The sequence below is a fragment of the Solea senegalensis genome, linkage group LG15, assembly GCF_019176455.1.
Source record: "Solea senegalensis isolate Sse05_10M linkage group LG15, IFAPA_SoseM_1, whole genome shotgun sequence".
Lineage (NCBI taxonomy): Eukaryota > Metazoa > Chordata > Actinopteri > Pleuronectiformes > Soleidae > Solea > Solea senegalensis.
In genome coordinates, this window is record NC_058035.1 from 1,538,851 (window position 1) to 1,827,208 (window position 288,358).

General features: G+C 40.8%; 4 protein-coding genes and 1 long non-coding RNA gene across 6 annotated transcripts in view; all 5 read left to right on the forward strand.

Moving 5' to 3' along the window:
• Positions 1–13,687, forward strand: part of col13a1 (collagen, type XIII, alpha 1) — a 102,517-nt gene extending 88,830 nt beyond the window's left edge. For both annotated transcript variants that reach the window (XM_044046011.1, XM_044046012.1), the window contains 5 exons: positions 648–701; positions 1,376–1,411; positions 5,721–5,807; positions 8,614–8,652; positions 12,422–13,687. In XM_044046011.1, coding sequence (XP_043901946.1) covers positions 648–701; positions 1,376–1,411; positions 5,721–5,807; positions 8,614–8,652; positions 12,422–12,454 — 249 coding nt within the window. In that variant the 3' untranslated portion in view covers positions 12,455–13,687. The remainder of the gene's footprint in view (positions 1–647; positions 702–1,375; positions 1,412–5,720; positions 5,808–8,613; positions 8,653–12,421) is intronic.
• A 4,760-nt stretch (positions 13,688–18,447) lies between these two features.
• On the forward strand, positions 18,448–33,097 carry rel (v-rel avian reticuloendotheliosis viral oncogene homolog). Its single transcript, XM_044046281.1, has 11 exons — positions 18,448–18,548; positions 19,027–19,065; positions 20,725–20,864; positions 21,389–21,537; positions 23,400–23,491; positions 27,015–27,155; positions 29,009–29,113; positions 29,280–29,498; positions 29,620–29,682; positions 29,770–29,844; positions 30,354–33,097. The coding sequence occupies exons 1-11, from the start codon at positions 18,542–18,544 to the stop codon at positions 31,274–31,276; spliced, it is 1,953 nt and encodes a 650-aa protein (XP_043902216.1). The 5' UTR covers positions 18,448–18,541; the 3' UTR covers positions 31,277–33,097.
• A 1,489-nt stretch (positions 33,098–34,586) lies between these two features.
• Positions 34,587–36,843, forward strand: LOC122782081. Its single transcript, XR_006361885.1, has 4 exons — positions 34,587–34,675; positions 35,020–35,110; positions 36,428–36,486; positions 36,728–36,843. It is a non-coding gene; the product is annotated as an uncharacterized LOC122782081 (long non-coding RNA).
• Positions 36,844–43,157: 6,314 nt separating this feature from the next.
• pex13 (peroxisomal biogenesis factor 13) lies at positions 43,158–47,859 on the forward strand. Its single transcript, XM_044046680.1, has 4 exons — positions 43,158–43,357; positions 44,788–45,521; positions 45,624–45,746; positions 46,299–47,859. Exons 1-4 carry the CDS (start codon positions 43,284–43,286, stop codon positions 46,607–46,609), a joined length of 1,242 nt encoding a protein of 413 aa, XP_043902615.1. The 5' UTR covers positions 43,158–43,283; the 3' UTR covers positions 46,610–47,859.
• Positions 47,860–48,847: 988 nt separating this feature from the next.
• Positions 48,848–173,735, forward strand: sanbr (SANT and BTB domain regulator of CSR). The gene is made up of 19 exons (XM_044046280.1): positions 48,848–49,349; positions 50,098–50,254; positions 50,925–51,096; positions 51,169–51,256; positions 52,095–52,333; positions 52,501–52,559; positions 53,312–53,472; positions 54,557–54,643; positions 54,734–54,844; positions 54,979–55,102; positions 55,295–55,447; positions 55,892–56,158; positions 56,253–56,285; positions 56,820–56,943; positions 57,570–57,655; positions 58,428–58,456; positions 58,537–58,610; positions 59,043–59,169; positions 173,231–173,735. The coding sequence occupies exons 2-19, from the start codon at positions 50,105–50,107 to the stop codon at positions 173,733–173,735; spliced, it is 2,589 nt and encodes an 862-aa protein (XP_043902215.1). The 5' UTR covers positions 48,848–49,349; positions 50,098–50,104.
• Positions 173,736–288,358: the final 114,623 nt, after the last annotated feature.

The window sequence follows — 288,358 nt, forward strand, 5'->3', positions numbered from 1 at the left end:
TCTGTCTGTCTGTGTCTGTGTCTGTCTCTGTGTCTGTCTCTGTCTGTGTCTGTCTCTGTGTCTGTGTCTGTGTCTGTGTCTGTCTGTGTCTGTCTCTGTGTCTGTATCTGTGTCTGTCTCTGTCTCTGTGTCTGTGTCTGTGTCTGTGTCTGTGTCTCTGTGTCTGTCTCTGTGTCTCTGTCTGTGTCTGTCTCTGTCTGTATGTGTCTGTCTCTGTGTCTGTCTATGTGTCTGTCCTGTGTCTGTCTCTGTCTCTGTGTCTGTATCTGTGTCTGTCTGTCTCTGTCTCTGTGTCTGTGTCTGTGTGTGTCTCTGTGTCTGTGTCTGTGTCTGTCCCTGTCTCTGTCTCTGTCTCTGTGTCTGTCTATGTGTCTGTCTCTGTGTCTGTCTCTGTGTCTGTATGTCTGTGTCTCTGTGTCTGTGTCTGTGTCTGTGTGTGTCTGTCTCTGTGTCTGTGTCTGTGTGTCCCTGTCTCTGTCTCTGTCTCTGTGTCTGTCTATGTGTCTGTCCCTGTGTGTCTCTGTGTCTGTATCTGTGTCTGTCTCTGTCTCTGTGTCTGTGTCTGTGTCTGTGTCTGTCTCTGTGTCTGTGTCTGTGTCTCTCTGTCTGTGTCTAACGCTGCAGTGTTTCTTCTTGTCTGTGTTCAGGGTGAAAAAGGAGACGCAGGATTACCAGGACCAACTGGGCCTCAAGGCATCCCTGTACGTTAAACCCTCAACAATCACAATTATTATTATTATTATTATTATTATTATTATTATTATTATTGTTATTATTATTATCATAGCACTTTAAAAAGCTGCATAAAGACGTTTACATACATTAAAAGTCAGAAAATATACAATTAAACACAAATAAATAAATATTATTATAAATAAATAATTCACACTCAAGTAAAAATACACAGAATAAAAAGAGTTAAAATGTCATAAATTGAAGATATTTGTGGTAAATGTGACTCAAACTGAGTCCAAAAATATAAATAATGTAATAATGCTTAGCATTAACACTTCAGCTGTGACTTTAGTGATTTTCTGATTCAGAAAACGATAAGTACGAGAATATAAAAGAATACAAAAACAAAACCAAAGCATCAGGAAACAATTCTTGGCTCTTTAAAATGATTTCAGGTGTGAGTTTGCTCAGAATGAAGAAACCGCCGACGTCTGCTCACGTGTTGATTTTCACGTGTTGTAACGTTTGGATTTTCAGGCTGAAAAATCCTGTCGTGTAAATTCAACTTGAGTGACGAACAAACATTTCAAAAAAGCAGAAAAAGTGAGCACTCAGCGACGTTTACGTGTCGTTTACGTGTCGTTTACGCGCCGTTTACGTGTCGTTTACGCGCCGTTTACGTGTCGTCTCTTTGTTGCAGGGTTTAGTAGGACCACAAGGATTCAAAGGGAACCGGGTAAGATGTTCATATTTTTATATTAGTTTGTTTGATTAAAAATGTACAGATTAAGTAGTTAATGGTAACAAACATTTTTACTCATATTATGAGAATATTCTTGTTTTCTTTTTCCTTTCTTTTTTTACAATGTTAGTCATATTATGACATTATAATGAAGATGGACATTAGTCTCATGTCAAATATATAAATCCTTCATTTTCCTTTTATTGCCACTTAAACATTTCACACAACTGATTTCAACGTCTTTCCCAAACTTGTTATAGTAAAGTTTCTGTGGCTTTGTAAACACTCACTCTGCCACACCAAAATCAGGGATTCTAAGGGATCACTAAGTTCAAATGTCTTATTTTGTCACTTCATTTGGATTTATATTAGTAACACAAACTGACCACACGAGGCAGCAGTAGACCAGTGAAGTACAGCTCCTCACAGGCTTTGAATCTTTTGTTTAGTGGCTAAAACGTCTCTTTTGCCACTGAGACAATAATCCAAGAAGTTGCATTTCCCGTTGACATGTTTTAAACTTGTTGAGATCAAAGGTCAGATTGAAGTCTACAGACAATGAATAAACTTCTAATCATCAGTGCTTCTGACCTAATGTTGTTATTTTCAATCAATAATCCTGCCATAATTCTTTAGAGAATGACTGGATTAGCCTAGATTAGCCTTCATTCTATAAACTCTGCAGTTAATTGACAGACATGGGACTAATATCCATCTTCTTCCTCTCGGAAACACAGCAGTATGAGCTAAAGCAGCTCAGTGTAGAACCTGTGTTTTTGTGTCTGTAATGTCCACACACACACACACACCCTCTTCCTCCTAAATGAATGTTTCCTTTTTCCTTCCCATTAACCTGTGACTCTTAATCATTTCCACTCCCATCTTTTAAAGAATTGACATTTCATGAACCCTCTCAGCATCTTCAACTGGCCTCCGGTCTCCGACATCAGAAACACTGCAAAACTGCAGCAGAAATCCGAGTTAAAGTGAGAGACGGTGCAGTTGAAGGTGCTGAAGACACAGCTGTGAGACGCTGTCGGTGTCTTTTTTTACTCTCTGTCTTGTCTTCCTTTGTTTCCACAGGTCTTCCTTTTCCCTTTTCCTTCCCTCCACCTTGCTCTGTGGCCCGTGGCTCTGTTTATTGCCGGGTTTCTTGCCCTCTCTCTCTCCCTCTCACACACCTTGGCCTTGGTTAATCTGACTGCTCTTACACCTCCTCTTTACTCCTCCTCCTGCTCCTCCTCATTTAACTGTCCTCACTCCTTGCAAGCTCTAATGTCCGTCCCCCTCCAACCCTTCACTAATTAGCGAGCAGTGATCTCCCGTGACTGTGGGAATGTTCCGGTGCCTTTAAACACAGTCGTTTTTAACGCGTTTACGACGATATTCACGACGTCTTGAGAGGAAAGTTTGTCAAAGCTCTGGGTTTTCTTTGATTTTTATCATTTGTGTTCTGCACATTTTCACTTTTAGAAACTTTTCAAAAGCTAATGCTAAAATAGCTAAAGCTAACTAACTTGACAAAGTTAGTTTTTGATAACACATTTCATTCCTTTTATAAATTATTTTTTATTTGAAATAAAGTCACTACAACTCTATTTTTTCTTTCAAATGCTAATAATAAAAGCTAATTAACTTAAAATATTTTTTTAAAATGAATACGTGGTTTATAAAAAAATTCACGTAGATGATTCATGTAAGTTTGGAAATGTCTGCAAAGTCACTACAACTGTATTTTTCCATTCAAAAGCTAATACTAAAATAGCTAACTAACCTGGCAAAGGTAGTTTTTCAATAACTGTCTATTTTTAATATTTAGTTAATAAATGTATTTGTTATTTAAAATGTTAGATATCTTTTTACGAAGACAACTATGGCGTATTTATGTAAGTTTGCACATTTTTGCTCTCATAAAAGATAAATCTTAAAAAGCTAAAGCTAACTAACTTGACTGTTTTCTGATGACCTGTTCCCTTTTCTAAGAAGTAGTTTACAAATACATTTTTTTATTTGAAATAATAAGATCTTTGGGTCCAGTTTCTCATGTCATAAACACAAGTTGACGAGTCCCGTTTAAAGGCACCGTTTGCTGTAGAATAATCAGTTACCATGATAATATGTTATTATTTTACCTTTGTGCAAACCACCAGGGGTGTAACAACAGTTTTTAGTAACTGTTTGGGGCCCTGAACTAAGGGGCCCCAGTAATTTGAGAGTATTGTGGTTGTATTGGTCCACTCTTTGATCGTCAGCATAGAGGAGAGATTCCTAACGAGGCCTAGCTTGCTGCCAAAAGCTAATTTCAGAGTTTTAATGCATGAACAACAGCTTTAGACTTTAGAAGTCAGTAGATAAAATATTACATGTGTAAATGTGACTGTATCGATTTTTTGGAATGTGAGCTTCTGCTACTAGCAACACTCACAGCTGGGCTTTGCATTTGAGACCAAAGCCTTGAAGTTTATATTTCTTACAGTAGCCTTCGCCTCCTGTTCACATGGTTCTGCTTTGTGCCTTTAATTCCATGTTGAAATGTGGTTGTATGTCGTTCTGAGCATCTTGATCACGAGAACCCTCTTTATCTTGCTGTAAAACAACAGGAAACTTTGTAAACAGCTGACTCCCCCACACCAAAGTCCATCAATCATTTTAACATCACAGCACCCAGGAGTTGTTGATCCACTGCTGCCTCATCACTAAGTTCAAATGTCTTATTTTGTCACTTCAGTGTTCTTTAGTGACACAAACTAGCCACACGAGGCAGCAGTAAACCAGCAACTTTTAGTTCCTTGCAGGCTAAAAATGCTTAATTTCTCTATGGACTTTGGTGCGGGAAAGTGAACGGTTTACAAAGCAACAGAAATGTCAGTTTATAGTTATTATATTGAGATAAACTAGTAAAAAAATACCCTATAGTTATTGTAGGTTTAACAACGTGAACTATGTTAAGTCAGGATCACAAGGAGGCTGCTAACAAAGATAACTCATTAACTGTTTGCTAAATATACAGATAACTAGTTAACTGTTAGCTAAATATACAGATACTTAGTGAGCTAAATTAATAAGTAGGTGCTAACAAAGATAACTAGACTGATATGTTATTAACTGCTTAATATACAGAAAACTAGTCAACTATTAGCTATATAGACTGATAGTAGTTGACTAGTTAGCAAAATTAATAAGTAGACAGCTAACAAAGATAACTAGACGGATAACTCGTTAGCTAAATAAATAAGTAGGTGCTAACAAAGATAACTAGACAGCTTGTTAACTATTAGTTAAATAAACAGATAACTACTAAAACAACTATTGGCTATATGGACAGATAACTAGCTAAAAGTATAGCTATCTATCTATCTATTAGCTAGCTAGCTTAACTCATTACCTATTAGCTATATGTACAGATAACTAGTTGGCTAAATTAAAAAGTAGGCTGTTAACAAAGGTGACTGTGTTAATGAGTTACAGTTGATGAATAAACAATGATGTCATCTGCGTAGAGGGAACACCTCGCGTGCCCAGTGTTATTATTACCACTGGCCCGTGTCTGCCTGTGTCCAGCAGGGGGAGCAAACACTATGTATGTGCAAGAACGACCTACAACCACACTTGAACTGTCCCTTTAAATAGCAGAGCGGTGTGTTTTGAGTTGTGCAGCTAAGACGCTAAGACGCTAACACAGTCGTGGGAGAACACTGCAGTCAGGAAGCACTTTCATGGTTTTCCTCTTTAATGTTGTCATTTCTTCACTTGAACCCTTTGAGCCTTTGACTCTGGTGAGCAGGTCGTCCATTCACATGATGTTAATCATCAATCATGAATTTGACTTTTACTATGTTAGAAATAAATATTTAATAAACACCAGTAGCAGTTAGGATTCAATGGAAACAACAGTTTAAACCTCTTATTAAAGTTATCTTAAGACAATGTTTGACTTTATTTTTGCAGTGTAAACGGACAGGAAAAACTGCGTGTAATTATATAATCTGTGATTTAGCTCAAACCAACTGCTGTAAAATAAGTTTTTATAGCTGCTCACTGACTCCACTGGCTTTAATCTCCCTTCCTTTAACTGCCTCCACTCACCTTCCTTTCCCACTAAATTTACTTAAAAACCTTTTTTTATTTATATAGAAAAAAGCAAAGCAAACACAGTAGTTAATATAAAGAAATAACTTATTTTGACACACTGTCTAAATGACATTGATGTGAAAGCAATAAAAACCAAACATAAACGTTTGCTTCATGTGTGGCTTTAAATGAGGAGGACTAAAGTTTGTCTTTCTTAATACGCTGTTTGCAGGGAGAGAGGGGCAAGAAAGGCAACAGGGGGGCCAAAGGGGATAAGGGAGACCAAGGAGCACCTGGATTAGATGCCCCGTGTCCGTTGGTATGTCAGTGGTCTGATGTGAAGCCGAGAGTCAAAAGGAAGAACACGACTTTTTCAGAACATGCGACTTTTACTGGAGTCGCGTCAAACCTGAGTTGAGTTTCTTCCTTCGGGCTCCGGTTTTTACAGTCGTTCTAACTGTAACCTGAGGAAAGGTGTGGTCCAGTTTATACTGAAGAAAAATGTGGCTGAACGTTTGCAGCCGTAATTCTGATGTTTTCATTCAGAACATCAAGAGGGATTAAAGAGATGTTTAATTGGACCACACCTCTGCCCGGAGCTGCTTCTTCTTCCTGCAGGAATGAGACGGACAGGAAACAGACGGCTTCTGCTTCTTCTGCTCACGAGTGTATGGTTTTAGATTTTTTATTTCTTTTTCATTCCTCCTGCAGCTCCGAGTTTCTGCTGCGTCATGTTTAAGAACAGATGATGAGGATGAAACTAGAGTTCTGCACACACATGAACACGCAACAACAAAAACAAAGCAACGTTAAAGACATTATTCATCAACCTTTTAAGTTTAATGTTAATCAAGTGATCAACTGCCTACGCTGAGAAATAAAACTCAAACTGGTTAAAAGAAAGTTGCGACATATAATGTAATCAATTATTAATCATAATAATAATTCCTGTTACCTTCTTTGTTTTAGCTGATTCTAAAAGAAACATATGACAGAGAAAGCACTTTGTACCTTGTGTTGATAAAGTTAACTACTAGCTAAATTAATAAGTAAGTTGCTAACAAAGATAAATAGACCGATAACTTATTAACTATTAGCTAAATAGACAGCTAACTAGTTATCTTGTTAGCTAAAATAATCAGTGGGCTGCTGACAAAGATAAAAAGAGTCAGATAAGATAAGATAGCTCAAAAAATATAGCTACAGATAGCTTTGCTAGTTAGCTTGCTAGCATAGAAATATGAATGAGTTTTATACTTCTTTATTGTTCATGTAAGAAATACATGTGTTACATGTTTTTGTGTTATTATTGTTATTATTATCATTAATAACAACAACAACAATAATAATCCATTCAACAAACAGTAAAATCACTTTATGTTGATTTGTGATGATTCACTTTGGTGTCAGAACTCAACAAAAACCTGTTCACACTCGTCTCAGTGAGACCTGGTTCTGTCCTGGTCCCTGTCCGTCTCAGTCTGCACTGCATGTCCAGGACAACCTGCCCCAGTGGACAGAAGAGGACACCGTCCCAGCGTCTCAGCTGCCATTTTGTTTTATTTTAAAACGGCTGATTTCACAAACAGGGTTTCCGAGGCTTTAAAGGGGAGAAAGGGGAACCGGGTCTCCCGGGCCTGGACGGGCTGGATGCCCCTTGTCCTGTGGTATGGTGCTCTTTCTTTCCCTTCACTGTTTACCCAGCATGCACCTCAGTCATCTCTGACCACAGCCTATGAACATTTACACTTATATAATATATAATATAATAACATGCATGTTTGTACTATGTTTAAATTCAATGATTCACTCTTTTAAAAAGAAATTTAAAAAAAGCCTGAACTTTTCTTATTGACTTGATCATCGACACGTATTAGTTTAGTTTTTAACTTATTAACTAACTTATTAACTTCTACAACAGATCTTTGATTGTGACTAATCTCTAAAGTTATTTAACTACAATTTTTCGTTTTTTTTCTTACTAATTTAAAGCCGTTAAATTCTTGAAAGACTTTGCACTTAAGTTTTTAAGTTAATGTTAAAAATACTAGAACTTTCCTTCTTAATCTCCTGTTTCCTTCACTGTCTCTCTCTCTCTCTCTGTCTCTCTCTCTCTCTCTCTGCATGGAGCACCAGTCGATACCATCTCCATGGCAACAGGAAGCGTAGCCCCATAGCTGAAGAGCGTTGATATTTAGATGAATCTACTGTTATTATTATTATTATTATTATTATTATTGTTATAATAATTATTGTTATTAGTAGTCATAGCATAGAATTATGGGGGAATAAAAACATGGTTCACTGTTTTTAAATGTTTTTCTGTAGATTTTTAGTTTCACTTTTCTTCTTCTGGTTAACTGGAGTTTGATTTTCTTTGTGAATGAATGAGTGAATGACTGTATTGTGGTGGATGGAGAGTGAAGGTATAATGTATGTGTGTGGCATGTCACAGAACTGAGGGTTGTTTTCATTTAAACGCTGTCAAGACCTTTAAATGTTCTTCAAGACAAAGATTCTGTTAGAAAAACAGACATTTTATTCGTTATTATTATTATTATTATTATTATTATTGATATTTCAGTATTACATAAGTTATGTAACTTCATTAGATGTTAGCTAGCATAGATAGATAGATAGACTTCCATAATTCTAATTTCTTGTGTCTTAACTATTGTTATATTATTAGGTTTGTTTATTTTTAAGTATACATATATTTATTTACACTACTGTTTATGTAAGTATGTATATATATATATATATACGTGTGTGTATATGTATATATATACATACATGTGTATATATATATATATACACATATGTGTGTGTATGTGTGTATATATATGTGTGTATATATATATATACACACATATATATGTGTGTGTGTGTTTGTGTGTGTGTGTGTGTATGTGTATGTGTGTGTGTGTGTGTATATTGTCCTTGTCCAGTAGGTGGTGCCATGAGCGACCTCTTATCTGACCTCTGCCTCTGTGTACATTGAAGTTCAGCGTTGTTTCACATTTGTAAAGTGTTGTTGTTTCACATTAACGTGACAATAATGTTCTTCATTTTTCATGAATTAAACCCCGTGTTGTTGTTGTTGTTGTTGTTGTTGTTGTTTACAGGGTGACGATGGTTTACCTGTACCAGGATGTTGGAATAAAGTAAGTGGACGTTGGAGTTTGGACCACTTTGTGCTGTATTTGTGTGTTTATTTAAAAGGTTTGTTCTAACATATTTAACTTGTCTTGTTTCTTGCAGTGACAATAACCTTCGGATTGGCTGATGTGTCTGTACATAGGATATTTATTTTTTTACTTTATCAATATTCTGTTAAACATTTGGAAGATTAAAAAGATGTTTATAAAATAAAAGAATAAAACCAAATAAAAATACATATAATGTTTTTTTGTACAGATTGTTTAATACATATTATTCTAGTGTTTTAACATATTCCATTTTTCTTTTTTATAACTCATATGATCGGATAAGTAAAAAAATGTTGCTTTATAAACTTGCATGATATTTGTGCATAATGTGAGGTGATAATAATGCTTATTAACTTATTGCATTATGTTTTTGTGTTGTTGTGTTTAGACCATGCTGCACTGAATTTGTGAAGCTGGAAAGATTGTGTGTGTGTGTGTGTGTGTGTTTTGCTTTTATTTTGAAAAGTCTGAGTTTAACTCTCCTCCTTCTGATGAAAGATTTATATATATATATATATATATATATATATATATATATATATATATATATATATATATATATATATATGTATGTGTGTTTGTATATTAAGGCTGTTCCTGGACAAAGAGGAAACACAGACATGTTCCGTATTTTCAAAATAATTTTCATTGTTTGTTTACAACTCAGCAGAAAAAAAATAATTAGAAGAAGAAGATATTTATGTCAAAAATGACAAAAATTAGAATGATATTATATTATGTTACTGCTGTGAATTTACAGTAAATTAAATGAAATTTTACTTATTTCTCAATTTTTTCAAAATGTGTTGAAGAATTATTAAACTGTTCATTTTTTTGAGGCAGATTTATTTTTTTCATATCAAATTATGTATTTGATTCTCTTATCTTTTTTTTCATTGTTTTCAAAATTCAACTTCTAAAAATTCATGGTGGAAATAAATAATTGGGATTAAAAATCCAGAAAACCCAGGATTAAGTGATGGACTAGTTTTTTACCTCAAAGGTGAATTTAGCGTCTGAAATGTGAGGATGCTGAACATATTATTATTATATTAAATATATTATTATGTTGGTGAAACACATTTATTTTCTTATTCTCTTTTTCCTGGTGGAAAAGACTTAATCTGAAAATCACCACTTCCCCTTGGACTCTGAATGAAGGACATGATGTCATTTTTGTGCCTGTAAAAGATCAGATTCACTCAGCGTGACAGCGTGAATCCTGCAGTTCTTGAAGACGCAGCAGCTGTTTATCACATTTAAAAGAAGTAGAAGCTAATGATCAATAACCAACAAACGTCAGTGTTCTTCAGAGGTCAGAGGTCAGGGAACAGCCTTAAATCCTCACCGTGTCATGAAGGAGGAAGCCGACGCAGACGAAGCTTTAAAGTCTTAGTTTTTTACGGCAGGAAAAACAACAAGTCTATTTTTTTCACTCTGGTTTCTTTTCACTGTAAATACTTTGATTTTATTTTTTTTAAGGCAGCCATTTCCTGCTTTACAGCTGTTCAGCCTCTGTGTATTAAAGGGATTATGTTAAGGCCTTTTTTAAGTGTGGTTATGTGAGTGACCTTGACTGCACTGTGAGCGCCCCCTACAGCGAGAAACAGCCTGAGACTAATAATATCTTTACGTCTTTATCTCACTGTGAGACGGACTGAACGTAAACCACTCACATTGTCACAGGGTCTACATTTGTCTTACTGTCTCCATCAGTAAGTTCAAATGTCTTACTGTCTCCATCAGTAAGTTCAAATGTCTTACTGTCCATCAGTAATTTCAAATGTCTTACTGTCTATCATTCAAATGTCTTACTGTCTCCATCAGTAAGTTCAAATGTCTTACTGTCTCCATCAGTAAGTTCAAATGTCTTACTGTCTCCATCAGTAATTTCAAATGTCTTACTGTCTCCATCAGTAATTTCAAATGTCTTACTGTCTCCATCAGTAAGTTCAAATGTCTTACTGTCTCCATCAGTAATTTCAAATGTCTTACTGTCTCCATCAGTAAGTTCAAATGTCTTACTGTCTCCATCAGTAAGTTCATTTTTTTGTGTCGGTGTCAGTCGCTCACACAACCACACTTCAAAATAAAAGCTCATATTGTTGGATGGAAATATTGCTGCTCATCCTAAAGCTAAAACACAAACTTTGATGACTTTGATGACTTTGACTTTTTGGATTCTTTTATGTTCACAAAGCTTGTTAATGTTGAACCTGTAACTCGTCATAAGCTCGTTAACGTTCAGTGACTCAGTGTTGGAGAAATGGACGAAGTGACCAGAGTGAAGGTTCTTCTCTCACGTTCTGCTGCTGCTGCTGCTGCTGCTTATTTTTTAATAACCAAACCTTCACGTGTGTGTGTTTCTGTGTTTGTTTGGCCTGGATTTTAACTGTCGACAGCCTTCACTGATTGTTATTGGATCCAATAATAAAGAAAATATTCCCTCTGTGCTGCAGGAGCTGCACAAACCTCACATTAACACCGTCGCTGTCGCTCCATTTAAAATTGTTTTCAAAGTGTTTCAACACTTTACAATAAGAGAACGTTAATGAGCAGTTATTAAATGTCATAATGAGCCTTAAATAATTGTTAATTCACGTTTTAAGTCAACATTTAATCATGTTAATTAACAATACATACTTTATTTATGGATTTAAAAAGCTACCAGTAATAACTTAAGCATAACTTAACTATAATTAAGCATTTATTAACCATTACATCACAAGGAGCATTATTAATAATAATAAAGGTAATGATTAATTATACTTAAAGTAATGATGATTTAGTGATAGTGTACAATATTTAAATTCATGTAAATGTAATAGTTAAGACTGACAAACAGCAGTTTTATAGACGCTGTAAAATAGACATTAATAACATTAAATAACACCTTAGTAGAGGCTTATAACGGCATTAAGTCATGATAATATATTTAGCCTTATTGTAAAGTGGTTTTACTTAAATATCTCTGTAAGAAAACGGGTTTAATTTAAAGTTGTGTTGAGACAGAATAAGACGCGTTTTTAAGATTTAAAAGCATTAATTACCTGATTTATATTTTTATTTTGAAGTGCTTGTCATTGTTTTAAAAATCCAAACATTTTTACTAACAGATTAGAGCAAACATTTTGTTCTATATAACTCATATAACTAAAAAAGACTTACAGCTGACGACCTGTACATACATACAGTGACAAACACAACCACTAGATGGCGTAAGAGCCACGGTGAACAGACACTTCATAACAGTGTCGCACATAGTCATACAAACATCACAATCATTTTAACGTATGGAAAGTACATTAAAGATGCATTTAAGTTTTTCCTTGTGTAAAACTGATATATGTAAACCGCTCACTCTCCCACACCAAAGTCCATACGGGCAGCAGTAGACCAGCAGCGGTTAGGGTGTCCCAGTGAGCTAAAATCGATGATTTACTTGATGGACTTTGGTGTGAGAGAGTGAGCAAAAGTCTGTCTTACAGTGAGATAAAGACAAGAACATGTTCTTAAGACATCGTAGACTTAAACCGAAGCTAAATATCAGCTATTTTCTTGCTTAAATCTCCCTTTAATGTCAGAAAGAAGGAAGTTCCAGATTCTACTTGTTGAGAAAATAACAGCACGAATAACTAAAAGTAAATGAAAGTAGTACTGAAGTACTGATTTAATTGTACTTTGATGGATGATGTGATTAATGTGTTCATGCGTGTATTTAAAGGGCCAGCATCCTTTCCAACTGGCTAAGAAGTAGCAGTGAGCCCCGAGTCTCCGAGAAGCAGCAGCAGAGAAGAAACTTGAAGAGTTTTATTTTTGTTTTTGTTTCAAACCCAAAATAAATCTGGAGTCGGCATTTTCAGCATTTTTTCCGGGAGGCAGGACCCAGGGCCAGTAATGTTGGCCGCTCCAGCGGCGGCGGCGGCGAGCGATTGAGCTAACGAACAGCTAAGCTTCAGTCGGACTGAAACGTACAAACACCATCATCTTCATCATCATAGGACAGATCTGATGTGTGTGTGTGTGTGTCGGCACACACACAGTCACGTGACGTGGAGCGCGGCAGACACTTTGTAGTGTGTGCTGTTTGATGTTTGTTTGCGTTTGACGTCGATTCTGCGACTGTGATTTTGAATTCAGAGCAGCTCACAGAGCAGAGGTCGATGTGTTTCCATGACAACAAAATACTAACAGAAAAAAAACACAAAGGGAAAACCTCTTTATGATTCCTTCATCACACTGACTTTTTTTCTTTTCTTTTCTTTTGGAAATATCCCTTTAACTGCAGCTATTACATTTATATATGAACAACAACAATAATAATAATAATAATAAGTGAACAAAATCATAACTTTACTTCTGGTAACATTTGACGTGTTTAAAGTCACAGTACGCAACAACACCACAGTTTTTAATTATGTTGTAAATTTTGCCTCATTTCGTTATTTTTTTTTCCATTTTCCATGTGTTATTACAAAAAGCAGGAGCTGCACTTCTATTTTCTTCAACACAATTGTAATAATTTGGTGCATTATGTAATTATGTTGCAAATATGTTTCAATAACAGATCATTTGTCATTCTTTAAGACTCTAAAAAATAGACAAAATAAAAATGATAATAGTAATAGTAACTATTAAATTAATTTATTGACCATCGCTTTATTAAAAACAATTGAGATGTATTTTGAATATTCTGCACTGTAAAACCTGACACATCATTTAGGTTAATTTAACTGAAATTATTGCAGATTAAAGTAACTACAAAAGTCATGATTGTTCAAGTAAATTTGGGCTAAATTAAGATTATAGTAGAATTTAGCCTAATTTAACCTACATTATTAGTGTATTTTTCTTCTTATTATTTTTTTTGCTTCAAATTAATTGCGTTTTTAAGAGCTTTCCTAGGCCCCAAACACGTGAATTTCTGCGACCGCATCAATCTTGGTGTAAATTTACGTCTGAAAGTCACTGGGTGGGAAATTGGAAGTGGGAGGGGCTAAAGAAAATGAAAGAAATATTTTTTATTAGGTCATTATAAAAAAAAAAAAGTTTCACGTACATGAACGAAAGTTGGTACACGTGTTAATCGTATCAGGACTGTCCAAAAAGTCAATCACTACTTTACATTAAGTCCTACAGGAAGTCCACCATCTTGGGTTGAATGGTCATTTTTTGATTTCCCACCTCTGGTATTTGAACAAACTCTTACTTTCTTTAATAAGTGCCTCCAGTTTATACAGTGCAAGGTGAATTATGCTGTATACATGTATATATATATTACACATAGTATGGAAAGCAAAGGGAGAAAATTCTTTATTCCATCAACATGCAGTTGAAAATTTTAGCTGTATAGAAACAATATAAAGTCTTTATATAATTTTAATCTTTCTTAATTGTTAAAAAGCAGGAGGATTACATAAAGCACCATATATTTTTATATCTTAATAATAATGAAGTGCAGTTGTTGACATTTTGCGATAACTATATACAAAACATTTATTTATTTACGACATTATTAAATGAATATTTATAACATTATTGCATTGTGGGCTGTTATTGCATACTGTGCTTTAGTCGGTGTTAAAGTGCAACGACAGTGAAAAAACGCTGTGTTTTTGTAATTATTGTACAATATAAGACGTAAAGAATCGTATGTATAGAAGAAAGTTCGTCTTTTGTAAATAGTTTGATTTCACACACGGAGAGAAAAAAACAACGGTCAGTATTTGTTTCTTCATGCATTTATACTTTTTTTTCTTTTTTTGGAAAAACATATTTTTGCCTCGTGTTAACCCTAAAAAAAAAAAACATTTCGACAAAATAAAAGTTCAACATTTAGTAAAAGTGTTTGTTGAAAAATTAGAAAAAATCAGATATTTAAAGAATATTTTTGAAAACTTTTTTAAGTATTTGTTTAAAAATATTTTATAACAATTTGTTAAAAAAAATTCATTGTTAAAATTTATTTTTAAGCTTTTTTGACCTCCATAACATTTCAAATGTTTAAAATTGTGTTGCTTTTTATGAAAAAACCCGTTTAACAGCCTTTAAATAACAAAAAGAACAATAACTTTCCTGTTTCAAGTCAAATTTTACACAAGCATTCCTTATGTCATATTGACAGCTGCCTTGTAAACAGACCGAGGTCAAAAATGTGTTCATTTTTATTTATTTTATTGTTGTTTTTAGTTGTTGTTGTTTGTGATTTGAAACTGGAAGAAATATTTTTGAGTGTTGCATTATTTCGACGGGTGCAAATGTCTCAACAGAACAATAGTTAGCGAGTGATTATTAGAATTATTTAACAAATTATGTGTGAGTGAAAAATCTAATTGTCTAAAACGCTGGGACCCAAATTTGGGAATTGCAAGAATTTCTATTAATCTCATACAATTTCAGAGTGATTAGAAATCCTGTATATTTTCAGAGAAAAACAATAATTAATATGACATATTTCTATCAAACATTCTGTTTCTGAAATTTACAGAAAAAATAACAGTTTATCACACAATTTATTTCACAAACATGATACAAAAACATTTTTTTAAATATAATTAATGCCCAGATCAAATTTAAAAAATGACAACAAATGGAATTTTGATATTTAATTTGAGCAATTAAGGACATTTCTGAGCTAAATGATCAAAATTTAGTCAGAATTTGACAAACTAAATAAAAATAAAATATAATAGCCACGAGCGCTACAGTTCTGCAACATTCTCTGTTGAAGTGATTTGTGTAAATAACTGAGTTATGACAATTTTATTTTAATCATTTTACTGAATGTTTTCTATGAAGCTAACGCAGTTTTTTAGGCCAATACTTAGAGATGAATTACAAGAACAAATGGTTTAATTTCTTGGTTCTTGAGTTATATACACAATGTTTCTGAAAGACTCCGCCCACCCTGATGGGTTTTATTGGATTTATACTTTTCCTTCTTTTAAGGTTTCTTTGGTGTTTGTTCAGTGCTAGAATTGCGACCTTCCCAAAGAAAGAAGAGCCAATAGGAGGCGCTCTGTCTCTCTGAACTGACCTGTGTTTGGTCAGTGTCTCCCGCCACGTGCTAGATTTTCCCTGAAACTGGAAACATCTTGAGACTAGAAGGAAAACAGAAACCACTTGGTTTATATTACAATTAAGATCATGATGAGTGGAATTAGTCATCAGAGATCAGCTTACTCCAGCTTTAATTCTTCATGTCAAAGGTCAGCGGAGAGGAAGGTTTGACTCGTTACGTATGAAAGTTTATATTTCACATTTCTGTTTTGCACAAACTAACATTATTATCTCTTTATTGACTTGGTTTTTGGTTTGACACATCTTGTCTCTTTAGGTAAAAAGAAGGGTTTGTGTCATAACATGAGATTTAAACATTATCCAATCCAAAAAAAAAACATTTTCTTCTAATTTTGTGTCAAATGCAAAGCTGTATCAACATGTTTTTTATCTTTCAGTACTTCACTTGATGAACTCCTCTGGTGCAGATTTTTCAGCGTCATAAGACAGGCTTTTGGTTTCACTTACAGCTGGACGAGATACGACGGTTATTCTTTGAGTTACTTAAGTTCAGGTCTGAGATATTTGCTGAAAGGATTGGTTCTAAAATGGTTCTAAATAAGCTTTAGAGTCTACAGAGATCAACCGAAACATGTAAACTGGTACTAAATTTCATAAATCAACAGACTATGAGTTACAAATAAAAGCTTTTTTTTATTTGTAACAACAACAAAAGGAATCAAAAGCTGAAAAATAAACCAAGAAATCCAAAGTGAGATGTGGAAAATTGGTGAAAAACAGCAGGACATCATCTGCATAGAGGATGATAAAATCCACAGATCAGGACTGAGAGTTTAGGAGCAGCAAATTCTCTCTATGATCATGTGATTCACATTATACTGAAAAGTCACTGTGGAATTATTGGTCATTTATTGCAAAAATATCTTACCTAATCCCCAAAAAAACATGATCAACTTCACAAAGGCTGACTTTACTAGCATATTTAAAAAAAGTAAAAAATAAAGACACTTTTCACTCTGCTATGAATTCACAGAAGCAGTTGCACAATCGTTTCTTTTCTTTGGGTCAAACTGATTGTATTTATATTATATTATATTATATTATATATATATTTAATGTAACAAAGATTAAGTGGGAAAAAACAACATGTATATAGAAACACTTCTTTATTTCATGTATAATTTGTTTTGAACTGAAATTCTGTTTTAGTAGATCAGTGTTTGACGATAATGTAAAGTGGGCATTACACAGAATATGCATGTTCCTGTTTCGCCTGTATGAAGCAATATTTACATTTTTCTTCTTCTTGTTTTCCTTCCTGACGTTAGACAAACTCGACATTTGATGATGATTCTTTTTCTGGACAGTCCAAAGAAAAAGTCTGACAGCCGAGTTTTCTGTGCCACAGCGACCGGGAATTGACGTGAAAGTTTTTTTTGTTTGTTTTTTTTAATATTCAGTATGACTTCCAAACCACAGGTGAGGTGTTTGCTGTAAAACCTCAGCTGTCGCTTTAATGTGGTGTCAGATTATGGATTATGTTAATGATGCTTTGGTGATGTATGTTGGGGTTTTTATTTCTTTTTTTTTTTTGCTTTCCAAAAGAATTTATTTTTACTTTTTATAATCCTAAGAATGGCAGCTGTTGTTACTGATTTGCCGAAACACATTCACCACTCAGTGCAAGAGAAAAAACCTCAAAACAATTTGTCACTGACACAAAATAAAGAAACCAATTTTCAGTGCAAGAGATTTTGTTTTTTGTTATTTTGTTATTATTGTAAAAAAAACTTCTATGAGGCCTGATGTTGTTTTTAAATGTACAGTTTTTAAACTTTGAGACAACAAACTGAGTTTAACTTTGTTTTTTTCTGTCAGTTTATTTATTATTTCAAAAATGTTTTTATAGCAGTTTTTATCATTTTCATTTTCAAATTTTAGAGATCCTAACACTTTGCCTTTAAGCAAAAACAAACCAACAATTCAACAAATGATATACAGTAATTATGTTTATCTCTCGGATTATAATTTTGAAAATTCAACTTCTTTTACATTTTTTTAGTTTGCTCAGATTCTTCTCTTAGTCTTGCTTGATCCTTAAATTAATCCGACGTAAATAGGTTGTTGTACAATTTTGGTCATAATTCAAATATTTCAAACTGCTTTTTTATTTTCTTATTTTATAACTTCATAATTTACCTTTTCTCTGCATGTTTTGTCGGAATTTTTATTTTTTTTATATTTTGAATTTTTATAAGAACCTGAGGACAATCACTTTGTCCAGCGTGTGGACGCCATCATTGTTGTCCTCCCATCCCCCATCATTCTGTCCTTGAATTTGAAGGAATTGGTCCAGGAAAGTCCTTGAATTTGATGTCAACCAAGGTGTGGGAACCCTTCATTTATTCATTTATCTATTTAATAGGGACAATACAGTCTTTTTTTAATTCTTCTGTTTCAGTGTTGTGATTTTCCTCCATTATGATTCACATATAATAAAATGCTTTTGTCGTCTGTAAAGAGTTCATTTGTGCTGTTGTTCTGCTGCGAGACGTCCCCACACACACAGCTGTGGATGGGCGGCGACTCCTCTCACTCTCAGCTGCTCTTGATTCTCTCCGCTCTCTCTGGCCTCCGATTGGCCGGTGCTGTCAGAGTGGGCGGGGCCATGAAGGGGGGATTCCCACCGGTCTGCTCCAACAAATATGATGTTTTCAGTGCAGTATTCACTCATTCAAGTTCAGTGTGAACTCTGAGAAACAATCACCTTTGGAAGTGAGTGAGTGAACCAGTGTGAGAGTGTGAGTGAGTGAGTGAGTGAACCATGAACGGTGAGTAACTGCACCTTTATTTACCTGTTTGACGTCAGATGTTACTGTGTTTATTTACATGTTAGTACAGAATTGAAGCTTTTTCTTGTAGATTGACAGCAGTTATAGTTTTACTGTAAAGCTCTTAACGCTCTGATCTCGTGCTGCAACTAACAAAGTCTTTTTATTGTTTATATTATCGATCGATCGATTGATCAGTTTATTAGTTGTGTGTTTGGAAAATGTCCAAAAGTAACAACTTCCTTAAAAAGTTTTTGTTTTGCCGACGACGTTCGACTGAACATTTTTACATTGTATTAAAAATCAGAAATAAGCGCACTAAAAAAGGGATTATCAGCATCATTTAGGATTATCTGGATTAAGTGCAGCTCTGAAACTTCCTCGTGCTGCGTGGACAGACGGACACACAGCACCGGTGTCAACCATTGAATCCTGTTTATACGTGTTTGTCTGACTGGTGCCTGTTTGTCCTCCACAGTTCTCATGCCGTCCATGCTCGAGGACGATCCACACCTGAGTAAGGACTCGAGACATTGTCTTTATTTGTTTGACAGCCTGTGTCTCGTCTGTGTCCGTGTCTTAGTTACCTGTTACTGCAAGTCTCCACTTAACAGCCTGAGAAAGAAGAAAAGAAAATGTGTTGCAGATTCATTTCACTTCCTCAATTTGTTTTCTTTAGACCTGCACTGTAAACGTGTGTGTGTGTGTGTGTGTGAAGTGATTTATTTCTTGTTTATTTCTCATTCTAATGAGGCAGAACCTCATTTTCTGAGGAACTGGGTTAAGTTTAGAGCTTAAGATTTGAATCGTGGTAATGGCTAAAGTCGAGCTTAGACATGAACTAAGTTATAGTTATAGAGTCCTGACAAAGATAGCTGCACAAATGTGTGTGTGTGTGTGTGTGTGTGTGTTTCGCTTCTGCATTTGCTGATGTACAGTGGCTGCACAATGAGGAAGGCACTTCTTTCTTTTCAGCGAGTTGTTGGCAAACGTGCGTTTCTTAATTATGTCAGAAATGTAACTGGACTTGTTTGTGACTTGAACGTGTGTGTGTGTGTGTGTGTGTGTGTGTGTGTGTGTGTGTGTGAGAGAGACGCAGCTTCACTCTGATTGTGCGGCACTCACAGTGAACTTATTAAAACACAAATCTTTTACAGTATTTTTGTGTGTCGCTTCAGAAAATCACACGAAAAAGAAGTCCACAGAGAGAGACTTCCTGGACCAGTTTTGGTTCCTCTCTTGGTTTTTGTGTCGTTTCACACTTTGTTGGTTTGGATGCAGATCGTCTGAGTCTGGACTCAGTAAAGTAAAAACATGTTGTTTGGCTAAAGTGGACGAAGTGAACACACCCAGGTTACTAATCAACGGTGTGTCATCGACAATCACACTCATTACTTCACATGGTAAACTCTCTGTGTGTGTGTGTGTGCACACAGTCTAAATCTAAGCTGATTTGGCAACGTCATCATTTTTATGGATGCTAATGAAGCTAAAAGAATTTGAAACAAAAAAAAGTTCATTTATTCATTCATTGACTAAACACCAAAAAAAATCAGGAAGAAAACTCCAAGTGGGCGGGGCCATCTGCCGAGGCCGGTTGTGGTTAAAGAGGATAAGGCATTTTTTAAAAAAAAAAAGACAAAAAGAGATGAGGACAATGTTATGTTAAAGTGATAAAGTTCAAGTGTAGTTTTATGAGGCAATGACATAGTGGAGATGGAGGCTCTCTGCCAGCAGGGGGCGCCATAAAATACAGTTTTTAGTCACTTAGCAAAAGGCTAACCTCAGAAAATCTACGCCAGCAAAAGTCTATAATATTGTGAAAATATGTTTCCTGTTTTATCTCAATGTAGAATGAGATAGAATAATAAGCATAAACTGAAGTTTGCTAACCACTCACTCTCCCACACCAAAGTCCATAGAGAAAATCAGTGATTTTAGCTCACAGCTGCTGGTTCTCTGCTGCCCATTGTGGTCAGTTTGTGTCAGTGAAGTAAATCTGAATGAACTATTTCAAAAGCTGAATCACTAAAATAAGACATTTGAACTTCAACAGCTGCTGTGTCACTGATTTGTTTCTGTGGGAGAGTGAGTGAAGTGTTCAAAACACATTCTGAAGATATCACAGACACGTGGGTGTACATGTGTGGTGATCACTGACTGTGTTCCTCTGCAGTGGTGGAGCCGTCGGTCCAGATCTTCGAGCAGCCGCGGCAGCGCGGCATGCGCTTCAGGTACAAGTGTGAGGGTCGTTCAGCCGGCAGCATCCCCGGAGAGAAGAGCTCCGACAACAACAGGACGTACCCGAGTCTGCAGGTCTGTCACCTCCACCTCTAACTCCAGCTTAACTCATCAGTGTGATGTTAATATGTCATGTCAAAAGAACAAGTGGAACATTGTTTTCTATCTAAAACGATATTAGATGGAATAGTGTTTACCTCATCCGCTGTGAATGAGGTAGTTTTTATAGATAACTATAGACATTTGTGCAGTACATGATCAATAAGTCCACAGTGACCATTCAGTATAATGTGAATCACATGATTTCAATGCTATTCCAGAGTGTACATCACTAAAACTAAAAACTAAAACATTTTACACTATATCTTGTATGATATGTGTATTTACTGCTTTTAGCATTAAGGTAACATAAAACATAAACATAAAACGTTTTTAAAGTAAGACCGGAAAGCTTCAAGCTAACACTCTTTCACAGTGAAATTTAACTTAAACAGTTCAAGTTTAAAGTTTTACAGTTTAAATATTACAGTGCATTTAACTCTTTCAGTGATAAAGTTACGTCCTCTAAACTATTAAAACTTCCTCCTCCGTCTCCACAGATCCTGAATTACTCTGGAAAAGGTAAAGTTCGCGTTTACCTGGTGACGAAGAACGAGCCCTACCGTCCTCATCCTCACGACCTGGTGGGGAAGGACTGCAAAGACGGGTTCTACGAGGCCGAGTTCGGTCCGGATCGCAGAGTGATCGCGTGAGTTTCTCCTCTCTCACAAACACACACACACACACATTGGTAAGAAAACCAAAAACTTACTATATATATTTAAAACAGTAAAATGTAGTACTTTTCACAGTAACTCTAACTGTTTTAGTAATAAATCAACACTAAACCTGTTAAAAGTACCATTTCACAGTAGACCAGTAGATGATGACAAATATGGGGAACTGAAGACGTATCTGTCGTATGTGAAAATGTGATTTGTGTTAATTAAATATAACATTTTTTACAGTGTACTCTTTTAGTGCTAAAGTAACACAAAGACAATTCAATGAAACACTATTTCTTAGTGAATTTAACAATTTTATTATTAAATTAACACTAAAACAGTTCATATTTCACAGGTGAACAAAAATGATGCCACATTTGGGCACTGACCAACAAATAAATTAAAAAAAAAAAGTAATAATAAATAAATTGGTAACATGTAAATTATGTAGATGAGGCACATTTTCTTCTTATAACTTCAGCTTTAAGAAGGTTATTTTTCTGAAATTTTAAACAATTTCTTTTGAAATTGTGAACAATTTTTTTGAAATTTTAAACAAACATTTTTGAAGGTAACATTTAAATGTTGTCAAAAAAAACAACTTTTTTTCATGCAACAGCCTGAAAACTGTAGGAATCATCACACAAGCAAAAAAAATGTGTTTATTCTGGTGAAAATTAACTCTCTAAATTTTATTTGTATATAACACCAAATCACAACAACAACAACAACAATAACAGTTCACACAATGAACAAACACTAGGCATCAGTGGAGAGAAAAGCAATCTGTGACAGAACCAGCCTCAAAGATGAGCAGCATCTGCCAAGACAGGTTGTGGTGAAAGGAAAAGGAAGTGCGGGACAGTGGAGAGGAGGGTAGAGACAGAAGAGAGAGAGTTTAAAAACCTTTAGCAACATTTTTTAGTTTTTATAAAGAGATTTAAAAGTCACTGTCAGGTTCTAAATATGTGTCTGACACGTCAGAAAAAAAGATGTGGGAACTTTATTATTTAGTCAGTACAGTCAATGAAAACACACACACACACACACAGGTTTGTGCAGCTATTCTTCTCAGGACTTCCATGAAATTCAAAAATCTTAGTCCTAAACTTTACCAGTGGCTCAGAAATGAGGCTCTGCCTTATTTGGAGGCAGGTTTTTTAGTCTCCATGAGGACTGCTGGTCCTGACAAGGTCAGTGTTTATGACATGAAACAGAGGTCACACACACACACACACACACACACACACACACACACACACACAGACGCATATTTGTTGAACCGTGTCTGCGATTAGCGGAGCAATATGGGAATTCCCCCGAGTGACATCACCCATATTTACTGTGTGTGTGTGTGAGTCAGTAAGTTTAGGGCTTGTGTATAATTCACACGTCTGTAGTGAATCCTCATTCGTGCAGTCGAATGAACGAGTGAACGCCTGTGTTTCAGCAGACAAAGAAAATGGCCGCCACGCATCATGACATCACCTGACACACTTTTTTGTTTTTGTTGACTCTTCAGTGTCGGGCGGTTACAGTCGAGTCACTTCCTCTTCTCTTTGCTTTGTTTGATCACAGACTCAGTTTCATGTGGAACAAAATAAAACTAATCAATAAAAATCACTCAAATAACTTCATATAATATAAACATCAATCAATCTTTTACCAGATTCTCTAGAAGAGAATATTGCGATATAATCATATAAATAATGGAATCAATAGAAATAAATACAGAAAAATACAAGAACATTGTCGATTTTAACAAATGAAGTTCGAAATATGTTTTGAAATAAACAAAATGTCATGTTTTCACTCATTCATTCATTCATTGTTCATCCTCCTGTAGTTTTCAGAACCTGGGGATTCAGTGTGTGAGGAGGAGGGAGGTGAAGGACGCCATCGTCCAGAGAATCACCAGAGGAATCAACCCCTTCAATGGTGAGTGTCTGTCTGTCTCTCTGTCTGTCCATCTGTCTGTCTCTGTCTGTCCGTCTGTCTCCGTCCGTCTGCGTAATAAATGTTACGTATACAAACTTTAGTCGAGGGCGGCCATCTTGTTTGCTGAGGGACAAACGTGCGTCGTCGTCTTTGACTCGAGCGCTCGGAGAAGAAATGCGACGTTTGGATGAAAAAGACGTGAAGATGATGTCGTGCTATTTTAAAAAAACAAGAAAAACGACTGTTATCAGCTGATCGTCACAGTGCTGCGTGCGTTTGACCCACTTCTTTTTCCTCACCCTCTCACAGCTCTCACCCCACACACACACACACACACAAACACACACACACACAAACACACACACACTCTCTTGTACAAACAGGCGTTTGAGTTACTTCCTCATTCTTTGTCACAGTTGCTCAATTCAGCCGAGTGAAGGAGGCCACGTGAGAGCTGGGAATGCAGGATTCATTACAGAGGGGTTCCCCGGCGCTCATGATGATGATGATGATGATGATGATGATGATGACAGTAGGTTTGTAAGAACACGGAGGTGATGGAAGGTTTTCTGCTGTGACAGCATCATAACAATCTCACTGTTAGACACACTTTTCCAACAGGAAACTGAAGTAATCCACTCACTCTCCCACACCAAATCCCACAGATGAAATCAGTGATTTAAGCTCGCGCGGACACAGGAGCTGCTGGTGTGTTGCTGCCTCGTGTGGTCACTTTGTGTCACTCAGAAGTCATTTGAACTTAGTGATGGAGGCAGCTTGTGTGTGTGTGTGTGTGTGTGTGTGTGTGTGATTGACGACAATGTTGTTTTCCAGTATATTTGTCATATGTTGAGGTTGAACCAGAGCTTTTCCTTTAGCATGTGATCACATTTGGAAATATAAAATATAAGAAGTGACAAACAGCTTTAAAAGTGACTTTAAAGAAGACATTTTAAAATATATCCAGTTTCTCTGATTCCAGTCCTTCAAAACCACCAAATCCAACTGATTTTTACAAACTCATAACTGACTAACTGTAGACCTTACTTTACAACTGTGACCAAACAGGAAACCAAAGTGTTGCCTCATGTAAAAAAAAAAGCTTTAAACAAATACTCAAAGATATTCCGATTAAACAGCGACTGCTGTTCCACTGCTTTGGTCCCCACTAAAGTGAGGAGACCAGCAGTAGCTGTGTTTCCCTCTAAATTAGCCCTGGAAATGCGCACAACCTAAATATCACAGTAAAAAACTGGTAATGAAAACAATTACATTTCCAAAAACATCTCAAAAATGATCTTTACACGATTTTTACATTTTTACTAATGTTAGTGATTTTGACATGATTCCAAACCTATTTTTTATCACTTTACAGAAAAGTGTTTCTTGACAATTCTTTCTTTTATTCTTTGCCACCCCGAGAACTCAGACCGGCCACAATCATTTACATGAAACTGCAGATGTATACATGTGTACGTATAATTATATATACATGTGATAGAAGTATAACAGAGATGTGTGAAATTGTGAGTCATGCAGTGGAGACACCGTTTGTGGTGACGCTTGGCACCTGCCTCCCCTTCTTTCTCACTCTCTCATAGTCACTCTGAACACTCACCCACTCACACACACCCCCACTCAGACCCCACCATCGCTGTCCCCATCACCACAGCCAGCCCCCGTCTCACACACACACACACACACACACACACACACACATGCGTGCAAAGCCTTTGTTTCTGCCTCCTTCAGTTTCTCCACTCGTGTGTGTGTGTGTGTGTGTGTGTTTGTACTTGAATACTGAATTATAACACTTTAAAATAAAAACAGCACTTTAAGAAAGAAATTAAAATACTTAAAACAACAAACAATATTAAAATAAGTAAAAAAAACATTTCTCCCGTTTCCGACTTCCGATGATCCGTGAAATACGAATCCGGGAGAAACAAATTTCCTTCAAACTCTCGCAATCTGTGTGAAAGTTCCAACGTTGTTGTTGTTAACTGGTTTTGCGAACGATGCCTGAGACACGTTTGTGTTACGACCTCTCAACTGGCACTCAGTGAACTCGGTGGTTGACGTGGCTTCTGATTTCTGATGTAAAAGGAACACAGCGTTAGCTTCTAACCTGCTGAAGCTGAACATAGAGATCAATCATTATCATTAAGAGCAATCGTGCAACCAAAGATCTCCTGTAAGAAACATGATGTGAGGCATCGGATCAAAAACAGCGAGAAAAGCTGAAACTATCATGAGTTGTTTGGCTCTTTTTCCTTTTTTTTCTGTTAATCTGACTCAGCAGAATCCACACAGTAATCTGGTGGTAATCTGAGCTGTGACCTGTGTCTTCACTTGGATCTGAGCCTCTGAGGAGGAGAAAGGCCGGTGGCAGCAGAGCATGTTTAAAAACACACACAGGAGTTTCCCACACACACACACACACGCACACACAGTTTTTAATGCTTCTCTCACATTCTTTTATTATGTTTTTAAACATTTTAAATGATTTCAAACCTGGTGTCAGTTTGAGATTGATCTCAACGTCACTCACCACTCGTGCAGGAGTCTCAACCCCCTTACTACACACACTAACATACTCATTCACACATTCACACACTCACTCACTCACTACTTTCCAAACTGGGGTGACGTCGCTGAGCGTCACCGTAACGACACACCTGTAGGCGGGGATGGCCTCGCTCGAGAGATACAAATTAGGAGATGGAGGAAGTGAAAGTGAGCAGATGTGAAAGCCTCTGTGTGTGCGTGTGTGTGTGTGTGTGTGTGTGTGTGTGTGTGTGTGAATGTAGGCTGTGGACGTTATCTGTGACGCGTTCACTCTGATCCACAGTTGAGGTTTTTGGGGACGACCTACACATGTGACACCAGCAGTATAGAGAACATATATATATATATATACATATATATATATATATGTATATATATATGTATATAGAGTTCACATGTTTGCAGTAAAGCTTTTTCTTTTAGCAATAGCTATTTTGCAATGCAGTTGCAATAGAGTTATAATATATAAAAAATAGTACTTATTACTTATAACTAGTACTTACTAGTTATTTAATGTAAGACTGCATTTTCATTTTGCAATGATTGTATCATCTGCATAGAAAATAACAAGGAACAACAATTATTAAAAGCGACGAAATCTACATGACTGATCATAATAAGCTTCATTATCACATTAGGGAACGTGATAATGATGATATACATTTTTAACTTTCCAAATCTTCATTTTTCTCCAGTTAATTTAAACCAGTTAAGCCAACATTGCTATATAATGTATCTGCGATATAGTTATAAATAAAATAAAACCAACATTTTAAACTTTTAAAGTAAAGCTGTTTTCTGAATGACTTAATTATTCTGCAATGATTATAAATAAACAAGAGTATCATCTGCATATAAAAGAACAAAGACCAAAAGTGAAGTATGTCGCTAAAAATGTTTTTCAGTAGTAATTGCAAAATGATGTTTATATTTGTGTGTTTGTGTTTGACCTCAGTTCCACGTGAGTTGCTGCTGCAGACGGAGGAGTACGACCTGAACGTGGTTCGTCTCTGCATCCAGGTTTTCCTGCAGGATGAAAACGGCCACTACACGCGACCTCTGAACCCCATCGTCACCAACCCCATCTACGACAACAGTGAGTGACCTCGTCAGATCGACGGTCATGTAAATGTAAACATCATCACGTCATGTGCAGGGTTTAACACTTTAAACCACTTTATATTTATTTTCATTTCCACACAAACAAAAGCAACAAAATACTTAAATAATTAAAGAATAAGATGATAAGATGATGAAGTTAAACTAATTCAAATGACCTCAAAGACATTACAATATAGAGTATTGTAAAAATATATGGGAACAAACTTTTTAAGGCAAGTTTATTAATATATCACATTTCAACCACAAGGCATTTTAAAGTGCTTTACAGTAAAACAAAAAAACAGAAGCATTAAAGATATAAAAGGCAAAATAAAACAAGGAATTAAATGGAGAGGTAAAAGAAAGAGGGGAGAAAAGGGAAATTAAAAAAGACGCAGAAGTTGCAATTATGGTTTTCAGGCTACATTTAATTAATTGATTTTACAGATCTGCACTCAGATATTTTAAAATTTTATTTAAAAATTGAGAGATAAAGATGGCCAAAAACAACTTTAAGGGTTTAAAGTTTAGGAAAATGTTTGCAAATATTTTATGGACCCAGAAACAACCACTTTTGGAGCCCCTGACCTAAAATATATCTTTAAAATTAAATATTATATTAAATACCATAAACATTTAAATAAAATGTTATAAAACAATAGTTGCTGGTGCAGAGTTTGTGCAGGTAAAGTGTGAGAAATGCATGTGTGTCTCAACTCTGCTCTCTCACTCACACACACACACACACACACTCACACAACAAAAACTGAGAAAGAGGAAGTTCCGTTCACACACGAACCCTCAACCAGCGCCGTTACCATGGAGCACTTCCTCTTCTGACAACAGACGTGTGACTTGTGACTCAATCTGATACGGCTTCGACTCACCGACCGCTCTGTTTGTAAAGTCTTTTCAAACACAAACACGCGTCGAAATGTGCGAGTTGTGTGTCAGGGGCCACGTTATAAATAAATTCTGCGTCAGACACGAGAAAAAAACATTAGTTAATTTAATCGTGCATCTTTATTAGGGGTCACGATACGATACATGGTCCGCGATACCAATAATATCACGATACAACGATTCTGTGATAATCGATATATTGAGCGCCCCAATCGTGAATCGCACGCCAGTTTTCTGGGTGACTTGATGACTGGTTGCCACAGGTAGTCCGATCTATCTCACTCACTTTCTGCCCCACCCTCTCATTCTTCGGCAGGTGGAGGAAAACCTCCAACATTGATTGGGGTTTTGCAACTCACACAGCAGTGGTTTTTCATTTGGTGCTTATATACTTTTTTTTGTTCCAGCGATTGTTCGCAAATTTTGGTCCAAATGTTACAACTCGAGCAGTTGTTGAATGCAATCACACACACGTAGCTTCTTCTCTAAAACTGCACCACAGGATTTGTGGTAGCGTTCGGTGGGTCATTCCACCAGTGTAGAACGACACATGAAAAGAGTCTGGATTGTCTTGTGCAGGGTGTTGGCACCGCCAGATGACAATCCTTGGATGAACGGAGGATTCGAGGGGTTACATGGGCAGCTAAGGGTAGCCAGTGGGGCTCAATGAACAGAGTGGTGACATGAAGACCAGGCACGCTGTAGTGGTTTCACATCACAGGTCGGGAGGCCTGTTAGCAGGGCGTAGCAGTAGTCAAGGCGGGAGACGACCAAAATCTTTTGAGAAGAATTTTGTCACATTTATGTAAGATGGTAATAGTTATAGGCAGGTAACGTTCAATACAGATCCAGGAGGTTCTTCTGGATCCAGTGAAAAGTTTGTGCTCTTCTTAGGTCTTTCCTCTGTTGTTTACCTTGTTGTTGTTGTTGTTTGTGCATCATCAGGGGCCCCAAACACGGCAGAGCTGAGGATCTGTCGGGTCAACAGGAACAGCGGCAGCGTCAAAGGACAGGACGAGATCTTCTTACTCTGTGACAAAGTCCAGAAGGGTATGTGTTGTCTGCGTCTCCCGTTTCACACATTTCACACTTCTCATGTTTTTCACCTAGCTTAATTCTATTTTCATTTTAATTCATCTTCATTCAATCATTTCATCCATTAGTCCTTTCTCTGCATGTTCATTCCTGTCATCCCATCATCAAATTTTACCTCCAGATGACATTGAAGTGCGGTTCTTCTCATCCGACGGCTGGGAGGCCAAAGGCTCCTTCTCACAGGCGGACGTTCATCGCCAGGTGGCTATCGTCTTCAAGACTCCGCCCTACTACAATACCTCCATCACAGAGTCGATCACGGTGCAAATGCAGTTGCGGCGACCCTCGGATCAGGAGGTCAGCGAGCCCATGGACTTCAGATATTTGCCGGACGACAAAGGTGAGCCATGAACCTTAGATTCAGAAACCTTTCACACCTCTGATAGTAGCCTAAAGGAAATTGGAACCAGTTCTCAGTTATTTCCAGTTTCTCTACATGAACATTTTGTGTTTCTCTGTAGACCCGTATGGCTACAACGAGAAAAAGCGTGGACGATATGAGCTGATTAAAATGGGATTGACAGGTAAGAGACTTGGAACCCTCTGAAGAGTTGATACGATTCTACATGTAGAAGCATTTATTTAATACATGTCATGTGATCTTCCTCTAGGTGGTAATTTCTCTGGTCTCGCTATGAACAGACCGAAGGCAGTGTCGCAGTCTACCATGAATCATATGCGTAAAGGTAACAGCTTAATAATGATAGTTAAAGATTGTTGTGGAGACCCAGCATAAAACAGGCACAGCTGTTGAAATAGATGACATGTTAAGCAGTCTATGATATCTTAACAATATGTTCCCCACTTTATATTGCCATGACACAGCTTTTTTTCCAGCCAGAACCTGGAGTTTGTAAACCATTTACTGTTCTGCGCCAAATCCCATTGAGAAAATCAGCGTTTTTCAACTTGCCAGAAAACAGAAGGTGGTGGTCTACTGCTGCCACAAGGATTTCAAACACTGACGTCACAAAATAACACATTTGAACTTCACGATACACACAGAGATAGATTGATTTACAAAGCAACGCGGATTAATGATGAGATAAACTTAAGCTAAGTGGCTTTACTGTTTTATCCTTATCTACATGAGTAGCCATGTTTTTACTGAGATATTAGCTCCCGATGCTAAGGGAATGGGTTTATCAAAAGGACTGCTCTGCCATCAAACTAAATGTCACTCCATGTGTTCCAGACCCCAACAACATGTACTTGAGGCAGCAGACTGCATCTACCATTCAGCAACAGCAGCAGCAGCAGCAGCCCTCCATGTTCAACCAACCGTACCAGCCGGGGCCTCAGAATGTGATCATGACATCACATGTTCCTAATGTACAAATCGGCCAATCATGGGCAAATCCTAATCCAGCACTCTCAGTGGATACAGTCACCATAAACCACGGTGCCATGAGCAATCTGCCACGTCCCAACAGCAGCAGGCAACAGCAGCCAAAGCACGGATCTGGTTACCATCGCAGAATGGAGCACCCCAGCTGTGAGAACAACACCCTACCACAGCTCTCCATCGGGGACCTGCAGTGTTTGGATGCAGTCCCTCAGGCCACTTTAAGGAATCAGTCGGAGTCCCCAGCCTTCCACCTGCACCAGCAAAGGGCTGAGCTTGACTCTGAGACCAGGGCCCAGAACCATGCGGGCAACCAGAATCAGGGACTCCAAACTATGTGGCCGACTTTTAATACCCTCAATACAGTCCAGAACACATATAACGGGTCAGTCCCTGGAGGTGGTAGCGGGTCACAGGGGCTAGGCTCTTTCCCCTTCCTTGAGGGAATTGAAGGTGATGATTTTCTGAAGATCCTGGTGGGAGGGTCTTCTAAAACTGGCCTCCAGCTGAAGCAGGAACCCCAATTCACAATGACACAGGAGAGCCACACTGCTCTCATGCAATCCCCAAGAGAAAGCCAAGGTATAACGTACACCAATTTGCTCCCTCGGCCAATGAGTAATGGCACAAACATGGATCAAATGATACACGATGGTAGCGGCGGTGCCCAGGGTCTTAAGAATCTTCAGAATCCTTACTCAAACAGTATGGCCTCAGACGGCCCCTTTTCAACTGTGGCTGACTGGATCAAAGCCACTCGCCAAAGTGAATGAAAGCAGTTGTGGCATCAAAAAATAAACTGCTCCGAGGGCTACACTGGTATGGTCTGGTTTGGCCGTGCAAAGCCACAGATTTTGCTTTGTGTGTGTGGGCAATAACCAGACAAGGAGGTAGGAACTGTCTTGTTCCCTGATTTGCCAATGACATCACAAGGAATGTTACCTACATCTAACTAGGTCTGGTCTATGTTGGGATTTCCCCATTGCATTTTTCCTTGACGACTAGTAACATAATTCATTATTTAGTTTAGTTTTTGGCCTTTTTGTCATGTTTGGCCATTAACCATTATCTCCCATTAAATTATACCAAGAAGGATACACCTTTTGGAATTTTTGTTGCTAAAAAATGGGAGGACACATTTATTGAATTGGTTCCATGTGATGTCGTGTGTGGTCTTTGTTTCTCATCAGCAAACTGTAAATACACTTTTATTCCACATTGTATCAACCCACGAAACAGAGGCAGCTCAATTTCAGAGGTTCTCTTGTCTTACACCAGTGACACCATTTTATATTTGTGTAAGGTGTTCTGTGAAGGTTCCACCCTGCAATCATTGATTGTGCATTCCAGTTTTAGTTGGAAGTCGTAATTTCCCAGTTACAAGTAGGAAGATTAAAGTTCTCAACACATTCAAACTCCAAACTTGAAAAAATCAAAATGGATGCTCTTAGCATCAACAAAATTAAAGATGTACTGGGGGTTTTAGCATTTCTGTGTTCTTTATTTCCGATCCAATACGTCGTTCACAGAGTATTGTCCTACTGGTTCCAGTTTTTCATGTATGAAATACACTGTAATGCTTATCAAATGGACCAAGTTAGCTTACTACTTAGCAGACCTAACTGTGTCGCTAACATTAACCACAGAATAACCAAAGGTGGGGGAAACATTTCGATACCATTATGAAATTAGACAAATTAGAGCATGTCAGAGAAGACAAAGTAGCTTGCAAATTAGCAAAGCTAGCTGAAAATGCAAAAAATACATATATATATATATATATATATATATATATATATATATATATATATATATATATATATACATCAACCACCAAATATCCCAGTTACCCACTCTCTGTGGAAACTGGAATGCACATAACTCGGGTAGGACTTACAAGAAAACTGGAATGAACTATTTAAAGTGATGAGTTGCATTATAGCTGTGACCACGTCCCCTTATTCACTGATTAATTTGGATTACTTTAAATAAAACAGACCTGGTTTCTAACACGAGAGCGTGGTGGATTCATGCCTCACTGTGGTGTTTTCTAAGGTGAATGTACTGCTTTTTTTTTATCATTTATTTGTCTCTCTCAGGAGAAATTCCTGTTATTGTAGATTTACTTATTATTGTTTCATTCATAGCTTGATATTTTTGCTTTCTTTGACAGACTGTTTGCTATTAAGTGCACTCTGTACATACATGTTAGCCATAGTTGAGCATGGCTTGTGCTAAAACACTCGACGATTGGCAAGGTACTGAAATTTCCATTGAGGAAGTGGGAGGAAGCACTTTGAGTAGGTGTCTTTCCTTTGTAATGACTATGTCATACCAGTGATCACATGTATTCTCCAGAGTTTTCAGAGATGTTTTATTGATACATACTGTATGTTAACTTTTTTGTTTTTCTTTAATTGTTTTATTCATTCAACACAAAGCTCTCTGGATAGGAAGTGACTGGACATGTGATGACGATGATGATGATGAAGATGATGGAGAAGAATTTTTCTTACTTAGTGTACATTCCAGAAGCTTTGATGAGTACATTGTAAATTTTGCTTTTTTTAAAAAGAAAAAAATTGTTCTACTACATTTTCTTTATTAAAAAAAAATCACTTTCTTCAAATTGTGTCAGTTATTTTTATTTCTCAGTAACAAAGTGCTCATATAACAGATATAATTGAGATATAATTTAATCACTTATTGATGTGATTTTGAAACACGGTGGGCATTAGTTCTCATGTCTAAATATAAAGCAGAACTTTAACCAAAAAAAAGAAGCAAGAATGGAAAAAACAGAACTCTTAGTTTCATAATAAAATATCGGTTAGTGCAAAAATAAAAGCTTCACCTTATAAAACCTCTGCTAATTTAAGTGTACGTCATATTAAGAATATGAACAACAAAAAATGAAGTTTGTGTCACGTTGTATAAACCACACCAAACCCCATCACAGCACACACTTTGGCTTTTGAGAAACTTCACAAAGTGACCACAAGTGATTGGTTTACTAAGCCTGTCAAATGACAAGATAAAGCATTGAACATGTTATATGTATATGAATTTTTTGTATATGTACTGTGTATATGTATATATATATATATCTTGATACATAGACCACACACTCTCCCACACCAAAGTCCATAGAGAATATCAGTGATTGTAACATCACAGCACACAGGAGTTCCACTGCTGCCTCCTTCACTAAGTTTATGTGTTTAATTTTGTAACTGTGGTGTTTGAGTTATTTCAGTTGGAAACACATTAGTGCCACAAACTTTTCAAACACGGCAGACGACCAGCACCTCCTGTTTCCCTAAGTTGGTTTTCTTGATGGACTTTTGCGCAGAAAGGTGAGCTGTCAACAAAGTGATATCAGCATATGTTTCCAGTTGGAAAAGATAGCCTTGATGGTGAGATAAGAGACGTAGTGTCAGAACCTCACATATATATATATATATATATATATATATGTATATATATATGTACATACATACATACATACACACACACACATATATATGTCACACAGTGGTTGTCATCAGTAGGAATAATAACAATATTTCCTCAGGAGAAGATAACCTGACTCAGACATTCGTCATCAACAGACTGAACCATGTGACTCTGCACTTTCAGTTTGAATCTGTCATCACGTTACTTTTCGTCATGGCTAAACAGAGCTGGACTGAAGTCAATATGAAAGCGAGTGTGAACAGTGAAACCAGGCTACGGTCAAAACCTGTTTCACTGCCATATTTAGGCAGAAAACCTAGGCAACAAAACAAAAGTGGCTCCATATTTCTTAGAAGGCCGGGTTTTAAAAAATATTATATGCTATACAGTATTCTTTGTCATGTTAATCAAATACTTTCATATCTCATGAAATTTGACAAATTTGGACCAAGAAGAAACCAACATCACCAACCATGTACATCATCATTTCAATAGAAACGTCCAGAACTCTAGAAACGATAGAATACACACATACTATTCCACACTTTCTTCTCAGGAGCCAATAACAAGAGCCTCCACAAGGAGGCAGTAATGCAACAATATGGTTGCAGAAGAAGAAGAAGAAGAAGAAGAAGAAGAAGAAGAAGCAGAAGGAGAAGGTTCTTGAAGTTCAGGAAAGTTTGGACTTTCTCCTTCTAAAAACCGTAAAAGAAGAGGTTGGTGTCGTGAAACCTTGAGAAGAGAAAATGTACCTTTAAAGCTTATTTTCATGCAGAGTTGGAAATAGAGTTGGATGATAATTCCACAGTCTTCATTGTTTTTATATTTGCATGGTCTAGTTTGTCTGAAATAGCTGCTACCCATCGTGTTCTTGAAGTCTAGAGAACTTTCAACTGATTTGATGAATGTTCGTAGAACAGTTCAAAACCTTGAACATCCATAGTTGAAGAAAAATGCTTTTTTTCACATTATTTTGGTGCAAAGTCACTGTTATTTTTAAGGGTTTTTAATATAATGTTTGTTGTTTTTACTGTTTTTATGGTCTTGTTTTCTCATACAGCAGCCTGGACCTGCCACCAACATGGCTGACGAGTGACGAGACACAGTCCTAGAAGGACTTGGACCTGGTTTTGATCTCACAATGTAAAAAAGTAAGCATTGCCGGGTTGTGTTAAGCACACGTAGCTTGTCCGTCGCCTCACCGCTTCTTCTCATGACACAGGAAATGACGTGTAAGTCAGACACATGTGAAAAGAGATTATTACCTTGAGGTTGAAATGATGTTGAGGTGACAATGAATGACATCATCAGGGCTCCGTGTCATAGGTGAAATCTTGATAGATCTGTGATAGAGCGTCTGTGATGCTTTACCCCCATTATGCTGTTGTTGGTTCTTTTTAAATAGTCTCTGGTTAGCATTTAACTGTTTTGCTTTATTAAGCTTTCTTATATGACATCAGGGACTGATGGTATCATGCAAGAGTCTAAATTGAGTAGTAAACATGGTAAACTTTGTTTGTCATGTTTATACATAGTTTGTACTAAAGATGCTTCTGTGTACTGTACATATCTCTTGCTAATGTTCTGCGAGGCAGTAACTCATCACTTTTCTGACAGGAAACTGAAGTTTGTAAACCACTCACTCTCCCACACCAAAGTCCATAGAGAAAATCAGTGATATTAACATCACAGCACACAGGAGTTATTGATCCACTGCTGCCTCCATCACACAAATTTCAATGTGTTATATTGTAAATTCAGTGATTACAATCTTTTGTTCAGATTTACATCAGTGACACAAACTGACCACACGAGGCAGTAGTAGACCAACAACTTTAAGCTCCTCGCAGGCTAAAAATGTAATAATAATAATTAATTTCTCTATGGACTTTGGTGCAGGAAAGTGAACAGTTTACAAAGCAACAGAAATGTCAGTTTACAGTTATTATAGTGAGATAAACTAGTAAAAGAAAACTACCTTATAGTTATTGTAGGTGTAAACTGGCATGGATTTTACAACGTGAACTTTATGTTACATTGTTTTAGCCATAGAAATACTTAGTAGCTCATAAGTAGGCTGCTAACAAAGATAACTAGACAGATAACTCGTTAACTATGAGCTACATATACAGATAACTGGTTAGTCAAATTAATAAGTAGGCTGCTAACAAAGATAACTCAACAGATAAACTTGCTAACTGTTTGCTAAATATACAGATAACTAGTTAGCTAAATGAGTAAGTGGGCTACTAACAAAGATAGACAGATAACTTGTTAGGTATTAGCTAAATAAACAGATAGCTAGTTAAGTATTAGCTAAATAGACAGACAACTATCCCTAGCCCAAGTTAGCTAAATTAATAAGTAGACTGCTAACAAAGATAACTCGTTTATGACCTAAAATCATTCATTTTCTCTATGATGTTTGGTGTGGGAGAGTGAGTGGTTTACACATTTTTGTTTTCCAGAAGGAGAAGGGCGTCTAAACATGAAAGAAAGCAGAAAACTTAGCCTGAATGTGACATAGGTGAGTTTTTCAGATCTTCCTGGTGTCCACACGTACCTGCCTCTGTCTCAGCTGCAAAGATACTGACTATGTGTAAATACCTCAAATGTAACCACTGAACCTGAACTATCTCCTTGATGTCAAGTTACCAGAAAACAAATGACAAGCCAGCCTCGGGCGCGTTGTTTTCCTCTCGTTTTTATACTATACAATATTGTAAAGTCGTCACTTTGATTCTAATCAAGCTGCTTTTCTCTGACAGGAGGGTAATTTACAAGCAGACGACGTCCAAATGACGCGTCGTTACAGAGGAACCCAGGATGTGCTGCACTGGCTACGCTGGTTTTCTCTTGTACTGGGAGACTGAGGTGTATACTGCTGTGTGTGTGTGTGTGTGTGTGTGTGTGTGTGTGTGTGTGCGCCTCGCTTCCTTCCTGTGTTGTTGCCCGGTGTGAAATCTCACTGAATCTCAGGGTACTGTAAACAACCTGCTCCCAGCTCTCATGCACACACTGCATTTCATTTATTACTCCATTTCCAATGAAATCTGCAGTATTTGGTCATTTTTCTATTCCCTTAAATCTCATTTTGCTGAAAACAAAATGGTTAAGACCTGAATGTGAAGTGAAACTGAATGACCTACATAGACTTTAGAGCTGCAGCTAACAATTATTATCAAAATCAATCAATCTGCTGATTATTTTATTCTTTAATAGGTTTGTTTTTTGTCCCAAAACTTGAAATGATGTCTTGTTTTAATGATTTCTTTATTTTATGTGGTTTTAGAAAGTCCTGATATAAATGCAGCAGATTGCAGCTCCTATACCACAAAAGGCTCACCTAATAAAAATCAAGTGTACAACATCTTATGAATATATTCACCACTTCATCTCACTGATAGCCCTTTTCTGAATGGAAACTGATGTTTCACTCTCCCATTGCAAATCAGAGAAAAGGAGTGATTTTAGACGTCGCTGTTCTACTGCTGTTTGTGTGTGTGATGTTAAAGTCACTGATTCTGTCTATGGGCTTTGGTGCAGAGAGTGAGCGATGACACACATTTCAGTCTCCAGTCACTTAAAGGTGTCCTTAATATATCATAGAATGAAGATTTTTAGTCGGTGTGTGTTTAGTTAAGTTGCTTTAAAGCTGTGTCACAATCACCACCCTGAATGATCCTGTTTTAATACATTTAAGTGTGGAGTGTTAAGAGATGATGCAGGGTGATGACATCACACTGCATGTGTGTGCTGGTGCACACGTGTGTGTCATGTTTGCTCCTCGGTGAAGTCAACTTAAGTTAGTCCTTGACACACGGTGCAGTCTGGGTGTGTGTGTGTGTGTGTGTTACGACATTTCCTAACCGTGTCCTGGAAAAGGACGAGATAGACCTGTTTAGCCACCTATTTCCAGTAACGTCCCTCCCTCTGCTGCGCTGTCTCCTCCCCCTCTCTCTTCTCTGCTACCTTCCTTTCTTCCTTTGAAGCTCGCACACACACACACACACACACACACACACACGCGCTGACACACTGACTGAGTCTGACAACATCGTCATCCTGTCACACTCACACACCTCAGTGAACCTGCTGTTATGTCACCAAACGAGTCTGAGGTTAATCAGCCATCATTCAACAGAGACGTGCAGGTGCACACACTGTAATTAATAATAATAATAATAATAATAATAATAATAATTATAATAATTATAATGATGATGATAAATCAATAAATCAATCAAACAATGTTTATTTATATCAGCCATGAGGTCCCCAAAGGGCGTGACGTAAAAGTATAAAACATCAACATAAAAGAATAATAACAATAGACCAAGTGTCACTTTATTAGGAACAATTTCGTAATAACCAAGAGCAGCATTACATGTCACCAAACTGCATTGTGGGTCTGCATACTACACATGTTTTTTGTCAGTTGCTACGTGTTAGCCAGGACAGAGATTGTGCGTTCTAGCACAACTCGGCTCGGCTCTACTCATTTTTTTGCTTTTCCATCAGCGATACACCAAATTCTTATAATTCCAAAATCTTCTTATAATTCCAAATCGCACTGACTGGTCAGAGAGTCATGAGCGAGACGTCAAACACAAGAATCAAAGCCAACAATGTCCAACTGTAGATCAAATTTAAAAAGAATCCCTGAGACCATGTGTTCATCTCCAACATGTAGCAAAGGAAAAGTCTAAAATGTCAATATTTGACAGAGGAGTCAGCACTGCTGAAAGCCGCCGATCGTGACCACGTTCAGTGGTATTTCAGTTCAGTGACTGTGTCTCCGTTCATGCAGGAAGTACTGGGTGTTACCCTTAACCGAACCCAACGTCTACCCTAACACTGTTTAAGCCATTAAAAAGTTGTGTTTTTCTGTTTTCAGATCCAAGTGAGAGTTATCAGTTTCATGGAATCATGCCGGCAGAATGTCAATATCATTATCAGCAGATCTTGCTGGAAACCACATGTCTCGCGTGAAAAGTAGGTGAGATGTCAAAACTCAAAAATAGACTCACATGTGCATTCGAATCTATTCAAATGAATGGCGCCGGAATCAAACCCTTGATGGAATGCAGCAGGTCCAGGTTTTACCTTCCACCAGCACCAAGTGTCAGACATGTAAAACTGTAAAACCCTTTTTACACGGTAAGAAAAAGTACGTCCAGAGTTCCATCACTTTCAAACTACTAATAAACATATATATTCTAGTTAGTTCAGCTAGTTCTAAAATTATTAACTATATTAACTTATAATTCCAAAATCTTATTATTCCAAATTTGACGTATGTTCCAAAATCAAACCCATGATGGAAAGCAGCTGGTGCCGGTTTTACCTTCCACCGGCACCAAGCGTCAGACTCGCCCACTGTTACACGATACGTTCAGAGTTAGAGTTCCATCACTTTCAGACTTTCTTTAAAGCATAAATATCAACAAAACCTCAACTTCAATTTCAACTCAGCCACATCATTTCGACGACGACATCACTCAAGAGGTCGTGGTTTAACCCGGTGCCATGTTGAGGTTTTACTCCATTCATCAAAGGATCATCATCTGGCGGTGCCAACACCCCGCACAAGACAATCCAGACCCACCGAGCGCTACCAGAACACGGTATCTTCAAGTCTATCTTCAAGAAGCTCTTGAAGACCCAGCTCTTCCAAGAGCATCTTCTGTCCTAGCACTTACCTTTTAGCCCCTCCCCTGCACCATCTCCTTCTGCACTTGGATCCACCTCACCACTCTCACCCTCTATCAGTCCACTGTTCCTATCTAGTGGAGTTCTTTCCAAGACTTCTTCTTCCTCTTTTGTAAGTTGCTTTGGATAAAAGAGGATAAAATGTCTTTTTGGCCTGATAAAGACTGTGAGTGAGTGAGTGAATGAGTGCGTGAGTGAGTGAGTGCGTGAGTGAGTGAGTGAGTGAGTGTACGTATGCACATCCATGTCAGCTTCACTCTGCTCACTTTTGGAGCTGTGTGGGGATTTTCCCCGGGCTCTGAAACATGAGTTGGGTCTTGCACGAGGAGCGTCTCCAGTGCTACACGTACCGCGCGACACCTGTAATTAAAATGTGCTAAAGGAAGTTTGCAAATTGTAGGATCAGGGAAATTGCGCTCAGAGAAGTGGAAGTAATAATCACGGCTCTGTGTATCTCACAGCGAAGGTGTTGGCTTCAGTGATCACGCAGGTGGTTAATGTGATGACGACATTGTTTGGGCGTCGTTCCATGAAGTAGACAAATTCTTATTTTAAAAATAAATAATAATGATTTAGTTTGGTGTGGTCTCTCGTCTTAAAGGCGTAGATCAGCTTTTGTGATATGTGGTTGTATGCGGTCCTCAGAAAAGTGTCTTTGTCTCACTGTGAGACAGACTTTTCCAACAGGAAAGTGAAGTCTGTAAACCCCTCACTCTCTGCACCAAACCCCATAGAGAAAATCAGCGATTTTAGCATCACACAGGAGTTCACCGCTCCACTGCTGCCTCCATCAGTAAGTTCTAATGTTATTTTATATTTGTGTATTCAGCATTAAAAATTCTTTGTTCAGATTGACCTCAGTGACACAAATTGACCACATGAGGCAGCAGAGGACAAGCAGCTCCTGTGTCCCCGTGAGCTTAAACCACTGATTTTCTCTATGGACTTTGGTGCTGGGAATAAGTGGTTTAAAAGCGTTAGTTTACAATCTCTCAAAAGTATATTATCCACTTTGTCTTGCTCTAAACTTGAGTTTTTAAGCGACTCACTCTCCAACACCAAAGGCTTTATCTCTTGACACAGGAGCTGCTGGTCGACTGCGGGAACTCTCTTCTCTCTCAAATCTCTTTCTCTTTCTAAGGATTTATTTGGCATTCAAGTCCGTCACTGTCACTTTACACACTCTTTGTAACTGGTGGTGTGGTGTGTTTTTGCTGGACTGGCCTGAAAGTAACGTGAGCACTTTGCACAAACACTAGTTCCTCCTTATTCTTTCCTTCTGTGTGTGTGTGTGTGTGTGTGTGTGTGTGTGTGTGTGTGTGTGTGTGTGTGTGCCGCATTCATAATTATTGCACAAAACACACAGCAGAGGGGAAGATGCAGAGTGACACAAAAGTGGAACTGTTGAGTGAGAAAAAGTTGGTGGAACATACGCAGATCATCTGTGTTTCTTAGGTTTTGGTGAGCACAGACAGTGAGTGCTCACCGCAGGGTGATGATGTCACTTCCTAACAAGTTTAAAAAAACACAACACAGGTGAGAGTGTTCTCAAAAGTCACACAAAAGTTACAAAAGCTTAAAGTGAAAGTTCAGGGTGTTTTCTGTAGTGTGGCTGAATGAGGTAATGATAACTAGACAGCACTAACTGGGCTGGGAGCGCCCCCTGTGCTGAGAATCAGTCTGTGCAGGCAGGCTGACTCCATGAAAACACAACATGTTCACATCTTTATTTCACTGTTACACAGACTTTTATAAACCACTCACTCTCCCACACCAAACCCCATCATCACACACACACAGCAGTCGTTGATCCACTGCTGCCTCCATCACTAAGTTCACACTCTTCAGGTTTATGTATGTGACACAAAGTGACCACACGAGGCAGCAGTAGACCAGCAGGCCCTGTGTCCCCAGTGAGTTTAAATGGCTATTTGTTTCTGTGGCCTTTGGTGTGGGAGCGTGAGATATTCTAGTCAAAGTAAAGACACTGATCCAGGTTTAAATCCTAAAAAAAGAAGAACCTATTATTGACATTATCTTTCTTATATCCACTTCTTTCACTGCCTACACAGCAGCAGCAGCAGCAGCAGAGTGACATCGAGTGACGTGTGAATATTACATTACATGTCATTAAGCAAACACTTTTATTCAAAGCGACTGACAAGGGAATCGAGTCGAATCAGTCAGGGGTGGAGTTGAACACAGGGTACCGGTCTGAACCACACGTGTGAGTATCATGTGAGGACGGATTCCCCCGTGTCTCAGGGTTTCAATGTTGCTGAGGTTAGTGAGTGGGTTAGTGACCTGCGACTGCGTCGCTGCTGTGACGAGAGCAACTGTGCAGAGGTGTGTGTGTGTGTGTGTGTGTGTGCTGCGGTGATGTCAAATGTGTGTGGACGTGTGTCAGCTTACAGAAGCACTATACAGCGGGTGAGTGAGTGTGTAGGAGTGTGAGGCTGACGTTTGTGTCACAGCAGTTTGAATCCCAGCTGAAGGCAGCGGCAGCAATCCAGGGTCGTGTGTGTGTGTGTGTGTGTGGGTGGGAGGACACTGAGATGATGAGAGTCCTGATATTTGAGGTTTTGTGTCGTCAACCTGTGACCTTTATCACTGTGGTTAAGATCAGCGACATTAAATAATAATTTGCATTTAAACACATCTGCAAATGTCCTCTGGAGTTTGTCGTCCCACAGGAAAGTGAGCTTATAAACACATTTCAAAATTAGTTTTACAAAAAAGAAAACAAAAGTCGCTATTAAAGTTTTGTATGGTGTCTTCTTTTTCATCCTCATGCAACCGACTTTAATCATTAAAAAGTATTTATTTATTTGTTTGAAAATACACTTTTTGTTTGCAGGGACTGGAATTCTCTTTTGCTGGAAGTCGTTGGTAATAATCTGACAAACGTTTCATTTACAGTTACAATTATTATTACTTAGTACTTTGTCGGATGGCGGTGGGGAAAACTTTGGGGGCATACAAGATATTTTATTTGCAATTTGTGTCTTTGATCAATTCATAAAATGTTGTTGGATGTATCATAGTTGTTATTATTGTGACTCAAACTTCAGATTTTATTGATAAAATGTCAATTTTCACAAAGGAAGGAATTCCCCATTTATCTGCATCATTGTAGCCTGATAATCTGACCAGGAGTTTTGTCACCCTCTGTTGGACAAATGTGAACATACATTTTGTATGAGTTGAATGCATCCCATAATACTGTTGACACACTCTATTTAATTATATTTAAATACAAAACTCGGTAATGCACCATTATTTTATTTTATTTTATTTTATTTTATTTTATTTTATTTTATTTTATTTTATTTTATTTTATTTTATTTTATTTTATTTTATTTTATTTTATTTTATTTATATAAAGCGTATTTACGTGTCCTGATGCTCTTTCTCCTCCTGACCGACTGGTGGCGATAATGCGCCATTATGTTGTTTTGGCAACCGCCATTGAAATTCTGACACATGATGGAGTAGTAGAAGAAGACGAAGAAGCAGGAGCAGAGAGGGACGAGCATCGAGCCACGGGTTCCATCACACGGGTTCCGTGACATTTCCACCGTCCGTGGACTCATATTTGACACATTTTTCGGGATGGCCTCACAGCCTCCGCCAAAACCGTGGGAACGACGGATTCCGGGAGCGATGAGCGCGCCTGTAAATTACAGGTAAACATGGAGCCGCTAGCTCTCAAGCTGTTTGTGTTGTGCTAGCTCGCTGGCTAACTGACACCAAAACTCGTCACACAAGAAATTTAAAATTAAATACGTGAGTAACGACAGGAATGGCTGATTTTTAATCAATCATTAGCCGGTTAAATCGGTTGATAATATAACCTTTTGTATTCACCTTTAACCTCGTAAATAATTTAAACCCTTAGCGAAAAAGCTAACGTGTTAGCCACCTTAGCGACACGGCTGTCAATAAAATAAAGGCTGAAATAATAACTCGATTAATCTGTTTTGGTAGTCGATTCATTGGTTTAAGTATTTTTCAAATATTTAAACCAGTGTATCTTATCAGTTTCGTTTTTTCAAAATAAAAGTCAGATTTGAATATTATTTTAGTGTGTTGTGGTGGATGTTATTGTTTTTTCTCTCAGATATAATATGATGATGCCTGTTATTCTTTATGCTTAAAAGTGAACAATTGCTGCCCCCCTTATGTAATTTAGTCTTTATTCCACATTCATTTGATCTAAAGCCCTGCACTGTGACCCTCTCTGGTGCTTCCTGATAGCTATGACCTTTCACCCTTTTACTTTTCTGCTCATTTGTGCAACAATGACAATTAATGGTTATCTCTGTTCATTATCAGTGCAATGTTGAAAATAAGTTTTCTTTTTCAGACCTTTTGTCAAATTCAAAGGTGATAACATTTAAGCCTTATTTATTTACAATGTTGTTAGAGTTCAGGTAAAGTCAGAACTGTCGTCAACATCCTGTAACAACAGTAACCTAATGTCTGCTGTTGCTTTACTTACACACCAGGCTCCTTTTTAAAAGTATAGTATTAGTTTTTAAAAATGTAGTTTTATTATGTTTTGGCTCCTTTTTTAAGGACCATGTTGGCACGCTTCCTGTGAAAGCAGGGACACCAGGCAAAACAGGTTTTAGCCACTAAGTGAAAGACAGACGCACCTGTTAAGTACTACTTAAGTCAACAATATGAAAAGAATTAGTCAAAAAGCAAACCTGTTTAGGGTTGTAACTATCGATTATTTTTTATAAACGCTTTTCTTGGTTAATTGAGTATTTTGTTCAATAAAATGCCAGAAATTGTTGAAAAATGTTGGATCAGTGTTTGTCAAACTTTAGAAATGATGATGTTCTCAAATGTCTTTGTCCACAAACACAAAATGATTCAGTTTTAATAATTTATTAGTTTTATGGAGCAAAGAAACCAGAAATTATTCACATTTAATAAGCTGACAAATCAGAGAAACTTGTGTAGAGTGTCGGTACATCACATTTTCATTTTCATTTTCATTTGACTGAGTCAGTACTTAATATATATCTAAACTTAAAACATGAACTGTCCCCTGAGCAACAATAGTGTATAAAGCACGTCTTTGTGTTGTTTTTTTTTCATCTACAAGGTCTGCAGAATTTGCACCAGCTCCAGGTCTCTCCACACCTGCTGGCCCTCCTGTCCTGACCCGAATGGTGCCCCCTGTCCCACCACGTCCTGTCCAGCAGTCATACCGTCCGTCCTATGGCTCCTTCAACTCGTCCTACAGCCCCTATGGGAGCTCAATGTTAGGAGGCTACAGCCCTTACAGCTACGGCGGCAGCTATGGTGGTGGCTATGGCGGTGGCAGCTACGGCCTGGGAGGTTACGGCCGCTTGCCCCACACAGAAGAGGTCGCCCCCAGCAGGTTTGTGCAGCAGGCTGAAGAGGGCAGCCGCGGCGCCTTCCAGTCCATCGAGAGCATCGTGCAGGCCTTCGGCTCGGTCAGTATGATGCTGGATGCCACCTTCTCTGCCGTATACAACAGTTTCCGCGCCGTGCTGGACGTCGCCAACCACCTGACGCGGCTGCGCGCTCACCTCACCCGTGTCCTGTCGGCCTTCGCTCTGGTTCGCACGCTGCGCTACCTTTACCGGCGGATACAGAGGCTGCTGGGGCGGAGGTCGGGCACTGAGACCGAGGACTTGTGGGCAGACAGCGCTGCCGATGCCATAGCTACAACGTCGTCCGTGGGGTTTGAAGCGGGGCTGGAGGATCAGACGGTCAAATCTTGGCCCATCTTTCTGTTTTTTGCCGTCGTCTTGGGCGGACCCTACCTCATCTGGAAACTGCTGAGCTCTGGCCCTCGCTCTGAAGAAAGTGGTGAGACCAGGTTCTGTTTCTGTGTAGATGAGGCCTAAGTTTCAGTCACTTGTCTTTACTAAGTCAAGATGTATTTTTATTTATTTATTTTTGCTGTTATAGCCACTAACTGGGCCAGTGGAGAGGACGACCATGTCGTCGCCAGAGCTGAGTACGATTTCACGGCTGCTTCTGAGGAGGAGATTTCTCTGAGAGCAGGAGACATGCTCAACCTCGCTCCTAAAGGTGAGAGAACCTCCATGACCTTCAGCCTTCAGTCTCCTCAGCGTTTCTTGGTTTTGAAGGATTTACACTGATGAAAGTTAGTCTTTGGGTCCATAAAACATCAGAAAATGAATTTATAAAATCTATTAAATCAATGCCAGGTCACACACGCAGGAGTTGTTAGTCCACTGCTGCCTCCATCACTAACTTCAAATGTTATTATTTAGTGTATTCTGTGTTAAAAATGTTTTGTTCAGATTAACCTCAGTGACACAATTTGACCACACGAGGCAGCAGTAGACCAGCAGCTCCTGTGTCCCTGTGAGCTAAAATCGCTGATTTTCTCTATGGGCTTTGGTGTGGGAGAGTGAGTGGTTTAAAAACTCATATTTATTAGTGAGAGAAAATCATTTAAGTTATTGTTTTTATATTGCAGACTTAAGATGGCATATATTTAATATAGTGACTGTTTTCTGTTGGCTTTTGTTTTTTTTATTCTTTGAAAAGGTTCCCAAATGTTCCTCTTATTTGATGACCTCACACATTTCCCCCACCCCGTCCTCTTTGTTGCAGAACAACAGCCCAGAGTCCGTGGCTGGCTGCTGGCCAGCGTGGACGGTCAGACCACCGGCCTCGTCCCTGCCAACTACGTCAAGGTTCTGGGAAAGAGGAGAGGACGCAAGCACGCAGAGACGGACAGACTCTCTCAGCTCCACCAAGTGAACACACAGACGCCGCCTCAGGCTGCGCCGTCACAACAGAATCATCCTGGCCACACCTCAGAGGAGCTGCTGGAGTCGGTGTACAGAGAGACTCCGGAAACAACCAGCTCCGATGTGAGCTCCAGCACGGTCGTAAATATCAGTGACAAAATGGACCTGTGATGTTTTTTACATTATGCAACGATGTTCGGCTCATTCTGTCGTAATGTTACACTTGACTAATAATCACCTGATGATAGACACTAAGGCCAAGTCCACACTGGATGTGTGTGTGGAGACGCACGTGTTTCACTGCAGAAAAGACACAAAAAAAAATTATTTCTACAACATTTTTAGCGTCTGTAGCGTGACATAAGACAAACGAGTCCTGTTTCTGTTTCAAAATAAAAGTGCTCTAGCGTAAACTCGGGTTTGTTGTTTGGTCCAAACCAGAAAATATTCACATGTTAGAAGCTAAAAAATGAGAGATGTTCAATTTAGTAGTAACTCAAGCATTTGTGTTCCCTGAATCAATTTTCTAACAAAGCTTTTGTTGTGAAATACTTGCAGGACTTCACACTGAAGAATCCTGACATGTTGTTGAATACAAAAGAGTTTTTAAGGAATAATATGTAGAGTGCCTCAACACAACAACAGTAACGTTTTCAAAAATCTAACTCTCTTTAAATCCATAGAAATCCACAACAATTGCCTGTGATTTTGCGTAGATTAAGCTGCTGCTGCTGTTGTGTTTAAAACTCGCTTTAAAATAAACATTTAAATGCTCTATTCTCAGTAAAAGGCCAGGATTCTTCTTTGAGAAGCCGCTCGTTTGCTGCTCCTGCAAATAATAATAAATAAATAATTCACAATAAAAGTTATGTTGGTTAAAAAACATTTGTGGGAACAGAAATGCTATAGTGCTTTTATTTTTTAAAGAAGTACAAGACAGCTTGGATTGAAAGAGAGCGAGACCTAGTGGCAGAAATTAGTGTTTAATCGTGTATTCAAGTATATTTTACGATATTTTTCAAATACGCTGCCTGTTTTAAAACTCAGCTACACAGTTCCAGTGCGTCCACGGCCTTAAAGAAACACTGTTGACCTCAACAGTAAATTTCAACTTCAGTTCTGCTAACGTTATTGGTTATGAAGGTTGTGTTCTGTTTAGAGCTGCTGTGTTTCTCTTTTCTTCTCTTAGTTGAGGAACTTTAAGAATTTGGGTTAAAACTGAGATTGTTCAGTGATGGAAATAATTGTATCTGACGGTGTGAGGACAAAGCTGTTGTGCTTTGATACTGTAGTGAAGTAAATGTGTGCGTGATTGATGATCATGGGCCTTTTTATGTTGTCTCTTGTTCACGATCAGAGGGAAGGGCTAATTTTGCACAGTTAACATTTAATGCTGAAAATAAATATTTTTAAAATCAAAAGATAAAGTGTAATATCTTTATCACGTGTTGTGTGTATATATATACATATATGTGTCCATACATGTATGTATGTATATATTTATTTGTGTACATATATACATATATGTATATGTGTACGTATATATATGTACAATAATCTCTGACTGTATGACAAACACTGCATGTGTTGTGATTTACGGCCGAGTTTGCGGCCGTGTTGTCATTTGACAAAAGAGCATCGAACAACCTGGTGCAGTGCGACACGCAAGAATCGCCGCTGTAAATGTTGTAACGTTTTTAAAACCGTATAAAATACACCGTAGTGTTTTAATAACACGTTCTAGTCGGTTAAAAAACACGCAAACTCGCCGGTTGAAGCTAATGCTGCCTTCGGGGACTGTCTGAATTTGTCAGGTTATTTATAGAAATTACTTTTCACTTTGAATGAAACAAGTAGAATTTTTAGTTCTTTATAGATCTTTATAGTTAATAACGTAATCGTTGTGTGACAAGTAACTGCGTCACATTTAGAGGAAACGCATCTATTGTAATCGAGTTGGTTAAAATAAAAATTCCGCAAACATACGTACTCGGTGAGCTCGATTTTATGCTAACTGGCTGAAACCAGTGCTGCCTTCACGGACTGTCGGAATGTATCTGGTTGTGGATAGAATTGAACGACTTTTCACTCCCACGTTGAATTAATTTAGCAAATGTTTTAGGCGGCAACATTTTACTCAATCATGAAATCGTTATATGATGTGAAAAGTCAAATCTTTGAGGAAAACACTTAAAAGATGTGCTCTTAAATACAAGTCGGCAGACGAGCTTTAATGCTATGATGCGACGGCTGCCTTCAAGGACTGTCGGAATTTGTCGTGGACCGGATTGAACGACTTTGAGTTAAATAAGCGTATTTTCTTCATACCGGGAACATCGTTAAGTGTCAAGTATTGTGTCACACTATGAAGGAAAAAACACACCCGTTTGTAGTTTCGTAGTCGCTTTGGATAAAAGCGTCTGCTAAATGACATGTAATGTAATGTAATAATGTAATGTAGTGCCAACGACGCGACTCGGGAATCTAGCTCTTGTGCTAGCTCACTGAAGCTAATGCCACTTTCAGGGACTGTCGGAACTTGTCAGGTTGTGGATAAAATTCACCTATAAACCTAAAATTTACCTATTTCCCACTTAATCACAGACGATCAAATTTGTACGCGGTATACACTTTAATGGTAATCCTAATTTAATCAAATTCAGATTCAAAGAAGGAAGGAGCGCAAAAATGGACTGGATGCGTCATCATACGCCGTTGTGACGCAGGTTGGGGCGAATTTACGAGGGGGTTCCTGAAGGCATCGCCACCTGTCCCGCAAAGTTAGCTACCAGCGGTAGCAACATAGCAACAGTGAGAGCAGCGTCACCATCGTCGTTCAGGACACAATGACAGACAAAAGCTGAGTTTACTGTCGCAGAGGACGAGGAGGAACATCTCCCACCACAGAGAAGTGAGTCAACTCTATGTTTTATCCCGTTTTTCTTTTTGATTCACGTACAATTCGAGAAAAAGCTGGTTTTAATTTGACCCCATCATCATCTGCAGCAGCAGAAGCAGCAGCAGGAGAACACACACACACACACACACACACACCCACACCCGGCCTGTGTTAGCTTCTCCACACGTTCATCTGTAAATTCACTTATTCATCAGTTCATACATTCACTACTTCATTCTTCCTGTACAGTTTGATTTTAAATAATCGTAAATCCAGTTTAATATAATTTCCATTTATCCCCGGAATTATGATTAGTAGTCTGAATTAGTAAAAGTAAAATTATACATAGTTATAATTGATTTTAATAGAATAAAACTGTCTGCCGTGTCAAACCCTATACTTGTAAATGGGTAAGAGTGAAATTAGTCACAGGAAAAAGTTAATGAATGAAGATGTTAATCTTATATGTTTTATTATATTAGGAATATTTCAGATAAACAATTAAATATAATAAAAATGTAAAAAGTGAAAGCAATGATTATTGAGGTTTAGAATGTGTTTATTTGCACTGTAAAACATGGAAAACTAGACAAACAGAACATTTTGGGGTTTCACTTTTATATCTGTATTCCTATCATTCTTCTGAAGTTGATGTGATGTTATTTAAGCTCTAATTTGCATTTCATGATTAAGCAGATGACACATTCACTGTGGACTTAGTAACACTTGTTTTATTGTTGTTGTTTTTCTGTCTCCATAGAGACGAGATGAGCCGCTTCTGCTCCGACAACAACAACTTCCCCTACGACAACAACGTGCTGGTGCTGGACATGGTGCTGGGCTCTCTGTGGGGGGTTCCTCAGCCTATAAACTGGGACAATGTCTCCAAACTGGTTCCAGGATTCACTTCCAAGGAGGTGCCTTTTTTAGAATTGACAGTTCAGATATTCCTGTGTAGGAGTCAGGCAGGTACACACCGAAAAAAAAGCGAGGGCATCAGGAAAATGTGATTTTATATAAACGACACATCACTAAAGTCTACGCTATGTTGAGAATATGGTTACAGCTTTATTTAATTGATAGACAGACTTTTCCAACAGGAAACTGACGTTTCTAAATCACTCACTCTCCCACACCAAACCCCATACAGAAAATCAGTGATTTTAACATCACTGCACACAGGAGTTGTTGATCCACTGCTGCCTCCATCACTAAGTTCAAATGTCTTATTTATAAAATTTGGGATTTGAAAAACTTAATTCAAATGACCTCAGTGACATAAAGTGACCACACGAGGCAGCGGTTGACCAGCAGCTCCTGTGTCCCTGCGAGCTACAATCACCGATTTTCTCTGTGGGGTTTGGTGTGGGAGAGTGAGTGGTTTAGAAACTTCATTCTCCTGTAGGAAAAGTCTGTGTAACAGGGAGATAAAGACATGAACATGTTCTGAAGACATTGTAGACTGGATGTTCCTGTCTCCTGTCTCACATACAGTGACCACACGAGGCACAGTCTGCTGTTTGTGAGACTTTAAAAACTTTTCCTTTTAACTGTTCATTAACGTGGATTGTTGATGTGACGTTGCAGTGTGCCCGTCGCTTTGAGGAGCTGAAGAACATGGGGGGAAATCCTCTGGTGGACGACCAGTGCAACTCCCTGACAGAGGGAAGTACGCCCCCTACAGACAGCCTGTCCACGCTGCCGGAGACTCGGGATGTGGTGGACACTGGCAGCACTCGGAGCCCCATCAAAGTAACGAGTAAGTCAGCTTCAGAACTTTGTTAAAATGTGTGTAGTCATGTATCGATGGTTTATTTATTTGATTGTACAGGTTCTAAATCAGGAAGAGTTGGTTCTGTGGAGAAGAAAGAGAAGAGAGTCTCATTAGAGGAGGAAGAACGACCTCAGAAGCCACGAGAGTGAGTTTGTCTTCATAAACAGTAAAATCAAAAATAAATTGATGGTTGTCTGTCTTAAAGGAAGAGTATAGGGTTTTGTGTGATAGTGTTTACTGAAGAATTCATTGCCAACCTGACGCACTCATACTGTGAGTAAAAACATGGCAGCTCGTGGAGACACCAGAAACACAGATTTTTAGCGAATTAACGCAAGACTCACCTAATGAAATGCACTTAAGTCTACAGTATTTTAAGAATATATTCACTGTTTATCTCACTCTTGACTGCTGACCTTTCAAACACAAAATTAATGGTTTTTGAGTAGTTCACTCTCCCACACCAAACCCCATAGAGAAAATCAGTGATTTTTAGCTGGCGTGGACACAGGAGCTGCTGTTCTACTGCTGCCTCGTGTGGTCACTTTGTGTCACTAAGGTCAATCTTAACAAAGGATTTCAAATGCAGAATTGACCAAATAAGACATTTGAACTTAGTGATGGAGGCAGCAGTGGATCAACAACTCTGTGTGCTGTGATGTTAAAATCACTGGTTTTCTCAATGAGGTTTGGTGTGTGAGAGAGGAATGTGTTCACAGAGCAACAAAAACATCTGAAAAGCAGCAAACACATTCTTAAGATATCGTGCAGTTAAGCTGATGTAGATTTTATTAGCTGTGTCTTTTGTTGAGTGGATAAAATCAGTTTTTCCTTGCGTCCCCACAGGCAGTCTCGTGGATTTCAGTGGCAGGAGTCATGCAAAACGCAGCCAGTGTGAACAACATGTCACTGTTTCATACAACTGCTCTTTAAAAAACCCTGAATTATCCCTTTTTTTAAGTGAAAGTCACTGTTCTCCTCAGTCCCAACATGGTGATCCACGTGTGTGACGAAACTAAGAACCTGAAGCAGGACTTCACGTGTCCCAGAGACCTTCTTGTCAAGGAGATGCGTTACTTTGCCGAGTATCTGTCGGTGGATCCTCAGCGGTGGGAGGAGGTGGACATCTCCGTCCACTGCGACGTGCAGATCTTTGACTGGCTCATGAACTACGTCAGGAGGAACTCTGTGACAGAAAGAAACAAGGACAAACCGCGGCTCGGTAATAATCTTCTGTAAAAAACCCAAAACGTGTGAGTCACATGACCTGTGGTTTAGTTGTGTGTGTGTGTGTGTGTGTGTGCGTGCGCGCTGGGTCAGTGGCTGTGTGTTCTGTGTCGTTTGTGTGCTCGGTGGTCACGTGGTGTTTGTCGGTGTGTGTGTTTACAGAGCCCAGCAATGTCATCTCAATCCTGATCTCCTCCGAGTTCTTGAAGATGGATACGTTAGTAAGTGTCGTGATGCTCGGTGGCGTGGCGCGTTTTCAGGACTCTTGTTTTCCACGTGTAAACACAGAAACAACTTGTGTGAATGTTCATGCAAATTCTCTCTTAAAGATCTTTTTATTTGCTTCAAAGTTGCAGTCGGCAGTTTCTCCCGCATACACTTTCTTGTGTAAAGCTGAAAAATTACAGAAACTAGAAAATATTCAAATTTAAGAAGCTGCAAATCATCAAAATAGTTTAATTTTCCCAACCTTTTAGTTAAAACTACCAAATATTTTTTGTAAATGATAAATTCACCAATTTAATATGATCATATTAGTTTTTACACATATGGCTGAAAATGTGTTCTCATCGTGATTATATGGAAAGTTTTTGTGAAACACTGGTGTAGCGGAGGTGCAGTGTCGTTAAGTCTCTCAGGTGTCCTGATTTCATTTATTTTGAAAGGTTGGAATTATCATCGATTATTATCGATGAATTACACCAAGAAAATCCTGCTTCCTGCACCTTTAACGATAAACGTTTGTCTTTTCATCACATAACTGTCCAACGAGATATTGATAGAAAAGATAATTTGATTAAAGAGTCGACGTTATTCCTGGAAAACAAGATTCCTGTAGAAGCCGCTGTTGCATGTGGTTTTGCCTTAAACTCAGAGAAGCTAATGTTGTCACAGTATGAAGCTACAGAGAAGTCATAAAAGTCAGATGTTTGTTTGTTAAATTAAAGTGTTGTTTTGTTTTGTCCTTGTTCAGGTGGACGAGTGTATTCAGTACTGTCACAAACACATGAGCGCCATCGTGGCCACGCCCTGCAACATGAACTGCATCAACAGCAACTTAGCGTCGCGCGTCGCCGAGCTCTTCAACCACAACGAGGCCGACGACATCCGTGACAAGAAGGACAAGTTCAAGAGGTAAAAACAGACCCAAGAGCCTCGAGGATCAATCTGGCCGTCATTATTTCCAATGAATTGATCCGTTATTTGGACCAAAATCTCACATTTCTCCAAGAATTTTAGTGTTGTGACAAGTTTGACCCGGCAGAGAAATGTAGTTTCATATTTATTGACATTTTCTCATAAAATTCTATGGGAGTTTTTTGCCATTATTCAAATAATCTATACTCAAACACACGAGATGCATTCAATGACCCTGGTAAATTTCATCCCTTCTAACTAACTAATACTTGCTGCCACCTTGTGGTAATAGATGCACTACAACCTTTGTTAAATCAGTGCTATATTTGCCAAAGTGTTATTTTTTTTCCAGTTTTGTACATTTTTAAACAAACAAATAATTGAATTTTCCTGTGAGAGCTGCACATAGTGATTTCTTTTCATCGTCGATTAGTCATTTTCTGAATCAGTCGAGGATTTCTTTGGTCCATAAAACACTCTCAAATCTGGAAATAATGATGTTCTCAAATGTCTTGTTTTGTCCAAAAACCAAAAATAATTACATTTTAATGAGTTATTTGCTATATGGAGCTAAGAAACCAGAAAATATTCACATTTAAGAAGCGCAAACATGTAATAATTGATTAATCATTTTAGAGTAGAGACATGAAACCTTTAATGATCAGGAAATGATCAATAATATGTTGAATAGAAAACAGTTTTCAAAGCTTCAAAATATCTAAAATCCTCTTGAGAAAACTTTATTTTACACCTGAAAACTTTCCTCTTCTTTTCATGAGTTTCTGTCTGTCACTGTTATAATTGATTCACTGTCACTGTTTTCTCCATTAATCCATGAGTCGTTTGGTCCGTAAATTGTCAGAAAATGTTGAAAAATGTTTGTCAAAGCTGGAAATGATGATGTTCTCAAACAAAATGATTTCTTTATTATATGGAGCAAAGAAACTAGAAAATATTCACATTTCAGAAGCTGAAAAAATGACACATACATGTTTTAATTATTAAAAAATAGTTAATCATTGCATTAGGAATTTATTAATATTATGGATTTTTTAATTTTATTTCACCTTTTCATTTCAAGTAAATTGTTCCAGAAGAAAATCGAGTGTTTGTTCGATCCCGCCCACCAGAGCAGAGACTCACCTGGAGACGCTTCCACCCTCTACAGGTGAGAGTGAAGAACTCCCACTCGTCCCTGTTTCTCAGAGTAAATAAATATTAACAACAATAACGTGATCACGCGTGTGTCTGACTGCAGGTGTGCTTTGTGTCTGAAGATGTTGACCAGAGACACAGAGAGGAAGATTTCCTGTGTTCCAGGCAAAATCAACATCGACGCACACGGAGACATCATTTACACTCACAGCAGGTCAAAACACAACAAAAACACACGCTCACACGTTTACAACAGGTCCTTGAAATCCTTGAGTTAACCCTTGAAGGTTTTTGCCCTGAAGAGACACGGCTCATTTAATGTGTGTGTGTGTGTGTGTGTGTCTTCAGGCAGAAGAGCTGGGATGTCCATGAATACATCACTGGACTCTATGAGGAGCTCAAGTCCTGGGTCCTGGTTTACTGGAGAATCTGGGGAACCATTAACTACCTCACCTGCTCTCGCTGCCAACAGGTCAGTGTGTGTGTGTGTGTGTCTTTGTGAGGACCAAAACACTTATGTAGTGAGGACATTTATCTTTAAAGGGCTTTTTGGGGAGTTAAGACCTGGTTTTAAGGTTATGGTAAGGTCTCTATGCTGTCGAAATTCATTAAATTCATCGTTCATCCTTTAATAAACACTGTGTGTGTGTGTGCGCACACACAGGTGTTTGTGTGTGCAGAGCTCACCCACTGTAAGTACCACCCTGACAGCGTTGTGTATCCAAGCCTCGGCGCTGAGAAAGGACTTCATGGAGCAGGAATGTTCCCCTGCTGTAACCAGAGGGTTCTACGCTTCGACCCTACTGGTATCCCCAAGGTACACACACACACACACACACACACACACACTGTACAGAATATTATCGGAAACTCTCTGGTATCAAACTCACATTAAACAAACACAGAGCTGTTGTAGCTGCAGCCCTGCTCTCTGTCTCCCTCTGTGTCCATCAGTGGTACTGCAGGCTCTTCTTTATTCTTCTCTACTTCGTTTCCTTCATGTTTAGTAAGAATTTTAATCACATGTCAGAGTTTTTCGGTGTTTTTTGACGTCAAGGTAAAAAACAGAAGAAGTCTTTACTGCTGCGAAGAGAAAGAATTCTGTATTTTACTTTTAAAGAACAACAGAAACAAGATGAAAATATACATGTTAACTTCCTGTTTTTCGTACTGCAGAAATAAACAATTACTAAATTAATTGGCAAATATTTTGAGTGTTTGACATTATTAAAAAAATGTGTGTGTGTGTGTGTGTGTGCAGGGCTGTAAGACGCGAGACCACATCGTGAACGTTCCTGACGAGGACTCGTGTGACGAGGTCTCCTCGGCTCACACCCGAGTCCTCAATGACCTGTTGTTGCACAGAGACGCCGTGTGTGTGTCCTCTGATGCTGCTGCTGATGCTGCTGCTGATGCTGCTGCTGATGCTGCTGCTGAGGACAGTCCAGTCAGTGCAGAGAAGCTTCAGGACTGTGACGTCCTCCTGGAGCCCACGCTCCTCGGTCCTGTGAGAGGAGACGGCAGCACGGTAAAAAAAAAGAAACTCCATACTGTCTGTCCTCGTTTGTCCCTCTGAGTCTTTTCTGTGTCTCATCACGGCGTCTTTTTCGGTTTCTGAACAGTTTTCCCTGCTGAAAAACTGGAGTCTGCAGCTGGTAGGACGTTTCATTCTTTTCCTTCATGTTTCACAAACACAGTTTCTGCTTCTTCTCTGTTAACCTTCATTCAGACCTGGTGTTGACGTCCAACAGAGCTGAGAATCACAGCGAACCTCACCATACGATGCATAGTCCACGATTCTGTGATAATCTATGTACAAGACAATCATGTAGCAATACATCATATCTGTGTAAGTGAAGAAAACAAAGTTGAAAGTGCAGTGTTTCTCTATTTATTCACAGCATAGAGAACAATGTGTATAAAGTCTACGTCAGGGATCAGCAGGTAAATGTGGCCGAGGGACAAAGTCTTTGTTAACAGTTGAATATTTGGGCCAAAACATCTTCAGTCACAAACAAAGTTCAGTTCAAGTCTACGACATGTTTAAGAACCTGTTTCACGGAGTTAAATGTGTGGCTTTACTTTGTTTCTGCTGCTCATAAACAGTGAAGTTACAGCAGAAGAGTTTGAACTCTGTTACTTCTTAACTTCTTTATTTCTTCTTTGCTGACACTGTGATGATGGTGAAGATGAAGATGATGGTCTGCTTTCAGAGACAACAGGCTCTTCTCTCTGAGGACGAGGAGTACACCACGGGGTCAGAGGTCACTGAGGACGAGGTCGGCGATGAAGAGGAGCTGACCAAGAAACAAGGTGCAGTAACAGAGAGAGAAGAGCTGGACGTCGCTCATTTTTCCCCCTTTTTCTTTATTGTTTAGTTTTTCATTGTTAATTTCAGCCCCGGTTTTCTTTCTCTGTTGATATACAAGTGCAGTTTGATTAAAACATCTCTGAAGAACAGAAAGAAACTTATTTTAATTTAGTTTTATTTGGACTTATTTACTGACAGGAATTCCAAAAGTATAAGAAGTATCCTCAAAGAACTGCGTGATATTAAAACAGATATATATTATAGTGATTAGTTTTGACAGATATCAGTTATAACTTTTAGATTTTTAAGAATATCCAAAAACAAATATTCGACCTTTTTCTCAAGTTTATCAATTAATTTGATCCCGAAAATGTTTAGAAATATTATATATCAGTGTTTTCAAACGTGGAAATCATGACGTTCTCTTAAAAATGTCTTGTTTTTGTCCACAAACCAAAAATCATTGAGTTTTAATGATATCTTTGTTACATGGAGCAAACAAACCAGAATATATTTACATTTAAGAAGCTGAAAAATAAAGCATCATCTGCAGTGTTTGTCCAGCAGGTGGCGTCAGAATCCTTTACCTCTGTAATGTTGTGTGTGTTTTTCTGCTTCTTCCCTGCAGCTGCAAAAAAAGCCAAGAGAGCAAACAGACCTTTGAAAAAACAAATGTCTTCTCCAAACTTCCACCGCAAAGACAAAGCAGAGAAAGTGAGTCAATCCAACACGGTTTAAAATATAATATAATGACCTTTATGTGACAAATTCTATAAAAAGATGGAACATTTCTGGCTTTTTCATGACGTACGCTCCTGTATTTGACATAAAATCAGCAAAAATACAAAAGATTTGAACATGACATCATTTAAACGTGTGAATAAACTGTACTTTACTGGCTTTCATGAACGTTTTTAAGATAAATTAAAAATGTAGACATTAAACGACTTGAATACATAAAAAAAAATCAGCATTTTAGATATAGTTGACTGTATTGTGTCAGTTTAAGTCTACGACATCTTTAAGAACATGTTCACGTCTTTATCTCACTGTCAGACAGACTTTTCCAACAGGAAACTGAAGTTTCTAAACCACTACTGGTCTACTGCTGCCTCGTGTGGTCACTTTGTGTCACTGAGGTCAATCTGAACAAAGAATTTCACTAAATAAGACATTTGAACTTAGTGATGGAGGCAGCAGTGGATCAACAACTCCTGATGTAAAATCACTGATTTTCTCTATGGTGTTTGGTGTGGGAGAGTGAGTGCTTTACAAAGGGACACAACACTTTGGTTTCCTGTTGGAGACGTCCGTCTTGATGATTGATAGTCAGCACTAATTGACCAAACTAAGTCTACAATAACTTAACAATGTGTTAACTGCTGCTTTATCTCACTGTTCGGTCCACCCACACTTACATTTCCTTTCATTTAAATCTCAAAATATTGGTTGAAAACAATGAAATGTTTTTGTTTTTCCTCCTCAGTCACAGTCCAGAGACAACACACCTTTCACGTGAGTTCACCTGCAAAACATCGGCGTCTACAAAATCCTCACTTTTTCCTTGTGACACTGTGTGTGTGTGTGTGTTGTAGTGTGAGTGTCCAGAAGAGTAAGTGGGACAGCTCTCGCTCTATGCGCTACAACCAGGACGCTCAGAGAGAGGAAGGTAAAGTTTTTATCTCTCAGTTACACAGACTTTTCCAACAGGAAGCTGAAGTTTGTAAACCGCTCACTCTCCCACACCAAAGCCCATAGAGACAATCAGGGATTTTAACATCACACACACAGGAGTTGTTGATCCACTGCTGCCTCCATCACTAAGTTCTTAATTTTAAATCTTTATTCAGATTGACCTCATTGACACAAAGTGACCACAGGAGGCAGCGTAGACCAGCAGCTCCTGTGTCCCTGCATAATCACTGCTTTTCTCTATGGTGTGGGAGAGTTAAAAGTGCTTAAAGTCAAGAACTTATACATTAGATTATTAAATCATCTTCATATATGACCTGAGTTTGGACAAACAAACTGAGAACATGAGTATTTATCTATTGATTTAATGAAGTAGTAATCTGGATTTAATCTTCTCTTGATGAACCAGACCAGCGTCGCATGGTGGAGATCGTGGGTTATCTGACCCGGATGAGGTTTGGAGACGACGAGCAGAACAAGTCCAAGGACACTAAAGAGGTGTGTGTGTGTGCGTGTGTGTGTGTGTGTGTGTGTGTGTGTGTTCTTTTTCTGTCATTAACACTGACCTCGTCAGGACCAGTAGTCCTCATGGAGACCAGAACCTGGTCCTGATGACAACCTTTGAATTGTGGTGTGTGTAAACATGGACAGGATTCATGGTCTGAATTGTCAGTGTGTGGTGATGGATGTTGTTAACATGTCAACCATCTTGTTCTAGTTTTTACAGCTGTGTGTGTGTGTCTGTGTCTGTGTGTGTGTCTGTGTGTGTGTGTGAGAGTAGAGGGGTAAGAAGGTAGACTCGAGGGATAAGAAGGTAAAGTCAAGTGGTAACATGGTAGAGTCGAGGGGTAACAAGGTAGAGTCAAGGGGTAACAACGTATTTTAGAGGGGTAACAAGGTAGAGTCGAGGGTTAGGAATGTAGAGTAGAAGGTTAACAAGGTATTTTTGAGGGGTAACAAGGTAGAGTCAAGGGTAACAAGGTTGAGTAAAGGGGTAACATGGTAGAGTGGTAAGAAGGTATTGTGGAGGGGTAACATAGTAGAGTCGAGGGGTTACAAGGTAGAGTCTAGGGGTAACAAGGTAGAGCTTAGGGGTAACAAGGTAGAGTTGAGGGGTAACATGGTAGACTCGAGGGGTAAGAAGGTAGAGTAGAGGGGTTAGAGTTCAGTCCATGTTTTTGAGTCTTTTCGATATCACAAATGATCTATAGGACTTACAATAATGAGAAGTTTACATTCCAAAGACTTTAAACTACAGTAAACCCCAAGAAAACATCCTAAACCATGAAGCCCACAAATATGTGTTAAATGTAATGTTTGCACATGTGGGTAATAAATACATCATATACATATATACATTATACATACGTGATCCCTCGAGAGAGAAAGTTTTACATAGACTGTTATATAAAGTGTGAAATAAAAGTGCAGCAGGAAGTTGGCAGACCCCTCACTGTTCTGACATATGCAGACCACCCCCCCTCCCCCCCACAACCCCCCACCTCGCCTCCCCCCAAATCCCCACGCATTGGGATCTGTCAGTCAGTTTCAGGGGCACAGCTGCAGCAGGGCATGGGGAGAATTAGCCCCCTACTGTGCCCCCCACACCCCACCTGTCCATCTCCACCCACCAACCTTCCCTCCTCCCTCCCTTCCTTCCTTCCACTCGTTCACTTTACATCCCCCCATCTGAGGGTTCCTTCTCCTTCTTCTTCTTCTTCGTTGTCGTCGTCTCCTCTTTTTTCCCTCCTTTGGTCCTAATCATGGCTTCTCCCTGCAAATAATGTGGTTTATTTTAGTAATGGCTCGGGTAGGAGTCACGCTCGTCAAAGCTGTCCATCTCCGACGCTAATTCTTACTGTATGCAGCAGCCACGCGGACAGGAAAACACGTGTGTCTGGATGTTCTTAAGTCTCTTCTTTTATCAAAGACAGTAATGCAACAACAAAAGAACTTAATTTGTCTTAAAATGTCTTAAGTCAAACCTTAAAATGCCAAATACACAGTTTATTAAAAACAATAACAACAAATAACTGACTGATGTCATTAAAAAATGACTAAAACAAACGTGTGTGTCGTCACATGGAGAACATTTGAAGCTTCTGGCGGTTCCAACGTAGAACATGAAAAGCACGTAAGACGATCTGTCGTCCGCGATCTATGACCGACTCAGCGCACTTGTGAGTTTGCACCGCCCTACGGTTGATGGTGAAAAGTGAAAAATGTCCTTTACTTCTGTTTAAAATAGTCTCAAAACTGAGAAAACACGGAAATAGAGTCGCGTGAACTCATTTGACAATGGTATTTTTTAAAGTTACATACTCCTGCTTTACTACATGTTGTCACCAGTGACTGAGAAAATGAAGGGATGATGATGACAAGTGAACTATCTTCTCTTTTCCTTTTACATTTGGTGATAAATGTGTGAAAATCACACGTCACAAACTTGACATTTTCACGTTTTTTCGCAGTTGCAAAGACTGAGCGAATGAGTGGCCATTTCTTTACAGCAGGGATTACGTCGGTCATCTTTTGTGTGCTGAAGGGTTTAGGGCTTCACACCAGATTACAGCATCGGGAGGATTAAGTTAGGGGGAACTTGAAGAAAATCCCTCAGATGCTGCTGCTCTTTTTTTTTTGTCGCCGTTTAAAGCAAAGAGCAGTTTAACTCGGGCTGTAAAGAGAACATTAAGAACTCACAGGGCATTATGTTGATTTTTTCCTGGTCAGTTTTCGTAAAAACATCCTCTCTGGGGTCTCATTAGAATTTATTCATTCTGCGAGTACGAGTTTTGGCCGAGTGACAGAAAATAAATGAATGTTGGAAGAAAAAAAAAATTGATTTATTTTGTCTTTTGGCACAAACATGTGAAATTTAGGAAATCTCCATGAAATGCAAATTCTCCTTTTATCATACAACGTAGTGAGTACTCAGGTGCTTTTTTAGAATCAAGCCTTGAAATTGTAAGAAAAGAAAAGATAACATGAAGTTTACTCTGTGTGTGTGTGAGCACTTTTCCCTGGTCCACGCGGTGGGCTTGTGTGCGACCGGCCTGTTTTGGGATACTCCTGCGTCCAAATCCAACGTTTCCTTTCATCTGCAGCCTCGCGCCACATGGCTGACCACAAAACAGCCTCCAAGAAATCTTGAAAACAAACATCTGGGTTCCCTTTAGAGGCGCGGGCTCGGCGTCCACATGTGGCCGTTCGCTGAAAGGTCCGAGACCTTCGCGTCTCACGTTTAGGGCAAAGAGGATTAGACCTTATTTAAAAGTTCCCTATACCTACTAGTCAGAAAAATAAAGAAAGCATCCGAAATCAGAGGGCGAAGGCAAAACCTAAACATTGGACCGCGTAATGACAGCCAAGGCAAAGAGGCCACAGAGGTTGTAAAATAATGTGGCGAGGGAGGGAGGGAGGGAGAGAGGGAGAGAGAGAGGGAGCCGAGGAATGACCAGTGCTTAAATATGGCTTCCCCTTCTGGTTTATGCACGTCTTTAAGTGCACGCAGGGCCTTGTGATCAGCGTGGAACCCCAGAGAGGAACGCCGGCGACTGCGGCCTCAAATATAGAGCGACCAACGAGCTGCTGCTGCTGCTGCATAATAAAAAAAAAAAAAGCCTGAGAACCGTGTGACACTGTGCCGCGGCGCAGAAGCGATGGCCGGTGTCGGGCGAGGAAACGCATTCCCCAAAAACCGCTCCGACCGACCGGTTCGTGACTAAATTGCGCGGCGGGTTTTTAAAGAATTTGCAACTTCTTCATCTCGCTGTGGTCAACATTTGCCACCACCACCGCTGCCTCCCTCCTCCCTCCCTCCCTCCTCCTCGCTGACATTCACGTAATTTGAGGAGACGTTTTTGAATGACATTCAAGTTTCCCGGAGGTTTGGCAGATTCTGCGAGTCGTGTTTTTTGGTCAGAGGTTAGACAATCCTCTGTGGCATTTACAGACCAGTTCTCTCCAGATGTCCGTTTACACACACACACACACTTTGTGGGAATCCAGATTAACGTTAGCTTTGATGTACTCCACTTGCTTATATACATATAATAGCAACCACACGCATACAGTTCTGCTGCTGCTGATGATTCTGCTGCTGCTGCTGCTGCTGATGTTGGACTGCAGGAGTTTACAGAACCAGAACACAGAGCGACAGCAGCCGACACACTCGGGCTTGTATTTCACACGAGCGGACGGGAATTGTGACTTCAGATGGAAACAATTCAATGATAAACCGGGTATTTTTTCCTTCTTGGAAAAAAATAATATAATTTTATTGTATTTAATGATCCAGAACTAAATAATCATCAGTTTACTATGTAAAAAAAGAAAATGATATGAGCTGGAAAAACAAGATGGGACGGTGCTAAAAGTTGCACATGGGCCGGTTTCTGCTGTGGCGTATTTAAAGCTGCAGTACGTAACCTTTGATGAGTATTTATTTATTTATTCATTTACATTATTTCCGTTTATTTACAAAAAAATATGCAACATTCCCTTTTGTGCATCCCTCATCTGGCAAAAAAAAATCAGAGGGCGCGTTTGTGTGTATACAGCAGCAGAGTCGAGGTGGGCGGAGTCACGTCAAAATGCTAAAATCTGGGTTTTTTGAGCAGTTTATATTCACTTCTTTATGTTTTCTAGTCAAACTCCAACCATAGCTGTTGTTTCTGTCTTTTTAGACCCCCATGGTTCTCAAACTGTGGTTACGTGTACCACCGGTGGTACGCGAGCTTCCTCTGGTGGTACTTGGAGGGAAATAAGAAATAATTGTCTAGTGTACAGAAAATGAAGCAAATAACAAAATATATAATAAATCCTATCTTATCCCTCGCTCCATCTTAATCTAATTTCACTTATGTGAGGAAGAGGAGGATGATGAGAGAGCAGATTATTTTATTGGGAATAAGTCTGCCTCCTGTGAAAATTCTGTAGCCAAACAAACAAATCACTTCCTGTGTGCAGCCTGGTGCCATGGCAACACAAGATCTAGAACAATGGTTTGAATGGACTAAAAGAGATTATCAGGTGCATCAAGTCATAGCACAAGGATCTGCTTTATATTGATATTTAAATGCAGTAATTCTACTTCCTGTGAAGCTGAGGATCAACTGCAAAGGTGACGCTTCACAAAGAGACTGTAAATATTATAAATGTACTTTAAAACGCTTAAAAGCCTGAAAATCAATCACATTTTTTTCCCCTTTTGCTGTTTTTGTTTTTTTTCATCCAAGGCCACTTGACAGATAGTTTTGTTGGCGAGCATTTGTTAGACAATCGCCGCGCAATCTTCATACAACAGACCCCGAGTGATGTTTATTATGCAGCGAGGACGCCGCATATTGTCGGAATCTATGCATAAATGTATGCGGCCGCCGCGCGAGTGTTTGCCGCGGACATCTATGTTATGCAAATGGAGGGCGCATCGCGCCTCTAAATGAAGCAAAACCTTCAATGTGCCTTCTGTTCCCGGGCTCGCTTAATAACCACAAAAGCTCCTTGAGTGGAAAAACGAAGGACAGATTGCGCCAAAACCAATTATTGCGCCTTTTGTTTTAGCGCTTGTTAAGTCCACAGATCTCCTCGGAGCCGCCGCGCCGGTTTTGATGTCTTTGAGGCGGGGGGTTATTCGGTGGACGGCATTAGCCGCAGCCGCAGCTACAAAAGGAGCCAGGCGGCGATGGGGGCCCTCGCCTCGGTCCAGATGGCACGCTGCCACCGCGACCTTGTCAGCACCTGCTCCCCAGGCACTTTGTCCGGGCATCGCCAGCGGGGACTGAGACGGGCACATCATGCCACCCCATCGCCCCGGCAGCTAATGAGCCCCGTGCCCGCTTAATTAAGGAAACCAGCTTTAATGCAAGAAGGAGAGGAGGGCGGAGGGACATTATAATAATAAAAAAAAAAAAAAAACAAGCAGCATATGCTGGACGGCAACCAAAACAACAGAAATAAATAATTAGCCTCTGCAAAAAAGAAAAGAGGGGAGAGAGAGATCGCTGGAGCCAAAATATCATTAAAATTAGAAATGTAAATCTCCTTATCGGCGTCCCAATGTCACAAATTAGCACGACAGCTCCTCGCATTAAATCAAGGTTACAAATATTCAATTAATAAATGAATGAGTGGTGATGAACTTTTGATTATTTTGGGCTTCAGTCCAAGTGCACCTTATCAGGGAATGTCACCTTGGACGAGGCCTCGCTGGTGTGTTAAATAGTGTCACAGCATCCTTCTTTATCTCCTTATTTATTTCTTCTTCTTCTCTTTTTTTCCCCTCCATAAAGAGCACTTCACGTCGTGGAGCTTCTGTGCCGAGATGAGACGAGGGGAGGGGAGACGAGGGGAGGTGGGGACACACGGCTGTCCATGTTTAGGCCTGATTAGCCACAAACATGCTCTTATTTTTGCTCCACAAAAAAAACAAAAAACAAGAGAAACAGCAATAAATCACTAAGATTTTTTTTTTTTTTTATGAAAGTCAAAATTAAAACGTGTGGTGGAATTACAACGTTTAAACGCTTCATGTCAGCCCCGCCCCTCTTTTGGACACACACACACACACACACAGATGATGAGCTGACACTTTTCTCCTCCTCCTCGGTCATCGTCAAGTACACACACACACACACACAAACTTGTTTTAATATCTTATTGAGGACACATAATAAACACCCTAAACTTAACCATCACAATTAATCTAAACCCTAACCCTAAAACCAGGTCTTAGATATAGGTTTTCTTATGTTTTTTGGACCTCACAAGGATATTAATACAAGTAGGCACACACACTGTTTTTGTACATCCTAGACAAAACCTTATCCATAACCACTGCCTCATTAGGACCAGGTTTTGGTCTCCATGAAGACGGCTGGTCCTGACAAGGTCAGTGTTTATTCCGGAAAAGGTCCTAAAGAGGTAACAAATACACACACAAACTTGTTTCTGTATCATAGTGAGGACACATTAACCATCGCAATTAAGCTAAACCCTAAAACCAGGTCTTTAAAGTCTTGGTGTCCGGACAAAGATAGGTTTAAATGTTCTCTGGATCTCACAAGGATATAAATATAAATATAAATATAAGTTTGTGCTGCCGAAAACAAAGCCTCATCTTTAACCTTAACCATAACCACTGTCTCACTAGGACCAGGTCTCCATGAGGACGACTGGTCCTGACAAGGTCAGTGTTTATATTAGGTCCTGAAGAGGCAACAAATACAAGTAAACACACACACACACACACTGCAACGCTTTTATTATTCAGGACAAAAATGTTCCTCCAAGAATGTCAGCCAGTTTTCTCCTCACACACACACACACACACACAGAAAATGTCCCGCGTCCCTCCTCATATGAGGGCCTAGAGAGTGAGAGAGGGAAGGGGAAATGGAAGGGAGGAAAAGGAAGGAGGGAGGGAGGGGGAGGTAGAGGACCCTAATGTGCAAACTTGTTTCCGTCCTCTACGGCTCGCCCATCATTTATTCAGCAGCTCAGCGCTCGAGACGGGCCACTCGCATTTGCTTGATACTCAATTATACATTAGTGTACATCACTTGGCAATCTGTTCATATCAATTTAATTGGATTTTAATATTGCCTCAGATCTTGTTGTCCAATTAACAGTGCTGGCTGGCAATAAAGCAGAACCACACACTATGTGACACCTTTGATCCCCGCCATATGGAGCCCTTCCATTGATTACCGGCGCCGTCGCTGAATTTCACTCCCTCAATATGGCCCGTGATGAATGGAGGGTGTGTGTGTGTGTGTGTGTGAGGTATGTGTGGAGGCATCATCATCATCATCCCTCCCCTCCCCTCCTACCCCCTCCCTCCACACCTACCCAACCACCACTGATGTGATAAAAATTTCACTTTGCCGTGCAACTTCATTTATTCTGTTGACATTCGCCTCTGATTAAAAACAATAAAAAGAGAGGGAGAGAAAGAGAGAGAGAGAGTGATGGTGCGACCATGCCCTGAATAGCATATGCAAATCAAACCCTGGGCATCCATCTCTCTGAAGCCAAGGGAACCGACTGACTGACTGACTGCCGACTGCCCACCTGGCACACTGGCACTGCTTTGACAACATCAACACACATTAAACCAACACTTTCTTCTCTGCTATTTTCGGCCTCTGGCTTTTCTCTCTCTCTCTCTCTTTCTTCCTTTCACTTTTGTTTTATTTTCTCGGCCCCCGTCTTTCTTCTCTTTTTCTGTCTCTACGGATCAAAGAAGCGAGAGGAAATATTAATAAATACTCCAGTTTTTCATAGACACAATGTAAACTAATAGCGACATCAAAAATGAACAACAAACAATAAAAGCGCGATTAAAACCCAATAAAAAAAAACAAAAATAAGTCAATATATGGGATATTTTAAAGTTGTTGAACGGTAGAACATGCTAACAACCACCGAACAAGCTGAAAGGAGGAGTATCGCCACCTAGTGTCATGGAGGTGTACTGGGACAAGGACAGTTGTCCATAATATGAACGACATGGACGGAGTTACCTAACTTTTCACGCAATAAGTTTGTACACAAAATCATGCAAAGACGCGAGGAGATGATGCGTTCACGGTGAAGACAGCGTAAATTGTTTTTACATAATAAATCAATGCAACAAAGATGCAAGGGATTTTCACGTCAGTCGTTCGGGGAGATTTAAATCCCACAAATATGGAAAATTGCTCCATTTGCTTTGAGTTGAACTAGAAATTCCTGTGATGGAATGTCATAAAAATCCCGATTCTGTCAACGTGTCTCACCAGATTCGAGCTGTTCATCCATGGAATCAGCTCTATTTTTATTTTGATAGTCCATTGTTTGAACACTTTTTCAACTGTTTAGTGTTTTTAACCCTAACCTGATACAAAAGATGCCTGTTGACTATAATAACTATTTTTTCAGCGTTACCAACTTCTCGTTCTACATCTGGAAGATTCAAAAACTATGGACTGGCGATCTGTCCAGAGTGTGTGACCTCCGACTTTTGCCCTATGTCAGCTGAGATTGGCACAGCACCCTGCCGCGACCCTCATGTGGAGGATAAAGTGCTTTTAGATTGCGTCCATAAACTTATAGGTCATTACGGTAGCCCTCACCAGAGAGTCACACATTTATGAAATCAGCTTCTCAGTACTGTAATTCCTAAACACTTGAATAACTGCCAGATATTCTCAGAAAAAGGAGCAGAAGAACTCACTTTTTGGACAATTCTGCAGCAATGAAATCAAAATAAATCCAGGCGGCCTGAATATCATGATGGTCTAAGATCAAATCATAGATTAGTTAACAGAATATTAGTATGGAAATTACATTTCAGGAACATCTGATTAAAGTAAAAAACTGTTGAAAACACTGGATATAAATCAGTGTAAACTGATTAATTGTTGACCTGATACTGAATGACTATGAAAATAAAGTGATAGTGATTGTATTAACTGAGAACAAGCACTGAGTTGTGCCTCCATATTTAATGGTTACTAACATGAATTGTTTACGTTCTCAACACCAAAGTAATACCAGAAGAAATAAAAGAGAAAACAGGCAGCGTAGAGGCTCATGCAGCTGCACAGAAAGAAAAAAAAAACTGGAAAAAAAGAGAAAGCAAACAGCTGTGTGGAGGCAGTTTTGTTCAAAGTGTTCCACCGTTCTTGTTTCACATGGAGCTGCAGGGCAGGCTGAGGCGGAGACATCGATGTGTGTGTGAGGCAGAAAACTGGAGATGAAGGGGCGGAATCTGGGAGCAGGGGAACGGCATGGACCAAGGAAATGGGTTTGAGTGGTGGAGGGAGCATGTGTGTGTGAGGCCTGAGGGCAGCGTTGAGGAGCTGATGTCTGGTCAAGTGGTCAAGGCCTCTGCAGAGTTGATTCTGCTGCAGGCTATTGACTGAATAACCATCATCACTGCACTGCAGCGAGGGAATGTACACTCATCTCTCTACAAACACCAGGGTCTGGAGATGAGATGATAACACGGTGTCCAGTGGTCAAAAGTGGTCAAAAACAGCCACGGTGTCCCACTCGAACCCCTCCCCTGCATGTGACAGAAAAAAAAATGCTAAATGCACCTCAAAACAATTAAAAGCTGAACCCAGGAACCCACAAAGTACAGAATTCTGATTTAGGAACTCTTTATTCACAAGGTCAGAGTTTGAAACCAAGTAAAAAAAACAATCTGGATCATGAAGAGATCAGTGTTTCTTCATGCTTTAGATGTTTCCCTGCTCCAACACCACGATTCCAATGAAAGGGCCATTCTCAGGCTTCTGCAGCTCTTGCTGATGAGCTGTATCAGGTGTGTTGTACAGGGAAACATCTAAAACATGAAGGATCTCCAGGACCAGGAGTGAGAAACCTTGAGTCCTGGAAACATTGCTAGAGACCTCACAGTGTGGCAGCAGGAAGGAGAACGTGGACGTGGACTGATCTGCATATATGTGTCGAGGAACTAATGAGTGAATGAGCTGCAGGTGAGGACAAAGGGACGAGGAAGACCAGCTGAGGGTAATGACATGATTGCATGAAGGATCTGAAATGTCAGGAGAGTCATGCTACATACAAACTACTCTGTTTTTGTTTAAAAACATTTTAGTCTGGACAGGCAAAACAAAATGGAAATCTTAGATGTTTTTCACATCAGGTGATGGTGGATCAGTGGCAGAGCGAGTTGTCTTTCAACTGAAACGCTGTTTAATTATTTGTTATTCTTTTTATTTGACCTTTATTTGACCAAGAAAATCCCAGTGAGATAAAGAACCTCTTTTTCAAGGTATTCGAGGTCAAGACAGGCAGCAGCAGAGAAACACTCTTACACATTTACACAGATTCAGTTTACAAGCTGATTATGAGAAGGTTGTGGGTTCAATTCCCAGCTCCACTACAGTGTAAAGCAGCTTTTGAGTGGTCACCAAGACCAGAAAAAAAAGTGTGATACAAACACAGACCATTTACATCCTCGTTGGTTCTCATCGACCACAAGATGACCTTTGCGGGTTTATCGCGATGGCGTCACATGACCCACATGATCTTCCTGGAAGACAACAAATGACCCCAAACCACCATTGTACAAAGACCACATGGTCCAAGTCATTTTTGACGAATAACTCAGCTCAACACTTTTCATCCAAAACCAGAAGCAACCAGATCGTGACCTCACTCGTAAGAATGTGAACTCTTTGACATTTTTTTAAGCCTTAAAAATCGCAATTTGCCAGTGACATGTTGACATTTTGAGGAAGTTCAGGTGCGTCACCTTCAACGAGGGTCCTATTGGACGATACCAGCTGTCAATCACACTAGTGTCCACCCATGAGCTTTAAAGTCTTGGCGATAAGCTGAAATTAGCGATTAGCAAAGAGAAAAAAATGTTTACACAAGAAGAAGGCTAGCAGCTAATTTTCCCAAAGATTTTAATTCAAAACAGTCTTCTTTGTCGCCCCCTGGAGGCCGTTATAGCGCCACCTGTTGACTTGACATGCAAGTCTTGCTTTGTGTCTTTGTGGACGTGAAGATGTTTAAGGATTATTTTGGAGAAAGGAGCTGGAAAAACCTTCCTCTTGTTTTAAAAAATGCCACCAGCGTACGTGTGGGCGAGGCCTCGGTGAAATGGCGTGAAACCAAAAACCGGCGGAAAACAAACTGTGATTTAGCGTAAAACTGTTACAACTACCCACTTCTGTATCCGTGCCGCCTCCCTCTCTGTCTTCCTTCTTTATCTGTCCTTCTCCGTGCCCCTGTTTTAAAGCACCACTGAGTGCTGGTCTATCATTAGAATAATTAATTGTTCAACCAAGAGGCATTTACAGAGGGAGCCACTCGGGCAGAAGCAACAAGACAGCAGTTAGTGAGAAGGAAGAGGAGGAGGAGAGTGAAGTCAAGCATGACAAAAAACACAAACAGGTTTTCCTTTATGAGCCTGAGCAGGCGTGAAAAACAGGAAGGGGAAATAAATTAATAAATGTGACGTTTGTGAGATGAGTAAATTAATCACAGTCGTTTTTTTGACCCTTTGAATCACCTGAAAAAAAAGTAATGATGTGCCCAGGTAGAATCTAATCACTGTATAACACCGTCTGAAGAATGTGTTTCAGCCTTTTCCACACGTCTAAGCGGCTCACTCTCCTGCACCAAAGCCCATTGAGAAAATGGACATTTTAAGGTCACAGAGACACCGGTGTTCCTGCTCCGCTGCTGCCTCGTGTTTGTACATTTGTGTCACTCGGGTTAATCTAAATGACGTAATTCAAACACAGAAGTCACAAAATAAGAGTTTGAAGTCAGCGATGCGGACAGCAGTGGCTCAACAGCTCCTGAGCGCTGTGACGTAGAATCGCCGGTTTTCTCTATGGACTTTGGTGTGGAGGGGGGAATGCAATCATTTCTACAAATGAGGTGATTTCTCTTTGAGGAAAGTGGACGTAACACAAGAAGAAAAACACAGTTTACACACATGTTAACACAAATGCTGCTTTCATGTTTATTTGGAGTTTCAACTTTTAGGAAAAGTTTGCTAAATCCACGTTAATCTGCCTCGTGTTTGGTGTTGAGGGATTTTATCGGAGCTTTGAGGTGAAATGAAAGCAAATTCTTTCAGGTTAAAAAAAAACACAACAACAACGAGATAAAGTGGAAGAAAAGCAAAAGGATTTGGGTTTTTTTTTTGGTTTTTTTTTTTATTACACATAATTATTTGATCCTTTGTTAATTAAAAATAAATAAATAAAAAAGTGCTTTGTGCAGCTTAATGCGATGACAAAGTCCTGTCACATTAAAAATGTGCAAACTTACAGAGTTTCCCTGTCGCACAGACGTACACAATGTCAAACAAGAAGACAAAAGGTAATCTGAACTCAGCACAGCCCATAAACTGTACATCCTCATTTATTTTCCACATTATTTCCTGCTGTCAATCCCCGGCTCCTTGTTTTCCACTGATTTGCTCTTGAAAAAAACAAAACAACTCACATTCAGGAAGTTGGAATTAACTCTAACGTTTACATTCTCGCTCTGCGATTGTGAAGTCTGTCAATCTCAGAGTCACGTTGGCAGTAATCCAGTGTGTTTCTCCGTGTTTACTCTTTACTCTCCGTCTGCCCCGTTCACAACAACACGAGAATATACGAGAAATACTGTGTAACATCGGTTAAAAGAAGATTTCAACCTAAAGATATGTGTGGATTAGAGCGTGGTCACCTGACCTGAACCCACTGAGAACCAACAGAATGTGTAAGGCTCTGTGTATTAAGTGTGAAAAGTACTTCTCTGTCTGTGAGTATACTCTACATCATGAAACACTAAATGATGACATTTTTCAGTGTATAAAACATATCCGAAGACGTTATTGACGGTCCCAACATCTATTTATTCAAATAAGTGATTAAGAAAAGAACTAGAGACCCTTGATTCTAAGCTATTGCAGGTTCATAGCATTTACAGTGACATTAAACATAATGTTGAACAGCCAAATAGGTCAAAACAAGTAAAGTAAAGAAGCGTCCGCCTCCGTACTCGTGTTGAATTTGTTCCAAATATGCTGTCGATGTTGAAAACGAGGTTGTAAACAGGCTGCAGTGAAGCGCTTTAAATCACCTCATCTGTATCACACTGAGCACAGGGAGGAGAGATGGTTGGTGGGAGGTTAGGGGCGGATGGTGGAGGGGGAGGGCGGGGTGACGCATCCTTTCTTATCTGACATGTCGTCCAGCTGATAACTAGGACATCTAGATAAGACCTCGCAAAGCCTTGTGTGCAGTTATCCCACTGAACCACACACACACACACAGACGCTCCATAACTTCAGGGGGCGCTGCATTGACTTGAATCTAATTCCTGCAGACTTACGCTAACTCCGCTCACAACACGTTGTGTCTTTGCCTTAAACTGTAGTGTAAAAGTTTTAAATATTAACATATGTGCAACAAACTCAAGTTGTTGCCAACAAACCTATCACACGACGAAGGCAACGCATAAGTACAACAGAGACTTTGTGCTAGTGAAGCCAGGCGGCTACAACCAATCAGACTTACTAAGAAATGCACGCAAACAGAATCTAGACAGTCCAGGATTTGATGGAATAAATGCTTATTACAATTCCATGAGCGGTGGTATTAGCCACGTTTTTAGCAGTTCCTCCGAATTCCTCAGGGCGGAGACAAAGCGTACAATCTGGAGCTTTAAAATGACATAAACACTCGACTATCGACATTGTCAATTTTTTGCTTCAGTAAAAGTTACCAGTGGCAGTTTCCTGATGAGTAATATGCTTCTTCATCAGGTTTTTTTTTTATCTAAATCTTTATTCCTGCTACTTTAACTGGTAGATTTGACGAAGTTGTTGATTTAATTGAAAAGGAGGAGGAGATTTTGACTTTACTTTCACAGAGAGGCCGACAGAACCGGGAGAATATGTTTGACAGTTGGAGATTATTAAAATTCTACAGGTGCACGGCACGATGCGTCACGTCGCTCTTTTATCTCTCCGAAATTATAGCGGTGTATAAATCAGAGCCTGAGCAATAACGTGGCCATACACATTACTATTACTATTGCAACAGCATAACCTGTCTCATTACTGTGTCTAATCCCAGCTCATGTTCCATTTTATTGGTTGAACAATTCCGCTTCACAATGATAGTAAGAGTCGACATTGAAGGATAAAAAAGTGACTTTAGCTGCTCTATAAGATGTTAAATTAACACTAAAATAGTCCAACTATGACCCAATACACTCTGGCGTAGTGTTAAATTGGACTATTATGGTGTAAATTTGACACCAAAATGGCAAATTTTAAAGAAATAAAGTGTTTTTAAGTCTTTTAATGTGACTTTAATACTAGAAGAATGTGGTACGAGTCGTAATTGCTGGTTATAGGATTCTTTCTTCAACACTTCAGACCCCGAAGTCAGAAAGGTCCAGAAAAACCCTGTTTTTTCACCATGTATATAATCCTGTGACTCGTTTAAACGTGACTTCGCCTTACAAAATAATAAATTACGTCGCGAGACAAGGACGGACTCAGTGGCCACACACCAACGCACTCAGCGGCAGCCCGGTGAAACGAGAAGCCACACTTTAATTCCACTATAAGCACATTTACACACTTTAATATATTCACACCGCCCATGTTTTCCCCCTCTGTGCTGCCGTATCTCGCCTCCTAAATCACCCTCGCAGCAGTCCACAGGTCGAGATGCACACTTCTGATACAGAGCTGCAGACCCCCATCACTTTGCCGTGAAATCCGCTCGGTAAGCTGTGACATTTTACGCCTGATTGGCCGGCGACTATTTCCTCTTGTGGAAGAACACATCTGCTTTTTCCATCCATCCATCCATCCATCCATCCATCCATCCATCCATCCATCCGGGCTCCAGAACGCGGCGCTGGATTGGGAAACACTGTGTGCTTTTATACGATGTTACGAAGCAGCTATAATCTGTACGCGACGCATGACCTCGAGACCCTGTAAAGATAAAGAGAGGATGGCGGGGGGGGGCGGACGCAGAATGTGAATGACTTTATATCTGTTTATAGGCGGGAGAACACCGACTATATTCCTCTCGCATACTGTACACTGACATTTTTAATCTCATTTTGACGGTGCTAAGGCAATATCTCATAGGAGTTCTTTTTGATCTCACCCTGACATTCAGAGCAGCTCTTTACCACTTCCTTCTCCCTCTTTTTTTTTCCCCCTGCTTAGTCTGTGTTATCCGTGCAGCCCCTGTGCAATTCCACACTGATCTGTGTGTGTAAGTGTGAGTGTGCAGCTGGATGACTGGCCGAGGTCTTTGAACACTAAGACCTGGATGAAGGATTGAAAGGCCCATTGAAGCCCCATGGAAGCCCCTTCAGCCAGCGCTGACACCCTCCAGGGGCTGAGGAGCTGGGGAGGGGAGATCAAAACCAGAGAGAGGAGGCCAAGAGGTCGACGTGAAGCGAAAGATCTGGGGAGCATCTACAGTCCAAGGAAGTATCTGTGGTTTCTGCAGAATTTCTAAAAGGGTCAGCGCAGCGAGCAAAGAAAAGGCATCAAAACCAGGAAGAGCATCCTGGTACGCTGCTGCTGCCGCTGCTGCTGCTGTGAACTGACGGCTACTACACAAGACAAACAAGCAGGAAAAGTCGGCCTGAGGGTCTTTGCCAGGCCCAGTGGCACCCGGGTCCCGTGGTGGTGGGGATGCTGCGGAGGAGCATCGTGTTTATCATGCTTGAAATGTTTTTTTTTTGTTTTTTTTCTGAGGCCTGCTGAATTCTTGAATCTTGAACTCGAAAGGTCAGTGCGAATAACGCTGGAAATTCAAGTTGGGAAGTGTTGGTTTTCAGCTCGGAGGACGAGCTTAAGTCACGGTGAGGGGGTTTGCCCTGCAGTTACTCAGTAATACCTACCTCAGCAAACAAATGCTTACCTATCCAGTCATTATTTACTTTATAATCATCAGTAATTCAATTAGAATTATCAGTAGATCTGTTTTGTGCAGTACCAAGTCAATATGTGCCTGTTTTTTGACTGACTTGGTGCGAAGAGGCAGTTTCAGTCATATATTCTATTGCATTTCTTATCCAAACTATGTCAAAGTCGATTAACAGACATGTTCCTGGCACTTATAGAGAGATTTAATAGCTCTTTTTTCAGTCATGTCCTATGTTTTCTAACATCTGTGTCCTACTATGGCACTGTGCCAGTGGAAAGTTGAATTTCTCCCCACAGGATAAAAAAGTATCTATCTATTACTTCCATTAAATCCATCAAAACTTATCAGAATTGGGTTGCAATTGAACCACATGGCTGGTAATGTGAATAAAGCCAATGATTCCATCAACGTCAGTCGCCTTGGCCTCCTCTAGAAGTAATATGTGAGGTTGCAAACTGTTTTTAAAGCCTCTCTCTCAATTGCCTCCCACACGCTTCCTTACAATTCACCAAGAAACAATTAAACAAGTGAGTAGCCTTAGCCATGACACTGAAAACAATGAATCACTGTGATGGCAATCAATAGTGAGTCTGCGATTCACCACTCGAGGTCAGTGAACTTAGCAGCACACTGTGTAGGCTAATGGTCACTGAATGCTGGTCTGAATGAATCCCTGGCTGAATCCTCTGGTAATAATCTTTAATTCCTGCACCAACACTTTCGGCAATTAGTTTACCCCGGACCCATCCATCACTGGGCCAAGAAAATGGCACCTGGGGCAGATAGGAATGAGAAGCAAAACATCAATAAAGCATTTCTCATTTAATTATTCGTCCATTATTTCAGTAAATAGATGCACAGTCCGATAAATATGTCCGTGTGTAATCCGCGGACTCCTCTCGCAGTCTCTGGATTCCCGCTTATGCGTCTCCCTCTCTTCATCAGTCCAGCGTGGAGCAGCTGAAGACACATATGGGCATTGATTTTCGCCCAGAGCCATGTGGGCTGAACTCAAAGAGAAGCTCGTCAGAAGAGTCAAAGAGACAGCGGCGAGAAGGGAGAGAGCGCAGGGAAGTAGCAAAAGAGCGGCAGAGAAGGAGGACGGAAACCTCGCCGAGGATCTGACAGAAACAAGGTGGCGGCCTGACCGGACTCACCGCCTTTGACATGTGGAAACATCGCAGAGAGAGAGAGGGAGGGAGAAAAAAACACCCCGAAACAACAGCCAAACAAGAGGAAGGAGGTAAAAATAACACAAGAAAGAACCGTCTTTCTTTTCCCCACTTGCTGTTTGCCGTTTCTACATTCTCCACAAAGAAATTAATGCCCATTTCAAGTGTGTCCGTTGGGCCACAATCTGTCGGCGGGGCTTTGATGTGCTCATTGCAGCCTCCTCAGAAGTCCTCTACGCCAAGTTCCTCAAACAAAGGGAATAAAATAGAAGCAGAAAGAAAAGACAAGAGAGAAAAGCCTGCTTTTGTATTTGGCAAGGCACTGCTTGTATTCCTAGCGGACGCTCTGCCTTCAGCTCTTATTGCTCTTGCTCGTGTTCCTCTGTCTATCTCTTCCTCTCTTCTGTTCCAAAGCAAAGGTTTAGAGGAAGCTAATGATCAAGCAGGTAAATCTTGCTTTTCATTTGATGTTTATTTATGTCCTTTGTCTATCCCCACAGCGCTCAACACAAGACCTCACACGGGGTTGTACATTCTTCGGAGCCAAAACGCAACTCGGTCAAACTTGCCCAAGCGGTGCAAGTACGAAAACAACTAAAATACAATAAGGAGTTAGAGCATGGTTACCTGACCCGAGCCCGCCGGGACCCGACGGAGGCGGGGTGGGATTTAGACCAAAATTCGGAAATTGCAGGGCTCCGGTAACTCATAAAGGGGTGTGACTTGTGCGCTCCCTCCTGAATGTAACGATAACTTTAGTCATTTGCCAAGACCGTAAATAAAGGCTACAACACCAGAGCACGCTTCAGCTCTCTCTAACTGTGTCCGACAAAAACAATACAGAACATCTGTTGGGTCAGGCAAAACCAGCCGAGCAACAGCAACAGCTACTTAAAACTAAAAATGACCAAAGCGTCCTTCATTTACGGTTTTACTACGCAACTAAAACTCATAAGTTCATCTTTGCTTTGGTCCCCACCAAGACCTGAGGCAAATACCTCGTTGCTTACGTGTTCTAATGGTGAGACTGGAGGTTGTAACAAGCAAGAAGTGCAGTGGCCTTCACATAAAAGACGGGATGTCGTTCTTCGCAAGATGGCGGGCTCCATAAACCAAGGCTCTTTCTTAAAATTCACATTAAAGGCTGATTTAAAAAAAATAATATTTGTTTATTTCAAAGTCATTAAACGCTTACACATACACACACATTCTTATGGGTAATTCTGCCAATAACTTCACCTAAATGTTACACACTGGACCTTTAAGCAAAATGAGCATCAGCTCATTATCACTCGCCTCCATCTGTTTTCTTTATCCCAGTGAATATGTATAATTTATATGCTTAATTGCACAGTGTGTGTAAAACGCGCTTTTAATTTACTGGCAAATTTGTGTTTTTTGTCGGGTTAGGGTTAGATAAATATTCTCACCCTAAAACAGACATCACAACATAAAAACATGAGCTATTGAAATGATATCCTGCAGGTTCACTTGCCCTGAAATCAATCACTGCCCTCAATCTGTGAAACTACACACACACAGATCCCTTGTTTCATATCAAAGGTGTATCTGTGTTTCCTCTCTGTGTATAAGCCTGTTCTTATTCCGTGCACTTGACCTTCTGGCACCGAGGCCCAGTTATGGCTGATAGAGACAACAAACAAAGAGTGATCTCTGTCTCCCAGATCATTACGCAACCAACGCCGGTGAAGGCGCGGTACAGAAATAGCCAAAGGGCAAGGTGGAACGGCCCGTCGTCAGGTCTCATCTTTCACACTGTCTGTACACCTGCATGCTGACACACACACACACACACACACACACAGGAACAACAGCATTCATTTACAGTGCACATGTGCAGCTGCCGTCATGTATAAAAACATCGTAAACAACGAGAGGAGTCTATGATCCTGGAGGGTCATAAAAAACTTCCAAAATACACTGGATAAGCAGAAACAAAGACACGGAGGTCGAGATAGAAGCAAAAACTGGAAATCCAACCTTTGGGACATGGAAAAATAAGACTTATAGCGTCACCTTTATGTGATCCACCCTCCATTTTTATGATGGAATTACAGAAACAAAACAAGAATATGGGGAGCTTTAAATAAAACATAAAAAATAAAAAGACATCTGAGAAGAATGTACCTACTCAGTCTTTCCAAAGGTCCTCAAATTTTGGATTGTTGGAGCTTGACATAGAGGGTAATTTTGTTCTTTCTGCTTGGCTCTGTGCAACATAAATTGTGTTTCCCACAAATCCAGGCAAACCTCCAGTTTGATTCCACACGGACCGTGTCATGTCCAGTTGGTGGCCAAATTGCAAAGTGGCTCTCCACAGAAGCTGCTTCAGCATAAGCTTCTTTCCATCTGCAGTGAGAATGAATGCTAAAGGACATTTGAGTTAGAGAAGGAAACTCTCAGCCCAGATGAAATCAAGTACAGGTGTGTCCAAATGTAGTTTATACTTCTTAATTTAAATCCTATATAACTCTAGATATACATATATATATATATCCTATAATTCAAAATAATCTTGAGCAGACCATTGGAAAGGGAAGTTGCCTTGTAACCAGAGAGTTGCTGGTTAAAATTGGGTAAAGCTGTGTTTCCATCATGATAGAGTCCGGTTTGGTATAGTATGGTACGGTTTGAAACGGTAAAGCCATGGGTCAGGCGTGCGTTTGGACTGAGAACAGTACCTTTACTTGGTAGGCCGGGTGCAGGCTGTGCGACACTGTTCGTAGTGTGACACTGTGCCAACGAATGACGACATCGAACAACAGAAAAGACAACAACTGAAGTCATCCAGCAGCTTGGTATTTTTCTGCTCAGGTTGTGGCTGTTTCTTTAGCCGAATCTGTCGTGGGTCTTGCTCCACCCGTACTGTACCATTACTGTGGTACCCCAAGGGAAGGGAACCAAAAGAATGAAACAGTTAGGGTTGGTTATTTCGGTACTATTCCTAATGGAAATGCAAAAAAACACTGTAGCGAACGGATCCACTCTGTGGTACCCAATCTCCACTGCTTCCCATTGATTTGGTAAATTGGACACTCAGAATTGACCCTAACCAAATCAAATATGCAGGTCCCAGAAAGAGCAAGCGATCCAGGGAGACTGAAAAAACAAAGAAAACCTGGTAGTTCAGCAGCTCCCTGCCTACCACTGCTCAGCTGCTGTACACACAAAAACACTCCGTCCGTTGGAACTGATAGTTTTGCTTGGCAGATCGTGTTTGCAGCAAACAATAGTATTACACAAATCAAAAATCCTCCAAAAGTGATGCACTGTAGCCTCAATGAGAGAAGTTGAATCTGAACAATATAACTTTCCTGCTGTGTGTCTGATATTCTCTTGCTCCAACTTACTTTTTTTCTCTCTCTTTTTACAGCAAAGTCACCAAATTACCAGACCTCAGGATTCGTTTTGGTAAGTATAATGTTATCAAGGCCCAAAGTGTGAGGAGAATTTACAAGAACTCGGGGTTATCCTTTTTTTTACTGTGTGTCAGCACAGTTGCTCGCAACACCATTCTGCTCTGGAGTTATCCATTTGTTTATTAGGCAGTGCCCACGGCCGGCTACCACCCAACCATCAAAGGCTTTGCCCCCCGTTCTACACAGCCATCACTAAAATAAAGCAAAGAATTTCTTAGTCCTCCCTCCCCTCTCTCACACAGTGCCATCTCACATTCTCCCCCTTAGGGTTTGTCTATGAAATTAAAATAAAGTGAATGAAGTTACCCTTTGAAGAATGGACAGATAGAGAGAAAGGGCTAAAATGACAGAATAAGAAAGAGACAACGGGGGAGGAGAGAGCAGTTGGGGGCCTTGTGGAGAAAGGGTGAGTGAGGGGCAGTGTGGGAGAGAGAGAGAGAGATTTTGCAGGGCTGGGGGGCAAGTGATGGGACTGCAATTAAAAGTGCACACACCGGCAAAAATCTGGGTGCTTTCTGAGGCAGAGTAGCCGCAGACATCTTCAGGGAACTCACTAAGGCAGCGTGTTTGAAGATGTGCTGGGCTAAAACTGATGGTTTATAACAGTCTGGGAGGTACTGGAGTCTCCCATTAAGTCTCACTGAACCCCAGTGTTCCTCATTGCTCCATTCTTTCTTCTTCTCTTCACTAGTTTGGTGCCTCGGCCGACTGTTACAAAGTGGGTCAGCGCTGTTACAGACAATCAAAGGGGACGACTTGATCTGTGGCTTCGCCAAGACAATGCATTAACAGGTGTATAATAGAGTGAGGATTGGATGTGGCCTTTTGAAAACCTAATCCCCGTCAGGTTTGGGTGGGATTAGTTTCCTCTTTGGGTTGGGTTTTTGTGTCCATTGACGACCAAGCCCAACTTGTCCCTGTGTTATACAATACCCTTTCTTTCAATTTCTTCCCGTTATCGGTGGCACTGGAGCAAAAGGTGGGGTACGTCCTTGACCCAGAGAGAACCCTTTGAGAGGAGCACATGAAAACCCCACACAGGAAGGCCAAACTAGGTCAAACTACCTACAAGTAACAAGATGAAAGGAATCAATTCCGGTTTGGTGTAACGGGGATTCAAAACCCGTGACCTTCCTGTTGTGAGGCAACCATCACGCCATCGTAGGAGCCTGGCATGAAGGTGTCTCTGAGCTAAATTGAATTTTAAACGTCCAAACTTCATTTAATCGTACACGGCTACTTGTTCAACTTTGAGCTATTGCGAAGCGTAATTGGATGTGTTTGGGTCTAATTTGATTTTTTCCATGCAACCAAAAATCTTTACCTAAAGTGGCCTTCAGCTAAACACACACACACACACACACACACACTGTTGCCTTAATGCTCCAGCCCAGAGGACAGTGCTGAGTTTCTGTACAAGAAAACCACACATATTTGCTAATTTAAGTGTTCATAAGCACATCTGTGTCTTTATTTCTGCTCCTGAAACTGTCGGACAGCCTTACCTGTGTGTGTGTGTGTGTGTTCCTGTTCTCACAGTATCGATGAGCCACTCTCTCCTTTCCTCACCTTGTGGAGGCTATAATAGCTAGTGATGGATCACAGAGCTGACGTGCCTAATTGCATTCCTCTCTACTCTGTTCTGTAATGACAGCTGTTTTAAGGGCACACTTCACCCACTGTGAGTGTCAAACACTGTACCGCATGCAAGGAAAATACACGCATACATTTTACTCACTTAAATATGCCGTTGTGTGGGTTTTTGTTTTGGTACCATATCAATGTTAAAATCCTGCTGTAGTATTCTTTTCCATCTCTTGTTTCCTCAGCTTAAGTTAGCATGCTAACCACCTAGCTCTGGCCCGGAACACTGGGCTACATCCATGCTATGTTTTCTGATGAACAGAATCTGTGTTCCAGCTCCATCAGTCGAACCTCATGCTCACAATACATCACCCCCGTCCTTCAAAATCCTTCTTCTAAGATTCAAATCCCTCCATAACTAAGTTTCTCCACGTTCTTCGTTCTTCCTCAGCCTCCCTCTTCTCCACACCACGTCCACAATAGGACTAAGGTCATTCAGCCGTTCTGCCCATTCCCCAACTCTGGAACACACTCCCACAACACATCCCAACCATAACATCACTGTCTACCTTCAAATCCCAACTAAAAACGCTCATATTCAGATTATCTTACCCCGCATGACCACATTTTTTTCAGTATTCTGCATTTTAAACTCTGGTATTCATTTTGAAACTCCATCTACTGTATTGATCTTGTCCATTTTTTGACCTTGAACTTCTTCTTTGTCTGTTTTATTTTATCTTAACTTGTGGGTGTTTGAGTTATCTTCTTATGAAAGATGTAAAGTGACCTTAGGGTTGACCAGAAAAAATGATGATGTTCTTGAACGTCTTGTTTTGACCACAAAACAAAAATAATGTTTTAATGATTTATTTGTTATACAGAGCAAAGAAACCAGGCAATCATCACATTTAAGAAGCGAAAACAATCAGAAATCTTGTTTTAACACAGGGTTGATAATAGTACACATCTCTGTGAACAGCTAATTATCAGGATTTCATAATAAAATGAACCGGGACAGGACTATAACAGCAGAGTGCTTTTAATGTGAAAGGAAACAAGTGTCGTGTTTGCAGCACACGTGACACGTACAGAGATTGAAACTGTGGTGGAAGATCATTGTGTGTCTGTTTTTGCTGATGAAACACGTGTGGCTGCTGTTCGACAGGAGCTGTGAGCTCAACATAGAAACATCTGTGTGGATTTCCTGAAATGAGAAGCGAAGGCGCGTGGGAATGAAGTTGACTCCACTTCCTGGACCTCTAGTGGTTGTAAAGGTTGGAAGAAAAAGAAGAAAAAAAATGCTCCATCAAAATGTGGCAATTATCACTGATTTATGATAATAGGTCTGGGTCCAGATCCGGGCCGCGGTCCGCCTATAAGTGACTTAAAAGATGACCAGGCTGGGGCTGTGGACGATCACAGCGTTTGTGTGGCAGCGCGAGGTCTGAGAGGACGACTCAACGGGCCATTAGTGCCCCATAAATGATAATTTATGCGTCCACGTTGAAATCTGGCCACAGGAGCTTCATCACAGGCTCCTTCAGAGTGTCTTCTGCCACTAATTACGGGGTCAAAAAAGCAATTTGTATCATCCGGGAACAGCCTCCGTCCTCTCTTTTCCCACATTCTCTCTCTCTCTCCCTCTCACTCGCTCTCTCTCTGTGTGATGGAGAAAAAAAAGGAGGTATAAAAAAACACAAATAAACACCTTGCATATTATGCAAAGGCACCAGCTGCTGTAACACCTCCCCAACAGACTGGTGAGAGAGTGAGGGGAGAGAAGAAAGTGGTGCTGCTGGTGAGGGGATCATGGAGGAGTTTGACAGAAGTGATGAAAAAGTGAGAGCGGTGGAGGAAAAAGTAGGAATAATGATCACTGTTATCAGCTCTGATGTCACGCTGCGGTTGTAAAGCTGTAATAGGCACTAGGGGGCAGTACCATCCAGTTTCGTAAGTCGACTACGTGCTTCACAAAGTACAAGGTACAACATTAAGTTACAAAACAAAACATTAAAACATAAATAAAATTTTATTACCATGCTAAGAGTAAAGTTGAAGGACGGCTTGAAAATGAATGCATGTCGTAGCTTTGCGCTGGAATGACGCAGACAAAGACGACATTTGCCTGTTAGCCCGGGGTTTGTGTTTGAGTGGAGCCAAATTCAGAAACTAATCATTGACTGGAGCACATTCCCAGTCCTGGCCCGCGATGTCCTCACAGACGTGAATATAAAGAGTTGGCGATGAGACTCTGATGTGGTGAAACACCAAACCTTACAGTTTTACACTGAAAAACACCTTTATTTTGAAATATTTTGAGGTTACACTTCTTTGCATCTAAAGATGTGTTTATTAAGGATTTTTATTATTGTGTAGATGTTTCTCAAACCTGCTCTGCACAGATAAGACAGAAAGTGACTGCAACAAGAAAAGACACTGGTGCTGGATGCATGATGCAGCTGGTGAAGAGGTTCATCGGGTACACACACACACACACACACACACAGGCCCACAGGATCTGTGTTAGCGTGTCTCTCCTCAGCGCTGCACGCACTGTACGGGACAGGCCAGTGCTTTCAGAGGCATGTCAACTGGACACATTAACTCATAAAATAGCCTCCTCTCCATGAAATATGCAGCACCGGGCCACAAGGATGGAAGTTGACTATCCATAATTGATGTAAATGAGGAGCTGTGCCACGGCAAACACTGTGGGAATCTGTCCCTGTGTGTGTGTGTGTGTGTTGAAAATAGACTTGTGGGTCTGAATTTTAACTTGACAGAGGTTGTATAATCGTGCACCCGAGCTTTCAGGAGACGTTGCAACCAAACCAAGACAATGCAAGACACAGACGTGTGATAAAAACAGTTAAAGATAGAAAATGAAGGTAAAGGAGGGGGACAAGGGGCGGGGAAATCTTTGTCCCGACACACAGGGACAAATTGAAATCTTCCATATTGACCTTGCATGAATTGATAACGTGCTGCCACTTCAATAATGGATGTCGTCTTCCAGTTGCCATGTCTTCTGGAGTGGAGTCGCTGGATGTTTTTACTCGACTGGTGGCGAGGCCCCGCGAGCGGAATGAATATTTCACCGCACGTAAACCGCCCGTCTCTGTCTCCGCGAGCGTCTCTGACATGCAAACGTTACAAGGCGATCGCGCTCGCGCAGCATAAGTGAGGTGAGGGTGATAGCGCTGCAGAGATGAGCTCATCGACTGCTCCCTCACGCGCTCCTCACTCTTTCACACAGGACGTGAAACTGTCACTGTACCTGCTCTGTGAGAGGCACGTGTTAATGTGGAGCCCAAACTACTTTACCGGCCACTTTATTAGGTACACCTGTTCAACTGCAATTTAATAAAACAAGAGCAACGTGAAGTAATAACATATTTATGTATTTTAGATAAATAATGTGTCATTTGATGTTTCAGTCTCTATACAAGGAGACTGAAAAAGCAGTGGTTCATGTTTGGATGTTTTTGAATTTCCACTTTTTACTAAAACTGAATACAAGGGGGTTTTAATGTGACTATGTAATCAGCCAATCACATCACACAGGACATGAGGAATATGACCTGCTAAATTCAAACCGAGCATCGGAAATGAGAAAGAAACACGATTTAGGCCAAAGCTACACGGATTAGTTTTGTGTAATGTCGTCTTAAACATTACCCCCCCCACCCACCAAAAAGATGTCTCCAAACACTGTAGTACAATGGTTCTTAAACTGTGGTTCTTGTGCCACCGGTGGTACACGTGTGTAGGAAATAAAATAAGAATGTAAAACACCAAAAATGAAGAAAATTTAGCTTTATTTCATAAACTACAACTTATGCAATCACAAAAACAGATAGAATGAGTCAAACAATAGTTTGTGTAAAGCAAGAGAAAGAGGTGATTACAAGGATGAAGACCGGGCGACATCACCGTTTTCCCAAAGTTGCCCATTGGTGCGCATCGTCACGCGATACATGGTCCACGATACCAGTAATATCACGATACAATGATTCTGTAATAATCTTTACATGCAAGAAATTCACACAGCGATTCATCGCGACATCAGTGTTAGTGAAGACAACAAAACGTCCATGAAAAGTTAAAAGTCGCAGCTTTCTCCGCCATTATCCCGCTCTAAACTCCCGCTTCTTCTGGTCTGGTCACTTCCACCCCAGGTTTCCACTCAGTCATCTGAGCAGCGCCACCGCGAGGAGACATGAAGTAGTGACGCCTGTTGAGTGACACTGGCAAGAAGTGGATATATGGATATTTGCCCTGATGTATCGATTCTCATTTTGCTCAAAGAAGGACGAGCATATATCACCAAATCCTTGTTGGCTCCACAAAAGTGCAAGGGTAGTGTTTTTAATTTTCTTTCACTCTGGGACTCGTTTTTTTTTTTTTTACAGATAACATTTTTGAGCTGTTTCTGTGTGGATAAAAAGAAGCTCATACAAAATCATTTTCAGTGGATTCTCTGAGCCCTTCCATGACTTTTGAACGCGATACGGTTGTTGGCGCCGGACGAGCTGGTCTGAGAATTTCAAAAACCTCGCTCATCTACCGGGATTTTCCCTCACACACACACACACACACACACACACGCCCTGTGGCTCGATCTGTTTCCTCTGAACATCTTTCCACTGAAAACCACGAGGGCTTTTGTGCAAAGTTCTCTCCGAGAGCTGCCACCTTCACATTAGAGTTCACGCTTCCATTAAAGAATCATCAGACGCCGGCGAGTCGTGCCCTCGCTCGATAATTATGCAAGCGGAGGCCTAATCGATACGCGAGATATAAAATAAGGACAAACGATAAAAATGGAGATTGAGCACATCTCAATAGCGATAGCAGACATTAGAATAGCAAAGCGTCCATTTGGCTTTTATGTGATGGGACCTTGCATTTTACTTGGCACACGGTTCAATATTTGAACAGCATTCAGAGCGGCGGAAATAGAGAGGGAGAAAAAAAAAAAGTGTTTTAACTCCAAAATTATATTGCTCGCAGTGATAGTGGTAGTAATAAAGAAGTTATTGACCAAATGATATTGATCGACAGCTCCTCAGGCAAAACGAGCCGACCTTGGTCTCCCTCGTGTCTTGCCCCGCCTCCCCCCCCCTCGACTTGCCCTCCCCCGGAATTCAATAATATATTATTTTACACAGTTTAAAGCCGGACAACAAATTGCCGCGCAGCAGAAGGTGAAGAATTGCTGGTAAATCTTTCATGGCTATTCGCCCGCAGGAATTTGGCATGGGAGTATGTGAAGGGTGATTAAAATCAAGACTGGAGTCAGGGCTTGATTAGGGGGTTTGCCATTTAACAGAAGGCACGGCCGAGGGGAAGTGAGGAAAAAAGGTGAGAGGAGGAGGAGGAGGAGGAAGAAAGAGAGAAAGCTAGAAAAAAAAACAGAGGTGATTTGTTCCTTCCTCCCTCCGCTCGGCATAAATCCGATAATGACCTTGGAGTCTTAACGGGAGAGAAGCAGCGGTAACTACATCCAAGCTCCGTCCCCTGGTTTATTCACAAGGTCAGAGTGAGGGGAAACAATGGCCATTGATTTGGCCCTGAAGAGGCGGCGAGAGACGGCCGAGGTGACTGTCACGTTACACTCTTAAAAAAAGAAAAAAAACACACACCGCGAGACGTGAAGGTTTGGACACAGAGACACCGCTCACTCAGAAAAGTGTGTGTGAGTCTTGGATTAAAGTAAATAAAGCCACTTTATTAGGTACACATCACACATACACACTACTCGTGCTGCTGTAACATGAAAGACCCAACAAAGTGTAGGTTTGATTCCGCTAGTGTACATGCCCATGTGTCGCTGGGCAACCCCCATGTACCCATGTATGTGCTGTAAAAGTAAAAGTGTAAATGAATGGGTGAATGGGTGAATGGGGGGTCTCAAACTCAAGCCACTGAGTGTCTAGTTTGGTCAAAAAAGTCCAAAATAATTCAGATCATTAGAAACAAACCATTTATACAGAAATAACTGATTATAACTTGATATCATGCCATAAATTTGAGACCTCTGCTCTTGTGTAAAGCAGCTTTATCAAGACATGAATACAGATCATGTCAGTAACGTATTTCTGACGATAAATAATGATAAATAACGAGTGGTGACTAGTGGTCAGAGGTGATCAGATTCAGGACGGAGATCTAAACTTAGCATAATCTGACATGTCGTGCATTTAAAGATGATCTTCTTCATACTTTGGTGGTTAAAGTGTTTATTTGAGGTACAAATCTGACCCAGACATAATTGGATCACTTAGGACGGATGTTAATATATCAAGTCTAAACCGGGTCACGTGGTTGTTTTTGCTGCTTCAGCTCATCTGCTTTAAGGTCGTTCGCTCAAAGATGGTCCTCAAGAATGTGAAAAGAGTTTATTTGACTTACAGTTGTCCTTCTGAACCAGTGGCATCAACAAACCTGCTGCTCACTGGATAATTTCTGCTTTTATCAGACCATTCTCTGTAAACGTTCAAAGTCACTTAAATCACCTTCCTTCCTCATTCTGACGCTCAGTTTGAACATCAGCAGCTCGTCTTGATCACATCTACATGACTAAATCAACTGTGTTGCTGGTTTGGTTGTTTGGTTGATTAGATATTTGTGTTGACAAGCATTGGAACAGGTGTTCCTAATAAAATGGCCAGTGAACGTATACAAAGAGAAGACAAAGGTCCGTCGCCACTAGCCAGATTTGCACGGACTGCAGCTTTAACAATACCCTTCCCAGCACGTCAGGCGCGGATCAATACGCCGCCGTCGTCTTATTCCAACGTGTATTTTTTAAGAGTGTGAGCGACGGCGGATGGCTGGAAGCTTTGTTCAGGAGACACGGCTGATCTCAACATACAGATGATTGCTGAGGGAGAAGCTGGCACATTGACCGTCTCTGGTGACAGCTGAATGTCAGAAAACAGCAGGAGAAAAGGTCACTCCCTCCACCGTTCACCTTGTTACTGGTTGTCTTTGTGTGTGTGTCCTCTCGTGAACTATAGATCTAACTTACTACAAATGGAACAAATGAGCGAGTTCAATAATGCACTACAGATTTTTGACCTTTTTGATAGAGAGACAGGTGCATTTATAGCACAGTGTGTTAAGTACATTTAGTAACATGTTGCAGCTGAATAGCGCTCACCTCACTCTTCCTTTCCATGTTTAGCCTTTAGTTAGAATCAAAACTCAAATGGTGTTTAGTTTGTCCATTGTGGGCTACTGTAAAAACATGGTGGGCCAAAATGGCCGCCTCTGGAGAGCCGACCCACCTCCTGATTTTAATATAAAAGGCTCATTCTTGGATAATGAAAAGCAGCATTTCATACGTCAAGTAAACTTCATGTTCAATTTTTGCCAAATAAAAATAATAACATCTAATTTTTAGGTATCGTCCAATTAGCCTGGTCTTACAGTCAGGTTAGAACTTCCCTTTGTCGCAAAATCTTAAATCTGGAGAACTTACGCAAGCACCTCCACATTTTTAACCCTCCACGTATCATCGTTCTCTTCTTCTTTGGTAAGATTGTCTCCTATTCCTTGCGTCAAAACTTGTACTGCCACCCGATGGTGAAATCATATACGACAGGACCCTGACAGGACTTTAGCATAAAAGTATACCGCTCACATGTATTTACACATGGTATTAATATGTGACTCCGGTGTCCACATTAAGATCCCATTGCTATCTGATCATGGAATATTCACAGAGTATTGAGAGTCTCGTTGCAACTCCGTCTTCCGAGACCAACGTCCGCCCAATGCCTGATTTTTGACTTCAAAGACTTCAAAGCAATGCCTCCGGTGTTCAAAAAGGGGCGGAGTATGGGACACTGTTCCTTTTGCTGATTGGACAAGTGGATGACGAGAGTCAAAATTTTAAAGCAGTGGCTGGTGTTTGGTCGCAGAGGCAGTAGAGTCGCCACCTTTTGTATCATTTGCACCTGGATCAACAAATAACATGACTAGATATACACTTACTCACTGGTTTACACCTGAAAAAACGCGGTTTAGGGATTTAGTTTCACTTTAAAAAATGGATATGTAAAGTTTCTTCCTGTTGCAGGAAGCTCCTGATGGGAAATCGCTCCTACAACCTTCATTTCAACACGTAGAGGTGCTCTATGGCCCCCTGCTCTCATCTCACATATACATTTTTTTTTTTTTTTTTCATAGAATGATTTGTAGTTTGAAGAAAATAAAAAGAATATTTAGAAGAAGAAAGTGAAATATTGAAGGAGTTATTTAAGAGCTCGGGGAGATGGAGCTTCTTCATATTCTCTTTCTGCCACAGAGACGGTCGTCATACGCAGAGAAGGAAGTCGCTCCCCAGAGCCAAACACACTGTCAATGTTCTTTACAACTCCATCTCGATGCTTATTGCTGTCTTATTCTCCCCAGCCTCGTCCTGTCACAAGGACCAATAAGAAACAAACAATACAAATGCAAAATAAAAACGTAGACTAATGCATAAAACAGCGTGTGCACAGTGTGATCCCAGACCCACAGGAAGAGTACAGACTATCTTTACAACCTCATATACAACTCTCGAGTCCAGAGTCCATCACTTCCAGCATCAGATGGAAGGAAAAGAAAGTGTTTATTTGTATTTACAGACATGTGACGGCGACTTGTGATGTTTCACATAAGAGTTCCAGTCGAACACGGGACTCAAACATCTGCCCGCTCCCTGAAAATTGCTCTATATCTGTATCCATGTTTTCAGAGTGTCCTCATAAATATACATCAAAGAAGATCACAGGAGAAGATGTTTTTGGCACCTTGATTTATCTGCAATTCAAACAGAAATCACACGTAAAGTGTTTTTTACCGCGATATAAATAATGAGAATCACAGAGAAGAAAACTCAATTGTCAGTGCTTTTCTTAATCCTTCATCAAGGTATGCAAATAAGTTGTTTTTTTTTCTCATCTTTTCATCACTTCGTAAAACTTTGAATTTTTATGTGGTGAATAAAAAAAAAGGTGTTAATTTTGTTGGCTAAAATAAAACACAAGGATTGACTGTTCTTTTCTTTGATTTAACAGTCTATATGGCACATTTTTTAAGGGTTTAAGGCTGGATATAATTTATCATAATCCAACCCCTCGAAACCTAACTCAAATGTAATGGTTCTTTTGTGCCAGGCTGTAAAAAAAAACATGGCTTTTGGCCACTTAACAAAAAAGGCTCACCTCATAAAAATGTATGCCAGTTTAAGTCTACAGTAATTTAAGTATGTGTTTGCTGCTTAATCTCAACGTTAGACAGCTTGTTTCCAACAGGAAATGAAATGTGTGCACCAACCACTGTCCTGCACCAAAGTCCATTGAAAATGGCTGCCTCGTTTGGTAAATTTGTGTCATTTATGTAATTCAGAATAAAGGATTCCAAACGCAGAAGTCAAAGAATAACATATTTAGACTTATGGGTAGAGTCAGGAGTGGATTAACAAGTTCTGGGTGCTGTTATGTAAAAACGTGCATTTCCTCTATGGAGTTTGGTGTGGGAGAATGAGCTGTTGCCCGTCCTTCACTTATTCACACTTTTAAGTAAAGTTATGAGGTGGCAGGACAAAGGAAACGATGTTATTGTGTTGTTGTACACAAACTAGTAACACATAGTACACATTTTCATGATTATTTTCATGTTAAACTGAAAAACGCTGGAATACAGAGGACACAATGAAACACACGCTACATCTTTCCACGCGTACACACACTCTACTCTAATAACTGAGCACAGACACACACACAGTTACACACACACACAGTTACACACACCTGCCTTTTCTCAGAACCCCAGCGGGACTGAAGGCCTTAACCTTGAAACTCTAACTCAGTGCAGAGCAAAACGCTTCCACATTTTCCAAACATCCACAAAGGAGCACGTATGTTTTCATAGTGAGCTTAACACCCCCACCACGTCTGTGTTTATCACACTTAATCTACAACATACCATAACGTAACACCGTGTATCTACACTGTAAATGCTGTTTTTTTACATTTTAGGGTTTTTCACTTGACTACATCTGCAGTTGCATTTGTAAAAATCCAGCAAAGATCAGAGCACTGAACACTGAGAGAGGTTAAAAGCTCTTATACAAGAAAGAAAGAAAAAACCTTAATCCCACTAAAACCTGCAAGAAACATCTTTGGTCATAGTTTGTTTTTTTAAGCGTAACTAAACCCGAGACCACTTTTTTCAGGTGTAAACCAGTTCAGATTAGAGGTGGAGGATACCTCACAATGCAGGATTCCTCTATGTATTCACAACATGCAGAACAAAGTGAATAAAGTGTATGTCTTGAACGTGGATGGAGCCTCTCTTAACGTAGCTTTATCAACCATTATCCCCAAAATACACTGGTTGCGGAACGGTTGCGTTGTGTCTCCGATCAGGCGCTGGAGCTGATACGCTTCCATTCTCGTCAATGAGTCAAAGGTCAATGGTTGTATAACTTCTGCTCAGTTGCGGAAGGTCATACCCAGCACTTCTATTTCTGGCGGAGTTTAGCACAGCAAGAGGAAGAAGGAAAATAAAACATCCCATGTTGACGCCACATCATATTTCACTTAACGACATCGCAGAAAGAATCCCTGTTTTCATCGGTCCACATAAATATTGCTCCGTTTGTTGTGTTTACAACACAAACAGTGTATTTCCGTACTGCGAGACAACTTTAGCCTCTCAATTCCAGCTGGAAGCGAGCAGACGTGAGACACTAGCGTTGTGAATTGGCGGAGCTGTGCGGATCAGGGCGGAGCTGTGCGGATCAGAGCGCAGCGTGACCGTTCCGCAACCAGTGTATGTTTGGGATTATCTCGCTGTAAACTCGATCTTCTTTGGTCAGGTGACTACTTATTGTTTGCAGCGACAGCAGCAGCAGATTACAGCCCATAGTCCAAGTTTATAAAATAGGCGCCCCAAGTGATCGCATAAACCCTAACCCGAAATCACGTGACAGGCTCATTTGATGGAACGCCAGAGCCAAGATATTGTCTTTAACACACTGCTTAGCCAAGTCTTTTTTAATGCTAACCCTAACCTCACTAACACTTGTGCCAAGTATATCTCCAACCACTAGGGGCGCTACACTGGGAAACACTTGTATGGGTCGTATTTGGGGGTTCAATGAAACGACTAATGGGGTCGACTGAGATGGAGGACATGTTGAAATGGGCCCATAATTTACAAAATGTTAAAAAAATAAGTGAAAAGTTCATTTTCTCGCAGACGAGTCGCCCCCCAATGGCCATTCAGGAGAATACAGGTATCAGCGAGAGACTGCATCTGTTTACCACACAAACAAATATGCAGGAAAACACTATCACTCTCTATTCTATCAGTTCTATGTGCGTGAATCAAAACTTTTTTTAATTCACAATTATTACTGCATTTGTAACCACCGCCGATCACAAACATTAAAGTATGTTTTGGTGAAAATGGTTTGTGTCTGACTCGTTATCCTTTGCAGTACCGTCCTCCAATCACATCATTGTCGCCACACTCGTACCAATCCCTGTCTGACAGGGATAAAGATGCCAATTTCTATGTAAAAAGGCCTTCATTACAACATTAGCTCCGTGGCAGCGCGGTGCTGAGGTTCCACATGGCTAATAACAGCCCCAAATCTCCTCAGGACCCTGATCTTTTATTCAACTCAGCCCTCGCGCAGTCCAACAAACTTCATTTATATTGCATGGCCTCGTCAGCAGTACGGAGAGACACATTAGCATACAGAGTCGCGGACACAGTGATTACAGGCTGACAGGCGACTTACACGCCCCCCTGCGAAGAGCCGAACATGTCTTCATTTCATTTTTTCTCCCCCCCGTTCCTCTGTCCTTCTATGGCCCGGAGCAGCTGATACAAGGGTTTCTAATAGAGCAGAACACAGGAGAGATGGGGGGCGAGCGGCGCTTTAATAATGAATGGATGACACTGGTGATGGGGGAAACGAGAGGCAGAAAGTAAGACGGATCTGCAGAGTGAGAGCGAGCTTTGATTAAAGGAGCCTCGTGGAGTATTTTAACATCAATATAACTGTAGCAAAATCTGTGCCGAGACATTAGCTGTGTCAGTGCGAGCGGATTCATTATCAGTGAGGTTAGCCGCCGCCGCCGCCACTGCTGCTACGTGCTACGCTGTTTTTCTGGGTCTTATTCTTTTATGGCACTAACAAGGAAAAGGGTGCTATTTCCTGTGTTATTGTGGCGCAACATGACATTCCAGTTGTACTCGTAGCCCAGAATTTCCCAGTTATGGGTAGGAAGTTTCATTTGGAGCATCCTGTTAAGTTGCAGTTTCAAATTTGACCTATGCACATGTTATCCTACAGACTGTAGAGACACAAATATCACACAGTAATAGTTTTTGAATCACCATTCCTGCGACACATATCGCAAACACAATTCCTGTCAAAACAATCGCAATTCATTCAAAATTGTTCAGCCTTACTTTGACACCTGGCACTAAAATGTGTTTTCTGCGATTGGACTTGAAAGTGCAGGTGTAAATATGGACTCCCAAACCACTTCAGGAGGTGGTCTCAGGCGCAGTGTGACCGTATTGAATCCAGTTTCCTCCAATTTTGTCATGTTTCCAACTGCTTGCTTAACATCTATTGAAAATGTTATTACAGTCAAGGGTCATCCAAAACTGGACTTCAAGTCTTTTGGGGAGGGCGTTCAAGTCCAATTGCTGACCGAGCCATTGTGTTTTGGATAATGAGAAGCTGAATGAATAAGAAATTACAAAGTCATCTTACAGTCAAGTTGGAACTTAGTGATGCCGTGTTCACGCCGAACGCGACACAAATTTGTCACGCCCCAACTTAATATACAAAGTCAATGCTGCTGCTGTGCGATACTTACACAAGCCGTTAGATAAGATGTTAAATGTTTACATTTCCACAGGAACATGACCGGCGGTTAATATTAGCGATATAGCTAGGTTTGCTAACTAGCAAAATGATCTCGTCCATTTGCTAAAATCCTGTAAAAACAACCGTTTTCTTGTTGTTGATGCTTGGAGCAGCCATCTTGAGGCGACTTGGAATTACTTCAGGAGGCGTTTCAATTAGTTCTTACTCATAATTACAACCTCTGAGTACAACTGGAACTCTACTGCTGATAAAGATATTGTACGTTGTTGCCTGTAAGTCAATGATACGGCATCAGACTCTGTGCTAATTCATTTTCTACGACATAATGAAATCCCTTGGTGGAGCACATGTATCCGTCTGTATTAGCTTCGTCTTTTCTGTCCTCACACATGGACACAGTTTGTGTCCCCGCGTTGACACAGTGTGAGTGGAGCCGTGACACTGTACTGTATGTTTTCAAAAGACGACGACAGTGTGTGTGTGTGTGCGTGTGTGTGTGAATCCCACTGTAGCTGGCATTGTGTCGTGTCGCTCACAAGCACCAGTTGTCAGACCACACGTCAGCGGCCGTGTGTGACAAAAACAGGCCTTTCATTTATTCCAGAGAAGCTCAGCAGGGGGGCGCCGCCACAAAGGGCTCCATCCAACCAAAAAAAAAACAAAAACAAGAGAAATGGAACCTTGCTGAACTTTTACAGAAGCATTTTCTCCGTTAAATTCCTCAGTGTGCGGAAGTGTCAAACTGCAATTGAATCACAGAGGATGATCTTGATCTCGTTAGAAGTAGTTTTACCATTTTTTTTGTTTGTTGACAAGATTATGAGACCAAAATCTAATGTGAGGATGGATCATGACCCAAGGAGCAAACCATTTCATTTTGGAAGAGAAAAAAAGGGGGTGTTTGTTTTATCCATTTCTCCAGATATAACGCAAAGACCATTCCATATAAAATAAGAACAAGAACAAATGTAGAGTGCTAATAAAAGTGATTTGGATCCAGTAACAATCTGGATTTTGGTCAATTTATTTCAATTTGTATGTTTAACAGTTATTAAAAATGGTAAATACATAATTATGTTATTTTTCATAAAACTCCAGGATAGACCTGTATCCAGGTGCCCTTTATTTGTAAATTTGGTAGAAAAAAAAAAAAAAAAGTAATTGTGTAAAGTGGTGAAATCTTCCATAAAATCCAGTGCAATTGATTTTTTTTTTTGACATCTTGTAAACCTTTTTATTTAATTTTTTATTTAACTATTACCCTACTTATAATATAGTTGTGTGTATCCCTGAAATGTCTGGAAGCAGGTCAAGGTTAATGTTCAAGATTCTTTTGGTGACATTTTTGGTGCCATAACTCAATATTTTATACCGGTGTTTTATCATTTGTGTATTCCTGTAATATAACTGTATTTGTGTGTTTATTTTTTTTTACACTTCTCATGCTCTCATATCTACTTTGGAGGGACGAGGTGAAAATGTTGAATTGAGAGATTTGTGAGGAGAGGAATTTCACCATTTGTGTGTGTGTGTGTGTGTTAAGAGGGGGTGGGTTAGGCGACATAATGTATTCAGGACAGGCCTGGCCAACCACTGCTATCAAAGGGACCTGCCTGACGAACTGTAATAACTGGAAAATTATTTTGATAGCCTGAAACAATCTTGGATATCACAGAACTTTATTAAAATAATATCAAATCAAATTAGCCTGTATCCCCATAATGAATTAAGTAACAGGTTACGCCGATATTAATCTCCTGGCTGGCTCGCAGGCATGACAGCTCCAGCATTTAATCAGGGCTACCGCTCGCTCTCCCTCTTCCTCCCCCCCCCCACACTCTCACTCTCTCTCTCTCCACAGGAGGGTCTTTTAACACACACATTCAGGAGAAATCCGCGGCGAGCCGACAGCCCCGTAGCTGTGTGGCAGTTAAGCGAGGACGGCTTCAAAAGACACACACACACACACACACAGACAGACTCCCCCAAATAAAGGGGGTGATTTTGCCCCAGACACTCCACCAAAAACCCCTGCCGCCCCCCCCCCCCACCACCACCACACAACCCACTCCTCCCCAAACGTGTCACTTGCCCCCGGTGAGGTTATTCAAGAGCAGAGGAATCAGTGTGTCAGATGTGTGTGTGTGTTTAGGGGAGGGAGGGGGGGCTGGTCTGGGTGAGGATGTGCGGGAGGGGGAAACGGGCGTCTCCGGAGAGTTGTGATTAGCAGCTGACCCACAGGGACAGAAATAAGAGCCCCCTTCCTCACACCTCCTCTTCCCGTTTCTGTGTGTGTGTGTGTGTGTGCCCCCCACACACACACACACTTTAAAGAGACGCTGAAACCTGAGGAACAATGTCAAGACTGTAAGACGAGTATTTAATCTTTGTTTTCGAATGCTTGACCTTTGACCATTCGTCTTGTTTCGCAGGTGACGCGTCACCCGGATTCACTTCCTGGCGGAGTTTGTAACATTGTATTGGTTGAAATGAAATACACTGCACATAAGTGTGTTTGTGTGAGAGTCGTCGTCCTAAAATCAATATATGGGGCGCTTTTAGAGCCTCAAAATAAAGTATTTATGCATTTCACTACAGGGCCACGCTTCACGGACGACGGCCATTTTGTGCCACCAGATTTGTTTGTACAGCGGCCTGAACAGACGCATAAACAACAAACAAAGAAGCAGAAATTGTTAAGGGCAGACAGAATATATTAACACATGTATTAAAAAAAATAAGAAACAAAAAACTTGTTTAAAAATACAAATGTTATTGTCATTTATTTGGCAAATAATATACCGAATTCACCCAAATTTGTCGGTAAGTCGGATCAATCAATCATTAATCAAGCATAACATTCAACCATTAAAACAAGTTTTTCTGTTCAGGAAAAGCAAGTCAATTATAATAATTTGACATCTTCATGTATGAAATATTGCTTGAAAACACATATAACCGATACAAAACAGGTTAGATTAGCTAGACTAGCTAAGTTTAATTAGCAAAGTTAGCGCTAATACGCGTCAAGTTTCTTTGTAAACTGGGAGATTTTTAACCAAAATTAGTTCCACTTAGCTTGGAAAGTTGTTAAGTTACTTATGTTATTCTTTGATTTTATAAGGGAAATTGATGAGAGTTTAGAGTTATTAGCGTGGAGTGGATCGACTTTGCAGGACGTGAAGTCAGTGTTAAAAAACACTCAGCTCACACTGTCAGACGACCTTTTTTTCCCCGCCGCCGTCTTTGGTTTCTCTGAAGGAGCCGTCTCTTCTTTCACTCTCATGAATAGGCATAAGTGGCAACGCCGAGGTTAGCACTCGCTAATTTGGGTTGACAGCTCAAAAGGCGGCATTTACACACGCCATTAGCGCGCGTCTATCACCTAAACCGTGGTCAGATACAATTAAGACGACGCTGTCTCACCAAAAACTGCACTTTTTTAAATCATGTTTTTGACACTTTACAGTTTTTCAAAGCGCTGCTTCGAGGACGTCTGATGCGCAATGTTTTTACCTGGCGTGATTTCATGAAGAAGACGTTAACGCGACGAGTAGAATCTAGTTAAATATGAACCACAGGTGGCTCATTCTTCAAAAAACAGATCATTTTCATGACCTTTGTTTCCTCCATCCTCCCGAAAGCATCACAAACAGTTAAAACACTATTTCAACGATACATATATATATCTAAGTCTGTAGACATGTAAATAAGTAATGCATTGCGGTCCAGTGTGTAACATTAAGGCAGTTTTATCACCAAAATGTACATCATCCTACCCCACAAGTGTGTTTGCATTAATCTCTTAGATGTTTGTAGATATTAAATGAAGCCTTTTTATTAACTGTATATTATTTCTTTCTTGTAACAATGCGTCTTGGCAATAAATGTTATGTTCTGCTGGAAAGTCTGTTTTATTTCCATTTTAATTGGTGAAGGAAAATGCATTTGTGTGTTGCGTCCATGGAATTCTTCTCTGCCAAACAGCTTATTCTGCTCGGGACTCTTGTTTGGTGTCGTTTGTTGGATTGGACGATTGAAGCCTGAAGAAACAAGACATGCGGGGAATTGTAAAAAAACAAATGGATAGTGGATCTGTCTTTTCCAAACTGGTACGTGATCTGCGACCAAGAACCTTGTCCGATAACTCTGGTAGAAAATGGAACAAGCGTGTTTTCCACATGCACGATCCATTGACCAATGTGTTCAATAAGTCAACATAAACACTTTTGCATAACTGTATGTTGGAACAAACTTTCCATGAAGCTTGTCTATACTTTTCTTAAGGTACAGACAAACATACAACAACGTAAGTTGTCCATGAAATATGTCCCTGTACCTGGCAGGACGTGTGACTGTATCTGACATCATGTTGTAGCTTTTACAGTATTGCATGTGCGTTGTTTGTCGATGCAGGACATTCACACGGAGACGGACTGTTGAGCACCGAGTGCTTGATCACATACGTCACAGCCATGTCTTTAACTTTTGTGCTAAGTTTGTATACTTTGAGCAAGGTCCTTGCTTCAGGGCGGCTGCCCTTTTTTGTGCCACCATGTTCCTGCAGCTGCCAAAATGGACAAACCTGAGCCAGAGCCAGAAGAAGAAGGCCTCAGCAGCTCCTGGATACATCGGACACTTTCAGGAATGACGTTGAGAACCGACAACAGCGCGTATGACAACACTGCCTTGATATTTCTTGCCACTATTACCTTGTAATAACTCCAAGCTCTTTCAACGGTTGGACATTACCAAACCCGTTATCCGGGAGCCTTTCGTCTCTCAAGTGCAGCTTGTGAAGAGAAGTGAAAAATGGGGAGGGAGAAAACTACTGTGCCACTTATTTCTTCTTCCTCCCCTGCGCCATTTCTTCTTCTTCTTCCCGCTCCCTCCTCGCTCGTCCTCCCCCCCGGCTGATATTGCTATAGCTTCCCCTCTTATCTGTCCCCCGCCTGCCGTCTTTCTCCGGCGTCCCGTCTCCCCCCTCCACCCCTTCCTTGATGTTGTTGTTGTGTTTGCCCGGCGGACTGCGCCACACAGCCCACCTTGAGGTGGGAGGGAGGGAGCGGTGGCGGTGGGGGACACTAAATCTTTTGATGCAGCCGTTTGTGGCGATAGCATCTGAACTTGCCGTGCCTTTGCCAGGCAGCGCTGACAGATGTAGCAGGACCCTTCCACTGCTCCCAGCTATTGGATATCTATTACTGCTATCCCACACCCCCATCTTTCCCCCTTTGTATGTGTGTGTGTGTGTGTGTTTGTGTGTGTGGAGCACACAAATATCTTTATGAACAAATCTGTCACAAACATCAGGCCAAGCGTCCTACAGTCCCTCTCTCACACACTCAAACACACATGCAAATACACACAGAAAAGCAGAAAACAAAGTCGTGTCACTCATATTCACATATTCATATCGTCTAAACCCATCTTTCCTATTAGAGTTCCGGCACTTAGAGGAGCAAGAGTGAAATATGAAGCGTTTTATCTGGCGATACAGGTGCATTTATTCCGTGCAAGTCAGGGCGTGTATGTCCTTGAACTCCTGCACTTGCCACACACACACACACACACACACACACACACTCGCACTAAGCTTGGTGCAGATTTCCTTTTTTATGGTCTTTTTATGGAGAATGACACGTTTCCAGGACACAATCCAGGTGACGACAACAAAAAAAGCCTCACAATGTGATGCATTTCCTCGGCGTCGTTATGACCATATGGTGACACGTTTTAAATGGCGACATTAGGCCCGACGTTATCTGAGATGAAACAACCGGCTATAACATACATTTGATGAAGAGTTTCCAAGAAGAATGTTCTTCTATTATATGGAAAAAAAAACGTCATTTAGCCTCATAAAACAGCACATTTGTAGTGTGTATATATATATATATATATAGTTATTTGAGCAGTGGTGCAGTGCAGACGTAGCTGGACGACGTGGTTTAACTGGACTACTGTGTTTGTCCACTTGTAGTCGGGGTTGGAGACGAGTGTGAGGGCTAAAGTGTGACAGAAGGAAGGTCTTTTAAGATGATATGATGCGTGACTTGGAGCCAGTGGCACTGGCAGAGCCGAAAATCCTAAGACTCTCATTGGGAGTGACCAGGCTGGACAGGATTAGAGTTGACCACTGAGGGACAACTCAGGTTAAACGGTTTTGGAAACAAAGTAAGAGAGTCCAGGTTGAGATGGCATGGTGTTGAAGATCAAGCTGCTGGTGCATCAAGAAAAGAGGAAGACCATGGAGAAGGACATGAGGACAGTTGGTGTACCAGAAGACGGCACAGGGGAGAGGACAAGATGGAGGCAGGTGATCTGCAGTTGCGACTCCTAAAGGGAGAAGCTGAAAGGAAGAAGACGATTTGTCCTATTGGACAAAGACGAGCAACGACAATTTACATCACAGACTAAAAGAACTTTAGGTGGTGGCTTGTTGTACCACGTCAAGTGTCATCATGTGTGATTTTACCATGCATTCACTTCAAAATATTCTTCTTTTTTTTTAAGATGACAGGGCATAAATCCAGTTCTCTTGTCAGTCCAATGTCAGGGTTCGTACAACAGAGCTTGGATCCAATAGGCACGAGACTGAGTGACACGTAAAATCAAAAATGAGGCTTTATTGCTCTCTCAAAAACATGAAAATAAAAGAATGCCAAAGGCAAGAGAAGAGGCGAAAAACAAACCTATAACCAGAAAACGTAAACTAGATCAACTTGGATCAGAACTCTAAACATGAACAAGGTAACGAAGAACACGCACTGACAAAGGACAAAGGGAAATGAGTGACTTAAGAAGGGGACAGGGGACCAGGTGCTGACAATCAGGGAGTGACACCAGGTGCAAACACTCAAGGACAAGGTAGACGAAGTGCAGACCAACAGGAAACCCTAAACCCTCACCAAAATAAAACAGGAAATGACAAAAACATGAGTCCCAAAACAAACATAACTAACAAAGTTGCCGACGTGTAACGTCCAAACTTGGATTTTCTCACAGTTTTCTTCTTCTACTGTGTTTTATTTCATTATTTCTGGGTCAAACATCATTGTCGATGTCCAGTATCTGTACGTGTTAGAACTACTGTTTTGTACAACTTGATGTTGTTAAAGGTCCATTTCTATCATCATGTAAACACATGAGTGTTTGTGCTCAGACATGCTTCTGTGTGTGTGTGTGTGTGTGTTTGCTGCTGCTTCCTCCACTGGGGGTTTGAGTGTATGCCATCTGTCTGCTCTGGAGGGTTGGTGTGTGTGTGTGTGTGTGTGTGTGAGGATGGGTGGGTGAGTGAGTGAGTGGGGGTTATTGAGGGTTTTTTTGGGGGGGGACTGCTGCTTCCCATTATGATGGCTCCTCCGCCCCCAGTGCCCATCCCTCTGTGGCCCCAATAGACCCTGGTATCACTTCCTTTAAAAATGCATGCAGACATCCACCACCACCACAACACACACACACATATGATGACACATATGGCCTGCATTTGTTCATCTCCTGCTCGTCCATAACCAGCGCTACTTCTGTTGTTCCGTAGTGTGAACTTCACACAGTTTAATGAAATCTTTATTGGGCTCCTTCTAATCTTCTTTTTCAAGCTGTCTCCTCAGAAGACAGACGAACAGTCCACAAATGTCATGCTGCAGGACGTCCTTTGATTTCTAAGGACGTGGTTTGGTACGTTTTTCAGTAGAGCAGGAAGAAGAAACAGACAGCTGCTTCAAACTGAACAAACTATGTTTGTGCAAGGGTTGAAATTGACCATGTCGTCATATTTAAGCAGAACTGTGCAGGATTTTTGCTCTAATTTAACAGCTTTGGAGTCATTATGACGGTTAGAAAAACCGTCACACAGTCACAAGGTCTTGCAAAGTCTTGGGTGCAGCGATGGCGCTATTTTAGAAAAAGTGAAAAAGAAGCTTGACAGAGAAGGTTTATGGACGTTTGGAAGGAGGACATGAGGACAGAAGAGTTTAAGTGTTACAGTAATGGGAGTAAAAATAGACAGAAACCTTATATTAAGCACAAATTTGTTCCTGACATGATTTATGTTGTAATTTGGGTCGCAAATATACGAGTCCCCGTTTAAAAAGTCTGGGAAACACAGCTTTGCTGCTTATTTACAAACGTAAAATGTGCCTCCTGTTATCTTGTAAAGCTGAATATTAATTATTGCAGCTTGTGTTCATTTAATCTTCTTTTAACGTGGACGTCCTTTGATATACTGTATACAGAAATCTATTTTAAAGCACTTTTAAAGTGTCTGTGTTTCTGTCTCACTGTCACATATCAGTCTGATGTAAATTAGATTCATATTCATTTATCAAAAAAGACAGAATACAATCACTCATCATTAACTTGAATACTGACTGAAAAAAACAACAAAATTAGATTTTAATCAAAAGTTCATTTAACCAAACACTTTCATCATGTTTACACATGACTTTGACCTACATATAGACATGTATGACTAACATGTTAAAGCAGTTAATAATAACACTAGGAAGACATTTATGTAACAACATGTCTAACCATAACCCTGTTTTTGCACATGTATGAAATGTTTTTTTTTCTTTATTTTCAAGTGTTCCTTTCACATGCAGTAAATTGTAAAAATCCATCCTTGGACCCACCGGTGGTCCGGGTTCTGGCCCGCGGGCCATACGTGTTGGCCCACAGCTGGTCGTAGATGGTCGTTTTAAGACTGAGGAGCTGAAGGATTAAAGAAAAGTCTATCACAACCTTTTAATCCAGATACAAGAGTTTCTTTGGGAGCAAATTATTTGGACTGTTTAAACAAAGTCTCATCCCTAACCTTAACCATAATTAGTTAATGCCTAACCACTATTCAAATCTTACCCATAAACTTAGCTACTTCCACAGGAGAGAGCTTCTGCCTCATTCATTCGGACGCAGTTTTGGTCTCCATGAGGACGACTGGTCCTCACAGGGTCAGTGTTTATGCCAGAAAAAAGGTCCTAAAGAGGCAACAAATACAAGTACACACACACACACAGAGAAAGGGAAGTGCCAGGTCCAAATAACCATCTAGCCCACTTGCCCCCGTGCTTCACCCAGGTGGCATCACGCGAACAATGAGCTAATGAGATTTAAGGATAGGAGCCTGAGCGGCTGCCAAATTACTGCCAGCCAAGAGGAAATCTTCCTCCAGCTCCTCTTCGTCGTCCTCTTCTTCTCCTCCTTCTTTTATTTTTTTTTTCACACACACCCACCCATATTTGTCATTCAAACCAGCTTTAATGGAGAAAGATCTATGCATATGTAAGTGACAGTGCTGGGAGCCCATTACCGGCATTCAGTGGAGCACTGTGGAGAGGCCCTCTCCAGGCTTGGATTACTGACCATTAGGGCTTATTTCTGCACCGTCTCCAGGCAATTATCCCCCATCACCACCACTCTCCCCTTTACCCCAAACACACACTCACACATCCGCATCAACCACTCTCTTACCCTCCACCCCCCCATTTAACCATTTCACATCTTGAAGAGTTGCATTTCCTCGCGTCTATCTGTCTGCACGTTAAATCGTACGTGCCGCCGTTCAAAGCCGCGCCAGCGTGGGAGGCAGCATCGGCGGGAGCGGGTGATGACGAAGATATTAATGATGATGATTAGGTTGAGTCAGGAGAAAATAGCTCCCACCGTGTACGCGCACACCTGTAATTAATGTTGTCACCCAGGTTTCCGCTCTCGCTCCCTAATGAAGCCACCGCCGCCCCCAAAAAAAAAAAAAACGAGGGAAATAATGCGCGGCGACGAGTGGGGAAGCGGTGGCGGATTTGCATTTTGACGTGGGCAACACACAATATGTTTTGGCATGTGTGTGTGTGTGTGTGTGTTTGTGTGTCTGAGGAGGAGACACAAGAGAGAGAGGGAGACGGAAAAGTTTGCCGTCCTGCCTTTCAGCTGATTTATATGCGTATACGGAGAGTTAAAGTGAAGACGACAGAGTGACGGTGAGACAGACATAGTGGGAAAAGTTAGTGTGAAGCTGTAAGTGTGTGTGTACGTGTGTGTGTGTGTGTGTGTGTGTGTGTGGAGTCAGGTGAAGGCTTTGAGCTTCCACCTGATTAGTGAGAGATGAACAGTAACCTAAAGGCTAGTTAGGATACACATGACATTGTCCCCTCGACTACAGCTGTGACCTATCAGCCCCTTCAACCACACACACACGCACACACACACACAGGTTTGTGCAGATGCACTTCTTAGGTCCCTGGAAAAAGGCCCTAAAAAAAGGTAACAAATGCATGTTTGAACCTTAGAAAAGAGGACATTTTGGAAAGTGAGGACATTTTGGCTCCTCTCAACTTTAGAGGACAGTTTTAGGATTAAGACCTGGTTTTAGGTTTAAGTAGTAACAATAAGTTGATGTTAGGGTGAGGTTAAAGTAACACAGAACAGGATTTGCTCTCTCGATCCCCCTACAGTTGGTAAATGGTATTGCTTGTTTCAACTGATGTAAAACATAATGGTAATGGTAATGTGTTCATTTGTTGACCTTGAAGTGGGGGATCACTGGTAGAAGGCGTCACCTTTAAACTTGAAGGTTGTGGGTTTGATTCCCGGCAAAGGAAGAAATGACTTAAGAATGGCAGTGCTTTAGTTTGCGTACTTTGTGTTTTCAATCCTGCTTATATAACCTACTGTTCATTGTATGCACATTGTTTGAATCACTTGATTTATGAACTACTCTCTCTATGAACATATGCCATAAAGTTATATAGTAATATCGTAGTTCTTTGTGTGGCGTGGACCCGAATCCAGAATTACATAGTTACAATACAGGTGAGGCAGACCTGGTGAGCCTTTGACAGAGTTGACATTCACCCTGTTGTAAGTTGATGTAGCATCAAAATACTACGTTGTGTTGCTTTAAGGGTTAGGGTTAGCCATGCTTTATCGTCTATATTAATCTAATACATACAGAATTACAAAATGGATGTCATGCTCTATTGAAGAAAACCTGCTTTTTTAACTCTGAGTCTCCATAATTATTTCTGTAACCAGTTGAGTCAGTCAAGAGAATACAGGTTTCAGGCACTTCCTTTTTGCATTTGTTTCAGGAGAAGAAGAATGTCTGTGCAATTTTAGATGGAAATCCATTGACTATAATCTGGAACAAGCATTTCTGAAGCAATGCCTCATGGAACTATAAGAAGACAGCAGTTAAATTCACACACAGACACATTCATTAACACAGTTATAGACACACACACACACACACACACTGAAGAAACTCTTGTCTCAGATGAAGTCTGCATGATGAAATTACTCCGGTATAAACACATCAAAAGTTGAGCACCTCAATTATTTAAAAGCACAGCGAGTGCGTCGTTAAGGACACAGTAATTATCCTCCATCTTAATGAAGTTTTTAGTAAGACATCTGCATTATGCTATCTGTCTCCACAGAGATTTAAAATTCCCACTGTGGACAGGTAATGCTTACGCTCCAGTCATTTATAATAGAAAACCATTGTGAACTTGTGGAAAAGGGGTTGTACTTTTAATCAGAGGCTGACAAAGCAGGGGGGGGTTGAGACAAAAGAGGACATTCATTTAATGCTGAATTGCATTATTATTATTATTATTATTATTGTTATTATTATTATCATGATTATTATTATTATTATTATTATTATTATTATTATCATGATTATTATTATTATATTATTAATTATTTATTTATCAGGGTCCTCGCTATTGCAACTAAAAGAGTTTTTTTTTGTTTTTTAGTGTTTTTTTAGTTTTTTAAATTATTTACTGCCAATTAATCATGATTTTTAGGAGCTTGAACATGGAATTGCATCAGTCATGGTGAAAATGTACAGATTAAAGTGGTTTGTTGAGTGGGGATGGCTACACAATATCACTAGTGGTCAGATGTATCAAGTCAGGACAAACAAATAAGTAAATGGGGACACATTACCTAAACCCAACAACTTTGTTCTATTGGATAAGACCTGAAAGTAGATTTTGGGACTTTTAACTCAAAAAGAAAACATTCAGTGATGGTATGAATCGAATAGAAGTTCACATTCTCATGAACTTCCATTCAAACAGATGGACCAGCATGCAACCAGCAGGTTTTAATTTCCTGGTTGGCTTCAGAAGGGACACATAAGTCGACATCCATGGCTTCAGAAGAGACACATGCGTCTACAACAGACCATTGGCCAAAATAGTTTAATCATTGATTATGACAGTGTATATTACTTTCAAATTCACCCAATCATTGTCTACTGCTTGCTTTATTGCCAACGTGAGGGTCATAAGTGCTATCCACTACTCCACGGTGTGACTCTGTTTTCAATTGTTTGCCAAAGATGGTCAAGTAAAACACAAATAAAATCAAAAAAGCTGCAATTATGTCTGGACATTCGCTAAAGGTGTCCACAAGGGTCGCTGTGATTGGCTCCCTGGTCAAATCCCCACTTATTGTCCAAGTAAGTCTTGAGATCGTGAATACATCAGACTGACACAATCTCTCAAATCATTTATCATGTGATTAACAGTAAATTCTGGAGAAGGTCAGGACACAGTTCTCAGGACATTATCTGGAATGGCTAAAAGCAGAATGTAACCCATGATTATTTCAGTTCTGTAAAGTAGTTTTCAAATCCTTCATATATCTGTATTGTCTATGAAACGTGTAACCTATAGTGAACATATATATATCACTCCTTGAAAACAGAGAATGGTTTAAAGGAAACCATGCCATCCAGTCTTTTCTTTGTAGTCTGATATGCAAACAAACAAAGGTCAGCCTGTCGAAATTGCTTATTCTTTTTTTCCCCCAATCTCTGCCCTCTGTAGATCATACCAATTTTTTGACGTCAAATGAGTCCAAGAATAACTAAGGCTCCCTTCATACAAAATTGGCACTGGTGCAAAACCCATGCTGCTGTGGTCCTGCGAGGCGAACAATGCTCACAGGCAAGCAAAATGAGAGAAACCCAGTGGAAACCTTTGATCCTGGACAAAAGAGAACCCAAAAAAAGAAAAAGAAAAGTTGTGGCACAAAAAAAATACATTTTCGTTGCACTGAATACAACTGGGAATCAAATGCAAATCAAAATGAACATGCATGAAAGTTCTTTTGTGTTTGTCTTGCACGTCTCAATCTCCCGTTGTAATTAGAAGTACCAGTAGTGTTTGTAATGCCTCTAAGCCTTTATTTTTTTCTTAGTGTACAGTCTCTGAATATTTAGATCAAGAGAAAATTAAAAAAGGCTTCTCCTTTTTTATATAAAACTTGCTTCAGTGTATTTATGTGTCTAAAAATTAATGATAAAAGAAGGAGAGAAAAAATCAAATGAAGGATTACGCAAGGGCAAAAGCAGAGTAGGGGAAATAAAAGAGAGGATTAGACTGTTTTTTTTAAATATTTAATTCACTCTTGTGGAGGAAGTTTCTTTTTATTTTAGTACATTGTTAATTTCTCCATCTTTGGCACATGTTTCAATTGTCTCCTTGGGGATGACAGAGAAGTTGAGGGCACTCGCTCTCGCTGGGCTGAGCTGCTCTAATGATGCCTTTTGTCGGGGACATCAGCGTCGCATTCAAAGGCAGAACTCCAGCCAGCTGACCCAGCCTTTTACAAGCTGACAATGAGCAGCTGTAATTGAAAAGTGTTGTGGGAAAGACACACACACACACACACACATGCAGACGTCTGACAGCTAGCTAACGGTGCTTGTTCCAGTGCTCTTATACAGGCTTTAATGCCACTCACAGACCCCCTACCTTTTAGCATGCTAACAAGCTAACACAGCCTCCCTATTACGCTACTGTAACACGGGCTAATGCACCGCACACACACACACACACACACTTGTCTAATAGGGGGTTATGCTAATAAGCTAACAAGTGTCATTGCGCTGCGGTAATGTAACATGGCCTAATACCACATATCACAAGTTCATGCTAACAAGCTAGCGCACTCAATGTGCTACCGTGATAAGGGCCTTAAGGGGAGCGTTGACGCCTATTCAAACATGCGTTAAATGCTAACGAGCTGGAGCCGCAGTCTGTGACTGGAAAATGAACTAATGCTAATCAAACAGTCCTTATCCCTGGCCTGAAATGCAATAGACTGGAAATAGTTTATATTTCAGCTTAATGCGGATATTTGAATAGATTTTTATTCTTTACAAAACTGATTTTAAAAACATTATGATTAAAATATTTAGTTTTCCTTCTGCATTACTTAAAACACAATTTGTTTGAATCAATTACATTACATGTCATTTAGCAGACGCTTTTATCCAAAGCGTTGTACAAATAAGAGCTCGAAGTAAGTAAGAGCTTCAAGTAAGCCAAACTAAGAAGTGCTAGTCATAAGTGCGATGTATAAGCAAGTTTTTTTTTTCGTTGTCGTCGTCTTAGTCGAGGTAGAGTCAGAAGAAATGTGTTTTTATTCGGCGGCGGAACATCCATCTGTATATTCAAAGTCTTTTTCCACAATCTCTGACGTTGTATATGTTCAGGAAAAAAAAAAACGTCTACCAAGTGCTACAGTACTAAACAAATGCAATTAAAAAGGGCAATATTTAAATGACGTAAACGATAATTTACACCTGTATTCTATGATGCAAACATATTTGGAATATGTTCTTGCTCCATGGCTCACATTCACACCTTTTCTCAAAGCCTCTTAAGTTCTGCCTGGCCGAGTGAAGGGCCGTCACACACAGCAGACTCTTTGCCCTCGGTGTAGATCGATGTGTGCATCTGGCATCACATCCACCCATCCTTTCATCCACTCTGTCCCCCCCCGCCTCTTCACTGGCCCCCGCCACAGCACTGTCCAAATAGAGAGATCGAGAGGAGGTGGGGTGGCAAGGTGGCAGGCGCCCCAAATGTAAAGCGTACGCAATCACTCAGATACAAGTGGCACCGCTAAAAATTGCCTTCATATATCAGCTTATGGTTTACGTGCCGTGGCAGAAAGGACGGCAAAAGGTCAGGCGGAAAAACATATAGATGTGTCAGAGCCACTGCTCCGGGCGCCGGAGCTCTGGGCTGATGGCTGAGGAGATTCTTTTGTGCATGTGTGTGTGCACGTGAGTGTGTGTGCGTGTGATGCCAGAGCAGTGTTTGATGAGGGCCCAGTGGTGTGTGTGTGTGTGAGGGACTGTTGAAACTAGATACACTACTTTGCACACATGGTATGTTATATAAAGTCAACAAATTATGATTATTATTATAACAATATTTGTTATTATTATCACTTATCTATTAGCCACTTTATGTTGGGTTAACTTTAACTCATGCCATCATTTGTGTGGCACATGCTGCTTAAACTGCTTGAGTTTAATTCATTCAGTCTAATTTTATTTTTAAAGCATGGATGGCCAAAGTGCTTTACAGTTACATAAACATCCATAAAAGACACCTCACTGTCCTCTCACTGTCTTGCTTTACTGTGTCTGCCCAGTGTAATTCTACAGGAAACTCAATTGTTTGGAAGCTGTAGAATATGTAATCATTAGGAATCCACAGAAATATATTGTTAAATTTGTCTTAGCTGATTTCCCACAGGCTTTTCCCCTCATCTCTCTATATTCCATGCAATATGACAATGTTACCCAGTGAGTCTTCTGGTATGCATGTTGTTCTATAATCTGTAATGGTGTTAAATTACATTTTTAACAGGTATTTTAACACAAAAAGTGTTCAATTTAACTCTATTCCGGAGTTTATTTGGGTTCAATTGGAATTCGACTCTTTTGGTTTAACATGCCCATAGCAAAGCAGAAAGAGAACTTGTGGCCGAAAAGTTGCCGGTTTGAGTAACCCCTTGAGCAAGGTGTCCAATGTAAATTGGACTGTGTAAATTGACCCCAGCCACAGGGGGAGCCACATCCAGTGTACTCCTTGTGCCAGTCCCGGGCCCGTATACATGGGAGGTTTGCGCCAGAAATCAAATGTGCGGATCATCCACTGTGGTGACCCCTAGAGGGAGCAGTCAAAAGCCAGAAAAAAACCTTTATTGTTACTTGAACATTGCAAAATGTACTATGTATGTCATACTATGTCATGTACTATGTTCACTAATTCATGAGTCCAACTTAAAGCCACCAAGTCTGAAAATGAGACTTATCCCTTTTCTTTTCCTCAGATTTCTATCATAGTTAGGATATTTGTTGATATAACATGACATATATATAGATATATAATATATATACACACACACACACACACAAACCTACACAGACACACGCAGGTATTGGCTGGATACTGTAACCTCTTTGTCGACCTCCGCTGACAAGACAGATCACTCCATTCATCTACGGGTGAGTGCACCGAGCGTTCCATTCATCTGCGGCTGAGTGGATCGGGCCGACCGGCATTTTTCACACTGCCGGCCCATGATGCATCTGGGGCTCTAGAGGAATGTCACTGGCCTGAATGCCCTGATCTGTCATGAGGCTCGGGGCTGCCATAACACTCCATAGACAGTGACACGAGCACGCACACGCATACACAGCAGGACGGCCTATTGGCCCGGGTTTTAGGTTTGATTTGAACTGGTTGAACATCAAATCAGTTTAAATTGTATTTATTTATATATAATTTATAGCAATATGACACATTAATTAACATGTACATGTAAATATACCACTTTATAGCCACTTTACATCTGGAGTCTCATGGCAGGTTGGCATAAGATAAAACACTCAAGAAGATACACAAAAGGCAAATGCAACACAAGAAAGACATTCATGATGCACTCCAACACAAATGGCAGAAAAACATTGATCTTTCATGATATTTAAATCAGCAATAAACTAACAAACATGTCCTTGAAGACATATTTTGATTAGAGATTTTATATAATTCTTAGTCGTTAATGCCAAATGTCAATGATGACAGACACAAAATCAAAATGTGAAATGTAGAATAAATGAAAACTAATCAAATTCCTTCCCCTGTCAGTTATATATGTTTGATAATTAGGCAGTTTGAATAGCAAGTCATCCATTTAGCATTAATGTGACGCGACTGTACTGTACTGTACGGTCTTTCTGACATGTGGGTTAATATTTGAAAACTGCAATTTACTAAAGTTACCATGGAAACAGTTGACTGTTCCAGAAGTTGCTTGCTTTGCTTGTTTTTCTATGATTCTTTGCCACCTTATTTGTATAAAATGTTAATAAATCAATAAAACCTGCTCTATAACTAATTCCATTCCATCTGTCAGTCAAAGTGGGGTTTTGTAGAAAATCTAATTCCATTCCAATTTCCAGGTCATATTAAAAGTGATATAATGGTTCATATGTTGAGACATAGCTTAGTCAAATGATAAACACGAGCAAAAGTAATGTTTAAATTAGTTGACTTACATCAAATAATATCACACGTCAACGTTTTTGCTGCTGCATTCAAGCACAACCCAGATAATTCTTGTGACAGCAAAACAACGCCATCTCATGTAATATTTAAGTTAATTTAACAACACTTTAGGGTTAGGGTTAGTTTCTTTCTTTAAAATTCAAGAATAGATTGTTTACTTGACCGTTTCCAGATCTTTTCATCATTATTGTTCTTTCATATGCAGATGACACACACTTATTTTCGCAATAATCCCAATTTTTAGCTTTCATTTAGATCTTTAAATCATTATTGTTCTTTTATATGCAGATGACACACACTTGTTTTCGCAATAACCCCAATTTTTAGCTTTCATTTATAGCTATACAAGATATATATGTATTTATATGTATAATTGATATACATATAAATATATACATACTATTGAAATATGTATATATATATATATATATATATCAATTATTTCCAGTATCATAGAGCTGTAATCACTGGTAGTAGGAGTCAGGGAAAAGCAGCTTTGTGTTCGCACTGGGTGAATTACGAACACCTCACTGGACAAAAGGAGCAAACTCTGGAGACCGAGTGAACCGAAGATGTGAACAAGTCAAGCATTCACAGTAACCTGGCTGTCACCAGGCCTGGGGGGGGCGATCGGTCTATGTTTGGTCCCCAGCTCCCTCACCTCACAGATAAGCCCATTTGTCTTGAGTCAAACGGGAAACACAGTGATTTTACACATGAACAAATGTTTTAGGGATCTTTCCAGGAAATGCTACTACTGCATAAAAAGTATACTTATTCTCAGAGAGAGTTGTGCACAACTGGACACGTTAACTCGGTCAGGCTATGTTGCTTGTGACTGAGGATCAAGTGAAGAGCTCAACAGACCTCAGTCGTTTATTTATAATTTATATATGGTAACACTGCACATGTGATACTACTATATTAATGTAGTAACAGGAATAATATAACAATGCTACCATAGAATTTCTCTAGTAATCACCATGGTATTCACAATGTTGGGACATATGGAAGGAGGGATTTCAACTTTATAATAAGGTAATTGTCATTTTTAATGTGTTTTTCACCTGAAGGTATTGACACTCTTATAACACACTTATTATTGTGGGAATTGGAACTGCAACAAAGGAATTTGCTTTAAAAATAAAATGCTTTTACCATATTGTTAATGTACTATAATATAGGTGTCTTGACCATAAAATGAATTACTAGTCTTGGAACAACAACAAAAAAAGTACAAATTAACAGGTTTATTTAGTTCATTTACGAAGCTTGCAAAATCACCAAGATGGATGTACAATTCAAAATGGCAGACACCTGACCTCCATGCCAAGTTGCCAGAGTTTTTATGCAAATTAACCCTCTCAAAAATGACCCCAAATAATAATTTGAGGGAAAACAATAGGTTCCTCTTTTGGCCCCTGGCTCTTGTGCTCAGACCCTAACAATAACTACAGCTCTACTTTGCTTTGCACTGCCAAGCAGGCAGTAAAAAAGTATTAATATTAATAATGTAAAACTAATATTGACTGGTAATTTCAACGTCTTGATCTTGCACTTGAATCTTTAGTCATTAATGCACTCACTCATAAATGCTCTTATGTATCACCCTTGTTGACTTCGTCTTTTCTGTCAAGCCGACCTTTGATGATGTCATCTGTAATATCATCAAACGACATGCAGGAGCAGACAGACAGACAGACGGACAGACAGACAGATGAATATGTCAGGGAGATTTGTGGATTTACCACCAGGATCATGAAGACATTTGATTCTCAAAGTGTTGTAACGCTGTCACATTGTGTTTCAGCTGGGGATGGATGAATGGACGGATGATGGATGGATGGACGGATGATGGTGGCCAGTGTGGGCAGAGTTTGTGAAGCTGAAATAATGATGATGCTGATAAAGTGCAGAGCATGCACCCAGAGTCGTGGCACAGCTGGCAGGGGGGGCTGGCAAAGGTAGCCCAGTTAGCTCGGGCTAGCCGGACCACGCACAGATGCCCATTTACTGCCCCGCTGATGGCACCCCGGGGGCATCACACCCACACACACACACACACACACAGATATATTAACACACAGTAGCATTGATATGACCACAATTATACATACACACCTGAACCATGTTTTCATTATGGGCACACACACACACACACACACATGCATGCACGCACACAGCTGTGACTCACACACACACACACATACATTTTTGTACAGCTATATTAGTGAGGACATTCATAGACATAGACACAATGAATTCCCTGACCTAGTGGTTCTCAAACTTTTTCTGTTGGGCCCCTTTTCGAGGGAGAAATTTCCCGGGGGCCCCGCGAAATCGTAACAATGTGTCAAGTATAACATTTATTGAATCAATATTAGAAGAAACATTTCACTTTTCTTTCAATAATCTGTTGTGCAAATAACATTTTTGCTTTAGCAGTACAAATAACCTCAATATTGCTTTGTGAGAAAGTCATTTTCAAATAAAAATATGAAATCACACAATTATAACTATAATTGTGACATTGCCGTCTCAAAATGAGAATTTATGACACATGAATTATGAATATAAAACAGTGCGTTTTTAGCTGTTAAAGGTCTGAAGAACCTTTAAAAACGTAAACTTATTTCCAAGTTAAGACTTAACCCTTTCTTAAAGTGTGACAGAAGTTGAGGAACAGCCAAAAATGTCTTTGCTTCTAAAGGTTTAGGTCCTCACAAAGACACACAAACAATCACACACACACTGAGTGAATGTCACTAAACGCACATTTAAAAAAGAAGAAAAAGTCTTCAAACACACACACACACACACACACACACACATACAAATCTCATGCTGCTCAGTCAGTATGTTCCAGCAATCACCACACAGACCCTGTGACTGCCCACACACACACACACACACACACACACACACACACACTGCAATTCTCACCTCGGGGCAGAGATGTGCTCAGATGTGTTCCAGGGCAGTGGGCAGTCACGAGTGTATATGTGTGTGTGTGTGTGTGTCCACAGCTGTGAGTGTGTGTGTCCGTGTGTGTGTGTGTGTGTGTTGGCGTGGTGCCCTAATTTGACAGAGCTGCAGCAGTGGTTGATCCCCAGTGCAGTTGATTTGGCTTGATGTTGACCCTACAGGCCTTGTCAGCTCCAACATGCTCGCTGTCTCCTCATGTAGCCCAGCACAGCACTGAGCGGACACACACACACACACACACACACACACACACACATATTAGCGCTCATATAATATGTATTTGTCATGATATTAACACATTTTTGTACATTTACCTCACTTTTGTTTGTTCTTTTACTCCAAACACTTGATTTGATTGCTATTTTGTGCAGTTTCACGTTTATAACATGTGTTATTAAAAGAGAAACTTATAAAAGACCCAGTGCTTACTAATGTTGATATTCTGCATGCATGCTTCACTCTAAAGAAGGGTTTGCAGGCCTGTAACGCCACCAGCTCAGTAATAACAGATTGATTTGATTTTCGGTCTGAGTTATTTATTCAGTATCTATCAGTTGTGTGTATTTGTGACAGAATATACAGATGGTGTGCGTTTTAGGGTCAACGTGTGTGTGTGTGTGTGTGTGTGTGTGCATATGCACATAAACAGAGGGTCAGGGCTAATTTTCCGACCCACTGAGGTTTTTAAATGGGTGTAGGAGCAGCAGCAGCATGTCTGTCTGCCTGTCTGTCTGACACTGGGACACCACTGTCTTTGTCCTCTCTGCATATATGTGTGTGTGTGTGTGTGTGTGTGTAATTTCTTCACTTCATCTGTCTTTCATTCTTTCTTTGTCTGTTAGAAACACATAGATTTTCATTTTTATCTGATTTGTGAGCTTTCCATTCCACATACTTTTCGTTTGGACCTTCAGGATGTGTCTGTGTGTGTCTGTGTGTGCTTGTATTTGTTACTGCTTTAGGACCTTTTGGACCAGTGGTCCTCATGGAGACCAAAAACCTGGTCCAAATGAGGCAGAAGCTCATTTCTCAGGAGCTGGTTAAAAGTTTAGGGCCAAGATTTGAAGCTTTGTGAGAACCAATAATCATATAAACCATACAGAGTGAGGACATTTTGACTGCTCCTCACATCTTTACAGGGGAGGGGTTTATATAGAGCTTTTCTAGTCCTGATGCAACATGGGGTTAAGTGTCTTTGCTCAAGGGCACATATAGACTAACAGAGGCAGGAATTGAACCCACAACCTTCCAGTTGAATGCACTCAATCATAACTAAACTAACTTTAAGACTTTTACTTTAGTAATATTATAAAAAAAAAAAGGTGAGTTTAACTTGTACCAAAGTCATTTTCTGGTCACATACTTGTAAAATGACTTAAGTAAAGTCCCTTTAAGGTACTTTATACAAGACTGTGTGTGTGTGTGACTGTGGTCCATCAGACTGTCCCCGCTGGACGGGATCCTCTGAGGTAAAGGTCAGAATTTAATCCCTGGGTCCATCTAATCTCCTCATAGTCACATCTCAGATTAACATACACACACACACACACACAGACACAGTGTTTGGATGCCATTGTCATCATCATCATCTGCTGTGTGTGTGTGTGTGTGTGTGTGTGTGTGTGTGTGTGAAAGAGTTTTGAAACTCGTTCCACTTCCTGACTGAAGGAGATTAATTGTTAAAAAATTAAGCCTGTCTCGGGCCGACGACCTGTGGGTCAACTCTTCCTGTGCTTTGAAAGCCACACCCACACACACACACACGCACGCACACACACACTCACACACACAGATCCTGGTGCCATCTGCCTCGGGGGTGGTTGGCCAGCGATGTCAGCACGGTAAAAAGGGTGGGATCACAAATGAGAACAGCATGTACTATGTGTTTTAACATCAAAGGTGACCGAGTGCAATCACACACACACACACACACAAGCTGTCCATACATGAAACAGCGACCGGTGACTGTGGTCACTCTCCCTGTGTTTTCTGCGCCGGGGTAAAAACCCGACAGAGGCAACCAGAGAGGGCAGTGAAACTGGGACGATTCTCCGCCAGGCCACATGAACGCAGACATAAACACACTGACTAATGAAAATCAGGCCTGGAAAGTGTGTATGAGTGTGTATGTGTGTGTGTGTGTGTGTGTGTGTACGTGTGTGTGAGTGTGTGTTCTCTTAAGTAGCTCCATCTGGGCAGAGGTGGCACCAGAGATGTTTACTGGAGGCTTTAGCCCATCAACTTATTGTCAACAGTTCAAGGGACTGTCAGCGCCCACGCTGTGTGTGTGTGTGTGTGTGTGTGTGTGAGGCGGAGAGTGCGAGAGCGAAAGAGAGCGTGTCTGGAGTGGGTTAGTGGTTAGCGGCATGGAGCGAGCGGAGAACAGAGAACAAAGAGGAGAAGTGAATTCTGACATTGACCTTCTGGATTGGAGGGAGCTGAGATTCGGGACGCGGCGACTCAAACATCTGCAGTTTTGTTAACGACAGGTTTATTAAAAAAACAAACGCACAGAAGTGCTCTTTCAACCACATATGACTTCACGTTCCTCCTCATTAAAGGTATTCTTATAATCTCTCATTTCATACTACGTGTTCTCTTTTTAACCCGGATTATCCGGTCACTCGTAAAGATCTGAAAATTGCAGCTAATTGACGCGTGATTGACAGGTGGTTAAGTGTGGAATATTTACACATGAGAAGCTTCTACCAAACGGGCCCTAATCTGTAGCATGCTTGAATATGTGAGACGGCGTTGACCCCCAGCTAATGCAGCCAATCACAAACCAAGAATGGGCGACTCAAACCCAAACAGGAACTCAACAGTGGTTCATCACAGTGGAAAAAAATCAAAAAAAGTGGGTGGAAGAGCGATACAACATGAGGAAAATGTGGAAGAGATCTCAGACAGCACTGTTTCACTAAAAAAGTTCAGATTTTAGCTGCTTTGTAGAGCTTTTTTTCCTCCCGCACCAAATCCCATTGTAAAAATCAGTGATTTAAGGTCCTGCTGACATGGGAGGCTGCTGTCTTCTGATGTCACGTTTGGTAACATTTTGTCACTTCACCGAATCCAAACAAAGGTTTTCAAACACCAAAGTTAGAAAATACAACATTCGAACACACTGATGAAAGTGGCGGTGGATCAGCATCTCCTGTGTGCTGTGGTGTAAAATCACTGATTTTTTTAAATGGACTTTGGTGTGGGTTACACAAACTTCAGTTTCTGCTCATAAAGTAAATAAAGTCGGCATTATGAGGTGAACGGGCAGCCATGTTGTCACTGATGTGATCCTGCGTCACTTGCACAGGGCGTCCAGTGCTGACGATGTCAGTTTTGAAGGACGCCGTCAAATTGTCATAAGCGTCAAGTGTAGCATTTAGCATAGTATATTATTTTTTGTCAATACTGCACACGTCCTCCTGACAAAAAACCCCCACCACACCTGTCAGTGAAGCTGGGCGTGGAGCACAAACTGGCTTTTCACCCCGGTTTTATGTTGCACGCGTATGAAACCGATGTTGTGTGGTGGAACTGCCGTCGGGTGTTTGTTCAGGAGGAGGCCGGGAGTATTAGGTTATGCCGTTTAGACTTAATGTCGCTATCAAAACACGGTGGAGAGGCGAGGGCAGTGTTTGCCACGCTGCCAAATAAAGTGCTACAACAGCCTGGAGCTGCACAGTGATTGGTGGGACAACAGAGTTCGGTCCACGTTTATAAACTTATTAGCATGTTGTATGTCAAAAAAAGCTATTGATAGTGTCTACACTGCTCCTTCATCACATATTTATGAATGTTTCTTTTCACAATGGTAGTCGTAGCAAAGACGTAGCCCCTCCGAAGGACAACTGATACAGCATAAGCGTCCAATGTCCCTCTTTGCCTAGAGCCCAGAGAAAACCTAGAAAAAGCTTTGGTAAGAACAAAGAGAAGTCAAAACTAAAATCTTTCTAGGTTTATTGATTCTAAAACTGACGGCCAAGCTAGGACGTCCATCTAGGAGAAAGATCTCAACTCCAACTGGAGAGTTGATTTATTGAATGGAGACAATAAATGGTCCTTGTTGTATATGAGGCAGCAGAGCAGTCTGGTGAAGACTGAAGCTGCAGAGCTGTGGGTATTTAATCCCTGACGAAGGGATGAGCTGCAGGTGAGGAAAAGTGGGAGTGGCTTCTGGATCCAGGTCAGCCACACCCACGTGAACACAAGAGAGGGAGAGAGACATAAAAGTTAAAGTCCATACTGTGTGTGGATCGCCATTTTCAAACTCTTTTTAGATGCACATTGTTTTTATTTGTTTTATGTCTTTACTTTTAAACTGCGTCTTTGCTGTTGGTGTTCCATGTAGATATATATATTTTACATTTTACTTTTATTATTGCTAAAATTGTGTAATTTTTATTTTTGTTTGTTGTTTTTTGTGTGAAGCACGTTGAATTTCCACATAATACAAATAAATATGCCTTGCCTAGGAAACCCTTTGCATGTCCTCCTGTAGGTTCTCCATCAAGTCCATCATAGACCAGGTCTAATGGAGTGTTGGTCTGATGTGTACACTGGAACAAACATTGTTTTGACGACTCTCTGGACATTATCTGGACATAAAACTCTCAGCCAACATGTCCATGTGGGCCACATAAGGTTTATATTTGGGCTGACAGTATGGGTCCCAAGAGGTTTCCATGGTGGCCCAACCTGTGTTTGCCCACTTCAAGCCGATGCCAGTACTCTATCCAGGCTAAATGGGTACTAACTGTGCATGTGTGAAGTGGGTAAAGTGTTTCGGTCCCAAATGGTTTCAGTAACATGGCAAACCCGTTTCTTTCCAACAGGTCTGTCCCGATCACAATTTAGCTCAAACTAAAATATTATTTTAACTTTAGAAAGTGAAGCAAATTTCAAAATTATTCCCATTTTAAATGTCGCCGTACTTGCGTCAAACACATGATGCTAATTAGCTTTCTTCTTGCACTTCTTGTTTGTTTTGTAACTTGAGAAGTAAATGTCCCGTTGTTTCGTGTCACTCTATTTGAAGTAACTTGTTAGTTGTTGCTAGTTTATTTCTAGCAGGTTTGTTTGTCTCAATGCTAACTGTCTTTTTATCACATTCGTTTTTTGCTTGAGTTTAAAAACATGAAAAAAAACTGGAGCAAATGATCCAAACTTTCCTTCACGTAATGGATTTAGATTTGTTTCTTGTTGAGCTATTTTGCATTCTTTCTCCACTCAAAGGTAAAGAGGTAAAGAATCATAAATCATTTCACTGTATTTGTCGTGAATCGTCGGTGCAATGTTTGTCTTTTATCTCAAAAGCAACAGTTCTCATTTGCTGTAGTTGATATTATTCAAATGTTCCATCAGGTGACTGATGCAGCACTTGTATTTGCTGTAACAACTGTTTGAATCCCCTCGTGCGATCGACTCGGCCGCTGTTGTCGTTCTCAGGACCGGTCGGGGGCAGCGTTTGGTTTTGGCCCCCCCGACAAACCGCTGACACATGTTGAGCCGTCTGTGGCTGAGCTGGCACGGCCTTAACGCTGGTGTATCTGCATGGACTCGGTCCAAGACAAGCAGAGTGTAATTTACAGCGGTGCCCTGGCAGAGTAATGCCAAACACATGTCGAGAAGCCGGCCGCCACCGTCGCACAACACACGACACCGACTCCTCACAGCTCTCGGAAAAACACCACAAACACAGCTGATTCTGTCTGACTTATTTCTTGACTAAAAGTGTGACTGACGTGTGAAAACGTCGATAAAACAGACTCTTTCATCCCAAAATACAGCTATTTACCATATATCGTTAATGAATGTCCTTAATGAATGTTCAGTTGATACATTAGCATCACGCGTACATTCATCACTGACATTTAAAGTTTCTTTTCTAACCACATCGCTCTGATTTCTCTCAGCATTTTCACCCACGCTGAACTCTTTCTCTCGTTCCGCTGCCGCTTTGCTGTTTTTTTCTGAATTCATCATCACAAGTGCAAAACAATCCTGGAACAGAAATACTCACTGAGCACTTTACAGGCAATAATATTTCATCTATACAAAAAAAGTTTGATTCAAGGTGCCGTAGAGAGACGTTTAAAAACGACTTGGTGGAAAGTGTGTGAAAGAGATTGAATGTGGAAAAACACAGATGACTGAAAGGCTAAAAGGTCAAATAACACAAATTAAATAAATACCTTCCCGTGACAATTACAAAATGCTCTTTTATCTTTGTTCAGATTTTATGTCGAGTAACACCAGCAGTGTTTTCTGATTTTTCATATCAAGGATCTGGTGCAGAAAATCAACATTTCTTTACTAATTTCGTTTTTTAATTTAACTTTTGGAGAACAACCACTTGTGACGTCACTCATTAACAATCACACTGGCGTCTACGGCAATATGTCATACTATTCTTCTTTCAAGTTGAACATTATTATTATTATTATTATTATTATTATTATTATTATTGTTATTAATAAAATCAATATTATCATTATATATTAAATTTGAAGAAGAAATTTGAAGCATTATCTCCTCACTTTTTTTTTCCCCATGGACTCACATTCAAAGTGAGGTCTTTTTTTTTACCCTGGTGGCTATTCCTTATATTTTTACCTCCTGGTTGGCTTCAAAATGGAGAAAATTACTTAAAAATAATAGTATTTATGATGCTATTTCACATCATTTCAAATTAAAAGTGTTTGTTTTTATACGAAACAATAAAAAAATCATATTTATGATGCAGAATGAATCTATTAATAATAAAATGATGTGTAAATAAACCATTATAACTTGATATTATTAAGTTTGAGACCTCAGAGTTAGATGATATTTTGATGTATCACTGTATGATTGTCTTGCAATACAGAATCGTTGTATTGTGATACTTAGAACTTAGCTTCCTGTCTCTCCATTGACCTGCACTCTGTAAATGTGCACAGGGGCCACAGCTGTAGTGCCCTTCACACACACACACACACACACACACACACACACACACACACTCGCTCCCCTGTGTCCTCCTGCCCTGGGTTTTCACTTCCCTCTCAGTAGCAGCTGGAGTCACACTGCGGTGAAACCTCTCTGTACCTGAAGGCATCACACAACAGTACACACACACACACACACACACACACCGCCACGCATGCGTGTGTGTGTGTGCAAGTGTCGTCCAATTCAAAGAATAAGAGGACAGTTTAAGGAGACAAACTTTTCACATTAAATGTTCAGTATTGGGGTTTGAAACGGTACAAAAGATTCCAGTAGAAGAAGTGAAGGTGTGTGTGTGTGTGTGTGTGAACAGCAGCAACGGCAGTGACCAAACAAACCCAGCATGTGTGTGTGTGTGTGTGTGTTGTACACACCAATTCCAGCCACTAAAATAAAGATGTCTGCATTTGTATCGCCTCCTCTCTCCCTCTCTCTCTCTCTCTCTCTCTCTCTCCCTGTCTCTCCCTCTCCCTCACTCTCCGCTCTGCTTCTCGGATATCGATCGGGCCGAGCACTTTGAGTACAAAGAGTTAAGGCCTGAAAGGCGAAACAGCCGCGATTTCAGAGGAGTCATGAAAGTTTAAAATGCCTTCTCTTTCAGCCGAGTCCGGGGAGACGTGTTCGCTGTGCGAGTGACCCCCGGGCGCATTTGGAGATCCAATGGTTGAACCTTGCTCATCCCACGTTGAACCAGTCAATACCTATTATTAGCTACTGCCTGCCCTCTGCTACAGGGCCTGATGAGCCAGAGAGAGAGCGAGAGAGAGCAAGAGATGGAGAGGAGGAGAGAAGAGAAGAATAAAAAATCCCTTCCACACCATCTCAATGGTGTGGAAGCCTTTTTAGATTATGTCTTTGCTTGTGTGTCTAGTGGCACTTTTCCATCGTACAGTCAAGACACGGCTGCGTGAAACTGCCTCATGACACTTACTTCCATGTAACTGAATCGTTAGAATCAGTTGATTAAAAAGATTTGTTCACAGAGTCGTTCAGTTCGTCCCGCCCTGAACTGAAATACCGCTGAGCGGGTCGTGATTCGCCTCACGATCGATCGCACCAGACGGTTAAATATTGAGATTTCCTTTGCTAAATGTTGGAGATTGACGCACGTTCAGGGTTTTCAACTGATCTACAGTTTCGGCATTGACTCACATTCGGTGTTGACTCCTGTGTCGGACGCAAATCTGTCGGCGTCACATCTTAGTATCGGCTCAGCTCGCTGGGAAACCTCGTCAGAGCAGTTACTAAAAAAAACACAACACCAGGTACCAGGAACTATCACTCATGGAAAAGCAAAGCGGTCAAAGTGATCCCAAGGACAATCACTCGTCCAGATGCAGATCAAGAAAAGTGGACGCCATGGGCAAATTTGAGGACATTGTCCTGAAAAGTTCTTGAAAAGTGCTTGAATTTGTCCCTGAACCTCACCAGTATCATGGAGAAGTGACACTAACGACATTCACGAAGATTTGTTGAGGCCTTGTGAGCTACATTTAAAACAAATAATATATGAAGTGAAAGGTTCCAGTAATGAAATATAGTGTACTGTATCTTAAGAATATGATTTTGATGCTTTATCTCAGCATTAAACTGCATTTTATCACATAAAACATAAACGCCTACACTCCCTGCACCAAATTCCATAGAGAAAATCATCATTTTTCTACCCCGGCACACACTGCTGCCTCCATCATTCACTTTAAACGTGTTATTTTGTGACTTTGGTGTTTGAAAACCTTTGTTTGGATTTACCTCAGTGACACAAACCTACCAAACAAGGCAGCTGTAGACTGGCGGCGAGCGAAAAACGCTGATTTTCTCTATGGGGTTTGGTGTGGAAGGAGTGAGCGCTTTACAAAGGTGAGTAAAATGTCAAATGTGATTAAATTAGCTTTTGTTATGTGGCTAAAATCTCCCACGTGTGTGTGTGTGTGTGTGTGTTGCATAACCACTGGTATCCCTAGATGCCAACCGTGTGTGTGTTTGTGTTTTGCACGAGTGTAAATTAAGCACAACTGTTAAAAAGATACAGTACACCTATTTATGTTTTAACTAATGAAAGAGCGACCCTCCCCGTGACAGATATAGGCCACAAAGGGCTACTTTATTACTAATGGGGAACATACAGGCTTATTCCTTTGAATTACTGACCTAATTACATAAACATGTACACTTTTGTTACAAGGCCACAACAAGAAAAAAGACACACACACATACACACACACACGGAGGGGGGGGAAGTACACACCTTGTGGAAGTGGAACTTTTATGGGAAACATGATGTAGACTGTGTGTTTTATAATGATTGAAATCAACATTTAAGACGCCGTAAATGCAGCCGGAACCGTCAAAACGCGTTAATCCCGCTCACCTTGGCGAGTTCATCTCAACCCAAACGAGATTAATGTGTGTGAAAAAGCCCTAAATAAATAAATAAATAAATAAATGAATAAATAAACAAATGAACCTTCACGTGATGGAAAAACATATTCATTTAAAATACATCAGCATGTTTAATTTCCCATGTCTGTCAGTAAATGCGCTCGCAATGAAAAACAATATGAATTCATCTCTGAGGGCCTTTTTATTTGATTATTTCTTTCTTTCTTTTTTTTGCCTTGAGCAACATAATGCTAATTTGGCATATACTCTGAATAATTGAATAATTAAATACAGTAACACCCACATTTCCATGCGTTTTTGTCGTACATTGATTTATTTGTGTTGTGCGTATTTTAAACCACGGCCGTTCGTTTAATGACGAGACAGACAAGGTCACTCAAAGAAGCAGGTTTTATTTTAACGGCTGTTGGTAGATAAGAGTCAAATCTTTCCTCTGATTGATTTAGAAAACAAATTGTGGAGATAACGTTAATTAATAAATGTCATATTATTGCATCATAAACAAATGCAGACATGTTTTGACTTATTATCTTTTTTTTTTCTCCTTCTCTGAGTTAATGTTGCATCTGAATATATTATTTGCAAGACTTTTGACTATTTTTTGTGAATAAAAAGTTAGTAAATGAAATTACGGCCGATTAAGGCTCAAGCCTTTCAAGATCTGAAGATGAAGGATTAATGCAAATAAACTGATTTCTGCGAATAAAAGATGACATTTTAACGTCACTCCATCGTAGAAACAGGATGATGATGGATGATAAGGAAAAGGAAACAATCACACAACTCCCAAAATTCACTTAACAGAAGCTCCGGCTATTAACACTTCTTTTCACAACCAGTGGAGTCTCCTCCTGATGGACACTAGCTTCGCTCTCTGAGCCGTGACACTGCGTCGCTTATCTTAAGTCTTTCTTTTTCTATTTTTCTGATATTTAAGAGATCGATTCGGTCCAAAACTAAAGAGGCATCTGTGGTGTTGAGGCATTTTCGTTCACCTCCGTGCCACGCGGGTAGATTCTCCCCTGATTCCATGTCATTTCTCTCTCACTGTGCTCCTGTCCATCTGTGAGACCCATCTGTGTCGGCCAGCTGAATTTTCTACAACTACAGAACTGGCTTCAAGGCATTCACTTCACACTGAACACAGAAACAAGAAAAAAAAAAGAACTGATGTACATCATCTTTTTCAGTGAGTTTCAAACACAAAAGAACTATAGATATAAATACAATACGATGAAAACACATGATACTTTACATGAAACTAACTCTTTGTTGTTAAAATGTTGTATATGTGTATCTACAGTACTCACTACATTCATACAGTAGTTAACTATTTACAAGGCACTTGGAAATGTAAAATTTCAACCCTAGACAGTTATTGTAGGATATAACAAGACTTTTGTCCCATTTTCTGCCCCTTTTTTTAAATTTTCATGAAGAAAATAAAGGTCCATGAAGGTGCCATATCTGGTTCCTTGCTCGTCTGTATTAAAATATATGAGAAAAACACAAATAAAGTGAAAGGAACGTTATTTTAGAACATTTTAGACCAGTGTTTCCCAATCCTTGTCCTCAGGGACACCGGTCCTGCATGTCCTAGAGGTTTCCCTGAACTGCACTGAAGTTTGGAGCTTCGCAGGTCTCCACTGATGTCAAACTTCCCAATGACACGTGGGACCTGATCTGCTGATGGGTAACAGCACTGTAAAACAGTTTTGGATGTCGGTGGAAGTTACCAAATATAGTTCTTTTCCTGGTAAAGGCAGCGACTAACAACGTTACATGCAAATATTTATAGAATTTACCAGGTAGTACAACTTCTCCAAGACCTGGTACAACTTTGAGACGATGGAAGAACCTCAACACGTTCGCTACGTCACACAATGTTAATTTTCTTTCCTTCAAATTCAAGTAGTTCTTAGGAAAACAATGTTAATTCCTTATATTTGTGTTGAGCTTCTGATGTTTGAAGTTTACTGTTTTTGCATTATTGTGTTTGGTGTGAACCCTCCTTTAAAAACAGCTAACATTCACAAGATGGCCTGGACTTTGAAACCACAGACACTGACAGGTCATGCTCATAAGTACATATTTACGTATAGCATCATACGTACATTGTTTGTTTGTTTTTTTGTAAATGGTATTTTACCTCTGTGGAACTTTACCATTCTATATCATCAGTCATCTGCAGCCAAACCTCCACAGCTCGAAGATAAATCACACTGTCGTCCACGTACACTGCAGGTGTTAGTTTAAATAATTCTATAATGTTAAAAACTAAGTACTAAAAGTTAACAATGAGATGAAAGGGAAACTAAAACAGTGGGTTCATTGTTCACTGTTGGTTGTGGAGTCATGACTGAGGAACTTCAGGTAAAAGATTTGGGTAAAATAAGTCAAGCTTCAGAACAATTTTATAAATGACTACATTACATACCGTCAACATTTTAACTTCACTAACTGAGAACTAAGATATGGATGAGTCCATGAAAAGTTTCCAAAGTTTGACGGGATTAACGCAACCTGTACCTTGTCCCTGTGCTGCTGATGTATACACACAAATGCTCCCTCATGTTTTTAGATGAAGTAAGCAGCAAATAACGTGTTAATAAAGACAGAAACAGAAGCAGAATAACACCATCAACAGAATGAATGATTTAATGAATTCGAGTAATTATGTTAAAAAACGACCACACACCTAATTTGGCAAAGAGGAAAACGGGCTAAATGTTGCACCTTTACCTCCACGAGCCACAGCTTCTGATGGAGATAAGAGGCTGGTGTGAAGGTGTCGATTACTGACAAACAAACCGGCGACTGTGTTCACCGCAGGAAGTCAAACGAGTAAAAATAAATTCCGCATATCGAGGCGCCAGAAAAACAGCGCCTTCGCCCGTGAGCTCCCGTTCACCTCGCGAGTGTGAATCTGCTTCCACGGGAAGAGGGAGTTAAGTTTGGGGGCGGCGGGAAAAAGAGACAGACGTGTTTGTCTCTGACTGCGCCGGAGTTTGCGTAACAGTTTAACTGAAGGGGCGGCAATTACCGCACATCAGATCCATGTGCGGACGACTCTGCGGCGACGCGCTGCACGCACACACGCACACACACACACTCCGGCCTGTCACATCATGACACGCTCGCCGTTCAGCGTGTCGACATAACGCCACCTGGAGCGAGGACCGGCGATAATGGATTAGGAAAGTCCAACTCACACTATGTCCACCCCCTCAACACACACACACACACACAAACTTAGTCCAACTCGTTCACTCTAATTACCCGGACTGAGTGCGACTCCCTCCTCCTCCTCCACCTCGCTCCTTCCCCACCTTCAGGGGCTCATCCGTCAGCCCTGTCCAGTTGGCTCTGGTCATAAACAGGCAGATGAGACAGGCAAGGCAAGGGGCCTCGGTCCCGCGGGCCCCCGAGGACAGACAGAGGGACAGGAGGGGAGACACGGCACCCGGCATATGTTCCCTAAGTACTGAGAAGCTGCAGGGTGAGTGAGTGAGGGAGTGTGGAGGAGTGTTCAAACAGGACACCCATGGGAATGTGTGTGTGAGAGTGTCAACGTCTTTTGCCGTCCTCGCGAGGACCGCGAAAAACGCACGGGGACGAAGAGCAGGGACAAGATGCTGATGTTTGAGACACGTTTGGGGTTGGATTATGGAAATCATTTAAAGCCACAGAAGACAGGATGTCCAGAAAGATAGTGTCAGGTTCAGTGTGTAAACTCTTCCTCATAAACTGTGTTATAAACCTTTTCTATTTACTTAACACAAGGGCCTTGCTTTACAGAGGCCGCCATATTTCTACGGCAGCCTGAATGGACAAATCAGCCAAACGGACGTATTTTTACCTTGCAAGCAAAGCGCACCAAAGTTTTAACCACATAGTTTTGAAGCGCATGAAACATTCTGCCAATCTTGACTTTATTGTCGGACACTTTGAAATTCTTTAATTTTCTTGGGTAGTTGTTGCCGCTAATCTACAAAAACAATCCACGCTAAAAGACAATTTAGGCTAGAGGGGCTTTGACGGTCAGTGTACCTAATAAATTGGTGATCCATTTCCCTTTAGTTAACTTAACATTTGGGCTGAACGATTTTGAATAAATATCTAATTGCATTTATTTTCACTAGAATTAAGATATGATTTGTGACGTAAAATTTTCACATCATTCTCATTTGAAAAAAAAGCATATTTTCAATGATTACTGTGTGATGTTTGTGCAAATCTTTGAGAAACAAAGATGTTCTCTTCAGTCTGTAGAATAAGATGTGTATAGATCGAGACAATAATTACTCTAAAATGATATTTTGACACATGCACTGATAAAATTTTCGATTTCGATGGTTCAGCCCTAACTTTTCCCGATGACTTGACTTTACTTTAATTCTTGCAGTACTGCTGCTACTTTGACTGCTTGCTTCTTTTATTTTCCAGTTTAGGTCAGCAGACTGAGAATAATAAGTCTGCGTCAGAGGCAGCAGAGTTGCGTTGCAGGCGATGAAATGCTCCGGTTCTCTGTGGACGGAGCCGTGAAGACGCTTGAAGGCAGCGCTCTCTGTCACCATTGCTCGCCATCACACGAGACGTCCTCCACTCGCCTCCCCCATGAACAACAAGTGTTTGTGTGTGTGGGGGGGGGGAGGACGAGGTGTGTTTCCATCATAGTCACAATTTGAAGAAGTTATGCCGCTTTTATCTCACTATTAAACAAAAGAAACTGAAGTTTGTGTCTCTTTGCGAACTAATCACTCTCCTGCACTAAAGTCCATTGAGAAAATCAACGATTTTACACCACAACCTCATAGGAGTTGTTGATCCACTGCTGCCTCCTTCGTGGAGTTCAAATATGTTCTTCTGTGACGTCATTATTAAAAATCCTTTGTTCAGATTTACCTGCGACCAGCAGCCCCTGTATCACTGCGAGCTAAAAATGCTGATTTTCTCTATGGACTTTGAGTGAAAACATGTGAATTAAGTGCTCAGAAACCCTGAAGTCCATAAAGTAAAGTCACCTCTCGCATCTTTCTGTCCTCATGAGGACAGTTCGGTCCGTCCTCGGCACAGAACACACATACTTAATCCCAGTCCTGTGGGTGTGTTGCCAGGCGAGGCAGAGACGTCTCTGGTGTGAGTGTGTGTCCGCTCCTCCGGGGGGAATCCCATCCTTCTTAATCCTATTAGTGCTGAGAGTCACAGCTCGGCAGCCCCTCTCCTCTGGACTTGTCCACAGTCATTATCCTGACCTTCACTCTGCAGCATCTCCATCCCTCCTACGTTTCCTCCTCCTTCTGTGGCCGCCCGTTCCCCCCAACTTTGGTAACCTGTTATGAACGGTTATGATACCCGATCAAAAGTAAAGTTTGAGGTTGTTTTTTTTTTTTTTTTGAAGGTCTAAGAGAGAGAGAGAGAGAGAGAGAAAAAAAGACGACTTGATGGGCATGTTTTTCCTGGGTAATTTTGTCCGGTGGGTGAGCTCACTGTGAGAAAACATTGAACAGATGTTTGTTTTAACAGAAAACACTCACTCGTGGTGTGGTTTAAATCCCCGGCTCCCTCAGCCACTGCCACAAACGTAACTGGGCAGAACCTGTGAATTGGTTTTCGGGCTAATTGTGCCGGTGTTTGGGAACTTTCTTCCGTTTTCTGAGTTTTGTTTATTCTCTACCAGGGTTTGATCAATTATTTTGTGAGGGTTGATAGCGCTGCCTGACGAGCCTGAGGTCAACCTTCACTTTCGGGATCTCGTCAGAGTGTGAAAGCGATACCTGCTCTACTGTCATGATTCATGACCTAACTCTGTTTCATTTGGCCAAGACGGAAAGTTCTCTGATGACAACTTGACAGAGAGTATTTTGATATTCCAGAGGGTATTAGAAACACTTATTTGCAATTTGGTCCGTGGATTTCTATAACGCAGCTCTACACATGGAGCGTATTACTGCGTAATTGTCAACTACATCAGCCCAGAAATTGGCCTCTCTCCGCCAGACAATGTACAAGCCCTCACTGCAACATATTGAATCTATATCTGTTATACGTTAAAGCAGCAAATGAGAGTTCAGACGTACGGCTGATTCAGCAAATGCTCTACATCCAGTGGCTTTGTTTTTTGAGCAAAAAAAAGCCGTGCCATGTTTGAGTCTGGCAGGCAAAATATTGACCCAGCAGAGGTTTGGAGACAATTCCATGATGCCAACGAAAAAAACATAAATACAACTGAAACAGAAAAGTACATACTTGTGGTCGATGTTCATGATATGTTTCTGTTTAGACAAAACCTGACTCAGCTGGACGATGAGAATACGAGATACTGAATGGTCATTGCCAATGAAACACAAACCCGGCAACGGTGCACTATATTTAGCTTTATCTCACTGTTAAAACGTTTTTTGTGTCGCTTTGTCAACCCGCACCAAATTCCATAGAGAAAATCCGTGATTTTACATCAGGGCTCACAGGAGTTCTTGAGCCACTGCTGCCTCCATCAGTAAGTTCAAAAGTCTTATTTTGTGACCTCTGTGTTTGAAAACGCAGCTTCTGAGTCTCTGTGAGCTGATTTTCTCTATGGGATTCAGTGCAGGAAATTGAACCATTTATAAAGGGACACAAACTTCAGTTACTAGTCAGAAAGGCTGTTAGTATTATATAATAATATATATATATATATATATATATTATCTATATATAACAGGCTAGAATTCAACCACACATAAAATACATTCCATCCACTCAGCACGTGTATAACATGGTAACACTTGACAATTGGATTTAGTTTCAACATTAATTAATTAATAAAACATTTTCTGGTTTCTCTTCTTAGTGTGTTTTGTAATTATGATATTTTGCCTCTTTGGTGTTTCTAGGAGAAAGATGAAAACGTTTGTTCTAATTAACCAAACTGACGCCACCTTGTCAAACGAGGCAGCAGTCTACCAGCATATCTGTATAATCTGTGAGCTAAAACTGATGATTTTCTCTATGGGATTTGGTGAACATGGTAATATCCCATCAATACCATTTCTGATCAGGTAACAACTGATAGTTGGATTCAGTTTGGATATAAAACACTATTTCCTCCCTATCTGACACAACTAAATAATGTCAGGTGTAAACTGTGTTAAAACCTCTTATACTTGCAGGGAATGTTGTGTTTTGTCAGATTATATTAAAATAAGAAAAATCTGTTCAATTCTTGACCGGAAATTATTGCTATTTTAAGATATACAAGGAAAAAGTAGTCCCTAATTTGACCTGGGGACAAATAACAGTCACCAAACCCCCGTGTTCACACACCTGAGGTTTTATCCAGCCTGAAAGTGGCTAACAGTTTGGATTATTTCTTTCTTTCAGGTGTGTGTGTGTGTGTGTGTGGTTAGAGGTCCTTTCCTGTCACTTCAATGTTCTTTACCTGCTGGAGGAGATGATGATCGCTCCCCTGTGCTCTGCTCTGAGGCTGCTGGATGACAGGATCTAACAGAGCTGATAAACACACACGCCCCACAACCTGCGCTGGCCTCGGCCCTGACAGTGACTGAACTGGCCTCAAATCGCCTTTGACAGGGAGCAGTGTCAACACACCTACGACACACACACACACACACACATACACACACAGTGCAGCTCATACCAGTCGTTCCCACAGACTGGGTCAGGAGCCAAAGATCAGTGTTGGCCAGTAATGCATTACTCATTTATCCAATAACTAGTTGTGGCTGGGATTAACACTCAGATTATGAGTACTAGATTATGATTTGTTTTTGTCCTTAATAAACTATTAATGATGACGTGATTGTTATGTTTATTGTGAAATTCCCTCTTCCTTTGCCTGATCGTGAGTTCATCTTCTTCCGTCGCCTGTCTGTGACTTATTTTTTGAGCTGTCAGTGTTATGCCAGTGGATTATTTGCGCCGACGGTGTTTGTCGTCTATTTGAGGATTCGCGTGTGCATTTTTTCTGTTGAAAATAAACCACCGTTCTGCATCTGGTTCCAGTCCTGTACGTGATAGTGATAGAAAATGCAGAAAACATGAAACGTCTGTCGTTTTATAGCAAATCTTTGTGGTAAGGAACAAATATGTGGAAACTCTAACATCGTATTTGATTCAATTTCCAAAAGTAATAGTACTTTTCATTCCAAGTCATAAACTAAATAATCGTATGACCTTTTAAACTAGTAATATGTACTAAATAAGTAGTAACACTTACAGAGTAAGTTGCCTAATATTAGTGGCGAGAGATTGTTTTCAACTTTTTACCTTTTTTTTAATAACATGCATGAAATGAATTATATGATTCATTTTCTACTCAAAGTAATATTATGTATTACAACATAAACTGTAAAATTGTTTTTTCTTGGAATATCTGGTTTACCTTCTCAAACTAATATTACATATTACAAAAAAAGCTGTAGAACAGTGAAACATGTTATAGATTTTGGACATATCTACTATTACCTACTAAAAACAAATATTACGTATTACACAAAAAGTGTGAAAAATTAGCTTTTGGCGTGATTTATATTGTGAATAGGGTAACAATTATTTTGTCATTTTACAAATTTGGGTCCCCATAATAAAAGTTTGTGAAACACTAGTACATATAATAAGACATGCAACAGATGTAGACCTGGTCTGAGCACTCTGGAAACCCGGTCTTACTAGACCAAAGCAGCATACTTTAATCACAGCATGGCCACATGTGTCCTGTAGGGACTTTGATACGCCACACTTTTACTCCCTCATGTTGCTCATACATGACTTACAACAAAACTTTGACATTTTTTTTCTTTTTATCATTCTTACAATTTTATACCATGCAGTTGAAGAAGTTTCCTCTCTGAAGTCTGCTTTACATTGAAGCCTGGCGAGTCTGTGTTTTTAATTTGAATTTTATTTCTGTGATTTCTCTCCGCTCTGTCGGCAGTGGGGACCTGTGTCATTCGTTTAATGCGGCGCAAGAGTTCGAGATCAAGAGCCGAACCTGAGCCGAGTGAATACGAGCCCCAGGAAACCGTTTCCCTGCTGACGAGCGAAGACACATTTATCTTCAATGACAGACTTCAGAAAAGATGTAAAGGCATACAAACTAGGGCTACCACACACGTCTGAAAATCAAATTTAAACCGATTTTCACGTGATAATCATCTATTCACACGTGTGACATTATTTATATTGCTATATACCAGTCTGTGAGGATTTTAGCTAACAAATGAGTGAACTGATTTTTTCGTTACTCAAATTGCTTCTACCAATACATTAGGGGTGTGTCAAAATATTGATTATTATTGGTGATATATCGTCGTTCTTTTTTGGCGCTGCTCAAATAAAGGAGGGGAAACTTGGGCGGACGTTACCTGACAGAAAGAGGGAGTTTACAGTGGGATAATGCAACATGTTGATTATTACATATTCGTTGAATCGTGGTATTATTAGTATCGTGGACCATGTATTGCGTATGGTATCGTTTGGAACCCTGTGATTCAAAACCCTACACATACACATACACAATCTTGTAGAATCAAAGTCGATGTAATGGCCGTGTACGTCTGACTCTGCCTCCACAGGTGGCGCTCTATCTCTCTATAAGATAGTGCTATTGAATACGTTGAGTTAGGGTTGACTTTTTACGTCACAGATAAACAACCAGAGAACGTTGCGATGTAAAAATGAACACCTGCTGTAAAAATGAACTTCCTCGAAGCTTTCACTCTTGCCAATGGTGTTGTTTGTTCTTTTCTCGGCAACAGTTTATGCTACGTCTACTTCCAGGTCAAAGACTGGGCAAAAGATTCTGGGACATGCGCAGAACTCAAAGTCCAACTCCAGTCCGTTGAAGTGTATACATGCTCTTGGTAGAGCTTGGTCTTCAAGGGCTTCTTGAAGACAGCCAGGGACGTGCCCCTGTTCTGGTAGCGCTCGGTAGGTCATTCCACCAACGCGACTTCAGGATTGTCTTGTGCGGGGTACGACAATCTTTTGATGAACGGAGTAGTCGAGGGGTAACATATTGCATTCACACAGACATCTGCTGTTTAACGCTGTAATGACTTCAGACAGTCTGATGGGCTTCTAGGCTTTATTAAAAGAAATCAACAGGTTTTTAAGACTCTAATTTGATTGGCTGATCCTTGTTCTGCCGCTCCGAGAGAATGCTTGAGGTGGAAGTGAGTCCAAGGGTCCACAAAGTGACGCAGCCCCATTCAAATTGAATGAGCAGTGACTCAGTTGGAGCCTTTACTGGGCACGCACCAGCGCAGCATGAAAAGAGCGGTGCAGAAAGGAACAATTATAATATTGGAAGAGGGGACGATGAGAAAGGTTAGCATGGGAGGAGGACAAACAAGAAAAATAAGAGACATGGACAGAGTGAAGGAACAGCCAAAAGGAGTAAAGTAAAAACAGCAGAGGACACAGACAAAGACATGATTGTAAAAGACAGGGAGACAAAAAAGAGCTGTGTAGCTGGTCAGTAGTTCAAGTTTCTTTGTTGTGAGTCACGGGATTCTTGTTCCAGTTGGAGCGGCTGTTAATATTCCACGACTAACTATCACAGAGAATCTGTCTCCCTGATGTGAACGTATCTAATGTGTTCAGACTGAACAAGTGCATCAGCTGTCCTCTCTGTGATGTATAAGACATTCTGGGTTTTGCCCAAACAAACCACTGTGGTCAGAAAATGACCAACAGCAGAAACACAGATGCATAGATGACGTAAAAAAGACGTAGAAGAAGAAGGAAAAACACTTTAAAAAGAACGCTCGGGCCAAAACCAACACGCAACTGGTCTCTTATTGTTGAGGTCTAGTCCCAAAACCACTTGTTAACTCTTTAACTGTGACTCTTTTTTTTAATTGAGCATTTAGATTATTAATACTTTAATTTTATTCTGAAAAGGCCACAGTAATGACTAAAAATGGACAATAATGATCAATTAATCGTCGATAACACTCTTTCTTCATCTTTCTTTTACCTTGTGTGTATCTTGTGAAAAAAAATATCATTCTCAATCAAAATGATCATAAATGACCTTTGGTTTCTTCCACATAACCATCACAAAAGAAACAATGAATTCCCTATGAAAGCAAATTAAAATAATAAATACGAACATAACTATATCTGCGTTTGGCAAATGATCAAATAACAGATTCACTTTTAACCTAATGAATGTTTACTCTCCTTCCTCCGTTTTATGGAAAAACCCAGTTTCCATTTCTGAGGCGACGCAGTTGGATCGATTCCCAGTTTGTCTTTCTGCTGCGTTCGCACCTCCTCGTGGTAACAGTTTTTTTGTTGTTTTTCTTGCCCCAGAACCATGTCCTCCTTCGGCTTTCACACCACCCCCCTACTGTGCTGCACCGACTGCAGAGCTCCACATGCATTTTCTGCTACATGTTACTATTATTATTTAATGTTTGTTCAGTTCAGAGTTCAACTGTGAAAATGCTGTACCAAAAAAAAAAGATATATATATATATATAAAACTTCATTAATGGATCAGTGTGTGCCAGGATTTCACACATACGAAGAAATTAAACTCCAGATTAAGGAAATATTTGCTTTTATAATCAGCATTTTGTAACTTAATATTTGATTTAATGACCACTGTCATCTAATACTGTATTGTCGCTGCCAAAATGCTATAAAACATGTTATAATATGCAGCTAAACAGAATATCATTATTTTAAATAAATAACAAAAAGTGTTCAACCCTTAACTCCAGAATATAGAAATATATACTTTTATTTTTCACTATCAACATTTGATTTTATGACCACTGTAATTTAATACTCCATAAAATCAGACAGATTTAGTAAATCAGTTAAAAACTGTTTGGAATACGCAGTTTAAAGTTAAATTGTGGTCATATATCTTGTTAACCTTATAAGCAATTTTGTGTTTTACCAAATGAATAACTTAAACGTTTGTTTAACCTTTTATTCTCAGTGTATTCCAGACCAAAACTAACATAAATTAAAACTTATTTTCACCGCTCCGTGTGTATTTAAATACACAGTGTGTATTTTTTTTACAGTGTACTTTGGAGGCCCATCCCTGGTGTTGCGCGTTGCCAGGCTGGTAACGTGGCGCAGTCTATGTACACACATGAAATTACAGTGTGGGCACACGTACAGTATTTGTGCACTTGTGTGTAAAGTTGAAAGCGGCACTTATGGCACAATAATGAACTTGGACTCCTCTCTCTCTCCTCCCTCTCTTCCCCCCTCCCTCCCCCACATTAATCACTAGCAGCGTTTGTCTTTCTAACTCTTGGATGAACCACTCTCTGAAAATATGGTCAGAAGTCTCCCAACAACTTTTTTTGCTTTCCCAGACTGGCAGATGCTGACCAGTTGGAGCAAGAAAAACAGAAAAACAAACATGAAGTCCCTCCACTCACTCACAAATAAGCAGAAAACGTTTCAATTCTTGGTTCAAGTCGACCGTCTTGTTGTGGCAGTGATCCACATGGCTGCTCAGGCGAGAGGTGAAAGTTGACGGTGACGGCATTAATGCCTCCAAGTGCCCGGGGGGGTAAAGCCGTCCACATCAGCGAGGGAAGCTCCTAACCGATGGCTTCCGTGGTGTCAGAACATGTTAGCAGCGTCTTCCTGCTCCAGCATGCTGAAATATTTTGCCCTTAAACTCAAGTGGCCACATAAAGTGATTTGTCAAAGATGGCAGACCCAATGAAGTTGTACTTTAAGGGGTTTGTCCGCAGCAAAAGAAACGGCTCAAGGTACAAACAAAATGTCTGCAGAAAACAGTGCAGGAGTCAAAATATCAAGACTCAGAGTTCCCACACCTTGGTTGACATCAAATTCAAGGACTTTCGAAGAACTTTCCTGCACCAATTCCCTCAAATTCAAGGCAACTTGTAAGAGGGCTAGTCTACGTACATCAAGGAATGCAGGGCATGAAACAGAAGGTGGCGTTGTAACAAACAAGGGAGACATTTACCTAAATATCAGCTTAACTTCTTGTGCAAAGTTCAAGCACTTTGAATGACCCATGTGTATTTAGGGCAGTTTTCTACAACTTCTAACAAGGGCCTTGAATTCACAAATGATCAAGTATTTCAAGGACCCGTGGAAATGCTACTGACTTTATAGATGGCAATCACACCTGCCAATATCAAGAGGAATCTTTCTATATGTAATTGGACACACCTATAACCAATCAGACCAATAAACAACAGAAAGCGTGAGTATACTTTGAATGATGTAAAATTACATGATACACCTGTGTCTACAAAGGTACGTGTAGATGCTATGTATGTGGTAGTCTGCAGGCAGCCCAAAAATTGAAATGTCAACTGGTCAGAGAAAACTTGAAAATGGAAAATATGGCCTCCAGCTTGGACACGCACATCTATCTGCAGACAGGAAACAGGGGGGAGGCCTTAAGGCAATGATAGTTCTAGTTTGAAACTTCATGCAAGAACCAGGTGCTAGCTAAATATACAGACTCTGCCTGAGAATATACTCAATCTGTAGGCGGGGGACAAGACTTTAGGGACATAAGTCTTCAGGTTTGTACTCAGTTATGATTGAGTAGGCCTTGGTGGCTTGCACGTTTGTTTGGAAAGCTACATTGGTGAAAACACTGTCAGAAATGCATCAGCTATCACGATAAAGCGAGAACATTTGCTATTTGAGCTCGGACGTCGTCCCTTAACTGCAACCTCATTCGTGTGTCCAACTCGACAGACTGTAAACCACAAACGGAAAACAGAAAGCTTAAGTCCTGGCCTAGATATCTGCTGTCTACTCAGGGACCCTCAAAATAGTAGCCCTAGCCCCCAGAGGCTAATTCATCACCAGAAGATATAGATATAGATATAGATATAGCGGATGGTTTCCAAGATTGGGTGCTAGCTAAGCTTTGAGTAAGCCATAGCAGCGTATCATCCAAATGGAAATAATAGCTCTGGAGAAGTCCACCTCAGCCTGAAGGTTCTGATTTATGATTGTTAATATCCAAAATGAATCAGAATGCGTAGAAGAGAATGTATAGCATCTTTACTGAGCAACAAATGTGGTCTCCTTTGAAACACTTCAGTACTCAAAAAGTGCAAAACAGATTTTCTGGTCATTTTGTGCAAGACCCAATTTAAAGTGGATTTGGATTCACAAGCTACCTTAACATGGCCACGTCGACAGTGGGATGTAATCTGCTTATTTCTAGTGTAACACAGTGTTTCCCAAACTTTTTAAATGGGGAACCCAACCATGTCAAGAGCAAATCTGTGTATAATCTATCACTTTGGCTATTTTTCTGCCATTTCTGTAACATTATTTTATATTGACGAAAAATACATACCAAGGGATATATGTTTGATAAATGAAATTAACTTAATTTTATGGGCCGTTTTTTTAAACCCTAAGTATACGCATAAATCTTAAGTAAAAAGCTTTGGCGACCCCCTAAAAAATCCCCCTGTGTCTCATCTGTGGGTTCCAACCCCAGTCTCTGGGAATAACTGGTGCCAGGCCAGGTCCCAACATATGCATCAGTACCTACATCTTTCACTTAACCTTACATTTGTGCATTAATTTCATGAATATATACTCAATTAACTCCACTCCCCCTATTTTGGTGCCGTCACCCGCTGTATGTATCTCTATTTCTGGCTTCCTCTTCACCAATTCTTCCCGTTCTGCTCATTTTTAGCTCTCTCTTCTACCGTCTATCTGTTTTCAGTCTTCCCTGCTACCCCTCTGTCATCCATTGTTCCAGCTGGGAGAGATGCCAACCTGGCTGAGCCTGGCATCTCAAAGGGCCCGCCAGTCTGGGCTCTAACGGAGAGGCAGAAAGGACCTTGGCTAAATTGGCACATGCATCACAGGGTATGGGAAATGGCTTCCTGGTGCCAAATACTCTATTCCTTTAATACATTTAATTCATCTGAGAGAGGAGGGTGGCCGCGAGCGGACTGAGTGAAAGCAAGGGAGATAATTATAGAAAGATAAGCTCTCAGATCAACAATCACAGGACCCTTTAATGATTTTCTAAGAACCTTATTAAGATTGTGTCCTAGCAACTGTTGAGTTCTGTTCATGTTGCTAAACAAGTTACAAACATGCTGCATCATACATTTCCCAGTATGCAACTCCATAACACATCGATGTAGCCCCTTCCCTAACTTCCTAATGATTGATTGAATTATAATAATTGATGGTAGGGCCTGTGTGGAATTTGCCGTTCAACCATATCTCTCAAATTATTTTGCCTCGGTAGCTTTATTCTTTTGAAATTCTTAAGTACAAGCTAATTACTTAGGGTTCATGGGGATAAAGGTGAGGGGTAGAACTCCCTGTTACTCTGGAATTATTAGAAACTATTTTCATTAACCAAATGTGATGCAGGGCAAAATGTCTTGTACCTGGAACGGCAACTTTATATATATACATGTTTTTTTCTGAACCTGCTAATTCAAGCTGGAACAAAATTAAGTCTTCAAACAAACCATGAATAGCAATAATAATATAATAATAATGATAACTAACCCTGTTAAACCACTTGCAGCACTTTGCCACAAATAATGTGTTATGTCAGGGTATAAGCAAATGTAGACCACACCCTGAAAGCTTCATGTAAATGATAGAGTGATGGAAGCCAGCTGCATGGCTAGTGGGAACACAAAAAGTGAAAATTAGTTTTTGACTATAATTCCTGCACAATTTATCGGATCACCCTAAATCTTGGTCAGATCCCAGTTTCCATAGTTCCTGATGTGCAAACCTAGTTTGGTGAGTTCCCGATGACGATGAAAAAGAATAATCAGAGCGGATACAGTAAGGCCCAGTCAGTGTCAAACATAAATTCTACAAATTGTTTGCTTTGGATATGATGGGAAAATATGTTGTTTTCTTTTGTGTGTGTGATTTTATAACTTTTATTTTCATATCATGTGAAAAAAAATAATACTTTGATTAAAGAGCCCCAGCGAAAGAACAACACTTATAAAAAGGAGAGTGAGAGAGGAGAGCACAGTATGTCACGTCTGGTAATGTGTCAACTCGGCCAACGCCTCCCCACTTACCCCAGACCACATACCAGTCTGGCAACGCCGTCTGCGCCGAGCAGCCAACGCTACTGCATTAAGACTTGAGAACCTCCAAACTCCGCGTGTGTGTGTGTGTGTGTGTGTGTCTGCGTGTGCGTGAGTGACATTTAGACTATGCCGCTGCCATTTATGTTGGCATCGCTGCGGATACCGCAGAGACACGGTGCTTGAGCCAAGTGTTGCTGATGACTCTCTTTATTCATTGCAGTATGCAGGGTGGGTATATATAAGAAAAAAAAAAAAAAAAAAAAAATCACACAGACACAAACACGCATACACACAGCGTGCAGCGATTAAGAATAGCCAACTGGCACAGATGGCTGTAAAAATATATTTGGAGCCACAATCCTTGAGGACACTGTAAGGAAAACTATCCAAGTAAGAAACTCACAGCACCAGCAATTAATAACCAGTATATTATTATTATTAGAGTTTGGTTTCCTCAAGTTTCGCAGCCTTCTATTAAAAAAAATACACTCCCTAAGTGCATTTTAGCACGTGGGGAAAAGAGATTGTTGTTCATTTGTTAAATTCTCTCGCCATTCGTCATCATCAGGTAATTCTTGAGTCATCAATCAACCAGACGTTATTTATATAACATTTTCATATGAACTGCAGGTAGTGTAAATTAAAAATATAAAGATTATTAGATTAAAAACTTGATTTAATGATTTATTGGACTGTACTTTTTGGTCGTTGGTGTGTGTATGCATGTGTGTGTGTGTGTTCAATGCCACAGGGCACCTTAACACACGGGCTAAATTCAAAGTGAAACAATAATTCCACTCGACTTCTGTTTCTGTCATGTTGAGAATTGTAATTTTAGGGCCAGTGAGTTTTGACCCCAGGGCACGACTGTACACCACACGTCCTCCATGAGCTCAGCGTGTTGTGTGTGTGTGTGTGTGTGTGTGTGTGTGTGTGAAGGCCAGAGAGACCCCAGGTTAAATCGCTGTCCCAGTGGTGATTTTAAACAGCTGTGTCCCTCACTTCCTCTGCCCTGGAGACACACACAACACAACACAACACAACACATAAACATGTACATTTTAAAAAGTGAACTGACATTATATAAACCCGCAGTGAGGCTTTCTTCTCTCGTTAAATGTCCAAACTACATTAAAAGATGCTAATCGTCTCATTTAAAGTGCTCTGTTGCAAGTGAAATGATATTTTATTTGAAGTTGGGACTACTGTACATGGTTAATGTGAAAAGTGTTGGTCAGACGAACTTCACACCTGATTCAAATGGTCAGCTCGTCATCACGCTCTGCAGAACGATAACTGTTCATCTGCATCAGGTGTGTGTGTGTTGGAGCAGGGCGACCTCAGTGGTTGGGAAACACTGATCCAGTCATGGTGTCAAACTTTGTCCCTTGTTCTGCACGGAATCTCATGTCAACAGTGGTGGACGCTGTCCACAACATTGCTCGTGATCATGACTCCATGTTTGTTCTGTGTAGGCCTCGACTATGAAGAAAACACTCTTTTGATGCTTGAGGCATGAGGAGTTTAAACTGGTGGATGACTGGAGGAATTCTAACTTCAGGGGGGTGTTTACCTTAACTTTCCTACTCCTAACTTTGAAATAATGACCTCCAAGTACAACTGCAATGCACTTATATCGTATCATATCAACAGTATATGCAGTACACGGCTTCATTCCCTCATACTTGCGGTCGATATCTGTAAAAATCTAGATGGATATGAGTTTGACACACTCAGGTTTATCTTTCCCACTGTCAGCCATCGATGTACTGTTCCTTCATGTGCTTCACATTGTGGATTCACCCTCTGCTCAGAGAGAGAGGGGTGGTAAAAAAGACTGACAAGGCTGGTAAAATCTTTATGGATTGTTTTATGGTCCACCAAGCCACCGAAGCAGCGCCCCACTGGGATTTGTCCTGGCAGTCCCAGTGGCCAGTCAGACTGCGGAGGAGGAAGCTCCAGGACTTGAGAGGCATTTCCCCAGCAATTCCCCCAAGTCCACTGCAGCAGCAACTCTGGCAACACGGCTAATTGTCAGGCACCGCGCCTTTTTTCTGCTGAGTCGTGAGGATGTCGGGGCACACCGGGCCCTGCATGGCTGCCTTTCAAAGAGTTCAGAGGCAAATGTCCTCAAGTGTCGTAAAAGTCGCCAAATGATATTTTTGGGGGAAATATTTACAGAATTAAGCCTCGTAAAATATACGGCCGTAATTTAATTTGTCCAGTTTGTAGCCCAGTCATTGGTTTTATGGCGTGTAAATGTCAGATTTGTGAAAAGGATAGAGTATACATCAGAGAAAACGAGTGGCGTAGTGGGGCCATTAAAGCGCGGTGCTTAGTAAAAAGTGTTGATTTTTTTATTTTGGATTTATCTTGCAAAATTGAACAAAATCCTTTGCAGAGTTTTTCACTCTCGCAAAAACAAACCGTTACATATATATATATACTGTAGATACTGCAGCAGTCACTCGTTGTGTGTGTGTTGTGTGAGTGTGTAGACCTTATCTCTGTATCTGTGTGTGTGTTTGGTCCAGACAGGAGACCCTCTGTATGATCTGGGGCCAGGCAGGGTCTCGCTATGGTTAGTAAGGTCACGGCAAGCCAAGTTATTGCCTAATTAGATTAGTGCACACATCCTGCTTAGAGGCTACACAAACACACGCACACACACACACGCACACACTTTTTTCCTTGTGTGTACGTTACAGACAGGAAGAGAGAGCTGCTGACCCTTTAAAGGTCCTGACCACTGTCGAGCTCAGGAACATCTGCAGGACACAGAGATATTGACAGCGTAACAACGTTTCCTGTCAATGTAACAAAGACGAACAGTGGATATGAACTTGCCTTGATCCTTTGAAGCACTTGTGCACTCGCTCAGTTCAACAATACACTCATTGTGAGTGTGTGCTCATGTCTCATGACAAAGGGAAGTTGTTTGATATCATTTCAGTTGACTCCGAGTCGCCACACATGTCGCCAGTTTACGTCCAGATCAGTAACCGTCAGCTTTATTTGAATCTATATCGACTTCTATGTGCTAGCGTCTACTATATCTACTTCTATCTTTCTTAAAAGGAGCACGTTCTAAACAATCACAAAAGATTGTCCTTTATTGGTCCCAAATTCAAGCACTTTCAATGACCCATGTCTATTTAGATTTTCAAATTTAAAAGTGTTGTGAAATGTTGTATAAATCAAGTTCACACTCACATGTTATTCATTTTATGCACATAAACACTATTTACCAGCTTAATAAACTAAAAACAGGCCGGGGGAATGGGATACAGTGTTACTATCTGTTCCTTCATCCTTGTGAACTGCATCTGACAACATTTGTCTTCTTCAACTCTAACTTTAAAAGAGCCAGAGGTTAAGGCGCAATCGCTCTTTTAATTTCAGACAAATTATTTGCATCTTCTATTATTAAGAAGAAAATATGATCCACTTTATTTAAGGGTATTCTGACACTACTTAGGAACGCTACCCTCACTTTTAATCCCATGTTGAGATGGCAACAGGAGAAACAGCCCAACACAGATACATTACCAAGCACTTAGATCTTAAAGCCGACACAGTAAATTCCCTCTTATAGTTCCCGACTGTAGTTCCGACGCTGCTCTAATTGAATCATAAATACATGTATATGTATATTACCCATTAATAAATAAAGACACAATTTTTTATTAATGAAGTGGAAAACGTGGTATGGTGAGGCATCAATCATTTAGCATAAAAACCGTGCGTATTAGTGGGGCGGGTGATACGGTGCAGGGGGATAAAATTAGACCCGTTAAAGAGGGAGCGCTGTGTGCATTAGTGTGAGTTTTTACATAAGCAATTATGGAAGCCTTCAGTGTTAATTTATGTGTGATCAGTGAACAAGAAGAGAGGTGGGGGTGGGGGTCACATAAGTGGGTAAAAATAAATAGATGGAAATGGGAGGAAAGGGGGCAAGGGACAGCGGACCGAGAGATAAAAAAAAAAAATGGAAGTGAGGAGACAAATGATAGCGGGATGAAAGGAAGAGTGAGGACAGGGACATTTGTGGGGACGACTGCGCGAACAACGGATATTAACGAGGACGTATGAATCACAATGATTACACCAACACTTAAGCATCAGCCGCCCTTTCAGACAGTGGCAGAAGGACGGATGAGGGAAGACAGGAGGTTGTCAGTGGGAGTCAAAGTAACAAAGTAGGTTTGTGATTTCACTCACTTTGATGCACTACAACATTACAAAAATGCTAAAACATTAAGAATGTTTAGTGTTTGGCACTCCAGGGCCACCATACAAGTGGGTGGTACCACTAAAATAATAGCATAATAACCTATAAACAACAGGAAATCCACATTTGTATCGTTGTACAAAACATATTATGAACAACCTGAAATCTCTGGAGAAAAACAAGTGAATTTCCATGTTACCCTTTACACATGTGCATTACAACTTACAGATCAAAGTGCATGTACAAAGGCACAAAATATCTACTCACAGGTATCTAGAACTGAGAAATATAATATTTCACAATGTGACATTTTCACAAATTTCACAAAATTTTGCTGGCTGGATTGGACCCTCACTGCATGTTTGACACCCCTGATTTAATCCCAAACTTAACTTTAAATTCAGAAAAATGCCTTTAGTCGACCAAAACTAAATTAAATTGTGTTTCCTTTCATAAAAGTGTGCGAAATAACATTCACACAAACTCTGAACAAATCCTTTTGCATATTCATAAATGGTCCATAAAAAACCTCAAAAACATTTACATAAACTAAACAATTTGCGATGCAACTTTTCAAAGTTATTCAAGTTATTTGTATTTATGGCTATTTAAAGTTGTTTTAAACGTAGAAAACCTTTCCATTTGTTTACTTTTACGACCTGTCACAGTCCAACTGCAGTACCCTCGAAGCCCAACAGGGGAGCTCTGCCACAACTTAGAGAATCTCTGGTCACTAGAGGACGTACAGACTGTAAATCCCATTCAGTCAAACTGATTTGTAAATTTGGGATTGACAGATACATTTGGGTTGACGCTGATTTGTCTGAATTAATATGTGTGTACCTGATGAGGATTAGCTTTTGACCTGTGTAACCTGTCCCTCCAGAATTACAAGGACATTTATTAAAATTTTTTTTTGCTGCTATTTGAATGAAAAGTGACATCGAGTACGAGCACGTGGAACGAACCACGGCTTTGCAGAACATGAGTAATCATTTGTGGGGGGAGTTTCAGGTGTAATTACGCCAAAAAATACACCAGAGGACACTGTTTATGTGTGTTGTCTTTATATATGTTAAAATACATGTAGAGTAAGATAAGATATGGGACATGTTGGAGTATCAGCTAGTACTTCTTTATAACAAAAAGGCCCAGGTTTGCGACGCAGTCCGTCCCAGACCACAGCTTTGCAGAACATGAGTATACATTTGCAGGTGTAATTACACCAGAAGTACATCAGAGGACAGTGTTTATGGAAGATTTTTGTACATATTAAGATACACACATAAGATAAGATAAGGTAAGATATAGGGCCACATGGCGGAGTAGTGGCTAGTACTTCTGCCTTATAGCAAAAAGGCCAAGGTTCGCGAGACCACGGCTTTGCAGAACATTAGTCATCATTTGTTTTTTAAGGTGTAATAACACCAAGAATACATCATACATGTTAAGATACACGTAAGACAAGATATGGGGCCACATGGTGGAGTAGTGGCTAGTACTTTTACCTTATAGCAGAATGTCCCAGGATGGCAACGCAGTCCGTCCCACAAAAATAAATCGGAGGACATTGATTATGTATGTTTTCTTTCTACATATTAAGATACAGATACAATAAGATATGGGGCCATATGGGGGAGTCGTGGCTAATACTAATACTTTTTTTCATGCGTAATTACACCAAAAATATACATCAAATGACACTGTTAATGCATGTTTCTTTCTACATATTAAGTTACATGTAAGACAAGATAAAAACCAAGGTCCAGGTTCACGACGTGGTCCGACCAAGAGCCTATGTCGGCTGATATTGGCTCCAGCTGCCCCTGGGACCCTCGTGGAGAGGACAAAGTGGTGGACAATGAATGAATTTTAAAAAAAACAATATTTGTCCTGTACTAAATTAAAAAAGCATGTGAAAAATGTAGAGAAATATACGTAATATACACATTCATCCTATATCCACATGGAGGAAGACACATTTATGCTATCTCTATCGCTGTCTTTATCACACACTCACACACACACACATAATAAAAGGTTTACTAGCCTTGTAAATCAAGTACAAAGGAGGACATCATTTGCGTGAACCATTACTGCTGGGCAGTGGTGGCTACTAAATCAACCTATATTAGCAGTTTACTTTCTTCTCTTATTTTAATGTGCGTGTGTTTGAGTGTGTGCGTCTGACCGCTAACCTAATAGAAGTCAGTATAACCCTGCTGGCGGAGAGCATGCAGCCACAGAGCTAATAGAAAGATAATGAGTCCAGCCGTACTCACGCCTCTATTAAATCTCTTCTTAATACTCTCTCCCCGGGAACGGTGGGTGTATTAGAGTCCCGCTCCTCCTTTATGGCTGCAGAGTTATGAGAAAAGTGAGCCATCAATGAATATTCATGGTCCAGCAAAGCTAAATACTCTCCTCACTAACTGTTTACAGAGGGAGAGGAAGGTGTTTCCGAGGCAGTGCAGCTGCAATTAAGTCAGTGCATGAAGTAAAAACTACCACAAATATCATAATAAAGAAAAGACTGCGCTGAAAATGCAAATATAAAATGAACTCTTAAGAGTAGACGGGAATGCTCCACGTTAAAAACCACATGCTTAAAGAGGTTTGTGTTTGATGTTGATTTTAAATTGTCCTGATGTGTTACCGTGCATTGTGATCAGATGTTAAGGGGCGTTCAATGGCACCGTGAAATCTCGTACAAAGTCAACCTAATGATAGCGGCAAACAATCCAATCTAATCCAACTTTATTCATAAAACACTTCAATAGCTGAAACAAAAAATACCACCTAAAAGACCTACAAAAAACAAACAATAAAACAATAAAATATATAAAAACAACACAAATAAGGAAGAAAATGGAGGATAGTTGGTGTTTACTCAAACTCAAGCAAAACAGAAATCAAGCTAAATTCAGAGTAGAGATGTTTGTGTGTCGCTTGACTCAAGCCTTACGTTGGTCGCACGTTCATAGGTAACTTAGGTGAAGGTAAGGCGTAACATACTCGTACAATACTTTCGTCAAGTCAAGTTACTTGTATTTATGTATCTCAACAGCACAAACACAACTTGCCTCAAGAGATTTACGGTCTGTACAAAACTGGGAGAACACTGGTGTCACATGTACAAGGAATAGTTCAGCAGATTACAAACAAAACATCAACAGAAAACACAGAAATGTAAAATGTAGAAATTGTACTTCTGTAAGAGGACATTTAGTGAAGATAAACATGGGGTGAGAAATGGTGCGATTAATGAGGCCAATTACAATTATATTCTTGAAAAGTTTAATGACTAATTAATTACTAACTTTACATTGACCCACTGGCCTGAACAAAGGACACACTTTCAACACAGTCAAATCTAGATTCTTCCTTGGCAACTTGGATGTTCTGTGAATTAAAATCACCCATCCATCCATGATCTACCACTTATCCTTTGAAGGTCATGAAGATCTTGGTCCATACGTTCTCTTGAGTTTCTCATATCGCTGTGAATCATCCAGAGTCATCATCTGCAGATTTGCCCAAGAACCTCGTAGGGAAACGTTCTGGAGATTGTCCAGACTTCAGTGCATGTCTGGAATTTTTAATCAAACTTTGACCAAACTGCTTTCCTGTCTTTTGAAGACGCCTGAAGTAAACGGGGAGAATCTGGAAACTTGACATAGAAAGGCAGATAGACAACTTCCTCCAACATGAACAGTCCAATGTGACTTTTGTCCAATGTTGCCAACTTTTTTAGCACCGACGTGTGAGCACATTCTGCACAATCCCCCACACACACTCTCTGTCTGTGCCCAAACAAACACATGCATATACTAATGCTGCAAATATAAACCCCCCCAAAGCCGAAAGCACACATATCGGAAATATTTTTGGCTGAGGATAATGCAATGTCACCTATAATATCCAGATAGAGACACAATGTCCCTGCGACTGCTGTCCCTTTCACATGTAAAAGCAGCGGAGGAGGCACATATGAATGACAATGTGGCTCGTGTCAGTGCGGGCTGACTTATTGGGGATGTATTGTGCAGGCCAGGCCGGCTTACTCCACGCCGCTGTGTTATTTACCCCCTTTTTTCCTATTACCAGTGCATTTTTTATTGCAGAGGGAAATCGGGAAGATGTAATTGCCTACCAGGTATCTGCTTGCATTATCAGGACTAGGATGGCATTAACTATAAATAGATAAAGGACATTATGCAGCCATATTGTGTACTCGTTCTGTGTGGGTGTGTGTGTGTGGGTTGGCGGATTGGTCCGGCGAGTGTTTTTTGAAAAGTGTGTTTGCTCGGGTGTGTGTTATTTGATTTATTCAAAGTACACACACACACACACACACACACACACAGCCTGTGGTTTATGACAGATAGGATATACAAATCTATTGTGAGGTTAGAATTAGATATTTGACCAGACAATGGGATAAGCCACATCTCCAGAAGTGACCCGCATAAACCCTGCAAGTATACGGTTACAGTGCGTGTCTGCATGTACGTTAGGAAAATAATGCAATGTGATTTTTTTTTGCTTTGCATTGAAGGGGAAATGTGTTTGCATGAATTGTCTGAAAGTGGAAATCTGCACACAAGTTGAGCAAGTCGTCTTTTCCCCATAGACCTTATTGTTAATGGAAAATGGCCGAAGTCTTCCGGATGCAAAACTAGCACACAATGTAAAGCCTAGAGATTCGCGATTTGACCTACGCCATGTTAGTTGTTGATACAGGAAGTTCACAAACACTTGCACAACACAACAACGCACGTATAGGAGCACACCAGCTGTCAATCACACCACTGTTCACTCCTACAGCTTGTGCTGTATCATTCCTTTTCCAGCCCTATTAGAAATAAGCCAAATATTCTTAAGAAAGATAATCTGCCAACAGTGTAAGCTAATTTTGCTTGGCTAGAAAATCTGCAGCCACTTTCACACTGTAATGTTCCTTAAAATGAGGGAAAAACTGTTCAAAAACTAGACAAAAGTGGACAGAGATTTAAGAAAGTTATCACAGGAAAGGAGAAATGTTTACTGCAAACCAATGTTTCCACATGTTACCGGTAATTCAAGCTTAAATTCAGCTGTAATATCTTATTAAGACAAAGTTAGATATTTTTCTATAGTGAAAAAACTATTTTTCCAATATTCTTTTTCTTTAATGTGTTTTTTTCTAAATGTGACGTTTGTGCAACCAAATAAAATAAAATGATATACAACATCGTAAGACAGAGACCTTACAACCAGTGGAGTCGCCCCCTGGTGGCTAACTTCTCTTTTCATATTAGATGAATCTGTGGATGTCTTATGTACAGTATGATCTTTCTTTCTTTCTTTCTCCCCTCCCCCCCTCCGTGCCTCAGTCTCTTGGTCTGCTCCAGTCTGGCTGTGTGGGCACAGACAAAGTCAAACTGCTGCTCGCACATATTTGGGCAGCTATTTAATTAAAAGTGGATTACAAGAGTGTTGGGTAAACAAAGATCAGATTAACAAATAGGCCGTCGCTGCTTTCCCATTTGCTAATGCAAATTTGACTTGACGATGGGATTGGTCGTGCAGAAGAACGGCTCTAGCGCTCCGGCGGAATATTAAGACCCGGTCTGGAGCTCAAGTTAAGTCGGGACGACTCGCAGAAGTTGGCTAAGCCCCCATCCTTATGCCCTCTCTGTGTGTGTGTGTGTGTGTGGTGTCTTCCAAGATGCTCTTCTTCCTTCCTTATCTCTGAGGTGTGTTCGTCTATTTGAATGATGCAGTTTCTGCAGCAGATGATGAATAAGGTTTTATTAAACTCATAAATATGTAATGACTGAGGACGCCATCGTAGGTGTTTTTCCATTCGAACATTTCTGATTCATCTTCAAAGCTAGTGGTGGTTTGTTAACTTTTGAAAATAAACCACTGTCAAGTTATTTGTTTATCATCAAGACAGTTGAAAGCAACAGTAACAACATTTAGTGAAGCGAGATGACATAACATAGCGTTTCTACTCTCCTCCCACCACTGCTCTGCTGCTGTATACACACAAATGCTCCCTCAGTCAGGTCTGATAGTTTTGCCTGACAGAGCCTGTTTTCAATTGAAGAACAGAGCAAACGAAGTCCAAAAAGAGACGGAATAATAAGGTCAACAACAACAAAAGTTAGGCACTGCGGCCATAAAGTGTGTACAATTCTTAATGTGTTCAACTTTTATTGTTGTGTACATGTTTTTTGACATTACTTACAAGTTGTCTGTTTATATCTATCGGCAAAATGTCAATTTTTCACGTTGCATGGCCACATAATGGGTATATAGTTGATCTAGGACCACAGAGTGAAGTGACACAATGCAGATTTGAAACTCAGATCAGGTGTTTTATAAATAAAATAAACCTTGAACAAGTAGAAAAGTAGAATTAATGTAGCTGGCTCTTGACATGGTCTTGTCCTGCCTTCATTGCGGTCTTGGTCTCTATACAAGCCTTGTTCGTGTCTCAATTATCACACTGGCTTAGCACAACCAAACGTAGCTTCCACCATCCATCCTCAAAGATCTGAGAATATCTGTCTCTCTGTTGTGTCTCTCTTTGTCTTTATCTCTTTGGTCTCATCTCGTCTCATCTTGTTTTTTTATATATATATACTTGCTCTCCACATCCCTCACAGCCTCCTTCAGCCCCGCGTGTCCCAGAGTTTTGGACAGGGTTCGACCTTGCGGTGATAGACTGTTGCCGTGTTCATTCCTCTTTCTCAGGACACCTCTCACCTCCCCCGGTCACAGGAGAGCGGGAGAAAAAGAAGAATGGAGTGGAGTCGGCGGAGGAGGGATGGATTTATTGACGCGGGGGCTCGGGGCCCGGGTCGATGCATCAGAGTCTGGATCATGGTGGATGATGAGGCCTCTGGGTGTCAGGGACAACTTCATACCGGCCTGGGCCACACATTCATCTGTGCGGCTCTCTGTCTAATCCCTGCTACTCACTCTTTTAAGCCCACAATTTTCCCTAATTGTCCAGTCAAGTGGTAAAGCTTTGTAGATCATATTTTCATGTAGATTTTTTGTTGGCACAAAGTGTTCAAGTGTTTTTCTGCATCAGTGCCCAACGATCAACTGTTAAATCAAACTGATTTGTCAATTTTTTTTAATTCAATTCAAGGTTAAGTCTCTGGAAAGCCTAATTTCTCACGAGGTAACACCCGGTTTGAATTGGTAAACCTTGATCTAGCTAGTGTTTCCACTGTGGGGTGTGTGGGGCGTGTGGCGGTAGCTGCATCATCTACATAAATAGCATCCCGTGCTCCTTCCTCTTGGTGTGGGGTCGTTCATTACAAGATTAGCTTTGTTTGAAACAGAGAATTTAGTGACTTTAACGACTTTCTTACTGAAGTTGACCAATCTCTGTTGACTTATCAATTTGTCTAGCTCCACCCCTTAAGGAGGCGGACCACAGTGCTTATTTACCCAACTGAAGGGTGCTGTAAAACCGGGATTATATGTGAGCGTTGTTTTGGTAACCCCCTCAACGTTTGACAATGAAAATGCAAATAATTGAGTACTCTCCTGAACTGAAGTGAACTGAAGTGAACTGTACCACTTTGTGGACACAGAACTTAAGTTGAAACTCTTCAACAGCTCAGCAAATTGGTACGAGAACTGCAGTTTTGAAGCCCTAAGTGTGTACTTTGGCCAGCGCCATGATGGTTTTCTTAAAACCAGGAATTACCGTATTGCTTTATACTGGTCTTTACGACCGCTCAAAGCTGCTTTACATTACAGTTCTGGCGTTCACTCATTCACACCCATCGACTTGAACATCTAGGGGCAGCGGGGTTTTTTTGTTTTTCTTCTGTCACACCCAATTTTTCATTCTGCACAAACATCAGGAGCAGCGTGGATTTGGATGTCTGGCACAATGGCACGTAGACTATGAAGCAGGGGATCGAACCCACAATCCACTGAACATCCACGCAGATTTGCACCCATTTAACAATTCTCGCTGCCAATCACATCATTGTCTACTTAAATTTGACTCTAAATGGGACCATAATGTACAAAATGGATGCCATGTAATAGTAGCCCTTTACTACTTAAGCCTCAACATGTTCATCTGGACATTTTTACTTATTTTAATCACAAAAGGAGTAAGGAGGACTAAATTTCAATATCTTGTTAACACTTTTGGTGCGTGTTAAAATAGTGTAATAACAACTTAAAATGAGGAAAAACAAAAACTTCTGTTAAATTTGAAATTTGAATTGCATAAAACAGTAAAAAACGTTGAGTCTTTGTCTCTCGATGTTGCAGAAACAAAAAAATGGAAACTATGCCCAGGCATTTTTCCGACAAAGACGCTGATTCGCCAGCCTCCTGCAACACTGCGAGTGAAATTACCGTAATAACCACATGTTGGCTTTGATGTGCAACTTCTATGCTTCCGGAAACCACTGGCATTTTTCCAATAGCTTAAACTGTTGTGTAATTACAGTAATGCAAATGTTGTTACGCTCGGTGTTAAAGGTGTTAAAAAAACAGAAACTAGCCGATGTTTCCTGCAACTGTAAATTCTGTCAGTAATTGCTTTTAAATGCAGGGGAAATCCATCCATGTTAGTTATTGTGTAGGTAATAGGTGACAATACACATATATATGACTTAGAAAATCTAGTTCTATACAGTATCTCCATTCGTAGGTGTTCAGTAGATCGTGGATCGCAGAGCTCCGCATGTCTGCATGAAAAGGTCAGGGACCCGTGTTTCACAGAGGGAGAGCTCAAGATGTTGAATAAAACAGCAGACGATGTTGTGAGGGCCACGTGAAAAGCCTCCTCCCATGATGCTTACATGCTTTTGTCTTATTTTAGTCTGGCAGAACAGGAATAGTCCATCTGGGTGAGCTGTAGAGTCGGCGTCCCCCACTGAAGACGCACCGCTGCTCTCTGCAAGGACAGGACAGGACAGGACAGCAGCGGCCTGACACGAGAGGCTGAGGGGGGAGGAGGGAGGTGAGGACAGGGAGGACAAAAGCTGGGGGAAATAAAGAGTGAGACGAGAGATTGGATGTGAGCAGAGGGAGAGGTAAGAAAGTGGAAATTGAGAAGAAAGGCGAGTAAGATTTGGGAAATTATAGGCAGAGACAAAATTACATTTAATAAATGATGACTGAAATGGGAGGAAAATGGGAAAATGAGAAGAGGGGAACTGGGCGAGGAAGAGGAAGAGAAAGAGGAGAAGTGAGAAGCTGTAAGTGGAGAAGGATGTGACACAGGATTAAGTTTGAAATGTGAGGTCCAATATTCAGTGATAACTGCTTTGCCAGGGAGCTACGGTGGCCTTCATGCACCAAAAAAGCAGATTGTCATCAGCAAAAGTGTTGAGCTGTGTCTCAGCTTATGAGTTTCCCATAGATCCCAATGTTTTCAAGTTAATTCATACAACAAATGTATGTGTGTCTGACCTTTCTTAACACGTCTGGTCACAGTAAAGCAAGGCCCTCATTATAAACTTGGAAGAAATTATACTGATAGGTTGAAGGTTTGATTTCTGCCAATAAACCCTCAATGTGAGACCTTTGAAAACCACATTGTGAGTGAAAAGCTCGAATCTTATAGTCTATTGTTATTTTTGTTTTACTTTATATTCAATACAAGTACTGTATATGGATATAAATACATCATTACAGTTTGTCCATGTATCTGCCAAAATAACCCTAAAGGAACCAATATCTAGAAAAATGGTCCAAAAAATAGTAGTTACTATAAACGTGAAAAAAAATTGTTACAATTAGTTAAATAAAAAAAATTCTAAAGATAATTGACCCTGTGTATTTATGTTTTTTGGACTTTCTATTGTTCTCCTTTGCTCTGTACAGAACCTCTGGATTTAAAAAGTGCTCTGTAAAAAATAAATGAGGTTGAAGCTTCTTTGAAGACTTGAGGTGAGCTGGACGCCGGAGAGAGGTCGTCATCATATGTGCCGTCGTAAAGCTTATTCCTAAGTGTTTAAGTTATATGAAGTGTCATGTTATGATTTGAATATACACGTTAATAAAAGAAAAAAATGAAAAATGAATGGGAAACAAAAGGCCGGTGACGGACAGGGACTCCTTCACTCCCTCGGCTCCTCCTTGTTAATTGTCTGGTTTAGCAACTCTTTGGAAATCATTGAGTGTGTGAACTGGGCTCATTTGGCTGTAAGTCTGTGAGGAGGGGGTGATGAACTCTGTCTGGCACACACACACACACACACACTCACACACACACACATCCATTTAATCATGTTTTTAAAAGTTAACTAAACTGAGATTGAGAAAAAGTCCAGAGTGGACGGAGACCAGACGAGGTTACTGCTGCTGTCATTCTATGTCATAGTCAGTGTGTGTGTGTGTGTGTGTGTGTGTGTGTGTGTGTGGTTTGGGCTGAGGGCACCAGACAGGCAGGAGGGTAATTTGGTTTGGCACTAATGCAGGGCAAAAGATCTGTGCTCGGGGTGAGAAAAATGTCTCTCTCTCTCACTCTCACTCTCTCGGACACACAAACAGACACACACACACACACACACACACACACTTATAACCAGTGTTACTGCAGACAGAGACAAATGTGTTCACACTTGCAGTGACGTCAACACAAACATGTGAGTTTATGCATTATTTTTTACAAAACAACAATAATAAAAATAAATATATGACAAAAAGGTACTTGTGTGTAATACACGCACATGTACTCACACATAAACCGTACATATTTGTACGTATATACAATATACATTACGTTTATTAATCAATTACTAAATAAGTCGTCATAAGTTTTATTCATGATCTGATTTTCCAGCTTCTTAAATGCAAATATTTTCCATGTTTTTTTTAAACACCGCTCATCATTTTTCAACGTTTTTCAACATTTTCTGATACTTTCTGGACCGAACGATGACTCAGCTCATCTAGAAAACAATCGACAAATGAATCAGTGATAATAAAGTGTGTCTATTTCAGTGTGTGTGATGTAGACGTGGAGACGTGGAGTCATTTGGGCAGGTGGCTGTGCGGTGGCCTCCTCACACCCCGTCACAGCAGCTCTTCATCCTCCTCTTCCTCTTCCTCGCTTCCGCTCACACCAGCAGCGAAGGCGATTATAGCGTCGCCAACCGTCACCCTGTTTACACCTTACACCGCCACCAATTACCAGGCTTTGACACCGACACTGTGTGTGTGTGTGTGTGTGTGTGTGTGTGTGTGTGTGTGAAGGGGGCAGATTCACACCCTTGGCCACACTGTCACAGCCTCACCTGTGAAAAACAGGGGTGAGGATGATCCGGGAGAACACACTTCGCTGACGGTGGATGACAACATTTGTCAGCGTGGAAATGCAAATCGACAACGTTCACGTGTTCATGAGAAGTAATGGAGTGAGTGAGGATTGTTTTCTTTCAGTTTCTCCTTCCCTTCGGGGTCACGACAGCAGATACGTTGCTGGATGTTTTACTTCCGCCAAACTTTCCGTCTGCTCGGGTGTTTCAATGTGGCAACGCTGTATGTTTTAACAGTAACAGCACACTCACACATACACTGTGCCGACTCATCTTGAATGAGGCGACATCGCGCGATGCCAAACTTCTCTTTGTTTGAAGTTGAGAAAAGTGTCAGTGAAAAACTGTTAGTCGCAAACAGAGCGTTTAGATGAGACCAAATCACGACAAGGCACAAAAAACCTGTACAATATTATATAAGAGAAACCCAACAGTCCTCACAATGAGCAAGCACTCGTGGCATCAGTGGAAAAACAGTGTCAGAACCGGACTGTGCGGCCGCCTGCCGAGACAGGTTGTGGTGAAAGGACAATGGGGGACAGAGGAGAGGTGGGGGAGAAAAGGACAAGAGGGAGGTGAAACAAGACCTTCCTAAATCAGTTATGACATTCTTCATTATCCCTGACGCCATGTCAGATGGAGTGCACGCATGGCGGATACCAGGTCACCACAGCTTGAGCAACATTAGCAACTGTTGCTATGACGTCCATCGACAGACAGAGCCCTGGGTACATCCATAAGTCTTCAGTGTGCAATAGTTAAAGTGGTAAAAGTGCAGTGTGTAACATTGAGGAGAGTTTATGAGCAAACATTAAATATTAAACACACAAAAGTAAGTTTGCATAAGTTTTAAAATAAACACTTTTAAAGACACGCCACTTCTCCTTGGACAATTTTACTGTTTCACGTCTATGTTTTGTTTATTGATTTAATTTTTATACCAATGTTGCTGTGACTTCAGCTCTACTTTAGAGCGCCTTGATTTGTTAATCCAAAAATAGATATTTGTCCTGGCACGACGTATCACCAAATCCATGTTTTTGCTCTTGAGAAATGAAGGGAGAACATTTTGGGTCATTCTTTTTTGGAGGGTTAAAGCTCAGTTTTAGGGTTAGACATTTTGTTGTGATGGTTGCAGTAACATGTAAGATAAGGGGCTTTAGAGAATGTCTCCGCGTTATGTCTCTGAGTGTCCTCACGAAGGATGCTACTTGTGTACCTGTAGAAGCATCTCTATGAGGACGGAACGTACAAACCAGAGGAAGCGAGGACATTTTGGTTTGGTCCTCAAGCTCTGTCACTCCGTAAAAGAGCTGTTGATGGTGTTAAGACTTGGTTTTGGGGTTCGGTTAAGGGTTAAGGTTAGGGTGAGGGTCTATAGGGAAGGTATTATGTCTGTGAGTGTCCTCTGTAAGAATGCTGTACATGAATGTGTGTGTGTGTGTACAGAGAGGTGAGTGTGGTCTACTGTGTGATGGGGGTGGGACAGAGGGCTCGGCCTGGAGCACGGCCATGATTAATGGACACACACACACAAACACACACTATCATCCGTCCTCTCTGTCCCATACTTAGGTCATGTCTTTTTAACCCTTTTAACACATTGACACACACACACACACACACACACACACACACCTGGACCAGGCTGCAAGTCACAAGCTGTTTTTTTTGTTTTTTACTCGGGGGACAGAACAGTAACCTGGCGACCACAGTGATGTCACACTCTGCCATTATCTAAAGCAGGACAACAGTGTGTGTGTGTGTGTGTGTGTGTGTGTGTGTGTGTGTGTGCTGTGTTAATGAGCTGACCTGCTTGGTCCACCTGCTCTCCCCAGCTGGCCCGGGCTGAGATGAAGTTGGATGCCGTAAATATCTGGTCCTGGCTCCGCTGGGCTTTCCTTCACCTCTCTCATTCCACTCTCCCCCCGTCTGTCTCTCCTCCACTCCTGCCCTCTCTCCTCTCTTTTCCATCTCACTTCACCTCCCCGCCTCCCCTCCATCATCTCCCCTCGCGCTCATCTCCATGATGTCAAACCCCCGGCGCTGCTCTGCATCTCCCGTCTCTCCGTCTGACCTCTTTCTCCTTCCACGCGGCCGCTGTCTCCCACAGAAACATCCTCTATTTTTCCTGCAAAACCCACTGGAAAACGTTGCACTGAGAATGTTTGAATTTGTGTTTTTATGAAGTTCTTGAAGTAAAAGTTGTTGAGGAAAAAAAACGAATGATAAACTGGTCTGATGTGAATCGGGGCCAGGCAGCCATTTTGTTGTCCTCATCATTATTATTATTATTATTATTATTGTTATTGTGAGGGAATCCAACTTAAAACGTCTTAAAATGTCTATGAAGTTCCTCCGCTGAAGAAAGCCAATAGTCCAGATGGTGGCGCTAGAGTGGCCATCATCATTTCCTAAAATAAATTTTAATTCATATGTTCAAAGGTAAAAAAGTAAAAGTAAAAGCCCTCCAGTAGTTCTGTTTTCCTGCAAGTTTCCAAGAAGGCTTTTATTGTGAAATATTTGCATGACCAGTAGATATGTGGCTTCAAACAGAAAAGTTTATTATAATTTAATCCTTCTGATCTGTGCCACAGGTGAACCCAGGGTAATTTGCCGTGGGAATAAGACACAACTCCTTATATGGGCATCCTGGGTGTGTGTGTGTGTGTGTGTGTGTTTATAGGTCACAGCTTCAGGCCTCTTATGTGTTGTTGAGTTAAAGTTATGATTCAGTTTATATCGCATTCTTAGCAGTGATATAAATCATTTTTATTTTGTTTTAGTTCATTAAATCCAACTCATCCTACATATTTTTGCTCATTTTACACCAGACTGTCCTACACGAATGTATATGTATAATACACAAATGTATATGTCTATATAATAAAGTTGTTCCTAAACTGTTGGAGTGCAAACCGTGCTCTACGCATATAGCTGCAAATTCTAGTTCAGTATTCATCGTTTATGGAACAAACTGCACATAAATGTCTCTATGTTGTCTTCATCAGGTGTGTAATGCATAGTCATGTTCCAATTTGCTAAAAAATACCTATATCTTCAACATAACTGCAGCAGCAAATCAAAGTACAGCTCATTCCATATTACAAACGTATAATTTTCCATATTTTACCGTCGCGTTCACTGATGCGTCCTAAAAAGTAGGTTAATAACCGCTAACGCTTTATCTGAGTTAAAACTTGCATCTCTTATTATTACTAGTACTATTATTATTAATAATATTCTTATTTATTGAAAATAAAGACGTGTTTGTGACAGCTGAATCAGACTTTGTCAGGTGACGCACGTTTCAAACTGCAGCTGTCACTTAGAGGACGTTTTAGCGCTGACATTTTATTATTGTATTAATCATTTGGCACGAAATATCACTCTGAAGGGTTGACATTCTTCAGTCATTTTAAAGTGACTAAAAATACGCGTGTGTGTGTGTGTGTGTGTGACTAAACTGTCACACACTGGTGTTTTGTTGTTTTCTGTCTTTTATTTCACTCCCAGTAAAATCTCAGCTTTTAGTGACTCTTTTTTCCAATTTTAGGCAGAAATCTATTTTTTCCTGCATATTTATGCTTTTATATTCACTCTCTCACAACTTTACAGTAATGGAAGAGTTAAATTTACCCGTTCAACGTATAGAAGTAACTATTATGAGGCATTTTTGATCAATAGTTGTCAGTATTTTGGTGTAAATGGACGTTTACAGGCCTTGACTCGATGTACTCTCTTGTCTGTGTCTTCCTCTTGTTGACTTTATGACCTGTTTTACTGTTTGTTGATGTTGATGTACGGGCTGACATAAAGCAGGAAGGGGAACATTGATACCGGACAGTTCAGCAGTTCCCCACACTCACACTGACTGTGTGCTTGTCTCATAAAGGCCACGCTACGTTACACCGCTGGCACCGGGCCTCGGCGTCGGCACATAAATCCCGAGCTAAACAACAACAACAGTCAAACGTGAGGCGTAGCGTGTCTCGGAGTCATTTTACTGATTTAGTTTACTCTGTTTATCTCCATCAGTGACGTGAAAGTCTCTGACCCCGAGTGTTTGAGTGCTGCTCAGTGACCAGCAGCTACATCTGTGGTTACACTGACTTCATGTGTTCTAGCTGTTTGATGCTAAGTTTGTGAAACACTTTTTATCCAATTTGTTGGCCACTGGAATAACTACGGTTTGTGTTGTTTGACACTTGTTTTGGGTGTAAGTGAATCATTAGAATCAGATTTGTTCACAGAATCGCTGAGTCACTGAAGTTAAATACCACTGAACGTGGTAGTGATTCGGGCTAACTGATCTACAGTTCGACAATGCTTTAGCTTCTCGTGTCCGACGTCTCACTGACGTCACATTTTAGTATCAGCTCAGTCTGTTTGGAACCTCGCCAGAGAAGGTACTAAAAAAAACACTAGTACTCAGTACTATCACTGATGGAAAATGAGTAGAGTCAAATTGAGCCAAGTAGCTAGTGCTATAACTGGAAAATACAAAAGCGCCATAACTTAACATCAGTATAAAGTTAGCAGAGGTTGCTAACTCCAGTATATCAAGATTATCACTGGTGTTTGGACAAATGCTACTGTGAACAATAGTTACAATATGATACCATCTAACAGTTTGTTAGCATCATGGCGGACAAAGCTAAATTTAGCGAAAACGGAGCCACAAATTGTCAAACGTGTAGTTACAAGTTAACAGGTTAACACTAGCAAAGCCTGCAAACGCGTACTAATACAACAGCCTATAAAAGTGACCGCAGTACTGTTTGATTAGCAAAGCTAACATTTGGCAAATTCTGCCTACAGCTCTGAATAAGCATCAGCAAAATCTTAAAAATAGCCATTCTTAGTAATAAATGTGACATGAAATGAATGTTTAGAGGCAGTAACTTCAAATTAAACATGAGATATAAAATTGAATTCCAAGATTCATGTAATCATTTTGACACAGAGGTTTTCTTCCTCTGAATAATTAACTTAAACTGAAAACTGTTGGCTATGATGGTGCAAACTAAAGCATGCACAACTACCAAATTCTGTTATTATTTTTACACTGCTCGTGCGAGAACTGTAGCTTGGTTTTGAGCTTTTTAGTTTAATATTCCAATCATTTTCAATTTGGAAAAAAACAAAACATAACAAAACAGAAAAGGAATCATTTTTTCAATGGAAACACAGGACATTCATGGTGAGAAACGCTCGTATCGTGCGTGTGCTTTCCTGACGTCTGCCAGTGAACTGATGTGATGAGTAAGAACATAAATACAGGCCTGAGCTGAGCTGAGCTGAGCTTCACCAAAAGCTGCAGCTAATTTGGCCAAAGCCACACCGCGACCAAATTAAAAAGGAGGCTCATAACGGGGTTGAAATAACAAATCCCGCACTAATACTTAGAGGGGGTCAAGCAGAGGATACGTCCTTGACCAAATCCACAATCAGAGCTGGATACACCCAGCACAGAGACACCAGAGAGAGGGAGAGTGTTCCTCTGTGAACGCTCTAACTGTGGTTAGAAAACGCAAACACATGTGTCTAATACACCAAAATACACATGATACAGTGAATAACCTTTTCTTTAAAGGCATCCTGTGCTTAATTAGGAAGGATTTATCGATATGAATCATATATCACATCTGACTGGTTCTTATCAGTCTTTTTTAAATGACGATGGGAGGAAGTTGAAAGAAGAAAATCCAAATTAGAAAGCACAAGACAGTCCAGTCCAATTTTACTTAAAACAACCACAGTGGACCAACGTGCTGTGCAGAGTAATAAATAAACCACGAAGATGAATTAAAACACAAGGCAAGAACATTTCTGAAAGATACAAAACACAGCAGAAGCACATCCAAGATCTTCTCCACAGGGGGAGGAGCCTAACGAGAACCAGGTGCAGGTCAAGGCACAGGTGAATCACATAACAGATGATCACAGAACATAAGCAGGAAACTATGAGGTAAAATCATGAAAAACACAACATTTGAATCACCTGAAAATCCTATAAGAGAGAAATTAAAGAAAAAACAAAAGGCCAAACTCTTATTTCTAGTATTTCAGGACAACTTTTTGTTTAACAACTGTTTTTTTTCTTCTGTGTTTTCAGATAAAAACATTCAGAATTGTGTCAACAGGAAGTTGGAGAGTTTGACTAACAGGAAACAAAACAATATGAACATTAGGTTTTAGTTGTTTTTACTGAAACTAGTAGGAAATAAATAAATGAATCATTAGCGTTTAAAAACAGGGCTGATGCTGTTTTTGTGTCTCCTCCTCATCCTTCTCTTCTTCTCTGTTCTGCACAGTGAACGATGCTTATGCTGACCGGACATTTGGACAGTTTACTCGAAAAAGACTTGAAAAATTCATAATATAAAATATCAAATATTAGTTGTTTTTTTTTTTGACCATTGACCCCTTTTTCCCCGCCCCCTGTGGACACCCCATGAACTACACACACACCACACATGTACAGCATTTCAGGTGTGGTGATGTGGACACAAAGAATGTGGACGTAGTGGTTTGGATGTAGCTGTAGTTTAAGATTTACATGAGGGAGGTCTGCGCACACACACACTCACACGCACGCACACACACGCACACACACACGCACACACACACACACACAGAGGAGAGAGCGTCTGACTACCTAATGAATTCAGTTTTGACTCTGAAACAACTGACACAGTTAGGATCTGTGTGGGAGACCAGTGTGTGTGTGTGTGTGTGTGTGTGTGTCACACAACACTCAGATGCCTTTAAGTACACACTTTGCAAATAAACAGTAGTGTGTGTGTGTGTGTGTGTGTGTGTATCAGTATACCACCACCGCGCACACTTCCACTCGACTCCATCCTCCCATCTCCACTCCAGCGCGTGCGCCTGTGTGTGTGTGTGTGTGTGTGCGTGTGTGCGTGCAGCAGCAGCAGAGTACAGCGAGTGCCTGCCGCCGCTGTGCGCTCTGCTCCGTGTGCCTTTATGCAAGGCAGGTGAAAGAGGTAAATTGGGCCGTTCCATCATGCGATGCAGGGAGGCCGGGATGACATGCTGATCAGGTGTGCATGCATAATGGCCGCCAAAAATAAGCTCTGTTTTGAATAATGCCCCCTATCCAAAAAAAAAGGGAGAGGAAAAAGAGGGGGACGGAGCAGAAGAAGAAGGAGAGGAAAATGCGGCGCGCTGCTCTCGGTCCGGCTGGGATCTCATCCATCTTAACAATGAATGGAAATCAGAGACAGACTGCCACCGACCAGGGTCTCCGCTGAGTCCACTTACATCTCTGTCTCCCTTCTTCTTCTTCTTTGTCTCTCTATTACTCCTTCATGCTTTGACCCTCTTCCTCTCCCTCTTCTCCTCCTCATACATATTGTGTATACAGTACATACACATACATACATATATACATACAGTATGGGGCACCACTGACTTTACACATCACACGAACCACGATGATGTTTTAGGTTTGTAGTTTAAGTGTGTAGCCACTTACTTGTAAGTTTGCAGTATTTTAAGAACGTGTCTGTCGTTCCATTTCGTTGTTACCAGAAAAGTGTAATTATTCACTCTCCTGCACCAAAGTCCATACAGAAAATGTGCAGTTTTATATCACAGGAACAAACTGCCGACCTGTGTCACTTTAAATCTGTTAAAAAAACTGTTGGCCCATTTACTTTCCTTCCCTTCTCAGACCCTTTCTTTTGTGCCCTGAAAGCATTTCACACCACCAACCAGCAGGGGGCAGCAGAGTGTTCCATCCTCTGAAATGAGAGGCGGCAGAGCACGGAGTTCAGGTCGCGAGACGTTTACGATAGAGTTGTCCGCGTTAGCGTTTGTGGACGATGAGGCTGCGTTAAAGAGAGCAGTTTTCTTTTTATGAAACAGTGACCTCTAATGGTCAGACTGTATATTACAACAAAGACAGAGGACCCAAGGGAACTACGTAGACTTACCAGAAAGGACGCTGTTCCTCATTTGTCTTGTAAGCTTCCACTTAAAACTCAAAAAACATAAATCATGTCATGTTTTTCCATTTGCGGCACAAAATGGCTGCCTCCATAAAGCAAGGTCCTTGTCTAAAGTACATTTAAAATGCTAAAAGTGTGTTACAGTTGCATTCAGAAGTCGGAATCTTCAGTTCAAAGTTGGAAATTTCAACTATAACGTTGTCTAAAGTTGGATTTCTGACTCACAAATCCATGACGTAGCATTCCAAGATGGCTGCCATGCTAAAAAACGAACACATTTTACAGGTAATTGCACTTTTATCATATTTGTTTCACAAGAAGTCAGTCGGTCACCGAATATAGTCAAGTTTCTATGATGCTATGCTGATGAATGAGTATAATAATGCTGTTGTTAGCGTCAGGTATCGCTAACAATGGCTAACAACAGCTAGCTGATATGTTTTTTTCCAGTTCCGACTTCCAATGTTATTCAAGGCTACGTAAAAACCAGCCAGTCTTTATTTTGAAGCCACAACTATGGATATAAACTTACTTAGGGTTAGCATATTCAATTTCTGCCCATAAAAGTTGCTAAATGTCACATACTGGCCCTTTAAATCGACACCACGAGACAGAAAATCACATTTTCAAGAAGAATCTGAGCTGCTGGTGTTGCTGTTTACAAGTGAAAGCACCTTTACTGTGACGTTTCACTTTGACGACTCGTCCACAAACACAAAATGTTCTTTTTTAAGTGAAACGCTGATTTGTTTTTATGTACAAATGTACATAAAAGTAGATAAAAAAACTGAATCTGGATGTAAAATAAAGTTGGTGGCTCCACCTCTCGCCGCATATTTCCTCTTTCGTCGCTTCTGTGTCTAAACATGCAATTTTTCTTAATCTCCTCCTCCTCCTCCTCCCCGATTCACTCCCCCACCTTCTCTCCTGGGTAAAGAAACGAGCTGGCAATATAAGTGTTATTCATGGCTTGGACAGAGGGTGAGTTTTACTGCAGGTAGATAAAAAGATATTGTCCTTCTGCTGCCATCTACATGCACTATGTACACCGTCGTTAAGCCGTGATGTGCTTCTGTGCGGCAAATAGACGCCGCAATTAAGATACTGCAACTGTGTCGCTTTAGCATAACGAAGAAGAAGAAGAAGAAGAAGAAGAGGAGTAATATAAGTAGCAGTACTTTACGTGGTACAGTCATCGGAGGGGCCTGTGTGTGTGTGTGTGTGTGTGTGTGTCGAATATTGCAGTAAACACACACAATATGTGTTTTTAGGGTTGTTTTTTCAACACGTAGATGAAATTAAAAGCCAAAAACAAAGATTTGTCGACTGAATCAGTGACTCTGTGTCAAGAATCCGCCTCCTTTTATTCATCAGACTCATTAAAAACTTTATCTACACTTTAAAACAACTCATTTTCCACTGATTTAAAGATAAATCTATTTCGACATAGCGCTGCAGTGATTGATGGATGATTAATTGATCACTAAATTGTTTTGATAGTTGCTTTTTAATCACTGAGTGGTTTTAGATATATTAAAAGTCAATTTTAAGTATGTTTATATATGCTTTAAACTAAATAAAGTTTGCTTTTTAGCCTTACAATAAATATTGTATGTGTATATTAGGGCAAAGGGCCCAAATAGACAAAATAGATCACTAATTATTACATACCGGACCTTTAAAAGGTACGGTCGGCGGGATTATTATGTCATAACCCCTGGATTATCTATTCTTTGTAAAAAGAAATGTGTATATGTTCAAATTAACTACAGCCAGTTCACAGTTGAAAATACAAGACTATAAGTGGAATAAATGAGGAATACTGGGCTCCTAATTCCAACAGGATTAACAGGGATTACAACAAAACAAGTGAGATGATATCACCAGAGGCCGCAAAGTCACAGAGACACAAGGAACAATGAGGTTATCGAGCGTAAAGGTGGCGAAGAGGAGAAAAAAGAAGGAAGAAGAAAAGGAAAGGACCACGGCGAGGACAATGGTCCAGACGAGGAGGAGGAGGATGGAGATGGAGCGGTAAAGGATGGAGTGTGTGGATAGAGAGCGAAGGGGAGGACAGGAGAAAGAGGAGGAGGAGGAGGAGACGGAGGTGGCGGCGGCGGGCGGCAGCAGGGGCGTGTTTTCTCCGTGTGTAAGCGTTTTCCTTCAGCCGCGCCGTGATTGAGCACCTCTGCCCTGAACTCTGGGAATAATGAGCGGAGAAAGAAAAAAAAAACTTCCCCTGCCCCGGAAAACTTCCCAAATTATTTAGAGAAACTCATAGTGGTAAAAAAAAAATAAAATAAATGTATTTTTCTTTTTTTTTTTACAAAAAAAAAGGGAGGAAAAAAATTACAATATGCAGAATCCGCCTTCTGGAGACGCGATGAAAAATAATGAAATTCTCGGTGACAGCCCCTCCAACCTCGAGCTGGATAATGATTTTTCTTTCCTTTTTTTTTTTTTTTTACCCTCCTCCCCTTACATCCTCCCTCCCTCCCTCCCTCTCTCTCCCCCCTCCCTGAGCCTGTAGTATCCCGGTACATCTGTTTTGCATGAGATGCATAAAATGACAGGACTTAGACAGCCACTGCATCTAGTGACAAAGATTACTGTCAGCCACCTTCGCCAGTTAATACATCATTGCCACTGGTCCGTTTCCCTGCCTCCGTCTCCTAGCGACAGCCTATCCCTCGGCGAGGCCCGGTCCATGTGATGCACCCCCCAACACCCCAACACACACACTTACACACACACCTCCCTCTCCTCCTCCTCGTCCACCTTTTACATTAAAAAGAAAGAAAGAAGAAGAAAAACAGAAGTAGGAGAAGAGAAAGAAGCAAACGCTATTTTTAATTTTAGCATTTTTATCGCGTTACCATAAAAAACGGCTGCGGCGTCCGCGCGCGCTCGCACCTCAGGAATCTGATTGTGCCGGTGATTGCGTTTAAACGTGTTAATGTGAGGAAAGAAGATGAAGAAGAGGAGGAGGAGGAGGCACTGATATTAGATATTAGAGTGATATTAGAGTTACAACCTCCACAACTCCATAAATACAGGGTGGAGAAACTTTAAATCGTCATCTTTCTCAATCCTGTGCCATGTTTTCCATGTTTCCTGCTCGAACACACCTGATTTAAACCACCTGAAAATGACACACTCGTTAGGAACAGGTGAGACATCTACACCGTGAGCCAGGATTGAGAAACTGTCTTCACTTGTAGTTAAACCTGAGTTTGGAGCGTGTTTTTAATTTAGTGAAGATATTTCTGGTTCCTTTTTAACGAGAATTTGTCGTCAAAAAATAAAATAAATGCTTTTTGGAGCCTTAAAATAAATATTTGATGTGTATTTGAGGCCGGGGCCTTTCTGGAGCCACTCTACAAAAGCCCAAAGACAAAGTAGATGTCAATAATGTCTAACCTGTGAATTATACTAACACTTTTAGTTGGAAATGTTTTATATTTGGACTTTTTGTTCTGTTTTTCTTTACAAGAAGACCCAGGTTCATGTACTCTCCATGTGTGTGTGTGGGTTTTCTCCAGGTTTCCTCTCACAGTCCAACAACATGCAGATTTGGGGATGAGGTTGTTTGTCTCTATGTCCCTGTGATGTCCTTTCGTCCTACGTCCGCTGGGATTGGATGTTTTTTCTTTAACTTGTGTCTTTTAGTTCCGTGTCTGCTTTTCACTTCCTTGTTTCCTGTTTTATTGTGAAGGTCTTCCTTCCTCCAGTTGTGCTTCCTGTCCTATAGCTTCCCTGTTGATTGCCGGCCCCGCCCCTGATGTGCTTCACCTGTGTCTCGTTAGTTTCACCTGTGTCTCTGTGCTCCTCGGTCACATAAATCCTGTCCCACGCGAGAGGATTTTCAATCCTGACCTGATTTTTTAAGAAAACGTGGGAAAACACAGACACAACAAACCTTAACTGTGACTGACTTTCAGTCTTTGACTCGACCGGACACTTTAATCAAACCTTTTCTGGGAGGAGATTCTCACAGAAGACTTCATTTCCACGGCACGTAGAGTTTCACAGAGTGAAGGACCTGTGACCTCCTTCTTGCAACTGGCTGTTTGAGACTCGTGACATCATAATTCACACACACGCAAAACAAAAAAATCAAACATCCGACATCCTGAACAACGGTAATTACTGTTCTAACTGTTCATTCATTCATTAATAAATGAGGGTTTAAAAAAGTCCTTAAGGAAAAACGTTGAATTTCAGCTGTTTTGTCACAAAATACCGATTCAAACTCCGAGTTTCACGTGGTCACTTGCAAACAGAAGAGTGGTAACGGAGTGTAAACACACTCACGTCTCTGCTGCTGCTTCAAAATAATGGAACGAGACAAAAACAGAAACGCTGCAGCCGTCTTTTGTCTTTAAACTCCGTCCTTGTCTCTTGTTCCTTTGTCTCCGCTTCTCATTCGCTTTAGATTATTGTTTTGTTTTTTTTCTCTCTGACTTGCGTTCGTTGTTCTTGTTTTTTTTTTTTCCTCTCATCATTATTTCTACCTTTCCTCACTCTCTCACCCCCACACCCTCACCCTCACCCCCACACACACACACACGCAGTGACATTGTAACGTTACTGCACACGACTTTATCTCGCCTGAAAAGGTGAAGCCATGAATGATCTCTCCAATTTAAAAGCACTCAACCCTCACGCCGCCTGAAATGAATATTTTGCATATATTCATGCAACAATGATTCAATTTGAGGATATTATTTGCAAACACTGGCTGAATTCTCCGCAGCATTAATAACGACGGTGGCGCGGTGGCGGTGGCGGCGGCGGCGGCGAGGGCCCGATATCAAACCCAGGGATGAAAAATGTATTTATTCTGACGTGTTCAGAATGAACCGGTGCGATTAATTAAAAAGTAAACAATAAAGAGTCAGATGGAGACACGAGGAGAAGGTTCCAGTTTGTGGAGCAGGAAACTTTGGTTTCTGAGGATCGTTGTGGACTTGCACTTTGGGGGAGGGCCCACGGGTATGTAGGGACCACGGTGGGGCCCTTCATTGAACCAACTTACGTATATTTGTTTATAATGGAAATGATTGTATATTATTAAGTGGAATAAGTTGCCTTTAAGACTGTTTTTAAATCTCTTTAACTTAAACTAACTCATTAGCTTTTACCACAACATGAGTCGAATCTGTGGTTTCCTGTTGTTTTACTAATTTTGTGAGTGTTTTCTCAAGTTTTTATGTGTTTACTGTATGTATACGTTACAGATTTTAGACTCTGTTGTTGTTAAATGTGCTTTATAAATAAAGTCGGATTGGATTATTAGGATTATTTTGATGATTATGACTCCCTGAAGCATACACGCACGTGTACATAAGCCACAGAAATCATAATAAATCATTTGATCATGAATAACTGAATGTACTTTAAGACTGTCAGTGAATAAATTGATGTAATAATCCATTCATAAATAAAAATGTATAAGAGGGCTGATATGAAAATATTATTTTTTGATAATATTTTTAATACTTTAGTAAATTATTTACAGAATCAATCTCTTTCATTAAAAAAAAACATTTTTTACGGTCGTATGGCAGAGGTGTCAAACTGGTGGCCCATGGGCCACATGTGGCCCCCCAATCGATTACATGTGGTCACACCAAACTGAAAGAATAAAGAATATTATAATAATAATAATAATAATAATAATAACAATAATAATAATAATAATAATAATAATAATAATAATAATAAATAATGTATTTGCGATAAAAGTAATAAGACGTTTTTTTTATTTGTTTCTGAGCCACCCTCAGGGGCCCCCTCTGCAGCTCGGGGGCTCACAAACAGACAGCGGCCCTGCTCAAAGGTGGAAAAACAACTGTATGACGTTGTAATTGTGACATTTATTCATTCACGTGGACAAACGTATGTTTGTCGAACGTCTGAAACGTAGAGAAAAGTGTGAAGAAGAAACAGAAGTTGAATTCAAACCTTTTATTTTAAACTTTTAAACAACCTTGAAAATCCCTCGGTGGTCAAACCCTCGTAGAGGTTTTCTTTAAACAAACCGACTTCAGTGCGTGACGGGAGACGTTTTTCAAACATGGCACACAATTAGTCTCCGAGCTAATTCGCAGGGATTAAAGTGAGCGTTTTTGTGTTTAAAACAACATCTGTTCACAGTTTCCCTCATGGTGAGCTCCATCGTCAGTTTGGGAAATACGGCGCGGTGTGTAACCTCAGAACAACACACGGGGAGGAAACACAACAATAAAAACAGCAAAACAGGAAGACAACTGCTAGTTTTTTGTGTGTCTGTGAAACAAATAATTCAAATTTTAAATCCAGTGTCATGACGACATATGTTTACAGATTAACTACAAAATAATTCAGTTTAAACAACATAATAACTTATATTAGAGTATTTCTGTGTGGACTTAAAGGAAAAAAAACTAATTTGATCCACTTAACAAATGCAAACAAAATAATCTCTACACTTGATTGAGTCTACACTATCTTATTTGTTATTCTGACAGGAAAATCATCATTTTTAGCTCTCATGGACTCAGTAGCTGTTGATCCACTGCTGTCTCCATTTATTAAAATGAGTTAAAATGTGTTATTTTGTGGTTTCTGTGTTTGAAACCCTTCGTTCAGTTTTACCTCCGTGATCGGTCGTAGACGAGCAGCTACTGAGTCACTGTGAGCTAAAAATGATGATTTGGTCTTTGTCTTTTCCTTCTTCTTCTACTTCTTCCTGTTGTTGTTGTTGTTGTTGTTGATTATGAATTATTATATTATTATTATAATTATGACCTTGAGCTGCAGAGATCATGACATGTGACTTTTCTCTTCTTGTTGTTCTGGAGTCAAACTGTTAGAAACAGTGTTACCCTTGTGTTGTAACCAGGACCATTATTACTGATGGGAATCTTCTGTATTTTAAGTGAAATTTTGGCTGCTCCTCAGGTTTCATCACCCATTAAAGGGGCTTTCTAAGGGTTGAGCCTTGGTTTAAGGGTTCAGGTTTGGCTTTTTTAGTTGTGATGGTTAAGGTTAAGGTAAGGGGTTTAGGGAATGCCGTGTATTCTGCTACTTTTATCAACATTTCACATCTTTCCATTGCAAAAGTTGCCATCATTAACATATTTACTAATTGTGATGATTATCAATGAGTGATTTTTGTTTTTTAAATAAGTCGCTTTTTCTGTTTGTTTGTGTGTGTACATTTGTCATAAAATCCATCATTAACACTCAGGTGAAAGAGCAAATAATATTGTTGTGGCATCTTTTGTGGGAAAAACAATCCAAAATTCAAAAAGCAGAAGTGTGCAGACTGTGTGTGTGTGTGTGTGTGTGTGTGTGTGTTCTTGTCTCTTTGTGAGGACCAAATATACTTATAAACCTAAAGGTGTGAGGACATTTGTCTGGTCCTCACATTCTGCCATCAAATAAAAAGGATATTTTTTTAAGGTAAAGACCTGGATTTAGGGTTCAGGAATGTACCATGTCTACATGTGTCCTCACTAAGACTGCTGCACAAACGTGTGTGTGTAACAAATAACATAAAAACCTAACTTTGTGGAACATTCGTCTGGGCCTTTAAACTTTAAAATGTTTTTCAGAGTTAAGACCTGGTTTTAGGGTTATGGCTAGAATTGGGGTTAGGTTAGGGTAAGGGTTATGATAAGATAAGGCCTTTTCTAGTCCCACAATGTATGGCAGCAACGTTCAAAGACAGTAAAGATAATAATAAAGATAATAATAATAAATGTGCATTTTTTTCACATTTGTGAATGTATAATATAGACATATGGACAATGAGACTATAAAAGGCACTTTGCTGTGATGGTTAAGGTTAAGGTAAGGGTTTATGTGTGTGTGTGTGTGTGTGTGAGAGAGAGAGAGAGACTCATCCATTTGCAGATAAAATCAATCAATGAAACCTATCGTTACCAATTAATTAGTCAATAATTTGGTTTGTGGCGTATTTTTTTAACAGCGAAAAGAACTTAAATCCTAAAAGCAGCAGAGACAGAGTGTGTGTGTGTGTGTGTGTGTGTGTGTGTGAGTGAGAGAGAAAGTGGGGGCTTTACAGAACTTCTCTGAATCAGTTTCCTGTGTCATTAGTCTGGATCCACTCTAATGATGGTCCCACTGGAGCGCCACTTCACACACACACACACACACACAGTGGGATGTGTGCGCTGAGTGCGGCACATACGAGAGGCTGCGGCTGCCTGCGAACGCCAGCATATGTATGTAAATTCCCTCATTTATGGCATTATCTGGAGGAGATATTGTCTCTCCACACGTTAATGTGCGACTGCCAGAGGAACATGAAAGAGAGAGGGAGGGAGAGGGGGAGCGAGAGGGAGAGAGAGAGGGAGAGAGACCCGTGCGCCATAACATATAATGACAGTCGGCCCGCATGTGGAAGAAGAAACAGGGAAGCAAATGAGAGAATTAGAGACAGAGGAGAGAGGGAGATGAGAGGAAGAGACGAGGAAAGTGAAGAGGCACGAAGAGAGAGAGGGAGAGGGAGGGAGAGAGAGAAGAGAGGATTTTTGGATTAAAACATTCTATTTTAGACGAGTTTCAGGTGTAAAAGAAAAAAAAAAAGCCTTGGCTGTGATACATGAGGTGAAACACCCCATAATAACAAAAGAGGTGACGAGATGTTGTGTATTTTAGATGCAGAGAAAACACAGAAAATGTATATGTGAGCATTGTGTGTGTGTGTGTGTCTGTGTGTGTGTGGAGAAAGACATCATCTGCAGCGGTGAAAAATAGCCAGGTTGGTGAATATGACCAGCTCAGCCTTTTAGATGATGCTAAGTAGAGAAAGAGCGCCAAAGAAAGAAAGACAGGGCGGGAGACGAGGATCTGGGCCTCACACTTTCAATCTCCTTCAAACGCCAACAACAAACCGCAAAAAACGCGTTCCCTTCAAGTTCAGATGTCACCAAATCTGTCATTTCTTTTTTCTGACACTTCAGAAACTTTGCCTTTGGAAATGCATCGAAAAAATATGAAAATAAATAAAAAAAATCTGCTTTAAAACACACTAAAGTCTCCTCTGTACTTGACTTAATGCCAGGATTCTTCTCTGTGAAGCCATGGAAACTGTATTTTAAAGATACGACTTTGTTAGAAATGAAAATAAAAAGGAGAATGGAATCATTGGGAGTGCTTTTACTTTGAAACAGGAAGTGTTGGTGACGGAAAGATGCGTAAATGGTGTCTCATGTGTGTCCAAATGAAAAGAGATGAACAGGCGATGAACATGTAAACACTTAACTAAGGGCATCTAAGGGAAAAATGTGCTCCACACTCCAAACTCCCCTTTAAAAACTCTGTGTCCAAGTGTGAAACAGGACGTTTCTAGCAGAAGTCATGACGCTGGTCATGGATTGTCGTTTTAGTCATGACTTCCTTCTTCTTATGAACGATAGCTGATGAGTTGATGGTGTAGAAAGAAACGCCTCTGACACCGGACTCAGAACAAGCTCTGATCTCGTGATCTATGAACTGGATGCAACAAGAGACGTCTGTACGTCCTTAACACACCATGTCCAGGACAGACCCTCGAGCTTCCTGTCCTCTATAGGATGCATAGTGTAACGCGTATGGTCTGACAGTCATGTGTCCAGAATACCCTCTTGTCTCATGTTTACTTATTAATGTCCATCATTAAATACATTTAAGGATTAAACATTAGCTGTGTTGATGTCTTCTTCTAAGTTCTTATAGTTCAGGATCCAGTCTGAGCTCCTGGTGGACGTCCAGTCTGAGCTCCTGGTGGACGTCCAGTCTGAGGTCCTGGTGGACGTCCAGTCTGAGCTCCTCGTGGACGTCCAGTCTGAGGTCCTGGTGGACGTCCAGTCTGAGGTCCTGGTGGACGTCCAGTCTGAGCTCCTCGTGGACGTCCAGTCTGAGGTCCTGGTGGACATCCAGGCTGAGCTCCTGGTGGACGTCCAGTCTGAGCTCCTCGTGGACGTCCAGTCTGAGGTCCTGGTGGACGTCCAGTCTGAGCTCCTCGTGGACGTCCACTCAGAGCTCCTCGTGGACGTCCAGTATGAGCTCCTCGTGGACGTCCAGTCTGAGCTCCTCGTGGACGTCCAGTCTGAGGTCCTGGTGGACGTCCAGGCTGAGCTCCTCATGGACGTCCAGTCAGAGCTCCTCGTGGACGTCCAGTATGAGCTCCTCGCGGACGTCCAGTCTGAGCTCCTCGTGGACGTCCTGCCTCTCAAGCCTCAGTAAAAACCACTCTTCACATGGAGACGATGAGAAGGTTGAAGTGGTCCAGGTTTCTGGTCTGGTCTGGTCTGGATTCTTCTCCGGCTGCATTTCCACTGATGTGTCTGCACGCACTGTAATTCTTCTTATTCTTATTGTGTATTTATTTTCTGACTGTGATGTGGGATAACTGGACCGGACATAGGACAGAAGGACAGGAGGACAGGAGGATAGGTGGGTGGACAGACGAGAGGAAGGGAAGAGGGCGGAGTGATTGTATGGAAAGTGACAAAGCAGCACAGTGTCTTTCCTTATTTTTCTCTCTCACACAGAAGAACGAGTGTTGGAGACTGAACAGTGAGGTAGAAAAGTAGAAATCATGATGATTGAACACTGCGTTGGTTTATCAGTGTAAGTGCAGATCATCTGATAAAAGCCGGACTGCAGAGTGATTTTAGCCTCCTGCTTCTCCAGGAGGGGAAGTTTCCTTGTAGGTCGAGACCTTTTAATATAATATGATTGTTCGAGTCGTGGTCCAGTCCAGTCTCCTCCTCCGCCGCGCGCTTCATTTACACGCCCTGTCAGTGGAAACGTGTTCGCCGGTGTTTACCGCGTCGCTCCGACTGTCATTCATACTTACCCTGTAAATATGGAGAGCAGTGTAGTGGAAGAGATCTGAAAATTACTCCGCCTCGTGCCTCGGTGACGAAATTAATAAACACAGGCACGGGAGCGGAACACAGCGAGTCTCTCTGCCTCTCTCCGTCTCTCTCTCCGTCACGTCTCCCTTTCTTCTGCCGCTGTCCTATTTTCCTCCGCCTCCCTCTCGCTCGTCCTCCTCGGCTGTGGCCTAATAAGGCTCAATTACACGGAGGTTCTTTCATTCATTACAGACACCGGGGCCCCGGCTTCTCTCTTTGTGGACTCCCTAATAAATACTAACGCAGAGGAATAGCCGGGGCCCGGGCTTTACTTATGAACCCGTTAATAACTGGTTGCCACCACCGCGATGAAAACAGCTTCCTCAGCAGCAGCACGTCCCATCCTGCCGCGCAAACACAAACACAACAAGAAGACGAGAGCGGACACACACACAAAAAAGAGAGAGAGAGGCTCCATTTAGCCACCGAGACAATGCTCCGGCTAAACGACAAGCACCGGCAATTAGCGCCGTCGGCGGGCGCGGGGATAACCCTATACGTCTTTGTCTGTTTCAATCACGGCGAGACGCCACTCAGGGTGGAAATTAGGGCCGAGGATGGCGTCAATTTCCCTTAACCTGCTTCATGGAGCTGCGTGTAGGTGAGCGCCTGATGGATTGTTTTTGTCAGCCTATTAAAAGAGATGTTGGACGCGTTAATGGCAAAGGTTGGGACGCACCTCTCCCTCCCGCCCCGCCCCCCCACCCCCCGCAGGCCCACCGCCGGATTCCAGAGGTGACGGAATCGACGTGTTTGTGTTTGTGTGGTGGCGAAAATCCCCGTCCGGGCAATTTATGTCCCGCTGCCGCCGCGTGACACGCCCCGATATCTAATGCAAATCACACTCTATACAAGCACAAAAGACTTTCAGCTAGCTTCTGTCCTCACACACACACACACACACACACACAACAGCTCAATCTGTCCTCGCAGAGCCTGTCACCGGGAATCAGACAGACAGGCTCTTTATGGTGGTCTTTACGACTCTGACTGAAATAACTGTATTCCCCGGCGGGAGATAAAGTGGCGGCGGGAAATGTAACTGTATACATTTACTACGGCGAGAGACGCGGGGACATCGAAGATGAGAAATGTCCCCGCGGTGGTCAATCAGAGGCGGCCGCGAACCAAAAAAACCCTCCCTCCGTCCCTCCGTCTCTCCTGTCCTCTACACTCTGCACTCACTCACATCCTGTCCATCGTCTTTGTCCATCCTCCCTCTCTGTGGTTTAAACCGTGGCAGAGACTGTGAGGTTGTCTCGTAAGATGAAAGATGGCACGGCAGTGGCGCTCGGGGACGATCGCACCCTGCGTGACACACACACACACACACACTCTCTCACACCCACCTATGTCCCGCTCTTTCATTTGCCGCTGAAATGGTCCCTGCCTGGGCTAATTTACATAATACACTTCTGACACCTTTACTTTATTCATCAATCACATCCAGGCAGCTTCTCCAGGTCCAGGCTTTTGTCTGAGCATGTCTGAGTCTGTGTAAGGCTCGGCACAAAAGATTAATTTCACAGCTTTTTTTTATTTTTATATATATATATATATATATATATATATTCTCCCCCCTCCTCTCCTCCTCTACTATGTCTTTCTTTTCCCTCCTGTGTCCCTCTGCCTCCTCCTCTTCCTCCCTCTCTTTTACTTCAGATAGGAGGCGTGCAGAATGACAGCAGACACATAATGAAAACAACAATGCAAGCATTTTCTCCCCCCCTCCTTCCCCCTCTCTCTCTCTCTCCTTTCACTCCCTACATCCTCTTTACAGTGAACACGTTTACATGACGTTACAAAATAAGGGAATTTACCGCGTTGGTTCTTCTCAAACTGCATTAAATGTCGTTTTTTTACGAGTCAAACTGGGGAACGTAAGCACGCAGCGTGTGAAAGCGACACAGCGAACGCAAACAGAGGTGGTTTTCGTCTTTGTTTTTCCACACGGCAACTTAAACCTGGCCGAGGACTGCAGTTGTGGCAGCTTCGCTGAATTAATTGACGCATTCAATGGGAATAAAAGCGACTGATTCAGGAGCTTCTGAATGAAAGAGGTTCATGGTTTATGGATGTTCACGTCAGTCCACCTGCTCTGTCCCGAACACTGACTTCAAATCATGACCTGTTCTATTATCCACACAGTAAAGTACTAAACTTGAGTTAATGCGATGCCATTTGAAGAAAACACAATAAACTGCATTTTCTGCCACATTTTCCAGTCTTTGAGTTCTGTGACGTGTTACTGTGTTCCGTTGTCAATGTCATTTTATTGTGAAATTCCCTCTTATTTTGAAGTCTTTGTCGTGTGCACTTTACTTTGCCCCTCTGTGATTACCCAAACCATTTCACCTGTGTCTTGGTCGTCACAGCTGTCCGTCGTCTCCCTGATATAACCGCTCGTCCTTCCTTTGTCTGGTTAACCCTTAACTTATTGTGCACAATAATCCACAGAGTTCCTGTTCCCTGCCCTTCGTGGATCTCGCACTGGCGGCTTGGTGTCGATCCCACTGTCTGTACTTCTGTTTTTGAGAACGAAGGATAATAAACCTTTAATAAACTTACCGCCTTCCTGCTAACTCCTATCAGACACTTTTCAGTGTCTAAAGTTTGAGGAGAACATCATGTAGTGAAAGTGAAGCTGTAGGCTTCATTACATACAGAGTGTGAATGAACTTCAGGAGGACTGATGGTTCTCTGCTGTCTTACCTCAAGTCCAGTTGTCCCCAGCTGACTGAAGGCTCGCGTTAGCACTTGACTTGTCGGATTGTTGGATGGCGGTGGCACCACCATCCTGCACAAGACAATCCAGACTCTCTACGTGTGTCGATCTTCACGCCTGTCCATGTTCAAGAAGCTCCTGAAGACCCAGCTCCTCCAGGAGCATCTTCTGTCCTAGCACTTACCTTCTCCTTCTGCAATCCACTGTTCCTATCTTTGGAGAACGGCGTCTGCAGAATGCCCCGGATGAAGGACAATGATCAAGTAAAAGTTTCAGTCTTAGATGTAAGTCCCCATTTATGTGTGTTTGTTTTCCATTCAAAACAGTGCATTTATGCCCCGAACACACCTAGATAATCTCGTTAGGAGTCATAATACTGTTGCTTTTATGAGTTCAACTGGACCCAAAAGGGCCCAGATGTTCCGCACATGTTCTACAGTTCCCACCCTCGGGGAACAACAGTAAAAAAAATGGTGAAATCCAGCTCAGACTCAGACTCGTCTGTTAAATATTGAGATTTTAGACATTTCCTTGTTGGAGATGAACTCGTGTTTTCAGTGATTTTTAAGTCAGTTTGACATTGTTCGGTTTAGATTCTTGTGTGTCGGACGTCACGCTCGTGTACCAAGTCGTGTGGTGGTAAAGCACGTAACAAGTCACTGGAAAATGCGTGGAACTGAGCGGTACATCGCCACCTAGTGTAGTGGAGTCAGACAAACCTCCGACACATTGATTCCCCTCTAGTTGTTTGTTTACTGGGACAAGGACGTTGTCGTCGTGTCCAATTAAAACAGTGTCGTCTTAACTGAGCGTATTATTCCTCTTCCCGTCCTCCCACTTTCTCTCCATCATGTCCATCCTCCGCCATCTGTTTTCCACGTCCTCCCCCCCCTTTCATCTCCGTCATCCCTCCATCCATCCTGTACTTGGGACGAACAGATTCCCTGTCAGTCCCCGCTCTCCTCCACCTGCTCCTCCCCCGTTTCCTCGCTCCTCAGATTTGCCACCTGATTGCTGCGTTCTGCTGCCGAGACTGTGAAGTTTGAAAAGTCATGATGGGGGGGGGGCAGCATGCGAATCATCCTGTGTTTGATTAAAACAATAAACACAGTGTGTTGTTTATGAGTTGCCTCTGTCGTTATCGACCCTCAAAAGCATGCCTCCCATTTCAATTACCTGGAATAAATGAAATAGGGCTCGGAAATCTCACGCTCGCGCGTCGATTGGAGATGAGAGGGCAACTGTCGCTCAGATATCAATTTTGAACAGATGGGTTGCCACGAGGGGCCGGATCTGCCTTTCAATTAAAAAACTCTGAAACAGTCATTGTCTTAAACCGACCGCAAAACAAAACACACAGATGGGTTTTGTTTGCGTTCCACGCGTCAAACTGAGCCTTTTGTGGTTTTTTCCCCGCCAAGTCGCTCATTGGCCGGGCTCGCACTGGGCGGCGGAATGTGGAGAACACGCAGGTGAGGAGAAACCCTCAGAGGTTCCTGCGCTGGCTCTGACCCACGAGGTCCAGACGAAACAGACGTGGAGATTTCACACCTGCGTGTCCGCGCTCTGTGTGGCGTCTGAACTCAGCCAACAGAATAATTCGCCCCACAGGCCCAGTTTAGAGTCTTCTGCACCAAATAGCAGCGATAAAGAACAGTGATGATGACCTCACTGAGTCTACACAGGATTTTACGGTTGTTATCGTTGAAACGGAGAGCAGAGATCAAGTCCAGAACAAATCTTAAGACCCTTAGAGCTCCTTTCAGTCCTCACATTCTGTAGACATGGTCTGACGGGGAAAATCTAACCCAAACTCCCACTAATCCACGATAAGTGAACCAAATTCTCCCACCACCAGCTCCCTCTGACTCCGAGAAACTCCCACTAATCTCGTGTTGGCATCATATCTTATCATTTCAAGAAAGAGCAGAGATCAAGTCCAGAACAAATCTTATCTTATTTCAACTTCCACTTAAGTCACCAGGACCACTCTTGTGGTCACTCTCATGGATACGGTCGCTCTCGTGGACATTTATGTTCTTTAAGATGTTAAATGTAAGAAATATGATTTGTACTTTTGAGTTTTGATTTAGTTTTTCAAATTTGTTTTCAAAAACTAAAATATAAAAATGAGCTGAAACTGAACTAATAGACCTCTAAAGTAATAACCAAGGGTCCTTGAGTCCATCAAAGAACTCCTGTAGAACTACTGTGAATCTGTAGCACCTCGATAACGTGGAAGAACCTGCTGAAGATCCTCTGAGGAGACCGAGTGGGCATGAAATTAGTGAGATGATTCAGTACTTGGTGGTAAAAAGAAACATAAATGATGGTGATGGTGAATCTGAATCACACGGAACAAAAATAGTATGAAATTTGGCAGTAAATGAATGAGCGAGCAGAAATAAAACCGTTAATTGGTTTAAAAAAAATCCTCCAAATTTGGGCTCATTTTCACTTGTTTTTCTTCTAATTTGGCTAATCATGAATGCCTGTGTTATAAACATAAACAGTTATATGTTGTGATTAAATAAGGACACAGACAAACTTCACACCAATCACTCATTAAGTCATTTATCATTTGATAACGTCTGCGTCTCCCTGTTGTCTCCATGTGACGTGTTGTTGTTGTTGATCTATTACACTTAACAGGCTTTGCTGATTTCGTGGCTTTTTTGAAGTCGCCCCGGCAAGGACGCCGCCGTTCATCTTGTGGGCGGAGCCGGCGGTGGAGAGTAATCATGATGGAGAGAAGGCCTCGCTGTCACATCACGAGATCTTCTCGCTCTTTTATCCCAAGGACTTCCCACTTCTACCGGGGCAGGTGTTTTAGAAGTCTGCGCTCACGCCCCCCCGCTGTCACGTGCACTCATCCTTGCCCTGTTAACCCACCCCCCCCCACCCTCCAATTTCCTTCACCCAACCCGACGTTTCTCCCTGAAGAAAATTAACACTCTCCTCCCACCCCAGGTGGCACGAGGAGGGGGTGGCAGGGACGGAGGAGAGAGTGTGGAGAGCTTGATTTATCTGAGCCTGTCAGGCCCTGGGAGGCCTCAGTGGGTGTTTATGTGTGTGTGTCTGTTGGGAGATGGGCGTGGGGGTCTGGGTGGGAGGGTGGAGGGGGGTGGGTTGTTCAATGTGTTTACAATGGGTGCTGGGAGAGGAGTGTTTCTCCCACCTTGGCCCCTGGGTTGGCACAGCGGAAGCCCCTCTCTGTCTCATTAGGGCGTGTGTGTGTGTGTGTGTGTGTGTGTGTGTGTGTGTGTTACCGGGGGACGAGGGGGTGCAACAGTGTGACAGTTCAAAGTGACATTCACACTCTGTTCCTTCTCCTCTTGTCCTTCTTCTCACTTTTTCACACACACACGAGGAAACAGAAGTAGTTTTAACACCTTCAGCTGCTTCCGTCCTTCACGTGAGATATACATGTGTATATATATATATATATATATATATATATATATATATATATATATATATACATATATGTATACATATGTATATGTAGCTCCCTGCGTCAAAACTCTGGATCTGGATTAGTGTATGAGAAAAACTCCAGCTAATCCACGACAAGTGAACAGGAGAGTTTTCTGACTCCTGTGAGTTCAAACCACGTAAACACACCAAAGTGTTCTTAACCAAACCTTAACTTTTTTTTTTTTTTTGAACAATGTTTTTATTGATTTTCAATAAGAACATATAAACAAATCGCCCCATACCAAACCAGTTACACAATAATACACAAGCAAACCTTGCTGTATACACAGACACCAAAATAAAATAAAAATATAATAATAAAATAAAATAAATAAATAAATAAAATTAAAATATTAAATCAAATTGTCACACTCTATAGTCTTACAAACAAGTATGATCTATTGTTGCTTGAGAAAGTTAATTAAGGGTGTCCACACCTCTTCAAATTCTTGTGCTTTACCCCTAATTACATAGGTTAACTTTTCTAATGTAACACACCTTGCCATCTCCCTAATCCAAGATTGTGTAGAGGATACTTCAGTTTCCCTCCAAGATAGTAACCAAACCTTAACTTTAACTTTAACTTTAACCAGTTAACCCTTAAACACGGCGCGTATCGCACACAACACCTTTGCAATACCGCAATTATGCATTCCGGTTCTGAAAGCGGAGAAGTCGCACATCAACGCCAACGTACGTTTATTATGTTCACATTTCAAATTTAACACACACAAAATCTGGTGTTCGTGTACAAGTACACTTTTTATCAATAAAAACATGTTTCTTTATTTCAAAGAGTTAAACCTTAGTTCTCATGTAGGTGCACCCATGGTAATAATACACAACTCCTTATATGGACATCCTGGGTGTGTGTGTGTGTGTCACATATTCTGGCTTTTAAGATACGATTCATTTTATGTCACATTTTTAGTCGTGATATAGAGTAGCAATAATTCTGCAGAAGTCACAAAATAGGACCATTTCTTTCTTTTCTTTTTGTCTGTTTTGTTTGTGTTTGTGCACAAATAAAAATCTACATTCTTTTTCCTTCATAAACACAGTTTCCTGCCCGGTGTCCACACTATCGACACTCGACTCATTTAATCACTACACTGTTTTCCCTTTAGTCTTAATGCTGTTTAAGCAACTTAAATGTGGACAAAACGTGTTGACAGCTCGACTGATGGTGTCGGCTTCTCACCTTCACTCCTTCTTCTTCTTCAACGCTGGCGCTTATTCAGCGAGGCGAAAATAGGAATATGTGTTGATCAGATATATATATCTATATATATATCTTCATGTTCTCAGTCACTGAGGTTTGTGGTTTCTCCGGGAAAAGTCGACTCAGGTGGAATCTGGAAGGAAATCAGAATAATAATGTGAGGATTGAAATAGTTAAAAAATTCAATTTAAACACATTTTTTCCTTATTTCCATGTGAGTGACACCAGGAAGTTTCTCTGTGCAATTATAACAAAATAAAAGCCCTAAAAAAGTAGAAAAAGTCGACATAAAATTTTCCAGTATTGGTCGACTTTTTCAAAGAAAATTGACAAATTTATTGTGAATAATCTGAAATTAAATCAAAGTTATGGGCAGAAAACGAGTCAGAATTACATTTACAATCATCTTTTATTATATATATATATATATATATATATATATATACATATAGCGCTTGGATTGTGCTAATTTAACTGCAAAGCGCCGCCGCTGCTATTAATCCAACACCTCCAGTTTTTTGGGCCTCACAAGTATTTCCACACATTAGCATAGGAGATTTATTTCACTAAACCCCATTAAAACTAATAAGCACACAATTACCGAGCACGTGGAGCTGTGAGTAAAAAAATATGCATATCAGAAAAAAAGAGAAAAGAGAGATGCTGTCATGTTGTCCTGAGCGTGTGCCAGACTCTCCATCCCGACCATGTGGTCCCGGGATTATTATCATTATTATTATTATCATTATTATTATCATTATTATTATTATTATTATTAATATAATAATAAGAAAGTACTTTTACAGCCAGAGCAGCAAACTAATTGGACAAACATCGTTACTGCAGTCCACACGTAATGGGCAATGTCTTCATTTGTCATAACGGGGTTTTTGTTGTTGTTGTTGTCGTCGTTGTAATGATGTGTTTGTGTGCCGTCAGTCAAAGGTGCAGATTTAAGAAGAAGAAGAAGAAGAAGAAACAGGAAGCTGCAGAGGAACGTCTTTTTTTTTAACTGACAGGGATGAAAAGATGAGCGACGGCAATCGCATAAATTAGCGGCGGAGTTGCTGCACTCTCTCTCTCTCTCTCTCTCTCTCTCCTTCTTCTGATTCCTTCTTCCTCCTCCTCCTCCTCGTGCCCTCTTCCTCTCTTCTCCTCTCTTGTCACTTCCAATCTCTCTCCTCGCCCGTCCAAGAAACCCAGCAGTCCCCTCCTGATCTATCTCTCTCTCTTTAAAGATGGGCAGAGTGTCACACAGAAGAAGAAGAGGAGGAGGAGGAGGAGGAGGTGTGTGTGTGTGTGTGTGTGTGTGCGGGGGTTCGCACTATGCAAAGCAGGGCCTCGGTAGCCAAAGTCGGCAGTATGAGATGAGGTGTCAGCATTGCACGGGCGCACTGATGTATGAATGCGGCGAAATCAAACGCGTCACTCCATAGACAGGTGGGGGTGGGGGGAGTGAAGGTGAAACCGACACGCCAGGAAAGAGAGAAAGAGAGAGAGAGAGAGAGAGAGCAAGGTGCTGCCTTAGCCCTCCCTCCTTCCATCACTCCTCACTTTCTTTCTCACCTTGTTTCGTGTGTGTGTGTGTGTGTGTTCTACTCACTTATTTATTTATTTACCTGTTTTCCCTTCATCTCTAACTCTTCCTCTCCACGCAGCGGAGGCGTAGGAAGAGGAGGAGGAGGAGGCCACAGCCCCTAACAAGGTGCAGCGGTCACAAAGAGAGAGAGAGAGAGAGACATAAATAAAGAGACGGTGCGAGAACGCGAGGCTACTCAGAAAATATTAGCATATCCCCCAAGGAATAGCAAACTAAATTGATACCGAATGAATCCGACCCCTCCCTCTCTCTCTCCCTCCCTCTCTCTCTCCCTCCTTCTCTCCCAAAGGTGTCACACTGACTGTCTTATTCATTAATATGTGTAAATCCTTGTTTTTCGTCAACACGGACGCATATGTGGCGCGGAGCGAGAGGGCGACGTCAGCGAGAGCGAGACGTGGCGAGGCCCAGTCAGGCAGCAGCGCCGGTATCAGCGCCGCCGTCGCCTCCTGACTCCCTGACTCCACGTTCATCAGCTCACACTCGTCACTCTGAGTGATGAGTGAGAAATAAGTGAGGAGGAGAAAAGAGGAGGAGGGAGGGAGGGAGGAGCAGAAAGTGACATCATCACCAGCTGTAAACTGATCTTTTTCCTCGTCAAATGCTTAAAATGCGTGTTTTTTTATGTCCTTGTGTTATTTTTAATTATGAGTGAACACTTAAAAAATAAAGTTTACAACAACATGTAACACATCGTAACTTCTAAAACTTCCGTACATTTTATATCATTTCATATTACTCTTGATACTTAAGAGTACCTAAAAGTGACACTTGAGTAAAAGTACAAGTATCTTACGATTGTGGAGCCACGAGAAAACGATGAAAAACAATTTGAGCTGAAACATTTAGTCAATCATCAATTCATCGCTTTGAAGCTTTTTTCGTGATTAAAACAAGATTTCTGATTCTTAAAATGTCAACAAAGTGTTTCTTTGCTCCATTGAACAAAGAAATCATTCAAACTCTTCATTTTTTGACTTAATTTGAGAACATCATCATTTCCAGGTTTGACAAAAAATGAGGTATTGTCTCAGGTACATGATTGACAGGTGCGTCACTACTGCGTCACTACTTAAATTTACTTTAGTGAACGTTGTGTTCAGGGTAAATCGTTGAAAAGAGGCATCGGAGTCTGATTAAGTGGAGTAAACTGTTAAATGTAATAATAATATGTCGTAAAGTCACAGAATAAACTGAGATAATCTGATAAAACATCTGCACAAACTCTTCTCACCGCTGTACGTTTAAATGTACACGTACACAACCACATATTTCGCACACCCCGAGTTATTTGAAGAGCAAAAATGAAGTTGTTTCTGTCCTGAAGTGAACTCGCCAAACAATTTAAGATGATTCATCCGCCTTTTAAAGAGCACATAAGTGGAAACAGTCAGAGCCACATTTGAAACCACTTAGTTGAAACAATAGTAAAAGAATGCAATTTGCGCTGTTGGAATTAAGTTGTCGGACTTAATGTGGTGCCGCTCGCCTTCTTCTTTTTCTCTTTTCTTTTCCACACTGGAGTTTTCTCAGTGAACGACTCTGACATAAACTGGACATATTAAATTATAGCATCTGGAAGAAAAAAAAATCAATTAATGGCTTAGGCAATAAGCAATAAGCTGCCGCTGCTCTGACATGTCGGGATGGAAATCCTGTGACACTAATACATGCTATGTTATTTGAATAAGGGCTGAAGGCTTACTCCATTGATTTTATTACAGAAACAGCAAATTGATTTAAATAGGACTGCTAATGGGAGAGTGGAAGGTTGTGCACAGGATGTTCCAATGCGGCTCTGCAGGGTTTCTGTCTCTGTTTAGGTTTTTTTTTTTATCTTAGATTTAGAACAAGAAACTTATTTTTGACTTGATTTAATAAAAAAATACGGGACTAATTATGTGTGTTTTACTTTTTCGCCTGTAGGCTGAGATGTTTGTTCATTCTCTGGTAGAAGTTCCTGAAGTACATTCACGGTCACTGGGAGAAGCAGAGAGGACAAACAACAACAACACAGGTTGACCTGGTGACAAGAGCAGGGACGGGAAGTGGGTGTGGTCAGGCAAACCCAAACAAAAAGACCAGGAACAGGAAGTGGGGAACCAAAGTCTCAGAGTCCTGAGACAAAAGCGTTAGCATTTTAGCAAGTCCAAAGGTATTCTTGCAGGAATTAACAAGTCAACTTGACGAGATCATTTCCCAGATATTCCACATTTAAAGTTAAAGTTAAAGTTAGTTTTTATTAATCCCCTTAGGGAAAGTATTCCTCTGCATTTTGACCCATCCTAGAATTAGGAGCAGTGGGCTGCCACACTGAGTAGTGCCCGGGGAGCATTGGGGGTTGGGTACCTTGCTCAGAGGTACCCCAGCCCAAGTCAAGTTCCCTTTCCACTTGGCCACGGGCTGCCCCTTAATATGTTAAAAAGGAGTTTTATCAGTAGCAGAAACTCTGTATTACGCACACTATGTAAGGACTGCTTCATGGTTCCCCAAAAAATATATATTTAACGAAATAGACAAGACTACAGAGGTTAAACTGTAAAGAATACTCAACATTCATCCTACGTTAAACCATGGACGTGCATATCAAATATTAGGCACACATTTAAGCATTTAGCAGACGCTTTTATCCACAACAGTGGACTGACAGAGTGCAGAAATGGATCCAAGTGCCGTATTGTCTTGTGTTGCCACCACAGAGTCGTCGAGGGGTAACATAAGCCTTTAGGAGAGCATTTAAGTAGACTTTGTAGGCTAGCTAGGCTATCAGTGATTTGAATTTGAGGCTTAGGGTAGGGTGACATGTGATCCTTTTAGGCTCTTTGAAGACCATCTGTAGTGGTTTCACAGCACAGGTCGGGAGCAGTAGTTGAGGCAGGAGATGACCAAAGCCTGGACTAAGGGGCTGGGTAGCCTGTTGGGCTCGGTATGGCCTAGATTTCTTATATTTAATAGTGCAAAGAAACATGACCGGGCAACCGAGACGAGAGGATCTGTCGATTACAGCGACTTTTACCTGGGGGAACAAAGAAACGCCAACAAGTACCTTGTCTGGGAGGTTGCTCTTAGCAACAGGTCCATTATGGGGTCCAGTAAAAGGCTCCTGGAACAGACGGGATGATTTACTCCTCCCAATTGTGGTAGTTTTACCTCAACTCTCGTCCGAATGTTCCATGCCAGTAATCATCACCAGACGATCACAGCAACCTTTACCTGGGGTAACAGGGAAACAGCCGGGGTTTCTGGGTAGGCTGAAGGAACATGTGCCCTGTCTGGGCCTAGCAAGCGATTAACTCCTCCCAATTATGGTCGTTTTTCAAATTGGCCATTAATGTTACAGATGTCCTGCAGTAAAATTACATGATTCCACTGTCCAAACAGGGCTGAAGCGCACAAGACGACGTGTAAGCGACAGAAGGCAGAGTCTTGTGTCTGAAGAGTTTGCACTAGCTCACATTAAAACCCCAGCGACTCCATTACCGAGGTCACGGCGCTCTGAACTCTCCGCTGAGCGTTTGCAATCCACACCGGGGCATGAGGGATGTGCGGCTCCACAAGATTTCATTTAGATTCCATTCATGTTTTAAAATATCTCCCACCGCGGCTGCATGAGAATATAGATATATATATATATCTATGTTCCATGAATGGGAAATGCCTGCCTGTGTGTGTGTGTGTGTGTGATGTTTGTGACCGCGGGACCATTCGTCGGCGAACAAGGCACTTGCCGTTTTCAATTTCCAGAGGTGTCAGCTGGACCTGAGGAAGGCTGCGAGCGCGATACATAAGCCCGGGGGCTGTCGGCGCTATTGTTGCGTCGTCGTCGTCTCTTCTTCATACACAGATATCCTGAAATGTATGAGGGTGAATTTGCGGCTTTTGTCAAGGTCTAACGCGAGGCAGGTAGTGGCGGCGGCGGCGGCGGCGGCGGCGGCCGACTCGACTGATTATACTCACAAACAGCAGGTTAACTTATTCTGCGCGGCGTACAGCGCAGCGCTGTGAACACAGATACAGCCTGGGATGGTTTTCAGTGATGCTGGCGCAGATAAGTCGGACTGCCGGAGAATGGCTGCTGGATTTGGCAGACAGGATGCATTGTGTGTCTGTCTGTGTGTGTGTGTGTGTGTGCGCCCCCTCTCCTCGCTCACCCGTGCACTTCTTTGTCCTGATATAACAACATCTGCATGACACACACACACACACACACACACAAGTCTGGTCCAAAATAAGCCAAGATTTTAAATAGCAGAGTTTGTAATAAGTGATTTATTAATGAAGAACAACGGAATTTAATGTGGAAATGAGTCAAAGGAAGCAATAGATTAACTCTGATGCTGTTGTTTTAGCATAGATTCTCTCTGTGAGCTACAAATATGTGAGAAAACAAAGTCCAAATACTTTATGTCATTTTGTGTGTTTGTGTCAACATTTCACTAAAGCCTTTTATTCATTTTATCACACAGACTTGTATGTTGTTTGTATGATTACGGATTCTTTGTGTTTCAAGTACCTGATTTGATTGTGTTACGCCATTTTAAAGTGGTGCTACAGCAACTATATAACAATATATACAGTAAATATATTCAAAAATGATCGTTATTCTCGTTGTAAATGAAGACGCAAAGGGAAAATGCAGTTGTAAGTTAGTAATGTCTTTCACTTGCAGGTGTCACACACACACAAACACTTGTTTGAAATTATGTATGTATAAATATACGTACATATGTAGAATTGTATGCATAAATCAAGGCAGTTTAGCTCATGTAAAACTGTATTTATCATTTTCTTTTGTTTACTTTTGTTTCTTGCCTATAGCCTACAGATGTAAATTAACATTCTTGCTAAATAATCCACCATGTTTACATGTTGTCTTCACTGTATTTTTATGGATTATTTGTCTTTCAATTGCCTGATTTATGCCGTTTTTTAATCTCATCATTGTAAATCATATTATTATTAAAAAACATTTTGTTATCCTTGCTTTATTAACATCTTGTGAATGAAGTCAAATCAAAATGCAGTTGAGGACCCATTTGAAATCATGTATGTATAAATATATGACGGTTTAGCTCCTGTAAACCTTTTATTTGTAATTACTTGTGTGTATTTTATCTGCATTTGTATGTACTTTTAAATGTAAATTAGAATTCTTGCTATAATGCGCCATGTTTACATGTTGTCTCCACTGTTAGTATTATTTTTACGGATTATTTGTCTTTCAATTGCCTGATTTGGCCATTTTTAAACCTGTTAGTAACTTTGTAAATAGTATATTATAAAACACACACTTATTAAATAAACTACTAAAAGACAGAGAGAGAGAGAAAGACATCCAGCGTCTCAGGATTTATTGTTCTCTGAGAAAGACGTGCGGCGCCGGAAGATCAGCACAACATGTAACGCCAAAGACAGCGAACATGAAACGCGTGTATGATAAGTTTGTAGCGACATGAATAAAGCTTATCACTGACGTTCGGTACATACAGATTCTCCAGCGTCTCCGCTGCTCTTCCCTATTTTTCATTACTCTCTTGTTTTCCTGACCTTACGAACGCCGATCCCCCCTCTCTTCTTTTTTCAAAATAAAACACCAGTGACCCCGCGGTGGAGCTCGCTGTCATTTTAATAACATATGCTAGCAGACATGCTAAGAGATGCGACGGCGGCGGAGTCTAAGGCAGCTGGGATGAGATGTGAGCCCTCGTGGCTAATGGCTAATGCTCCTTTATGAAGACGCCCCGTCTGCTTTATGAAGACGCTGCGACGCGAGTGGAGTTCCACTGCGGCTCCTCCTCCTGCGCCGCGGTGTCAGACGCCTGGATCTGCGTTTATTGTATTTGGAAATATGAGCTCTCGTATCCATTTATTACACAAAAGCCTGAGTTTTGCCGGACACGGAGGGAAGTCTACGAGACAGAGGAGAGGAACCGCTTTCAGTTCAAATGACGGCACATATTATTGTCAGGGGAGTGAGATGTTATTTTCCCCCCACTGACCTGGAGAAATGTATGTCACACACAAATGTATACAATCATTTGGTTTTCACGACATCTTCAACAATGAATAAGTGAAAAAAAATACATTGGTTTCAGTTTTGGAGAAAGTTGTAGGATCATAAAATATGCACATGTTAATATTGTGTCAAACAAAAGAGCAAATAAATGGAGTCATCGTTGACTAAATCACTGTGTGCTCTGTCAGCATTTAAATGATTAAAATAAAGTGAGTTAAAACCTCAGACAGAGACGTGCAGCTGGTCAGCAGTTTCCACATTTCTCTCTTCTTCTTTATTTCCCACCTTTTATATAAAAACTGGGCTGATTCTTCATGATTTGATGCTCTGGAATCAAGAGCTAAGAGTCAGAGAGTCACACGAGTGCTCGTCCTGTTAAATCCATCTAAAGAAGTATCATGTATCATGTTTGCAGTGGATGCTACTGTATGTCGACGACATGGCTTTCTCACCTTCTTCTCTACGGAGCGCCCCCTACAGTTTTCGGACCACATATTTTTACGACACTGTCGTGAACATCCATCCAAAAGACTATTCACTGACTCCTCCCCCCTACCTTATCCTCTCGCGATCACGTGCATTTGTTTTCAACGCAGCCAGCGAACACGAGGTGTGGAGCGTCCATGATCTTGCAAAGGCTAACAGTTTTCCCCGCTAACAGACAGTAGGGGGCAGTAGTAGTGGAGACGACCCGTTTAACCATCGCAATGACTCTGACGCTGTTTGGTAACATTGTATTAGCGTAAGTGTACTAAGTACTCACATCCTAATATTAACATGAACACTTGTACTAGTAATTGTGTTGAATTAAAAGTATTTTTCCACATACCTGCCTACAGATGTACGTACACCTAGTTCTACAACACGTTACGTGACACTTTGATGCCTTAAAAACATCGTATATCATTTCTGTTGACTGTGTGAATTCAAACTAAAGGGTTTCTACCTTTTCAGAGTATCACTTGTAAATACAGTAGTAGTACCACCACAGGAACCTCACCACAGGCCAATGTAATTTTAATATACTGTATAATATACGTATACAAAAAAAATAAAAATAAACAGTCTAAATCCAGACTGGGTGAATATATTTATATATAAACCTGAGCATGAGGCAGAAGCGTTAAAGCAGCTGAGCAGCCGGACTGAACTGTAATTAATGAACAAGTTTCTCATGATTAACTTTTATTAAGCGATACTCCTGAGTCCTGCAGGCGGCGGCAGGTAATAGAAGAGGCGAGAGAGACAGAGAGAGAGACAGAGAGGGACGGAGCGGAGGAAAAGGACGAAGGAGGGAGACACTCGACCCCCATTATTTCTCCTCAGTCGCTCGTAAAAACAGCATCCCGTAAACTCGTAAAAAAATCCTTCTTTAATCCCCGCTGTAACCGGGCCCTGAAGCTGCGGCCTGGTGAAATTAGAAAGGGCACAGGCGAGAGAATAAGGAATGTTACACATGTGCATTTTCACATTTTAGTTCCTCAAGTAAAAAAAAAAGAGAGATAATTACCATGTGGGCACCGAGAACTCATATCTTTCTTTTACCTCCTTAATCAGTCAAAGATTGAAAATGAGGGAGAAGAAGAATCGTCTTAACAAAAAAAAACAAATAATAATCCAGAATAATCGCCTGGCATCTGTTGTTTTTCATAATCCTTCACAAATCGGGCGTGTATATTTTATTCTTTATTTATTTTGTCGTTTGTCATGTTGTGTTTCGTTGTTGTCTTGTGGTTTCCTGTTTTATTTTGAAATGTCTCTTTCCTCTCGTTTCAGGTAACTTTCTCTTTCCCCTTGTGTTTTTCCCGCCAGTCTTGATTGTCTTCCCCGCCCTGATTGTTTCCACCTGTTCCCCATTACCGTGGCTGTATATTATGGTCTGCATCTCCCTTTTGTCTGTTGCCAGTTCATCTTGTGAAGCAGAGAACCAGCGTGAACCCCAGTGACATTGTCCTGTCAAGTTTGATCAGCATTTCCTCCATGCCGTTGTCTCATCCGGTTTTGTACTTTTGTTGTTGATAGTAGTTTGAGTGTGTTTGTTTGTTTTTTTTTGTTGCACCTTCAAAATAAAAGATTGTTTATCGTTTACTTTGTCTCCAGAGTCGTGCAATTGGTCAGCACGTGATCATGTGATTTAGCCAGTGAATAAAATAAAAATTGTCTGAAAAGTCTGAATTTTGAGAAAAAAAAGGTAGAATTCTGAGAAAAAATTCAGAAAAAAGTTAGAATTCTAAGAAAAAAATCCATCCCTAATTTATTATTTTACATATAAACTTATAATTTTACATATTTCTTTGTTTTATTCAACGTATTCAAAATAAATGAGCCAAAAAACCTGGCCACAAACCAAAAAAATTCAACTCAACTGATTGATAACATGAAAGATCGTCTGTGAATTCTGTGAAAAAGAGCTCATGACCTTCAGTTGAATGTTTGAAAAATCGCCATCTTTGTCTCGATCTATCTGTGGAAAAATCTGGGAAAAGGAAACCACGTGAACGTCCGTGAGCGAGAAACCACAGAGACATCAGTGACGCGAGGACACGCTGACATTTCTGCAACATGTCACCAAGTCCTGAGAATCTGAGCAGATTAAACGGATTTTATTAAAAGTAGAAGAAAAAATAACCACTTTATTCAAAGTTCATTGGAACTGACATTTCACACAGTAAAATTGTTCATGAGGATTCATCCACACTCGAAAATGAGTGTATAATATATGAGTTAAATAACTTTTCCAACTAAGTCTTTGCTTTTTCTGTAACAATCTGACAAGTGAAACAATAACAGGGATTATGGTGTGGAAACTAAGGAATATAATCCAGTAATAATAAATATCATCCATTAATTACTGGTCAAATGTACGTGATGAGCAACGACGTTAGCCAGCTACACTTACATCTGGGGTTTTCCCCCTTCTTCTTCTTCATCATGATGTGGTCCAGCTGGGTCCAGACTGAATTAGAACTGGCTCTGGATCCATGTGGACTCTTCCTGACCGCAGAGCAGCAGACAAACGCACCCGTCTGCCAAAACCAGAGGGGGTTTTAGACTCCTGCGTCCTCTGGAGAACATGAGGATGATCCGCTGTGAGATCAACAGGTCAAGCCAGACTTGAAATGAGATTAATGTCAGAATTCTGAGAAAAAAAAGAGTAAGAATTCTAAGATTAAAGTCAGAAAAGTCCGAATTCTGAGATTAAAGTCAGGTCAACTCGTCCAGCTGTGTCCCGACAAAGCCTTAAAAAAGCCTTATCTTTAACCTTAACCTCACCACAATTCAGATTTCAGCCCTAAACTTTAACCAGATCCTTCAGAAATTCCTCAGTTCTGTCTCATTTGGACCAGGTTTTGGTCTCCGAGGTCAGTGTTGATGCCAGAGAAAGGTCCTAAAGAGGCAGCACACACACACACACACACAAACAGGGTCTGCAGAAATGATCAGGCTTTTATCTTCGATCCTGTGCCAGGTTCTTCTCGGCTCCGCTTCCAGAAGTTTCAGTTTAAGTGGAATTGTTTGTGAATAATCAGGCACGTTGTCAGACGTTTTTATTCCCGCTCATAAAACGCATCGCTTGTGAAATCAAGCGATACTCCTGAGTCCTGCAGGCGGCGGCAGGTAATAGAAGAGGCGAGAGAGACAGAGAGAGAGACAGAGAGGGACGGAGCGGAGGAAAAGGACGAAGGAGGGAGACACTCGACCCCCATTATTTCTCCTCAGTCGCTCGTAAAAACAGCATCCCGTAAACTCGTAAAAAAATCCTTCTTTAATCCCCGCTGTAACCGGGCCCTGAAGCTGCGGCCTGGTGAAATTAGAAAGGGCACAGGCGAGAGAATAAGGAATGTTACACATGTGCATTTTCACATTTTAGTTCCTCAAGTAAAAAAAAAAGAGAGATAATTACCATGTGGGCACCGAGAACTCATATCTTTCTTTTACCTCCTTAATCAGTCAAAGAAAACGCATCGCTTGTGAAATCAAACGAGCCTTCATTCATCGTGTTTGGTCACACACTTCCTGAAATTCATTTCGTTTTTTTTTTGTTTTTTTTTGCTTCCAAACGTTCAGATTCGAGCCAGCAGTGAAAAACTGCTGCGGTTTGAGGACGAAGCCAAACACAGAGAGAAACTTTGCTCAGCATTTTTTGTCCTTAAATCAAAGAGATGACAGAGAGATCGCCTGGCCTGGGTGACCGCTTTATTAGGTACACCTGTGCAGCTGCCTGTTTAACCCTCTCTTATGACCGTCATGATCATTTGAGTTATTTTGATTTTATGGCTGTAGAATTGTCACAAAAAATGTTCAATGAGTGAGTTCTTTCAGTGCTTCCTATTTTCCCAAGATAACTGTCTGTGATTGGACAAGTCAAATCATGTTGGCGACGACAGGAATAGAATTGAATGAATTAAAGCTGAACTATGCAAGATTTTTACCCTAATTTAAGATCATTGCGGTGGTTACGTGGGGAGATCGGGGGCTGCCTCCACTGCCCCCTACTGTCTGTTAGCATCGGACAGTTTTTCTTCATATTTAAACTATTCATTCTGCAACTTTAAGAGATGTGACAGTTTAAGACAAAAAGTACTTGTTTTTTCAAAATAAAAGACGCTGATTTTTTTGCACGACTTTGTTGTTTCTGTGAAGACAAACAAAAACATTTCTTTAAAAACAAGGGGGTAACGATGGATGGATCGATGTTGACGGTGGTGCTGTAAAAATATGTAACTGTGGGCGGAGCTCTGTAAAGAAAAAGGCACAAAAAAAAACAACAACAAAAAACAGATCTGCAAAGTTCCGCTTTACGGTAAATAAATATCTAATCAATGAACCAGGGGTCGGCCAATACATCATATCTTCATCAGGCAGAATTTAAACCATTCAATCTTGTACAAAAATGGCAACTTTAATAAAAAGAATGTAACATGTTTTTTTTTAAAAAACACAGACTGTTACTTGTGTCTCAAGACTTTTTTTTCAAAATAAAAGGCACAGAATTTTGGCAATAAAACTCAAAATTAAAATGTTTGGATATTAATTTATTCATTCTGGCGGGCCAGTTTTGGCCCACGAGCCACCACTTGCTGACCACTGGTGTGGATGTTGGTCAAGATGAGCAGCAGAATGAGCGAAAAGCGAAAAGTGGATTTAAATATGGTATTTTAGAAACTGCTGCTCTGTCAGCCATTTTCTTTTTCTCTAAAATGTCTTCCCTCGTTATTTTCCTCGTTATACTTCTTCTCTAGTTATTTAAAGGCAACTTTACTGTGAGTGAACTTAATTAATTCAGGTGCTGCCAGCTGATATAAAAAGTTTTTTTCTTTCCGCAGCTGCAGCTTTTATTTATTTATTTATTTATTTATTTATTTATTTATCCCCCGAGAAAAAACAGAAGAGTTTAGTATATAAGGTTTATATCACTGACAGATCTAATTTACACACCCAACTGTGATATCAGTGCTTCGACTGTGTTTTAAAGTGCAAAGTGTGTGACAGCGCTGCTGTTTTACATCCTGTGATTATTGTTCCTGTTGGGTCAACGCGAGTCTCAATGTAATGACTGTAAAGACGTGTGTGTGTGTGTGTGTCACTGTGTGTGTGTGTGTGTGTGTCGCTGCAACAGTCACTTCATTAATGTAGTGTCCTCGTCATTTTTGTGTCATTAGGAGCCCGAGCACTTTTAATTAATGTATGCAAATAAGTGCGAGATCGCACCTTGCCAGAGTACGAGACGGTCGCGGCTCTGCGTGTTGTGCCGGCGTACCGTTAATTAGAGCGCCGCGCCGCGCCGTGCTCGCTGTCGTCTGACGTGTGAACTGGAGACGTATGAGGGGAAGAAAAAAAAGTGTTGTGCTTCTGAAGCAAAAGGGCTCAAACTAATTCTCTGGAAATTTAAAGCTTCAGTGTGCGACGCGCGGTTACGCGGTGGAAAAGGGATTTTTGCGTCTTGTCACGTTGGAAACATTTTCATTTTTGAAAGGGGTTAACGTGCATAGAAACTTTGCATGGAGGTCAGGTGTGGCGAAATGCGATATTGGCATAGTTCTCAGAGCCGTACGTTGCTCAAGGGCTCTATCGCGCCCCCCCTGATGTGAAACGTGGATGGAGCGCGCCAAGATTAAGTTGCGCCGAATTTCACGTAACTTGGTGGGAAGATGGCATAGCCCAGCACAAACAAAAAAGTCAATTGAGACCACGGCCTCAACTCAACAGGAAGTCTGCCATTTGAATTTGGCGTCCATCTTGGACGCTTCGTAAATGAACAAACTCGTCTACGCGCGTTTGTCGTACGGACATTAAAAAGTGGCAATTTGTACTGGACACATCAAAGACAAAATGTTAATCAGAGTATTTTGTGGATACGAAAGGGCGTGGCCATGGCAACCATAGGGAAGTTTGGCGAATTTTGACCATTCGCCCACAAAACAGGAAGTGCCCCATAACTTCACCACACATTGACCGATTGTGACACAAGAGACCGACCCTGAACACGGACACAGCTGCCATTTTGCCAAAAACAATGCAACATTATTTATTTAATGATATTACCAGTTTTCATATAGTAAATACAAAATAAATATGGACTAACTGTCATATCATATTTCCAAAGCAAGAGAAATGAGTCATCTCTTCATTTTCAAGATACTTTTGAATCAAATTGTCATTAGAAAGATTGACTCGTGAGAAATATGAGCAGACATTTTCCAAAATTTAGGATTTGTATGAGGTTGATTAGCTCGACACTTTTAAGAATTTGATTCTGGGCTTTTAATGAGTTGTATCATTTATAACAGCTGTTTAAATTTAGTTATTACAGTGTTGCTGCTTTTGTTTACTCTTTATTTTGTACAGTTGGTCCTGGAAAGTCCTTGAATTTGGACTGAAACTTAAAAAATGTTCTCGATCAATCGATTAGTTGTTTGATCTAGACAATATCAGATAGTGGTAATAAAATCTTTGGTTCCCAAACCTGAAAATCAATTTTTTGGAGCAAAGAAACCTCGATTTTAAAAGTTTATGATTCATTTAGCTCTTACCCTCTGAAACTGACCTTTCCCGTCACATTCTCTTTCTCTTTCATTGTTCTTCGTTCTCTGTTAAGTTGCCCTTCCATCTTGAGCTGTGTCAGCACATTCGGACCTTGAATTTGAGAGAATTGGTCCAGGAAAGTCATTAAGAAGGCCTTGAATTTGATGTCAACCAAGGTGTTGGAACCTTATAGAGTAGGCACGATACCTTTTGTTTCGTGGTGCTCAACTGCAACGACTATAGCTGCTCAAATAAGTCGTAGTGGACGTTTTAATTCAAGTGTCTTATGTGAGTTTTTTTTTGTTTTCCATAATAAACAAACATACAGCATGTATACAATCTGCGCTCTCAGGGTGACACGACAGGCGGCCGATGCGTGAAGCCGGTCAGACATTGTGGGGGAATCTAAAAAGCTAATTTTCCCCGTGGCCTTCTCGCACCTCTGCCCTTCATATACAGCCATTTCCATAAAGTGCCTCCCCCGGGGAGCCAACAATAATAAACAGTTATTAGTAAATGCATTATGCCAGCACGTCCCTTTTGCCCTCTCGCCTCTGCTCAATACTCAAACCCACAAACACTCCCAGCACCCAACCGGACCTGACACAGAGGGGTGCATGTCTGTGTGTGTGTGTGTGTGTGTGTGTGTTTGTGTTCCTGACCCTTTTTACCACAGACGACTGTATTCGTATGGGAATTGGACTAATGTTCATAATAGCACGCGGCCATTACAGCAAAAAGCTTTGGACGCTGCCAAACTCATAACTGTTGTCATTTCATCTGATTGCCTGGTGCTTTTAGGTATGAAATCCTGGCCCGTTTTGCCTTTTTATTCATTCACTTATTTTTCGGCGTTTGCACTAAAGTGGCTCAAATTACTCGGAATTAAAATTCAGACAATACCACCCGTGATGGTTAGTGATCCGGTCTCTTTAATTAACAAGCCCCGAAACAAACTGGGTGGATTTTTTTTTTTGCGGTAATTCTACATGGTAACACACAGCACGTCGGGCCTGCACAGCAGCCATTTTGTGCCAAAACCCACACATGTGCATTACGAGCTGGAATCATTCTGCAATAAGGCCAGGCCGCGGTCCAGAGTCTGAGCCAGTTGTGTGCAAATATAACTGGTGACACATGTTTACAAGGCTGAACGGGCGGCAGCAGATGCTGATCTTTATTTGTTCTTGTCATTGTCGTTAGGACAAAAAAACTCACAGATGCAGTTGTTGTGTTGCTGAAACACAACACACATTCTGAGCAGCTGAGCTCACCTTCCATGGGTGCATAAAGACGAGAGGACAAGGACGTTTAACAGGCCACTTCTGTGTGGATCCTCCCAAACAAAGGTCCTTCACTGCGTGGACAGAATTAACTTCCCTTTTGATTTAAGGGGCTGGGACGGGGAGGGACAAGGTCTGCTTCACCGAGTGAAACCGTCTTTTTATGGATGTGCACAACACGTAAAAAGAGCTGGGAATATTCCTGGCATTTCTTGTCCAAACAACATCAAAGTTGGCGCTGCACACACTGGTGTCCTCAGTAAGTCACCTACCAAGTTTGAGGCCTATCGAGTGAATCATTCCACAGATATGTGATTCATATTTGTTAGATAATATGCTTTGTTTGCGATATATCTGTTGCATTTCTAGACATACCTCTTGCATTCCTTAACCAAACAATGTCAAAGTTGGTGCTGCACACACTGGTGTCCTCAGTAAGTCACCCACCAATTTTGACGCCTGTTGAGTGAAATGTTCGACAGATATGGGATTAATATTTGTGAGATACGCTCTGTTTGTGATAAACCAGTTGTTTTTCTACACATAGTGCTTGCATTTCTTAACCAAATAAGGTCAAAGTTGGTGCTGCACACACTGGTGTCCTCGATAAGACACCTGCCAAGTTTGAAGCCTGTCGAGCGAGCTGTTCCACGGATATGTGATCAAGATTTGTCCGATTTGCTCTGTTTGCAATATATCTCTTGCATTTCTTAATCAAACAACGTCAAAGTTGGTGATGCACACACTGGTATCCTCGATAAGTCACCCACCAAGTTTGACGCCTGTTGAGTGAAATGTTCGACACATATGGGATTAATATTTGTGAGATACGTGCAGTGATAAACCAGTTGTTTTTCTACACATATTGCTTGCATTTCTAAACCAAATAATGTCAAAGTTGGTGATGCACACACTGGTATCCTCGATAAGACACCTACCAAGTTTGACACCGGTCAAACGAACCGTTGGCCAGTTATACGATTTACAGGTGGACAGGGAAGTCAAATAAATTTTCCGTACTATCACACTTTTTGGCACTTTTGCCTGACAATAACTAACTCAGTAGTCAGTCACATAAAAGGCAGAGCTGGACACTGCAGTCTGTTGATTTGTCAACAGAGAATAGTCATTTCTAGGCATCACGGTGAATGGGAAAGACAAATATATAACATGCATTGTGATAAACAGCCACATGGCAAGAAGAAAGAACACAGAAGATTGGATGTCGTCCATTGCTTGTATCCTATTCCCACTGGTCAAAAAAAAGATATATGTCCCCAGGTTTGCATTATATTTTTACCCATAATCTTTTAACTGCATACAGTATATCCCATAATTTCGGTTTAACTGCACCTGTATCAGGAAGTGTACAGTCTGTAGTTAATATTTTCATTTGTTGCTTATTCAGGATTATTTCATATTACCATTTCTACAGGGTGGAAATTTAGGGTGATTTTAACTTTTCTTTATTTCACACAGTCCTACAGTCTGTGTTGTTTCTGCAGGTCACTGTTAGGAGACATTTGCCTTCAGGGTCAGCAGAAAAGCTCCGGCTTCAGTCTCCACTCGCAGTTTGGTTGGGTCAAGACCGCACAACTACTCGGTAAGGTTTGGGAAAAGATCACGGTTCGGGTTAAAACGGAGCCTGTTCCAAACTTTAACCACATGCAAAGGTTTTCTGGCAGACAGCCTCGAAGGCAAACGTCTCCCATGTGTGGACTGTAAATGTCCTTGGACGTAAGAAAATGAAAACAGTTTTGTTTCATTTAGCCTTTCTTTAAAAACACAGTACATTTTCCTGTGAATTGTTAAGAGTATCAGCATTTCAAGGACTTTACAACAATGCACAAGTCTACATTTATTTAAGTACTTTTAAGTACAAAAACTAAAATCTTGCCATTAAATCAAAGAATTTGCTTAAATTTATTATTGTATGCAATCAATGGTTTTCTTTTTTTGCCATACTTTTTTGGGGGGTCGCCAAAACACATTCTCTAGCCCTTTATTTAAGATATATTAACAACACGTCATTATTATTTCTTGGAGGATGGATTATGTATTCAAACAAAAGCCAGAAGCATCGTATCATGCACAACATTGTATCATGAATTTGCGTCGCAATGGTTCGTCATTAAAATTTGGGTGCCCATTTAGTAGTTTGGGACTCGTCGTCGCCAAAATTCTCTGTGACCCCCTTTATCATCTTTAATACTTTAAGTGATGAGTCTATTTTTTCATTTTCCCATAGCATTACATACAAATACAACTTTGCAACTAGCTGTGACCTTTCAAGAGATTCCAGGTGTCAGACACCTCAGCATTGGCTTCAGTCCCTCCAGACAGGGAGTCTTCGTACATTTTCATACACAATCTATGTCTTAAATCCTGTACCTGTGTCATGACTCCATAGGCCATAAGCCTGTAAATAAATAAAGAGGGAACTCTAAGTGATAAAAGTCAAGGATTCTTTCCCGATGAGGACATTGGGAGAATTTAATTAAGCAAAAACTCACAAAAGAAGTTGAAGCAAAAGAGGGGAAGGAGGGAGATAATGGTGGAGATGGAGTGGGGGGACAGACAGTTCCCAATAAACGAATGAAAGTCATGGCAGGGAGAGAAGGAGAGAGAGACGGAGGCGGAGTGGTCTAATTTGTACATGACTGCTAAGTAAGGAGTGCAGGCTAATTGCTGGCTGAACGGGGCAGGCACAGGCTGTTCGTGTCAAAAAAGGACACAGCCACTTATTAGGCATCAAAGTGCATTCATATCACAGCACAAAGGAGATGGAGGTCGAGGGGGCATGAAAGAGGGGTAGAGCACGTGCAAATGCGGGAGGGAGGCGGGGTTTGGATAATGAATGTCATCGAGAGGGGCATTATGGGATCCGCCAAAACCTGATTTATGTATGAATAAATGGATGGATTGCGGCTTAACATCTGCATGTCCCCGTGTTGGTGCAGCCGGTGGCTTTGTGACACCGTCATCTGAACAAAGACGCCACGGCACAGGAGACACAGGAACAGCTGCCGAGAAGCGAAAATAAAATGGCAGAACTTTGTGAAATAAGGGTTTGAAAATGAAGCGACACGAGAATACACAAAGTCAATCGATATGCAGACGACTGTGTCGTTGTACATGCACCAATAAATGTCCTGTCCTTTTACCAATCCATCAATCAGACTTTATCTTTGAAACACCTTTTATACAAAGCAATGCAAAGTGTTCTACAGGATCTAATCAAAACAAAGAACAACACCAATCACCTACACCTACCAACACAACAAAAACAAGACAAAGAAGAATTTTTTTTACCTAGCAATAAAACCCAACGTGCATTGCAGAGTTATTTGACTCGGAAATTAATGCTGATTAAACACATAATCGCTGGTGAAAGAACCAGTTTAAAACTGAGATTAAACTGGTGTGTGCCCAATGATTTGACCGAATCACTTGAGACATTATTCATTTTTAATTATTTACATGTTTGTTCAAGGTTTTTGTGGCTAATAACTGGTGAATAACACAATAACTGGTTTGTAGTTCTGAAATTATTCATGTTTTTAACTGTGAACCTGCCGAGTGTATCGCAGGTGCAAGCACACTTTGCATTACCGTAGTTACGCGATGGTTTGTGCCATCAGAAAAATTCCACCGGTTTTTGAAAGCTGAAAAGTCGCATGTCAAAGCTAACGTGTAGTAATTACAGCACTGTTGCAGGAAGCCAGAGAATCAGCGTCTTTGTCACCAGAGATCAGAGATTTGAAAAGACAACATTTTTTTGCTTGTTTTCGGGACAAAGCAAGTGTTCTATCTATCTAATATGTTCATGTACAACTACAGTGTTCTGTTTGAAATAAAACATTTAGTTTTAGTTTCATTTTAAATCATTAACATGCAGTAAACTGTAAATAACTGCCAGATTGGAAGTTATTCTGGAAAATAAGCAAAATCACTCAATTACAGGATCATTTCCAGGTCCTATGATGGTTAAAATATGCAAATACATTTTAAGGCTTAGGTGTTAAAGTGTTAAAAACTGTATGTGTTAGAGAAAACCAGATTCTCTGAACTTTTCTTCAGGTTGGGCTTTGCTTACTTAGTTAATTCCTTTTCCTTCTATGATTCCAAATATAGTTTGAGATCATTAACTCATGTCAAACTCTGGTGACTGACTTTAATATACGAGTGGGAAACCTGAAGGCAGCGGCTCAATCGAGGCTGGTCCGTGTCACAGTACGATTATATCTGCAGTCTACGTGCCAATCACCGAGCCCGGCGTTCTGCTAACAGAGGAGGTCCTCACTTGTCCTCCCACAGCTGTATCCAGGGAGTCATTTCAGCAAAATTCCACACTTCCACGTCTTTTATAATACTAGTCCTGCTCAAAAAAAGGGGCCCAAAGTAAAAGCAGAGTGAGGTTTGGGGACCCACATCCGGTGGTAGTGCCATGGGGAAGCGGATCGTAAACTGCTGCTTCCACCCCGGCATCCTGGGATCACACGGTATGTGATCCAGGGAACCAGAAGAACCAATAAATGCTGGAGTTTTAACCCCTATAGCCGCTCACACCCAGCCTGGGCTGGCACCGGATGAAAGAACACGGCTCTCCTGCCTGGACCATGGCCTGCAGCCCGATGCCTATGGAGCGTTTATTAGAGAGGAGACTGTGTGCCATGTGCTGAAGCCCGGGCTGGAGGAATGTGTCTGGTCAACAGCAGATTACAGTTTAGAGGTAACTGCAAGGAAGTGCCCGTGTGTGTGTGTGTGCTTTAATGATAGATATAAAACTGCATGTGTTGCTGTTTGGACAATTGGTTGAGAAAATCACACGGCCGAGGAAACCAACATGCACATGAGTTTAGTACACGATCACAGCATGTACTGTACGTAAGCGTTAGGGTAAAGCTGACATGATGGGAGGTAAACATGTGTTTTTTCCAGTTATTTTTACTGCGTGTGTTTGAATGGAGAACTTGGTGATGGAACAAGAGACGGAGGCAGCTATAAAAACATAACAACAGTATTGTGATGTGAGAAGAAAAGGACAAAGAGCAGTGTGTATCATGGTCAACGCCTCAGCAAGAGTTGCTCAGGTGTCGAGTGGACACTGTTTGACAAAACAAAAAGACTCACAACAACACTTTTTATGCCATTAAAGAAAAGAAAATCGTAGACTAATATAGAACATCCGTCAAGGTTGTTCCTTCTGACTTAGTCAAGGCCGGAAAAAGAAGGAAAAGGATGGATTCGGAAGGTTGTGCTTTCCAAGAACGATGGATAAGTAGTTGTGTTCAGAGAAAAATGAAATGTTGAGCGTCATTACATCTGCAAACATACAACTAAACCTGGATGAGCTACAAGGACAAAGGCTCTCGGACAGTGTTTGTGAAGTTTGAGTCCGACAAGCATCGTCGAAGTGGAGCTCTGCACGTAATCCAGTTTCCTCCTGCAGTCCAAACACGTGCAGATTAGGATTAGGTCTACCCTGTCCAGGGGTTTATCTTCTGTCTCTCTCTCGCCCAGTGATGGACAGGACTTGCTCCAACTCCACCCAAGACTCTCGGTGTCGCTCTGCTGGTGAACCGCTATGGTCGGAGTTTAGTGAGAGTATGATATCCTTTTGAGTATTTGTCGATTAAATGTTAAGAGTTGACGCCACAACAACACATCAACCGAGCGCGTGACCCTCATTCATGTCAGCATCATATGCTGTGTTTCCATCATGGTACGGTATGGTCTGCAACAGTAAAGCTCTGAGTCAGGCTTGCCTTTTGACCGAGAACAGGACATTTACTCGGTAGGCGAGGTGTGGCCTGTGCCCGATGGCCTTGTCAGTGAGATACGTAGTGTGATGTTCAACTGGCGTGACAACAAAGAAGGACAACGTCGAACGCAACACAACAAACAAGAATGGAGGACATCGAGCAGGTCCTTCTTTTCCTGCTCGGTTTGTGGCTGTCGTCTTTCGTCTTTACCGTATTTACTCTGGTACCACAAGGGAACGGGTGCCAAATAATCCGTTATTTTGGTACTATTCCTAATGGAATCACAAAACAAAACATACCGTACTGTTGGAAACATAACAATGGATGAAATCACGCTTTGCTGAAACACTACATGACTCGGCAAAGGTTATTTTCCCCGCCAATGTTTTTTTGTTGGATAAATTGCACCCAATAATGGAAGACATGGTGGACGTCATATCATCAGCACTTTAGCAACATTAGCAACTCTTCTTATGTTGTCAGCCATGATCAGAAACTGCTCCAAACGTCAGATCATCCGCCTACCGTCGAGCATTCGCACAATGCTCACGATGAGTCGGCGGAAATGGCTTTTGACAACAGGACATATGACAATGAAAGACTGTGTGTACATACATATATATATATATATATACACAGTATATATAGCCGTTAAACTCTTGCTTTAAGGGACACTCTGTAAAACACAAACTCCCCAGTCCCAAGAACAACACAACAAAACGACACATGTACACACACACATGCACACGCACACCGACTGAATTAGCATCCCAGCACTCTCGTTTATGCCGTTTGGAACATTCAGGCGTCAGGGTCAAAGTCGCATTAGTAAAAGGTGAGGCCAAACAAATGAGATTATAGCTGAATTTAGCTAATTATCATCATTTCCATTCCCTAACAGCCGGTAATATCTACGGCATAATGGCGCTTGTCAGGTTTATTGTTGTGTTTGTCTGGGAGGCTTTTGCTCCCTGGTCTCACCTGCTGAAACACATCGCCCATCCATTAGAATGCATTATGGAAATGAAATCTTTGTTGTTGTTGTTTTAATATAAGCCTTGATATGACAAGTTGTTTTTTTCCACTCTCTCTCTTTTTATGTGCGGGAGGAGAAAAAGAGTAGGCAGAGAAAACGAAGAGTGCGATACACTTAGTGTGTATCTATATACAGTATATACATATATAGATATATATATCTATATATGTATATATATATAAAGAGAGAGAGGAAAAGAAGTTTGCGTGCCAAGGTTAGAGCAAGCCGGAATTTGTGAAGGAGTACCTATTACAGACAGACCTTTCAGAGGAAAATTGGACCTGTCTACCTTTTAAGGACGACATGCTAATTCATGTCAAAAAGGCTTTTAGTCAGGAGGACAAGACCAGAGGAAAGTGTTGCTGTTGTGTTACATTCATTTCTGCTGATGTGCGCTCACACCGTGTATATTCATGGCGGGGAGGGAGGGGGAATACTGATACCGGGATTTACTTTACTGAAGACTGAAGGAAGAAGGAAGGAAAAAAAAAACACAAAGAACATTTACATGTGAAAAGAATCCGGGGTTTTGCATTTTTTATGTGAAGTGGCGTTCAAAAATACAGTCAAGGTTAATGATACTTGTGTTTATTGATTAGAAAACAGCTACGTAATAGACTGGGGGGGGGTGGCGGGAGAAAACGCTGATTCCTTTTAAGGCAATAGGAATATACTACTGTAGATCACAGCTTTTCAAAGGGGCTACACTGATAATGGAGTGCTTCAGATTGAGGCCAACTTTCGTGACATTTGTCTCCCGTAAGTGTCGGAAGCTGCTAATGCTAATAATCCACACCGTACTCAAGCTTCAAAGTGGCGTCATTTTCAGAACTGAATTGGCTTCCGTTTAAATTTGTTGGACACGCTGGGAGAATCTCTGGACAATCCACAGACGACTGAGTGGAAAGGAGGAGTTCTGGAGAAAATCAGCCCCCTAAAGAGCAACACAAACCTCGGAAAAAGGGCGACTGGAAAGTCCAACGGCGTAATAGCAACATCTTGTAGTTTGTCCTCCAACATACAACAAATCTCAGCTTGGCCGTGCCATTAGAAAGAGCTAAGACAGGGTTAAGACTCCCCGGTTTCCCGTCCATCATCACGGTATCATACTCGGTGTCATGCTACAAGTGCTCTGGAGTCTTTGAATGCTTTTCATTCTCCAGGATAATCTGATATGACGGTGAAAGGCCAGGTGCTGGTGGTGCATGTTGGGGGCTCACTGCGCTGAACTGTGGATCCTCCTGGGATCCCGAACCTCTAAGAGCTCACACAATGAGGACGTCTTGAGCCGATAACCTCCTCACCCCCCGAGACACGCTGACACACACATGCACCTCCACATACACTTAGAGGAATAGTTTTTAAAGTGTATGAGGTGCACACGATGGCTAGAACTGGGACACCACAAGAACAAAACAATTGATTTTATCCACTAAACAAAAGGCTCACCTAACAAAATCTATCTCAGCTTAAGTCTACATGACTATAATTCACAATTAAACACACACTTTTAAGAGGAAACTGACAACCGCCGTACTCCTGCACCAAAGCCCATAGAGAAAATCAGCGATTTTACATCACCGCACACAGGGGTTGCTGATCCATTGCTGCCTTCAAAACCAAGTTCAAACGTGTTGTTTGGTGACTCTGGTGTTTGAAAATCTTTGTTCGGGCTCGACCTGAGTCACGCAAACTCACCGAACAAGGCAGCGGTGGATCAGCGACTCCTGTTTCCCAGTGAGCTAAAAACCACGATTTTCTCTATGGACTTTGGTGCAGGAAAGTTCACATTTTGTGAAGCGACACAAACTCACATTTGTAAGTGAAAAATCATTCTCTTATGGCACAAACTAAAGTGTCAAACATATTCTTTAGTCATGTGAGGTCCAGCAGAGCCATGTTTTCACTCATGCCCAGTTGGCTTTTTTGCTGACTCTAAAAACTACACTGTAAAAAAATCCAGATCAATCACTAAAATGGTGTTTAGTCAATTAAAATCTATTGTTGTTCCTTTTTTATTATTTAGCCCCTGAATCTTTCCCCCGCCACCCCGCCTCCCTCTTCTCCTTCCTCGCTCTCTTCTTTCTTAGCGAGGCAGAAAGTGAAGGGTCTTTCATTTTTTCTGACACCCTTGTCCTTCAGCCTATTGATTGTCGACCGAGCTGGCGAGACCCTGTCAGCTGCTAATAGAAAGTGAAGTTCATCAGCCTCCACACACACACACACACACACTCCACCACTAAGGGACCCTCCCATCAGCAGACACCCGGTGATGTACTATGGAAAGGCCAGCAAACTAACCTTTGCTCCTCTATCCTTATTCCTTTCCAGAACTTGCTCTTCCCTCTGTTCAGCCAGTCTGTTTATTTATTTTTGTCCACGACTTCTTGTCTCCTTTATATTTTACGACCACCGATGTCGTCGTGACGTAGTCGCGGTCGCATCAACGGGTCAAATGCAAATGAAGTTTTCCCCTAAATTTAAATGTCTGCCTCCTTTTTATCGCAGCTTAAAGTGAAAACAACGCTCTCGGCAGAGAATGACGACGACGAAGTCAAAGGCGGACGCGAGTTAGCAACTCCTAACATCTGGTGAAGAGGCCGAGGGGGCCGTACTCCAATTGGACTGCAGTCACTGCCTCAATATTTAATTGATAAATTGCCAGACGAGTACATGATATAAGCAAATCTGTTTGAATATGACATGGTTTGTGGATACGCTGTATATAAATGTGAGGACTGAGAAGCTTTAAACAGCACATACACAGGTCAGGACGGGAAAACATACAGTAATGTTGTGGTTTTTGATTAAAAAGCACTTATAATAAGTTGATTAGGGTGAATTTTCATGATCAGAATTATTGTGAATGAAGACATTGTGTTCATATTTCATGTAAATGACTTGACAATAGACAATAGCTCACCTTGTGCAGTTGTGCAGTTCTGTATTAGTTCTGGATAACGTATGAAAAAAATAGTTTGTAACATTACATTGCCGTAATTAAGCGACAGTTTTTGCTACCGGAAAAAATCCAACGGTTTCTAAAAAGCAGAGAAGTTGCACGTCAAAGACAACGTGTGGTTATTGCAGTAATTTCACTTCTTTGTTGCCACAGAGGAGAGAGTACACCTGTACATTATTTTCCATTTTGTGGCTCAGACTGAAAGAAATGTTATTTTAAATAAATTATGTACTGTTGAAATGTTCAAATTGAACACGCAAAATCTGGTGTTTGTTTCTAGATAAAGCTGTTTTTATTGTTTATACAATATTTTAACATGCAGTTAATTGTAAATAACTGCCAGATTTTGGACGTTATCTTGGAAGAAAAGGGCAAAATCACTTAATCACAGGATCATTTTCTGGTTCTTTTATGGTTAAAATAAGCAACAAAAAAAGTCGTGACGCTTGATGACACTTTTAGATAATGCAAGTATGTCTTTTTTGTAACATGAGCAGCCAAAAATATCATTTTATTATTGTTACAAAAAATAGCGTTGCCTAATAATGTGACCAAAATGTATTTTGTGATGTCACAAAAACACGTTTCTCTTACTCCATGTTTTGTCACTTGTTTTTAAGGTTACATTTTGTCAATAGTGTTTATAGTGTTTCCATCTTTTTACAGATACTGCAGAAGTTTACTTTTAAGCTAAATGAATACAGATTAAAGAGCTATTCTGTTTGTGTTTAAGAAACATAAAAACTTTGTCGTAAAATCACTAATCGCTTCATGCTGATACACAATAACACAAGCTGCCTTTGTAAATTGACCCATCGTGAACATGGTGGTCACGCTGAAGCCAATCACTTCACTTCCCCCAGATGACTTTTTTAAAACCGAAATGTTTCCGTTTAGTTTAACCCACTTCCTGAGCTAAAGTGAATGGCACTGATTACAGTGAACGCTCGTACGCGCGGCGACCATTTATGCATATGAACGTGTCACATATTATTACTTAAATTCACTAAAAGTGCTGGAGGAGCCTCGGGGCTGTGAAGAGCGCCAATTTACCATCACATCTGTTTTAATGAGCTCTCTCTCTCTCTCCGTCTCTCTCTTGCTGTGCTTCTTCTGTAACACCCACTGTGGCTTTGCTTACACTCGACAAGCTTGTGGCATTAAAAAAAAAAAAGTTTTCTTGACATTTATGTGCGGAGGGGAGGAATAAGAAACTTGGGCGAACCAAATCTTCATGTGACCAGTTTGAAAACTTTGCAGGCTGAAGGCTAAAAACCCCAGAACCCACCTTGAGGTTGAAGGAACACGCTCACTCATTTTCTTCCTCTTCAGCCTCTCCTCTGTCAGGTCTTAAGCCAAGACCAATAGCTCCTATTAGTGAGTGTGGCAGGCCGGCTGACAGCCTAGTCAATATCCATGAGAAGGCCACTTCATTAATGATCCCTTACTTGCTCAGAGGGATGGAGGGAGCGAGGGGAAAGCCACAGAGACAGGCCACAGAGCAGCACAAAGGCCAGAGACTTTTTCTTATTTTCAACTAGATACACTGACTGACAGTTAAAAGTACTGTATGTTTTTAAAAAAGAAAAGTAAAATGCACTCTCGGGTTATATATAGAGCAAGCAACGAGTCAGGGGAAAGAAAATAATATATAGTTTAAGTCAGGGATGAGCTGATGTCACCATCAGTGGATCAGATATCGGGGAAAAAGTATCTCAAACCCTTAGATATCATTAGGAACAACCATCACACCTCACAAATGTGATGTTTTCTGCCTATTATGAGTTCAATAACAGAATCGTTATCAACTTTTACAACAGTATTATCACTTAATTTTACCTGCAATACATCTATTTATGAAATGTTTACACCTTATTTTGAATACATTCGCCCTATTTTTGCTGTGTTTCACTAAAAGAAATGTATGTATATATATATGTATATGTATATATCTATATATATGTATATACACAGTTTATTCATATATTTATACATAAATAACTGTGACAGTCCCTAGATGTCTATGTTCTACTTCCATACTTCCAAACCAGATCTTTGAAATGACTCCCTGTTTATGCTTTTTAAGCTTTATTGACAGTTAAGAAAACGCTAAAACTTTCAGTAAGCACAAAGTGCTAATATTGTTTTTGTGTTTAGTTTTCAGTGTGAATATTCAACAACGTCGTCAAGAGCAGAGAAACCCAACAGTTCACACAATCAGCAAGCACTAGAGGCTACAGTGGAGAGAAAAAAAGAAGATGTGCAGCAATGTGCCTAGACAGGTTGGGGTGAAAGGAAAAAATGGGGGACAGAGGAGAGGTGATGGACAGAAAGGGGGGAAACAAGAGGGAGATGTAAGTGGTTATAGTTTTGCCCCCATGCTCGCTACCACTTTGCCCTTATACAAAGAGATGCTAACACAAGTTTGGCTTCACAGTGACCGTAATGACTGACTGACTGATTTAAAGGAAACAACACAACAACATTGCGTGCTAATGTGTTGTGTTTGCTCATTCTTTTGCACTTTTTGTTGTTGTTTGTTGTTTTTTTTTTTGTGTTTTCTTAATGTTTTTATGTTTGGCACTCCATGGCCACCGTAGTTTGGATCAGTACTGGACTTGAACTTGCGCTTAAACTTGGTCAATTTGGACAGAAAACCGACCAAATACACACGTGTATGCTTGTGGATATTTTTGCCTCCTGTAACGTAATCACAGCTCCGTCCGGTCCTTTTGTCAGTTTGGCAAAAGAATCCCATAATTCCTGATTACACTTCATCATTTCAGAGGCTGCACTGTGAGCTGCTTTGTTAACATTTCTGTGAATCGTTCTCGGCTGAGACCCGCGGTGCAAACACACATGACACACGCATGCAGATAAAGGTTGAAAGGAGACATTGTAAAGAGAAAGTTTCGCCGCGTGCAAACCAGTTAGACAAGGTTACGCGTGTTCTGACGGAGGATTCAGTGGAGAGTTTGTTGTGTGTGTGTGTACGAGATGAAGGTTTTTCTAACAGAATGGCTGACAAGGACGAAGCTGGATGCAGTGAGAGCCAAACAGGAGACGGGAGGTGAACGCGGAGCACGGGTGAACAGAAGAATAGAAAAAGTAATCACTTCGAGGCACAAAAAAAAGGTCGGAAAGACGAAAAAAGAAGGAGAATCTGACCAAACCTGGCAAAGACGGTTGAAGTTTTACTTCAGTTAGAGTCTGAATTATCTGGAACATTCATGGAAGGAGCAGGCTTCTATTCTACTTCAGGTTATTAGACTCAAGATCTGACCAACAGAGTGTGCTTCTGTACGCAATTAACTTTTTGTGGTTCGGTTTTCTTTCACCTTTTCAGTTCGCTGTGTCTGATTTCCTGTTTTATTTTGCAGAGTTCTTCCTTGTGTGTACCTTACTTCCTGTCCTGCCTTCCCTCTCCTGATTGTCTGCCCCGCCCCCTAACGAGTTGCACCTGTGTTTGATCAGCCCCGCCTCCATAAGTGGACTCACCCTGGGCTCCTCAGAGTCTTTGCTTGTTTCTTTCACTTCAGTTTGTTGCTGCGTTCTCTGTTTTGTGACCAATGTTTGGAGGTTTTTGTGTTTGTGTTGAACTCTTTGCCTGCAACCTTGTGCTTCGGTCCTCCAATTGTTCCTTAACACCTTGATAATACTTGTATCTGACGGTCTAAGGTGTTTTGGACCAGGGCAGATAGATATGTAAGGTTCTGTAAAAACTCTTCTCACCTGTGTCGCCCAAGACTTCATCCTCCCAGAAGGCAGCACTGAGCCTGTGAAGGATTCTGGGAGAATGATGAAGTTAAAATACAGCCTGGCAATTCAGATTCATGAATTCACTGATAGCACTTGTTGCATCACAAGTCGCTACAGCGTCTCAAAGGAGGATTTCAACCTTCAAATATCGTCTCCAATATTATTTCAATGGTATATCAACATATGATGGGCGTGAACATCCTGTCTGTCAGAACCTGAGGTCTACGTCGCCTGCCGAACAATGCCGAACTGTAGATCTGGTCACTCGTTTGTGTTTGTGTTTGTACGTCACGTGTAAAATAAAGTCACGGAGGTTTCATGCAGCCTTGCGGTGATGACTCCGCCCACCATTGAGTAGGTACTGTTTTTGGAGTGGGAAAGCCGGCGAGCCGGGACCATAATGGAAAAGAGCCAAAATGCACACGTTACTGTGACACTACCACGTACCACCTGTAGAGGGCAGTGCAAAAACTACTACATTTTGTTTTTGTGTCGTTTTTCGTGTGTGTGTGTGTGTTGCGCTGGAGTTATCTGTGTAATAGAATTATGTGGAGAGTCCACTCAAAATTAACATAATAACAGACTCAAAATGTAAATTGTCTTTTGTGGAAATGTAATGTGAACGCCAGTCTCTCGCTCCGTCTCTTCTTTTATTTCCTGTTTCTGGAAACTGATAAAAAACCCTCACACACACACATTCTTCCACACATTTTTTTTTTTTTTTTTGGGTGCAAATACTTGAGAGGTGTGTGTTCCGCTGACATGTGTGAAGCTAAATGCCAACGTACCATTTAAGAGAGAAAGGGCAGCGGCACATCCAACCTTTGTAGTGTGTCATTCAGGGTACGCATAAAAAAAAAAGGAACCAGGTCTCGTCTGTCCCGCCGCCGCGGATCTCGTTCACCCCGGGAACATCTGTCAGACACGCAGAGCAAACGTCGTGGCTTAAAAAAGTCAGAATTCTCCATATTTTTATTTTTTTTTGCTTTCGTCTGAGATTTTATAAAAAAAAAAAATAAAATTGAAGTGAATCTGCTGGATAATGGTGTTTTCCTCCACTTGTCTCCTTCCTCCTTCCCTTCCGCCCTCGTTGCAGTGATGATGGGCACTTTACGAGTGTTGGAGCATATGCATTTTAGTCATTCAGGGAGTTTGATAAAGCTACACTCTAACCCTCCGTCCTCTTCCTCCTCCTCCTCCTCCTCCTCTTCGCCTTTGAATTACACAGCAAAGGGAAAAGGCCACGTCTTTGTCACTAAATGCCTCTCCCATTCATTCATATGACAGCAAAGTAGTTTGTCTTTTCCCACGGTAAAATGCCAGATTTGAAAGCCCCTCTATTCGATTAATGTTTAGAGTTAGGCCGCCGCGCCACCGCTAATCCAGGAAGTATTTCACAGTCAAATAAGAGCCTCTCTAATTTGGGGGATGGTGGAGGCTTTTTGACATTTGGCGGATTCGGGAATATTTTCCACTCTCTGCTGCAGAAGAAGAAGAAGAAGAAGCAGAAGCAGCAGAAGACGCGACAGTGTTTCACCTCTAATGCAGATTTAAGCAGAGTCGTATTAAAGGTTCACACGTATGTTTCAGAGAAGGGCAGGAAGACGACGAGAGGAAATGAATATCGCAAAGTCGGGATTTTGTTTCGCTGTATGTCGACTAAAGCGGGGCGACAACATGTTTGGATATGAACGCGCTTTTGTTGGACAACGTTTTTGGACTTTAGACAGTAAAGATAATAAATAATAAACGTGCATGTGAAAGTAGACAATAGAAATAAAGAGATATTAATAATACGACTATAAAAAGAATGTACATTATAGACAGTTGCCAGACCGATCTTTACACTCTAAACAAGGATTGAACATGTTGTGTATGTCTATTATATGGTGAAGTTAATAATCCATCAGTCGAATAATCCTTAATAAACTCCGAGCAAGCATTTAATCCAATAAGATTAAACCAGATCTTGAACGTATTATTTAACATTAAGTTCATAACGAGGACGGAGAAGTGGTGAAACTTCATCGTGACACTTTTTTACAGAGGAGAATTCTGCTCAGTCTGAGTGTTCGCTCTTTAAATGACATAAATATGGAGAATAATTTGAAATCATTATAAATTCTGCTGCGACCAAACCTTTCTCATCCACTCTGTCTCCCTTTGCTGTGATTTCCTCTCTCCTCCTCTCCTCTCCTCTCCTCCTCTCCTCCTCTCCTCCCTCCTCTGTGCTTCTCTGCCTCTGTCACTTTGTCAGATGTGTTATGCAGTTTCGTTAAATAGAAAGACCTTTGAAGTTGTAGTTACTGAGCCGGCAGCTCTGCTTTGTCTGTCTCTCTCTCTGTGTCTGTCTCACTGTAGGGGAACACCATGATTCATGTACTCCTTGAGAAGACCACCATTAATTTCATGTAATACAGCTTTTATCTCCGTCCCTGGGCCTGCTATCTCTTCCATTTTCTCTCCCCACACCGTCTCTTTCTCTGTGTCCTCACTGACTTCGCCGCCGCCGCCTCACTCTCATGTACAATCGTTTTATTCCTCGGCCCGCCTCTCAGCTTTTACCCTTTTTTAAATCTTGGGTTTCTTTAGGCAACGACCACATTGTTGAATTCCAAATTGATCTACATCGGATTTGACAGTTCCAGTGTCTCGTATCCAGTTGAACCAGTTTTGACAAAGCTCAGCACATTTGGATCCTCATGTGACTCGTCACACTTCGCGTCACATGACCGCGTATCAAGTATAAATCTGATCTTAGACCACATACTGAAGTGATTTGGCAATTTGGAGTTGATAATGAGAAAAAAAAAAAAATCACATCTGAGTCACTCCACGCCGCGAAATTGAGCCTATGCTTACATGCCGCTTTATTAGGTACACCTGTTCTACTGTTTTGTACAGAAATATCCAGCAGTCACATGTCACAGTGATTTTAATGCATTTAGTCAATGACACGTGGAGCAGCTGAAGTTCAACCCGAGGTGATTTAAGTGATTTTAAACGTGGTGTTTCCAGAAACTGAACTCCACTGGGATTTCCACACACAATCATGTCTAGATTTTACAAAGAATGGTTCCAAAAAAATGAGAAATGAGAAAAAAATGATGTCAGAGGTCAGAGGAGAATGACTGGACTGGTCCACAGTGACAGACGGACGTGCGAAACAATTCAATTTTAAGTAAGAAATGATCTCATTTTGAGTTTTAATTATCAGTGAAGAGCTAAATCAATGTTTTTGAATGACATTTAAGCTGCTCCTGGTTTGTGTGCTCCACTGGTGTGAATTAATTACAAACAACATGTTTTGCTAAATCAACAAACAGAATTGTAATTTTAAGTAATTTCCTGCATCGCCAAAATTTTGACATCTTTTGTTGTTTTTTACCTGTTTTTCCTCAATTTAAGGCACTGAAATCATCTGTACATGTAACTATTCTAGCTCAACTGAATTTGCCTTATTTAATTGGCTAATTATTTTTTTCTCAAACAAGAAAATGTGAATCGATTTAAAGAATATTTTTCCAGTGCACTGCTGCCGAGAACCACACTGCGCGCTTTATTATTATTATTACTACGTCATGTGTGCCTAATAAAGTGGCCGAGATCATCATCATTGGTCATTTTCCCTCAACTATCACTGACATAATCACTTGACTGTTATTGTTATTACCTTCATTATAACCGTCATGACGGCCATTAGAATCATTATTGCCACGTCACCGTCGATCAGATCGCTCGCTGCGTCCGCGCTCTGACCGCCTGCGTCTTCATTATCGTCGGAACAACTGCGATTACCCCCATTGTCACATTATCACATCATCATCAGGGTAAATTGACGTGTGTGTGTGTGTGTGTGTGTGCGCGAGAGACGCCATTTTAATCAACCGCCACAGTCACGCAGAGCGTTTCGTGTCAACGTCGTCAGTCACATTCATTACAGTCTGTAAATACATGGATATTATATTATCAATATAGAGGAGTCATCAGCCTTTGTGTGTTCAGCATCTGTTTCTGTTACACACACACACACACACACACACACACACAGAGCTTGGAAATGTCAGAGGTCAAGCTCGTGTCGACGCTTAAGTGCCCGCTCACCCAGGGCCATCGTAAAGGTCGCCACCATGGCAACAGCTAGTATATAACATATACACATATATATGCATATGTATATATATAAATATATGTATATATATATATGTATATATATATATATATATATATATGTATACATATATATGTATATGTATGAGTCACTGCTCCAAATCCTCCATGTGGCATTCCCATCATTTTCAGATTTCTTTTTTTTCTGAGGTGAACATATTTAAAATTAAAATGGAAGGAATTATTATTATTATTATTATTACTGTTATCATTATTATTATTATTATTATTGTTCTTTTCCCTCGAAAAAAATTGCATTTTTAACCCTTGCCATGCATCAGACCAGGTCTGAACGTGGTTCAGGGCTAAAAACTGACCCTAGAAAAACTTCCATCAGGTCGTCCGGTGCCGAGGTTTAACGTTCACGAACGAAACTTGGCGCACGCGTTTATTCGGTTGGAATGATCAAATAAGTCAATGACGACCTATGCTCTGAACCCAAGAGGAAGGCCACCATCTTGGATCGGACGCCAAGTCGAAGGCGGATCTTGGTGATTTCCGCTCCAATGGTGTTTGAACAAACTTGGTACGATCTTCCTCCTTGTTAGTCTTGAAGTTTGTCTATATTCCATATACTACTACTGTATTTATATAGATTTACTAGGAAGAGGAGATATTACACTCTGTGACGGGCCCCATAAAATCAATCAGAGGGCCACATATAGCACACAAGCCGCCAAGTCGGACACCACTGATGTGTGTATAAACTTTTGTAAAGGTTTGTTTAAGTCATCATTATTGCAAAACAAAGTGCCTCAAATGAAAAATCAGATAATAAAACGCTGATTTTTTAATATCGTGAAATAACCGTTGGTGGCTTTCACTTTGAATTTCTCAAACCGCCACAGTCCACACGGCGCATTGATTAGCCGTGGAGGCTGCTGTTCTGCCAACAGTTCACGTCACATTACATATCCTGTAAATACACCACATGTCAAGTGTGGGAAACTGTTCTGTGCGCTCTGCGAGGGGTAATTACCAGCAAGACAAGGGCCTTTTTTTTTATTTAAGAAGAAGCTGTAAATGAAATGAATGTGTGGAAATTAATAAAGAAAAGAACGAGTGAAACATGTGACACTTGAGAAAAAAGGGCAAATCATCCTTTAACCATGTGTGGCCGCTTTATTAGGTACACGTGTTCACCTGCTTGTTAACGCAAATATCTAATCAGCCAATCACATGGCAAACGACCCGCTACGTTTATTCATGTAGACGTGATGAAGACGAGCTGCTGAAGAGACAGAATGTGGCATTTTTGTCCCCCACTCATGTCCTACGAGACATTTTACATCAGCAAAACTTGCTAAGAGAAGTAATAACGAAGTACGAGATTAGATTAGGTCGGTCCTGTGTACCTAATAAAGTGGCTGTTGCTGTTTAAATGCTGCCTGATTCGTTGATTAATCATTTTTGACGAATCCTTCAGCAGCTCTTTGCCAAATATGGAGGTCAGCAGGATCTTGGAATCATTTTTTTCATCCTATTTCATGTACTTTTGCTTTCTCTGTTGATTTTTCTGTCACAACATTGATAAATATTACAAAAATGATGTGGATCATGAACAAAATAGTTATGTATACGTACAATATTACTGTCTCTATGCTTTGGGTTCACTGCTAACATATGACAGTGAGTAGTTTGAACTCAAATTTCTTCTACTACATTTTAATTTTTATCAAATGTTGCATGTGAATATGTTTAAAAACGGCAAAATATCTTAAAAATGTTTGATTTTCAGACAAATAATAATTTGTATCGTTAATATCAATGATGTGAAGATGGTGATGGGGACAAGATCCAAAAAAAACTTTATTTTTTTTATCCATTTTCCATAAAAAATCAGATTTGGATCAATAACATCACTTTAACCTCTGTTCTTCTATATCTGCACTTTCATTTTCATCAAAATTATTAAAAAATGTTCCATGTTAATATGTAATGTGTTTCCTCAACGCGTGGAAAACAAGATGGTTCATCTCAAGGAGCTTATCTGTGAAATATAATTTAATAAAATTGTGTTTTATTACTCTGTTATTGGCGTTTTTGTATATTTAGTATCTGTACTGTCAATCCCAACAGTCTAACACATTATCTTTCCATTTCTTGGTCCAGTTTAGTCGTGAAAGGTATGATAAAGGAACAAGGTCAACATTTACGTAGAAAAAACATAAAAAACAAACATTTCTGTACATTTTTTGGCCCAGCACTACAGGAACAATCTACATGTATTACAGCTAAAGCTCTCTTTCTGAGGCGTGCAGTACATTTATTACGTAGCGCGGTACGTGTTCGATCCTGTCGTGGCGGTGTCTGGAGTGGAACATATACTTATGTGCTCTTACTTTGAAAAAGAGAAACCACTTTACATGCAAAGCATACAGTGTGTATTTAAATGGCCTTTATATTCCTGCAGGTCCACTTTGCCTTCACCGATTCCCCGGGCCCTTTGTTGTCCCCCCCACACACACACATACACACACTTTTCTTTTTTTCTGGCAGAATGAATATCTACACTCTGCAGCACCGCAGGGGGTCCACTGTGTGTGTGTGTGTGTGTGTGTGCTGCAGGAGGAGAAGGGAGTGTTTAGACAGCTAACGTATGTTAGCAACAACCCCCCCCACACACACACATAGGGCTTCATATGGCCCCCAGCCGCGTGGCGTGGCAGACTGGTCCACCCTCCATCTTGCTCAGCCAGGCCTCACGCTGGGCAGGACACGCCTGCGCGACAGTGGACATCCACCAGGCCACGGCGGCTCACGTATGGAAACCTTCTTCTCCTTATCTTCTCCAGATAGATGGTTGAGTGCGAGAGAACGTAGTCTGTCAGTGGCGATGAATAGTAAGATCACGGGTTTTAAAAATACTGGATATAAGAAAAGAACCTTATAGTACAACGAGATGTTATTGTTTTTCACTCAGTAAATTGACATAACCTAATCATTGTCAAAGTCTGATTAAAACTGGACTTTTAAAATACAACACGTTAGTCTGACTGAAATTGGACTATAAATTGGACTAACACACACCCAGATGATGCCATTAGGGGTCAAGCTTCCACTGCATGTTTACGTGCAGTGAAACCAAAACCACGTTACTGATACACGTTCCCTGAGGACCAGGACTAGAAAACCTTGTTCTAAAATGTGCTATAATTCACTTTATTTGTGTTTTTCTTAAATAGTCTTGTCAACAAGTTTAAAAATACATATAACAAAAGTTAAAATGTCTTGTTATATCCTCCAATAACACTCTGGGATTGAAATTGTTATGGTTAAGTTAGCCTGGATTGTGTTCACATGTTACACAGCTTCCACCTGACGAGGCTAATACCTGGTTTTGGACTGACAAAAAAGAGACTGATTTTGTGCTTTTTCAGCTTAAAGAATTGGCTATTTTTAAGCTAACGGATGGCTCACAACATGCTAACAACTAGCCACATGCTGAACCAGAATTCGCCGAATGCTAGCAAGCTAAGAGGAGTGTGTATCGCTACACACTTTATTTAATAAATGTAAGTTTTCTGCTAGTACTTGTATAGTTGGACGATGTCTACTTTGTGATACTGAAGAAGCTAAAACTGAAGCTAAACTGTGTGCAGAAATGTACTGACCATCAACTTGAAGTGTTAGCATCCATTTTACAGATGACGGTTGAAGTTTGAATACACTTTTTCTCAGTGTTACTTTGACCTCCTGATTGAATAAAGTATTCAATATTTACATTTAAGATATAAGTACAGTATCTGATAGCTTAACATTTTCATGTAAGGTTATTTTAGGCTAATTTTGACCAAACTCTTCAACATAAATAGTGGAAACATTAGTGTTAGCAGTGTTTTAGTAACAGAAGTTACTCACTGGAGCTTTACAATGAATAAAAAATGACAATCAGCTTATTTGACTCACAATAAATTGTCTACCCTACATAAACAAAGACACAGAGACACAGATATTGAGGTAAAAAAAAAAAAAAACACGTGAGTGACATCGGGCAGGTTATGAATCCGTGTGTTTCAGTTTATCACCGCTCCCTCCAAGTCTCAATCTCGCTCTCATCGCCACCTTTTTTTTTTTTTGGAGGCTCCCGATGCCAGCAAAGGTCAGAGCGTGTGATTTATCGCTGGCCTTCTGGGGAGGCCGTCTGTGGACCTGAGATTCCCGCCGTGTCCCTGGATCACAGCCAGACATCGCTGACACCAACAAGATGCTGCCAGCAGACGAAAAAGCTTGTCTAACCCCCCCCCCGCCCCTCCCTCGTTGTCCCCGGATCATGTGGACACCACGGTGTCTGCTAAATTAAGCCGCGATATGATATGTCTATATTTACTGTATATGTTCAATAAAATGTGTCTGGAGGTTATTTGGCTGTTGTATTATTCAGGATGCTGAGTGTGGAGACACCCACGTCTCTTTTCCACTTCCTTTTCTGTGCCAATGACACTTAAAGCCAATGTTTTTAACTTGGTATCTAAGTCTTACGGTGACTCTGCCGCCGCTTATGTTTAAAGCCTCTTGCAAAAATAAATAATGAAAGGAGGCTGAAGCCTGTGGCTAATCCCCCCCCCCTTTTTTAATATTTCATTTCTAATAAGGAAATTATAAGGATATGGCCTTGTGATGCCAAAACCTGATCAAGTATGGACAGTGACACAAATTAGCCAAGTGAATTAACTCCTGAAGTCTTCTCCACTTGTTTCCGATCAATGATATTGATCAACCGTTAATGCCAGAAGGAGGAATCATCGATTGTCCAACCTGACATGACAAGGTCTCCTAAAAAAAAACTGTTTAAAATGTAAAAAGTTACATTTAACTTTTTTAAATATATTCTCATCTGTTGAAAACTAAAGAGGAAAATCATCCACACGCCCAATATATGATCCTGAATCAATCGTTAAATGTGTTAAATGTGTTAATAATGTAAGACGTCTGAAGACAAACAAGTGTTTGTTTGCTCCTTGTAAGTCTCCTTGTCGGCGTCTAGGTTTATGTCCGTGACATAATTGGCGGAAAATGAGAAACAAAAAGGCGGAAAATCCCGCGAGTAAAATCCCTGCAGAGTGTGTGGAGATTATGTAACAGAAGCACAGGAAGTTGATAACACTGAAAACGCTGCAAACGGAAAGTCCATAAACAGTAACTTTATTTTTACATGAAAAATATCATGCAGAAAACAAATGACATAGCATAGAAAGATATCTAAAGATATTTTACATATATTACTTATAAATTTACCTTTTTAACCCTTAAGAGTTCCTTAAAAAAAATTACTAATTTGTTCATAGTGGCAGAAAGTGCCACATTCCCAAAAACTGCTGTAAAAACATAATATATTCATATTTTTTCCACTTTGTATTAGTCTGTCTTTTAAGCTACTTCGGCCTGAAATATACATATGAAATAATAATAATAACTTTTTTTTAATTTTAACCCTTAAGGGGCCATTATGTTCACACAACTCCACTGTTTTTGAATTGTAAAAATGACAACAATAATTATCTTGAAATGAAATACATTTCAAGAAGAATTTGATAATAATTCTTTTTAGGCCCTGGGTATTTGTGTATTTGTGCTGAAAATACACTGCGGTTTTGCTTCCATTAGTGATCACAGCTGGCTTACCTACACATGAAAACAAGGCCAAATTCAAAAAGCGGAAGAAAATTGCATATTTTATTCAACCTTTTTTTTCCCCCAATACCTTTCATTTTTGAAATATTTCACTTTTTTTGCCTTTTTTTTTTGCCACTCAAAAATTTTGAGTTTCCACAACTGTATTTTTCTGCCAGAAACATCCATTTTCTAGTTTTAATGAAATTTCTAGTTCTTGCTCTAGTGCCACAGAGTGGGTTGCTTGTATGTTTAGTTTTGTTTCTAGATATATTACTCCGTACGTCCCAACCGTTAGCAGTTCTGTGTTTATTCATTCGTTTACTTGGTATAAATTGTCAGTCAGTCAGTCATCATCTAACCGCTTTATCCTCCACCAGAGGGTCGCGGGGGGTGCTGTGCCAATCTCAGCTACATCGGGCGATAGGCGGGGTACACCCTGGACAGTGGTATAAATTGTATGGAACAAATAAACCCCGCTCCAGAGCACGTTCTAGTGGCCAACAATCTAATAGGTGACCTTTAATTTTCCTGCTGTCATTCAAACACAACTGTTCTTTTCTGATTTCAAGTGTCACGTCAGAATAAAGCGACACGTTTATGTTTGAATGTATTTAAAGTCTCCATGTATGAAGCCTTGGACATTTCCTGGCATGATAATTGAATTTTTTATCTTTCTCAGAAGTTCTGTCTCTATTAAAACCCATTTATAACTGGATAAATTATGAACTATTTTGCCACATTATATTACATTTTCTTCTTTTTTTTAAAGCACTTAGCTTCAGATCTATTTTCTTCTTCGTCTCCTTTTCATTCGACACAATTATTCATTTTTGAGTCTTTTTGAAGACCGACACTCGTGATTCTTTCTTGCGGAGCTCGTCGTCAGGGGTGGGGTGGGTGGGGGGGGTTTTGGAATGTGTCGCGCTAAAGTGTCATTTGGATGAAAGAGTCATTCAGACTGAACAAATACACCGATAAAGCCTCTTAACTATTATCCACCGTCGACGATTGAAGGTACAAGCACATTGCACTGTGGCTGACACCAGTAGCGCTCACCTCCATTCTGCTTGATAATAAGTGCAGACGTTTATAGCCCATGCATGGTAATTCATTTAGAAAATTGCACTGAATGAATCCAGTCTTGCATTGTACGACCCGCACAAACCTTGACTGCGTGACACGCGGTGGCAGAACTCGCCTCGGATGAGAACGCGCCTTCATTTTGTTTGCTCAAGACTTTGTGTGGTTCACCGGCGGCGGCTATTCACCAGCAAAGACCAGGAAAATGCCACTTTGTGAGTGAAGTGGTGATAAAAGTGTGGAGTGCAACCTCAAGGCTCTCGCAAAACAGGGATTGAATTAAGAAAAAAAAAGGGATGAAAATAAACAGAAGTGTTGACGTTTGCATCCGGAGAGCTTGTGCGTGCGCGTTCATTGAAATGCACGCTCATCTTTGTTGGAGGAGGGTGGGGGGAAAAGAAAACATGCCTTGACCTTCGTCCTGGTGGTAGCATTTCCATTCTTCAATGAAAAAGAAAACACTTCTCAAAGCTTATCTGTTTACACGTGTGCTGCGCTGCAGAGCTTTGATTTCTTGACTTAGTTTTGTCTTTTCAATGCCGCAACATTTTCAAAGAGGCGAGGAACCTCTGGCCCGGGAGGGTCCGAATCCAGCCAAAGACAGCAGATCAAGTGTGGTCAAAACCATTAAAACCATGAAAGGACGTCAAGGACAGGACTACACAAACATGGATGCTGAAAGAGAAGCAATGAAGAAGTCCTGATATGAATGTGTTTTTTATTCTATTTTTGTTCTAGGTGATACTGTTGCATCACTTGTTACGCAGATGACATTAAAGCGTATTTACAAGAAGCACATAATGTTGCACTTGTAGTCACACAATTTATGGATAGTTTTGAAATAGACTTATTCTCTCGCTTCAATTGTCTGAATGTCCAATTTCATCACAATGTCTGGTTGTGTGAATGATTTGTCAAACTTGCCGTTCCATTTACTTCAGCACCTGGATGTCAGAAATTAGGTTTATTTGAGGTCAGAAATTCCGATTTCCACCTACAAATGGAAAGCAGAGGTTTCTATGTGTTATTGTTGCATCACTTGTTACGTAGACGACATTAAAGTCTATTTGCAAGAAAAGCAAAGCGGCTTATTCTCTCACTACAACTGGCTCAAAGTGATTTCTGAATGTCGAATTTTATCACAACGTGTGGTTGCTGTGTGTGCAATTTTTTGAACTCACGTAGTTGTGCTGCGTTCCATTTACATCGGCACTTCGGTCGAGAAAAAGGAGTGACAACCTCCTAAAGTCAAAGGTTGGAAATTCCAAGTTCCGACTGCAAATGGAAGGCAGAAATTTCTACGTGATATTGTTGCATCACTTATTACGCAGACGACATTAAAGTATATTTGCAAGTAGCAAATAATATCGCACTTGTAGTCACTCCATTTTCGGATAGTTTCTCTGCAAAGGAAATGGACTCTCGCTTCAAATGTCTGAATTAGAGTTCTGAATGTTGAGTTTTATCGCAATGTCTGTTTTCTGTGTGTACGATTTGTTGGAATCAGGATTCAGTTATCACCCCGTCGCAACCTAAAAAATGTAAGGTTGGAAAGTTCTGACCACAAATAGAAAGCAGCATTATTGGAGTAATTTAATTTAGATACTGTATGAAAGTTGTCAGAACTTCCTGATACATCTAATATATATATAATTACAACAAAGAATAGATTTGTATTTGTTCACATACGTTATAAAATTTAATTACAGTGAAACCAGAGTGTATTTTAATTAAAGTTGAACTCATGTAGTAAAGCATAACTCAGTAATTTGATTGGACTAGATTATACTTTATTAGTCCTACAATGGGAATAATTTACAGATATTAAAAAGTAGAAGGTAATACATGAATTATAGAAAAATACACTTGTTCCATCACAATTAATACAACACACAGGATTGTCTTTATTAGTGACAGGTTATAATATATACATTTAACATGAAATATTAACAGAAATATAACTGCTGAAAATGATGGATGATTTTATTTGGCTCATAGAAGTTAGTGCAATATTGGTTTGTGGGTTCAGGTGGCACAAGATGGCCACCTCTGTAAAGCAAGACCCTTGCAGAAGTACATAACATACTTTTGAAATAATAATAATTATATACTTTCTTATTGGTAGTAATTAGAATTTATGTGAATGAACCCTTGTATTGTCATTCTTGTCAACACGACGCTATAGCTCACCTTATGTTTTTCCGATGCATAATCCGGAAGACGCACAAAAATAAACACCACCACATGTTTTACACAGACACAATTAATCCCGTGCACTAAAACATCACATTTATGTACATTGATCCACGAGCGCGCCTCCACTCTACATCCACTAAATGCCCCTGCGATGCTGTGCCAGGTCATAAAGACAAAGTGTTTTTTTCCTCCTCTCCTCCGTCCTCCATCCTCTCTCTCCCTTGTTCTCTCGACGGTTCAGGTCTGTTCTGGTGTGAATAAATCTCTGTAATTTGAAGGTGACAAGGGAGGAGATTTATGGAAGTGCGAGTGCCCGTTTCTGCCGGAAATTTATAGTGCAGAGCAAGGGATATGCAGATGAGAGTGCAAAGGCTGCTGCAGGTACAGGCAGATGTGTTTTCATATATATAGTATGTGTGTGGTATGATAAAGGGGCCCACAACACTTAATCTTTCATGTATTATAATACAAGGCCTAGTAGTGGCCGAGCAGCAGCAGCAGCAGCAGCAGCAGCAGTGGAGAGGTTAGCGGTACGGCTCATGTGAAGGGGCTTTTCAGAAGACTTTCAAGGCCTCCCATGTTGCATTTAAACACTCCCATTCTTACTAAAACGAGGGTGTCCATCAGTCTGGCATGTCCTATATGGATACGTGACCCGCCTTTGATTCCGTTTGAATACATTTTCAATGTCAATATGTGCGTGGGGTTTGCACACTCACACACATATGTATTTATGGGCTTGCGTTTGGACATCCATACAGGGGACGCAAGTACCATCGCAGACATACAGTAGGCAGATGAGGACACTTACAGGACACTCCAGGAGACTTCTGTAAACAACGTTTTGGCCTTCAGACAGTGTGGAGTAAAAAATGAGCGGCTAGAGTAGGACAGTGATATAGCTCATTATTTGGCAGTCCATCTGTTGGTGTATGTATACAACAGCTCGTTATTTGGCAGTAGGTGATTTTATTAAGTACTTAAAAATGAGTTGTCCTTTCTGACTTTGTGTCAATACCTTATACAACTTCACTTTAAATAAAAAACCCTGGATATTCCTTTAAGGATGACCCTGCCCACTGGAGAACAGACATTAGAGAAGCTCTGACCCACATTACAAAACAACAAAATAATAATAATTTGAAGTAACAAAGACAAAAGCTTGATATTTTTTTAAGTGATACATTTAAATGGGGGGGGGGTAAGGCCTTTTGCCTAAATGTGTTATAACAACACACTTACTTATAAGTGCCTGACCCATCCTTTAATCCAAAAAGAAAAAAAGAAAACATCAATGCCATTGAGTTGAACGCTGATGTCTAATCTCTGAGGCCTTATCGCTCCACACTAAAGTCAAAAGTATATCATCACATGTTTGAACAGTGATTATGCATCAGTTAATTGAATATTTTCCCCTGAGGGCTCCCAAACAGCGGCTCTCTGTTTTCCAAAGTCTGCTCCCTGAAAAAGTGACCGGGCATTCAAGGGCGATGTTGGGGGGTTTACGCCGGGCAAACGCCTCGTGACTCATTCATCGATCCAAACACATGACAACACATGGACTGCAGTGGCTTTTTACTTCATGCACGGTTGAGATGGAACTTGATCGTATAAGGAAACTTTACAGTGACCTCAAAATTAACAACAAAAGAGAGAGATTTGAAGAGGGAAACGGGGGGAAAAATCAACACTTTTCCACAGCACGGAATGACCCTGATATATCAGCGGGCGGTGACAGGATTGTTGACCAGCGCCAATGACGAAAACATCTCGGCCTCTCGTTGTGATGACTGGATCAACGTCTCCCAGCCAAGTGCAATTTGAGGACACTTCTTTTCCCAAAGTGATCCAAGAGAGTTTACTGGCAGAAATTGAATATAAGTACGTTTTCATATGTGTATAATTACTAAATAAAAGATAGTTTTGGTTCTGTAGCCTTGGAATCAGCCTCTTTTAAGCTTTAAGGTGGACGCCGCCTTGTGCCGCCACCACCAGCCCAAAGCAGACATTGGTTATATGATGTGGAGCTTTGAAAACAAACAATTCTGTGAGAAGAAACCCCTTAATGCAAAGAGGTGGGTATGTAATTATTGTATTGATATGGGTACCAATAATGCTAATGCAGAGATGTGGTGGAAAGATGGGTTCCCACCGGTCCTAAATCTTACATACATAAAACATACACACATATAAATATATATACATATGTATGTATATGTATATATATATATATATATATATACATGTAAATATATGTACATGGGTTATTAAGGGTGGTATTTGAAGGTAAATGTCTAAATGTGTATTGAAGGTGATATTTAGGTAAATGTCTCCCTTGTTTGTTCCAACGCCACCTACTGTTTCACACCCTGCATTGCTCGAAGTACGTAGACTAGGCCTGCGGAGGACAAACGTCGAGTCACAATTACTAGAGTTAGGAGTGACGTTGAGCAAGAAAAGGCAAATGACGACGTGATGTCTGGGAAATGAAAGTTTCAAGATCTCTGTCTCACCAAAGACAAATGACAAAGACTGACTTTGAACCAAGATCCCAAGGACAATAGGCTGCAAATCAATAAAAGTGGACGCCATGATGGGCGAAGACAAGCTCTTACAAGTTGCCCTCCCATCTTAAGCTGTGTCAGCACTTTCCGTCCTTGAATTTGGGGAGGAATTGGTCTTGGAAAGTCCTTGTATTTAATGTCAACCAAGGTTTACACAACAGCAGTTTTATTTCCCTTTGTCATGTTCTCTTATTTATATTTATCGTAAGAACACAGTTAAACACCTTCAAAAACGTTGGGTTAATTTCACTTCTGACTCATTTGTTTCACATTAAATCAATTGTAAACATCGTACTTCTGATTTTCTATCAGTGGACATGTTGCTATGCTGGGTTTAGCGAATCTTGCTAACGCTAATCTGCGAGTCCATGGTTTTTCCAGTTACAAATGGGAAGTTTCTACGTGATATTGTTGCATCACTTGACATATTTGCAAGTAGCAAATAATGACAGAGAATAAATAGACTTGTTCTCTCGCTTTAATTGTCTTAGTTCTGAATCAATCAATTAATAACTCAATTGTAAACATCATACTTCTGATTTTCTATCAGTGGACGTGTTGCTACGCTGTTTGGGTTAGCGAAGGCTAATCTCGCTAAGGCTAACCTACGAGCGTCCGTGGTTTTTCCCGACTTCTCAGTTCTCAGAACACAGTCCACTCGGAGGTGACGTCGCCCCCGGGTTCGACTTCCGAGGTGAAAAAAAGGGAAGGAATTCACCGGAGTTTACGGCAGACGATTAAAAGCAGCAGCAGATCAGGGCACTTAGTAAAATATGAGTAAATATATAAAAAGGGAAGAGTGGCCTCTAATGTGAGGCTGTTTCAAATAAAGACTTGGCCGCGTGTGCAGCTGAAGTAAATAGGGCCATTATTTGGGAATTTACAATATTTATGTGTAGATGGGCGCTCGCTGCTGGCCTTCCTCTCCACTCCTTCTATCATTGTGTGAGTGTGTGTGTGTGTGTGTGCCTACTTTCCACAGCTTGAGTAAACACTGCCAACTCTCTCATTAGCCTCTCTCACCACAGTCTCTCTTTCACTCCGCGTGCCTTTCATCCGCTCTCACTCCGTCTCTCCGTGCCCCTGTTTAAACAGATGAATGTGATTAGAGCCTGTTCAGAATGACATTGGAAGTTTGTGTTTAATGACTCAAATAAAAGAAGGCACGGTTATAATATTCAAAGATAAGCCCAAACAGGAGTGTGTGTGTGTGTGTGTGTGAGACACACACACTCTGCACAAACCTCTGCCGGGGTTTATTTTATTTTATTATTGTATTGACGAGGCTGTCAGATGATTGACTGTCATGCCTGGTGCGGCCTGGTATTCTCTACATCAACTCGAGCGTGCCTCGCGGCTACAAAAACACCATCTTTGCTCATGGAATTACTCATTAATTTCGGGGTTTTCTGTGCAACCTGAGAGGTTTACAGCGCGGCGCGGCGTTATGTAAACCCCTCTTTTATGACGGTGAGAGTAATTCAGTGTGGTATTAATTTGCTGCGATTCATTTACAGGCAGTGACACCAGCTTTTGTGTGGCCTTGTTTTCACCCGGGTCTTGTCGTCTCACTGCAGAGCACGGAAAACCCAGACCGAGTTCGGGTGCCTGACTCGGGTCGGGTTGACAGTTCAATCCCTGCGTGCCACTGTGTCCTTGGGCAGGACGCTGAAAACCCAAATGGCTCCTGGCGGCTGCGCTGGCAGTGTGTGAATGCCTGTTAATGGCGTGTGACAGAACTATAGCTCAACCGCCACTTCTTGGGATTTATGTGTACCTAATAAATTGGCCGGTGACTACATTGTGTGGATCTCAAACTCCAGGACTGAGCTTCCCACACTTCAGAGGTTTGAGGATCTTTTCAAATCTGGCAAAACAAATGGTCCAGATTTGTCTCAAGACTAAACACGTCACTGAAAAATGTGAGTGAATGATACATATTTTGACATGTTTTAATATCATTTGTATTTATTTATGACCCCAGAACAAATATACTATCTGTTTCACTGAGTTTGTTAAATTGGAGAATTTGCATATCCATGTCTGAGGTCCACTTATAATACATACAAGGCCCCACAAATGGCCCCGAGCCCACACTTTGACTGTGTACCATTGCAAATATGGTTACGACAAGGCAAGAAAACCAAATATACCCATGTGGTTCTTGCTTGCTCACAGTCGAGTTGTGTTGGGTAAAAATAACACATTCCCATAATTCACGTCGTCATGTTTCCGCGTAATCTGTGTTGTCCTGGTGGCCAACGTTTGGGACTCATATGGAGAACCAAGATTAATGCCCAACATCATCATCGAAGTGGTGGATGTTTCCCAGCATCTTTGCTGACTGGCAGTGGAAGAAACCATTTAGCACCCTGAATGTCAAGGTCAGCATCAGCTGTCCTTGTCATCAGTCTCCACAGTAGAAGGTCAGGTGGAAAAAAGGAAAAAAAACTCTCCTCAAATGTCCAGTGTCACTATATTTCTCTCGAGTCTTTTGGCTCCAGCAGACCAAACTCATCATATTCCATTTTCATCATGTAATAGTGTCATCATGAGGAGCAATAATATCTTTTCATGGAAATATATAAAATAAGCCCTGTATTGTTTATTTTGAGTAATAGAAACCACAAAAAAACCTTCAGTTGTGATCTAATCCCTGTGTTACTGGGGCAGAGAATTTTCACTACAACAAAACACATGTGCAATTTCACGTCGTCCCTAAAATCTGACAATTCTTTCCCCCCTGTGAACACATGTGACTCTTGTGATTCATAAAACAGAGACAACTCAGCTAATCAACTTTATTCTTAGCTTGTCTGGTCAAAAATCAACCAAAACAAACGCCATTTTGGCAGGAAACGACGCTGTTGTCAGATAACCAGCAGCATACACTATATACCAGGCAATATGTGGATGGATAGATGCTGAACCATTTGTCAGAACATTTCACCAGTGTATATGACGGAGGGATGCTATCTTTGCCATGACATTTATACAAAACCTGGAGTTTCCATTAACTGCCAATGGGGAAAGTGCAATTCGATCAGTCTGGACGCCAACTTCAGCGTCTTTACAGACTCCAAAAGCGAATTAACTTAAAGATCTCGTTTATTTTACGTGCTTTTATTGCGACGTGTAAACGGTCTTTAGAGTAGAATGAAGGAAAGTTATCAGGCTCTGAAACCGGCGCTGGTGACTGTTTCCTGTACGTGAGTCACGTGACGTCCAGAGCTCTACAGGGACATTTTCTGCTGCTCTAGCTCTCAGACATGAATTTCATTTGCACAAATTGTTCAACTTGTTCCCCAAAACAATTCACTTTTAAAAACTTTAGTACTTTCCAGTAGCTCTGAATTGTTTTACCTCACTTTCTGTTTGAAGGAACCGGTGCACATTGTAATAACACCTAAAATGTGCACTAACCTATTTGTACATCTGCCTCTAAATGAGTATCTTTTGTTTTCATGAGTCCAGTAGATTCCCACACACACAGACTCCTGTTTTTGTTCCTCTGTATTTGTCGCCCTTTGTGCGTTCGCGTGACCACACAGACTCACACAGACTCAGAAACCTTGCGGTTCCCCTTCCCGTCGCCCTCTGAGCCGTGTTCTGTATGTTTGCTGTCATGTGGAGTAATGACTGCAGAGGGAGCCGATCGCCGACTCGTCAAACGTCACCAATCCCCTCGTGAACCATAACATGGAAGGATTTTAATGCAGCGGGAAATTGCAATATGCCGCGACCCGCTCCTTCTTCTTCTTTCTTTCTTTTTTATTTTTTCTCCACCGTCACACACTTTCTTGTGCAGAAATACTCGAGTGCACAAACTCAAAGCACAGCACAGGCTGCAGACAGAGAAGTTGCACAGAAAGCAAAGCACAAGATAATTTCATTTCTTTCTGATTCCTGGAGGAGTTTGGAGTAAGAAAATATGACTCCACTGAAAAATACTCTACAATAAACTTGTTATTTACTATTGTTAGCTGTGTAAACTGATGGAGAGCAGATTTTCTGAATAGCAGTGACTCCCAAAGACTGGGTCGGGACCCACAGATGGGTCGCGAGAGATGGTTTTTGAGACATTTTAAGTTTTAAGGATTTAAGTAAATATGTTTTAAATAACGTGCACATAATATTCAAAATGATTCAATTACCATAAAAAAATTACCATTTGTTGACTTTTTGTAGCTATTTCACGTTAAGTGCTCATGTGAATGTCAGGAAGTCTTGAATTTAACTGCGAGATCCCTGAACACCGGCACATTTAGTTTCCACCGTTTCAGTTTCTGCATCAGAAGATGTCACAGAAGTTCCCGCTCCAACAACAACAAAGGTGTGGATTTGTTGGCGGTACTGTCTCACCCCTCGTCCCCCTGTCCCCGATGGGACGAGACAGTTTCGGGTGAAAACAGCGCTAACCTTTCTGCTTGTTTACACTCTGTGCTGACAGGACCCGAGGATGGGCCGGAATGAGGGATTAGACAAGTTGGAAGATGGAAACAAGGAGGTGACCTCTCCAAAGTTTACCCAGCAGCCCCCACTGCCTCCTCCCCCCCGAGAGTCTGAGCCTGGACCTTAATGAGGGACCCGGTGGAATTGTTGGGACGTCGCTTGAAAGAGCGCACAGGGAGGGGAGGGTGGTGGTGTTGAGGCTGGCCAGGCGAGGCGGCGTATGGCTTTTGTCTTTGTTGCGTGAGCAGCTGTGGGAAGGTAAAGCATCCTGGGAGAGCAGCCGCAGTCACCGTGAGGTGGATGTTTGTGGAAGTTGACGTTAGATGTTTGTCGAGGCTTGTTTCGTTTCATCTCGGAGCTCCTGGTCTCGCACGAAACCACAGGACTCTGTTGGAAAAAATACATGTTTTATGATTCTCACTTTTACCCTTTTCTCTCTCTTATATGCTGTGTATGTGAAATGAAATGATTTGTCAGATGTTACTCTGCATCCCAATGTCTTTCATTCTTGACCTTATGATTTCATTCATGTTAAATTTCACGTACTGTATCTGGTTTGTTTGTTTGTTCGTATTATAGCTTTGCTATAAGTAACAAGTAGAGGCTGAGGAGGTCAGGGTTCTCTATGGCACATGACGCCAGAGCAACTGCGTGTCAGTATTTAACTTACTGTTTTCTCTGATAGATGAGCCTTTAAGTATATACATTTGGCACAAATTGATTAATTGTGAATAGGAAATTTGGTAATGTGAAATCATTTGGTTGGTAGCATTAAAAGTACAGAGTTCTGTACCTGTGTCTAATCTGTGGAAAGATCAAAGAGGTTCAATCTGAGCAAATTCAAGATCTGTGGTTGAAAAGCAACGTTTTTTTAAAAAGGTTTTGCTTGAATCTGGCACTCGTGTTGTTGACGTGTCAGACATATACAGTGATGACGTGATGTGGCTGCACAGTGGCTTCAGTTTCTGGAAAACCAACAGATTCTTAAAGGGTTTGCAAGGGGAACCAACAATGAACCAGCACCAGGTTTTACCAGGTGCTGGAAAAAGGGGTTACAAGTACAAAACAGTACAGGTTTTAATCTGCATGACTGTGTTGGTCTGAATGGGCCATGGGCCTGGCTTGAACAGCTCTATGGAAATGGATCGAGAAATGTAGTTTTACAGTAAAGGCACCTGACGAATATACCCAGGAGGAGTTCCTTGGAGAGAGTCACTTAAATGGAAGCAACAGCCAAATCGAGAGACAGCTGAACTTTGGTGTCCACCATTTTGGATGTTAACGAAATCTGCTAGACATCGCTTCTCTGTCATCGCCTCTTACACGCCAAGTGGTTTGTGATTGGTTCCCCCCATTTTTATTGGGAGATTCTGAAGTTGGCCAAAACGCCGTCCTTTGCCAGAGCGAAATCAAATCGCTGGCAGACATCGGCTTAAACCCATTCCACCCCAACGTTGACAGCAGCAGCCCATAAGTTTGCTGTTCATGTATTTAAGAGAGATGTTAATCCGCTAAAAACTGTCTGTTGGTAGCATTTAATTCAATGAGGGGTTCTCAAATGTTGTCATCTTTGTGAACGTTAGCCTGTTTCTTTTGACATGAACTTGGAAAAATGTCTGGAAAGATCAGAAAACGGTTTTCTTCTCACATATGAAGCACACAGCAGGAGAGCGTCTCGGGCTGACACATTCAAAACTGTTGGAAAATGGATTAAAATATGACTGAAATATGACTCGGATACCAGCAGGAGATATTCCGCAAAAAGCCCAGAGCGTACATTTGCGTTACTTACTGTACTTACAGCCCCTCTGGATAAATTCAGGCAAATGTTCAGGGTTCAGTGCAGGTCTAAAAGCCTCCTGTCAGTTTGGGACTCCAGATAATCACCTGCTTTGCCTATGCTGTTGCAACTCCCCTGCTACTGTATAATGTGTGGGTTTATGTCACAATGATTCATGAGCATTTTAATGATTCATCAATTCGAAGATGAGCGTAAAGTGGCAGAGGGGGGTAAAATATTTATGTGCTCCTTCTGCATTTTGTCTTTGTTCATGACAATGCTGCAAAAGCCTCCTTCCAACTGTCACGGGACACTCAAGGTTTCAGCTGAGTCAGTCACTGCAAGAACTGGGGAAGTGTAAAAAATGGCCACAAATAAAGACCGCGAGGAGTGAATATCTCCAGTTTTTTCCTTGTGGCCCGTGAGACGAGCATGTTCGTACTCAGGAAAAGAAGAACATAAAGATTCCTTGGGTAGAAAATGCTGCAGATTAAAACTTCAGTCACACAAGTGCGTCTCTCAGAAAGGGTTAAACGCTTGCTGTAATGCCAGAATGTGCGTGTGACGAGCCTCGAGCAGCTAAATCTGACTCACAAGGCCTCGATGACTCATTTCAATCCCTGAACCTGCCTGAACTGTGCATTTCTTTAATTGCTCCGAACCTCGTAACAGCGTCATTTATAGAATTCTACCTCTCTCTGTGTCTCTGTTTGAGGGCGGTCACTTCCTCTGTTTCAGTCCTCAGTGAATGAGGTGGAAGTGTAATATACAGTAACAACATATACATAGTGAGGAAAATGCACTTATAACAGTGAGAAAAAGGAATATTTTAATGAATAATTATCTCTCTCTCGCTCTCTGAGAGTTTGAATTTGGAGTCGTGCATTAACATAAGAGCAATTAACTCTCTGATGCTGTAGTTTGTCTTGTCACTGTGGAGCCAGTTGAGTTTTTAAGTGCTGTTGGTGTTGTGAAGACCAACATTAAGACCCAAAAAGAAGCAGCTAAGAGTTTAAAATGAATGAGATGAAATCACAAAGTGTGACAGCAGGAGATCTGACAGAGGTGGACAGACAGATGACGCTGCTGGAGGAGAGGCTGTACTGTACCATTCAAATGCATCAGCTCCATCACAGGGATGATTCTCAAGGGACGGAACTAGACAAGAGTGAAACTTCTTCTTCTCCTTCTTACAACGTCGCCACCGCAGATCATCTGCCTCCATCTTGTCCTGATTCTATAACCTCAGCCTGTCCATAATGTCCTCAGTTTGTCACAATGGCCCAAAAGTGGGGTGAGTGGAGAGGTCAAATGGTAGCACTGGCACCCAATAAATGTCCCCTAAAATATTAATAGACAAGGTTTGGACTATTTTAACCTCATTTTTACTATATAGACTAATGTTTTTACCAAAAGGTTCCAGTAGGGGAGAGCTGATACTTCACTCAGTGTCGGAGTCAAAATCCCAAAATCAAAGATGTACTATGTGTTGACACTAAATATTACAAAAATGCTTACTTATTTCATCTTTGGGGGAAAAATAATTGTTTAACTGTGGGAATGTTATGTTTTTAAAATGTTGGTTATGGCTAGGTGGTTAATGTGGCATATTAAGCCTGTTGAAACTCATTAAACAGTGTATTTCTATAAAGTTTAAAAGTTTAATAGATGTTTTGTATTCGGTTATAGAAAGAGAGTCATTATTTTTGGTTAAAAATGCGAGTAATGCGAGTAACTCATTTTGAAGGTGTAGTAACCATAAATCGCCAGTAGGTGTCAGACACGCTACAGGAGCAGCGGCGGTGCGGGAGAGTCACAGGGTGCGACCTTCGCGTGATTACGTCAGACAATGAGAATTCCTGTGTGCGAGACCACAATCGGAGAATGCTGTGTGGAAATTGTCAATATAAGTCCTATTTTTGCATTTTGCAGAAAACCAACATTAAATGTGTAGCAACAGTCTGAGCCAGCGTGTCTTCATTCTGCATCCTTGCTACATTAGCTCAAACAGCTAAGTTGTTTACTCGAGCCTTATCGGTCAGATTTCGGACCGCATCGGGGCCTTCCGACAATCTTGGGTGTCTTCCAATTTTAGGCTGATTTGAACAGATTATCTGGCCAAATGACTCTGTTTCTCAGCACAAATCATCGCGCACACAACAGTTATTAACTGACGACGCCAACATTTCTGTTTATAATCTGAAGTCACGTTAAATCACACAGGTTTCTGTGAGATCCCAAATCCCTGGAATCACTCTCCTGAAATGGTTTGATTGCGTTTTGACTAGATCGTCAAGTCTGCGACGAAAGCCCAAAGTTTGTTGCGTCTAGTGGTCTCCTTACGTCATCAAAATCAAGCTTAATGAACGTGGGCAATTTATTAAAAACAAAAATCTTAAGACTGTGACAACGAGTGTGACAAGTGGTGTCAAGCCAGCCGTAGTTTACAGTGTGAGTGTTTCTAACAAACGACACACAGTCTTTGCTTTGCAGAGAAAGTCGAGCTGCTGCTGCCAAAGCCGTGAAGAAGAAGAAGAAGAAGAAGAAGAAGCAGCAGCAAACACTAATGGAAAAAAATGAAAAAGTAATAAAAAAAAAGGCCGGGAAGTGTTGCATGAGAAAGGAAATGCACTGCATTGTTAGACCTCAAGGATAGATTAATTTGCTATTCAGATCGTCCTTTTTATGAAACAGCCTTCCAACCCCTGCCCTCTATTCATATACAGCTATTCTGCATTAGCAAGTAACATTCAATGGAGCTGTCAGCGCTAATGCAGAGCTAAGGCTCTTCTCCACACAGTCAAATAAAAACACGGAGAGTGTGTGTGGGGGGTCAGGGTGGCGGACAGACGTTTGCCTTCCACACAGAGGTTCCTTTAACCGTGACCATAATGTCAACCCCCGAAACGACAAGAGTGGTTTTAGTCAGCGCGGCCATCATTTATTTGTTGAGAAAGGATGTGACCGTATTGAAATGAAAATGTTTTCCATGTCACGTTGTGCCTCCCAGACACGGAACAGATACAGAACTAAAGGTGAAATTGCAGAGCATTAGGCCTTTTAAATGAAGATTGTCATCTATATATGCTGTTGTTATACCTGTATAACCTGCAGCAACTATCCAATTAAAAAATACAAAATACTACTTTTCAACAAACCACAGACATGTTCGAGGTTAAGGCTTTTTTTAAGTGGACTTTTTTGACATTTGCACGTGTTTGGACGCCACCTTGTCCTCATATTTACATGATGCCGTCAAACAGTTTGTGGCTCTTTTGGATGGTTTGAGAAAATTCTGTTGATGATGAATCATTTAATTGACATTAAAACGTCCAATTCAATCAGACTTGAAAAAAAATCACAATTCTTGGGAAAGAAAAGTGGGAATTCCGATGAGAATTCTAAGAAAAGAAAAAGAAAGACAAATCTGAATCGAAAAAAATTCTGAGAAAAATAATTCATAATTCTGACTTGAAAAAGTCGCAATTCTGACTTTTTTCCTAAAAATTCAGAGAAAAATAAGTCAGAATTCTGTCTCTAGTCTCAGAAGTCTTTTTTTCAAATTTGGCCCTAGTCCTCTTCTGTAGAACTCAAAGCTGGATTGTAACAGAGACGTAAACCAGTTTCCACAGTAATGTTTTCATGGTGTCGTCTTTTCTCTTCTTCTTCTCTGTGACTCATTTAGTTTCTGGTCCATTTGTGAAATCACAGTTTGTACACGAGTGAAAATAAACTGTAAACCAATCACTGATGATGAGGAAAGTAATAATCAAGGTTTTTAATATTTTGAATGTCAACGAGTAATAAATAAGTAATAAATCTAGTGATGTTTTAAAAAGGAACATTTTGGATAAAACTGGTGTCACACACAAAGGTCACGTTGGTGTTTGACCTTGGGATTCATCCGCCGTGTGTGTGTGTGTGTGTGTGTGTGTGCGGCTCTTCAGACCCATCAGGCTCACATGCAATTCAGATGAGCTCTGGAAATCCAGCATGAAATTAAATTTATGTCTTGGACCACAACCCACACACACACTGATCGTTGCCCTGATAACACATGTATGTGTGTGTGTATGTGTGTGTGTGTGTGTGTTTTCATAAACCCAGCACGTTCAATAAGTGGCATCACTGCTACGATTCATATTTTCTCTAACAGTGTGACGTGCTGCCTGTTTTTCTGGATTCATGATTCAGCTCAGTGACTGGTTGAATATTACACTGATGTGTGTGTGTGTGTGTGTGGTCACCAACCCCCCCCCACATATCTACATGCCTCGCATATACATACACATTGCCCCCGCCCCCCTGGCTGCAAAATAGAACATTTCCAACAATAACAATAATACTAATGGCTGCCAACATTACACCAATCATGACACACACACACACACACACACACACTAACACACTTCAATCAACACCAAGTCTGGCCCAGTCACGTCAGCCCGAGCTCTCCTCATTTGCATAAAACAATTACCCTGGGTGGACTCAGGGTTCAATGTCGTCTAGACGACATGTTCGCCATCGTGTCATCGAGCCTGTGTGTGTGTGTGTGTGTGCGTGTGTCCCCGTGTGTGTGTGTGTGTGTGTGTAGGAGAGAGGACACACTGGGTTGGTTGTAAATTAGCTCGGGTATGGTTGCGCGGGCACTGGCCGCATCACATCACCCTGAGGCGCAAGGGGGTTTGGAAGGGATTTATTCACAGAGATAACACACACACACACACACACACACACACACACACACACACACACACACACACATGCAAATGAGCCAGGATGGACACACACACACACACACACGGTGACACGGAGGAGTTCGGGGAGAACTAATATTCATATGGGGCAGAGGGCAGAGAGAGGAGGCAGGGAACTGGATTGTGTGTGTGTGTGTGTGGGGATAGATCTCTTTTTTCTCCTTTTCCCTCCATCTCTCTCTCTCTGCCAGGCTTTCACCACCCCATTATTTTCTGCTACTGAACCTTTTGCGATCAATACACAACACACCAGGCATCTGATCGAGAGAGAGAGAGAGAGAGAGAGAGAGAGAGAGAGAGAGAGAGAGAGAGAGAGAGAGAGAGAGAGCTGTCTCCCCCTCACTCCCCCCACCCCGACCAACCAGAGGCCATGTGGAAATAAAAGAAAAAGAATGAAGGACCGATAATAAATGACAAGACAAGCTTTTGTTTATTTGCCCCTGAACCGGCTCTCGGTTATAAGGGTCACCGTTCTAGACCAATTAGAGAACAAGAGCAAAGAGAAAAGGCGGCATGAGCGCAGAACAAAACACACACACACACACACACACACACACACACACAAAAAACACAGCAGTTTATCTACTGTCCATGCACCGTGCATGACCATCAGGGATGAATAAAATACATTAAACTGCACCCCCGGAAACACACTTTAAAAAAAATCTATAAATAATTCTGCAGCAAAGAAAGTCACAACCTCTTCAGTAAAACTGCACAAATACTGTAGAAAAAAAAACTTCCTGTTACGCTTATGTCATGTTCCGTTGTCCATGTCCTTTTATTGTGAAATTCCCCTCTTATTTTGGAGTCTTTCTCGCCCCTCGTCTGCGTGCTCGTCTTGTCCGTCTTCGTCCGTCTTGCGTACTTTTTGAGCGCCCGATTCATGAATAACACAACACAAATCCTCTATGTGTTGCAGGGGATTCAAATTTGGTGTTGACAGTTTCGAGGTCCTCTGGCATTTTTCGGGGTGACATCAGTGATTATGTAACGCTGCTGTTTTACATTTCCTGCATTTGAATTCAAATTTGATGCAGAGAGAGAAAAGAGGAGAGAGGAGGAGGAGGAGGAAGGAAAGAAAGAAAGAAAGACGAAAAGGGGAGTGAACGAGGGGAAGGGGTGAAGTGGATGGCAGGAGACAGGGCCACAGGATGGCAAGGTCTCACACACACACACACACACACACAGTGAGAGAAGTGTGTAAAGAGGGCAGCAGAGGGAGGGAGAGGCTGTGACATCCTGGACTCAGACTGCAGGATTAATGATGAAGAAAAAAAGAAAGTGCACACAAAGGAGACGGAGGGAGAGAGGAGAAGAGGGAGGAGCGACTGGGAAAAAGGGGTGAGCGACCCCTTTTTTTATAAGGAAAGATGAAGTGGTATTCCAAGTCACACACACACACACACGTGTGTCTGCACAGCTGTCCTTATAAGGACTCTGCATTGACTTCCATTCATTTGGACGGACTAAACAAAAGCCTTTAATGATGGATGTGTGTCGCTCCGACTGTCCAGACTGCGCCCCCTCGCTTTGTCTTTGCAATTCTGACCAAATATGGGCGGGGCTTAGGAAGCCGTCTGCTGATTGGCTCCTACTGATTGTCCGTCGAGAACTCAAGTTGCCTCGAGTTGTGCCCCGCCGACATCCAACGAGGTACTTGATTACATAATTATAAGTGTCTAACGTTTGTCAGATTCCGCTCCAGAACTCCAGTAGCCAATCAGCAGGCCGTTTCCCAAGGCCCCGCCCATATTGACACAAGGTTCCGCCTCATTAGGACCAGGTTTTTGTCTCCATGAGGCCTCGGCGAGGTCAGCGTTTATGACAGAAAAGGTCGTAAAGAAGTAACGAATACTAGAAAACACACTTTTTTTATTTCTTCATGTGACTTTTTATCGAGTTTTCCTCACTCACACACACACACACACACACACACACACACACACACGTTGTATTGTGAATGAGGAGATGCTTAATCAATGTCGGATTCTAATCAATAACCCGGTCCCATGTGAAGGGACTCCCTGCATCCTCTTCCTCCTCCTCCTCTTCCTCCTTTCTCTCTATTTCCTGTCATTTCACTCTCCTCTTTTGTTTCTTTTTTTTTATTCTTCTTCTCCTCATCCTCCTCTTCCTCTCACCTTGAAAATGGCCCAAAGTCACTTCAGAAGGACGTCCTGCAGTGCTGGTCAATACTGTGATACACACACACACACACACACACACACACAGTAAAATCCATATCACAGAGGGAAAAAACATCTAAGAGAAGGATCCAAGGAAAAGGCCACATTTTTTTTTATTCGATTTATTTCACATAATAAAATATAACAAACTGTATCACTGTATTTTAAGATGTTGAGGACAAACACACAAAAGTTACACAACAACTCATTTCTGGTGTGAAGGCGACGCATGCTACAGCTGTTCACACGTTCACTTAAAAGAAATCATATTAAACGAGCTCAAAATACACCCTTAACTATTAAAATATGTTATTTTAAAATATGATTTTCAAATAAACAGATGACTTACATATGCCAGATTAAGTGTGCACGATCATCAGAACATGGTTTCACCTTTAAAACTGAAGTTTGTAAAGTGCTCACTCTCCTGCACCAAACCCCATAGAGAAAATCAGCAAATTGACACCACAGCATACAGGAACTATTGATCCACTTCTGCCTTCATCAGTAAGTTAAAATATGTTCTTTTGTGACTTAAGTGTTTGAAAACCTTTGTTAAGATTCACTAAAGGGACACAAAGTCACCAAATGAGGCAGCAGTGGACCTGAAGTTGCTGTGTCCCCATGAGCTTAAAACGCTGATTTTCTCTATGGGGTTTGGTACAAGGAGAGTGTGTTTGAGGACATGTGGGTTTTGACTGTGTGCTTTTCCTGCTCTCACTCACACACACACACACACACACACACACACACACTATAGTGTGCTACGTTGCAGCTCCATGTTTATGAAAGGACATTTGATTTGAGTACTATAGATGTTTGAGACTACAGATATTTGCATATGTGTAAGTGTGTGTGCGTACACTACACAGTGTGTTACATGCAAATTCTGAAGCGCACACACACACACACACAGAGTTGTGGGCAATAACGTTGTGTTATTAAAAATCCTCACATGCGTTATGTGCGAGCCTAATGTGATTGCACTATAATGTCTGCTTATGAAGATGTAAAACTGAGCTGCTTGGGACTAGTTTACATAGCTGTTATTATTTTGTGTTTATATGTGTGTGTGTGTGTGTGTGTGTTTAAATGACAGAGAAATAACCTTTGCTTCTCCATCTGGAATAAATGGGTTCCCCCCCGTGTTCATAAAAACATAATTTTCGATGAGTTATGATGCCGCGTCTGTAGTATAATGTATACAGTACTGTTTAGGAACTTGAACTCCAACTCTTTGGCACAGGCTCGTGTTTTTATTTACGGCGCACGGTGGCGAGGCGGCGAGCTTCGCTGCTCATCAAAGTCACGCTTCCAAAAATGAGACTCTTAAACGTACAGTCGGCAGGTTTCTGTGTGTGTTATTGATGAATAATTCCATATTAACCTTCCGCTTTAATGTAAATGAAGTGATCTGACGGTGAGAATGACACTTGTGCTGCCTTGGCGATTTCTGTGAAAGAGAAAACAGACAAAAGTGGAGGTGAAATGGATGAAAAAAGGTGATAAAAGTGTGGCAAATTGGAGCCGATTACAGAAATATCACACTGATTATGGCTTTTTTTATGTCCATTATTATTGGACTTTGATTTTATTACAAATCCTTGATGTATTTTTTGCAAAGAATCACTAAAGGTTATAAAAATATGAGCGAAATTGGTATATTTTATACTTGTTTGGTTAAGTGGAAATTGTGGCTCTTGTATGAAGTTTTTTGTGATCTGACTGAGAAGATGCTGAAATATGAAGATAAAATATTAGATTACTATTAAAGTTTGAATATTTCAATTGAAAAACGGGGAATTTGCTTATTATCCTTTCATCAAAGTAGTGAATGTCCACAGTCTTTGTCTCATCGTCGGCTCGGAGAAAAAAACAAAGGAAAAAGAACAGGAACGAAAAGGTTGAGTGTAAAGTATAGACGAGGATATTTTTGTGTTTGGAAGTTGACCCTCTCTGCGTTTTTCCCTCGTCTCTTTGCTCGCAGCTCGCAGCAGGTGCTGCAACGTTTCTGTGTGTCTGAGTTCAACATAGCCACGAGGAACAGTCTCCCCTCCGTCTGGCCTGAGTGACTCACTGCGGCACCGGGAGATGATCACACACACACACACACACACACACACACACACACACGTTCATGTAGAGCATTCGTAGTGAGGACACTCAGACAAAATGCTTTCTCTAGTCCTTTAACTTAACCAGGATTTTTACCCTAATTTACCACAGTCAGAGTCATTGGAATAGTTCTTTGTCTTGTTGTGGGGAGATTGGGGCTATCTCTAAACCAGCCTTTGCAAGATCAGGGCCCGCCCACCCGGAGTCATCAGAATCAGGAGGTCTTGCCAAGTCTTGCCAAGTCCAGGTACCAGGTCTAGGATCAAGACAGTGGTCGTGTTATTTTAGACCTTCATGATGGCAGAGGCGACGAGAAAACCGTCGTCCGAGGAAACGGCTGTCTGAGCGAGCGAGGGGCCACACACGAGGGGCCACACACGAGTGAACATCCGAAGCATGAAAATGGACGCCAACCGGCATGGACATGAACACGGCGCCACGGTATGTGTTCACCGGCTCAGATGAAAACAAATGCTCGCGGTCGGTCTGGAGAGGGGGAGGGAGGAGGGAGGAGTCATCGGAGAGGATAAAGAAGATGAGGGTTTAAGGTGGGGTACATTTTTAAGGTGCGACAGAACGTGAGGAGGAACCTGAATGTCCTCACTTTCACTAAATGTCCTGATTTCCATTCATTGAGAGAAGTAAAGGATCTTTATTGTCATTATACAACAGAATTATGAAGTCACATGGACCAACCTGACCCAACGTGTCCAACACTCATGTATGAACATCTAGGAAAAACTCATGGAGAACATGCAGACTCCTCACAGTAAGGTCCCAGACCTGGGAACCAGCACTCCAGCACCTTCTTGCGGTGAGGCAACAGTGCCAACCACTAATCCACAGCCTAAACAAAGCCTTATTCTTAACCTTAACCACAATTCAGAATCTTTGTCCTAAACGTCAACCAGCTCATCAGAAAATGAGGTTCTACCTCATCAGGACCAGGTTTTGGTCTCCATGAGTGTGACAGGAAAATGTCCTAAAGACACACACATACATGCAGAGAATGTGGTTTAAAACATGATAACAATGTACAGAGGTTTGTGCATGCATTAGTGTGTGTGTATGTGTTCTGTCCCCCTGCCTGTCTGTCTGTCTGTCTGTCTGTCTGATGTCAGAATAGATTTAGCAAATGGCAGAAGGAGAGAGAGAAAATGTGAACGTCTGTGTGAGCTATGTGACCTGTCACTGTGTGTGTGTGTGTGTACACGCATGCATATTCAAGTGTGTGTGACTGCATATGCATGTGTGTATATACATACCTGCAGTGGCGTGTGTGTGTGTGTGTGTGTGTGTGTGTGTGTGTGTGTGAGACTGGGCCGCCCTGAAGCAGCAGATTTGATCTTTGCAAAGGCTAACATCTGTCGCCTGTCATTTTAGTAAGATTGATGACAGCTCCCAGAATGCAGGGTGAGGAGGAGGAAGAGGAGGAGGAGGAGACGTCGAGGACAGTCGGTGATGGTGGAGGGGACGGAGGGTGAGGACACGGTGAGAGCCGCGGGGACGGTGGTAATGGACGGGTCACACCGGGGTCACGGCGGAGTCCTGACCAATAAGAATCTGAAGTGCGTCCAGAATCAGGAAAAACAGGAAGTTCAGAGGCGTCACCGGGGGCAACCAGGCTCCTATTGGACGATACCAGCTGTCAATCACACTGGTTTATCGTCTATTTTCCTTTAAATGTAAATATAGTTTACAAATTGACATTTAATTCAGTTAAAAAAAAGAGATTCACACTGGGATGCTTTATATTTGCATGATGTGATTCTCCTTTAACTTAAACGTCACTTTTTTAAATTATTTATTCATTTATTTAAAAGGTCATTGCACATTTAAGTGTAACTAAACACTTAACATTAGTGTATGTGTGAATCCAGTAATGTTACTGAGTGATTTAGGTGCAAATCTTCAAGGTTTAGTGTCACGTATTTCAATTTAACAGTATCTACTGCCCTCTGTGGTCAAACACCAGCTACTGCAGTCAAATTCTGCCATTGGCTGTTTAAGTCAGTCCCAGACTGTCCCAGACTCCTCCCCCTTTTGTTGTCTCTCAGCCCACTTCTTGGCTTTAAAAAAAAAAATCAGGTATTGGGGCGGAGTTAGCTGCAGAAGACACTGGGGGGGAGTGGTCAAGAGACAAACGGTGACAATGTGAGCTAAAAAAACGATAGCACAATATTCCATTATAATATCACAATAATGAAATTTAATGATGGCATTTCACAGAAGTTAAAAGTAAAAGGGTTTGTTTTGACATGAAACGATGTTTACTTCACAATAAAAACATTTAAATATACATTTAAAATGATAATTTAGTTTATTTATTTATTCTATGACCTGACTCAGAGCTGTGTTTAAAGGTTTGTATGTAACCTCTATTTATACAGGTTATCAAAAGGAGACGAGACCTATCAACACAACTGGCCTGTGACTCTGTGCTGGAGGCGTGGCCTCCACTCAGCTCACCTGCACCTTGGACTCACCTGTCACTAATCAGCTCATCAGTGCTCCCTCGCTCTACTTATGCTCCAGCTCTTCAGTCGTGTTTGCTTGTTGCGACTTTACGAACTCCTGTGTGTTCAGATTGCTTCGTTGATTGCCTTTAATAAATGATCTTAAACTCCACGTCTCCGCCTCAACCATAGCAACAACAGTACAGCACAGACATTACACACAGACAACATGTGACAACAAACGCCACGAGTGAATAAACAGATGAAAATACAGGAGCAAGTTCCCGAAGACGATTCGATTAGAAAAGCTAAAAACACACCAGTGTGTACATGAAAGGCATAAATAAGCGAGACTAAAACTCTATTTCTATATGATTTAAATGTTGTGATTACAGAGAAAGTCATGGACTTCTCTGCTTTGATAGCTGGTTGTAAAAAGAAAAAAGCCCTTTGTATTCAATGACTTTTTCCCCTTTACACAGCTCTTTACTTAACTAGGCCAAACTGAAAACCCACAGATCTAATTGAATATTGATACGTGTGTGTGTGTGTGTGTGTGTAGAGAGAGAGCGAGGGCCAGAGTGAGTCTCGCCCATGTTAAGCCATTTAGCGCATCATCTTGATTGAAATTCCATTAGCTTGTTAGCGGCGGATAGTGGATAGTGGGTGAATACTTAGCCTTGTTAGCCGAGGCACAGGCTAAATGAGTGTGCACAGGGTCATTGTCCACTTAAAACTCTCTGTGCAAACCCGGGGCGGCCGGCGTGAATAATTCATGGAGCGTGACCCGGCGCTGGCTGGGCTTTAAACGAGTGTAGCTTCCCTTCTCTGTGTTTGGATAATATCTCTCTCTCTCCACACTCTGGAGTTAATTAGGTCTTCACTTTTTTTCTCTTTTTTTCTGTCTTTATTTCAGCCAGCTGTGTGCTCAGCGGTCAGGGACGTGTCCCTGTGGACGCAGGGACGACCGACTGAAGAGACAGTGTGGTGAGGAGGACGGCTCTGGGGCTAACTGGCCGTGCTAATGTGAGACACAGACGTTTGCTTTGAAGCCGGAGTGCACGTGGCTAACTGCTAACGCTAAGTTTGAAGCGACCTGTTCAACGGGAAGCCAATTAATAGTTGCACAGACGGACGTTTCTTGGTTTCTTAGAAGTGGGAGGACGAGTTGTCTTTCAACTGGATGGTTGTGGGTTCAATTCCTGGCTCTGCTCATCTATGTGTCCTTGAGCAAAGACACTTAACCCCATGTTGCAGCGTGTGAATGTGAGTGAGTGAGATTGTCTGAATGAGAGTGTAAGTGAGTGACTAGATCAGACTAGAAAAGCTCCATGTAAATACAGACCATAATACCAACTCTTCTTCTTCCTTTGATTTTATTAGCGTAAATGTAGTTCATGGGTACAATCTGAATTTCTAACCAGTTCTTTGTAAGTGTGACGACGTACACGAGTAAAGTATTGCTCGCTGCTATCGCGGATCAATAAAATCATAAATAGTATTGTTTTCTTATCAAATTTAAAAAGTTTGGGCCCCAAAAAAGTTGCCTATTACAGCTTTAAACCTGCTGTCGTGATACATTTGTGAACATCTGTGTTCATTCATGCTCTTCAGGTGATAGAAACACTCATACAATTAGCTTGGATTCAATTTTTCAGCTGTTGAGGCGCCTTCATTTCAGAGTTCATCGAATGTCAAACGAAAAGTCCTTGTAGCATTGCATTGTGGGAGAATGTCAATTCGGTCTTATGTGCCAAACTAGTTGATGCATTCAATTGAACATCAAAATGAAGAAGACGAAGAAGAGAGAGGAGAGGAAGAAAAACGAGGAGAGGGACAAAGAGAGCTAGCTTTATTCTAATTGGCTATAAGAAACAAAAGCCCACTCAACCTTGTTGATAGAAATTGCACTTGAGAGCAGAGCTGGCGAGCGCTACAGTAAATACTGATTAATTTGAATTCGTAATGAATAGACGCATGAGTCTGAGAGAAGGTAAGGTATTGAAGGAATGTCTTCACAGAGGTAAAAGAGAGAGAGAGAGAGCAAGGAGAAAAAAAACAAATGGATGAATAAAGGAGGGTGAAGAGGGGAATAATTAATTAGTTTGCCTGAGTGAAGTGTGCATTCAGACTGAAGGGCACGTCGACGAGGCCCCGCGTACGCCGGCGCTCGAGAAGGACAACGTGTGCAACAAAAGTTAAAGCGGAGTCAGGATTCCAGGACTTATCAAGTCTGTTTAAAGATGCCCTCACTGTGTCATCGTTTAAAGAAAAAAAACCAACTTTTCAAACATGTCGAGTGTGTTTAGCAGCGACGACGGCGGCGGCGGCGGCAGTGGCTGTGAAAGAAGAGTAAAATACACATAAAGACAAAGTGCTGCAACAGTTTGATGAAAACACGGTGTCTCTGTACACCGATGACACTCAGATTTATGTTTCTTAGGGCAGAAGATTGCCAAATTTCAAACTTCTTGCACGGCTTGAGAACGTTGACCCTTGACTCCTATAGACCATTTGTGAAGTCTACAAAACTCAAAAACTATGGACTGGCGATGTGACCCCGCCTTTCGCCCTGTGTCAGCTGAGATCATGTGGAGGATAAAGCCGTAGACGATAGTCCTTTCAATGCAGCTCTGAGACTCTTAGGGCGTTTACTTGAATGTTAAAAGTCCGATTTTAGTCAGATTAAGACAATAACTCGGTTTTCTTAATGTCATGTGTAAACACGTTAGTCTGACTAAAATGGAATTAGTCTTAGTCGTATATATATGTACACATATATATAGTCCGGTTACTCATATACGCTTAGTCTGACTGGTCTTGCAACAATTCTTTCTTTTCTCTCTTCTGACTTTATCTCCATATGAAGATCCAAGCACCTTCATGTCAACTAGAACTAGACCAGTAAAATAACACCATAATAACCTAGAGACAACAAGAACTCCGAAGTTTCGTTACTTTTCACAATGGTTTACGTAGAGGGGCCGGATTGGACTCGCTGGTGGGCCAGTTCTGGCCCGTGGGCCTTATCTTGGACACCCCAGATGTAGAACTTTGTGATTTTTGTCACACTTGACAAACTGTATCATTTTGACCTTCACCTTTTATCACTTGATCTGCTTCCATGTTTGGGCCTTCACCCACGTGTGTGAAGCTTCTCACCCACGTCCACCGTCTGGGAAACGAGGAGAAGACGCGCGAAGACACGTGAAGACACGTGAATCTCCGCGCCGTTCCACTTCCCTGTCAGTTATTATTTCCATCGCTGTGATACGACACATCGATATTTAGCAGCGCTCTGACGTTCTCTACTGACGCGACGCTTAAACGCTTCTTTAAACCAATTTTTTTTCCTTCCGTCTTCACAGACGGCCGCCGTGTTTGTCTTTCCTCCCCGTTCTCCATTGTGCGACGCAGGTGTACACACACACACATGCACACGCACACGCCAGCGTGTCGCGCCGAAGAAGAGCCTTGACATGACACGGTTTTGCGTTTTTCTGAACGGCAGAGACAAAGGCAAAACATGACGTGTCTGCTCTGCCTGTCTCCCGCGAGGAAGAGGAAGATGAAGATGGAGGGAGGGAGGGAGGGAGGAGGAGGAGGGAGGGAAAGAGAGAGAGAAACGTTATGCAAATGGCTTTTATAAGCCGAGTCGGGCATGTTGTCGTGACACTGTCTATATTTAAAACAGGTCACCTTAACCCCCACACACACACACACACACACACACACACACACACACTCTCAATGACAGGCAGCAGTGAGGCAGCGCTGACATCTGGATGTTGCACAACTGCACTCACACACACACACACGAGCGCGGACACACACACAAGCACAAAATCAAAGGCATTTGCCGGGCCTTCATTTGCATATTCACACACACACACACACACACACATGCTGGTGCGCAGGCGACGCAGCGTGACAGTGGCCGTGATATACGTATATATGTAAAACCGGCCCGGCCCCCGTTCCCCGCGGGCCGGGACCCAATCATTCCAGCGCCGAGCAACAGAGGTGACGGAGGAGGAGGATACCTGACCCCGGCGCACTCACCCGTCCATACATCCATCCATCCATCCATCCATCCATGCTGCTGCTGCCCCTCCTCACATTCCCTCACTCCTACATATTCAACAACAAAGCAGAGTAAATGCATGTATGTATGTTTATATACTAGGGACTGTATTAAATCACCCTGGCGCTATAATTCTGACTAAAGTAATAGTCGTTCATCATATTATTATTAGGGATAAATGTGACACAATATCCTTTATTACAGAATATAAATATGTTCACAAGAGTCTTAAAACGTAATGTTTACGAAAATGTGACAAAACCATGGAAAAACATCACTTATGTGACGTTAAACTGTTTAAAAAATGTTGTTTTATCATGAAAATAGAACATTAGTGACAAAAAAATTCCATTTCCAAAACATTATTGTGAAGTGTTGTAATCGTATATACTGTAAACGTGTATAAAATATTACTTACGTGACACAAAATTCTTACAAAATGTTGTTTTATTAAAAGAAAAAGTTATAGCGTAATAAAATGTTACCTAAAAGTGTCACAAACGTTGCAAAATTACAGAAACATTTTTACGAACGTTACAAAATGCACTTTCTTTCAAAAAAACATCACATCTTCCTTTTCTTCGTTTGATTTTAAAGGTGGAAAACCAAAAGTCTTAAATGAAATAAGTTGACTCGAGAGCTCCCCCTTGTGGCACCCTGGAATAAATCACAAACTCCATGAAACCCCTCACAAGTCATCGTGAACACTTTATATATCGTGATTTATGATAACGTTGTTTAGGATTTTTGTGGCGCCACCAAGTGGCCATCATCAACCACTACCACCGCTCTCCTCCTCTTCTACCTCACTCCTCCATTTCAAGAATTCCATCACTTCTATTTCCCTCTCTGTCCGTTCTTATTATCATTCTTTTCGTTTTTCCTCTCCGCTGCGTTGACCCAGATACCAAAGACGTGGAGTGACACTTCTCCACTGGTCAGAGCAAAGACTCCCCCACCCCCACCTCACCCCCCACATATCTCCAAACCATTACCCCCACCATATTGGCGTCTCTCCCTCTCTCTCTCTCTCTCTCAGTCTCTCTACTGTCCATAAAATATGCCTCGGCGTTATCTCTCCCCCCACGCAGGAGAATAATGAAAGGCAGTGGCATGACAGATTGGACATAGATGAGATTGCTGCTGTGACTATATGCACGGCTCGCCTCGGCCCCGGCTTTGCATCTGAAATGGGAAAAAGAAGGGAGGGCGTGTGTGTGTGTGTGTGTGTGTGGGAGGGAGGGAGGAGGTGGTGGTGGGGGGAGGATGGGTGCAAGGGGTGAGAGTGGGCTTGAGGGCCAGTGGGTGCAGTGGTGTGGTGATGAGGAGCTGACGTTACAGCACAGGCAGAGTGTGTGTGTGTGTGTGTGTGTGTGTGTGTGATATTCAGACACACGGTCACTGTCACAGTTCTGCTGCTCACTGATTGGCAGCTGCCCCTGAGGTTGAGGGCAGATCACACACAGACGGTCAAAGTCGGAGCTCCAGCACCTGAAAACTCACTGCTGCTGCTTCTTCTTACTTCTGTTGCTGCTGCTGCTGTCGCTGTTGCTTCTTCTCCTGCAGGTTCTGCTGATGCTGCTGCTGCTGCTGCTGTTTCTTCTTCTCCTGCTGCTCCTGCTGCTCCTGCTGCTGCTTCTGCTGCTGGTGCTGCCAACAACAACACGGCCACTGTGGCTCGGCGGCTCGGCGCCAGCCGGCAACAACATGTAGGCACCTGTTACCGCTACAGCCGGACATCATGGTCTGCTGCCGTGCCAACAACTGCTGCTACAGCGGGGGGTTAACGGGGCCAGAGAGAGGGGGAGACAGGGAGAGAGGGGGAGACAGGGAGAGAGGAACAGCCTCTGTCATGTTACACTGCTGAGCTGACACAGGTGGACACGACACATACTGTGAATCCAACACAATTCTCCTCCATTAACTAAAGACACTGATGCCATTTTTCATGTGAGGCAGAAAATCATACTGAACATTAATGAATGCTCCTCACTATAAAGTTTACAACAGCGTAAATGTACGGTAGTTACTTAATAACTGTAATAAAGCATTTATTAACGGTTATTATCATTCATCTTGCACAAAGAGCATAACTAAACATTAGCAGTGGTTAATAAATGGTAAATTGTGCTCGTGTCAGGATGTAATTTATGCATCTGTGAAATAATTCATGATCCACTTTACAAAAACAATCACTGTGAGCATTAATAAAGGTTAATAATTGTTAATAAATGGTTAATAAACAGTCAAGTAACGCTCCTGTAAACAAACCCTTGAATAATGTATTAATGCCTGAATATCATTATTTAATCTTCAATTAACATTATTAAACATTAGTAAATGGTGTATTACGTCAAACCTGATGTGAAATGTTATCTATGAACTAATGAAATGATAATAAATTCATTCACTCATAGCTTTGATTTGCTTTATTAACCCTTGAATAATGTATGAATTAATGCCTAAACAACATTATTAAATGTTCAATTAACGCTAATTAAGATGAGTTAACGCTTATAACATCGTTTAATTGAAACACAGATGTGTTCTTCAGCCTGCAGGACGATATTTTCTCACTAAAATGGTCATTAAATATCGCGATTTTGATAAACATACATTCACTGGTTCGGGTTTTTTGCATCAGAGGAGACAAAGATCTGTCTTTAAAAACACTGACATCACAAAAAGAGGAGAAGAAGAAGAAGAGAGGTTGCGTCGTTCATTTATTTATTTCCTTTTTTCTTGGCAGCGAGTGAAGGAGGCCTGAGATCCGCCGCGTCGTTGCCACTAAGACGGAGAGCGGAGTATCTGACGCGACCCAGAGTGAAGCAGGTAAACAGGCCCAACCTGCTTCCTCGCCTGCGGTGACCATCTGGCCTCTGTCTCACAGCAAAGCAGCCTGCAGGACACACACACACACACACACACACACACACACACACACACAGACAGGCTGGTGTACCTGGTGTCCTCTCTCTCTCTCTCTGTCTCTCCCTCTCTCCCTCCTCTCAAACGCTGACATGCTTTTGGCTGCAGCACGGGAGGCATCAGGTAAGAGGGAACACACAGGTACACACACACACACACACAGAGCATATGGTGATTGGGTACAGTGTTGTAGTCCTTAAGTGGTGCTAACTTGACCCGAGGCAAGAAAAGGGAACGAAGACGGGGAGAAAGGAGGCAGAGGAGGAGGAGGAGGAGGTGCTTAAAACTGCTGCAAATTATTGATGCACTGTTACAGATACCTGCTGTGTCTGTGTCACACACACACACACACACTCATGTCTCAGCTAAACCCAACGTCCAAGTTTTTTATTTAAAACAAACCCAGAATTCTGACTTTGATCTCAGAATTCTGACTTTGATCTCAGAATTCTGACTTTGATCTCAGAATTCTGACTTTAATCTCAGAATTCCTACTTTCTGACTTTAATCCCAGAATTCTGACTTTAATCTCAGAATTCTGACTTTAATCTCAGAATTCCTACTTTCTGACTTTAATCAGCTGTTTTACTTTTTTTATTTTGACATGTGGCCCTTACACTCTTCCGTAGTTTTCCATAGAGTCTCTGACAAAAAAAATAAAAAAATAAAAGCTTTTCCTGGAACATTATTGGGATGTTATTTGTCTAAAATCATCGACTTAAATGACATGAAAATGTTTTTAATGTTAAAATGTTGCAGTGCTGAAGTGTGAGTGGACACACACACACACACACACACACACACAGTCTCACATCTCAGCCAAACCTAACTTCACTTTATTCCTAAAAAGCCTTTGCGCTGTCAAGTTTTGATTTAAAACAAACCCCATCATCCTCACAGGGTCTCTCTCCTCTGTCTCCTCTGTCTCCTCCTCTTCCTCCAAAAGGAGAGGAGAGAAAAAAAAAAAAATCCCTCCCTAATTAAAATTTATTCCGCCGCCATCAGCGACTTGTTCATTATGCATAAAACAAAGGACGGCTCTTTGTACGAGAGCAGAAGAAAGACTCGCGCCGCTGTTCTGTCTCTGGCCTTTGCCAGGGACAGCGTGTATTGTGATGTTTCACACCAGATAAAATATTCATAAAAATGAAGGGAGCAAAGTTCCACGGATGACGATGATGATGATGATGATGATGGCGGTGGCAGAGAGAGGAGGGAGGGGAGAAAAAAGTTAATGAATATGAGTAATCAAATTCACTATCTCCCCCTTTTTTATTGAAAATCCCTCTTTCTTTTTACTTAATTAGAGCCTATTACTATTCTAATTGGCTGCGTCGCCCGCGTCCAGTTCAGCGGCGTCATTATGGAGCTATTAAAGAAGAGCCACCGAGATGGAGGAACAGAGAACGGCGTAATCAGCCAATCAATTAGGATCTTTGAGGGAAAATTAGCTTTGCTGCATTATCACGTTTGATCTCATGTCCTTGGTTTTGGCTGCTTTGTGTCATTTCTTCTTCTTCTCTTTTCTTTTTTTCTAGTGAGTGAATACACGAGAGCAAAACGTCTGAATTCTTTCACTGCTGAGAATTGTCTTCATTCTGTGAGGAAGGGACTCGGTGATTGAACGAGGCGACGGAAATAAAATAAATACAGAAAAAAATACGATTAAATGTGGAAAAATAGGCAAGAATATAATTAACATCAACATTCAGGTCAATTTAGAGATTTATTTATGAGCAAATTATGACTAAAAATGTGGAAAAATACTGGAGACGCCAGGATACGATATTATCATGATATTTAACTCACAATACGATATAACACAATATTTGAGTTATGATACAATACAATATAATCGCGATATTTAAGTTACAATACAATGTTATCACTATACGATATTATCATGATACGATATTATCACAATATTTAACACACGATACTACATTATCTCAACATTTAAGTCAGAATACATTAACGCGATATTCAAGTTACAATATGATATTATCGCGATATTCAAGTTACAATATGATATTATCGCGATATTCAAGTTACAATACGATATACCGCTAAAGTTAACTCAACACTATGTCGCAATATTCAAGTTACAATACGATATATCGCTAAAGTTAACTCAACACTATGTCGCAATATTCAAGTTACAATACAATATGGTCGCATTACTTAGGTCACGTAACGTTATCATGATATTTAAGTTGCAATACAATATTATCACCATATTCAACTTACAATGCAATATTATTGCACAATTATGATTTTCTGCATTAAACAAGAACATTTGCAACAAAATATTTTGAAAAATGAAAGTTTAAAATCTTATCTTTGAAGCGTTAAAGTCGGCAAACTGATAAAAAGAGAATGTGAATAAATGCCACTTCTATAAAGATGAGCGTAACATCTGTTTGTGTTATTATTCATCATTTCCTGTTTCATTTCGTTAAACTCACACTCACACGTTTTCCCGCCACCTTGATCACATGCTCCTCCCCCAATTAGTTTCAGCTGTGTTCAATTACTCACCTCACTATTTAGCCTCTGCTCACCTTTCAGATTCTGCCAGTTCCCCTGGTCTGTTTCAGCATTTTTAATCTGATTACGTCCTCGTGTGTGTTTGTTGTTTGGACCTTGAGGGTTTTTTTTACCTGAGTTAAGTTGTTTTTGCCTCATCCTTACTTCCTTACGTCAAAAATTAAAATAAAAGTGCTTTGTAAACAGATTCAGTGAATACAATGATGAATGATTTGGAATCAAGAGACGAAGACTTCTCTCTGGCTTCCATATGAGAAGGAAAGTGTGGACTGATGAGGAAATCACATCATTCCTCCATTCATTCATTCATTCATTCCTCACTACAATCATAGACAAACAATAAGAACATTTATTATGTTTATCATCTGGTTAAGAAGATTTTGGAGCACTGACAAGGCCCTTGAGGTTTGGTAACTTTAGGCATTTATGACCCATAGCTGCAGCTCACTGTGTGTTGTAGTCAGAGTTAGTTAAACCTTAGATTAGGCCAGAATGCTCATGTGGACCCCATAACAGTTCTATTCAGGCTGACAATAAGTGTCCCAAGTGAGTTTGTCAACAGTTTTCATGGCGTCTCCACCTGTGTTTGCCCACATGGGCCTCACATGTTACTGAAACCATATGTGAGCCACATACTTTACCCACTTTAACCCTCATGACCATGATATTCAAGCCACCTGGATTTATTTTGATTTTATAGCTTTTCAATTTCAACCATCCGTCCATTTTCTACAGCTTTATCCTCCACATGAGGGTCGCGGGGGGCGGGGGTTGGGTGACAAGGCGGCGTTCACACCCTGGACAGATGGCCAGTCCATCACAGGGTCCCTTAATCCAGGTTCTGGATCCTCCCAAGGTTGCAGCCGAGGGAGGAGATGACTTTGGCTGCACACTCCAAACAATTTTCCTGAAATATGATTAGCAGATAATTTTGTTCATGAAATATTAGACCAAACACAGGTTTGACCAGGTCAAAGGTCAAATAAACATGGTTAATCTTCTTAACGCTTCTCTTTTTCTTTTTCAATAATATGAAGAATCGGCTGAAAATACTTGTATAAATTAAATCCTGATTATATTAATTTTGTTTTATTTTATTTTATTTCATTTTATTATAGAATGAATATATTCTATTCATTCTATTCTATTTTGGAGTTTATTTTATTTATTTATTTAGTCTTTTTTTCTGTGTTTGTGTTTGGTGTTTTATCCAGGCTCCACTGAACCTGTTCTCGTAATAAAGTGCTAATGTAATAAAGTTTTACAAAACAAAAAGAAAAGATTTATGGGCCCGCCTCCGCTGTGAAGGACACACTAATGTATCCTTCAAAAACGTCGGCTGCATTTGAAGGAGTCTGCGATTCGTGTGGCAAACATGTTAATGCATTTTGACACTTCAGAGGATCCAGATCCTGGAACAAACGACCTTCCACTCTCACACCTACGCTCAATTTAGAGAGTCCAATTTACCTAATCCCCAGATCTGCATGTTTTTGGACCATGGGAAAACCTGGAGAAAACCCACACCACACGGGGAGAACATGCAAACTCCATGCAGAAAGACCCTTGTTTGGACCAGGTCACAAACAAGGGTCCTCTTGCTGCAAAGGCAAAACTGCTTACCAGATTCTGGTGTCTACTGAGACAGTGTTTTTGGCGCTGTATCCTGCAATCGACTGTTACGGACTTTGAACACAGCGTCACACGTGTCACTGATCTCCAAAACCATGGTAACAGAAAACTCCAAATGACCATCAGAGACCACAAGGTCAAATTTGGACTCTGCATCTCTTCATGGAACAGATTTTTTAAAAGAAAAGGAAGGAAAAACCGAGGAGCAGAAAGAGAGAGAGAGAGAGAATCATAAGGATTTAAGTGATAAATTCTCAGGTTGCTGAAATTGCAGCAGCAGCAGCGACAGACACAGAATCTGTAATTATCCCGGTGAATTCAATAAAAGCGAGGAAGAACAAAGAGCGAGGGGAGAAACACTTCACTGCTTTGGTGAATCGCCGCCGTACTCGCGCGGGATAACACCAAAGATAATAGCATCGCCGCTGTTTTCTCCTCCTCCTTCTTCTTCTTCAGTTGTGTTTGTTTGTTTGTTTGTTTGTTTGTGTGTGTTTTTTCTTCTTCATCCATTCTACCTGAAGAGCAACTTCACAGGGTGCCACAGTGTTCGTGGGCACAATCGATAACGCTATCAAAGGGCAGAATCTCAACCTTAATGAAAGGGAAGAGAATCCTGCAGGCTACAGGCGCTGGAGGGCCACGAGAGATCTATGCGCATCAACACGCCTCAGACTAAATATGAAATCAATTCATTACACCCCTTTATTTCTTTCTCAAACACAGTTCGGAGCCGAGATAACAAATTTAGCTCCTGCCTCCTCCTCCTCCTCCTCCTCCTCCTCCTCACACTTTCTTTTATTCTTTCTCCCCTTATTTCCCTTCGTCTCTGCACCAATTAATGGAAAGCCACAGTGGCAGTGGACACTTTCCAGCAGCATAAATAGATTAAATTGCAGGGGAGATTATAATTTATCATTTCTTTATTAAAAAGTAATGCAGGCGAATTAACTTTGAATTAAATTCTATTTGCATGGCATTACCGGAATCATCTGTGTAAACGGCTGAAAATCTCAGATGGGACATTGTTCCCTCCGACAGTGTAATTGTGCGGAAAGAACTTTTTTACCCAGGGAATTATGAGCGAGTGTAATCTGAAACTATGAGACTATGAGTGTGAGTGAGAGGTGGAACTTTAATCACATCCCCGGAAAAATGTCCTGCTTTTCAGGAAGATTTATGCACACAAACATCATAGTCATCACGTTTATGTTTATAAACAAAACAGTACTGTGTCTACGAGTGATTTACAGTGAAACTGATGTGACTGTGACTTTGTTCTGTACGGAAGAGGATTAGGGCCAAAAATTGAAAGAAAGGAAAAATGATACAACAGCATAAATTCTCAGATTTAAGTGTGACTTTAATCTCAGAATTACTACTTTCTGACATTAATCTCAGACTTCTGCCTTTAATCTCAGAATTCTGCCTTTAATCTCAGAATTCGTACTTTCTGACGTTATTCTCAGAATTCCTACTTTCTGACTAATCTCAGAATTACTACTTTGTGACTTAACCAGAATTCCTACTTCTTTCTGGATTCTTTAATCTTCAGAATCTGTACTTCTGACGTTATTCTCAGAATTCCAACATCACTTTCGACTAATCCTTGCACCATTACTTTGTGACTTTAATCTCAGAATTCCTATTTCTGACTTACCTCAGAATCTTACTTTCTGACTTTAATCTCAGAATTCCTACTTCCTGACTTTAATCTCAGAATTCCTACTTTCTGAATCTAATCTCAGAATTCCTACTTTCTGATGTTTTTCTCAGAATTCCTACTTTCTGACTTTAATCTCAGAATTCCTACTTTCTGAAGCTAATCTCGGAATTCTGACTATAATCATGTGGCATTAATACTCTTCCGTAGTTCAGAGTCTTTTCAGGAACATTATTGGGATGTTATTCGTCTAAAATCATAAAAGTTTGACTTGAATAACATGAAACTGTTAAAAATGTTGAACTAACACAGTGCTGAAGTGTGGGTGGACACAAACACACACACACACACACAGTTAAATTATGACACAGGTCTTTTATGGCAGAATATACGAGCAGGACCACAGAGCTCTCACACTCACAGGGCTCTAAATCACAGGTCCTGACAGCGCCGTATAACACTGTGTCGGCCGAACATCATGACAACATGAAAACGGGGAGAGAACGTGTCGTGTAGGTGAACGCGGGGGCGTGGCCCAGGTAGTAACTCATGGCAACGACACAGCTTTAGTGGCCGTTGAGGTAAAAATCACGGCCGCCTGTATTTGTTCATTTATACTATTTAATACGCTCAGGAGCAGAAACAATGCTGCACACAAACATGTTTACGGTTCAAAATAAAACAGTACTTGGAATCTTATGTTGGGGTTAGTGAAGAGTTCCAATTTTTCTTTAATCTCAGAATTCCCTCATTCTTAGATTAAATTAATTTTAAGGAATCAACCCTGTTCATATTGTATAATATTTACTTTTACTCACTAAAAATGTCAAAAATAGAGTAGAATGTACAATATGTTAATTTGGGCATGAAGTAAAAGTACAGTAAATAATAATAATAAAAACAAATTACTATTTGTTTTAGTGTATTTATACCTGAATTATTATTATTAATAAAAAACATAATTGAATGAGCTTTATTTTTAGTTTTAAATGTTCTTTTTTTTATCAGAATAAGTGATCATGTGACTTTTTTTTCACCTTAACATGGATTCAACAAAATGGCAGCGTCTCTAACTTTTCTTTCTTTTTTTTTATAATAAATGGCACAGTTTAATAAAAATGTTTAAAAAAGAAGGGAGGAGAGAGAGACGGAGAGAAGCAGAAAAAGAAGAGGCATTGATGAGCAATTTGATTGGCACACGACTCCTGGGACAAACCAAATGAGAGGAGACCCGGGGGACGCAGGCAGATCTGATTAGCTGTGCCGCGGTGAAAATGGAGTTTACCACGACTAATTCAAGACGGAGCGACGGGAGATTAAAAAAGAAAAGGAAAGAAAAGCTAAATACTGCAGTTTTATGTTTTTGCAAATGTCTCAGTGTCTCTGTGTCTGTCTTTGTTGTTAGAGTCTGGTTTCTCATGACTTCAGAGGACATTATATTCACTTGGAGACTTATACTTACCTTATCTTTAACCTCATCCTAATGATACAACATGTCTTTTCCCATTTACATGATGTGGGGTTGATTTTTGTCCCCATAAGGAAGACAAGTGTCCTCATTTTTATGTCCCCACAACCTAATATCTCAACAAAGTGCCTCACCCTAACCCTAATAAAAGCCCCTTAAAGTTGTGGGTCCGAGACAAAATGTCCCCAGGAAAGATCGGTTTGTACGTTTTGTTGGACCTGACAAAGACAGAAACACACACACACAAACACAGAGTTAGATTTTTGTCTTATTTATATATATATATATATATATATATATATATATATATATATATGCCTCCAATAATGACTTCACATGTGTCATTTGTGTGACTTTTGTGTTTGAAATATTTAGTTTGTGTTCATCAAAGTGACAAGAACTTAACAAATGAGGCAAAAGTAAACTGATTTTATGAATGGGCTTTGGTGTGAGAGAGTGAGTGCTTTACGATCTTCACTTTTCACTCAAACTCCAAAAAGGAAATGGTGGAAATACTCATAAGATATAAACGTACAGGTGTGTGTTGTTTTAGGAGAGACGTCGGTGGCTTAAATCAGATTTTCCCTTAAATTCCCACTGGCAGCCGTGTTTACACACTGAGAGCGAGCGTCTTTAAAATATCACTTTAAAGCCACTTCCTTCTTTTAATCTTATAATCTGTGTAAATACAGGTTATAGGATATAAAAGAGAGACTGAGCAGGAGGTAGAGATTTAGGTTGGACCCACACACACACACACACACACACACACACACACTCACACCTCGTGGTTGCGAGGCAGAAGCGGCCATAAATACTGAAAAGCGTCTGAACTCTTTTTGTTTTATTTATTTATATCTCTGTTACAGATCGTGTCCCAATTCCGTGGAAAATCTTCTGGGACTGACGTCTCCAATCTTTGGCCGATTGGAACTTTCCACAAAGAAAACTTGTGTGTTTTCATGTTTTTGCCTCAGAAAGTGTCAGAAGAGGACAGAGCATCACTGTCTTCATACACTCCAGCTTTTTCTTATCGTATTTATTAGATTTTGTGCCTTTTTTTTCCTTCTTTTTCCTTTCTTTACTCTTACAATAACAATAACACTTACTGTACATACACACACATTCTTAGTGACCTTAAACATCACCCTTATACCCTTAAACCTAATCCGAACCCTAAAACTAAATCTTAACCCATAAGCAGTCATTTCAAGGTGTGACAAAAAGTGAGGACCGGTCACGTGTCCTCACTTTCACAAAATGTCCTCACTTCCTGTCTTCATGTCTTTTAATTCAGACAACCTAAACAAAGCTTTAACCCCAATCTTAACCTTCACCATAACCAGTTAATGTCTAATCCTAACTTTAACCATAACCTCAATTCAAATCTTAGTCCTGAATTCAACCAGTTCCTCAGAAAATCAGGTTCTGCCTCGTTTGAGACCAGGTTTTGGTCGTCCTCATGGAGACCTGCATTGTCAAACTATTATATAGAATTTCCAAATAAAAATATTTATTTTGATAGGAAAAGTACACGTACGGTGGCCTGGAAGGGCAAACCATTATTAGAAGATGTGACAAACACTCTGAAACAAATTTTAGATTTTTGAAAATAAATGAACAAAACTTTATATAACACTTTTAGAAACTAAAAAAAGTTTGTCTAAGGACTGTTAGGGGTCAATTATTTTTGAATAAGACATTTAGACTAGACTTGATTCTCATTTAAACTTGATATGAAGTCAAAGGGCGGCATAAAATTGATGGGGGAGCCGTGAGTTTGACACCTTTGGTCCTAAAGATACAAAAAAGCACAAAAAAGTATATGCAAAATCACACTTTCTCTCTTTCACACACACCTTCCCCTAGTGTCTTGTCCTCTGTCTTTTCATGTCTTTCCCTTTCATTACCCCACACACACACACACACACACACACACACACACACACACACTCTCTCTCTCTGTGCATTTACTTGGAGAATGTTTGAACTCTTCCTCCTCACTAAGATGTCACTGAAACAGAATATGAATTAGTCCCCTCATCCCATCACTACCCCTTATGTCCTAATGCTGCTGCTGCTTTATGCTTAAGATGCTCTGACTGCCCCCCACCACCACCATCACGCCCCCCCCTCGACAACCACCTCCCTCCCCATGCATAAATAATAAAACAATACAAAAGGAGGGAGAGGCTCGCACATGAAAGCGACGCCCAACTCTGAGTCGGAACGACAGGATTCAAAAGTTCCTCACAGCGAGTGAGTGATGTGGTGATATGTGTCTGTCTGTCTCTCTGTCTGTCTGTGTGTGTGTGTGTGTGTGTGTGCGTCGGAGCCAGACTACAGTATTTGGTGAATCCCATTTACATCGAGAATCAGAATCTCTGAGTTCATCATGTTCCAGTTGGAGGAAGTTTGAAAAAAAAAACATGTTAGTAACAAAGCTCTACATGGTAGTTTGTAATAGAGCATTAATGACTTCTCATTTCTGTTAGATTAACTTATCTGTCAATAAAGTTGTCGACGAGTCATGTTAAAAAAACAAAGAAAAAGAAAGAAAAACTGCGACTTCCAAAGACTGGGTCAGGACCCAAAAAAAATGGATCCAGACAATTTAAAAAAATATTATTATTTTTTTTTAAATTTTTAACACCAAACATGTCATCTTTAAAGAAGTGGAACCTCATGTCAGGGTTTCCCTGTCTCTCTCTCTCTCTTTTATAAAGTCTGCATATCCATTAAAGAGAGAGAGAGAGAGATTTCCTTCGTTTTTTTTTTTTTGTTTTCCCCAGACACCAATTTGCATAAAGTGGATGCCATCATCAGTTCAAGAGAGGGGGAAATTATTTCCCTGGCAACATCACACTTTTCTCCTCCTTTTATTATCTATTTATTATTTATTTTATTTTAACCCCCTTAACTCAGCGCAAGCTGGGGCTTGTTAAGACCATTTAGCTCGATATGCTAAATATGCTAAATATCTATCCCTCTCTCCTTAAAGCGTCTTCATCAATGATTGAATTAAGGCCTGGACCAATTCTCCAACCCCCCCATGACTGACTAAATACATGTTATATGACCAAAAGTATGCTGGATATAAACCAGAATCTCGCCTATATCACATTAATGTGATTATTTTATATTTTAATCCAGAAAAATGATACCTTTATACGTTTAACTGTGCAGCGAGATGTGGAAAAGATTCAATAAGTTACCCTGAAAAATGATGTAAAGGCAAATGTAATGAAGCCTTTTCACATTCAGTCGGTGACCATTTATCAGAATTCCACTCTTGTCTCATTAAGGAACAATGACGAAGGTGCAAATGTCGTTTTCCAGTCAAACCCTCGTTTTAATACCTTTTGTCGGACGGACGGCTAAATGTGACATTATTTGGAATGAATGTAATTTGCCGCGCCGCGAGAGCCGAGGTCCATTGTGAAGCTCAGATACGTCTTCGTCTTTTGTCCGCGGCGCGGGGGGACAGCGCTCTGTCATTTCAGCAGGAGAAGATACCGTGATTAAAGCGCTCTGTAACTCATGTCAGCGCTGAGGGATCACAGACTTATTATTATTATTATAATTGACAATGCTAATGCTAATTCTGCTACAAAAATATCACTTAAAGCAGCCATTCCCAAACTCTTAAATCACACAATATTGCTATTTACAGTGTATACGTTACTGATATGTTTGTATACATTACATACATTAAAAAACGGAATGTGAAGATGGTAGCCAGCCTGTCAACTAGCTGAAAAGTTTGCATATTAAACTTACATCTACAGTGGTCTATTTCTGGGGATTTAATAACATTGTGCAATTATAAGTGATGCTGGGAGTAACAAGACTGGCTTGTTTTTCATGGGGTTCAGTTGAGAATGAAAAGACGGCGGACGAGATACATGACTTCTTCATAAAGAGAAACAAGTCAAGCAAAGAGTCAGACTTCTCCCATTGGAAAAAGGCGGAAATCAGAGATGAACACAAGCATGTTAAACTCTTTCAACATGAACAAGTGGAAGGAAATCAACATTATGTGAAAACATTAGCAATTCACTGGTCGAGAAACAAATTCATTGTCATAGTCTGTGGACCCCCTGAAATAGCCTTGCCCCCCCCGGCCACCCCAAAGATAAAAGTGTAGCTCCGCCACTGCCAGGGTGTACCCCAGGGTGTCAGCTGAGATTGGCACAGCAACCCCGGCGACCCTCTTCTGGAGTACGTTGACAAGCACAGTTTAAATCCAGCTAAGGCCGTACGACTCCAGTCCGACTCTAATCCGACTCCAGTCCGACTCCAGTCCGGTACATGCAGAAACTTGCATAATCAGACTATGAATTGCCTTTCTTTGTCTGATAGTACCTGGTGTTTTTTAGTACCTGCTCTGACGAGGTTTCAAGCGAGCTGAGCCGTGCTATGAAGACCCACGCCCACGTTGAGGAGGAGCTATGAGGTAACGGAAAACAACGTGTGTGATACCAAACTGAGAAGAGCCAAGTAGTCCATGAACTGTCCAATGAGACGAGCTCGACGTAAGTCAGACTAACGTGTTTACATGACATGGAAACCGAGAGCCGCAAATGTGTTGGTAAAGAGCCGCCAGCACGTGTTAAACACGCAGTGGAAAATCATCAATCATGCGGCGCAGCGAGGGACTGATGAAGTGCAGTAATGGAGACAATCCACAGGAATGGTAAAGGTGTACGTTTCAACGAGGGACCAGGCCGCAGAAACGGCCACATCGGCACTTCTGGTTTCTTCCATTCACCAACAATTGTGCTCTATTAGCGTTGTGAGCGGCAGGAGATTGGACACTTAGCCTCTCCTGAAGTGTCTGAGCCGAGGCGCTGCCGCCATCTGACGAGCCTTTCATCTCCGCGGAGAGCCTGGCACTCTCCGCGGAGGAATATACCACTTCACATGTTGGCCTCTAAAGTTACATGCCCATTAGGGCCACCGCAGGAGAAGAAGAAGGGGCGCAATATTTACCGTCTGGACGATTAGGAGTAAGCCTCAAATAATATCAAATTTTGCCACGGCACCAAGAAAGTGTCTGCCAGCGTGAGAACAAAAACATCAGCCGCCGCCGCCGCCGCGCGCCGCCAACTCATGACACGAGACGAGGCAACATAGGTGGAAAACTTTCCCATTCTCATGACTCAGCAGTGAGGGTCACATGACACGGCGGAGAGCTGGGAATGTAGAGATTCACTCATTCGCGGACGTGATTATGACTCATGTACATTACTTGTTTTAAAGAATGACTCATCATTAAATAGAGTATGTATTAATAATTATGATATTTTAATAAAAAAATGACTCATTAAATTGATAATGACTCTTGTGCTTTAATAAAATGACTCAGAAAGTGACTTAATGACTTATCATTATATAGATTATGACTCAGGAATTTTAGTATTTTAACACAATTACTCATTAAATTGATTGTGACTTAGTATTTCTAGTATTTTATAAGAATGACTCATCATTAAATAGATTGTTTATTAGCAATTTTACTATTTGTGTTGTTTTTTGAGAATTACAAGCCCAGTGAAGATGAAATTGTGTTGTTTTTCTTTTAAATATTCTTTTACAAATTTGTATTTCTTTAAACTACTTAAACAGATCATAACTTCTGCATGTTTAGTATTTTCTGACGTGTGATCGATTGATTTGATTGTATTTTGCTATTTTCAACCCTCTCACACTAAGTCAGTCACACAGGTGAAACCAGGCTGTGTGTCCAGGTATTTCTCTCCTCTCCGTTGTCACTTTCACTTTCCTCACACCTGCTCACAATCATCAATCAGCAACACCTGGACGTCTCTCAATCAAACCAGCTCATAAAATCTGCTGCTGCTGCCACATCACTTCACTGCACCACACACACACACACACACAGAGAGAGAGAGAGAGAGAGCCACCTGTCAACAGAAAAACTTCTCATTTAAGACGTTTTAAAAACCATTTCCTCCACGATTGTTAACTGTTTACCCAGCTTTGTCTTTTCTCTTCAATCTGAACAGGAAATGATTTGAATTTAAAGTTGTACCGTCGTGTTTTTTTATCATATCTGTCACGTCAAGATTTGTGAGAGGATGGAGTTGTCAAACATTGTCACGGGTCTGAGTTGGAGGGAGTTGGATTCTGGTGTGTTTTCATTGTGTCATGAGTGAACTGTTGGTGTGTGTGTGTGTGTGTGTGTGTGTGAACCCTGAAATGTGTTCTTGTTTTTGACACTGAGGACGAGCGCTGAACAAATTTGAATAAATATCTAATATCTTAATTATTTTGGACAGGAATTGCGATTGCGATGTGGTTCATCATATCAGATTAGTGATATTTGTGCAGAAACAAACACGTTCTCTTCAGTCTGTAACGTAACTTTATCAGATATTGCACCTCCTGTGATTTGAATATTGCAGATTCCGATAAAATTCCGATTATTGTTCAATAATCAGGAGAAGGCCTGAACCAGGTGTTTTTATTGCCCACACTGAACTATAATTACTCGACACAGACCTCTTCCCTGCCTGTTTTTAAATCTCTAACACTTTACATTGGCCTGCATCACACGCATGAAAACCAAACGTTGAGGTTTTCATAGATGTTCCTCTGACTCAGAACATCGAAACCTGACGTAAAATTGTATTAAACAAGAGCCACAACGAGCAGTCGGGAGCATTAACTCCTCAGGAAAATGTTTAAGAAGAAAAAGTAGATGCTACTTTTCCCATTGACCTACACTCAACCAGTGGAGTCGCCCCCTAGTGGCTATTGAATATATACAGTATTTACTAGTGCTGTCAGTTAAATGTGTTATTAACGGCGTTAACGCAAACCCATTTTAACGGCATCATTTTTTTAGCGCGAGATTAACGTTCTTTTTGTCCGAGCAAACTTCGTAGTTTTTTTTTCACATGCTGTTGCAACAACTAGTAACGTTAAAAAAAAAAAGTTTGTTACTTTTAACTAACGTGAAAAGTAATATTGCTTTTAACTAATGTGAAAAGTAACTAAAAACTACAACGCCCATAAAACAAAAATAAAAAAAAAATAAAAAACATTTGCACAAAGCAAGCAGATGCACTTTTCTATGTTGATAAGAGCATTAAAATGAGAAAAAATAATGGGACAAAAAGAAATCAACAGATAAAATAGATAGAATAGCCATTAATTGCGATTAATTGCGAGTTAACTATGACATTAATGCGATTAATCGCGATTAAATATTTTAATTGTTTAACAGCACTAGTACTTTCTTTAAAATAAGATAAACACGTGTCATATACGACCCACAAACATCTCAAAGCGCTTTTTAACAGAACACAAAAGAACTGTTTGAGGGACCGTGAAACGTCATTTCTGGTGGGCCACTAACAAGTCGGTTATGGGCCGCGTGTGGTCCACGGGCCACCCTTTGAATTGACTGGATGTAGATTATATGAGTATATAAAAGTATTTTTGAGGGTGTCGGGCCACCATGAGCCGGGAAACATCGTCAGTGTCATCTTCCAAAAACAGACATTCATTCCCTCGTGAGGTTTTTCACAGCCAACGGTGTTTTCTTTCACTTTCACTTGAGATGTTTTCTGACTCCTGGTGTGAAAGTTCCACAGCACGTACTTTACGCAACCGACGATGTGAACTGTAACACAAGTAACCGCACGTTTTCTCTCTGCGAAAACAAAAAAAACCGTCACACGACTTCACACGCGAGGAGGACAAAAGGCAGACGGACGAAAAAGAAAGAGAGTACGGAAAAGTTTCCACAGACCGCGGAGAATGAACTGTATGTTGAGCGCGGCGGGATCATTAATAACACAGCGAGTCGCGAACGTCGTCGGGAACAATGGCATTGTGTTGTTTTCTCTACGAGACGGCTCTATCTGTTAATTACGTCTTCATTCATTATTTCATACCAGTCCGACGCGGTGGCTCACAGTTCACGCCACTCACTCTGTCCCCACCTGTCCACCGGCCTTTTAACTACATAATGGTGTGTTTATGTACATAATAATGAAATGACACTGTCACTGTCAACACTGTTTCCTCCACCTCGTGTGATTTATTTGACAAATTGCAGTTACTGAAGACCAAAATTGTGGGATCCAATTCCCAAACTCAGTGCCACTGTGTTATTATTATATTATGGCATATTTGTTGCGTGTCTACAATAACTTGACAACATGTTTGATGTGAGACAGCATTTTCCAAGTGGAAAAAATGACATCTGTGCTGCTTTTATGTACCGGCTCACTCTCTGCACCAAACTCCATAGAGAAAATCAGTGATTTTACATTGAGGGCACACAGGAGCGGTGGATCCACTGCTGCAGCACTAAGTTGGTATTAAGTGACTTCAAATGTGTTATTTTGTGACTTCTGCATTTGGAATCCTTTGTTCAGATTTACATGTGTGCCTCAAACTTAGCGATCACAGTCGCTGTGGACCAGCAGCTGCTGTGTCCCTGTGAGCTTAAAACGCACATTTTCTCTATGGGATTTGGTTGGAATCCCGTAGCTGGAAAACATTGTCTCACAGTGAGAAAAAGTAGTAAACTCACTCTTTATTCTAGGTCTTCTTCTTCTTAATGACTCTTCCCAGCGTGAAATGCTGAGTCAGCATTTCCAACGATAGTGTTTCCTCTTTTCTTTATTATTCCCGCGATCCGTGCTAATGTTCACTGTTAAAGACGAACTGATTATTGATTATTAACTTGTTCAAGTATCGTTGAAGGAATTTGCAGACGTACGATATGTTCACAAATTCATCCCGTGGGCCGGATTGGACCCTCTCGTGGGCTGGATCTGCATGTTTGACGCCCCTGGATTAGAGTTTTGTGACGTGTGCTGTTTTACCAGCAAAAATAAACACAGCTACTATCTGCTGATGGCAAACTGACGCCTGTCACCGTAGTTTTTGGTATAAAAAAACCTAAATATTACATCTTTTTTCTCACTATTTTAGCTCCTGTGCAGATGATCTCGCTTTCTCTCTACATCGAAGTAAACAAAAGTCATGTGACCTTCTCCGTCGGAGACGAATCAGAGAGCGAAGTTAGCGAAGAGTGAGAGGTGAAAACCATTCGTTTCTCTCACGTCCGTAAAATTCTAAATATTCCCCGTGACTGATTTCTAGCATGAAGCGAGCAAGATCACACACACACACACACACACACACAGCTCAGTGTTCCACTGGCGAGCGTGAAGCCCCAAACCCCTCAGCTCGGTGTCTGGACGTTCTGGACGCACAGCTGCTCCAGACGAGACATCTCAGCAGAATGTGTGAACTGGAGACGAAAACCCCGGGCCTGGCATCGAGGCTCTGTGGTCGACAGACACCCCCACTCCACCTCCATCCTCAGCCGTCCACCCACTCCTTCCATCCCTCCCCCCAATTGGCTGTGGAAGATGGCTTCAGTGAGTCATCTTGGGACCGAGATCAAAGGCAAATTACAGTCGACGACGTCTATGCAAAATGTAATATGGAAACCCCCGCAGCTATGTCCTCACTATTGATTTTTCTCTCCCCTCCTCTCCCCCTCTCTCTCTCTCTGTCCCTTTTGCCTCATTTCTCCGCTTCATTTTTATCCAAACACAATACAACACACAGTGTGAAATTTGGGGGGGGAGAAAAAAAAGGATCCAGAACCCTCTTTCATGGGGGGAAAGAGTCTGATTTGCCTGTTTGCATTTAGAGTCCATTTTGTGATGTAAGTAGTCGTCGCCGTCGTGTTACTTTGTGTGAAGAAGACGAACAAGGCAAGGGTTTGTGTCAAGAGGGGAGGGGGGGCGGGAGAGGGAGGGGAGGGGTTGTTTCTTTTTAAATTAAACCACAGTGTTATATTTGTGAAATGTCTGGGTTTTTGGGGGTGGGAGGTGGGGGTTGAGATGTAAGCGAGGCTAAATGGAGTTCTTCGTCAGATTACTCGCTCTCTGAAGTCACTGGGCCCTGCAGACAAATGAAATGAATTGTGAAATGTTCTTTTTTTTTCTTTTCTTTCTTTTGTGGAGTAGTGCTGGAGTCACGTATAATATTTGACAGGTCAGCATAACCCGCCCCACCCACAAAGCTGCGATTTTCATTTCATGCAAAAACGCGACGGTGCGCGCAGAGTCCTCGTGGAAAAACACGAGAGAACGTCACGTGTTTGTCAGTTTCAGGAATATTAATGTAAAAATGAAGATAAATGGCAAATATAGAAAGATAGAGTTACTGTTTTAGACACTTTATTAGAGGCTCAGCTTATAACATGTACATTATTTTGTCTTGAAACTTTGTTCTCAGCTTTATTTTTGCCGTTTTTAGTTTGCTGGGACACAGGAGTCGGCGCTCTATTGCTGCCTCGCTTGTGTCACTTTTATTATGTCTACACAAATGATTTCAAACACACAATCCAATAAAATAACACATATTAATGTACTGTAGGGGGCAGAAGTGGAGCCACGTGGTTGATTTTCTCCATGGGGTTTGGTGTGAGAGACAAAGCTGTTTACAGAGTGACACAAACATTTCAATTCCCCGTCAATAACAGTGACGTAAAGTTAGTATGGATTGAATTAGTTGACGTTTTTGGCTAAAGTGGCTAAAATTTCAAACTAGCGCCTCCTACAACCTCGCTTCCGAAAGGAAAGGAAAGTTGAAGAATGAGAATTTGCAGATATTTTGGTAGAGAAACTTTAGTGGGGGGTAAATCTGTGGTTTCTCGCGTCACGAATAAGACGTATCGCGTAAACAAACAACTCCTGGCAGCATCTGCACTAATTTCACAATAATGTCGTTGAGTGCATCTCCTCGCGGCAAATAGCTGTTGAGTAATGGCGGCGTTAATTTGATGAACGGCGGCGCTGCGGCGGCTCACGTACGTACGCGCGCGCGAGGCTCCGGGCTGTTGCTCCGTTCCGTTCCGTCCACGCCGCGCGGCGCAGTGCGAGTGTCACAACAGAGAGACAGTTTGCCGCCCGCGAACGGTGTTTGTACGCGTGGCGTGTTGAACTGTGGGTAAATATGGTGTCAGAAATAATAATCACACACACACACACATATATATGTGGAAAACCGCTGCAGGGGTGAAACCCAAGGCGACACACCTGGAGTCCAGGAAAACAGATGGAAAGACACATCAGTGCATTGTTTTTGCTTAAGTGAATGCCTGAACCTGTGTGTGTGTGAGCAGCAGAGACGAAGGCTTGTCGCAAAGACGTAAAAAAAAAAAAAAAGGAAAAGGAGGGAGAGGAAAACCTTCTCTCTCTCTTCTTCTTTTTCTTTTCGGCTTGTGTGTGAGTGAGTGCGGCGGCGGCGGCGGCGGTGCCAGCTTCAGTGCCCTCAGCCATGGGCACAAAGACGACAGTGACAACCCATTCATTTCCCTGACGAGCTGTCGCCTGCGGGAGGATAGGTGACTTCTCCCAAGGTTATTTATGGCATTGTTGATCTCTCATTCTCAGAGTTGCTGCTCTCCTCTCTGTCACACACACACACACAGACACACACACAACCCCGTCCTTCGCCATCCCACATCCCAGCAGCATTTATCTGTCTCCAGCCCTTCACCTCTTACTGTCATTAGCCAGATTTGATCGCCGCATGTATTGATGACTCCATGTTTGTAATGAAAACACACACGTGTGTGTGTGTGTGTGTGTGTGTGTGAGACACTTAAATCCAGGCCTTCATTTATCAAACATCACACTGTTTTTTTTTTTCCACTTGCATTCACACTTAAAGTTAGAGTTATAAAGTAATAATCACGGTCAGACCGAGGCGTTCTCGCATGAATTTAAGATTCAAGGTGATGATTTTGCACCGGAACACATGTGAGCAGAGTTTTTACTGACAGTCAGTTAAAAAAAAGGCAGGAAAAATGACAAAATAAGGCGACTGGGACGCGACAGGGATTATAACGCGATACGGAATTGTATAAAATACATAAAAACACTGATAAAGAGTGTGTATGTTCAGCAAAAATCTCTAAACATAGTGAAAAATAGACCAACTATAAAATATTGCTATGAATAAATGAGTGTAGTTTCTTAAGGAAATGCTTAAAGATAACTTTAAATCAACGAGAATTGGTTCTCGATTGACTTACCTCGTTAAATCAAGGACAAATGACGTCGGCAACCAGTTCATCGCAATGTTAGTTGTGAAAAATGTGTATAATAAAGTGACTATTTCATATTTTGAACTGGTAAACTTGAAGAAATGTCTAGTAAATGAGCCACAGTTTAATTTTATGCATGTTATTTAAAACGTAAACGCACAAATCTTCATTAAAACTGTTCAGGTCCAAAAAAAAATATCCCGCGACCCATTAGTGTGCCACGACCCAGAGTCTGGGAATCACTGCGTAAAAATGGTACTTTAGTTCAGTGTTTTATTTATTTATATTTCGCACTTTTGCGACTGTTCATTTAAAAAAAAAGACTTGTAGGCTATTTGGGCTGATGCCAGCAGTTACAGACAATTAAATAACCCAGTTAAAGCTAAATTAACAAATCGCTCGTGTCTCAAAATTGCCAAAATCCCCTCGTTGCCATTGTGCGGTCGCTCTTCCTGGAGGAGGCTGAGAGATTTTGCAAATGATATAAAATACTGCACGTTCAGCAAAGACGTTCCACAGGAGGACGTCTGTTTTGGACGAGCCTAATTTTATCTTCAGCCGCGCGACAGAAAATCGTTCATTAAGCCGTAGCAGGGTTTTTTTTTTTTTTTTCCATCCCTCTCTGTCCTTGAACACGGTACCAACCGTACTGTATATGTGCTTATTAAATTATTATTATTACACTTACCAGTGGCAGGTTTACCTCTCACAATCCTGTGTGGAATAACTTCAGACTGTCACACTTAGCTTCGACTTAGCGTTAGCGTTGTGTTATGTGTTTAACCTTCGTTTAACTGTGAACTTTATTAACATTAAAGTCTCTTTTACATTGGAGACGTGGCTAAGAAAGCTTACTGGACATTAAAGTGGATTGAAAATAATACCGTACATAGTCTGGCTAAGGAAAAGCATTTACACTTTACAGTTAGCGTTTCAGTGTTTTCAACTCATTCAATGTTCAATTTGGAGTCTAATTGTGTGAGTTAAGGGTTTTTGTAATAAATAACACACTATGTTTTCATAGAATGGACTGTTTTGCCTCATTAGTTGGCAAACCTAGCTACAGATAGCATATACAGCTGTCTCGCACTACGACATGAAGCAAACAAAGTACTGAAACACAAAATTGGGCTAAAAGTTTTCCACTCAACATCCTTCAAGTGTCGTGCATGTGAAAGCTAAGTTTGAGCACTTATTTAAGCCCTTTTTCCCTTTTTTATGTCCAATTTAATAAGTCAGTACTACGCTAATGTGGGCTTTAAATGCATAAAATAAAGTGTTTATCAAGTTGACTGATTTAAACTGACTGTTTAAAGCAAACAAAGCTGAAAACCAATTAACCTGACGTGGAAAGATCCTGTACCAAACTACCAAATGTTTAGCTCATGGCGACACTGGAATTCCTGGTAAGTAAATCAAATCAAACATTTTTAAACACTGAATTCATTAAATAACCAATTCTAACGTATTAATAGAGGCAGCAGTGGATCAACAACTCCTGTGTGCCGCGATAGAAAATGGTGGATTTGTTCTATGGGCTTTGGTGCAGGGAGTTTAGTTAAACATAGTCTCCGGGTAGAAAAGGTTGAGTATAACAGTGAGACACGTTCTTAACACATGTTGTGTCTTTTGTGAAGTAACTGAAGTCATATTGTCTTTAAATCATGTTTAAACTGAGCGCGTGCCTCCTCTCTATCCACACAACTATCACATTATCGTTACAGAATAACTGTAATATTAAGAAATAATATGTATATTTTGCTGGGATTAATTTAGCTTTAGCCAGGACTGAGAGAGTTAATGTAAACTTAAACTCTGACAGAACCCGGGAACTCTCTTCCAATCATAATAAGAATATCGTATTTTCGCGGTGAGTTTGTTATTCGTTAGCGTGGAGCTTTTTTTTTTTTACACTGACCACCGTAACAGCTGGAGCTGTCAGGGGAGAGACTTCCAGTCATTTCTACTGTTAAACTGACAGCACACTTTCATAGTCTGAGGTCTAAATATAGGCCTGATGTGTGTGTGTGTGTGTGTGTGTGTGTGTGTAATGAAGGCCTGATTTCTCAGTCTGGGCTGTCTGATAAATACACAACTAAAAAGCTTCAATCACAGCGACAAATCCGTGCAGATTCAGAGTTCCGTGCTTACACCTCTTTCCCCCACTCACTCCACATTTATGCACAATTCACCACTAATGTGATTTAACCTGCTGTGGTGACGGAGGGGAGGGGACGCAGCGCGATTAAGCGGCAATGCGATGTTACGGCGTTACAGCCGGGGCTAAAGACGTCTCTTTCACCGCGCGGCGCTCCTTAAGCCCGTCTTCCTCGACATGTCTTTTTAAGCACTTTGAGAGGGAGGCATCTTTTTTCGGAGGGACACGGGAGCATGTCAGTGAAATGGGGAGTTCTTTGGTTAATAATAATAATAAAAAAAAGAAAAAATGTCCAAAATGCTGGAAAGTTTAACAAACTTAAGCATCCCCCCCTCTCCATTTCCTTAAGACCGATCATTATGTGCTCGCAATCTGCCGACGCCAAAGAAGTTTGGAGGCAAAATAGAAGGATTGTGAGGTGGGTGGGGGTGAAGGGGGAAAGTGGTCAAAGTAAGAAGATGCAGTTTAGATTCAAGCTGCTTGACCTCCTCGGAGAGTGCGTATCAGCAGAAATGATTCTTATGCGTGTTCTTGTGCTGAGCTCTTCACATAAGTTTCCCCCCCCCGCTCCGCACACTTCCATCCAATCCCCACGAATGTGAACATTTTCCTTTTTACTTCTCCGTCGTCATCCTCCTCTTTTATTCCCATGTTGTCCCGTTTCGCCGCTTGCTCTTGGCGAACGCAGGCAGGCAGGCATCATCTCGTATACATGGCGCGGCGCGGCAACACGCGGGACTGCGCTAATGCAAGCATCTGCTCAGGGCTTTTGTGTTCAAAAGATTCAATTAAAAAATAATTACCAAAAGATTAGTGGTAGTCCGGTACGACTGTACTGTTTGAATAGATGTTTCCTTTTCATCTGCTGTAATAATAGAATGCCTTTTTTTAATTAAAGGAAAAAAGAGGAAGCAGATGAAGAAAAAGAAGATGAGGAGAAACGGGGGGGCCCCCGCCTCACTGTCAAGCCCCCCCACCCCACCCCCCCGTCTGAAGACAAAGTTTGTTTGATGTGCAGCAAAATTAAATATTTTTTAGATCTTACAAATTAATTTTCACCCCCCACTCCACAGCTCTTTCCCGTCCTTTCTATTCCTTTTCTTCAGGAGGAGATAAAGACAATTTAATTTGGATACAGCACACACACACACACGCACACACACACACACACACACACACACACGCACATTCCCTTGGTCAACACACAGATGAGGATCCACCACTACCTCCAATTAAAACATAATGGAGGCGGAGCGGGAATTGTGATAAGGAAAACGTTAGGATTTCACCTCCCGATCGAAGCTGTTCCACAAAAATCTGACATGTTTTTCCTGCACTTTTGTAACGAGTGAGTGGTTTTTAATTCAGAATTTGGATTAAACTGCAAAAAAATGACCAGGAGAAATACAAAAAAATAAAGTTGTGTGAGGTCTGAGAAACCTTTGCTTTTTAATCCTTGAGTCCAAGTGAAAGTTTGTGCCAAATTTCCTGGAAGGTTAATGGAATGTTCCTGGGAATTCCTGGAAAACCCTTGAGAACCCTTGGGCATTTCTGAAATGTTCAAGGTGGTTTTAAGATATGAAGTTCAGTCAAGTCATGCGTAAAATGTGTTAAATTAATGATTCATTGTTGTTTGACTTTATTTTTGAAAACCTTGAAAGTTTGGGAAAATGGGCCTTGAATGACATTGACTATTAAACTTTATAACTTGTTTGTGCAATTGTACATCTTGAGCTGTGTCTGAACATTCGGACCTTGAATTTGAAGGAACAGCTCCTGGAAATTCCTTGAAATGCCCTTGAATTTGGTGTCAATCAAGGTGTGGGAACCCTTCATTGGACGGGTTCCCAGTCTTAACAGTCTTAATAGTCTTAATATGAGGTGTTAATAGCACAGTGAGAGCATTAATAAACAGCTCTGTGTTTTAATAAAGTGTGTAAATGGATCATTTCGATTGTGATTCACTAGATATTTGTGTTTTAAATCAGGTGTACCTAATAAAGTGGCTGGGTAAGATTACATATCACTCTTCCACCTTTCTCACCTGAGAGTCTCCGGGTTTTAGGTCCAGCCGGTCGCTCAGTTCTTCCTCCGTGAATGAGGAAAATCCCTCAGTGACAATATTCACCGCTCGCTGTTACAAGCAGAATAAAGAATTCATCCCTGCTTCCTCTCTTCCTTCTCTGTGTGTGTGTGTGGGGGGAGAGGGGTGAGAGAGGGTGAAGCAAGTGAAGAAAAGAGCATGAGATGGGCAGAGAGAGAGAGAGAGAGAGAGAGAGAGAGAAGCGGAGAAACGGAGAGAGATGTCATTGACTCCGTGTCCCTGTAGCTTTGTTCCTGCCATGCTCTGCAGCACAGGACCTCAATGCCCTCAAGCGCCACACACACGCACTGTGTTTGGCCTGTCAGCCGTGGCAGCACCTGTCAACCGCTGACCACTTCATCGGACAACCCCACAGAGCAAGAGAGGAGAGGAGAGAGGAGAGAGGAGAGGAGAGAGGGGGGGAAACACTGACCGCTCCACACACACACACACACGAGTCCATTCTTACTGTATCCTTGAACAAAGACACACAGTGACTCACTACTGTCTGTGAATACCAAGAAATATCAGCATTTCCGCTGCATTCATCCAACACAATGAGGTCGCTTTATTGTAATAGCACAATTTGAGCATTAAAACACGTCATAAAAGACCTATAGATAAGGTTTGTACTATATTATCAGCACAACATTGGCTTTAAAATGTATTATCAAATATCGGCAAACATGATAAGACTACTGACTAAAACAATAGGCTGCGTCCACTTTATAAATATTATTTGTAGGGTTTATTTATCTGGTCTAACATGAGTATGTAAAAATATCATGTTAATTTCACTAAAGTCACACAGCCGTTTAGTCAGAAGTCTTTATTGTCATCGTACCACGAAATTTATATGCTAACTACTTACTTACTAAAAGGTAATAAGACTATGTACAAGGATTAAAAAAAGGGAGAATATCCCAGTGCTTGAACATACGATCGCCCTAATTTTGGTCCATATTCACCTATTTTAATTTAACAAAAAATACACGACACATCACGCACGCTGTAAACCGGCAGTAGACCGGTAGCTACTATGCTAGCAAAGTTTACTGCTGGCTAATCGTTATCGGTGTTCACTATAGTAACTTACTCTCGTCTGAGAAATCGAAACTGGGAATCACTTCACATCGATGTCTTTCTCTCAAAAGGTTTCTCAAACTAAACACTCGGCAGACCTCGGGTCATTGGAGTTCCAGTGGTGGGGCATGAAACCTGTGCTACAGCAGCCATCTTGAATTGTGAACTTGGGGCAATGAGTCAAGATCTGCCCAACCTTCAACAACTAAAGACTATTTTTTTTTTAAGTTTCTTGATGTAAATGCTAGTCCACAGTTGCTAGCATTGGTAATCTACAACTACTAGACTGCAGTTGGTAGCTAGTGTAACAGTGTACATGATTAAGTCGTTTTGTTATTGTTAAATTCCTGTTAAACTTGGGACTAAAGCCGCATCATTGTATATTTTATTTTGAAAGTCCACAGCGGAAGTCAGTGTTACGCTTAATGACGTGCATTTTGCACCAAAGTCACACTAGCATTAGTAATATACTCATATTAGTCCATAGTTGGTAGCTAGCATCAGTAATATACTCATATTAGTCCATAGTTGGTAGCTAGCATCAGTAATCTACTCATACTAGTCTGCACTTGGTAGATAACAATAGTAGGCTAATATACTTTGCTTGCTCGTTAGCTAACCTTCCTGGAATGTGTTCTCCTGCTTGTTTTCAATGCTAACTCAGTTTGGTTTTAGCCCCAGAAGAACTTGACTCCCATCAGCTGCATCATAGCCAACATACTGTTGTTTACCACATTTAGTTGTGTGATAGTACTGTTATTATTATTATTATTATTGTTATTATCTTTGGCACACAAGCAGCTCCAAAGCTCCCCCTGTTACACATATTGTGTTCATGAGTGAATGCTTTCATTTCGGTGTTGGAATGATGCATTTTAACATCTGTGTAATAATACGTCCACGAGGCACTTTTTATGTCAGCTGTTCCCCACTTTGATTAGTCACGTTGTCACCCACTGAGTGAATGCTGAATGAATAGATTACGTTGCTCTTTGGTCTGATGGAGCATTCATAAAACATCACAAGCAGAAAAAAGAAAACGAGAGAGAGAAGAAAGCTTCAGAGCAGAGGGATTAGAATTTAAAGCCGTGATATTGTTTACGTCCTGCTTACCTCCCGCTCGGGCTTATTGGCAGGGCTTCACTTTTAACTAGACATTGATTCTTATTTAGGCAGGTGCAGCATTGACGTAAAGGCTTTTAACAAAACAGTGGATTTATCCGAGAGGCCTTAAAGTGATAGTTCAGACTCTTCTGTATGTTTCTCTTTGAAAACCCCGATTTTAGCCATTTAATCACTCCCACTTGATAAAATAAGTGTCAGCCATAGTGCACGGCATTTTAAGAACAAGTTTGACACTTTATTCAAACAGTTTACGACTAAAAAGTCAAGTTTGTGCCACATCACTCTCCCACACCAAAGCCCATTAAGAAAATCTGCAATTTAAATCCTGGCACACAGGATTTTTTTGATCGACTGCTGCCTCCACCACTTATTCCAAATGTCTTATTTTGTGACTTTGCTATTTGAATTCCTTTGTTTGGACTTAATTAAGTAAGAAAAATGAACTCAATGAGGCAGCAGAAAACCAGCAGCTCATGTGCTCGTGTCCCTGTGAGCTAAAAACGCTGGTTTTCTGTATGGGCTTTGGTGCAGAGACTAAAACAAACACTTTTTATCAGGAGAAATGACACAGAACTCAATCTGTGTCAACAAAGAGAGTCTAGATTATGTGATTACTACACATTTGGGGTGAATTATTCCGAGCACCTGGAGATTGCCAATGAATCATATTAGCGGTGCACATCGGACAACTTGCAAGTGAGTTTGACCCAAGATGTAGAAGGATATACACACCTGCACCCCTCATTCAAACACAGTTAATTTGAAATCCATACGAGGAAGGTCAGCTCCAGAGTTAGTACATCATTCTGCTACATTAAAAAGCTGTCACTGATTAAATGCCATCCATAAATGATTTTAAAAAATTAGGTGGCCAGTTACGAAATCCTTAAAGGTTATAACTGTAAGTGCCGCTGTCTCTTGAAATGTTACATGCTGCTTAAGGAATACTCCGCGGATGCCGTGCCGAGAGACGAGGTGGATTCAGATAAAGATTTTTGTTTTTTTAGGAGCTCTCCATCTCTGTGTTTGTCTGCATCTGAATGTACAGGCGTAAAGGGAGGAACGGGAGAGTGCAGAGAGGAGAGAGAGGGAGAGGGGGAAGATATTAATTAAGCAGGGATTGTGCATTGACTCTGCCTTGTGCATAAGACAGAAGGTTAAACAAATGCCAGGGCAGCAGTGTCACTTCAAACAATGACTATTAGCTTTGGAATCAGCCTCGTGTCTGCCGAGGAAACACAGTCCATTCAGACGCCTGATTGCTAACCGGCATGGTGTGAGTGTGTCAGTGTGAGTGTGTGTTAGGGGGGTGGGTCATTCCATTTCAATCTGTGGTTAAATTAGCCGAAGGCGGCAGAGGTTGAAAACACACAATTATTGGTGCGAGTCGGGGACTGGAGAAGGCAGGAGTGCATATAAAAAAAAAAGATAGCGATGGATAGAGATGTTATTGGAAAGGGTGATGGTGGTGGACAGTGAGGGGAGGAGGGGCAGGGTCATGGTGGGTGAAGGGATTTGAAAAGTTAAGTTTGTGACCAGAAGGTAAACTTTACCTAAAAAGACTTCCAGTGTCCTTTTGTCCCTGATCTATGGTGGGAAACATTTGGCTGTTGCACAAACATGAAAGTTAGAGCTACACATTATTTGTGACCTATAATCAATGAACTTCAAATTAGTTGTCCACTATGTTACCAACTGCAGACTAGTATGAGTAGATTACCAATGCTACCTGCCAACTTTAGACTAGCATGAGTAGATTACCAATGGTAGCTACCAACTCAGACTATTATGGTTGATTACCAATGCTACCTGCCAACTTTAGACTAGCATGAGTAGATTACCAATGGTAGCTACTGCAGACTATGGTTGATTACCAATGCTACCTGCCAACTTTAGACTAGTATGAGTAGATTATGGTAGCTACCAACTGCAGACTATTATGGTTGATTACCAATGCTACCTGCCAACTTTAGACTATTATAGTTGATTACCAATGCTACCTGCCAACTTTAGACTAGTATGAGTAGATTACCAATGCTAGCTACCAACTGCAGACTATTATGAGTGGCCCCCAGCAGACTATTATGAGTAGATTACCAATTGCCAATTTTAGACTACCCTAGCTATGACTGAGTAGATTACCAAATTTAGACTAGTATGTGTAGATTACCAATGCTAGCTACCAACTGCAGACTAGTATGAGTAGATTACCAATGCTACCTGCCAACTTTAGACTAGCATGAGTAGATTACCAATGCTAGCTACCAACTGCAGACAGCCAATTTTAAGTAGATTACCAATGCTACCTGCCAACTATAGACTAGCATGAGTAGATTACCAATGCTAGCTACCAACTGCAGACTATTATGAGTAGATTACCAATGCTACCTGCCAAATTTAGACTAGTATGAGTAGATTACCAATGCTACCTGCCAACTTTAGACTAACATGAGTAGATTACCAATTTTTAAATGTTATCGTGTTATGGATTCTTTTCTATAAAATAATGTGCATTTGAATTAATGTTTTGGCACCATGTACCAGCAAAATCAATCAAAATCAATTAACTTGGTACAATTAGCTACGTTTAGCTTTATTTGACATAGTTACTCTCAGGAATTAAAACATGATGTAGGCTACAGAGTTACTAAGATGTAATTCAACACTACTAACCGTATGTCATGGTGACGCGTGATGGTGTCATCGTCTGACAAATAACAAATAACCGAAGAACAAGCATTCCTGTTGGAAATTGTGGCAAAATTGTTGATATTTTGTTAATAACTGTACAACTAACAAGATTATGAAAAACTATTTTAACAGTGGAAAAACTACCAAGGTCAGTATTTCAGAAGATAAAGTTTCAGAAGATGAGATTTTAGAAATGGGTCCAAATTGCACTTATCCTGTTGTATACATTTACCAAACAAATCAAATGATGTCAGAAAAAGAGCACGTTATACTTTGTACCCATCAAACATTTCCCTTTAGTTAAGTGACAAACAATCCACAATGGGGAAAAAAAACACGGTTCCAGGCTATTGACGCTCTCTAATTTTGCAAAACTCGTTATGAAGAAAAGTCACGGGGGCCACAGTGAGGCTGCCACACAGATGCCAATTACCTACAACCTGACATGTTGTCTACACACACACTTACACATCACCTATAGGGCAGCAGGAGTTGGCACGCTGGCAATAAATCGCCGCATCAACGTGGCACGAGGAGGGAGGAAATAAACAAACCCAGCAAAGCGGAGAGAGCGCCTAATGTTCAGGGGGCCTCTTTTGTATTGAGAGAAATTACAGAAGCGTTTGATTTGTGAGGAGGTGCCGTCCTGAACATATGGCGTTTTAATTCTTGCCGGTCTCATCTGGATAACTCGGGGCCCGGCGAATCTCGCACCGCCACCATCAGGGAAATGCGGGCACAGGCAGAATGCTTAACAGCAACGGGCTTCAATTTCCCACCTTAATGGGCATTCTCATCCCATTTCCCTCCCTTACTTCTCCCTCCTGCTCTTAAATCCAGGCCTTTGTTTGTTTTTTTGCCCTATTTTTCCTCATTCTTTTCACTCCGCTTCCCTTATTTGCATTGATTTCCCCACTTAGAGGAGGAGTGGACTCGGCGGGGGAAAATGGGGACTCCATCAAAACCCTCACACACACACACACACATTTCCCCCGCCATCCACACCCACACACACACACACACAAACACACACCTGACACATAGCAGAAGACTAGCAGTGTGCAGAATATGTTTGCGGCTGTTCATTTTTTTAATCGTCTGATGCCTTTTGTGTGGGTTGACAGCTCGAGACGAGTGACTAATAAGACCGGGCCTGGTGTTGTCCTGCTGGGCTGAGCAGTCGCTCTCTTTTTACACACACACACACACACACACACACTGTAAATACAGACTCACACTTGCACAAAAAGAGAGTGCAGACCCAGAGCTTGGCTTCCTGTCGCATACACACAAACACACACACACACACACAGAGGCCCCTAATCATCCCGGTGTCTAGCACTCCGCTGGCGATCACCACTCCGCCACACTGCCATCATGGGCCAATTAAGTGGCCATATATCTGTCTAACAGTCTCCTCTGGCTGAATGGACAGTGCCGGAGTAGCAGTAGTAAGCAGCAACAAGAGCCCACCCGCAGCTAGCAGTCAATTTGTAGCTTAAAGCCGAGTTGCCACAACACTCCAGCATTATTAGGACTAGTAGCACTATTGAGGATTCTTCTGTGTGTGTGTGTGTGTGTGTGTGTGAGGGGGAAAAAGAATGCTTAAAAGACAGGGGTTTGACCACACTTTAGTTTATGTACTGAATACTTTATACACTGTTATATAGAGAGGTGTGACTTAATGCTTGTTTTCTGTCAGTTCTTGTGCTTGTATTTTTCCTGGCTTAAACGCTAACCTTGTCAGGACCAGTAGTCCTCAAGGAGACCAGAACCTGGTCCTAATGAGCCAGAGCATGATTTCTGAGGAACTTTGACCGTGGTAAATTGCCGTGGGGATAATACACATTTCCTTATATGGACATCCAGGGGGTGTGTTTTTTCTTTCGTCTTCTTACGTGTTGTTGAGTCAAAGTTCGTTAAAGAAAGCGGGAGAAGCATTTATTGTATTATTTTTCTTTTCTTTGCGAGCCGAGCGAACTTCCACATTTCCAAATTTCACAAATTCAATACTTTTTTTGCTCAGGTGAATCTATATATTTGAAAGATATATCATTTCATCACATTGCCTGTAGGTTGTGCTAAGAAAAAAGGATATAAGACACTCTATATATGTTGTTAACACAGCAATGGAGAAAAAAAGCAGCCTTAAGGCTCTTTCTCTGTTCTAAGGGTTAAGTTAAGGGCTAGGATTTTAAATTGTGGTTAGGTTAAGGTTAGCGTTTAAGCATTAACTGGTTATGATTAATGGTTAGCTTAGGCTGTCTAAATGAAAAACAACAGCTGTTAAACACAATCAGTAACCACAATGTAAAGTTCCGTCGTTATGCAGATGACACCCAATTATACATTCTTGTTATAGTTCAGTAAATCCAGTCTCTAGCAGCTGTTTTTCCCCCTCTTTTTAATAAATATAGTCAACTCTTGTTTATGTATACATACATGTGTTTTTTTAAACACCCATTAAGTTGAATTTGTTAAGCAGATTCTTTTTTTTCCCTTTTTTTTACAGTGCTTGATTTTGAGGTGTTTTAGTCCAAACCTAAATACCATATTCTGTTTATATTAAACTGCAATTAGGCAACACAGTCAGTTCTGTTTGCGGTGATAATAATTTGATTAGATTTATTAGATTAATTGTCATGTTCATCTGGAACATGTGTGCCTCATGTGTCATGTGACAGCATGTAAATCACGCTGAACTGATTATCTAAGATGTGTTCCTGTCAAATTGTTATTACTGCAGTGTTTCTGCCTCTGCTGCACTAGGTGGCGATAAGCCACTTTTAAGTTTGTTGTTATTATTTGGTGGTTTCCAGTTTCCGTGGCGGCTATTGTTGTTAGCATATTAGGCACTATTCAGTGTTCTTACACTCATTAACTTTAAAATACTCATTCTTCAAAATGACAGAGCTGAAAATCATCAATATCCTCATCTGCCCAATAAATGTACCAGGCCTGGATTCTGCCATGTTTTTGTTGCTTCTTCTTTTAATTCCAGATTAATCAACCAGAATAAAAGAATTCTAACATGTTAACGTGTATTTTACTTATAGTTTTGTTTCTAATGTCATGAAAATGCACAGTGAGAAAAAAACAAACAAACAAACATATTTTCCTCAAAAACTGCTCCAGACAAGACTCTCAGTGATTGATCTTGGGAGTTTACGTTTATCTTAGTCATATTTCCATATGGGCTTAAGAGAAATTACATGGACAGCAAAGGCAAAGACCAAAGGCAAACAAGGAAGACAAGAGACAAAAGTGACAAAGAAATGAGGTAAAGCCCAGAGTGCTGTAGAAGTGATTATTCTAATTTAGCAGCTGATGTAAATCTAAATGAAGTCACATCAGGAGTCAGCTGATGGACACAACACCGTCGCCGTGGGACTCCCCGTTCCGACTCTCTCATTCCACCTTCTGTCTCCGTCTCCGAGACGCCGTGTGAGGCTTCTGAGTGGCTCACCTCGGCAACACCACACGCAAAGGGGACTAACAGAGGTATTACTGAGTCTCATATTGCTTTTTGGGTTGGGCGAGTAAATGAGACGAGGTTAGAGAGTGCGTCTGTGCTCGCTCGCTGAAAAACATGGTCGGACCGATATTCCCATCTGGGTCGCGACAGATTGCGTCAGAGTATTAGAAGGGACTTACATGTAAAATACGCAAAACTGCTGCCATTAGTGGTGGAAACAGGTACTGCAATACCCCAAATTTCTGAAACTCGGAATACCTGGTCACACTCTGCTTCTACTTATGTAACTACTAACATACTAACTGTTAACCCAAAATCTGTTATATTTATGTAAACATCAGACTAATGTGGATCATTTTCACCTGTCAGCAATTGGCAGAGATTGAACGAGAAAGTGCGTCTGCTCCAACAATTTACGATTTTTCCTTTGGTCAAGACAATAGTCCTTTTATGATCGTCAACATTTGAGCACAGGGATACCCAAAGTGGGGACCGTGGGCCAAAGTTGGCCCGTGCAATGTTTTTATTTGGCCTGCCATGCTTATATTTAAAAAATATATATATATATATAATATTGAAAATGGTCATTTAGTCAAAGAATAAGCAGTGAATTTTGATGTTAACTTCAGATTCTGTTTGTTTATATCTGGGTTTCCTGCATTTTCAAAGCTGATATGTGAAAAAAACAATGAAATGTTGTTATTTCACCAAGTTAAAGCCAAAACAATATTAACTGTAGAAATCTGGGATTACATTACTTGCTTGCCCTGCGGCCCTAGAGGACCTCCCCCGATTTAAAATCATCCGGTAACGTGGGTGTCAAAGTGCTACGAGCCGTGTTATTGGGCGGTTGGGACATAACATAACAGACCAAAACAAAAACACTTGGCAGGCACTGAATATAAGTTTGATAAGAAATTCACTATTCAGCAAGTATTTCAGTTGAAGGCTAGAATATTTAAAATGAGCTTGTAAATTTATCCACTTTCAGATTGTAATGTTCGTTAATCAGAGGAAAAACGGGTGAAATAATAGACAAAACTGACCAAAATGTAAGAAATTCTGTCATGTGTTAAACATTGACTTAAAATGACTCTATATTTGCACACACACTGATCCAGTTATGTGCAGGAACTGTTTGGATTGTATGCAAACCAATAATATTGTAAACTTATCTTAATATATTATTAAGCCAAAGCCAGATGTTTTTCTTTTTTAAGGCTGGTTTTACTTTCTTGAAAAATCCATTTTTTTGCAGCGTGTACTCAAATGCAACTGCAAGGCATTAGTCAAAACAACAACAACAACAACAAGTATAAACCGCACATCTTTCATTAAGCAGCTGTAACTGATGGCAGTGTGAAAACCATGTTACAATGTGAAAGAGGTCGATCGCAGTCGAGCACCTTCAGACTATTCTCACCTGAATTGTTGGCTCCTCCCCCAGGCTGTGCTGCACGTACATTTACTGTTTCGGTTCACTCTCCCCGCTCTCCTAAAATCCATTTTGGCAGCAGCAGGCTGCTATTTTAAGAAAAGAAGACTCCCCAAAAAAACCTCCCACACTCCCACTGTTCACTGGAGTACCTTCTCAGCACCAAAGCAACGAGCTGGTAAACAGAGTGGATCATTTAGCAGCTAAAGAGCCAAACATTCCCCCCTAAGAAATTGGTGGAAACAACAGAGGAGGCCAAAGCTACATCCACACTACACTGTTTTCATTTGAAAATCTCTCCTGCTGCTCACGCCACCCCGGAGATCCTGAGCCTCTAACGCTGGGATCAGACTACACCATGTGTTTGTCTTGTTGTGTCTGGTTCGGAGGACTGGCAACACCACTCGTCGTCCACCGCACTGCGTGGGTTCAAAGGTCATCGGGGAGGCGGGGCAAGGAGTTGTCCATCATGGTGACCAAAGCGTTGTGAGTGATAGGGAGAGTTCAGACTGGGCAGGAAAATAAATGATAACATGCTATAATTATCTTTGGGGTGTCTCTGAACATCCCAGACGCCAAATTTCTGTTCTTCATCGTCCATTCGTCGTTCATGTTCTGGACGTTCAGACATCCTGAATTCACGTTGTCTGATCCCTGAAAATCACCTGAAAACTCTAAAGGCCGAAAAAACAACCCCTCTTAATCTGTTGTATCCTCCTTTAGTGTTTTCAATGAACTCTCACTTTTACTTACAGTTTCACCTCGTTGTGAAATCCCTGCACTACAGAAAGAAAATGGTGGAGAAAGCAAGCAAGTTTGTCTTCATACAACTTGCTAACTTAAGCTAATTACACTGTTATTGTGATGGTGATGATGATGATAAAGGTCCAGATTATCTCATGTAGGAGCAGTAATGAAATATACTACAAATAAGTAGCGTAAAACGAAACTTGTTTGGTTTAAATAGGTGTAGCTTAAAAGCTACATAGCTTGTAATGGCTTAAGTTAGCAAGTTTGTCTTCATATAACTTTCTAATTTAAGCTAATTACACTGTTATTGCGATGATGATAAAGGTCCATATTATCACATGTAGGAGCAATAATGAAATATACTAACAATTAGTAGCTTTACAACAAAACTCCACAGCCTTCTGTATGTAAGTTCTTTACAGAAGCCGCCATTTTGGCTTTTGTTGGTTTTCGTGCCACAAAGAAAATGTATTCTGCCCACACGAACCTGATGTATTAATAATAATAAGTGAATAAATAAAAAGCGACAGAACTAGTAGAAGAGATAATTGGGAGTATTTACATCCTTTCTGCTCTTCAAAGGCCACCGTAGTTCTCCGATGTACTTGGGAAAGGGCGGGGAAACAAAAAAAATGCAAAATGTTCAGACTTTCAATCAATCAAATCATAAGAAATGTTTGGAATTACTGTCTTATGAATTAAAAAAGGTCCATTTCTGTGTGTTTGAGTGAATAACTACCGTGTGTGTGAGTGCACTGGTGTGAGACCCGCGCCGACACGCCGTGCACTAAGTGGTCATTCATCACCGGTGGAGCTCCGGATGACTCCAGCCTTCAGCAGCAGGTCAGTGCATGCGAGCGCTCCCTGACCCGACTGCCAAAACATTTAACCATCGCCTCCCGCCGACACGGAGAGGAGCAGCGAGCAAAGGTGACCCCTGATCCAGTCTTTATCCCCTGACACCGCGGGCGCCGTCTCTCCTGTTAGCTCACCCCGCTCCACAGACCAGCTGACCCCGCGAGTCATAGAGCGTCTCCCCAGTGAATCACACTCAGAACTCTCGCTCTGCCTTTTACAAGCAGAGGAGTTCATGTAGTTGTTATTAACATTATTAGCGGCGCAAATAAACACTTCACTGACTTATTTAATCGTGATTTAACGCTGCAGGTTTTGTGATTTCCATAAATAAGCTGTTTCCAACTTGAGAACAGACACTAAAAATGGTCATTATTATAATAATGTAACATAAATCTATATCTTTATATAAAAATCTGCATAATAAACATGGGAATAACATGAGGATAATGTATGATCTCCTAGAATTCCTTATTTTCCCCCACAACTTCTTTATATCTAAAGATGATACAACTGTTATTTAAGAACTGTTTTGTCTAATTTCATGAATCCAATATTGTTCTTCCTAATTGGTCCAAATTGATCTAATTAGTACTTTTTTTTTGGAAAATTTCTGACGTAAAATTGATGCTATTTGATGTTTTTTACTTAAAGCTTTATTTGCACAACATATATATTGTTTAATGATAATAAAATACAAAGATCACTTTGAATCAATTAGGAAAAACAATAGTGAAATCTTGAAATTACGAAAAAAAGAAACTGAATTTGTGTAACTACGACTTTCTAAACTATGCAAATAAAACTTTTCAATTGTAAAAATAAGTATAAAAATAAATTATTATTATTAGGTGAATCATTTAAAAATCTATTTTATGTCAGATAATATAATAATTGTACTCAAAACGAGAATTTTCTGAGCCCTACAGTACGTGATTTTTGGGGAAATTGGTTAAAAAAGTAAAATAATAACAAAAACTAATTAAAGACTACCATTTGTGATTTCATGTATACAACCAATTTGCAACTTTGGGGAAACGATGACGTCATAGCCGCAGCTCTATTGATCCTGGATTAATTGTCGCCATCTTTGTTGTCGTCTTCTTGGGTTTGGTCTATTTTCCCTTCGTGTTGAATTTAAATTTTTAATTTTGAAGTTTCTCTCCTCAGACGCTCTGGCTTTGTTCATTACGTCTCTGTTTTTAATGATCGTACACATCGTAATGTTTACAAATACAAATGTCCCCCATTTTTCCTTTCACCCCAGCCTGTCTTGGCACATGGCCGCACATCTTTGAGTCAGAGAGGGAGTTTTTTTCTCTGCTCTCCATGATGTTTCCTATGAACAGAGCCTTGACATAATGTATGTTATGATTTGGCGCTATACAAATAAAATGGAATTGAAGGGAAATACAACTTTATTTTAAGTGCATGCCACATACAAACAATGCCACGTCTACAGAAAACCTTTTAAGAACGAAAAAGACAAAAACATTGTACAGCAAAAAGTTGTGTTTCCGTGTGAATGAGGTCTTAAATGACAGGTTCGGAAAATCTTGTGCAGATTACGCGCATGATAGCATCTCTTCCAGGTGCGCGTGAACCTGAGAGGAATCT

What these genes read in the sequence shown, in the direction of transcription:
- rel (XM_044046281.1), top strand. An exon ending in CAACCCCATCTACGACAACA is followed by an intron (nt 27,156 to 29,008) that starts GTGAGTGACCTC and finishes GTGCATCATCAG; the next exon opens with GGGCCCCAAACACGGCAGAG. An exon ending in CATGAATCATATGCGTAAAG is followed by an intron (nt 29,845 to 30,353) that starts GTAACAGCTTAA and finishes CATGTGTTCCAG; the next exon opens with ACCCCAACAACATGTACTTG.
- pex13 (XM_044046680.1), top strand. Translation starts at nt 43,284, where the DNA reads ATGGCCTCACAGCCTCCGCCAAAACCGTGGGAACGACGGATTCCGGGA. An exon ending in AGCGCGCCTGTAAATTACAG is followed by an intron (nt 43,358 to 44,787) that starts GTAAACATGGAG and finishes TTCATCTACAAG; the next exon opens with GTCTGCAGAATTTGCACCAG. An exon ending in CCCTCGCTCTGAAGAAAGTG is followed by an intron (nt 45,522 to 45,623) that starts GTGAGACCAGGT and finishes TTGCTGTTATAG; the next exon opens with CCACTAACTGGGCCAGTGGA.
- sanbr (XM_044046280.1), top strand. Translation starts at nt 50,105, where the DNA reads ATGAGCCGCTTCTGCTCCGACAACAACAACTTCCCCTACGACAACAAC. An exon ending in CAAGGACAAACCGCGGCTCG is followed by an intron (nt 52,334 to 52,500) that starts GTAATAATCTTC and finishes GTGTGTTTACAG; the next exon opens with AGCCCAGCAATGTCATCTCA. An exon ending in TGAGAGGAGACGGCAGCACG is followed by an intron (nt 56,159 to 56,252) that starts GTAAAAAAAAAG and finishes GTTTCTGAACAG; the next exon opens with TTTTCCCTGCTGAAAAACTG.